The 288,358-nt window shown below is 38.0% G+C and overlaps 2 pseudogenes; both read left to right on the plus strand.

Annotated features, from left to right (window-relative positions):
- The first annotated feature begins 29,510 nt into the window (after positions 1 to 29,510).
- On the plus strand, positions 29,511 to 199,034 carry LOC149248997 (uncharacterized; annotated as a pseudogene).
- A 361-nt stretch (positions 199,035 to 199,395) lies between these two features.
- On the plus strand, positions 199,396 to 209,347 carry LOC149248998 (putative polyamine oxidase 5; annotated as a pseudogene).
- Positions 209,348 to 288,358: the final 79,011 nt, after the last annotated feature.

Below are 288,358 nucleotides of genomic sequence, written 5' to 3' on the forward strand. Positions count from 1 at the left end.
AGGTCCCTGGCCACTGGCATGCCCATAGCATGAGAGTGTCCAGAGGTTAAGATGCTTAAAAGGTCAGTGGGGCCTAGGGGCAGGATGTCTGAATGGCTAAGATGTTTCATGGGGTTGTTGTTGTTGATGTATAAGGTCTGGTTGATGTGTTTCCATCGATTCCATTTCCTTAAGGTCACCATGAAGGTTGAATCGATTATAGTGGCATCTCTTGTCGCATGTTTACCCCGGTTGGTCAGTTACTTGGGTAGATGTGGGAGGAGGGGGTGTCGCAGCTAGGTTATAAAACATTGTCACACCTAGAAAAACCCATGCCCATGACATTAATAGAACAAAGAAAAAACATGCATAACCATGCATGCTAAATCTAGCAAGAAAATCACACATGAAAATCGATATTTGCAAATAATCCCGTTGTAGTTTCTAGATCCTTCTCTTCCTTGCTTGGTCCTTGCTTTCCTTTACCTTCTTTTCTCTTCCTGATCCAATTCTGAAGTGCTCCAAGAAAAGTCTAAGTGGCCAAGAGTGTGAGAGAGAAAGAATAGAGAGAGAGCTCCAAAAATGAACTCACAAAAGTCGATGAACTAATCCTTAGAAGCCCTTTTATCATTGAGGCCTCTATTTTCTTTAATTTTCCATTATTTTCCTTCATTTTACTCCTCACATGAAACATGCGACCTTTCACTTTCCTTTTCTCCTATTTTCCATTATTTTCAAAAATAAATGCCAAATAATGCCTCTTGCCTTTCCAAAGCCTTTGCCTTTTCCTTTGCTAAGTTCCTTAGCCATTAATAAACTGAAGTGACACCCCACTAGGATGTTTTTCGCATCATTCAACCTGGAATATGTGTCCCATGACCTTGGTCTTATATTTTTTTTACATGAATTTTTGACCAGGGATGTTACATCATCCATTCAGATCAAGGGGGAGAATATAGGTTGGTGAACTTCATCAAGTACAACAAGGATCATGGAATAGTGTAGCAATTTACAGTACCCTACACTCCATAACATAATAGTGTTGCAGAAAGGAAAAAATGAACGTTGGTGGAGTGTGCATGGAGTATGATCAAAAGTAAGAATCTCTCAACTTCTTTTTGGGGAAAGGCCATTAGTACTATAATTTATTTAAAGAACCAAATTCCAACAACGTATCATGATATTTTTGAGTCATGGAAAAGGTATGCATTTACTATTAAGCTCATCATCCTTTTCCTTTATTGTTATCTTTTCTATATCTTAATGCGTTAATCTATTAAGGAATTATGGTAAGAAATGAAGGAATTATCTGCAGTTACGACTTAGCTAATTATTACCTTTCTTTATGTAGGAAAACAACAAAAGGGACAAATTTTGTTCCCTATGAAGGAACAACAAAAATCGGCAAGCTAAGGAAGGAATGCGATGGTTGCAGATAAGGCCAAAAGCAAATAAGAAGAATCAACGTGAGAAAGGAAACGATGTCTAAAGTTGGAAAACTGTTGCGAATCCCTCAGGATCGAGAGATCCTGAGGGATCACGTTTATCATTTATTTTTTTACCCTTTCCTATTATAAAAGGAGATGTTTTGTAAGAAGGAAAGGAGGAGGAATTTCTGTATTATTGAAATTGTAATTGTAATTACAGACTCTCGCTATCGAGAAGAACACAAATATATTGTAATGCTCATTCAGTTTGATGATTAATATATAAGTAAAGTTGTTTTTCCCTCGCGTCACCTGAAGTAACTTAGCAGTGTTCGCTGGTGGCTAAGGGCCCAGCCTTTGGTGGATTCAACTGCTTTTCTTGTGTCATACATTTCCAATTCTCGCAAGTGTGATGGTTTGATAGTATTCTTGCTTTTTGTGATTTTATCGCTTCACTGTTTATTATTTTCCAGTGTTGACAGAATCTCTTTGCTTTATATAATTTGTAGTATTGTCATTGATTCAGTTTACTTTCATTTTGGATCAAGTTACTTAGATAAATATTCCGCTTGATATAATCAACTGTAAAGAGTATTAACTATCGCTGTTGAAACTCTCAAATTGATATCATTTGCTGTTTAGATTAATTATTGAAGACTGGGTTTGATTTAGATTAAATCAGTTAAAGAGGGATGAGTTATCACTACTGTACTCTCAACTGATGTTGCTGTTACTTTGATGAATGTAAGATTTGATTTCGTTAAAGGATTGAGTTTTCTTTAATTGCAATTGGAATTTACTAGATGCATCCATTTACTCTTGTATTTAAAAGATCTATACTACAATTTAGGAAACATTACTCTCTGAGTTAAATAGCAACCACATATTGTGTACACTCTTGAAATAAGAAGACTTGCTCGGATTGATAATTAATGTGAGGATAATTAGGAGTTTTAAAAGGCACCTTTTATCGACCAACATTTTGGCGCCGTTGCCAGGGAGAGTGTAGCCATTTCTAAAGAGTAATGTACATCTGATGATTGCTGTTGAAGAAGAATTGGGTATTGAAAATGGAAGGTAAGAACCTACGTAACGAGCAAGTAAAGTGCTTGCTCCTCCGCCCGCTTTTCAGCACAATTACAGAAAACTGAAGTAGGTATTTGATGCTTGTCTGTTGAGAGAGAACTGGGTATTAAAAACGAAAGGTAAGAACCTGTGTATGAAGCACGTAAAATGCCTGCTCCCCTGCCCGCTTTCCAACAGAATTGTTAGGAACTTAGGGTAGAGATAAACATTTGAATTATTTGCATGAATGACTAAGAAGAAAAAACCCGAAAACAATCCAATTCCACTACCCAAACCCGACAGATCTAAGGGACCGATGACCCTTGGACGATCAACTTTCATAGATGACATCTTAAAGAAATCCGAATCTCAGCCATCAGTAGGTCCCAGAAACGTTGCTTCCAGACAACCTACTGTCTCCCTTCGGGCCACAGGCTCACCATTTGTAGCCTATGCTGAGGTCCATAGCAAAACAATAGGGACTGAGCAGAGTTTTCAAGAAATTGAAAATTCGCACCCACTTTCCTCACAAGAAGGGAATTCTTGTAATATTCGTGAAGGAGGAAGAGAAACAGGGGAAACAGAGGAGCCAAGATACCCTCAGGTAGTAATTCAACAAGGAACATCCAGTATCTCAGACCGAGAGAGTGCTGTTAAGATCATTTCCACCCCTTCTAATCATCCTAGGAATAAATCTCTAGAGATCTCGGAAGGGTACTGGCATATATTTGATCAAATGTCCAACAACCCACAAACAACCCAGACATCTACATTGCAGTATCCCATCATTGACACAGCTGTCAACACACCCATGAAAGCTATCCCTCTCCAAAATATTCCCACCTTTCATGGATTGACATCAGAGGATCCATATGCATTTCTGTTTGAATTTGATGTATTATGTAGGGGTTATGATTATACCACCGACCCCCAAAAACTAAAGATGTTTCCCTCTACATTAAAAGGAACAACTTTTCATTGGTTTATGGGATTAGGTGGGGGCACAATAAATGATTGGGATCAAATGAAAACCACTTTCCTTAAAAAATATCAGGACTATTGTAGATCTAGAGAATTGAAAGACGAAATATTCCAAATGGTAGCAAGACCCAATGAAATGTTAGAAGAATATGTGGAACATTTTCAATATAACCTCCAGTGGTCCCCCTATGCAAATCTGCCTTTGCCTGATAATATGCTAAAAACTACACTGATTAAAGGGATGAAAGAACAATGGATAGAGACATTAAATATTATGGGTAAAGGTGATATATATCAAGAAGACTATGCTGATATTATTAAATTGTGTATCAGGTGCTCAAGAGGCAGTACGAGATTGAAACCAACAAAACGCGACATGACCACCAGGGACAACAAAATCTCTGGTGGAGGTATAACTCGTGCAGAAATTGGAAACCTGCTAGAGGATTTCAAAACAGATATTTTGGGAACTTTGACAACACAATTAGAGATTATGCAAGCCAAGAAAAAGCAGAACAAAACTTGGTGATATTCTATCCTAGATGCAGGAAGAAGCATAGTCACAAAGAGTGCCCACTAGATATGGTGCAAACCTGTGCCATATGTACTAAAGATCATGCCATAGAAAGCTGCCCATCACTCCCAGGGTTAAAAGTAGTCTATAAGGAGGTAGAGGAAGAAATAGAACCAATCTACCTGTTAAATCAGTGTCGCCAATGGCAACCATGACAAATAGGTATTCCTACTGATCCGTCTTCTTTCTTTCAACCTTCACAATATAATTCACAACAATACCTAGGGGCTATATGGCAGAACCAGCCACCTTTTTCCAATTGGTCACAACAACCATTCTCTATGCCACCTTGGCCTAACCAATCAAATCAAAATAACAATTGGCCAAATTCCTCTTACTTCCCACCATTCTGGCAGAATAATGCATATCAATCTCAATGGTCACCCTCCACTTCACAGAACCAGAATTGGCAGTCAAGCTGTAAAAGACCTACAAACTAGCCAGCAGGAACAATCCCCCTACCTCAACCTACACTGCCAGCACCCTACACATTGCAATAAAACCCTCAGACCAACCTATGACCGCAGCTCCAAGCCCAACCCAACCCAAACTCCAACAATAGACTGGTTCAATCTGTGAAAATTATTGAAGGACCAGAGCCAAAAACCGAGTTGAGGGAGTGTAATGACCTTCAATTAAGGTCTGGATGGATAATAGAATCAGAGGGGGATAAACATATACAAATTGAAGATCCATTACCTGTAGAACAAGCACCACAAGTCGAGAACATGGTTAAAAAGAAAACTCATGATCAAATGATCACCTCTTCTCCACCATTCCCAGAGAGATTAATTATACCCCACTCAATCGAATATCCTGAATTTGATCTTCTGGGAGAATTGAAAAATTTGTGTGTAAAAATACCTCTCCTCCAGGCTATTCAGGACATTCCAATTTATGCAAAAACTATTAAGGAATTGTGTATGAAAAAGCTGAAGAGGAAAACAAAAACAACCCCAACCATCCATGTAGTCGGTACTTTATCTGATTTACTATCAGGCAGAGAAACACTTGTAAAATATGAAGACCCAGGAAACCCTATAGTCACGGTGCAAATAAATGGATGCTCCTTCCCCAATGCATTAGTCGACCTAGGAGCAGCAATCAATATTCTTACAACAACAACTTGTCAAAAGCTTGGCATTACATCCTTGGACCCAACCACGACCTTGTTGGAACTGGTTGACCGATCGGTAGTCAAACCAGAAGGCACATTATAGGATGTAATGGTGTTTGTAGATTCTTGGGAATACCCAGCAGATTTCCTGATCATCAATCCTAGAAACCGGCTAGACGGACATCCCCTAATTCTAGGTAGACCTTGGCTAGCAACCGCAGATGCTTACATAAGCTGTCGAACAGGCAGCATGACTATAGCAAGAGGAAGCAATGTGAAGAATTTAGCCTTATATCCTCCAGCTCAGCCAAGTTTAACAATAATAAAAACTAGAAAACAACCTGTATCATATCTAACTGAAAACATTAGATCACCGCTAACTATAGAAGATGCTCTCGAATTCAAGGATCAAATAGAAGATGACATCATTAACACTTAAATTAATCAACCAGATGCTGTATCCCATCCAAAATGTCACATGATCGAAGCATCCCTCGATAACGAAATAGAAGAAGCTCCCTTAAAAGACATTAATGACCAATCAATACCAACAAATTCTGTTTATAACAACAAAACCATAGAAATTGAGCTAGGGAAAACTTTAAATATTAACAAAAACCTGATTGCTAACCAGGAGCAGAAGCTTGTTCAACTTATGAGAAAATATAAAGCGGCCTTCACAGGGGATTACCCTGACATGAAATGGATTGATCCCCAATTATGCATGCACCACATCTATACAGAGAAAGATGCTAGGCCCATTCAACAACCTCAACGGAGATTAAACCCTCACCTTAAAGATATTGGTAAAGTTGAACTACAAAAACTGTTAGATGTGAATTTCTTCTATCCCATATCTAATAGCAAATGGGTTTCTCCATTAGTAGTGGTGCCTAAAAATAATGGAAAGTGGCATATATGTGTTGACTATAGAGAGCTTAATAAATCAACCTAAAAAGACCATTTTCCCCTTCCATTCATTGACCAAGTCTTGCACACATTGGCAGGAAAAAAATTCTTTTCTTTCTTAGACGGCTTCAGCGGCTACAATCAAATTCATATTTCCCCTGAAGACAAGGATAAGACTACCTTTACCTACCCTTGGGGGACATTTTCTTACAGGGTCTTACCTTTTGGGCTGTGCAATGCACCTGCGACATTCTAGAGGGCTATACCTAGCATTTTTTTAGATTTGATAAATGAAGGGCTCAAGGTATACATGGATGACTTTACACCTTATGGAGATGACTTCGAGTCGGCATTACAAACATTAGAGAAAGTTCTGTAAAGATGCATTGCTACCAGACTCTGTTTAAGCCATGAAAAATGCCACATGATGATGACCGAGGGCCTCATCTTGGGTCACTATATCTCAGCAGCTGGAATTCAGGTAGATCCAGCAAAAATTCAGATAATTCTTTTAATACCTACCCCTTCCACACAAACTGAGGTATGCAGTTTCTTGGGATTTTCTGGCTATTATAGAATATTTATAAAGAATTTTTCTCAAATTGCTACACCATTATATGCATTAACAGGAAATATCGATTTCATTTGGACTAACAAATGTGACATTGCTTTTGAAGATTTAAAACGGCTTGTATCAATAGCCCCAATATTACGGGGCCCAAACTGGGATTTGCCATTCCAGATTTCATCTGACGCTTCAGATATGGCCATTGGAGTAGTTCTCAGCTAGGAGGAAGATAAGAAGCCATATGCAATATACTACATCAGCAAAAATCTATCTCCTGCTGAATTAAATTATACTGTGATTGAAAAAGAATTTTTGGTTGTAATCTATGCTATCAATAAACTTAGACATTATATAACAGGATACCCTATGGTTTCGTACACTGATCAATCTGCTATTAAATATCTAGCTAATCAACCTGTTACAAATGGAAGAGTGACAAGATGGTTGATCCTTTTGTAGGAATTCGACATAACAATCAAAGATCGACCAGGAAAAGAAAATCCAGTAGCAGACTTCCTTTCATGAATGCTAAAGATAGATGACTTGGCAACAATAGAAGACCATTTCCTTGATGAACACTTATTTGCTGTCACCGTGAAAACATCATGGTACGTGGACGTCGCAAACTACCTCACAGTGGGAAAATTACCCAAGCACCTGACGCCTAATGAAAGAAAACAAATAGTACAGCGTAACACTTGGTTCTCTTGGATCAGAGGATATTTATTTCATACAGGGGCCGATATGCACATTCTAAGATGTGTGAGGGAAGATGAAATCTTCGACATCCTGAAAGCTTGCCACACTGGGCCTTGCGGTGGTCATTTTGCAGACCGCAGGACTGGTCACAAAGTCTTATAGACGGGCTATTATTGGCCCACCATTTTTAAAGACGCCAAGAAGTTTTTCCAGGCATGCGACAATTGCCAAAGAATGGGATGGCCTGGGCAGTCTGATGAGATGCCCCTGCATCCACAATTAGTCATTGAACCTTTTGAACGATGGGCGTTAGATTTCATTGGTCCAATAAACCCATCATCTAATCAAAAGACATACATACTAGTTGCAATAGAATATGTGACTAAATGGATGGAGGCAGAAGCATTACCAAGGGCAACGGAGGACTTGGTAATCCACTTTCTTTTCCAACTATTCGTTCGATATGGCTTGCCTAGAGAAATAATCACGGATGGAGGGCCATAATTTATAAGCCATAAGATTGCTGCAACATTAAAAAATCATCATATCATGCACAAAATCACAACTCCATACCACCTGGAGGCAAATGGCCAGGTAGAAAGCACCAATAAAGTAATCAAGGCAATACTCACAAAGACAATTGAATCACATAGACGTGACTGGGCTACCCGATTACTAGAAGCCCTGTGGGAATACCGCACGACATGGAGAAATACCATGGGATATTCCCCATATCAGCTAGTGTTTGGCAAAGAACCTATCTTCCCAATCGAATTTGAAATCCAGACATTAAGGATAGCTCAGGAGGTAGGCTTGGACTTAAATGAAGCACAGATTAATAGGCTACATCAAATCAATGAATTGGATGAAATCCAGCTATCAGCTCTTCAGCACACTGCACTGATCCAACAACAAAGAGAAAAATGGCATGATGCCCTTATCAAGAAGAATATATTCCACGAAGGAGATTGGGCACTCCTGTACGATTCTAGGTTCTAGGATTTCCCGGGAAAACTCCAGAATAGATGGTTAGGGCCTTATGAGATACAAGAGGTGCATGGTAATGGCACCCTCACATTAGCCACCATTGATGGGTCTGGCTACTCTTTTAAAGCGAATGGACATCGAGTATGACTCTATCACAAACCGCTTACCAGGGAGTCCTTTTGCCAACAATTGCGGGAAGACTCCACCATACAAATTCTTGCTGAGAGGGGAAACCCGTCCACAACATCGGTCTAAGTGAAAAATTTAGTTGTTTTTGAAATTTTTACATAAATTTTCCTTTCTATTTGATTGAATTTGCTTGTATAAATTGTATATAAGTTCTTTTTTCTACTTTTCCTTTGTTGTTCCCTCTAAGGAATAGCCACTGTTCCCTCTAAGGAACAGCAATTTTGTGTGCAGATTTTCTTGCTGTTCCCTTTAAGGAACAACTACTGTTCCCCCCAAGGAACAATCGTTGTTCCCTCTAAAGGAACAACAATTTCATGTGCAATTTTTGCTTTTTATTGTTCCCTCTAAGGAACAGGTACTATTCCATCTAAGGAACAACCGTTGTTCCCTTTAAGGAACAGCAATTTTGCGAGCAATTTCCCATTTTTTTTTTTCATGTTGTTCCCTTTATGTTGTTCCCTCTAAGGAACAACTGTTGTTCCCTCTAAGGAACAATAGTCTCATGTATATTTTTTTTCTTGCTATTCCATTGAAGGAACAACTGTCGTTCCCTTTAAGGAATAGCCATTGTTCCCTCTAAGGAACAACTGTTGTTCTCTCTAAGGAACAACAATTTCATGTGTATTCGTTTTCTTACTATTCCCTCTAAGGAACATCAATTTCGTGTCTATTCGTTTTCTTGTTGTTCCCTCTAAGGAACATGAATTTCGCATCTAGTTTTTTTCTTTCTTTTTACTATTCCTTACAAGGAATAGCTGTTGTTCCCTCTAAGGAACAACAACTGTCCCTCTAAGGAACAATGATTTTTTTTGGCATGTATTTCCTTTGTTGTTCCCTATAGGGAATAACTATTGTTCCCTCTAAGGAATAGTAGTTTCAATGTGCATTTTTTCTTCTTGCTATTCCCCCTAAGGAACAGTTGTTGTTCCCTATAAGGAACAACACTTTTGTGTATATATCCTTTTGTTGTTCCCTACAGGGAACAACACCATCTGCATGTATTTTTCATTTGTTGTTCCTTACAGGGAACAGCTGCTGTTCCCTCTAAGGAACAACACCTTTTTGTGTGTCTTTTCTTGCTGTTCCCTATAAGGAACAACACTCTTTGTGTGAGGTTTTCTTTTGCTGTTTCCTTTAGGAAATAAGCACTTTGTGAATATCATTTCTTTCCTTCACTCACTCTTTATGATCCTCTATAAGGAAAGTATACAAATATATATGTAAGGATACAAATCTGAAGTTTACTGGAACAAGCAATCGAATATTATCATCTTTAATAAGATTGCTTTGTATTGATTGAAAAAGAAAGGACACAACCATATATACCACTTCACTGTCCTCATTTTCACTATAAATCGAATTGATTGATTATTTGTACCATGCGGGTTCTCCCCTAACCCCTATAATTCTCTCTATTCATTATCATCAAATAAGGTTAAGGGCATACTTTTTTCTATTGATATGTTCAGACTTCTTCCACCATCCCTACTCCTAAGGAGTGTTGAGCCACCCTCTATATATAAATAGGAAGTGTTGTTAAAAAAAAAAGAAATGTTTACTAACAATTCTATGATTTTTACAGATGGAGGATAGGGGGTCTCATCACGAGCCAACCTACCATGATCATAAGGAAGCAGCGAAGTGGCATTCCCACTATGGCCACCACACCAGGGATATGATCCAATGGATGCATCAAGAAAAAGTCCTTGGAACAGGAGGTCTCATTATGAGCCGACCTACCCACCTTTCGCTCCTTCCCAGTGAATGGCAATGTGTTCATATGGTTACCAAGCTAGCACATTGGTCTCTACTCTAACATCATAATGCACTTCCCTAATTATACATAGAGGATCATGGTTCCAAAGGGTGAAAAAGCAACTCTGTCGAGGCTATAAACGCCTGCGAGCAACAAAAGCTCTGCTGATGGTATTGGAGTCGTATTTTCAACATCAATAGTTATTATAACTCCTTTTTCTTATTTTTTAACCTTACTACAGAGAGATTATGTTCCTAATCTATTTTTGAACCCTTATGCATGAGATATCTTTTAAAAATCAATCATAGTAGCTTTAAGTGGAATGATGACGGCAAAGTATCTTTCCTGCAGAAGTTGTCATTTTTCCTTTTTGAATCACCTCACGGCATCTCCACACTTATTGATAATTTTCGTTATATGCATTGATTTTAGCACTTCGATATCTTTTGCGATCCTATCATTAATATGCGTACCTTACCACTTTTATCACCCCTGTACTTCGCCGCCAACATGTCATTCCTTCACTCATTCGGTCGAAGGCGACCTATCATTTCAAAGGGGGGCGAGGAGCAACCTCCAGTGTATTTATGTATGTGTGTCAGTCCTTTATTCGATTGTGCAGGGCAATACAACATTCCATGATTACGAAGTATGTGTTACAATAGCGAGTCCTAGATAACGATATTTATGCTTGTAAAGTATCATCCGAAATAACCATTATAACAAATTCTTGTTCCATCACTCAGCTCTATCTATTGCTGTGATATCTCTGCTACACTAACTGTTTGTAGAATCTAGGTAGTATGGGAGGAAGAACAGTGTGCAGGGAGCTGCTAATACTGGTTGTTTCTGATGCAGCCAGAGAAATTCTAGCTCGAGATGGGTGGATAACATACTTCACACAATTCCAGCAACCCAATGAAGCAATTGCCATTAAATTCCTACAAAATTTATAGAACGGACAATCTATGATAAGAGGGAGGAAAATCACAGTGTCAGAGGTTGTGATAGCTGAAGTGTCTGGATTGCTAGCAGAAGGACCAGTTTGGACTAACAAAAGATTGAAGTTGCGGGATGCTATTGCAGTCTTTAAGGACGAAGGACATGACCTGATCATCAAAGGCAAAGGAGTTCGACCATCATCCCTTGGAGAACCATGGGGAGAACTAGCTAGAGTCATCCAGAATTATATCACATGTGACGGGCGAAAAGACGTGGTAAGGCGGCATCAACTTAAACTCTTAGCAGTCCTAAAAAGTGTGCTGTGAATTTACCTGCATATTTGAATTTTCTACTGCATGATACTGCTGTAAGGATAAAAAAGCCCCAACACATAGAAACTGTTGTAAGCCACCATTGTTTGATTAGGCTGATAGTGAGTTACAACCTCGCCTAGTAGCAATCAAGTTGGGAGGAATTAATATTTTCCATTGAAGGGGCTTAGCTTTGCCTGCGCCTAACCCTGTTTCGAAAAGGAAGAGGACTACCCTTACAGCAAACATTCCCCAAAAGCGCAGACATTCTGCTAGGCTGAGGACAAACTTAGGAGCGGCCGAAAACCCCCACGGCAACATTAGCCAACCCATAGAATTGTCTAGCCCAGGAAGTGAATAGCAATTGCAGATAGAAGGCCAGGATAACCCTGAGTCAGACCATGAGGAAGAATCAAGGCATTTTGGAGAAGAAGAAAGAAATGAATCAGAACTCCCCTCAACATCAAGTCCCCCAGGTGATTCAATGCATGATATAAAATTGGCCCAGATCCTAGCCAATATGGATGATTTCATACAGCCTGAAAGCCTGCTCAATTTTAACATTGAAGTGACCCAATCTACAGAGAACTCTGGCCACGATAGAATTATATCAGAAAATGTAAGCTGTGAAGCAGAAACAAGGGCAGAAGCCACTCAAGAAGAGGTGAACCAATCGGGTGATATGCCTCTAGGAGAACCCAGCCAGGTAGGCCTAAATATAGAGAATATAGGCCAAACAAAAAAAATAGAAATAAACCAGGAAGATGACTACCAATTTGGGGACACCGTTCTTGTAGAACAAAGCCAAGATGAGAAACCAAGCTCGTTAGGAGCAGAGACGATTAACAGAATAGTTGTTCCTCCTAAAAAGCATAAAGACAAAATTAAAAAGCTTAGGAAGGAACAACAGAGGCTGCGGAAAACAGTAAAGAGGCTTAGACGAAAGATAAGAAAATTATCAGCGGGGAAAGTTCCAGACAAATTCCTGGAAACAATAAACACAACAGTTCAAACTGAATTATATGAAACAAAAGCTACAGGGACTCAAACTAAGCCCACACTCACTCAACTTGTTAAGGAACAACATGCAACTCTTGCAGAAGAAGCTACCCAGACAGAGGCTATACCTTCTTATGACTTAGCTATTCAGATGGAGGTGGTACCCTCCTACAGCATGGCTACCCAGATGGAGGCATGGACCTCCCATAATAAAGGAACACAAACAATAGGCATTCCTTCTCATAGCAAGAGTACGTAGACAACCATTCAAGCCAAAGATATCATGATGAACAATGAACCCAGTATATTGAATCTTCAATAAGATTTAGCACAGGCTCGACTTACCATAGAACGGCTTGAGCTGGAAACTGTCTCCCAGCAAAAATACCAAGAATTACAGAGGCAACTTTGGGACATGAATACATCAGAAAGTGAGACCTTCAATAAATACTGAAAGGCAGAAGAAAGAATTGAGAAAATGAAGCTCAGATTAGAGAAGGTCATGAGTCAAACGAACACTATTTGCTCATTGTACACTGATGTCTTGGCATGCAGATCTCCTGCCAATAATTATGCCTTATTTTTGCTTGAAAGATACTTGCAGCTAAAAATCAAAGCCGTCAGGGCTGGAAAACTGATAGAATTAAAAACAATTGAGGATTTCATAAATTGTTGCAAACAACATGGGGTAAAAGTTCAAAGATCATTGTATGAATTTTATCTACATAATTTTGTATTAGAGGAAGAAGTTGAAAAGAACCCCAATCCTTTTGTGGGGGATGTGCAATTCCAAGCCTTTATTTCATTTGCTGTCAATCAATTGAAATGGTTCAAGGCTCATAACACGTTCCAGAGGCAGGAGAATGGACTAGACCTTTGGGTCAGAGGTGAACCAAAACACCCGTTACAAATGCTGGCCAATCACAAAAGTCTGATGAAAAGGGAAGGAGTAATCAAAATTTTGGGGCCTATTCAGAAAGAGATTGTCTAGAAGGGAGTAGAATACTTCCTCTCCATTCAGGAAAGCTCCTTGGCTGTAGCCAAGCTCAGGTGGACAGTCTCCAATAGTAATGTACAGAATAGAGAGCCATTTAATTATAAAAATTTTAAATTGGCTGCAGAACACTTTGTCACTTATAGCAATCTCATCTTAAGAGAAGGTCCTTATTGGCTAGGTTGTTGGTTCTGCAGCCCTATTGTTTGGTATCCTGCTGAAGGGTATCGGGCTATATATGAACTGCCTGAAGGACAGACAGGGCACATCTTTGAGCTCTTGGCCAAGAATCATGGTTTTAGACCACTTTACGACATTCCTTCTCCAACTTATTCTTTGACTGCTCTGCATACAAACTACATGCTTTTCATGAGGACATGAAAAAGGGTAAGCAGGGGAGTATGTTGAGTCATGGAAAAGGTATGCATTTACTATTAAACTCATCATCCTTTTCCTTTATTCTTATCTTTTCTATATCTTAATGCGTTAATCTATTAAGGAATTATGGTAAGAAATGAAGGAATTATTTGCAGTTACAACTTAGCTAATTATTACCTTTCTTTATGTAGGAAAACAACAAAAGGGACAAATGTTGTTCCCTATGAAGGAACAACAAAAATTGGCAAGCTAAGGAAGGAACGCGGCGGTTGTAGATAAGGCCAAAAGCAAATCAGAAGAATCAGCACGAGAAAGGAAACGATGTCTGAAGTTGGAAAACTATTGTGAATCCCTCAGGATTGAGAGATCTTGAGGGATCGCATTTATCATTTATCTTTTTACCCTTTCCTATTATAAAAGGAGATGTTTTGTAAGAAGGAAAGGAGGAGGAATTTCTGTATTATTGAAATTGTAATTGTAATTATAGACTCTTGCTGTCGAGAAGAACACGAATATATTGTAATGCTCATTCAGTTTGATGATTAATATATAAGTAAAGTTGTTGTTCCCTCGCGTCACCTGAAGTAACTTAGCAGTGTTTGCTGGCGGCTAAGGGCCCGACCTCTGGTGGATTCAACTGCTTTTCTTGTGTCATACATTTCCAATTCTTGCAAGTGTGATGGTTTGATAGTATTCTTGCTTTCTGTGATTTTATCGCTTCACTGTTTATTATTTTCCAGTGTTGACAAAATCTCTTTTCTTTATATAATTTGCAGTATTGTCGTTGATTCAGTTTACTTTCATTTTGGATCAAGTTACTTAGATAAATATTCCACTTAATATAATCAACTGTAAAGAGTATTAACTATCGCTGTTGAAACTCTCAGATTGATATCATCTGTTGTTTAGATTAATTATTGAAGACTGGGTTTGATTTAGATTAAATCAGTTAAAGGGGGATGAGTTATCACTACTGTACTCTCAACTGATGTTGCTGTTACTTTGATAAATGTAAGATTTGATTTTGTTAAAGGATTGGGTTTTCTTTAATTGCAATTGGAATTTACTAAATGCATCTGTTTACTCTTGTATTTAAAAGATCTATACTACAATTTAGGAAACATTACTCTTTGAGTTAAATAGCAGCCACATACTGTGTACACTCTTGAAATAAGAAGACTTGCCCAGATTGATAATTAATGTGAGGATAATTAGGAGTTTTAAAAGGCACCTTTTATCGATGATCCAGGTGGATGTTGGTGGCCACCCACCTATCCCATTTGGACCCCCACAACTGTCTCTTTTAGTTTTTCAGTTTCCTTAATTATAGCACAGTTTACTATTTTTAGCAGTTTTTCAGGTCCTAAACTTCCGGAGCCGTTTTGAGGCCCTAAACGACGTTTTTTGGGAAATCCACGGCCAACGATTTTTTTGATAAAAATCGTCTTTTATGTCATAGTCCTCGGAGAGATCTTTCCAACGGGCTATCATGCGCGTCAAACGGAGATAATACGACCAATTCGCGACCCCGGGAGGTTGGTTGTCCAACTCACCCCAAAACGGGGCCCACAATTTGGCGTTTCATCTTCTAGGGTTAGGTTTTGGGATGTGAAGGGTTTTCCATTGTTTCTCAATAATAAATAGGCCTTCGAGCCTCATTGTAAACACAGTTCGAAACAGTTCAGAGGCATGTAGCCGACACACCTCTTCTCAGAGATAAGCTACCATCGCCCTAGCTGGGTTACTTCTATTTGTAAGCATATTTCAGTATTTTACAGTAATGAAATGAAGTATTATTTCCGCTGCATCTCTGTTTTTATGGTTATCGCATCTCTGTATTTATGGTTATCTCTGTAATCTATTGCGTTCCTGCTTAAATCCAGATCAGTGGTATCAGAGCGGTCTGCTTTTTCTCTGTTTTTCTTTGCATGTCCCCAACGAGGTCGGGATATAAGGAGTTAGGGCTTGAATTGGTCGAACCTTTGCAAGACCAACCTCGCAAATCTCGACGACCTCCCATGGCGGATGAGAAGAAAGACGAGGGGGCAGGAGATCCTATCAGAATCTTGCTCGAAGAAGCCCTCGAGCGGCAAAGGAACGCGATGATGGATAGCTTTGCGCAGATCCTTCAGCGGCTACCTAGAGGCGACGCATCGGCTTCCAACAGCTACTCTAGAAATGCCACACCGTTTAAGGTACAAGTTAATTTTGAAATCCCCATCTTCGAGGGTCAAATAGACGCAGATGCCGTAGATAAATGGTTAAATCTGCTCGATGGGTACTTTTCTGTTCATGAATTTTCAAGTCGGGAAAAGATTGTTTTCGCTCTTCTCAAAGCAGCCCCCCACGTCAAGGACTAGTGGGAAACCTACTGCGAACAGAAGGATGAAAGTATAGGCTCACTATTTTCAGCCGCACCCACTTGGAATGACTTCCGGGATGCCATCAAGGAGCAGTACTACCCTGTCAAAAGCTATGAGGACAAATACATCAAATGGACCACACTGCGGCAGGGACGAGACCAAGATGTGCCAGAGTTCACAAACATTTTTCATACCCTTCGCACACAATTGGGTATCAAAGATTTTGAGCTGCATCTGGTACTCAAATACCGCTACTGCCTACACAGATACATCCAGGAAGAGATGGAGTTCTTGAACATCTCCTCACTCGGCACAACATACCGATACGCTGTCAAAATCGAGCAAAAGTTCAAACAGAAGAAGCGAGACTTTGGATCTGCAAATCCAAAGCCCAAAGGACAAAGCCAAGACGGGGTGACCCAAGACAACCCGTCGAAGCCGCAAGAAAAGAACAACACCACGAAGCCGAAGAAGGACACAGGAAAGTGGTGTGAGTTCCACAAGAGTCCCACTCATAACACAAGTGAGTGTCGGACCAAGCAGTCGCTAGTGGCTGAGTTGAAGGCTTTCGAATCAGATGCAGGTTCCGACTCTGAGTCAGAACCCGACAAGGGGAATGACAAAGGGAAGCAGATCATTGATGCGGATCCCAGCGCCACTGTTGCTATTGCCAAGATCCAGAAAAATGAGCCCGAAGATCCAGAGGAGGGGGAACGTCTTTTCCACTCACAGATGTGGGTGAAGGGTTCGCCGCTGCAATTCATTGTCGACAGTGGCAGCCAAAAGAACCTCATTTCAGCAAAGGTCGTGAAGCGGTTGGGCCTACCAACTACACCACACCCGCAGCCGTACAGCATCGATTGGCTTCACGAAGGATGAGATCTCAAAGTTCGCCAGCAGTGCCGCCTTCCCTACAGTATCAAGCCCTTCACAGACGAGGTATTGTGTGATGTTACACCTCTGGATGTTTGTGATGTACTATTAGGCCAGCCATACTTGTGGAGGCGACATGCTGTGTATGAGTCAAGGCCTCGCGCTGTCATCATTTCTTTGGATAATTCATTATACAGGATACCGGAGGTAGCCCCACCTACCGCCACCTCTTTGATCACTTTTAAGGAAGGCAGCAAGCTCATCTCACAGACTAGGAAATTTATTTTCTGTCTGATTCGCTCCCAAAGTAAGGGGAAGATCGTTGATACATCCATGACCCTCGCGAAGGGTTCCTCCACACAGCAGTAGCAACAGAGGGATACAGTTGTGACAGAACACAGGAACAACTTCTCCTTACCCGGAGGGGTGCCACACAAGTTTCAGGTGGGTGAAAAAGTTTGGTTACATCTGCAGAGAGAACGCCTTACCAAAACCCATCAGAGACTCAGACCACTTCGACATGATCCTTACACCAGTAACAAGGCTGTGGGCAACAATGCTTTGAAGCACACCATTCCGCCATTCCTTCGCTTGCACCGATTGTTCAATGTGGACCATCGCCGACCATGCTTCCCACCATTTCTGGACACATCAGAGATTGCAGAACAGCTCACTAGAGACCCAGCTCAGCAGAAGCTTCCTCATCTCAGGGAGGAACTCAACGCAATGGGGACCATTGCTTCCTAAGGGGGGAGGAATGATCCAGGTGGATGTTGGTGGCCACCCACCTATCCCATTTGGACCCCCACAACTGTCTCTTTCAGTTTTTCAGTTTCCTTAATTATAGCACAATTTACTATTTTTAGCAGTTTTTCGGGTCCTAAACTTCCGGAGCTGTTTTGAGGCCCTAAACGACATTTTTTGGGAAATCCACCGCCAGCGATTTTTTTGATAAAAATCGTCTTTTTCGTTGTAGTCCTCGGAGAGATCTTTCCAACGGGCTATCATGCGCGTCAAACGGAGATAATACGACCAATTCGCGACCCCGGGAAGTTGGCTGTCCAACTCACCCCAAAACGGGGCCCACAATTTGGCGTTTCATCTTCTAGGGTTAGGTTTTGGGATGTGAAGGGTTTTCCATTGTTTCTCAATAATAAATAGGCCTTCGAGCCTCATTGTAAACACAGTTCGAAACAGTTCAGAGGCATGTAGCCGACACACCTCTTCTCAGAGATAAGCTACCATCGCCCTAGCTGGGTTACTTCTATTTGTAAGCATATTTCAGTATTTTACAGTAATGAAATGAAGTATTATTTCTGCTGCATCTCTGTTTTTATGGTTATCGCATCTCTGTATTTATGGTTATCTCTGTAATCTATTGCGTTCCTACTTAAATCCGGATCAATCGACCAACAGATATCAAGACCCCATTCAAAGCCTTGTATGGTTTTAAACAAGCAATTCATCATTTGAGGGTGTTTGGGTGTAAATCCTTTGCACATATTCCAAAGGAGAACAGAAGGAAACTTGATCCTAAAGACATCAAATGTATTTTTATAGGATACCATTCAGAATTTAAAGCTTATAAATGTTTGATCCCTCTACTCATAAAGTGTTTCCAAGTAGAGATGTAATTTTCCATGAGAAGGTAGACAAAGGAAACAAGGAAAACAAATATGAAAGGTGACATGTACTTCCTAAAGTTGAAGACAATAAAGCTGAAGAGGAAGACAATGAGCAACCAAAATTTGAGGAAGAATCTAGTGATATGAACATCACCAGCAGTCAAAATTCACCTAGAGGTGGAGAAGTATCTTTATAAAACAGGGGTGAAGATAGTGAAATGCAAAGGATATCTACTCAATAGATTCACCTACTTGAAAGGTATAAGGACTATGCCCTGATGAGTTACAGTGTTTTGAATGTCATAGAACCCATGAGTTTTAACAAAGTTAATGAACATGAAGAGTGGAGAAAAACAATGAAGGAATAAAATGAATCTATAATTGAAAACTAATGCAGGAGCATGAGGCTTGAAGACAAAAGGCTTCGAATTTATTCCAAAAATACAAAAAAGGTTTACAAGAAAAGGAGTGGGATCCTTTATCTGTCAATTTACAAGTTTTCTAGAGAGGATTTGAGCTAGGATTTAGGGATTGAGTGATTTGGTAACTAATTCAAGTAGTTTAGATTCAGTTGAGATTCTCGAGGTGAATATCAACCAGATTAGATATTGTTTAAGATTAGATAGATTCGATCCATTGTTTAAGGATCTGATTATTAGGATGAAATGGTATTTATGTAAGTTCTGAATGATTATAAGGGGATTTTGACTGATTTGGCTTGTTTTAGCCATATAAGATTAAGTTACAGAAATTATATCTTTGTGTATTTTTGTGTATAATTGGTCAATCTCGGAGGTGTTGTATCCCTCCAAAGTATCTCTGTGTATTATTGAATTTTCAGTTTGGGAGTTCTGTATAAACTGGTGTGATCACGTTTAATCTCTCTTTCACTGTGTATTAAGTTAAATTGACTATGTTTCAATCACAGAGTTTTAATTAGCTAAGCTTCAATTTACAAAGAGTAGAACTAAATCTGGCGGAAGAAGAATGACAGAGTAAAAGATCTGGATGATTAGCAACTGCAGAGGTAAGAGTGTACGGATTTCTTGATAGTGGTTGAAGCCTCACACTCACTCCTAGCCGTCGATATCATTTTCAAACTTTTAGGTCACAGTCAATTGCGGGGGTTGAGCCGTTTTTAATTCATGTGCTAGTTGAAGTCCTGTGAGCCGTAGATATGATGGCCTCTTACATCCAATAGATATCGGGTCATAAAGTGATCGGATGTTAATTTCAAAACCGGACCTGAACTTTTATAGATCGAGGACTTATATTCCTTATCGGCTCCATAAGGGCAGGTAAACGTCAGCAAGATCCCCGTGCAATATCGCTACTGACCGTTGGATAAAGTGTGCCTTGATCAAATAGTGGAGGATCGTCGATTAGTTTCGCATCGCAATATTTCATGAGTGAATGAACCTTGGCATTAAGAAAATGTGATTTGCGATGTGCGATGCTTAGAGGATTTGTAAAGCACTTATCATTATAGCTAAAATTAAGCAGTTCTGCTAATTTAGCAGAATAGCCAAGTTTGGAGGTAGATGACTGATACTCCAAAGGAATTCCAAGAGGAAATTCCACCTAAACTTGCAGAAATCATTTCCGGATTTGAACGATTGCCCATTACACTTGCATCTAGGCCACCAAAAACAAAACATGGAATTGACTGAATTTCCTAAAGATAAAGATCGCATAGGATTTGAATGGTTATTCAAATCCGAGTTTAAAGAAGATGGAAATATAGATAATAAATCTAGATTGGTGGCAAAAGGGTACTCACAAAAGGAGGGCATTGATTATGCAAAAACATTTGCACCTATAGATAAATTAAATATTGTTAGACTATTAATTGCATTAGCTACAAAGTACCATTGGAACTTTCACCAATTAGATGTAAAATATGCTTTTTTGAATGGTGATTTAAAGGAGGTGTATTTGACACAACCCGAACGGTTTGTGAAAAAGGGGTAGGAACATTTAATTTGCAGATTAAATAAATATTTGTATGGGCTGAAGCAGACACCTAGGTCATGGTATGTGAAGAAAGATTATTTCTTTATTCAACAGGGTTTTATGTGAGGTCAAAGTGATACAAATATTTATACGAAATTTGATGTAAAGGTACATGTAGTGTTGATTTCCTTGTATGTTGATGACTTAATTATTACAGGAATTCTGAAAAACTAGTTGATGGAACTAAGGTGTAGATGTCACAAGTATTTGAGATGAAAGATCTTGGTGAGTTACATTATTGTTGAGGACTTGAAGTTTGGAGAGATGCTAGTAATACTTTTTTTTCTCTCGGGGTAAGTATGTCAGAGAATTTCTTAAAAAGTTTAAGATGGACCAATACAAAGTTTCTTTTGTTCCAATGCAACAAAATGTGAAACTTCATTTTGATGATGACTCAAAGGAGGTAGATGGTACAATGTATAAACAACTAGTTGGAAGCTTGAATTATATTACTACAACCAGATTTGACATATCATACTTTGTTAGTGTGTTAAGTCAGTTTACAAAGAGGCCTCTAGAAATCCATTGGAGAGAAGAAAACTATGTACTCGGGTATCATAAAGGAACAAATGGTTTTGGTCTTAAGTATACAGATTCATGTGATGTTGAGTTGACAGGTTACTCAGATTCAGATTGGGTTGGTAATCCAGATGACAGGAATTTTCTATAGGATATGCTTTTAGCATTAGATTTGGGATCATTTCATGCAGTAGCAAGAAGCAACCAATTGTATCATTGTCATGTACTAAGGCAAAATATGAAGCTTTTGTGAAACAACTTGTGAAGTTGTTTGGTTGAGGAGAACTCTTCAAGATGTTGGAGAAGAAAAAAAGAAGGTGACAATGATCAAATGTGACAACCATAGCTAGATCAAGTTGGAAAACAATCCAGTTTATCATGCAAGAACAAAGCATGTTGATGCTCAGTGTCACTTTATTAGAGAGAAGATACAGTTCAAAGAATGTTTTCTTGAATATTGTAATACTTGTGAAAATGTTGCTGATATTTTCACTAAGCCCCTTGGGAAGATAAAAATTAAGTTGTTTAGGGAGATATTAGTTATGGAAATAAATCCTTTCTCCATTAAGGGGGAAACTTGAAAATAATGGAGAAATGATTAGTTAGGTTGTTTTAATTCTAGTTGTAATTAGGAACTAGATCCTACTTCTTAGGAGGTTGTTTATCTCCCTAACTAAATGCACTTGTATAAGATATGTACTTTTTTATTTTTCATTTAATAAAAGTGGCAACATCAAGGTGTCCTCACCTGAGGACTGTGAGTTTCATTTAATTTATTTTTTCCTTCAATTTTTTGGGTTTGTTTTGGATCCGATAAGGATGGGTTAAGAGAAGTTTTGGTTTTACTTAGAAATATGCTAACTCCATTATCAAAATTTTTTACAATTATTTAAATTTTGAATTTACCAAGTATTGTAAGGCATTGTAGTCCCTCCCACTCAAGTGGAAATTATGTTTTCGAAAAAACTATAAATTGATATATGAAGTGGAAAAATTAATCACCTAATAAATTTTGGTGGGTAGTAACCACCGGTAAGTCTAAACATTTACATTTGTATCCTTATTTTTTAAAGTGTCGAATAACAGATAAATAATAATGTGCAACAAATCTTAATGGTATATATATTATTTAGGTGGCCATGAGCTATTTTTAAGGATTTTAATTTTAGGTGGTTTTCCTATGAAATTTAAAAATGAAAAGTCACTACACAAATATCTAAAAATCATGGCATAAACATTGCAATTACATCTAGAAATTATGGAAAAAAAAGATCATAAAGTTATCCACATCGCATTGTATTGTGAAAAGACTTTTAAGTTATGGTCCAATGAAAGGTTTGTAAAACAAATTTTTTAATATTGAAAATAAATATTTGTTTTTCAAAGTTAAGGATTATAAATTGCATTCAGCAGCAATAAACTAATTGTGGTCAACACACAAATTTATTGCTAGAGTTATGCCTTGACAGGCACTAATAATATGATTTTTTTTGTATTTGAGTCTCTATTTATTAGTGGAGGATTTAGCCTTCACTTATTAAACCTATGGTTACTTGAAATTTTGAGCGAAGGTATGCCTCCTCTTTTTAGTAAAGAGGATGCCTTTATATTTTCAAAGTTTACACGAATCTATTTAATGATTAAGACATAAATTTCCCAGTGTGTGAAGATTAATTGAATCATATATTTAATATCAAATATTTCATTCGTTACATTGAACTCTTGTATCCAATATTTCATTCTTTACATAGAAATCCAGTTTTGAGTTTTTATTACTCATATTATTGGATTTTACTCTAATATATTTTCCGAATCATCAATACTAATAAGTATAATACATTTTTTCCCTCATTATTTCTGAACCATCTTAGATAACATCTTTGGCATGAGAACTGAAGATAAATAAACAAAAGTATTATTGTGAGAGAAATATTTAATGAATCGCCCTTGAGGTTTTGAATATAATGATTGTTCATCTCAATATTTTAAATTTTCGAAAAAAGAGAGATATTTGTACGTTGTATATTCTCACTTTTTTCTTTATTCAATTTTTTTTCATATCAAATCGAATCAAATCCAAATACAAAGTCAAATTTGAATTTGGTAACTATTTTTTTATGGGGGTAAGTTTATTTTCAATTATTTGTAAATATTTGGAAGCTAGTTTCTTCACTATATTGAATCTTTCTTTATACACATAGTTTAGTAGAGGGTATTTTATTTTTGGATGATAATCCTATTAATTAGATTTTAAATTATTGTATTTTATCTTCTAAATTATCAATTATAGCAAAGAGATTTATTAAATAATAAGATACAAGGAAAAACATTTTGAAAACCAAATATATGGGGAGAAGTGGAGAACATTGAATCTCATAATTGTAGGTATAAAAAAGGAGAAAGATAAGGACATACTAGCCATAGTAATAGAAGAACTAAAAATTAAATCACAAATTAAAACAACTTATTTCATAAAAGAAAAGAGGTTGGAAAAAATAATCAAACATAAAGATAGGTTGATCTATGTGAAGGTAAGTTCTAATAACCATGACTATGGAATACTTAGTAAATCTAGAGGCTTAAAAAGGTCAAGAATCTTTATAAATGAAGACTTTGTTCCCACTGACTAGGGTGAGTTAAGGAAAAATGTTCAAAATATTAAGGAAACCATAAAGGAATGCAAATTGGAAATAAGTGGAAATAGAAAATATATTATTAGGGATAGAGACCATAATAATAATAATAATAATAAATAGGAATTTTGGACACTTTAGATAATTTTTCAGAACTTTTATGGATTTCCATGGCATAAAGATCACATGCCAAGTTGGATCCTAAGTGAAATTGATATTATTTTTTATCCAAGTAGCTAGGTTCATTAGAGGATGTATACTTTTGTACCAACGAACCCATTAATAAAAAATGAGGTCTATATCATCCCTTACCTATAACCACTCATCCGTGGGAAATCATTTCCATAGACTTTATGGGAGGTTTACCAGCAACCGAGAAGGGACACAACTACTTATTTGTGGAAGTTTACAAGTTAAACAAGGAGTTCATGCTCATGCTCTATTAAAAAGTCATCATGGGGTAATAAGGAATGAACTTGTTCTTTGAATATGCTCTGATGCATTTTGGAATACTAAGGAGCATCATTTCAAACAAGGTAACTAGATTTCACAACGCATTACAGACTACATTATGGAATAATATGGACACATGATTGAAAATGTATACACTATTCACAAAAAAATAGGTAAACATAAGTATTCAATAAGACTTTGTTACAAAATTTTAGGGGTTATAATTAGAAGTATCCAAAGACCTTGGACCGAAATTTAGCCGATATACAATAGTCTTATAATAGAGCAGTCCACACTTTAATCAGTATTCCACCATTGTTTTTAAATATTTTTTAGCTTTACTTTTGGATGTAGTATGTTAGCATTGAGGAGGAGTGAGGAAGGATCTCACAAGGGATGCTTTATGTTTTTTCCTTTCATAAGATCAGGAAAATCCATTTATAATTATAGGAGGTGCTAAAGAAGTCATAGGAGAAATACAACACCAAAAATGATCAACACAAGACAGAGAGGTCAAAATGGATCAACACAAGACACAAGGATGTTATCTTGAGTCTCATGTTTCTAATTGGAGATACACTGATTTCGTCCCATCCAAATAGCCCACACCAATAGTCCTTGGGCTAGTCTCAATAGTTTTTCAATAAGTTGGCTTTGAAAATTACTTTTAGGCTATGTTTTGAGACACTATAACATAAAGGGGTTTTCTAAGACAATATTTGAGACAATTTTTAGGTAAATTGTCTTAACCCGAGACAAAAAAAACTTGTGTATTGTCTTAAATATTGTCTTTAAGCAAGTGTCTCAAATTATTGTCTTCAAAAAATTTCTCTGTAAAGGCAATATATAACACAAGCATTATTGTCTCTTAGGGGAAAATTTCATTTGTATCTTAAGAGACAGTAGTTGGGATTAAAGACATATTATATTTATAGAGACAATATGTCTTTCATACTAGCTATTGTCTCTGTAGAGACAATAAAAAATTATATACAATATCACTTTTGTCTCTTTAGAGACGATATAAAGTAATGAATCTAGAAAAATATCTCACCATTGAAATAAATCAATATAAAAAGTATTTAATTAAAAATAAACTACAATATCATTTATTAATTTATATTAGGGCATAATAGAATTGAACCACCAACCTCCTTCTTATAAGTCATATGCTCTTCCATTAAGCTAGCACCCTTTAAAGAATTATGTGAGGAGTCATGGCAATCTTTTAAATTACATGTATAGGCATTGCTTTTAAGAAAAGGGCTCAACACATAATGGAATAATATTTACTAAATCTATAATCATGCTACCCCATGTTGACTAAATGGCACAATCAAGTCTAAGGCCAAATCCTGAAATCTTTTGAGCCCAAGGATAATAATTCATGAAAATGGTCAAGCCAACTAAACAAAAAAGTGACATGAGCTTTTTAATATTAATTTCTTGCACATACAAATTTCCATATCAAATGTCCAACCCATTGTATATTATTCAATAATATGAAAAAGTCTTCCTACCTTCTACATGACCAACACCTGCATGTCCAAAACTTGAATCTATTCTAACTAAATGCATGGCATTCAAAAATATACTAATTTTTACAATATCAATGACATCTATAGTAGTAGAAATGAGGGTCTGAGGATTTTGGATACCTGAGTTTCCAAATGATCCATCATCATTGTGCCAACTCTGACCAATGTGATGTGTGCTAAACCCTTGCACAAAAGATTTATCATTTCCCATTCTAAGCATATCAGAGATCATTGTTTTGATAGTTGAATTTTCCATTATATCACCACTAGAAGTGATTAACTTTATGTCTTCTCGCATGGCAAGGGCCCATGGAGAATATGGTCATTTTAATATGCATCTATGAAAATAATGATCTTGATTTGCAAAGAAATAATTTATATAGAGCCTTGGGAAACACCCAATTTCTGGTCCATTTGAATATCTTTCGAATCCAAAAATACATCACTACATTTTCCTTTCTTAGGTGTAGGGTTTCGAGACAAAATCTCTCACATATTTGTAATCTTGCCATATCATACACCTTTCAAATTTTCAAGCATATAGCTAGTGGGAATTCTTAAATCTTGCTTGTTGCATGTAGAGGATCTACTCAGAGATAATACTAATTAAAATTAATTTCTAAATTTGAGGTCAACCACCAATATAAGTAATCGCATGCAAACCTTCCTGCCTAAGTTTCAACCTTTTGACCATATTGAGACCCAGAATTTAACATGCGTAGTGGAATTTAGGAGTTTGTGAGTTCCTAGACCTTGAGTGGCATGACGAACTCTGAGGAAAATTGGAAACTTTTTATCCACCTATATCCAATTATTATGTATTGAGAGGGAAAAGTTTAGTCTACCCAACCCATACACTATTGCAAAATGACTAATTAATTACTAAAAAAACAATTAAAATTTGCATATAAAATACCATTTTTCAGTCAGTGACCAATAATAGCTAATTTATAGTATCTTATAACGCAACCAACTTTTATTCATTTTTAGCTTAGTCATTAATTGGTTTCCTCAATTTTACCATCTAGTAGTATATTTAGTCATAAATTTGGTCATTAATTTTTCATTGGTTTAGTCATTAATTGTCGCAATTAATGACCAAATATACAACAAAATATATTACTATATGAATCCTCGAGAAAACCAATTAATGACCAAAGAAATATGACCAAAATGTTGGTCATGTTATAAGATACTGTAAATTAGCTACTAATAGTCATATATATGCAAATTTTAGTCATCATTTGAAACCAATTAATGACCAAAGAAATATGACTAAATTTTAGTCGTGTTATAAGATACTGTAAATTAGCTACTAATAGTCATATATATGCAAAATTTAGTCATCATTTTAATAAAAAATTTATCATTTGCAGTAGTCATTTATCTTTTTTTGGTATTTTCATATTCATTATATAAACAACTGATTTAGTAGTTTCTATTCATTTCATTTAATTTCATTCATAATCATTATAAACGACTAATTTAGTCATATATTCATTTTATTCGTGTTCATCATTAATTAATATAAACTATTAATTTAGTAGTTTTAGATTGATTTTATGTGTTCATTATTAATCAACATAAATTAATTAGTATGATTTTGCGACTAAATTTTAAAAAAATGTCATACAATGTGCATGTTTATCTAATATGATAACGCAAAGTTACATATGTTAATTACAAGACTAAATAATATCAAGTGCAAATAAAAATAATTTAAGCCATATAAATTTTATTATATAAAATATCAAGTATTACAATATGACTTTCCAACTTAATATCGGTTGGACTACAATTTACACATGAAATATTTTTTCATCATTTCAAAACATTGTCTCTGTGTTTCCAAAGCATTGCAAGTGAATTCACCAACTTTGAAGGCTTGACCATTAGTCTCTATGAGTGTGTCTTATGCAAGATATTGGCTCTAAGGTTATCACTAGACAGATTCTCTTGTCTCTCTCATTTTGCATCTGCTGCTCCAGTGTTATTGTTCTCCTCTTTCTTCAATTGCTGCTTCTTATCATCAATATTGAGTTCCTCTCCTGAAAATAAAAGAAGATACAATGCAGAGTATAAGACATGAAAGACGATGAATACTTCAATATAAAATAAAGTATATTATAAAATATTTATACGACATACACCTCAACATTCAATAGTGGTCACTATGTGGCTAGATGACCTGTATAAACAAAGAAAATCAAATGTCGCCATAGAAAATAACACCTTAGGAACTTAGTATTCAATCTTCAACAAAACCTTAGGAACAATCATACCAACTAAGTTACATGTTAAAAATATCAGGCAATAGATAACTTATGAAAACAAATGGAAAAGAAAAAAGATCAGTGTAAAAAATATCCTTATTTCTTTTTCTAAAAGAGTCATGTTCCTTAAATTTGGATATTCTTTTGCCCACACTAAAAGTTCCTTGCTATTATGACCTATGTTTTTAGGATCATGAGATTGATCCAACATCATATTGGATTGTGGAGACAAAATGATTCAACTTTCCAAGATGAGTACCTCACTTGGTTGAATGAAGGTGCTAGTTGTGAGTAGTGTCAAAACCTTAGGGAAGCAGAACAGGAAGGCCTAAGAAAATACATCACCCCTTTTCCACTGAAGGAAAAAAAATTCAATCCCACAATGGCCTGTGCAACAATGATTTTTTATTGAAAATGGATTCTATTTTATGTGAGATAATAAAGTAGAGAACCATGAGCATAGTATAAATGGCATTGGGCTTCCTAGTATTCTCACTAGGAAGTGTTTATCACCCAAATTAACATTAAAGACAATAATAAACACTTCTAGTAAATTAAATTGTGAAAATCTTGTTAACAGGCCACCTAGTCCTGATAAGAGACACCCAAAAAGACCTTTGGAGCGAGAAGTATGCTATCATGGTTTTATATTATGGATGAATGCTATCAAAACACAAGGTTTCCTCATTATGGATGGAAGGTATCAATGGGTAGGATAGATGAGAAGAATAGCTCAAAGTTACACATACATTTTTATTTCCATTATCTATAAAAGGGGAAAAAGAATTAGGGAGAAATTCATTAATAAGTTGTTTAAACCTAATTAAACCATTTAGGTTCACAATCTTTCAGATAATTAAAAAAATAATTACAATAGATTTTGAGAAACCACTATTTTTCACAAACCATTTTATAACCAAGAAGTTGTTAGAAAAAATTATCACAACAAAACTAGAGCAACCATTCTCAAGATAACTCTAAGCATCTAGGCATGAAGGAGAGAAATCGTGTTATTATGATTGACCAAGATTTTGAAGCAAGGTTAAAATCTAGTGGTTTTATTGTGCACCGATCTCAGCTTACCTTTCCACTTCCATGACTATTTGTAATTTGACACCAATAAATTCAATTAATATGGATAGTACCACAGTTGGGTGTTCCATATATTTTTTGTTCTTCTCACCTACATTTACACCTACAATAGAGGAAACTATTAGAGGTTTCTTCATTGTTGTAGAATAATATTTCTGAGGGAAACTTTGAATGACTCAAATATTTTTAAGAATAGATATTTTTCTCACTGAAGAAGCAAAGGATTTGCATTCCTCTAACATAAAATTGAACTATAGATGCAACATATCAAGTAAAAACGTAAGTTAGAAACCAATAAAGGAGGGCTCTAATGGGGTATGTGGCCATACTTTGGGCTATTGAGAACTATTTTGTTCTTTCTGAATTCCATTCAGAGGATGTGGCAAGAAACATACAAGTGGTTCTATGGATGCATCTTATAATAAAAGGACCAGTTACCTTCTTTTCCTCATATGAAAATTTTAATAACATCCCTCAAAAACTTAGAGAATGTTTTCATATTGGGGTAAACCTTATCAATGTTCCCATTGGAAAAAAAGTTGTAGCAGATAAAACTATTTTAGTTTACTCGTTCTTGTTTACTTTTGATATTGCCCCTCCTTCTACTATTTTATTTACTTCTGGTGACATTGATTTTGCTCCTACTTTCCACAAATTGGGGCAACATGGTTACGCAATTGTTTTTTCTATTCCATATGGAGTGGGAGTCTCTTCGACACTTTGAAATGTTGGGTGATTTGTGTGGGATTGACCTAGCATTGGTATGGTGAGGGTTTTGTTCCTACAAAATCATTTTTTTCACTGTCACTTGAGTTGGCTTGGTATCTACTAGGGTGCTTCTCAAGCAATGAATTGAATATTCCAAATGATGAAGAGGATAAAGTCTATAAAGGGATGCCACATAATGTGTATATTTTTTGAAAAAGTTCAACCCAAACTAATACCTTGCATTCAACACATATAGCTATACAATTTTCTAGAATTCAATTGGTAGGACCATCGACACAAGCCATTGCTGCCATTTCAGGGGCTCCAATAGCTTTCCAATGTCACCATCTTCATTTTCACAAAATAATGGTCCAATTGTCATTACTTCCTCTACACCAATAAATGTTAGAAAATATATTTGAGTATCACCTATTACATATGTTGGTCCCTCTAGTACACCATTTGATACAACTCTAGCATAAAATTCAACTCCTTGGGTTGAACCAGGTGATATTAAATGTTTGAAAGGGTATCTTCTGAAGATTTTAAATACATTCGAAGGAATTTTTCTACTCGACCATGTTCTAGCTTAATATAATAAAGTATTTGGAAGACCTTTATATCCAGTTGAATATGGTTCTTGTAAATTGGTTAATTTAATAAAGAAGATGTTAGATACTTTCTGCATAGAGGGGAAAGGGCACAAAAAATTCTTGTGTTTAAGAGAATCTGCAACTACCTTAGGTGCAATTAATCCTTGCAATACAAGTTCTTCAAATGTGGTTAGCAGAGAGTCTCAGGCTATGAAGATAGATGAAATATATCTATCTATATATATATATATATATATATATATATATATATATATATATATATTTGCCACATCCTCTGAATGGAATTCAGAAAGAACAAAATAGTTCTCAATAGCCCAAAGTATGGCCACATACCCCATTAGAGCCCTCCTTTATAAATAAAGTCTTTGTAATGTAAAAACAATTAGTTTTTTTATCAAACATATATATATATATATATATATATGTTTGATAAAAAAACTAATTGTTTTTACATTACAAAGACTTTATTTATAAAGGAGGGCTCTAATGGGGTATGTGGCCATACTTTGGGCTATTGAGAACTATTTTGTTCTTTCTGAATTCAATTCAGAGGATGTGGCAAGAAACATACAAGTGGTTCTATGGATGCATCTTATAATAAAAGGACCAGTTACCTTCTTTTCCTCATATGAAAATTTTAATAACATCCCTCAAAAACTTAGAGAATGTTTTCATATTGGGGTAAACCTTATCAATGTTCCCATTGGAAAAAAAGTTGTAGCAGATAAAACTATTTTAGTTTACTCGTTCTTGTTTACTTTTGATATTGCCCCTCCTTCTACTATTTTATTTACTTCTGGTGACATTGATTTTGCTCCTACTTTCCACAAATTGGGGCAACATGGTTACGCAATTGTTTTTTCTATTCCATATGGAGTGGGAGTCTCTTCGACACTTTGAAATGTTGGGTGATTTGTGTGGGATTGACCTAGCATTGGTATGGTGAGGGTTTTGTTCCTGCAAAATCATTTTTTTCACTGTCACCTGAGTTGGCTTGGTATCTACTAGGGTGCTTCTCAAGCAATGAATTGAATATTCCAAATGATGAAGAGGATAAAGTCTATAAAGGGATGCCACATAATGGGTATATTTTTGGAAAAAGTTCAACCCAAACTAATACCTTGCATTCAACACATATAGTTGTAAATTTTTCTAGAATTCAATTGGTAGGACCATCGACACAAGCCATTGCTGCCATTTCAGGGGCTCCAATAGCTTTCCAATGTCACCATCTTCATTTTCACAAAATAATGGTCCAATTGTCATTACTTCCTCTACACCAATAAATGTTAGAAAATATATTTGAGTATCACCTATTACATATGTTGGTCCCTCTAGTACACCATTTGATACAACTCTAGCATAAAATTCAACTCCTTGGGTTGAACTAGGTGATATTAAATGTTTGAAAGGTTATCTTCTGAAGATTTTAAATACATTCGAAGGAATTTTTCTACTCGACCGTGTTCTAGCTTAATATAATAAAGTATTTGGAAGACCTTTATATCCAGTTGAATATGGTTCTTGTAAATTGGTTAATTTAATAAAGAAGATGTTAGATACTTTCTGCATAGAGGGGAAAGGGAACAAAGAAGTCTTGTGTTTAAGAGAATCTGCAACTACCTTAGGTGCAATTAATCCTTGATACAAGTTATTCAAATGTGGTTAGCAGAGAGTCTCAAGCTATGAAGACAGATGAAATATATATATATATATATATATATATATATGTTTGATAAAAAAACTAATTGTTTTTACATTACAAAGATTTTATTTATAATTTTAATTTTTAAGCACAAACATTATATGTCTTATTCACAATAAACTATAGAATGCTAGAACGCACCTTGCCTCATGCCTGTGCAACAATCATAAGAATAGAGTTGATCAAAATGGACTATGAGATGAGTGTCCACTAACCAAATGCTCATATCAAAAGAAAATGACGTTTAAAAGCTCTTTTACATTATAGATCAATAAGGCAACAATCTACCATGGGTGTTTATCCAACATAAATTGTTAATTGCAAACCATGAATCTTATCTCTTTGGAAAATGTAATTGCAAACCATGAATCTGAAAATGTGCTCCAAAATTTGGGTAATTCCATTTTGTTATAAAAATGGGATAACATTATCCCCTCATTCATTTATACTAAGAAAACTTGATAAATAAGTCTAGCATATATATCTGATTTCTGAAAGTTAAGAAAATAAAGGGGTCAAATAACAGAATAATATGAAATCATGTCAAGAATAATTTTAGCCTACCACTATCTCTAGTAGGTGCTTACGACATTGTTCAACTCAATCATCAAACAAAAAAAGTAATAAAGTGTATTTAATGAAACAATGTTGAGAAGAAAAAACTTCTATATATGAACTTTCTTTATCATTAAAGAAATATTTGCTATCAACATTGAACTGTCTTAACATTCATACAATGCCGTGATGCACTAATGAAATTTTTCCATTACCAACTAAAATGGCTACAAATGCAGTGTCATTACTTATACTTCAATGTCTATAGTTTGCAATAAGGAATTTCCATTCAGTACCATCATACTCTTCCTCTATTATTGTAACATCTCTAACTTTCTCTATTAGAGCTTGAAGTTCTTGAACACCGAATAAAGTGCTTTTTCAAAGCATTGTTGATATAAAGTTGAAACACTAGATCATAAAGTTTTGCATTCACATTGATTTTCGAAATATTTGTAGATATACAAAGTTAATTATGAGTTTTGAAGGTAACATCGTGATATCATTTTTAAGAGAAAAAAATAGAACATCGTGATATCATTTTTAAGAGAAAAAAATAGAACAAGATTTATGGACGTAAATCCAAGTTCTTACAAATTTCCACAACAAGACTCTATTTTGAAGATAAATTATTTAGAAAAAATTTAAATACCCTAAATAAACTGAAAGTATCAAAAAATTGAGCGGAGTCAAGGTATGGTCAATATCTGGATAGAAAATTGTATCCACCACAGGCTTGAAATTCGGTTGTTGAGGGATTTCCTTATAAAGAAATCATGTCTCCAATGTAAACCTATAGGAGGAAAGTATAAGGCTAGAGTAATAGTCATCAGGCTTGCCTGGAGTAGGAAGGGTTCACAGTTATGAAATTCCTTCCTTGTAGAAGAAATAACCAAAACCCAAACTAAATTACCTACTTAATGTATAAGCATGCCTGTAGGAAAAACAAAAGGGAAAAGATGACCCTATTAATACATTGTACTTGTTGATGGTAAAATTGGAAATTGAGCCATCAAGGGTTGACCTAGCAGGAACATCTCCTCCATTCTCTGCAAATACATCAAGTAGGGGAAACTCAAGTAATATTGTGCTAAGACTAAAATAAAAACTTGTATAATTCATTTAAAGTAAAAAGACCCTTCTTAATCATACAATGTATCTTTATAACTCGATAAATTACCTACTATAGATTGAAGGGTTTCTTTTATACCTTGACATGAGGGAAACCCCCCTATATTCACATAATCATTCACACTGGGATTCCATAAGTCTTCTTTATATGAAGAAGGATTCTACAATTAAAGTATGACAAAATTTAAACAAAATTTAAAAAGTAAAGAATATCAAAGTAACGGAAACCCAATTTTTTTTTTGGCATGAACACTGTAAATACTTGAAGGAGAAAACCCAATGGGAGACATATCTTCTATACATTTAGGGGTTGAATCTAAGAGAGGGACACCTTCTTAAAAATCCATCAAATTACAAAACCCTAAGATGGCTATTGTCTCCACAATATTTCAGAACATAAGGCATACAAGAACACTTGTAGGAAGGAGAAAATATTCTTAGAGGGTTTCTAGCCATGAGGCAAAAGGAACTCTGAGAAACCTTGAGTTTTCACTTTGAACAAAAACCTAAAATAGTTTCATTTGGAAAATATAATAAAACAATGAAAATTATTACCAAATATACTCATTTTGAACCAATTGAGTTATCTCTTGTAGCAGGGGACAAGGACTGCAAGAAAAACCCTGAAACAAACCCCCAAAAAAAACATGGTATAATATTTTTTTTTTTTTGAAAACCTTGTATTCATCTAATAATTATGAACCCTGGTAATTTTTTTTTAAAGGAATTGATATTTTCATATGTGATAAGTGGCATCCGTTTCCACGAATAGCCTTCAGACTAAGCATGTAAAGGATTTGTATTTTATGAGTAATTTCTCTGAAACCCTTGATTGGTTTCCTAGTAGAAAACCCCCACAATGGAATCCGAGAAGGGGTGACCTAAAAAACCTCAATTAAAGACAAAACATAATTGAACACATGCAAAAGCAAGTGGAAAAACCAGTTGTGAAGAATTCAGGGAAATACCTGCTCTAGGTGGATATTGGTGGCCACGTGCCTATTCCACTTGGACCCCCTACACTATTTCCATTCATTTTCCTAATTTCGAGCACAGCTTCCTCTTTCAGTGGTTTTCTATTTTTTGGCACTTTTTTGGGTCTTGAACTTCCAGAGCTGTTTTGAGGCCCTAAATGACTTTTTTTGGGGAAACAGGAAAACTTGTCATTTATGACAAGATTTGCAGTTGAAAATTGTTATCCTAGAATAAAAATTTCTAAGGTGCTATCGTGCACGCCAAATGGAGATCGTATGCCAAAGTTACGACCTCGAGAAGTTAACATTCCAACTAACCCCAACAAGGCCCACACAATTTTGGTGTTTCATCTCCTAGGATTAGGTTTTTGGATGTTTAGGGTTATCCATTATTTCTTGATGATAAAAGGCATGAGAACCTCATTGTAACTGAGTTCATAAGGAATGTAGCCATCACTTCTCTTCTTAGAGATAAGCTACTATTGCCTAAGCTAGTTCATTCCCTCCCTAGATGTAAACAATTTTAAGTAGTTGCTATTTATTAATTGAAGTTTTTCTTTTCTATATCTCTATGTGTTTATTTAAGTTTGTATTTCATTTCTTCTTCTTCTTAAATCTAGATAAATACCTCATTAAGGAACCTACAACACTAAGTAAAATTATTAACTAGGAAGGAAACACAATTAACTAACGAAGCATCAAAAAATATATAAATTTACCTACAATAAGATGTGCAAAGAGATATTGGAGATGTGGTCTGGATTCCTAATGCTTAGTGAAAATGAAGCCACAGAACTTAACCCCTAACCTTGGGCCACTAAGATCTTGTACCACTGAGAAAGGGAAAATGCAAAGTGACAAGGTCTAAAGGGTAGTGATTGCAATGGAATGAAATACTAAACCAACACCACCATTCAATCACGTGGAAAAAGTGGAAAGCTAGTTGTCTTATTTTTATCTTAAGTATCTTATTTTGTCTTAATTATTTGAGTTACGACAATTAAAATATGTTTACATGACATCAATCAATATGTTTAAGACAAAATGTTAATTTTTTCATAATTAATTGTCTTAAATGGCCCCCTTGTGTAGTACTGAGAGTTTGGACCATGTCTACATAGGTGTTGTCTATTCTATTAAATTCTATTGTGATTTTGTGCCAAAGAATATTTTATAGCTCACAGGTGCCCAATAGGTGATCCATGGTTTCCTGTTGTTGTTTGCATATAAAACACCATGATGGCCCTTCATATCCCTTTTTATTCAGGTTCTCAAATGTTAAGATTCTGCGTCTCAAAATAATCCAAAGGATGGTAGTTACCTTTGGCCAGAACCTCGCAGACTATAGTTCCTTCCAAAAGAGATCAAGGTCAATCTAAGGACCTTGCTGAGATAGGAGGTAGGCTTCCTTGACTATAAAAGTCCCTATAGTTTTGTATCCCCTTCATTGGATGTTTGTGCCCTCTTTTTCTTTTACTTGTATCTTATTGGATTTTGTCTAGAGGTTCTAAGCATCTTCCCTACTTCCCTCTCCTCGCCATATGTCTAAATGGAGCTAGGTTCTGTTAGATGCATATTCTGCCTCGGTCTAGTAGTGGTATAGTTGATCTCCTCCTTCTTGTTGGGCATTAGATTGAATTATGGGGAGTTGATAATTACTAGAAATACTAGGAATTTACTACCATGAGTCCTCCCAAAATCTTGCAGATTGATGATTCCTATTTTTCTAGAAGAAATGTGATCCAAATTTAAACAGGAACAAAACAAATTATAGATATAACCATAAACATAGAGATGCAGCAGAAATAAAACTTCATTTCATTAATATCAAAGAACTGAAATATGCTTACATACAGAATGGAAATAAACTAGCTCGGGTGATGGTAGCTTATCTCTGAGAAGAGATGTGGTGGCTACATGCCTCTGAACTATGTTACAATGAGGCTTGAAGGCCTATTTATTATTGAGAAATAATGGAAAATCCCAAAACATTCAACAACCTAACCCCAGGAGATGAAACACCAAACTATGGGCCCCGTTGGGGTAAATTGGTACATCAACTTCCCGGGGTCGTAACTTTGGCATACGATCTCTGTTTGATGCACACGATACCTCATTAGAAAGATATATCTGAGGACTAAAATTGTTGATAGTAAATATTAAGTAAAAATCTCCTACTTGTGCCAGTGATTTTTCAAAAAAGCGTTGTTAGGGCCTCAAAACGGCTCTGGAAGTCCACGACCCGAAAAACTACCAAAAATAGTAAACTGTGCTATAATTAAGGAAGCTGAAAAACTAAAAGAAACAATGGTGGGGGTCTAAGTGGAATAGGTGGGTGGCCACTAATATCCACCTGGATCATTCCTCCCCCCTTAGGAAGAAATGGTCCCCATTGCGTTGAGTTCCTCCATGAGATGAGGAAACTTCTACTGAACTTGGTCCCTTGTGAAGGAGTTAGCCTGCTTTGAAAACTCGATATAGTTGGATCCTTTGCTGTTGGATGTTATTGATTTGTGTGTCCATGATTTGATTAGTTGTGGCTTGTTCCATGCAGTCTAGGTTTAACTCTGTTGGTGTGAGTTGTTTAGTAATGTCGGATGTGTCCAACAATGGTGGAAAGTAGGGCCGAAGGCGGTCCACATTGAAAAATGGGTGAAAACCAGGGGATGGTGGAATACTAAGCTTGAAGGAGTTGTCCCCTACTGCCTTGGTGATAGTGTATGGCCCATATCCGAGCAGGCGAAGCTTGCAGTGGGGCCTAGCGAGGCTCTCCTTTTGCAAATGTAGCCAAACTTTGTCGCCCACCTGGAAGTTGTGTGGCACCCGATGTTGATCATGCTGCTGCTTGTACTTAGCATTGGCTTTGTCCAATATGTCATGGACCTATTGGTGGATGTGTTGAATGTTCTCAATGAAGTTGTTTGCCTTGTCAACTTCATAATGGACATGAGCTGAATCTGCCTGAGTAGCTACAAATGGTATGGCCACATTAATGGGACATAGTTACTAGAATCCTAAGCCCACCTGAAAAGGGCTATGACCAATCAAGCTGTGGAGAGCCTGATTATAGCTATGATAGACATAGGGGAGGCTCTCATCCCATGTGCATGGATCCCTTGATTTGTACATGTGCAGAATGTGTATGATCATCCTGTTGACAACCTCTGTCTAGCCATCAGTTTGGGGATGGAAAGTTGTGGACTTAGTGAGCTTGGTGTCCAACATCGACCAGAGATTGGACCAAAATGTACTGAGGAACTTGTTGTCCCGATTTGAGATGATAGACTGTGGGATCTCAAAGTGTACCTACACTCATTCAAAGAAGAGTTTAATAATGGCTTATACCATGATATTCTTCTTGCAGGATTCCATAATGGCCATCTTCAAGAATCTGTCGATGACCACAAAAACACAGTCATTACCATGCTTAGTAGAAGGAAGGCCCAACATGTAATCCATGGAGATGGATTCACAAGGTCGACTAGGGGTAGGCAATAGAGTATAGAGGCCTTACTTCTTAATGGTCGATTTGGCAATGCCATAGGTAGTGTAGGATCTGATGTACTTCCCGACATCCTGTCGAAGATTCGACCAATAGAAATACTTCTGTAGTACTGCGACTATTTTATCGACCCCAAAATGCCCAATGACCTGACTGTAGTGTGCTTCCCAAATCATCTTGGCACGCTCACTTGAAGGAACACAAAGCTGTCCTAGGTGGCATAACAATGCATCTTGGAGGTGAAATCTAGAATTTGCTAACCCTCCAAGAGTGTCTGGTATGTCTAGCCGAATTTTGGGTTGCTTTTGTACAAAAGTGGCCAATTGGAAGTCTTGTGCCAACAAGAGTTGACCACAGTGGTTAACGCCATGATTGGTGGTTGGATGAGGCAGTGTGCAATATTATTGGTGTTTCCCTTCTTGTACTTGATATTCAAATGGAACTGTTGCATGTATGTGGACCACTTCTGATGGTGATCAATCTATAAATTCCCTTGCATTTGTATGAAGTGCAGGGGTTGGTGGTCTGTGTGGATGATCATTTCCTTCCCCAAAATGTAATGCTTCCATTCTCGGTAGGCCTGAACAATGGAATACATCTCTTTTTCATAAGTGGGATACTTCCAGACTGTGTCTGAAAGTGTCTCACTATGACATGCCACTGGATGCCCCTGTTGAGTAAGGACTATTCCAATAGCATAGTCAGAGGCATTTGTCTTGATCTCAAATGGTTGTTGCAAGTCTGGTAATGTGAGCATTGGTGTTGAGCAGAGGCGATGTTTCAACTCTGCAAATGCCTTCTGTTGAGATTCAGACCAAAAAAAATTTCTTTCGCTCCTCCCTTGGTGACTTGAATCAAATGGCCAAGTGATATGAGAGAACCCCAACACGAACTTGCAGTAGAAATTGGTAAGACCCAAAAATTTGTGTAGCTCTGTTAGAGTGGTTGGGGATGGTCAATCCCGAATGAATTCAATCTTGGTTGGATACACATGCACCCCACGTTCATCAATAATGTATCACAGATACTGAACCTGGGTCATGCCAAAAGTGCATTTCTCCAAATTGGCAAACAACTTGTGTTGCTGCAGTGTTTGGAGAACCTGTCGGATGTGGTGGAGGTGCTCTTCCCAACTCTGGCTGAAGATTAGGATGTCATCTAAGTATACCACTACAAATGAGTTGGTGAATGGCCGCAATATGTCATCTATCAGCCTCATGAAGGTTGCAGGATCATTCATCAACCCTAAATGCATAACTAGCCATTCGAAAAGGCCCTCCTTAGATTTGAAGGCAGTGTTCCACACATCAAAGGGTTTGATTGATACCTAATTATATCCAGACTTAAATTCGATCTTGCTGAAATTTTTGGACCCCTTGAGTTGGTCTAGAATGTCATAAATTTGTGGGATTAGGTACCTAGTCCGGACAATGATCTTGTTCAATGCTCGATAGTCAATATAGAGTCTCCAAGTCCCATCCTTCTTCTGTACCAACACGATCAGGCCCCCACAGGGTGATGAAATCGGTCGGATGTGACCTTTCTGTAGTAGCTCCTAAATCTGCCTCTTGATTTTGTTGTTCTCCAGAACAGAGCGCCAATAGATTGATCCGTTGGGAAATGAGGCACTCAGGGTTAGATCGATGGAGTGCTTTACCTGACAGTGCAAAGGCAACCCTCGGAGGGAGGTGAAGATGTCCTCATACTCCTCCACGACCTTGGCCATCCTTTTCTATCATGTGGAGGGGCCCTGTCTAGAGGTCGTGGCCACCTTCTTCTTCTTTCCTTGAGGGAATATCATTAGGAACATCACATAATACCTCATCCATGAAGGGCTTGATGTTATATGGAAGGCGATAGTGCTAGCTGACGCAAAGATCCCGTCTTTGGTGAAGCCACCCAATGGTGTACGATTGTGGGTGTGTTTTAGCTCCCAAAAGAACCTCATTTCTGTAAGCCCTGCCACTTCATGACCTATACTAAAATGAGGTTCTTTTGGCTCCCATTTTCGATAATTAATTGTAGTGGGGAACCCTTTACCCACATATGCTAGTGGAAGAGGTGCTCCTCCTCCTTTCGATCTTTGGGTTCCTCCTTCTAGTTCTTCGTGGTGGAAATGGTGGCGTTTCACTTTGCATCAATAATCTGCTTCCCTTTTTCATTCCCCTTGTCAAGTTCTGACTTAGATTCGGAACATGCATCTAATTCAGAAGCCTTCAATTCAGCCACCATTGACTGCTTGGCCCGACACTCACTTGTGTTGTGAGTGAAGCTCTTATGGAACTCACAACACCTTACTGTGTCCTTCTTTGGCTTCATGGTGTTCTTTTTTCCTTGCGGCTTTGGTGGGTTGTCCTGGGTCGCCCCACCTTGGCTTTGTCCTTTGTTCTGTGGTTTGGGGTCACCTTTCCCTTGCTTCAGATTCATAGATCCGAAGTCTCACTTTTTCTATTTAATCTTCTTCTCAATCTTGACGGCGTATTGGTAATGTCAAGGAACTCCATCTCATCCTGGATGTACCTGTGTAGGAAACCATGGTACTTGAGTACCAAATGTTTCTCAGAATCCTTGATACCCAACTTCGTGCAAAGGGTATGAAAAAACTTGGTAAACTTCGGCAGCTCTTGATCCCTTCCTTGCCATAGCGTGGTCCACTTTATGTATTTATCCTCATAGTTCCCAACAGGGTAGTACGGCGCCTTGATGACATCCCAGAATGAATTCCAAGTGGGTGCGGATGAAAACAGTGAGGGTGCTTTCATCCTTCTACTCACAGTAAGTTTCCCACCAATCCTTGACGTGGGGGGTGGCTTTGAGAAGAGAAAAAGTAATCTTTTCCCGACTGGAAAAATCATGAACAGAAAAATATATTTCTAGCATATTTAACCATTTATCTACAGTGTCTTCATCTATTTGGCCCTCAAATATGGGAATGTCAAAGTTTACTTGTACCTTAAAAGGAGTGGCACCTCTAGAGTGGCTGTTGGATGTGGATGCGTCATCAGTGGGAAAGCATTGAAGGATCTGGGCAAAGTTATCCATCACCGCGTTCCTTTGTTTTTCAAGGGCCTCCTCGAGCAATATTTAGATAGGATCTCTTGCTCCCTCATCTTTCTTTTCTTCCCCCATGGGCAGTCTTTGGGGTTTGCGAGGCTAATTTTGCAAAGGTTCAACTAGATCAAGCCCTAACTCCTTATACCCCTACCTCGTTGGGGACATGCAAAGAAGGATCAAGAAAGAGCAAACCACTCTGATACCACTGATCCAAATTTAAATAGGAACACAAAAAATTACATATATAACCATAAACATAGAGATGCAGCAGAAATAAAAATTCATTTCATTAATATCAAAGAACTGAAATATGCTTACATACAGAATGGAAATAAACTAGCTCGAGCAATGGTAGCTTATCTCTAAGAAGAGATGTGGCATCTACATGCCTCTGAACTGTGTTACAATGAGGCTTGAAGGCCTATTTATTATTGATAAACATTGGAAAACCTCAAAACATCTGACAACCTAATCCTAGGAGATGAAATGCCAAACTATGGGCTTCGTTGGGGTAAATTGGTACATCAACTTCCGAGGGCCGTAACTTTGGCATACGATCTTCGTTTGATGCACACAATACCTCATTAGAAAGATATGTCCAACGAATACAACTGCTCACAACAAATAATAATATGTTCATCATCGGCGATTTTCCAAAAAAACGTCGTTTAGGGCCTCAAAACGGCTTCGGAAGTTCAGTACCTGAAAAAACTACCAAAAATAGTAAATTGTGCTACAATTAAGGAAATTGAAAAATTGGAAGAAACAATGGTGGGGGTCCAAGTGGAATAGGCGGGTGGCCACCAATATCCACCTGAATCACAATATGTTTGAAATCTAGTTTTATTTTAGCTTGCTATGTTCCATATTAGAAAGCCCTATGGAGTGGAGGATATGCATACAATATTTTTCCTTTCCCGAGCCTTTGCATATTTCATGTGCCATAGGTGTACCTAGGGATTTATGGGGTATTTAACCCATCTCTACCATATTTTAGCACCCAAAACATTGTTAACAATTTTAAGATCTCACAAGCCTAGGCCATCTTCATCCTTCATTAAGAATAGTGTATCCCATTAAACAAGTGGCCATTTTTGCTTGAGTTGATTATCACCCCATGAAAAGTTTCTTAAGATATTTTTGATTCTTTTTTAAACCCACTCAAGAATAGAGAAGATGTATATGAGAAAAGATATCATTATAGAATTAAGGAGGATAAGGCACCCAACAATGTTTAAAGAATGAAAAGTACATTTTCCCAATCGATAGTTGATTTTATGAAGAAGGTCTTTCGAGGAGGAGTATTTGATGGCCAATTCAGTGAGGGGGTTTCCTAGGTATTTAGAATGAAGGTTAGAAACTAAGAATCCCAAGATTTTGGTAATGTTTCTTCGGATAACCTAGGGGGTGTTGAATAAGATCACAATTTTTTCTAGGTTGATGGTGGTGCCTGATTTCTATGAGAAGAGCTCAAGGATTTCTTTGATGGATTTGGATTCCTTGGCTGAGGGGTGATTCAAGAGAAGGGTTTCATCAAAAATTTGTGGGTGAGTTAAGGGAGAGTCTTCATGGAAAGTGAAAAGTCTTAGGGTGCCATTCTGAGAGGTAGTTTTTATGTTGAATCTTAGCCCTTATACCATGAAGATGAAAAGGAAAGGGGAGAGAGGGTCACCTTCTCTAATGTCTCTTGAGTATTTGAACATGTTCAAGGGTGAGCCATTGACAAGGATTGAGAAAAAGGGAATGGAGACTAAAGACATGACCTATGTCGTTCAATTCTCATTTAATCCAAAGGCTCGGAGAATACTTTCCATGTATGCCCAATTTAATTTTTTAAAGGATTTAGAAAATTTGAGCATGAGAAACATACTAGGTTTCTTCATATCTTTAAGAGAGTGTATGGTTTCATGGTCTAGGATGATAATAAATAGGATTTGGCAGCCTTCCACATTTTCAGTTTTCTCTAAAGATATGAGAATGGGTAATATGGGCATGAGTTAGTTAATGATGACCTTGTTTATGAGCTTATAAATAAAATTTCAAAGAGTTATGGGTTGGAATTTACCTAACGAGGTTGTATTCTCCCCATTTGGTATGAAGTGTTATTAAATGTTGGAAGAATGCACCAGATATCTTGAGAGTCCTCTATGATCTCCAGAATCTCTTTATTAAGGAAATGTTAGTATTGTTTGAAGAAAGGTACTATGAAGCCATTTGGCCAAGGGTATTTCCCATACACAATCTAGTAAGGGGATTCTTATATTTTTGTCACACTTGTTGGTCACATGAGAGTTGTGTTGTGGGCTTTTGTCACCAGCTTTGGAATATTGGGTGTGATTTTGCAAGTAGCTTCTTGGCAACAAGGCTAAGTATATGAGAGCAGATCTGAGTAGAAATTCACCATGGTTTCTTCTATGTCCTCCTAGGTGTCTAGATGATCTCCATTGTTAGTTCTCAAATATGTGATTTTTTTATTAGATTTGTGTTCGATGGTGGCATTGTAGAAGAAAGAAGTGTTGCATTCCCTTTCTTTAAGCCAATTGATCCTAGATTTCTACTTCCTATACAATTATTGTTTCTTGTAACACTCCTCTAGCCTTTGTGTGAGGTGTTGAAGGATAAAGTCCCCTACGGTCTTGGGTCAATACCCTAGCAGAGCGGGGGTTATCTACAATGAAAAACAAGCATTCCACACAGCCATGATATTAATATAAGCAAACTACGCGAAGAGAGGTGCACCTGGGCGTCCTTCGTTCGGGTAGATCCAGCCAGGGTCCAAACCCTCTTGGAGTTCCTTTCAATCCTTTAACCTGCAAAACAACCAATTCAAAGAAGCATAGCAGTATATGGGCCAAGTATCATAAAGAAATCAACTTCATAGCATATTGAAAGGTAGTTAGTTATACAATTGAAACAACTATTCATATGCAAATCATAACATTAACATTATAAGCTTGAAGAAGATTAATTTCAGGAACAAGACAAGTGTTTCTTTATTGCAGATAACTAAAATACAGTAAGGAATGATTTCACCTAAGTCTTCCTCTCGCTAGCTCCAAGCAGAACCATCCTCCAGGTCCGTCCAATCTCAAGCCTTCAACAAACTCCTTCCATGACTCATACCAAAGTATCTCAACTAGTGAAATAACATCAAAGCTCAAGGAAACAAGAGTTTCCTATAATGGGGGAAAGTGCTGGAAGCACAAGGATCTTCTGACCTGATCAGGGATAATCTCAGCAGAGTGATTTTTCTCTCTATTCTCTCCTCCCATAGGCCTTCCCATTGAAGCCTTTTTATACTTCTCCCATAGTAGTTTTTTAGTTGGGAATTCATTGGGAACAGTTGGGCCACGGGCACTAATAGGTAATCAACAAGTAAAACCTATGATCTACGCCAAAAATTAAGGAGATTTAATTTTTTTAAGTGTTTTAAGACATATATGTGGGTTGGGTATACATAGACCCGTGTACACACATGTTTAGCTCAGGGCAATGTCGCGTATAGGGAGTAAAACACTATTTTTTAAGTATTTGGACTAGGTCTGGAAGGAGGGGTTGCCCTAGGCCATGAGTGCAGCATCACAAACATCAAGAGTGAGATTTGGAGCTATAACAGATGCCCCCTAATATATAAGGTTAGAAGGGGTACATGATGGTCGAAATGTATTAAGTAAGTGCATGGAAAGGAAACCTGTCAAAAACTGAGAAGGACTTCACCAGAGTTCAGCCTGCCAAGCCACAAAAGGAGATCAGAAAGAAACACTGTCTGAGGCAGGCATACCCATGCTCAGAGAAAGTAAAGCATGTCTGCATATCAAGTACAAGTGGATCCACTAAGTATACAAGTATAGAAGACTTGAAAATACATAATGGATCATCTGATCACGATCGAACAAGTACATGTCTGAATATCGCATATAAGAATGTCAATGATGCTGAAGGATGAAGCTGATCACTGATATAAAATACTGATCCCAAAAGTACCAAATGAACATGATAGAGTAAGGTGGTACTACACTGCAAATTCACTTGCCAGCATATAAAATGTCGCCATGAATGACTGCAACATATAGGATGGAATGGTATCAACCAGCAGCAACAGGAGCAACTGTCAAGTGAACCAATAAAATGTTGATGCAACCCGAGGTCTTCACCGACCTCCGTGGTACATTTCTAAACCATGGGAATAAATGATCTGAAGTCGACCATGTGAGAAATCATTTGATTACCGGTCATTGATGTATACCGTTAACAAACACGAGACTACTCACCAATAATGATAATGAGCGTCAAGGTACCCAGTATAATCTAACAAGTGTGAATAGATGAGCTGGAGTCGAACACCTGTAAGAATCTATCAATCAGGAGACAATGATGATTTCCCACTGTCTATAGCGAAGGATCTGCCACTAATGATTGCAAACCCCAAGGTACTGCCAAATGGACTCTAGATCTTTGCCCTAGAGCAATGAGTCATATTCGATAGGGAAATATCCGCTAGAAGGGAGGCATTAAGGCATCCTTCATCAATCTAGCGCGAGTGTAACCCATAGGCCAATAACGTGGAAGGAATTAGATGAAAAAGATGTAGTAACCCGACCAAAGCACGTTTCTGGCGTACACAAGATGTGGCTAGCTCATGACAGAAACCCTCTAAACCAACCAATAATGAGAGATGACACACAGGCAAGGTATCCACCAATAAGGTCAAATGGAAACCAAGGTACTGCACGAATCCCAATGTGTGATAGTGTAAGCTGATGTCGAACACAAGGGAAACCACTCAGTCAAAGACCCATGATACTGATCGATGTTGAGCACAAGGTGACCTCTCAATAATGAAAATAGGGCTAGGGTGCGGCTCTAGGCCTGTCCTCAGAGCAAGATGTCATTGTCGATAAGGACAAGACTTGCCAACAAGAAGTGAATAGGAACCTTCTCAAACTAGCACGAGTAAAGGACCAATATAGCTGATGTGATGATAGAGAAGACACTGACAACCAGGGATGGCCGACTGATAAATGAGTCAAGAGACACTGCAGAGAGGCCGACTCAAGCTAACTTCCCTTGAAAAGAAGCATGACTCAATGATGACTATGTGGCAGCATATGATGACTTTGTATAAGCTCATCATGCAGGAGGCACGAATGAACCCTCCATATGATTGGAAGAGATAACCAATCGGGGGAGAACTGACTCAATAACATGGTTAAGGTGTACCTAAGTCAAACTAAATCCCGCCCAAATGGAGGAGACTTTATTTTGAGTGCTTTGTTCAAGGGTGACACGACTGACTCTAGCTGCCAACAATAAGTAGAAATATTGTCCCATTCCCGCTATTTTTGGAATATATAATTTTTTTTGTCTTTTTCTTTAAGTTGGAAAAAGAATAAAAGAATGCTATAGTATAGTGGAAAGAACGAGTGTCAGTGAAACAGATGATCTAGTTCCTGGGATGGGAACAATCCTATGCTTAATGCAGGGAGGCAAAAACTAGTCAAAGACACTCAAAGGTATGTTCCTTCCACGGATCAGGGTGTGTCAAGTTGCAGAAGTCAAGGGGATGCAAGTTTGATTTTGCAGACATCATGGTCACAAGTTGGCTTAAACACGAGGCCAAGTGAAGCTAGCTCAAGGCCAAAAGGTGCAAATGGTCAAAATGCAATGCAGTAGTACAACTCAACATGAAGAAGCCTCTAGGGTATAAGGCCAGAATGAAGCAAAGAAGAAAAGAGGAATGAGTTTTCATCGCATATGTCATGGCGGGACTACAGAGGATTCCCGAGCCTACTCAAATCGAAGCAGCATGGGCAACAAATGTTAGTGAGGTGCTAACTATGATGCCCATGAAAAGGATGACTCTACCATCATGCCATGATTTTTAAAATCAGCGAGTGAAGATGGTTTACGAACCATAACACGATGGGATCGACCCTATGGCAAGTGTATTGGAAAATGGAGGCTAGTATGCATAATGCAACGGAAAAATGGCCTCCCTAACCTATATGCCAGTGAGAAAACGATACCTGCCATGACGGGTCAACAGTCATGGAACCGTCTCAAAACTGTTGAAAAAGTGTCCAAAATGTCCTGAAAATCAAACCATTCTTGACATTCCAAGCTCCCAAGTTAAAAGTTACATGAGACAAAACAAAATCAAGTTTTGAAAAAATTTGACATTTTCAAAGCTTATAAAATAGTTTTTTGACTCACCATTATCACCGTTTAAGTTGAGAGCACAAGGAGTGAAAAAAAAGGAGCAAGCTTTTCCATTCGCTGAATTCGACCGTTCAAATCCTCCCAAAATCACCAGGTAACCCTTAAACTTATCTTGCATTCATTTGTGATTGGTTTTAAAATTTTTAATTCAAGTTTCACAATTGAATTTATGTCAAAAAATTTGTCACGACGTATACGCGGGTTGACTATGTGCAACCCGCGTATACGCAGGCCCTAGATGCGACTGTGTATGAAATGGACCCACGTATACGCTGCGAAAACTTCAAAACAAAAAATCTAATGGTCCAAACTTGTTTTTTCTTCAGGATGCCAGTCACTTGAAGGGAAAGAGGGCATGCCTTAGTGGATGATGAGGTTATGAATGATCCTAATGCCCTGGAAGCCTTAAGAGGATGTGGTTTGCTAAAGTTCTTCAAAATGCCAAACATGAAAGCAAACACACGCTTGCTCGAAATGCGTATTCAATACTGGAGCATCAAGGATGACTCATTCATGATCGATCAAATGCCACTCAAGATAGAGATTGAGGATGTTTATTTCATCACTGACCTTTCCTGAAGGGGAGAGGTAGTACATTCCACGGGTAGATCACGAGGTAGCCTCTCTATCGAGGAATATGTGCATATCTATTGCCCTGGTCATCCAGAAAAGATTAGAAGTCAAATTCCAATCAAGCAGGTGGAGATTTTATCATTAAGGATCATCCTATTCACTATAGCCAAAGTGAACATATCAACTTCCTTACACCAAGCTTCATAGCTTGCCATGAGCTTGGCAGTAGACTGTCTCACCACAGTATTTGATTGGTGTACTCCTCTTCTCGCCAACTTGAAGAGCCAGCTAACTTCTATCAAGAAGGGCCAGACCAAAAACTTCGGATATGGATCTATTTTGTGCTCATTCTTCTTTGAGAGGGTCCCAACACTCCATCCTAGAGTATCAGTTTTGATCAGCACCCCACGAGATCCACGGATGGGCAGGTGGGATGACCTGATGAAATGACTAGGAGGTGGGGACGTTCCACGGACTGCTTTCGATGATGACTTCTTCTCCTAGTGGGAGCAGCAGATCATCGTAGTGGATGATTACCCTTATGCTAGTTTGGACTTCTGACGAGATCCTGATCTAGCTTTACCACTAGACACGACATGGGGCAATATAGGTAACAAATGTTTTTGATTTTATGATTTTTTATGATTTTCAAATATAAAAATGAACTTTGAAAAATATTTTTGATAGGATTCAAATGACTAATATGATGATCATGTTCCAGATATTGGGCCAGTATGACCAGATGGGTTCCCACGGCATGGACGTCGCGACCGAGGTGCCGAAGAGGCAGCTACCGACACAGAGCGACTCCTACACACTATTCAACGGCACTTGGTGAGACTAACTCACCAAGTACCAATGGAGGCTGTAGAGGATCTCCCTATAGACATGCAACGTCATGTGGTTGGCATGCCACGAGACTCGGTTCACACTCTTAGGCGTGTGGCCAAAGCAGTGGTCGCATACTTAGCTACTCATTCTGAGCTAGGGCATTAGATGTACTAGACATGATTATGGGCATTTGAGTCCCAATTTTTGTATATTATTTTGGACACACTTATGTACACTTGAGATATTTTATGATATATATATATATATATATATATATACAGTTTCGACTTTTTGATGCTTGATTTTATTGTGATGAATGAATGATGTGCCAGTCTAATGCTTGATTAGCGATAAAATCAGCTAACCAATTATGAGATCTTGGAATGTGCAAATAATTTAATGTAAGTAAATGATCTTTGCAACAACCTCACCCTTAAATATGGTGATATAAACATGGATCCATTACCCGATAAATGTTATTCAATTGTGACACTATCAGTAACTGTGAATCAAGATAGACTACCAATGAATCGATTCCATAAGAAATAGCTTTGGATAGTAAATTAATGACGGCAATACACTCAACCATATTATTTGACGCAGGACCAATGCATACTCCCCTTGATAAAAATAACTGACCAGTTGGATAGTATATTACCCAAGCTGCGGAAGCAAGGTTCCGAGCGTGCCGACTAGCACCATTGGCGAATCCAAAATAGACCAAGTCATCCATCAACACCTACTACAGCAGACCAAAAAGTGTCGATATCAAAAAACTCCCAATGAGATATGTACAAAAATACAAAATGTACAAAGAAGCCATTTCCTAGTTGCTACTTAAGCAAAGTACTTCTTGAGGTAGAGCCCGTTTTGGGGCTCTGCCAACTTGTTTCCTTCAAAATCAACTAACTCATACGCCCCTTTTTCTAAAACTCATTTAATTATAAAGGGACCGTACCACATAGGCTTGAACTTGCCTGCCCCCAAGGCGTCTTTATCTTGGTCATAGACCAAGACAAGGTCACCTTCAGAAAAGACTCAAGGACGGAAAATTTTATCGTACTGAGTTTTAACCCTTTACTTATGAGCCTCATTGATTGTGGCGACATCTCGATGCTGCTCATCGAGATGTTCCAAATGAAGGAGGCACTCTTCGAGACTAGAGGTCATTGGAAGAAGCTCAATATCTAACTTAAGAGATGGAATTTCACATTCAACAGGAAAGATAGATTCCATCCCATAAACTAACTGAAAAGGTGTAAAACCTGTAGTAGTCTTTACGGAGGTTCGGTATGCCCAAAGAGCCGGATACAACATAAGATGCCAATTGGACCGATTTTTGTCGATCATCCTTTGCAGGATCGTCTTAAGGGTTTTGTTCACTACCTTGACCTATCCATTGGCTTGAGGATAATATGGAGACGAGTGCTCCTATCGGAAACCCAATTTAAGAGCCAATTTAGACATTAGTTGGTTCTGGAAATGACTGCCATGGTCAGTGACAATCTATCTCGGGATACCAAACCTTGAGATAATCTAATTAAAAAGGAACAATGCCGCTATTTCACTATCGTTTTTATAAGTGGGCATGGCCTCAGCCCACTTCGTGAAGTAGTCTACGGCCACGATAATGTACTTGTGATTCGCTGCTGAAGGTAGATTACAAGTTGTAAAATCAATACCCACCTTAGTAAAAGGACCGATAGTGACAACGGGGAAAAGAGGAGCTGGATGTGCGTGCATCTTTCAAGTATAAACTTGACAAGGGTGACAACGTTTGACCACTTCAACACAATCTCTGAAGAGTGAAGGCCAAAAGTAGACGGCACGCAAGATACGCTGGGCTGTAGCAAGCACTAAAAGATGACCACCACAAGCTCCACTGTGGCAATCATTGAGCACTGATTCTGCTTCCTCTAAGGTTAAAAAATGTCGAAAGATTGAATCAACCCCTCGATGATATAGTGTATCACCAATGATGACATAGTTCTTAGCTAGGTGACATAATTTTCGGTGTTCATCCTTAGAGAAAGTAGAGGGAAACTTCGAAGTCTGGAGATAGACAATTGATATCTCCATACCAAGGGTCGAGTGAAGATATGAGGAATAGATGTTTGTCGGGAAAAATTTCCTCATAAACAGTATCCTCTCCACAAGGTAGCTCGGAAATTAACTCCGCAAAAACCATAGATTTCTTAGACTTGGCGGACAAGAACTCGAGATTGAATTCTTGTAAAATGACTATCCATTGATTATATTTGCCCCCAATCACTTGCCTACTGTTATAAACATATTTGGGCACATCAACCCCAAACTTATATGTTGATAAAATAGGGCTCATCAACCCCTAAAAGAGTTTTTTCATACCCTAAAGGAACATAATCATCTAAATACATCATTCCCCAAAAGCTCCATCTGAGAAACCATCCAGAAATAGCCTAAATTGGACCATACTGACTGCTCCACTGGCAAAGTACGATGCATACTAACTGCTCCACTACCAGGGTGCGATGCATACTGATTAGGCCTTCTATAGGGTGCGATGGGTGAGGATGGACAAATGTCTGGGACAATTTGCTAAGTGGATGCTCTTAGAATCTTCTAGAAACTTCCCCTTTGCCACTTGCCTCTCTGAATTCGCCCAAGGATGAGTAAGAGATCTAAACTTCAGTTATCTCTTCTCTTATGGAACCAAGTGTAACAAGTGGAATGACACTAATCAAACCCCATGGATGACTCACACCCTTGCAAACATCTATAAATGGATCCCTCATCCAAGAGATCCAGAGGCTGGAAGGTTGTGAATTGCAAGTAAGTGCTGATAGTTTGTAATTGAGGAAAGAGAATTGTATTGTTGGAGTGATCTTGCTATTTCATGAGGTGAAGAAGGATTGAAGCTGGGAGGATGATGCTAGATCAGACAACTGGGTTGTAATTCTCCCTTCTATCAACAAAGTTCTTCTTGTTTTGTTCCATATGATTGTGCAATTGTGAATGTTATTATTTGTGAATGCTATCATATGTTCATTATGTATCTGATTCTGTAATGTTTATGTTATAATAGATCACGATGCTTTGACGGTTTTCTGTTGCTGTACATGTGCAGGTACTCTCCAAGCATGTTAAGTACGGGGAGGAGTTGCGGGTTCTGTCAAAGGGGGGAGAGAGAAAGCAAGGGATCGAGCAAAAGTTCCAAGTTGGTCCCATTATCTTTCTCTTATCTATTATATACAGAAGAAATCATTGGATTACTTTAAACTATTGTTTCTAGGGTAGCTGCCAAACCTAGAGGGCTAGCATTCTTTAGGAATACTAATTTTCCCAGAAACATCTACTAAGGACAAATTGGAACAGATTGACTGCCGCTAAGACAAAATTTTTGTGTAGCAAGATATAATGGCAGAGCTGCTGGACAACATGGACAGCTGCCAAAGCCAACTTCTCAACAGGAGAATAGCGAAGTTTAGGACCTACCAAGCCTCGGCTTAAGTAATAAATCACATGCTCCATGAGAGCATCATCTTCCTGAACGAGAACCATACCAATGGTTGATTCTGCAGTAGCGAGATATAAAAGGAAATCCCTACCATAATCTGGTGGACTCAAAAGTGGGGCAGAGACTAATGCTTTTTTCAAGGCATCAAATGACTGCTGTGCAAAGTCATCCCATATGAATGGAACTCCTTTCCGTAGCAAACGCATAAACCCTTTAGTGATCTTGGCATAATTCGCTATAAACCTTCTTAAGAAATTAGCCTTCCCTTGAAGACTTTGAAGTTGTCGAATTGAGGACGGGGGAGGCAACTGAATTATTGCCTCTACCTTGAAGGGATCAACTCGAATCCCTTCAATTGACACTATGAACCCTAAAAACCGATCAGATGTAACCGTGAAAATGCACTTATTGGGATTCAACTGGATCTTGTAAAATCGACATCGCTCAAAAACCAATCGAAGGTGACTAGGATGATCAGTTCTCTTTCGAGAACGAGCAGCTAAATTGTCCAAGTATGCTTCGATGATATGTTTAATGTCGTGGAAAGAGTATGACATGGCCTACTGGAAGGTAGCTCAAACATTTTTAAGACCAAAAGGCATCTTTCTGTATGCAAAGGTATCCTAGGGACATATAAAAGCTGTCTTATGCTGATATTCAGGACGGATAGAGATCTGATTATAACCGAAAAAACCATCCATGAAGGAGAAAATCTCATTACCCGCACATTCATCGATAATCTGATCAATAAATGGCGTGGGGTAATTATCTTTGGGACAAGCTTTGTTTAGGTATCTAAAGTCAATGCATACTCGGATTGTTCCTTGCTTTTTATCTACAGGGATTGGATTAGAAACCCAATTCGTAAGAGGAACAGGGTATATAAGACCCACGTTGAGTAGCTTTTCAACTTCAACTTTAATAACTGCTGCTTTCCTAGGATTAACCGGCTGAAGCTTCTGACGAATCGGCTTAGCGTTTTCATACGTCTTGATCTCATGTTTAACTATGGATGGATCAATGCCAGGAATTTCTTCATAAGACCAAGCGAATACATCTCGAAACTCCTTAAAAAGGTCGGTGTAAATTTGAATTTCTTCAGGGGAACATTCGGCTTCGATGAAGAGATTCTTGATCACATTAGGGTTCTTAGAGATGTTTATAGATATCATTTTTGAAATCACCGACATATTACCTTCGACATGAAAGTGTGCTGGAGCCAAAGGATTTGATACCATACAAACATCACTAGTAAACAGCTCGGAGAACCTAGATTCTACTTCCTGCAACGGAGGAAGAAAATATGAACGATGGTGTAAGTCTTCCCAAGGTCGATCTATACCCATCATTACTTCTAGGATTGCTTCCTCGGATGGTAAAACCATATCTAAGCAGTCCATAGCGGAGATAGAATCAAAGGTCCAAGCTGGGGCCACATCACCATCTAACTCCTCCTCTGAAAAAGGAGTAGAATGGTTGTCTACAGAGTTGATGATAGATTGATATCTAAGCTCTGCTGTAGACATAGGAAATGCCATTCCACCAACTTGTCCTTCATCTAATGTGGTTGTAGGTGAAGGAAAGGTACAAGGGTCTAAAAAATAATGAGTCCGGAAGAACTCTTCCCGTGAAAACTCCTTGGATGATGAAAGAACATTGATTCTAGCAATAGGAGAGGGAAAATCAAATGTACCCATCAGTGAAGAATACATCCCAACTCCCAAATTCTCGGTAGGCAGACGAGGGTTATCCACTAAGGGAATAGTAGAGTCCGAAGTTGCTCAAGGATCAACTGGAGAATGATCCAATTGATCAACCTTAACAATTTTCCCCTCATGAGGAAAGAAAATGACATGAAATAGAGTCAAAACAACGACATCCATTTCATATACCCACTTCCTTCCTAAGAGGAGATTGTAATCTAAGTTAGCATCAATGACTTCTACTTCGATATTGATGACCTTTCCCCCAACACATATGGGAAAGGCCGGGATAATCCCATGCGGCTTATGAGAATGATTGTCAAATGTTGTCAAGAGGGTAGGTGAAGGAACAACCTAAGGCGATCCAATGGCCTTCCAGCATGACATCGACATGATGTACGTGGAAGCTCCTTCATCAATAACGGTTCGAAAAATGTTAATTTTTAGGTATGTAGACTTTATTTGAAAAGCCATGTGATGAGGGAGTAACTTTTTAACATTAAGCATGTTGAAAGTGAGCACTAAAGAGTTATTTGGATCAACTGCCCTTATCGCTGAAAGCAAAGCACTTCACTGAGATGGACATGACTGGAGGACCTCTAAAGTGGACATAACACATGGATTCTGATCCAGATCCTCAACAATGGAGTAATTCTGGGCAGCCCTAGCATTAAGATTGATAGTTGCGTGTTTAGCAGAACCTTTCGGTATCCGTGGTATACTCTCGACAGAGGGTTGCTCAATATGAAGGTCGGTAGTTCCAGGAGTAATTTTGTCCTTGGGTGTTTCAGTTTCACCGTAATCACGTGACTGAGTGGCCACATGGACGTTAGAACCCATCATGAAAACATTTGATGATTTCTCCCCTTCCTGGTTGCCCCCTGCAGAGGTACCAGGATTTGAACTCACGCCAGCAAGCATCTGCTGCCCTTGGGGAAAAGGGTTGGTTAACACAGCTTGAGAGTTAGAAGTCCCTTGCTGCCCTAACAAGTGCTGAGCATCTTGAATTTTTGGGCAGAGATGAGTTAAATGGTCTCCACTGCATAGCTTGCATGGAAACTTGACTTTCTTTCTAGACTCATTTCCACCACCACCAGCATTATTGCCAGGTTTATTTGCGTTAGTCTTCCCATCTTGACTCTTTTTCTTACCTCGTCCTTTCTTTTTCCCATTGGAATTTTGATTTCCTTTGGGGTTGGAAGATTGGACGACATTAACAGAAGAGGGTTGAGAAGACGAAGGGTTAGACGATGTGACTTGGTTGGTAGGAGCAGTTTGTAAAGACAACTTCTGGAAATGGCTCAATAGGTTCACCACATTTGTGTCTATGGATCCAACGATACCATCCGCATGGGGACCTGGCTTCGACTTGGCTATATCAATCTTAGTCCCTAGAGCATTAGGCAAGATTTTTTGTAGAATCCCAAACTGAGAGTAAATCAATTCTAATTGTCGGGCCCTAACAATAGCTTGCTCTTCAGAATAGACTCCGGACAGAGAGACATCCTTAGAGATCTCTGGTTGTAAGGATTTCAAAAACCATTCGAGATGGTATTCAAGAGGAATTTTGGCTTTAATGAGCCTCTTTCTCCGTTTCTATTCCTGAATATGTTCAGAAATGTGAGTTGCCATATCCTAACAAAAATTGGCTAGAAGTTTAGTTTCGGCATCATAACGGATGGGCAATTGGAAATGATTTAGGAAAATGTTAGCCAAATCGGCGAAGGATGTAAAGCTGCCCCCTGGCAACTTTATATACCACTTGGCCGCATTTTCAGTTAAGGTGCGTCAAAAAAGTCTCAACCTAGCCGAGTCATTGATGAGGGAGTTTGATGAGCACCACAAATGGAATGTGGTTACATGGCCACCCGGGTCTTCACCGCCCTTCCCCTCGAACTTTGGAATGTCCGAAGGGAGTTTTGTTGGGACCGGAGGCCATGCCGGATTGTATTTGATTGGATTGTTTGTTAATTTCGTGAGATCTGGCAAATTCAACGTTGCCAGAAAAGGAAGCCTAGGAGGACCTTGGGGATTCCACCCAGACTGGGCGGGGTTCCCAAAGTTCTGAAAAGATTGGCCTAGATTTTGGAAGGCACCAGGCTGCCTGAAGTAACTAGCAGAACCAGTTGAACCAAAAGGCAAACCTTATGATCCAGCAAAACTCAGAGTTTGACCAACTCCAGCCGAAAAACCTCCATAACCAGCGAAGCTCCCTCCTAAAGGATTATAAGGAGTTGATAACCCCTGATAAGGATTCCAAGCAAAAGCTAAGGGAGGAATACTTCGAAACAAACTAACTGTGGAGTATGGCCTATTCCCTTGTTGGCCGAAAAATGGATTCCCAGTTCCTATGCCACTAACCGCAGGGTTAGTCCAACCTTGAAAGGGATTGCTGCCTTGTCCTGTAGAAGAAAAAGGCATAGATCCTATCGTCGGGTTGGAATGTGGTATATGACCACTTCCAAAAGGAAAACCCTGAAATGAAGCCGACCCACCCATCATGGATGTGGAGGCACTAAATGGAACTAACGGAATACCCTGTGAATGGGTGCCAAACAGGAAAAATCCAGAACCAGATGCATTGGCTTGGGAATTTCCACTCGTAGAAGGAATGGAGGTAGACCCAACTAAGGATGTGCTAGAAAAAGACCCAAATAAAGATGCAGAGGGGATGTAAATAGTTCCTCCCCCTTGTATTGATGTTGGAGTCTGCATGGTTGTAGCACTTGTGGTAGAAGCCATGCTTCCAGTGGTGGTCATCAAAGGTAAGCGTGTAATATGGCCTAGACTTGATGGTCTATGAATCGGAGTCCCAATGTATTATAACACGTCTGGATGACTAGAAGGTAGAGGAGAATTTGGAGCCGCTAACGACTCTGGGAGTTCTTCTACCTCAATGTTATCTTCCAATTGAAAGAGAACTCAAGAAAGAACTAGGGTTTCCTTTCTAGTTCTGTGGAAGTACCGGGCCTATCCTGAACACTAATGCCTCTGGGGGGAGGATCAATCCATGAAGCATCAGCTGCCACGAAATGAAACCCACCGGCAGTATTACCTCTGTGCCTTCTAGGAGAAGGCTCTAAACTTGGTGGTGAAAGACCACGAAGTCTTCGAGATTGTCTAGGCGATCGGTCAGCCACTTTGAATTTTTTATCAAGATCTAATTAAAGACTCAAGAAAAAATAAAATCTAGGCCAACTAAGAGCATAGAGCACACACTAAAAAGTCCCTAAAAGATGTTAGCCAGTCAAACAATTTTCAAGTATTTCAGCTTTGGGTGATGAGGACTGGACACCAAAATACAAGAAAGTGAAGTAAGGGGGCCTTCCAAAGATAGTCTGGGATAATGACAGCCCAATCCTACCAGCGAAGGTAATAGAGGAAGTTACGCTGACCTCCTAACAACAGCCTGTGTCGGTGCAAGCCCCCAAGCTTCGCAAGGGTGCCCTCCAGAAGTACTGTTGAGAGTGATACAACGTTGACCTCAGGTGCCATGGGATTCCCCTCCGCAGCCACTTGTGTAGATCCCTAGGAGAAGCAACTAAGGTTGCCAACTTGTGTCAGAAGCCAGGTGGAATAGTCTTGAGGTAAGATTCGACAAGTAGGAGAGGGGGTATCTCTCTTCCTTATCTTCAAAAACCCTCGTGCTTAACTCCCAGATCCGAAGCTTTCCTAGTCTCCCTAACGCTACTGCATTTGCACTCGCTATTCAGACTTCTATGTTTGACAGTTTAAAATAGCCTTGGAGAGTTTTCTCTCCACACACCTAATCCAAGTCCCTAAAATATCCTAAAACTTGTTGGTGTGTCTAAATTGATAATATATAAAAAGTTCTAGTATGTTTTAATTAGTGCTTGTTTTTAAATGGGCTATTCTTAAGTCAAGGGATAAGCGAAAATGAAACTTGTGGTGTTTTTCGACGCAAAATAAATTAATAAAAACCAAACTATATGAAAATGCACTCATTTTGTTCTTCAATGAAAGAAATTTCTACTAGGTTCTAAGGAACTTCTAAGAAAGCAATAATTTTTTCTTTTCTTTTCTTTTACTCAAGCTTCACACTCACAAAAATTAACAAAACTATGGATGCCCTAAAAGATGCACAAGTTTATCCTAATGCAATGAGTATATGCTGATGCAAAACTTAAGACTACTCTAAATCAAAGAATGAAAGTAACTTGCTTATCAATTCTAATTAGCCACTCAAGATGTTTCGATAGAATATAAGTTACTAATGCTCATTTTCGTCCAAACACTAAAAGCAAATCACAAGAAAAACAAAAATGCACTTTCACTCGCAAAAAAGAAACTAAATCAAAACAAGGCCAAAGAAAGCAAAAACCAAGTTTTCAATAAGTTTTCTTCAAAAGCAAAAACAAAAATAACTTTTCAAAAGTGCTCCAAATACTATGGAAAACTTTGAGACCGAAGAATAAGTAACTAAAACACTTTGCAAGTTATCAACTCAAAATAGGTGCAAACTCTACATAATAGGTGCTTCAAGATGCTCTCAACAACCAAAAAGTAGCAAAAAGAGCTTGGTCACAATGATCAAAAGATCAAGAAAGACAACTCTGAAAATTGTCACTTAACAACTTTCAAAAAGCAAGAAAAGTAAATGGTCACAAGATGCAGTTTTGACACAAAGCAGGAAGGTCACAAAGATAAAGTTCGCCACAAAGATTGAAACCAATCTTTCTGTTCTGGAAGACCAGAACAGCTAAGATTCTCAGAGAGAAATCTCATGTGCTTGAACACAAATGATGACACTTGTAACAAAACAAAACAAGACCAAAACTTTCCACAAATAGAGATAATTCGAAACCGGAAACTTGTTGTAAAAACAGAGACTAACAACCAAACTTGACTGCTCAGGAAATACTCAGACCAGCAAACAAATTTACTAAACAAGAAAGATTTGCAAAAATCTTGGAAAATTAGGGTATACGCGACTATGTCAATTCACAGTTGCATGTATACGCAATTCAGCCCAAAGAAACCTGCGTATACGCGGGTTCATATGGGGAAACTTGCGTACATACGCTTCTGTAACTTGGCAAAACTGCGTATATAACAGTTCACAAGAAAAAGAAAAAATGGGGTTTGAAGAAACTATTCAGACTTAAAGTTTGAGTTCTTATAGGAATAGAAAACTCAGTTACAGCAAGAAAATCAAAGGCTGAGCCCTGATTGGCTTAAATTAACCCAAACTAGGAACAACAATAGTGTTGTCCCTAGCGGAGTCGCCAATTCTGCTGAGGGACAAATTCCCCTAGGGTCTTGGGTCAATACCCTAGCAGAGCGGTGGTTATCTACAATGAAAAAAAAGCATTCCACACAACCATGATACTAATATAAGCAAACTACGCGAAGAGAGGTGCACCTGGGGGTCCTTTGTTCGGGTAGATCCAGCCAGGGTCCAAACCCTCTTGGAGTTCCTTTCGATCCTTTAACCTGCAAAACAACCAATTCAAAGAAGCATAGCAGTATATGGACCAAGCATCATAAAGAAATCAACTTCATAACATATTGAAAGGTAGTTATTTATACAATTGAAACAACTATTCATATGCAAATCATAACATTAACATCATAAGCATGAAGAAGATTAATTTCAGGAGCGAGACAAGTGTTTCTTTATTGTAGATAACTAAAATACAGTAAGGAATGATTTCACCTGAGTCTTCCTCTGGCTAGCTCCAAGTGGAACCGTCCTCCAGGTCCGTCCAATCTCAAGCCTTCAACAAACTCCTTCCATGACTCATACCAAAGTATCTCAACTAGTGAAATAACTTCAAAGGTCAAGGAAACAAGAGTTTTCAATAATGGGGGGAAGTGTTGGAAGCACAACGATCATTAGACCTGATCAGGGTTAATCTCAGCAAAGTGATTTTTCTCTCTATTCTCTCCTCCCATAGGCCTTCCCATTGAAGCCTTTTTATACTTCTCCCAAAGTAGTTTTTAGTTTGGAATTCGTTGGGAACAGTTGGGCCACAGGCACTAATAGGTAATCAACAGGTAAAACCCATGATCTCCACCTGAAATTAAGGAGCTTTATTTTTTTTAAGTGTTTTAAGACATATACGTGGGTTGGGTATACACAGACCCGCGTACACACACGTTTAGCTCAAGGCAATGTCGCATATAGGGAGTAAAACACTATTTTTTAAGTATTTGGACTAGGTCTGGAAGGAGGGGTTTCCCTAGGCCATGAGTGCAACATCACAAACATCAAGAGTGAGATTTGGAGCTATAACAAAGGGAAATTTCTTTTGCTTCTATTTACCAGATTTTCACATTGCTAATTATATCCTGTCATAGGGACTCCATTTCTTTTTCCAAAATTTTCTTCTCATGGAAGATGTTTCCAAACTCTTATTTATTCCACTTTTTGAGAATTAGTTTTATTTTCTTGAGTTTTTTTTGAAGGACATATATCTTTGCACCTGCAATGGGCTAATGCTTTTCCATTAGGTTTGGATTTTGTTGATAAGGCTCACATGTAGCAATGTTTAGACCAGTCCATGTTCTTCATCTTTTCTACAACTATCAAATCAATGATCTGGTACATTTGAGTATTACATCTCTTCATTTCCTACACAAAAATATCTACTTTACATCTGATATTTTGTAAGTTCCTACAACCACATTACTTCTCTCTTAATTCCCTTTCAATGGCTCACTCTCACAATGAAATCAATCACTAATCCTCAAAGCATTCTCCTATAAATGACGTTTCTCCTTGACATTTCAAATTTGATCATCTTCTAGGTGAGGAGTGACTTGCTTCAAACTTTTTGCCTGAAAACCAAGTGCAAAAGCCATAGTAAAATCCCATAGAATCCACTGAGTGCACACATATTTAAAAAAAAAAAAACCTATAACAATCTTCAGTGGGACATTGTGAGCACCCCAGAGAAGATCATTTCTAGGAGCATATGAGCATGCCAATGAATATAGGATAATCTTTGCTCCGTGGACAATTGTTTCCTAGAGAAGATAACATAACACTTGATCTTTATATCCTTCTTCAACCAATTTTGGAGCATTTCTTCATTACATTGAGATGTAAGTGTTAGACATTATTACAACCATAAAGGAGCATATAGAAGACTCATTACAAGGTATGGAATCATAATTACAAGGAAAATAGTGTTAAACAATGGGTGACATCAATGGAAACACTACAATGCAAACAAGCTCCCCTTTTGACATTAATGTCAACCTGAGCTTGATCTTTCCTCTTGAACTTGACATATAAAGTTGAGTGCAAGAGTCTCTCCAACTTTGATATCAATGTAAAGGGAAGTCCAATACACAATATATATTAATGATAAGGCACAATGTGAACTGTATCATACTCCCCCTAAGAGGCTACCTCATAAACTCCCCCTAAGTTGTTGAACATTATGCTACCACAAAACATGATTAATTGATCTTTTGATGAAATCAGATCTTTTATATAGGATAAGCATGTAAAATAAGGATCTCAGCCACCAAACATGTATCTAGCCAACACTACACATCCACTCATGTTGACAATACTCCTCCTAACCATGTAAGGAGATCTGCAAATGACTCCTCAATTTGTTGTTGATTAATAATCATTGCGTCCTCTACCTCCTTGGCTCATGCAAGAGGTATGTAAACCAAATCAAGAACTCCACTAGACATCATGACAATATGACATGCAATGAGATACATGGCTTCATGATAATACATAGTTGTAACAACAATGCCAAACAACCCATAAATGGCTAAAACAAATCCCATATTTCTCTATCAATGCATCCTTGACTCATGACTACACAACAAACATGACCCATTTATTCAAAAAACAAAATTACATGGATTTATCTTCCACTCTAAGGTGCATCGATAGCTGATACAAAATGATCCACTACAATACATGCCAAATACCATGCATCACCTCTATGCATGACCAATACAATACTGAGACAATCTCATCCACAAGCCCATGCATGGCTACCACAAGTGCTACTCAAATGCATACAAGAGTGCTCTCTTCAATGCATGCCTAATAGAATAGTATAATGCAAGTACATGGCATATATGAGAAACAATGTGTGCTCTACATAGAAGCAACATAATCACAATACATAAGACTTGATAACATGTGTCAAACTCTCAAAACCTCGAACACAGTCTAAGATCCAAATAACAAAATCAACAATACATGGAACTGCTCAATTGCCTTTCATATGATGAAGATTCTTACAACATGAAAACCTTCATAGCAGCAACAATAATGATCAACAACATAACACACCAATAAACAATAGATATTAGTCCTTTGTATCAAAAACATGGCAGTAAAACAACCCCATATGGAGCATAAACCTATGCAAGATAATTTGAACTAGTAGCAACAACATGAATATAATGACGTAGTGATAGCATCATTACATATCACTCCTACATTCCTCCTCATTGATATAAAAAGTATACATCAATTGGGCTTAACAACATGGAGCCATATTCCTACAATGCAAGCTTTAGCTCTAGACAACAAATTAGAAAACAACAAGAACATCCCTAGTAGTGAATGACTAAATACATCAACATACTCTCAATCAAAATCTCCAACAACAACATCATCACAAAATCCATAGGTGTATCTCAATCATCAACAACATAACATAGATCCATCATGATTAGCTTCTAATTCCTCTACATATTGGTCATAAAATCTTTATCACTGGAACAATACAAGTAGTTACAACTATACATAGTAAGTTCCATACAACACTATCATCATGTTCTCCACACAAGCATGATAGTATCACTCTCACTGGCATCATTTACAACTTTATCATACAATAAAACAATTATAAATGGAATATTATGAGCTATATACTTAGTCAAATAATCATCAAACTTGTAATACTAATTTTTACCCCAAGAAAATATAAAACAATTGTATATGGAATCATACAAAACTAGTATATGAGTCATGCAAACCCACAACACATACTCCTCAAACTCCTACAATAAACCAACGTCAAATAAGCGCATAGCATGAGGAACATAGAAAAATCTTCCAAGCAATGTGTTCTTCCTTTTCTGCTTGTTAGTGCCTGGATCTACCTCAGGCTGAAGGAAGGCAGGTCTAGGGTAACAGCATACCACGCTTAACCTAGTAGCTAGCCCTACCAGGTCGGGAGAGGGCTCTCTCCTTGTCAATCTCAATTAGGATATTGGAAACTAGGGCTTGAGATGATTGAAATGAATGCTGATGTTAGGCTAGGTATAATAGATTAGGATTTCTGGTTTGATTTTAGGTTTTGGTTATCGGATAAATTAGAGAAGGCAGATTGGGTCCGGGAAATCAACTCAGGGATATATTCATGTTCTGTGGGCCGAGGTAGGAAAGAATTTATGTACTAGAAATGGATTGAGATGGTGGAGTAAGACAGCTGAGGAGTTGAGGAGGGCATAAAGAAACTATGAATCCTCTTCAAATAGTTGAAAACGTTGAAAACTAAATGCAATCCCAAGACAAAGCACTGTAACTTAGTGTATTTTGTCTATTCACCTTGATTCACTTAGTTTAGAAGAAAGAGAGAGATGTGGATACATATAAAACATAGAAATAACTCATTACAAAGAAAAAACAATACATAAACTCACTGTCACAAGAATCCCACAAAAATAGCTGTAAACCTTGGTTTTATTCCTTGCCAAATTGCTAATACAAATGTTGAGTGAGTCCAACACTTCTGCCAAAGTCCAAACTTTACAAATGAATCAAAAAGTACATGATATAGGCAAGGAAACTACTCAAGCTAGATATCAGGGTCGAATCCATGAGAAGAGGGGTGGTTTCAACCATATCTAAACTAAGAATAGGAACATAGGCAGTGGAACAACTTGCCTCTAAAATGAAGGAAACCAATTCATTACAGCTCAAAACCACTTGGAACTTGATGTATCTACCTTATGAAGTGATTTTCAACCATATTTAGATAAAATTCATCATTTACCATGCTTACATTTACCAAGAAATGGGGAAAAAGTGATCACCCAAGAAAACTAGGAAAAATCTAGAAAATCAGGCAAAATTGGCAAAATCCATTTAATGCACAACGCTAAAATTTTAATGCATGATGCTTTTTCTAGTCCAATTTTGGAAGCCTTACCAGAGTCCAAATTAGGTGTAGGATAGCTTGTTGGAAAGCTTGCCAAGTCTACTTTCTGGAACAACTTGAATTTCTGAATTTGGAGTCCATTTGCCCCTCCAAAAATTGATTCTCCCCAGACTGCTTCTTGTGTGGCAAAAAAGTGGCAGAGAGGACACTTTTTGGGTTTTTTTGCCCTTTTGGAGACCTAGAACTTGTCCAAAATTCCTCGCCATTTCTGAGCTTTCATATTTTTCCATGCTGATTCCAAAAATGTAAACCATTTTGCAAGAAGATGTCCCCAACAAAAGCGCAGCGCCGGTGGCACTGCACACCTATTGGAAAAGCCTGTTTTTTAATTTCAAAAATTCAAAAATGTAAAAAATTTCTCCAAATTTCTTGAAATTTGGCATGAATGATCCTTGTTAAGTGCTTTGATGAGCCAATGATGCTTCAGCCAAGATCTTGAGTTTAACTTGCTCTTTCTTGCTCCTCAAAGCTCTTTTTAGCTTGGCTTTTAGCCTCTTTACCCTTGTTTTGTAAATCTTGTTCTGGGTTAGGTAGTGATAGGCCATATGGTGCAACATTTTCTTCTCTTTGTTGGCTTTCTCAAGCATCTTCTCAAGGTGAATGTTCACCCTCTCCAACCATTTCACAAAACTGATAACAAGACTGGTGTTTAAAGCTAGCTACAGCAAGAGGGCAAGCAAGCAATTCTATAAGAGTGGTGGGCTCCTCCCGAATGATATTTCCCCTTTTGTGTGGTTTTCTTGGAACATGAGCTCCTCTTGATGGATCACTAAGAGTTTCCTCTTCCCTCTCATAATCTGAGTCTGTCTCCATGTTTGGTAATATGATGGGTGGTGAAATTAGAAGTGAAGGCAGATGAGTATGAAGAGATTTTGAAATATGAAATAAGCAGTGTGTATGAGGGAGTGAATGCTTGGGGAAATAGGAATTTGGGTTTCTTTTGGGAAATGAGGGGAGTGAATGGTGTTATGAATGTGGAATAAGGAATTGATAGTGAAATGGATGTAGTGAAAGTGTAGGGTATGGGAGTTAGGGTTTGGGAATAGGGTATAGGGCTAGGGTTTGGTAAGGAGAGTGGGGTTTTGGGGAGTGGGTTTTGATGACTGAGGGAGAGGGAATGGGATTTAGAAAACTCAATATGTATGGAGTAAGAAAGAAGAGCAAATGACCTTTAATCACTTGTAAGAGATGATTTAGCAATAAGTTAGGGTTTGTGTTCACCATTTAGCTAGGGTTTTCTCTAAAGGAAACCAAACACACTCAAGTAGCCAAGCATAACTTTCCTGAGCATGGAGAGTTGATATACTTACTTGGAATAGGCATCAATTGTTTTTCTAGGAAGTTTGGAAGTGATTTGAAGCGATTCTGGCTTCTCTAACAGGTGCGCAGCGCTAAGGAACAGGTGCGTAGTGCACTTTTAGTGTGTAGTGCCAGACCAAAATGTAACTGTAAACTTGCAATAGGTGCGCAATGCCATTTTAATGCGCAGCGCCAAGGCACAGGTGCGTAGCACCAGCAAGATGTCTCGATTTTTTCCCCTGTTTTGTTTTCTTTACTCAAAATCACGATTTTCTCCCTTTGGCTCTTTCAATTCAACAATGAAGACATAAATCACATGAATTGGCTTTTATATCCCTCCTCCTTTAATTTTTCATTAACCAAAACCAACATTTCTAATGTTTTGTCAGCTTTTTAAAAATGATCTGTTTTACTTACATCTGACTTTTGCCTTTTTGCAGGTGGACTTATTGCATTGACTTTTTGCAGTGGCAGGAGTTGACTTTGTCACTAGGTCACCAAGAACAATTTAATTACATATTAGGACAATAAAGTTACATAAAATTACATCAAGTGATTCTTTAACTACAAATGCTCAATTTCACCTCAAAACTCTGTTTTGAGGTAAAAGAGCTTTATTTAGCATAACAGAAGTGAACTTATGACTCTATGAACCTTTTTATCTTCCTCATGTGCCTGCAGACCTTTTTATTCAATTCGGATGACCACGATGACAAACCCTAAGACCTAGTGAGACTAAACCCTAAAACTGGTTTTTTATAAATGAAATGAAACAAGATGACTATGGATGAATAAAAACATGTGTAAACAAGTCAGCAGGTGAATATCATGAGGGAAATTGACATGAAACCACTACCATCAGTTGATCCATGACCTAATGGAATGCAGTTGATCGAATGAGACACCTAATATGCGTGTGAAAAAGCAATTTGATCATTGATGGAAGTGTGAAGACACTGACACTAACATTGGCTCCAATGGGGATGGTAGCTCCTAGGAGGTGCCAAGAACCGTAGATCTTTGGAAAAGCAGACTAGTGCCTTCATCCATTGGGCAATATGGAGTCAATATCTTGGCAACAAAAACATAAAAACTCAAGACTCAAGACTCATAACTGAAATGAAACTGACGCAATACTAAAACACAACTGACAAACTAGAAAATATGCTCAAAATGGAGCTTATTCAATAAAACCTACTCTAGTTGTTCCATTCATCACCTGATCAAGTGAAATGAAACAACCAATGCAACCAAGTAAGCATTCTGGCTGCTGTTTGCATTCTCCACAAGTGCTTGCTTATGAACAACAAGAGAGAACTACTGAAAGGCAACTCCCATGAAAACTTGTAAACAAATCCGTTGAATAATATGGATTCTCTATCTGACTCCAAAAACACTGCATAAGGATCTTGAAATTCATGCACACTGGGACTTAGCTCATCCAATGGATTACTTTTCTTCTCCTCATACCATGAATGCAAACTTTCATCTGAGCTTTGTGACGAGACTCCTGCTGAAAATGACAAAGAAATCGACTGCCAAATCAAGTTTGTATTAGTACATGTTTCAAGCTCACAGGTAGCTAATGGAGAAGGGCTTTGACTGCAGACGTCATCCAACACATCAACTATTGGATCGTGGAAAACTTGAAAAGACTGCTGTAACCCATTTTCTGTTGGTTCCAATTAGATTGAATGATTTTCTATAGGCTGCTCATTTGAAGATATACTATGCAAATTTTCCTTCAAGAACTGAAATGATTCAAAACAAATGGTACAGAATCATCTTGCATCATTTGATCATATGTTCCAGCTTCCATGTCTTCATCTACAACTTGACATTCAATGGCATTCAAGGGCTGCAAATCTAGATAAGAGAAGTCTTGAACAAGGATTTCATTGCCCTCAAGATGGTCAAGATCAAAACTTATCGGCGGTTGATTTCAAATTGCACAAAAGTTGTCTTTGATGATCTAAAACAAAGCGAAACAAAAAGGAAAAGATCCTTCACTTACTTAAAAATTTTCTTCACTTTCCTCCTCACTTCCATAGCTGATATGCATCGGTTGATCACTGTACTCGAGCTACTGAAAGTGAACTTCCTCCTTCCACAACCTAGTTGCTGTTTTATCTGCAAGACTAGCTTCTGTTTGGAGAACATAATCATCATCATACTGATCAAACTTAGGGAATTCATCAATATAAAACACATCATCAAGTATACATGTCATATCAACAGATCTCGCTTCTCCAAGATGATCTATAAAACAATCATTATCATATCTATGACAACTGGGATAAGAAAGAAGATGTTTTGGATCAGCAACTTGTTCTTCTTCAATCAGCGAGCCATGATCTTGAACATCATACTCATTCCTTGTAGTGATCTTTTGCATCATCTCTTCCACTGCACTTACCAAAATGTCGAGCTTTACCTCTAAAGATGTCGATTCCTCTAGATCTATGTTCTTCATCTCTTCTTCCTTCAACTTTGCCCTTCTGATCAACAAATTAGCCTCTACATCTATTGCACTATTCTGCATCTCTTCAAGTGTTGCAAGGTTCCTTTCCCTCAGCTGAAACTCCATTTCCGGATCAAAGGCTTCCGGGTAGTGCAAGAGAGAAGATCCAAGAGGAGGTCTTATATTAACCAGCATCGAAAAATAGACTTGGTTAAATCTAGCAGAAAATTGTTGTACTGTCTCCCCTGGCAATCTTTTTAGCTGGTTATACTCTTCTATAATCATGAAAGGGTTTTGTCTGACCACCCACCTATCGAGGAAAACTTTGATGAACTGCTGGAAATCTGAGATGCTCACATCAGGCAAGGTTTTGAACCAACTCTTGAATTTGCCTTGCAAAGAAAGAGCAAAAAGCCTAATACTAACATCCTCTTCATCAACTTCAAAAAGGTCAAGAAAGGACTCAAAATTCAATACATGTCTTTCAGTAGTGATGTTGTCACATTCACCATCAAATCTTGGTAGATATAGTTAATGGTTTTTAGGGAAAGCATGGGATATAGGAGGTAAAATCAAAGGCTTGTATTGATCTGGAATTTTACAAGGTATAGTGGTATGTACAGAAGGTGTAGAATTAGTGTTGGTCTCTTGAGGTTCATCAGTTTGAAGATGGTCATCATAAGATTCAGAAGAAGGGTCTTGATCAAGATCAAAGGCATGCAAATATTTTGTATTCACAATATTCAAAGGGAAAGAGTCAAATGCAAGTCTAAGATCTTTTCTCAAATACAATATACTTTGTAAAGCCTTCTTGACATTCTCGGGAAAAGAGAAGAAAAAATTTATAACAAAGAACATAATGTCTTGGATGAAATGCCAACATGAATACCTGATGTTTCCATATTGTCATTTCATGTTTCTGCTGGTCAAGTTCATCCTCCAGTGGAGTCCTTGGATCTGATCTCGAAACTGATTTGGAATCGCCAGGTGAATGATTTCAGCCTTTCCGTGTCTGATCGTTGTCCACCATCAACAATCAGATCTAAACTAGATACATTTTACTGAGGAACAAAAAACTATGTTCCCTAGTATGGTTGCCACTATGTTAGTGCCTAGATCTACCTCAGGCTAAAGGAAGGCAAGTCTAGGGTAACATGATACCACGCTTAACCTGGTATCTAGCCCTACCAGGTCAAGAGAGGGCTCTATCCTTGTCAATCTCAATTAGGATATTGGAAAATAGGGCTTGAGATGACTGAAATGAATGCTAATGTTAGGCTAGGTATAGTAGATTAGGGTTTCTAGTTTGATTTTAGGTTTTGGTTGCTGGATAAATTGGAGAAGGCAGATTGGGTCCAGGAAATCAACTCAGGGATACAGTCATGTTCTATGGGTCGAGGTAGACAAGCGTTCATGTACTAGAAATGGATTGAGATGGTGGAGTAAGACAGATGAGGAGTTGAGGAGGGCATAAAGAAACTATGAATCCTCTTCAAACAGTTGAAAACTAAATGCAATCCCAAGACAAAGCACTGTAACTTAGTGTATTTTGTCTATTCACCTTGATTCACTTAGTTTAGAAGAAAGAGAGAGATGTGGATACATATAAAACATAGAAATAACTCATTACAAAGAAAAAACAATACATAAACTCATTGTCACAAGAATCCCACAAAAATAGCTGTAAAACCTGGTTTTATTCCTTGCCAAACTGCTGATACAAATGTTCAGTGAGTCCAACACTTCTGCCAAAGTCCAACCTTTACAAATGAATCAAAAAGTACATGATATAGGTAAGGAAACTACTCAAGCTAGCTATCAGGGTCGAATCCATGAGAAGAGGGGTGGTTTCAACCATATCTAAACTAAGAACAGGAATATAGGCAGTGGAACAACTTGCCTCTAAAATCAAGGAAACCAATTCATTATAGTTCAAAACCACTTGGAACTTGATGTATCTACCTTATGAAGTGATTTTCAACCATATTTACATCAAATTCATCATTTACCATGCTTACATTTACCAAGAAATGAGGAAAAAGTGATCTCCCAAGAAAACTAGGAAAAATCTAGAAAATCAGGCAAAATTGGCAAAATCCATTTAATGCGTAGCGCCAAAATTTTAATGCACAACGCTTTTTATAGGCCAATTTTGGAAGCCTTCTTGGAGTCCAAATCAGGTGCAGGATAGCTCGTTGGAAATATTTTCGAGTCTACTTTATGGAACAACTTGAATTTCTGAATTTGGAGTTCATTTTCCCCTCCAAAAATTGATTCTCCCAAGATTGCTTCCTGTGTGGCAAAAAAGTGGCAGAGAGGGCACTTTTTGGGTGTTTTTTGCCCTTTTGGAGACCTAGAACTTGTCCAAAATTCCTCGCCATTTCTAAGCTTTCATATTTTTCCATGCTGATTCCAAAAATGTAAACCATTTTGCAAGAAGATGTCCCCAACAAAAGCACAGCGCCGGTGGCACTGCGCACCTATTGGAAAAGCCTATTTTTTAATTTCAAAAATTCAAAAATGTCAAAAATTTCTCCAAATTTCTTGAAATTTGGCATGAATGATCCTTGTTAAGTGCTTTGATGAGCCAATGATGCTTCAGCCAAGATATTGAGTTTATCTTGCTCTTTTTTGCTCCTCAAAGCTCTTTTTAGCTTGGCTTTTAGCCTCTTTACCCTTGTTTTGCAAATATTGTTTTGGGTTAGGTAGTGATAGGCCATATGGTGCATAATTTTCTTCTCTTTGTTGGCTTTCTCAAGAATCTTTTCAAGGTCAATGTTCACCCTCTCCAACCATTTCACAAAACTGATAACAAGACTGGTGTTTAAAGCTAGCTACAGCAAGAGGGCAAGCAAGCAATTCTATAAGAGTGGTGGGCTCCTCCTGGATGATCTTTCCCCTTTTGTGTGGTTTTCTTGGCACATGAGCTCCTATGGATGAATCACTGAGAGTTTCCTCTTCCCTCTCATAATCTGAGTCTGTCTCCATGCTTTTGGTAATATGATGTGTGGTGAAATTAGAAGTGAAGGCAGATGAGTATGAAGAGATTTTGAAATATGAAATAAGCAGTGTGTATGAGGGAGTGAATGCTTGGGGGAATAGGAATTTGGGTTTCTTTTGGGAAATGAGGGGAGTGAATGGTGTTATGAATGTGGAATAAGGATTTGATAGTGAAATGGATGTAGTGAAAGTGTAGGGTATGGGAGTTAGGGTTTGGGAATAGGGTATAGGGCTAGGGTTTGGTAAAGAGAGGGGGGTTTTGGGGAGTGGGTTTTGATGACTAAGGGAGAGGGAATGGGATTTAGAAAACTCAATATGTATGGAGTAAGGAAGAAGAGAAAATGACCCTTTAATCACTTGTAAGAGATGATTTATCAATAAGTTAGGTTTTGTGTTCACCATTTAGCTAGGGTTTGCTCTAAAGGAAACCAAACAAACTCAAGCAGCCAAGCATAACTTTCCTGAGCATGGAGAGGTGATATACTTACTTGGAACAAGCATCAATTGTTTTTCTAGGAATTTTGGAAGTGATTTGAAGCTATTCTGGCTTCTCTAACAGGTGCGCAGCGCACTTTTAATGCACAATGCCAGACCAAAATGTAACTGTAAACTTGAAATAGGTGTGTAGCACCGTTTTAATGTGCAGCGCCAAGGCACAGGTGCGCAGCGCCAACAAGATGTCTCGATTTTTCCCCCTGCTTTGTCTTCTTTACTCAAAATCGCGATTTTCTCCCTTTGGCTCTTTCAATTCAACAATGAAGAGATAAATCACATGAATTGGCTTTTATATCCCTTCTCCTTTAATTTTTCATTAACCAAAACCCACTTTTCTAATGTTTTGTCAGCTTTTTCAAAATGCTCTGTTTTACTTACATCTGACTTTTGCCTTTTTGCAGGTGGACTTATTGCATTGAATTTTTGCAGTGGCAGGAGTTGACTTTGTCACCAGGTCACCAGGAACAATTTAATTACATATTAGGACAATAAAATTACATAAAATTACATCAAGTGATTCTTTAACTGCAAATGCTCAATTTCACCTCAAAACTCTGTTTTGAGGTAAAAGAGCTTTATTTAGCATAACATAAGTGAACTTATGACTCTATGAACCTTTTTATCTTCCTCATGTGCCTGCAGACCTTTTTATTCAATTCGGATGACCATGATGACAAACCCTAAGACCTAGTGAGACTAACCCTAAAACTAGTTTTTTATAAATGAAATGAAACAGGATCACTGTGGATGAATTAAAACATGTGTAAACAGATTAGCAGGTGAATATCATGAGGGAAATTGACATGAAACCACTACCATCAGTTGATCCATGACCTAATGGAATGCAGTTGATCGAATGAGACACGTAATATGCGTGCAAAAGAGGAATTTGATCACTGATGGAAGTGTGAAGACACTGACACTAACACTGCTAACATGTGATCATAATGCCAATAATGAACCACTGAAACACTAGAATCATATGAGATGTTCCCCCTAGACATGTTCCATCTTCATATAATCTCCATAGGTTAGAAAACTCTCTCCCAAAGAGATTTGTGCTCATGCTCACATCAAAAAACCTCTATCAATACCCTAATCACAATAGCCTCAACAAATGCAACATTAGTAGAATAAATCTTGCAACATATAGTCAATATAAGAAAGGATAAGCATCAACAAACCCTAGTTGTATACATCAATTAGACTTGGTTATTGTGTCTTCAAAAACACCATTGGGATCTCAACGAAAAATTGCTCATGACTGAACCAATAAATATCAATGTTAAAGAGAGATCAACTAGTAACATAAAGTAGACCTTGCACAACTCCCCCTTAAGCTTATGAAACACCTCAACAAGAAAATATATTCACATGCACTACATCTTCTATGGTTGCATCTTTAATGGTCCATCATACAAAATCATGCTACATCATATTCTACCCTTGAGGTCATGCGAGCCTCAATTTCTCCTTGTAGTCTCTTGTTGCTCCTTCCTCCAAATATTGAGGGGTTGATTTCTTACATGTTCTTCACTTTTTGGTTTCTTATTTGGCTTTATTTACATGATCTTTTATTTTCGACTAGATGACCTTAAAAACCTTGGTAAATTGCAATCTTTGACCATATGGCCATGATTGTCACACACGTAGCATCTGATATTACCAAAGAACGGAAGAAGGGAAATGTATCTCGTAATTTTCCATCTATTCCTCTTTGCATAAATCTTACATTCAACAACCTTATGGACAAAACCATTGCATGTGTTATCACTTAAGAATTCTAATGCCAAAATTTCTCATACTAGTTTGATGATAAAGGTCAGTGCTAGTCTAAGTTTGATTTTGTGTTTCCTTAGAGTCTGAGTCTTAGGGGGTCTTTAGTCAAGTATGCATTCTCATTCATCATTGGTCATTCTCATTCACCACCGGTCTCATAGCCATGTGTCAGTTTGATTTAAAAATTACTATGTGCCACAAAGCCTTTTAGGTGATTTCGTAGCGCATGTAAGCATTTTAAAGTATTTTCGCAGCGCAAAGGTCCTTTAGGTGATTTCGCAGCGCGATGCGTTTTAGGTGATTTCGCAGTGCATAATTCAAAATTTACACTGACCGCGTTGCGAAATCGGAGATTCATGCATTCCGCAGCGAATCTTTCCCAACTGTCAAATCTGTCAAGTTAATCTATGGTTGCGTCATTCATTGTCAGTTTATGCACTCCACATATCATGTCTAACCGTTTATTTCCATTATTACAACCACTAGGTATGTTAGCACACACGGAATACAAGTTCCAAGGAAAGCCAGGTATGCACAGTTTTAATGATGATTGTAGGCCTTGCATGAGAAACAAATCTACAAGATTTCAATTTGAAAACATTGCTATCAAGCGAGGCAACTATCAAGCGAGGCAGCTATCAAGCGAGGCAGCCATTCAAGCGAGGCAGAGTTTGGAGTTTGAGCAGCGCTATCATTTCCAGCCTCCATTTCACTGAATCTTCATGGAGGGATCGGCAGAAAGGAAAGACCACAGATCAGGCAAATGTTTGAGAAATGAGCCTGAAGGTTTAGACATAACCTTGAAGAACAGAGAAGTTGAGCAGGCATTTAAACAAGCTGGATGTTGGAATTTTTGCAAGAAGCTACAGGGAGGTCATGCACAAGTTACTAAGGAATTTGCCCTGAATTTTACAGGACTAAACTCAAAGGTTGGTATGCTGGAATTGCAGGTCTCACCAGACATGATATCCACAGTTACGGAGATTCCAAGAGGGCAAGAAAATTGGTTCAAGAATTTCAAATTTGACATGAACCCATGCAAATAATTTCTAAAGCAGGAATTCATTAACTCGGATTTGAGCAAGTCTGTTCCTAGAAGTTATGTCAAAGAATCATACGCACATTTGCTTACCTGTATACAGAAGTACCTGACCTGTGAAGGGAGATATAACAAAGTGTATTCATACCATTTTAAACTTCTGTTGCATTTCACAGGGAAGGCATCTATTGATCTACCTTTTTACTTATTCCGCAGCTTAAGTAAAATGTGTGACAAGGTGCAACTAAGAAAAGAAGCTTGTGAGACTTCATTGTTCCACCATGGCCTGATTAAGTTGATTGTTCTGCATGAACTTCAGAGGGTAGGCAGAGACTGGGACACATTCATATTCATGTCTGGTTTCAAGAGCAAGACTGGTCTCAGCCCTCAAGCTACAAAAGATCTTTCAACAACAACCGGTCCTCAAGCAGAAACAAGAGCCAAAAGGTTTTCAAAGTTAAAGGCAAGGAAACAAGTAAGGGAATCCACCAGGCCACTGACCATCCAGGATACACCCCGGTAGTCCCTTAAAGAGAAAACTCAGGATAAAGAAATTGCACATGAATCAAGCACAGGTGAAAGAGTTCAAAGAAGAAGGACTAGGAGCCAGGTGGCAAAAGAAAAAGGTAAGTCAGTGGCTATTGAAGAAAGCCCTGTTTCAAAGGGAGACTTAAATGATTTATTGCAAGCAATTAACATTGAAGAGTCCCCACTAGTTCAAGCTGATTTGATACAGTCAGGAAAAGAGAAGGCTAAGAGGGTCAAAGCCTCAAAGAAACTCAAGTTTGATGATCAAGATGATCAATTTTTTTTTAAGCCCAGGAGACCCATATCGAGGAAGTTCAAACAAGTACAGGAGGTGCCGCTAAGAGTAGATGAAACAGGAGAGGTGACACGACCTCATGAAAGAAAGGATAAAGGCAAAACAGTTGCCACTCAAGAAGAAGGTAATGTAGAAGACTTGAAAAAGAGATTGGGATTGGCCAACTTCGAAATTGCTAGACTGAAAAAGGCTGCCAGAAAATTTGCACTTAAGGAAGCTTACTTTAACCAAATGCAAGCTCGGTGGGAGGACCAAACATTTCAAATTCCTGAAGTGGTTGATTTTAGTGTTCAATTCTGTAGCTGGACTACTCCTACGATAAAGGAAGCTCAATTTATCAGAAAAGTCAATACAAACCTTAGGTCTGGGATCAAAGTAATGAAGAAACAAATTGAAGACTTAAAGATACAGTTGAGCCAGCAAAAAGAATCTCCATAAAGAAATCTCACTTCAAGTAAGGTTATGTTTCAAAGTTTTGATGGTTTTGCTTGGTATAATCTTTATTGAAGAATCAAACATTCCCATTCAGTTTTGAAAGGTCTTGGAGCTGTTGAAAGAATGCTTAAATAGTAAAAGGCTCAAAATGGAAAAATTTTGGGTTGAAACTGTGATTTTTGAAACAACACAGCAGTTTCGTAGCGCGCTACGAAACTGCTGAAGCTACACAATCTAATCTCAGTCAACCGGTTTTGAAATACAAGCGGGAATTTTGAAAAAGGAATATCTACAAAGGATCATCTGAAGCCATCAGCTTTCAACAAGATCAAGACAGGTGGAGGAAACATGTGTTCAAATCCAACTTTAGATTTTTTGTCATAAAGTGAGCACATTTACCACAGTTTAGGATATGTCAAATAGCTTGCAAGAACTTTTGCCTTCACATATGAAAATGGTGGACATCACATTAAGGACGTGGCAATCTGTTATATTTGGGATAATCAAAGATAAAGGGCATGCTTCTTTGGATTCGAACATTTTGAGGCAAACCAAGATCGATAAACAGGGGTAGTTTCCTATGTTTCAGGGCAATGGAAAAGATGTGACACTGAAGACCAACATGGAGCCTTGAACATCCACCACAGCCAAACTAAAAAGGGACCAGATGTCAATGAACGAGAACCATTGTAATCAAGGCTATTATTAGCATAACATGGTGTTAGAATCCTACTTGATTTAGACCTCTAGAAAGTCTAGTTGAAGTTTGTTACACTAAATAGGCAGTTAAAAGTTAAACAGGTGTCATTAGAAGTAGATTTCGAGTTCCCCTAATGTTTAATGAGGAATCTCAGTCAGGTCTATATATAGGAGAAAGGGAAATGTAATAGAGGTTGGAAGTTTATGTAAAAAGCTCTGTTATTAAGCTTATGTAAAAACTCTGTTTCTTTGGTAATACAGTATTGGCTTCTGCTGCTCAAGAATCATAGAGATTTCAATGTATGTGTTCTTGTTGCTGTCTTTTCATGTGGTTTACAGTATTATGAGTATTTGATCACTCAGAAATCACTTGCAGTGTTCTAATTTCCTTCATATACTCATAGACTGTCCTTTTGTGTTTGGTGTACTCTGTTTATATTGAAATCTAAATGCCTTGTTTTTATTGCAAAGCCAATTCTACTATTAATGCTAAATGACATATGACTCCATAAGCCCAATGGATGCTTGTTAATTTTCATTTCACCAGCTTCATTCCTATTTGTTTCACAAAGAGTTAGCCATATTTATCCTAATCACAAATCCTTAAATCCTTTGAGAGAGCCCTCTCAGGCTGAGGAGGCTAAGCCTTAGATAAAAGACTGGTTTGAAACAGTTACTTGAAGTCTTCCTGGTCTGCAGCCTTCTAGGGCCTGATTTTGAGATAACAACATGAGTAACAGTAACCATGAAAAGGATTTTTATACTTGATTGTTTCTAAACTTCGTGAAGGGAGAAATCGTCCTTGGTTGTTTTCTTTATGGGTCTTTCTATCCAACTGATTATTTTTGTTGCATGCTTCTGCAATTTACTGCAATATGTCAAAATTTATGACAACTGAAACATCTCACATCTCCCAAGGGTATGAATGATTTTCTAGGTGAAATGGCTTTTCTTGGCACTGCCTTTGGATCCTTTTGTAGAAATTTTGAATAATAAACATATATTCAACAGAGATTATCTTGATTATACACTATTGCGGAATACATGCATAATACATAAGCTCCTCTACGTTGATCATCAATTTAGCAGCATCAAAAACAATGAAACATCAATAGCATGCACACATTAACATAGTATGTAACCCGGGGAAAGCTTATAGCTGAAAACCCCACACTATCTGTATATTAATGATTGAGAACATGTAACATTACATAGTACAATACTCCTCACAAGTATCCAGCACTATCTCCACCTGTTACACACAAAACTAGCTCAGATCCAAACAAGTCACAGGTTCAAATCTTCTCCGCTGCTTTGCCTGCCTCTATTGCACAATACCTGCTGAGAATCACTCACACTGGAAATCACGTGAGCACAGGCTATTCTACTGGGCATATCCTGGGCAATACTCATTGGCATACTCAATACATTGCTTGTGCAAGACCTCATGCACAACTATAGTCACAACTGATAGCAATCTCAACCTCTAACACCTGTCTCCACTGAACTGTACATGCACTGAGTTAACTGATGTATTCTTCAGTTGCATTATGAGTTAATAATTAGTGAATTAATTTAATCAATTAATTCACATCACTCATCACTAGTCTATTTGCAGTTAGACTAATTACAACTAGTTTAACCAAGTCAAACTGAACACAACTCCATCAACTCCACATCCAACTCCACAGAACTCACATGCATGAGTTCTAACTGATGTCCTACATGCAATAGCTCAACTGACTCATAAGAAAAGCGTATTTCCTTCTGACAGCTGCATGTTCCACATCTGTAGCTCAAACTGAAGTGCTCCAAGAGGATAAGATAAAGTTTATAGTCTAAATATTATTATGAGACAATAATATTTGACTTTTCTATTTTTAACCTGGTAGTCTAAAAATAGACTTTGATCACTCCTGCTGTGAACCAGAAAATAGAAGTCCATCTATTTTTCCCAACATGACCAATCATCCATAAACAGCATCCTGCAACTCATAGACATGATCCATATGTCTAAAAATAGACATAGTCTAAAAATAGACTTTGCGCCATAATTTTCCTGCGGGCCCACTTAGTGAAGGCGACTCCTTTCCACTAAGCTCCATCATCTTGTTGATTCTCAACACCTTTTTTGACTGCTAGTTTTTCTGATGTATTTATTTCTTGCTACTCTTTCTATTGCACCATATGTTGTTCATGTAACTGTTATTAAGTTGGTTTCTCCTTTGTGCAAGTTGAGATTTGATTTGGCAAAGGTAGGATTTTGGTTTCTCTTTAATTGAGAAGTTTTCTTCTCTAAATCACTCCTCAATGAAACCACTCCAGCTTCTAATATTTCACAATAATCTTCCTTTTCTCTATATTTCTTCCTCATTCCCTCTTCAATTCACCTTCCTTCTTCCATCTGAGTTCTTAGTATAGTGATTTCTTCCTTGAAGGAACATTCCTTTTATTCAAAAAATTATGGTAATCTCTATTGATATTTTCTTTTAGCTGTAAGGCTTTCAATCTCAACTTCCAGAGCCAATATTTTTCTATTCTCTCCAGCTTCAAATCTTTCTGATTTTGATTTCTCCATCTAATAATTAGCAGCCTTTACACTTGGAGAATCAATTCCAAATGATAGATTGTCATATTCCAACTCAATATTCTCAAGTATGATATCAACACTCTCAGTGCCAAGAAATGGGCATCTATATGTATAATGGCCATAATATCTACAATTGAGGCAAAATGTATTACCTAATATACCTTTGTGATTTTCATTTGCATCCCTACCCAACAAAAAGAAGAATTCTTCTAGATCTTAAATTTTTTTGTCTTATTTGCCACCCTTCCTTTTATGAGATTTTTTCTTCTTGTTTTTGTCTATGGTCCCACGATATACTCACAAGAGACCAAGATACACTAGAGAGAACTGAGTCTGATACCACTTGTTGGAAATTAGATCACTACTGAGAGGGGGGGGGGGGGGGGGGGGGGTTTGTGAATCAATAGTGATGATACTTATATAATTTTTACCTTATTTTGTTGGTTTACTAAATAACAATAAAAATTAGTTCATCAATATATTTGAGCATACAATAAAATCAAAGAGTCAACATATAAAATCCATGAAACAATAACATAAACATGCACAAGAGACACAAGTATTTTTGGTGGAAACCCCAAAGGGAAAAAAACCACCCTACTATTGCTGCACTACTTGATTTTTTTATTAATTCTTCAAATCTCTATTACATATTTTAGTTGGCTATCATCAACAAGGAGCCACCACCCCTATAAAAATTTAGTTGGAGACTATTAGCAAGGATCCACTACCCCTGTATTAGCAAGCCACTAGTTGCTGGAGGCCTCAACCTCCTCAATCACTCAGGGCCATGATTTCATTATTTTTAAAATAGACCCCAATCATCAAAGAAACCCTCTCTGTAAAACAATCTCAATAAATTAGCAACAACATAACTCCATAGCAAAAACCCTCTCTCGATCACACAATCCAATCATCGACTATAGTGTAAAGCACAGAAAAAAACATCATCTATAATGATGAACTCATCCTTTACAACTTCACATCAATTTTGAACACTTATACCTACAAACAACACTTTTATCATGTTCTTCATATTTTCTACAACTATCAAATCAATGATCTGCTATAACTGATCATTTTACCTCTTCATTTCCTACACAACAATATTTGATTTACATTTGATATTTAGTAAGTTCCTACAACCACATTACTTCTCTCTCAATCCCCTCTTAATGGCTCACTCTCACAATGCAATCAATCACTACTCCTAAAATTATTCTCCTATATATAATATTTATCCCTGAAATTTAAACTTTGATCATATTCTAGATGAGGAATGACCTTCTTCGAACTTTTTGACCAAAAACCAAGTGCAAAAACCATAGTAAAATCCTATGGAATCAACTATCCGCGCAAACATTTAAGAAAAAACGCCTACAACAATATTCGTTGGGACAATAAGGGCATCCCACAAAAGATCTTTGCAAGGAGCATATGAGCATGCTAGTGAAGATAGCATATTCTTTGCTTCGTGGACAACTTCTTCTCAAAGAATATATCATAGCACTTGATCTGTGTATCCTTTTTCAATGAATTTTGGAGCTCAACTTCAATACATTGAGATGTAAGCCTTAGACATTATTACAACCATAAATGGGCATACATAAGACTCAGTACAAGGTATGGAATCATAATTACAAAGAAAATAGAGTTAAACAATAGGTGACAACAATGGAAACACTACAATGCCAACACTAACACTAAGAAGTGATCAAGTCAATAAAATATATGCGCTTTCCCACATGTATGTTGTTTCATGTGCAGAGGCCATTTTTGGTTTTCAAGTACACCACATCATTCTCATCGATGAAGATGCAAAAGTCTTTGGATTCTACTTCCTAGTGCCTCCTCCACCCTTTCTTTTCCCCTAAAGAAGCGATCATGTTAAAATCCCACCCTATAATCCACTTTTGTCAATCCATCCTTGTTTGAAGAGAATTGAGATGTCCGAGCATATCCAACTTCCATATTGGGAGTTGGGGACCATAACTATTGGAAAGAAGGCCATGCATATATGTTCCTAGGAGATGGAAGGGTACTAAGAGAGTAGAGGGCTCATGAGCTAGGCCTGTTATGTGTATTTGAGCTGGGTTCGATGCTATATCTAGTCCTCCTAACATGCCTCTTGCATCTACTGCTATGATGCTAGTTTTTTTCCATAAGAGAGATAATATCCTTTCAAAATATGACCTTGGACATTTGGTTTCTTGTATTAATAGGATAGTCATAATATTTTGTTAGATCCTCTGTCTGAGAATACATTGTTTAGAGGGGCTATTCATACCCCTTATGTTCCATAAGCTTCCCTTCATGAGGAAACAATTTTTTGAGAGGCATAGATCTCTGTGATTTGTGGATTGACCAGAGTGAACAAACCTTCTGCCAAGCATATCATTTCTCTAGAGAGCCAATTTCCTTCCTATATTCTTGGAGTCTTTGTTTCCTCTTTTATGCTCTTTGGAGATGATGTTTTAGACACCAAACTGCTATGTTGCTTTGGATTTTTGGAACACCACCACCAAGAGGTTAATTTTCTTTTGGGGAGCTTCCACTTCATTTTGTTGACATGCGTCCTCCATTTCCATTAAGTATAAGCCTTCTATTTGTAGGAAATCCTCCTCTTTTATCATGATCATGTCCCCTGCTTTCCTAGATGTTAGTCTTTATGGCTTCTTACCTAGGGCATGTTCTACGTTAGTGCTACTTGGAGCTTTCATTTGTTGTTTAATTGATCCTTTAGGGGTGTTTTCTTATGTTTTCTCCTACTTTGGAGCATCTAGGATTTCTAGAAGATCCACTAACACCTAGAAGCTATTGCTTTTCACTTGTCTTTTGGGAGCAATAGGGGCATTGATTTTCTTACTGTGGCGTTTCTTTGAGGGAATCTTTATGAGCTCATTATTGTCTTTGCCTCTGTTGCACTTAGTTTCTTCTTTGGATCATTGACAGGGAAATCATGGAATAAGTGCCCTTGCACATGGCATATCCTACATCTGAAGGGGACATGATCATAGTCCCCTATTTAGATCTAATCTTTGACCTTTTATTTTCGAGCCAATGGCTTCTGGGAGGTAGCTAGAAATGTTCATATAAACACATATCCTAGCATATGAGGTATGCATGCACAACTAAATTTGCTTTGATAGAAGGAAAAATTCCACCAGTTTATTGCTAATCTCCTTGAGGTCCTCTGGATCCCAGTATTCTTGAGGTAGAGAATACAAGTGGATATAGACTGGAGCCAATGAGAAGTCCTCTTTCTTAGGGTTTAAAAGTTCAACCTAGTGGTGCATATAAAGCCCTGTCGAGTTGAAAAAGTATGCCCCTCATTCCAATACAACACTTGGATCTTCCACTTGAGAGAAAATAACAGTAAAGAATTTTTTAGAGCTGAGTTTTATCTCATAGTGAGCTTTTAGTTTCCATGTTACCATAATATAGTGGAGAAGTTCCTTTTCCGTTGGCCATATCCCAATGAACTTTTACATCAGTGCATGGTTCTACATATATTGAAATTTGGTTTTTAGTTTGGGGGGGGATGTGGATACAAATAATTTCCATTAATTTGGTTATATAGGTGCTCATGTTCTTGAGAGGAGGGTCACTCGCTGACTGTTGATGAGAGTTCTTCCATTCATCCCAATTCAAACAATATTGCCAGAACTTGAAGAGGAAGGAAAAATCACATTGGAACCTGGAGCAGTCACAGAAACAAGAACCCGACAGCTACGAAATCAATCAATTTTAGAGTATCTCATCAAGTGGAAGAACTTACCTACTGAAGATTCCACATGGGAGGACAAGAATTTTATACATAAGCATCAATAACTACTCAAGCATTGAGGACAACACTTTTTGAAGGAGAGGGGCATGTTAGGTCCCTATACTACTAGTGTAACCCCTTATTGTTATTAGTACAACCCCCTTATTATATTGTTGTGCCCATGTTGTCCCCATATTTTTATTATTGTGCCCCATAGAAGCCCACTATTGTTATTATTGTGCCCTTCCATTATTATTTTTATGTTGGCTCTGATTATATTATGACCCCTTGGACTCCTATATATAGAATGGAGATCTTGTCATTTGTATCATCCAAGAATTGTTCATTTGTGTAATGTAAAGGAGGTTTCCCCCTTGAAGAGGCTTATTTCTAAGGCGTTCATCTATCCTTCCTATCTTTTTGTGAGCTGGTTTCATAACACATTTGAGGTGGAGGACTTGTCACCAAGCGAGCAGGATTGGCTAAAACTAGGTAAAGTCTCACATCATGTTGGTAGCTTCAATCATAAACTAGTTGATAAAAATTCATTTTGTATAAGAATGGATAATGAAGAATTCCTAAATTCTAAGATCAGTAAGGGGAAATACTCACTGTTTTTTGTTTTTTGTTTTTGTTTTATTTTTTATTTTTTTATTGAGCATCGAAAGGTAATTTTGGGGAGGCAGGAGTGGGAGAGGTTATTTATTGCCCTAATGAAGAAATCTAGATTCAATATGCTTGGGGCTTGGGGAGTGCTACAATTAACCAAGTAGAATTTTTGGCTTTGTGGTACTGGGGCTAGAGCTAGCTATTTCAAGGAAAATTCAGTAATTGATGGTGTTTGGGGACTCCATGATAGTCATCCAACAAGTGGTTAAACTCATAAAGAATTCTAGCCTTGATCAACCTCCAATTATGTAGAGGATAAAAATGCAAATTGTGAAATTTGAGACATTTGAGTTTCATCATGTCAAAAGGCATTTGAATTCCAAGGCAGATGCCTTAACTAATAAAGGAGTCTCCATGGAACAAGGGATTTTGGCCCAGGATAATAGTAATGGTATTTTTAAACCTCTGCCATGAGATACAAAATTATATGTCAAGTATATGGTGCAATGATTGGATCAAGCAAAAATAATGGAAGGATGAGTTATTAGGAGGCCCTACGATCTCATGACATACCTTTCCCTCATCTCGTGATCCTCTAGAATCATCCCATATAAAATTGGTGACTCTTCTTTAATTTCGGGACTTGGGCCTCTCAAACACTTGGACGAGAATATGGATGATTATGTGGTTGGGACAACTGGAGGCAAGGAATTAACCTTGGTAAATTCAAGAGGGAGTTGCGCCATGTGATGGGCTATGGTATTGCAACAAAAATGTTGCAACTCTCATGGTTACCAACTTTAATTTATCAACCTGAGGTTTGTACAAACTTAAGAGGTGGAAATGTTGTATGTAGGGTAAGATAAGCTCTACTCTAGTTGCTGTGAGACAGTGAACCAAACCAAGGTGTACAAAGACCATTCTACCAACTAAATCTAGATCTTGCAGGAATGAAATAATGTTGCATAAAAGGAAGTTCTAATATACTTGTAGGAATGGAAATGTTGCATAAAAGTAAATTATAATCTACTTGTAGGAATGGAAATTAATGTTTCATAAAAGAAAATGTTAATCTACTTGCAGGAATGGAAATGTGCATGAAAGAAAATTATAGTCTATTTGAAAGAAATGAAAATGCTTGGAATGGAAACCCTAGCATAGGAAACCTAAAATAGAGAAAGAACACCTAATCTAACTTGCATAAACTGAAGAGCCTGAAATCAACTCTCAATCGATGCATTCAAAATAGATCATATCCTAGTAACAAAGTTCATTACATGCTTCAAAAAGTAATCATGAAAACCATCATTATACCTTTCAATTCATGAACTTGTTTACTAACACTAATTGCACAAATGAATTGCAATGGTGAAGAGACAAGTTCTAATTGGTCTCTAGCATTCCTCAAACTCAGTTTCAAACCCTAAGTGACATCATGAAGGGCTAGGAGGAAAAAATAAATCTTAAAGAACAATTCTGGTCAATTTTGGACAGCTTTTACATGGTACTATAAGATGTTATAGGATTGCTACAAGATGTTACAAGATTGCCCTGTTTTACTATAGGATTGAATCTGAGGGCATTTTGAGTGCTTAAAAGGTGATACTAAGGTGAGGAAGGGTAGTGGAAGGTGGAATAAGGATGTTTGAGTTCCTTTCCAAGAATAATACTCCTCAGGATCCCATCTTGCACAAGGAGAAATGCACACAATGACCTTTAACAAATTTGAAATGATTTATCAGTGAACAATGCGATTGAAGAAGTTGTTGAGGAAGGAAGGAGGGTGTTGATAGTAGGATGAAAAGTGGAAATGACAATTTTATGCCTTGTAACATAACAATATGAATTTCACACCACAAAGATTACCCAATCTTGCAAAACATATAAAGCATGCTAACAATGTCAATTGCAGAAATTTAGACTAGAAAGGAAAGGATGAGTTGAATTTTATTCAAGATCTTCCTACTGCATGAAAAATGAAACTTATCTTTTTGTTCTTGCCAATACAAGGCTTACAACCACACTTTCTAAGAGAGATGATTGGTAAATTTGCAAAGGAAACTTTTCATATAAACAAAACTTGTAAAAATGAAATATTGCTAACCTAAATACAAAAAAAAGAAACGTGCATGATAAAATGTACAAGGAGAGAGACTAGATTGCTTGGGTTGGTCCTTAACCTAAGGGAACTTGGCCCTCTATAAAACACTTAGATTTAAAGAAATAAAATACTTCTCATTGATCTCAAAAAGTGCTCAAGTACATGGAAATGAAAATGACAAGTACAAGCTTCCTAGCTCTAGCATTCACTACTCTTCTCTAAAAGTTTGAATCCTATTGAGCCCTTGGGCTTCTTTATTTCTACAAAAATGGCTGAGGGGAAACCTAATTGGAAGAATTATTTCTTCCCTCCAAATCTCTATAACGGTGGATCCATCTCCCTGAGATCCTCACAATCCTTGAGTGCATCAGGTGTTCAATAGATACTTGAAGTGTAGGTGAGTAAATATAGGGAGAAAGCCAAGTTGTAGGTGATTAAATTTATGGGACAAGCCTCCCACATCTCCTCCAGTTGTCTCTAATGTACTCCTGCACAATAAATTCACACTTTTCCTACACATTAATCATATTATGCCACAAGATAAGATAAACATCCTTTAATCTTTCTAATACACACATTATAGTAAAAAATGTGTTATCCAATGCAAGGAGAGAGGTAAATGTATGTTGAAGGATGGAGAAATGGCCCTTTTTACATACATGTTATTGAGGCCCATCATCACCCCCTACTAAAGGTGTTTCTCACCCTCTGAGAAACTCAACCACTTAATTCCATTTCATGCATAGCCCTGGTGGCAACCCTGACATCCCAAGGTATCTTTGATGGAGTTCCCTCTTGAGGGTGGAACCGTACATTTTCTTTATCTCTTCCCATTCTTGTTTCTCTTCTACCTTTTCTTTTCTTTCTTGTAGACCTAGTAGAAAAGGAGGGTTGAACTTAATCCCAATCTAGTTGACCTTCAGTCTTTGAACTATTCTCTTATATAAGGGTGTCTTCTCCAAGGCATTCCTCAATCTCTCTAGAGAGTGATAGTCTCTGATTTTTAAGCTATGTGGTAAGGAGTTCCATCTCCTCTGACAAGCCTGCAAACTCTTGGTTCCTAGAAACCTAAAAATGTCTTCAAAGTGCAGGATGGCTTGTTCCTATTTTTCTATGTATAGTGATGCCAATTTGGGGTATTTAGAGATGATCATATGGTTGTTGATGACAAGGTGAGGGGCTCTCAATTATTATTTGATCCATAGGGTTCATTAGTTTCCCTGGATATGACCCTTTTTTCCTCTTCAACCCTTCCTTCCTTTGGAGTTAGCTAAGAGGCCAGTTATGATTTCATTGGTTGTACATATCCCATCCTAGAAATGGGATCCCAAAAGTTCATGTTAATCAATATGAGGTTGTGCATATAGAATTATGCCACCCTAGCTCTATCCTCCACACTATATCTATGAAAAAATTCAATGAATTATTTATAATCTTGGAAATGTAGTGAACCATATTGTGCTAGAGTCTTTATTTGAAATTGAAGCCATTTCTCTTGAGGAATGTGGCATAGGCTTTTGAGGGGTGCCTGCATTGGATGGCATCCATAGCCAAGATTGCCATAGTATCAAGTCGCCCTTATTTCACATGTAGTTGTTCCTTAAATCTCTTGTTTTCTATATGTGGTTGTTCCCTAATGCATGCCTCTATTAGTCTCAAATCAACCATATCCTCACCCATATTTTTATTTCTCTCTTCCATCAAGCCCACATCCTCCACCCCTTTGGACTTTGCATTCTGTATCCATCAGTGGCTTCTACTTCTTTCTTTATCTAGCTTGCGGATGATTGGGACTACAAATTTGGTTGGGATTATTTGTCCTTCCTCATAAAGTTTATAATAAGACACAATATATGGTCGGGGATCACATTATTACAACTCTCATGGTTCTTCTCCTCCTTCTTGTGGTTGTGCAACACTTTCCTGTAGCACTTCCCAGCTTTCTTGTAGCATCTCTCTTCCTTCACATATCACTTCCCTTATTTCTTGTATCATGGAATATTCCTCTTTCAGTTGTCTCATCTTGGCTCCCCTCGTGTTTGGATTCCTTTGTGAGGTTTCGGGTTGTTTTCTTTTGGCTTTGAGGGATGTCACCTCTTCAATTATTTCTTATCCTTCTCTAATTACCCCTCCTTGTGACTATTTGACCCCTCAATGGTGATGGGGGTGTTTGAGGAAGGCTAGGGATTCCCTTGCTTGAGTCTATTACTTCTCCTCCTTTTGAAATATAGTGGACCTTGTTTTGGATGCCCCCCTTTGACCTTGACTAGTGTACTTAAGGGTACCAAGGTGGCAACAACTTCTTGTTTAGTGTTCCCCTCTTAAATGCTTTCTTGTTGTTGTAATGTTTTATTCTCAAAGATGTATGAAAAGAACCCACTTAAGAGTGTGGATGACAAACAATCTCAAGAATATAAATGGTTGCTAAACATTGTAGATCTGCAACAACTGATAGAAACAAAACCTGCCAAAGTCCTGATCTATGCCACAATCATAGTTAAACAACAAAAATAAACAATAATAACTCCAATCATCCAATGGAAACCAGATATAAAAAGAATAGATTTTATTATATCACTTGTGAAGGGAACAAATAAATGTTACTAGTCCCCCTCTATGGGATGGGTTCTTGGTTATCCTCAAACGTCTTCAGCTTTTTGATAGAGTCTCTCTCCTTTATAATGTGTAAACCTAGCAAATAAAATGTTTGAGCTCAATGGGAACTCAAATGGAAGAAAAATGGTGTGCGACTGTGATAATAATCAGAGTTACAGCAGCGAGTGCAACAATGAAAATAATCAAAAGTGAATAATGAATGGAAAATCTTCCTATTGATAACAAAATATTGAGTTATCCTCAAATAATGAGCAATAATAAAATATTATTAATCCCATTCTTGGAATAACCACTTGTGGAATATTTTATTATATTTGGTTAGGAGGGAAAAAGTATTTAAGCTTTTATTTAGAAATAATAAATAAATAAATGATTTATTTATCATCTCAAGAAATTGTTTAACGAATAGTAAACAAATAATGATTTATTTAATTATTCCTGAGGGATTTAGTCAAATTTGACAAGGAATAATAATTAATTAGTGATTAATTAATTATTCCTAGAGAAAAATAGGAAGTCCTAGGATGGGTGACCTCCTGGGAAGTCTTGGTTACCGGGTGCAAGCCCTAGAAGTGATGATTGATGCTATGTGATTCATTTCACTAGTTTCAATCCCACTTCTTCACCCCTGTGAGCATCACCCGATGTAATGAGTGCTAAGTGGACTATTAAAAAATCATGAGAAATTAGTCAGTTACGACTACCTCTCATGGAAATGGTCATAGATGAATGACTTTCTTAACGCAGTTGAATCCCCAAAAATGATATCTAATATAATGCACTACGAAAGACCCTCAATACTTAAATACATAAGAGTGAAGGGAGCTCTACTTGAATGGTTCATGAGGCACAATACTTGCTAAGGTTTTGCAAATGGGGTAGCAAGCTAAGTGGGCTTGATTGTGGGGAAAACTCCACATTTAAGCGCGCTTGAGCCAGAGGCAATTTGGGATGGGTGACCTCCTGGGAAGTCCTGGTTACTAGGTGCAAGCCCTGGAAGTGATGATTGACGTTATGTGATTCATTTCACTAGTTTCAATCCCACTTCTTCACCCCTGTGAGCATCACCCGATGCAATGAGTGCTAAGTGGACTATTAAAAAATCATGAGAAATTAGTTAGTTACGACTACCTCTCATGGAAAGGGTCATAGATGAATGACTTTCTTAATGCAATTGAATCCCCAAAAATGATATCTAATATAATGCACTGCGAAAGACCCTCAATACTTAAATACATAAGAGTGAAGGCAGCTCTACTTGAATGGTTCATGAGGCACAATACTTGCTAAGGTTTTGCAAATGGGGTAGCAAGCTAAGTGGGCTTATTTGTGGGGAAAACTCCACAGTTAAGTGTGCTTGAGCGAGAGGCAATCTAGGATGGGTGACCTCCCGGGAAGTCTTGGTTACCGGGTGCAAGCCCTGGAAGTGATGATTGATGCTATGTGATTCATTTCACTAGTTTTAATCCCACTTCTTCACCCCTGTGAACATCACCTGATGCAATGAGTGCTAAGTGGACTATTCAAAAATCATGAGAAATTAGTTAGTTACGACTACCTATCATGGAAATGGTCATAGATGAATGACTTTCTTAACGCAGTTGAATCCCCAAAAATGATATCTAATATAATGCACTGCGAAAAACCCTCAATACTAAAAATAAGATAATTAATAATTTATTTGTTGATTTTTCATAATTGAGTCAAATATGACAAGGAATATTAATTGAACAATGGTTTAATTAATTATTCCTAGAAGAAAATTAAATAAATAGAGATTTATTTAATTATTCTTCATGGGTTTAATTATAAATTACTTAACAAAGGTGGTTTATTAAGTAGTTTTTCACAGTGAAAGCAATTTTACTATGGTAAAATTGGATTTAGATGGTATACTTCGATCCATCTAGTAAATTAGGCTAGATGATCAATTTTTTGGTGATAACATATTGCCCCCCGATGTACGAGTGTTAGGAGAAAAATGTATGACCGAAGTACATTGTAAAGACACAATCACTAGACAACAAAGTGGAGTCAGAGAGAGAGAGAGAGAGAGAGAGAGAGAGAGAGAGAGAGAGAGACCAATAGAGCTGAAGTGAAAGAGGATAGAGACAGAGGGGGTGAGACTAATGCAAGTATCCTTTTATGTTGTGGTACTAGATCTCACTGAGGTGGGGGAGGCATACCTATACCCACCGAGATAACCATGTACAAAATAATAGTGTGCCCAGAAACATCAAACTGAGCAATGAAGTACATGCTGAATGGTACATGACACGCTGGCATAACTGAGCTAAAAAATAATACAATGTCTCCCATATAAATAGTGCACCTGGAAAAATATGAGCCAGGACTCAATAAAATATCATTTGAATACATGAGATATAATGGCCCTTCCCTCAAAAAATGGGTGGGAGGGAGGGGAGAACAACTGAAGAAGTCATGCTGAACAGGGAAGGGCTCTGCAAGATTGAATGGATCATCTGAAGGAGACGTGCATGCTATGAACATTGTGATCGGTAGGAACCGAAACCATCAAATCTGCGGAAGTGCATCTGAGGCTGTAGCATAATGGGAATGCATCTGAGCATGTGGGGGGCTACCTTAAGGGCCACCCGCTCATGAGGTATGAAACATATCAAACACAACGGGGAATCACTAGTGCAATCTACTGCATCACTGGACCATTAATTGTATGAATCAGGAGCATGAAACAACCAAGTCAAAGGGAAATAATGAGTCCCTTTGCTTGATCTGAGGCATCAAACAAGAGTGGAAGTTGGAACCAAGATACATCGCCCTCTGGGTCGTTCTTCTGGAATAAATGAGCTGATTTCAATAGAATAGGGCTCGTGATAGGTGAGGCAACGAGGATCCTCAACTAAGGCACGAGGGAAAATAGTAATGTGACTGATGGAATGACACCAGGGACAATGTAAAAATTGGGACTGAGGGACAAACAAACAATGACCCTTGTCAGAGCATAAAGTGCATGGTTGACCTAGTAGCGACTGACTCAACTCTGGAGGGGATCGGGGATAGTATCACTGGAGTCCAAAATTGGCAGCACAAGATTAATGATATGCAAATATGGATGGAATATTGTGACATGATATAATGGGATACGAAACAAACTCCATGGATGCAAAGGTGACACATCGTGGATGCTCTAAACAAGGGTGACTCGATAATGTTGCCACATAGAATAGGTCCGATGGGGGCCATGAAAGAATGAGTAAATGATGGTTACTCATGATGAATATTGACACATGAGACGACAAGTGCCTAGGGAAGGTGGTCCCCAAATTACAAGCATCACATATGGAGAAGTTCGACTTTGAGGCGACGAAGTGACCCTTCTTGGACAAATGACTTTCTAGTGAAACATCAAATCATCAAAAACGGAGGAAAACCCATTATAATATTTGATGAGATCTTTCCAACGGTGCTGACGGTTTGTCAAACTGAGCTATGGTTTGGTCGCAATGGGAGATAGAAAAATTGTGGATTTTTTTGTGAAAGGACGTTTTCCCTCCAATTTGAATTCATTTACTAAGTGTGATGTGGTGAATTTGGAGAGGATGAAAAGGCCCTAAATCTTGTGGACATCGTAGTGGAAAAACCAACGATCGAAATTAGGATATGCGACTTTCAGGTAGGTGGCCTTTCTCATCTCTTCAATTCCAGTGGTTTATTTCCTGATTTGTGGCACTCTGCAGCTCTCTGGGAGACCCCTACTCCTCTTCATGATTGCATCGCACTTTTTGGGCCCAGAAATGTGATTTGGCTCATAGGAAACAGGTGAAAACCTATGAGCTCAGACATTCTGGGTAGAAAATTGCAATTTGGGGCTAAAAAGAGGGTTGGTCTACTGGCCTCATGGGGGTTGTAGGTTGATTAGTGTAGACTAGTGTTTTATTCTCTGAACTAACAAGACATGTGGTGTTTTTTTGGCATTTCAAAGATGAAAGTCAACTGGCGTGAGCGAGACTTGGATACCCTTTGATCCAAGATTCAGAGGGATCAGGGGGTTCGAGGGGCATTGGCTCGCTATGGGGTTCTCAAGTTGGTAGAGAACCCATTGATGAGGGCAGGTGAGCCCTTGCTATTGAGAATTGTGAGCTATTGGGATCCAGACCATGAGGTATTTGTCGTGTAGGGGCACAATATTGAGCTCACATTATAGGATATTTATTTCTTCACCGGACTCCCTCCCCTCAGAGTGGTGGGGGATATACATCTGGTGTTTCCTTGTGGGAGGAACATTACAGAGTTTGTGGAGTGCCATTGTCCATAGGATGTGCATGTGAAGGGCACGACTATCCTGATTGGTGATTTAGACTAGCTAGAGACATAGGTTGTTTCCGTAGCTATGCTACGGGTCTTGGGCAGCCATGCGTTCCACCACATCACTGGTGGGCAGATGATGTTGGTTGAGAGTGTTTTGGCTAGGACCTACTATGGGTGGGACGAGATGATGCTGTCATCAATGAGACAACTGTTAAGTCTATGCAGGAGGTAGGTGAACCGTGACTATGCTTTTGGTACAGTACTGTGTGCATTCTTCTTTGAGAAGATACCCACCCTTTGTCCTCATGTATAGATTCGAGATAGGGGCCCACAAGAGCCCAGGATGAGCTGTTGGGGGAAGCTACTGCGGAGAGGAGGAGGGGGAGTCAGACAAGTGTTCTGACATGATTTTTTTGCACAATGGGATCAGATGCCCCTCTACATTGATGATTATCCTTATAGCAGGATGAACTATCATGGAGATCCTGGCTTACCACTTCCACCTGAGCGAGCGTGAGGACTAGACGGTAAGTGTTAAGTTGATATTTTTATGTTGCATTTCATATTTTTATCACATGTATATGGTACTGAGTGTAAAGTATGTGGTATGAAGACATAGCACTAGTAAAACGGACAAGATGTGCAGGACGAGCTGCAGTGCCCAGGGCTGCAGATCGGGGAACATTTTCGTCACGTCAGGGTCCAGAGGATAGTGCACTACTCGTTGATCTACATCATAGGTGTGAGGTACTCTTGACCAGAGTTTCAAAGTGCTGATGGCATGAGTTAGACAATCGATACACATAATAGTGTACCGGACTTCCCTCAAAGTGGCGAGGTATCATGTGGCCCATGGCGATGGTTGGTCAGGCAGTACGTGATCTACGTGTAGGTGGAGCAGAGCCTTTGGCACGAGATTTGCTAGATAGTGACTAGATATGGGGACATGTGGGTCCCTTCTATTTTGATTTTTGTAATGTGCTATGGGCATGTCATATGTATTTAGAGCCATGGGCTCCAAAAATTTATATGATACATAATATGATTATGAATTTTTATATGATGATAATGGTTCACCATGTGTTGTGTTTATGGTTGTCTTTTGTGGTATACATGTGATAAATGCCAATCTAGAATGTTATTTGCAATGGTATATACATAGTTACGTTGGGCTTTAGGAACATGACTGAAAGTAATGTTTTCAAATTCATGTACCAACAACATAACTCATAGGTATTTTCTAAATAGGATTTGGTTATGCACATGATACACACCATTCAATTGCATGACAAGTAGCAAGGAATCTAAACGAACATGAAGATGAAGGATGCGATGAGCAAGGGCATCAACTAACAAACCTATCACCGCATCATATTCGGCCTGGTTATTGGTGGCAGATCCAATGCACACATCGTTCGAAAGGACTAACGTATGCAAGGGAGTAAAAATGGCCTAGGTTGCCAAGGCTAGATTCCTGGAGAATCAACTCGCACCATCAACATGACCGATATATGGTGCGGATGATGGATCGATCTAAAAGGTGAAAAATACAACGGATGAGATGATGAAATCTACCTAACTTCATGGTAGAAATAAAGACACTGAAATCAAAGGGATATGTTATGTGTGACATTTCCTGAGGTAGAGTGCACTGGGATAATTAGGAAGGAAATGGCCTTCCAAATCCTCCAAAAGTATGCCCCCTTGCCTAAGTGCAAGGGTAATCATAGGTAGGCATAGCTTCCATGATGTCCTCATCAGAATGGAAGATGGGAGGAAGGGAGGAAGACTGACTACATGATGTGACGATGGTACCTGGTGCATCACCCTGAGAGAGAAGGTTCACATATGCATCATCTGGAATGGTAGACGAAGAGTTGGTAGATGGATGATCTAATGACGTTGAGACCTGGGATTATGTCAAAAGAGGTTCGATAGAAGCCTGTGCAGAAATCTCATAAAGGTTTTCCCACGAGGAACTCAAGGATGAGGACAGGTAAAGGATATGGCCCATGGAGTCTTTCATCTCGACATCGAGGGGAGGGATCACGATGGTAGGACCAGAGTCCCCCTTTTCTGGTTTACTAGTGGTACCAGAATCCATAGGTAGATGAGTAGGTGATCCACTACGAGTGGCCTCGTATTCATGAAGTTCCTCAAGGCAATTGCAAAATTCATCAAGACGAGGGAAACCATGATGATCACACAAGGCAAAAGGTTTATTTGTGCATAACATTATGAGTTTCTTGGCTGGACCCAGTAAGGTAACATGGACCTTTGGGATATTTGACTCAGGGAACGTTTCATGAACCAATGGTTTGAGTTGAGGAAGTTCAGGACAATTATTTGTGGTGTGCCCAATAAATTTACACAAAGCACATGGGGGTGACAACGTTGCGGCTTGGGGGCTGTAGGAGCTTGGGGAGCCTTGTCCTTAGGTTCTTTCCTCTTAGATTTTCTTGTCTGTATGAATGCTTTCACAACAGGAGTGGGTTCTTGCTGAGGTTGTAATGGAACTGAAGCAACAGTAGGGGCCGTAGGGACCAATTGAACCGGGGTCAAAGCATGATAAGGCCTTAACTGACTAGGCAGAATGCTTGCAGGGGGATCAATGTACCATACTGGGATCCCCAAAGTCATGTTAGGGAGGACCAGTGAAGCCATGACAGGGACATAAAATATTTCCGGAGGAGGAAACAAGAAAGGTATATGGCCTGTAGGGTAATGTCCCGGTGGAACAACTCCTTGATGGTTGAGACCTGGAGGGACAGTTCCTGGTGGGAACATGGGAGAGGAACTCACAAATGGAGGAGGTCTTGGGTGGGTGGATCTAGAGGGCTCGGCTGGGATGGTAACCACAGGGTGCTGAGGAGCCGATTGTGGATTAGATGTACCAAACTGCTTAAGATCAGCTTGTGATGATTGTAACATGCAAACACTCAAAGAGTTAGGCTTTAAGATGAGAGGGGGAGGACCAGGGAAAGCACCCAACAATGAGGAGTCCTTATAGACTCTGGGTGAAACACTGGTGAGAAAAGTTAAAGACTAAAATCAAAGGATTCCCACCAGTTAGGGATTGGGTATGTAAAACCCAAAGGTCAACGAGGTACTGCCATGAGTCTACCAAAATAGTGATATCTTCCAGCTTCCATACTGGTCTAATAGTAGATCGATCTACCAATTCTAGGACGTGGTTTATTAAGTAATTTCTCACAATGAAAGCAATTTTGTTATGGTAAAATTGGCTTTACATGGTGTACTTCGATCCATCTATTAAATTAGGCTCAATGATCAATTTTTGGTGATAACACTTGTTGTTGTTGTTTCCTTCTCTTCTGAGGTCCAGATGGTTCCCTAAGGGACTCTACCTCTTTCTTTGATTTTTCCTCTTCCTTCTCCTCTTCAATCTCTTCTTTGTTATGAAACCAACTCACAAAAAGATAGAAAAGATAGATCAATGCCTTAAAAATAAGCCTCTTCAAGGTGGAAACCTCCTTTACATTACACGAATGAATAATTCTTGGATGACATGAATGACAAGACCTCCTTTCTATATATAGGAGTCTAAGGGGTCATAATATAATCAGAGCCAACATAACAATAATAATGTAAGGGCACAATAATAACAATAGTGGGCTTCTATGGGGCACAATAATAAAAATATGGAGACTACATGGGCACAAAAATATAATAAGGGGGATGTACTAATAAAGATAAGGGGTTACACTAGTAGTATAGGTACCTAACATGCCCCTCTCCTTCAAAAAGTGTTGTCCTCAACGCTTGAGTAGTTCTTGATGCTTCTGTATAAAATTCTTGTCCTCCCATGTGGAATCTTTAGTAGGTAAGTTCTTCCACTTGATGAGATACTCTGAAATTGATCAATTTCGTAACTTTTGGGTTCTTGTTTCTGTGACTGCTTCATGTTCCAATATGATTTTTCCTTCCTCATCAAGTTCTGGCAATATTGTTTGAACTGGGGTCTTTTGCAACTTTTGAATGAGTGGCCAGACTTTTTCGTCCTTATTCCATTCATCCCTTGCTTCATTTATCCAATCTGGTTTGATGATAGAAATAGCACAAAACAATGCTTCCACATCCTCATCCTTTCTTGAGAGTGCATATGCAACAACATTTTTCTTCCCTTTTTGTAGATGATTTCAAAGTCATAACCCAACCTATTTATGGCCCATTTTTTCTGTTCTTCCAAAGATAATATTTGTTCTAAAAGTATTTAAGACTATCATGATCCATTTTTACCTTGAAGTGTCTTCCCGTTAGGTAAGGTCACCATTTCTTAAGTGCATGTAGTATTGCCAACATTTCCTTCTCATAAATAGCTTGCTTGAGATGTAGCTGTAAAAATACCCAATCGCCTACATCAAAACCTCTTTCACTGCGATGTTGATTTTCTTGTTGTTTCATTCAATTTTGCATGAAAGTGGCATTATCCTTTAAAAGTTGGAGAACTTGTTGTTGATGCTCGATGTGATCTTTCACTTCTTGAATCTTTTTCTTCTTAATATGTCCTTCTATCTTGAGAGTTTGAGGAGTGCTAATTTCTTCCAATGCATTACAAGATATGGTCGGATTCATTTCTTGATGCTCGATGTGATCTTTCACTTCTTGAACATTTTTCTTCTTGATATGTCCTTCTATCTTGATAGTTTGAGGAGTGGTAATTCCGACCAATGCATTACAAGATATGGTCGGATTCATTTCTTCTTTCTCGATGTGATCTTTCACTTCTTGAACCTTTTTCTTCTTGATATGTCCTTCTATCTTGAGAGTTTGAGGAGTGGTAATTCTTGCCAATGCTTTACAAGATATGGTTGGATTCATTTCTTCTTTCTTTGGGGTTGGTTCCTGGTGTATATCCTCTTCTTTTGATGTTTCTTGATCCTTTTATTCCTCCTCTTCACAATCAATGTAAAATAATTTCTTCTCGGCACACTTATGACCTTTAATGTATTTGTTATCACAATTGTAACAAAGTCCTTTTGCTCTTTTTTCTTCCAATTGTTGTGGTGTCACCTTTGTAGGTTGTGGAAGGCTAGGAGAAACAACACTTCTATCTTTATAGTTGTGAGGGGTAGAATTCCTTGTTGCCATAATTTTGCTTTCCACTTTTCTTGCCAACTTGAATGCCTTCTCCAATGGATCAAGTTCCCAAAGACGAACCTCATGTTGAATGTTATCCTTTAAAGTCCCGATGGAGACATCAATCCTCTACTTCTATGGAATATCATTTTCCCTTATATTCAATTTTTGAAAGTCCTCAATGTGCTCTGCCATTGAACACTCTTGTTTGAGATTTATCAATTGGCTAAATAAGGTGTTTCTCTTTGTATCCTCATAATGTGCTATCATTTCCTCCGTGAAAATTGACCACGTAACAAGTGGTTTACAAGAACAAAGCCCTTTATACCATAAAAATTGATCCAGTTCTAAATATGAAGATGCAATACGTACCTTTTGTAACAATTGCACCTCATGTAGATCAAAGTATTGCTCCATCTGTAGTATCCAATTTACCGGATCCTTGCCATCAAACTTCCTCATATTTCATTTTCTTGATTTTAGGAGCTTGATATTGAAATGACTGTAACTCTGTAATTTTAGATCTTCTAGTTCTAAAATCACAAACTGCAGTAGACCTCTTCGTTTTCTTTCCAATGCCACTAGTCTGATCAAAATTGGATTCTCCAAGAAAGAGTTATGCACAATCTCCCAAGATGACCTAATTATATACCTTTCTAGAAGAGCGAACTTGTATGAAATTCCACGTGTCACTATTTTGACCTTCGGATCTGAAAAATATATACAGAAAACTACAGTCTGTCCTCTTTCTGTAACTTCTTACGAAATTTCAATCTGATGCTCAGAGCGAAAGTTATGACGATTTTCCCAAGGTGACCTGTTTGGAATGTAATTCGGGGGTCTGCAAAAAATCTAACTTCCTCAGATTATATCTCTGAAAATATAGCGAGACAAGATCTAAAATTTGGAGATGAGGTTCAGATCGATTTCTTCTCAAATGGATTTTTTTTTTTTAGCTTCTGAAACTTCGTAACGAAAGAGTTATAGCGACAATTCCACGATGACCTATTTTAGAAGAAATTCTGGAGATTGCAAAAACCCTAACTTCCTCAGATCATATCTCAGAAAATATAGCAAGACAAAATCTGAAATTTGGAACCGAGGTTCTATGAGATTTAGTCTCAAATGGGTTCTTTTTTTTAGCTTCTAAAACTTCGTAAAAAAAAAGTTATAGCGAAACTTCCACGATGACCTATTTGGAGCAGTGAAACCCTAGAATCCAAAGCTTTGATACCAAATGTTATGAAACAAACTCACAAAAAGATAGAAAAGATAGATCAACGCCTTAGAAATAAGCCTCTTCGAGGGGGCAACTCTTTTACATTACACAAATGAACAATTCTTGGATGATACAAATGACAAGACCTCCTTTCTATATATAAGAGTCTAAGGGGTCATAATATAATCAGAGTTGACATAACAATAATAATGTAAGGGCATAATAATAACAATAGTGGGCTTCTATGGGGCACAATAATAACAATATGGGGACTAGATGGGCACAACAATATAATAAGGGGGATGTGCTAATAAAGATAATGGGTTACACTAGTAGTATAGGGACCTAACATTCTTCTTTTTCTATTTTTACTTTCTCCTACTCTTCTTCAACCTTTTGTTTTCCAGAACTATGCTTTGTGGTCTCTCCATGCTCTAGTAAATCTTGGGCTTGAGTGCCAAGGAAAGCTTCCTTGTCCATGTGCACAAAATATTTCCATGACACAGGGGTTTTAATATGCTTCGAAGCGTCCATGACAATGAACCTTAGAAGCCCATGATGAACAATGTACTGATGTTTCCCCTTTGTCACCCTTTGGCTCATTTCCATTATGGATTAAAGAAGGAAGTGGGGAACATTTAATTTTCTTGGGATAGGCAAATCCATTTGAAATATTAGCTCATAAAGTAGCCTAAACTGATAGGCATAAACAACACTGGGTCTTCCCTCACAAGATCTGTATTTCAAGATATGATACACTACTTCATCCCATGGGTAGGGTAGACTCTCTCTTCTAACTCAATTTTTATCTTCAATCAGTTTCTCTTTAGGGAGGAAGAAGTTCTTTTTGGCTGTGATAGCCTTTGTTCTCTCCTCCTTACTCCACCTTACTACTAGGGGCAATGTGGTGATCCTGCTAATGATTTCTGCATTTAAATGGATAATAAGCCCTATCACAATGGTGGTACCACTATATTCCCCATGAGTTTGGAGGCCTACTACAAACTCATGAGTAATTTCATCATCAAACAGCTTGAATTCCTCAAAGAACTCCAACCACTAGTAGTTTCCAAAGATGTATTTGACAAGATAGTGTTGGTGGATCCTTGATGAGTTTGTGGGATCTCTTTTATTAAAACTGCTCCCCAAGATCGCTACTATAGTTTCACAGAGTTGTTACAAGCTAATTCTACTATCAATTATCAATTTTTAGAGTAGAGATGAGAGTAATTGTTCTCTTTTGCTAATTAGTGGGAGAAAAATTGCATGCCCAACTCAAAACAATATCATTCTCCTACTATCATTCTTATCTTAAACAACAATTTTAGACCTTCAATTTATTTTCACTTTCAGTGTTGGGTTGTGTTATATTCATTCCATGACTAGCCCACATAGTTAACCGGGGGGCTAGAGGGGGGGTGGAGCCCCCCTTCGTTGCGCCGATTGTGTAGTGGGGGGGGTAACAGGGGGTTTGAGGCGTACCCGTAACCCCACTTTATGGGGTCCGGGGCAGCGCCCCGGAAAATTTTGATTTTGGACCCTATGTTAGGTTGGGCGGACCCACCTATGGTTTTGTGCATGATTTTCGCCCATGTTTTTTGGGTGCAATGATTTTTTGGTCCATGGTATTGGACGCGGTGGTTTTCAGTCCATGGTATTGGACGTGATGGTTTTTGGTCCATGGTATTGGATGCTCCGGCATGTATAAATATGTATTATAACATTGAAAAGAACATAATGAAAAATCAAGCTGGTAGTCTCGGTTTTGGGATCTAGGGGAAATCTCTGTGTATATGTGTTTTATGTGTTATGCTCTCTCATTGTTTATTTTCTGTGTTTTAGAATTCTTATGCAGGTAATTTCTGTACGGGGTTAAAATGTACATTTGGTATCAGAGTAGTTTTGGCTTAAAGGGGACACCTTTGTTGTTGAGGGGTTTCGCTCGGGCCTGTGGTAGACCCTATTCAGCGGGAGATCTGCGAGATCGATTCTGGTGGTGAAAGAAGATGGCGAACAGTGGAAAGATAGAGATCGAGAAATTTAATGGTCAGAGTTTTGAGTTGTGGAAACTCAAGATGGAGGATCTGTTGGTGTTTAAAGATTAGTGGATCGCAGTAGATCCAGGTACTAAACCAACGGGAGTGACCGATGAAGAATGGAAGAAGTTGGATCGGAAGGCAAAGAACATAATACGATTGTGTGTCTCAGATTCAGTATTGCTGAATGTATCAGGGGAAGCTATGACAAAGGCTTTGTGGGACAAGTTAGGGACTCTATACCAATCTAAGTCTCTGGTTAATAAACTGTTCCTGCAGAAAAAGCTGTATAACCTGAGGATGAAAGATGGAGACTCGGTGACAGAGCATCTGAATGTGTTTAATACTGTGGTAAGTTAGTTAGCATCTGTTGATATTAAAATTTTAGATGAATATAAGTGCATAAGTTTGTTGTGTTCTCTACCTGATTCGTGGGATAGTCTAGTTATTGCAATAGGTAGCAATGCAACTGCCTTACATTTTGATGAAATAGTCTCATCCTTGCTGACGGAGGAGATGAGACGGAAAAATGTGGAGAGCCAGAATGGTGATGCCTTGTCTGTACAAGGACGGTCCCAGAACAGAAACAAAAATAAGTCATCGAGTGGGAGATCTAAATCTATAGGGAGATCTAAATCTCCAGGAAAACTTGTAAAGGTGGTGTGCTGGAAATGTGGAAAGGAAGGGCACTTCAAAAGGGACTGTAAATCTAAAGCTCCTGATAAAGGAAATGGATCTGATGATGCTCCTTCTACAGAGGTGAAAACCACCTCAGATGAAGGTGGGGATGTGTACTTGGCTTCTTCAAGTACACATGTAGATCATGAGGCATGGTTGATTGACTCAGGTGCATCCTTTCACTTCACTCCCCATAGAGAGTGGTTTTGCGAGTATGAGAAATACGATGGTGGCAATGTCTTCTTAGGGGATGATAGGAAGGCTAGAATCATTGGTCGCGGAAAAGTAAAGTTGAAGCTGCAAGGTGGAAGGGTTAGAACACTTCCAGGTGTTCTGCATATTCTTGCATTGGCCAGAAATCTGATTTCTGTAAGCAAGTTTGATGATGTAGGTGTAAAAATAGTGTTCGAGAATGATACATGCAAGATGGTTCGGGGAGCACTGGTATTGATGTGGGGAGTTCGGATTGGAACTTTGTACAAGATGCAAGGTAGCACTGTTGTTGATGGGTGCAATAGCTCTATGGTTCCTGAAAGTGGAGCAGAAAATTTAGTGGTCTCTAGAGAAAATACCATGCTATGGCATCAAAGGCTTGGACATATTGGAGAGAAGGGCCTTCGAATACTTCATGGTAAAGGTATGGTAGAAGGTATGAGTAATAGCTCTCCGGATTTTGATTTCTGTGAAAATTGTGTATATGGGAAGAAGAATCGGGTGAGTTTCCCCTCTGGTGGTAAGAGGGTGAAATAGATATTAGAGCTTGTGCATAGTGATGTGTTTGGACTTGTGAAGGTTCCATCACTGGGTAAGTTTGTGTACTATGTATCATTTATAGATGACTTCTCAAGGAATACATGGATATATTTCCTTAAGAATAAATCTAAAGTCTTTGATAGGTTTAAAGAATTTAAGGCTCTGGTGGAAAACCAGACAGAGAAGAAAATAAAGGTGTTGAGGACAGATAACGGTGGAGAGTTTTGCAGTAAGGAATTTTAAGAATTCGATAAGAAGTGTGGTATAGCACGACAGAAGACTACTCCATATACACCTCAACAAAATGTAGTTGTAGAAAGAATGAATAAGACATTGATGGAAAGGGCAAGAGGCATGCTCAGTGGTGCTAGGTTAGGACAAGAATACTGGGCAGAGGTGGTGGATACTGCATGTTACCTGGTCAACAGGTCACCTTCATCAGCATTGGAGGATAAGACTCCACAAGAGGTATGGACTGGTAAGAAACCCTCTCTTTCACTTCTGAGGGTATTTGGATGTGATGCATATGTACATGTTCCAAAGGAGAAACAAACCAAGTTGGATAGTAAATCTGAAAAGTGCATCTTTATTGGGTATAAGGATGGTCTAAAGGGTTATAAGCTTTGGAACCCAGTCACACAGAAGGTTGTGTACAGCCGAGATGTGGTGTTCAAAGAGGTAAAAGATGTTATTAAACATGAAGTCCAACCAAAGGAACCTGAGAAGATAGAGTTTGAGCTTAAGGAGGAAAAATTAGACTCTACAGTAGAGGAGGAATTAGAAGATGAAGAGCCACAAATTTCGAGTATGAGAAGATCAATTCAAGAAAGAAGGTAGCCAGAAAGGTATAGTCCATCTACTTTCTGTTCAAATTTTTCTTTATCTATTACTAACGATGATCCCAAAACTGTGAAGGAAGCAGTAGATTCAAAGGATGGCAAACTCTGGAAAGAGGCCATGGTTGATGAAATGGCATCTTTGCACAAAAATGAGGCTTGGGATCTGGTGGAGTTGCCGGCTGGAAGGAAACCCATTAGCAGCAAATGGGTGTTCAAGAAGAAGACAAATGCAGAAGGAAAGGTGGAGAAATACAAAGCTTGGTTGGTAGCAAAAGGTTATTCCCAGGTGACGGGAATTGATTTTGGTGATATTTTTTCTCCTATTGCCAAGGTAGCTTCTATTGGATTACTTTTATCTGTTGCTGTCGCTTTTGATTTTGAGGTAGAACAGATGGATGTGAAGACAACATTTCTTCATGAGGATCTGGAAGAGGAGATCTACATGAAGCAACCTAAAGGCTTTGTAGTGAAGGGTAAGAAAGAACTCGTATGCAAGTTAAAGAAGTCTTTGTATGGGTTAAAACAATCACCAAGGATGTGGTATCAAAAATTTGATACATCTATACGGGGACTTGGCTTCACTAGAAGCAAAACAGATCATTGTGTGTATTTTAAATTAATTGGTGACCATGTTATTTATTTGGTCTCGTATGTGGATGATATGTCACTGGTTGGAAATGACAAAGAAATTATCCAAGATTTGAAGACCCAATTATCCTCCAAATTCGACATGAAAGATCTTGGTGCTGCAAACTATATTTTGGGCATGGAAATTAAAAGAGATCGGGAAAAGAGGAAGCTCTAGTTAAACCAAAGAAAGTATGCCAAGACAATACTGTAGAGGTTTAATATGCAGGATAGTAAACCAGTGAAGTTTCCTATTCCTGTAGGTGTGAGGTTATCTGCTGAACAGTGTCCCAAGACACAAGAAGAGGAAAAGGACATGTCCCGTGTTTCGTATGCAAGTGCAGTCGGTACCCTGATATATACAATGGTCTGTACTAGACCAAACATTGCACATGCAGTGGGAGTATTGAGCAGGTTTATGTCAAAACCAGGGAAGGAGCACTGGATGACAGTGGAGTGGGTTTTCAGGTATTTGCGTGGCACTAGTGATTATGGTTTGTGCTACCAAAGAAGACCAGGATTGGACAAAGTGTTGGATATTAATGGCTTTGTTGATGCAAACTGGGTTGGAGATCTGGATCAGAGAAGATCTACAAGTGGGTATGTGTTTAACCTATTTGGAGGTGCAGTCAGTTGGATCTATGGTGTTAGTACAGGGATCTATAAGGATAGACTGTGACAGCCAAAGTGCAGTTTTCTTGGAAAAGAACCCCGCATATCATTCAAAGACAAAGCACATTTATGTTCAGTATCACTTTGTGAGGGATATGATAGAAGACAAAAAGGTGTTGCTGGTAAAGGTGGACACTTTAAAGAATATTGCAGATGCATTGACAAAATCTGTGAGCCCTAAGAAGTTCTCTTGGTGTAGAGAGACAATGGGTGTTTTAGGGCTAGAAAATTGACTAAGCTCTCTTGTGGCCCCCTTTGGAAAGAAAACAACAAGTGGGAGAATGTTGGGTTGTGTTATACTCTTTCCATGACTAGCCCACGTAGTTAATTGCGGGGGTTAGAGGGGGGGCGGAGCCCCCCTTCATTGTGCCGATTGTGTAGTGTGGGGGGGGGGGGGGGGGGGTCACAGGGGGTTTGAGGCATACCCGTAACCCCACTTTATGGGGTCTGGGGCAGCGCCCTGGAAAATTTTGATTTTGGACCCTGTGTTAGGTTGGGCAGACCCACCTATGGTTTTGTGCATGATTTTTGCACATGTTTTTTGGACGTGATGGTTTTTCGGTCCATGGTATTGGATGCTTCGGCATGTATAAATATGTATTATAGCATTGAAAGGGACATAATGAAAAATCAAGCTAGTAGTCCCGGTTTTGGGATCTAGGGGAAATCTCTCTGTATATGTGTTTTATGTGTTATGCTCTCGCATTGTTTATTTTCTATGTTTTAGAATTCTTATGCAGGTACTTTCTGTACGGGGTTAAAACCTACATTCAGGAGTTTGCTACAGGATGCTTTTATGGAAAATTTCTAAGCAATTTCATAGGATTTTTGTGCATAGGAGGTGAGGAAATTTGGTTTCATGCCCTTCCCTTAGAGGCTCCTTCAAGGCTCTAGGGTTTTGTGGGAAAATTTGCACAATGTCGATCTCTTTTTCACCTCTCGGGACAATCTTGTAGTAGCTGAGGTCAATCATGTAGCACACAGTTAGGATCCTATAGCACCTACTTTGTATCCAGTAGCACTGAGCTTGAATCCTATAGCTTTGGTATTGTAGCTTCTTTGTAGCATCCTATGAGACCACTGAGGTAGCTATCTCACCTCTCGATGATGAAGTGGGCCTCCTTACCATTTTTATAAAGAAACTTTAGTATAAATGAGGCTCAAGCTTGCTTTTTATTTCCTTTGTGGTTTGGTGGTGGGATTAGCGCACTGCATTATATTTCCCCCACATACCACCTTCGTAACTCCTCCATAGACCCATTGGCCCACTCCTTGAATCATCACTTATTTTCTTTTGTTGTTTTCTCCACGTGTGATGAGAGAGAAAGATAGTCCCAACTTAACTATTTGATGGTGGTCAAGACTACTGAGCCAACTTTAGCCTACAAAACCTCGTCCATCATGCATTCAAAACATTCTTAGACTACTATAAACATAAAGGAAGAAGTTAGGAGTCTTCCATACTTGTACCTACCTAATCATCCTTGATGGTGTGCTGATCACTTGATGTTTGCATGTTATTTATGAAAAAAGGTAAGGCTGCTTTGCTTGTCTATTGAAGTGTCATCCTCTCATTTTTGTTGCTCCATGTATTTGTTTGATTGGATTTTTTTTTTTTAAATATTAGTGACTAATTGAAACTTGAAAATATAGGTTCTTCAAGACGTGGACCAGATGATACAACTTGTAGGCAAATAATGATCCTATAGCATCTTGCAGAGGTTCTTGTAGATGCTCAAGATAAAAGTAGTGACCGTATGATTCCCTCATGGTGGTTGTATTTCAATTTGGTGCTCCATCTATTGTCCTGTAGGGTTTATGTAGACTGCTACATGACTATGTGTCTTCTTGTAGCAGTCACACAAACCCTTCTAGGATCACAATTTCCTTCAGGTTATGCCTCTAAAAACACTTATATTCATGAGAATCTTGTTGACAAGGGTCAAAGGCCTTTTTTGTGGTGGAAGGGATCGAAGAAGGGGTGAAAGGGAGTATCTTTTAGGGACATAAGTGGATATTTCAGTGGAGGAGAGGCCACGTGGTGGGGAAAATGGATGATAGGGTTATGGTGGACCGCTCTCCTTGTTCCTAGGTGAGAAACATAGGATTTGTATCTTCTTCGTGCACCAATTACAATCCTATAGCAAATCTGGGACAATCTTGTAGAAATACAGGAAAATCCTATAGCAATACATGAAAATCCTGTATAAGAACTTCAAGGCTAAGGTAGAATTGAGTGAGTAAGGTCATATAGTGATGGAGAAACTTGGGGAAATCAATGAGATGATGGAAGACATGAAAGACAGTTAATTGGAAGGATGTGAAAGTGGGGTTTTGAAGTTGCCTCTTTGTCTGTTATCCTCCTTTGAATGTGACTAGAACCTTTCCAAAAAGAAATGTTAGCAAAATGATGTAAAAGGATCCCTTTCTTTTCTTTGTTCTTTTCTTTTTTTATTCTTCTTTTTTCTTAAGCCTGTATGCTACCTCAAAGGACGTTTTCAGCATACAGGACTGCCCTATGTGCCTCAAAGGAGGTTTTGAATTGGAGATATTTTATTTAACTTTTTCATTTTTCCAAATTATTTGACTGAATTGTGGAGGTTTTCAGTCCAGAGCTTGCTTCGGTTGCATCATGGAGGTTTTCAACTAGGCTTCTTATTTCTTTTTTTCTTTTTTCTTTTTTAATTAAGTTTTTTATTTTATTTTTATTATCAAAGGCTATATGGATTGGGATTTTTGAGACTCCCAATCAAATTCATCTCCTTACATCTTGAACTGGTTAAATCCTGCTATGACATATGTTTCTTATATAGTTTCAATCGGTAATGATTGACTAAAAGTGGAATTACCTCTTCATCAATTGATCTCATCTAGACATAGCCATGGACATGACACTTTTTCACCAAGTAAGGACCTAACCATATTTTCATCAACTTTCCCTTGAATTTCTTGAATTTGGAGTCATACAATAGGGCCCAAGCACCCTCCTGGAAGGTCCTTTCTCTGATTTTTTTGCCATGCCAAATCTTCCTCTCCAATTAGACCACCTCAGTATGCATGAGAGCTTGGAATCTAAATTCATCAAGAACATTGAGTTATTGGAGCCTCTCCTACTGATATTTGATGATGTCTAGGTCCAATTGTGTTATTATCCTCAGGGTGTTGTACTCAAATGCAATTGACAGAAGTTGTTATTTTCCATAAACCAACTCAAAGGGAGTGAGTGATGGTTTTCCATGTGATATTATAGCCCAAGTGGCTTCCACAAATATGGCTTCCGAATCCTTTTTATTGTTGCTGACAACTTTGCTCAAGAAGCTCTCCAAAGCAATGTTTGTCCCCTCCACCTTCCCATTTTCTTGAGGATGATAGGTAGTGGAATTTCTGTGCCTTATGTGATGTTGCTCCATGATTCCCTCAATCAGATTTGAAGTGAATTGAGCCCCTTGAGTAGTGACTATATCCCTTGGGAATCCAAACTTATATAAAATGTTCTCTCTTAGGAACTCTACCAACTTTTTCTTTGTTGATGCTTTAACTTCCTTTACTTCAACCCAATTTGTTAAATAATCATTGCACACAATGACACATTTCTTTTGTCCAGATGGGGGGCCAACTGGCCCAATTAAATCCATGCCCCACTTCTCAAATTATTCAAGAGTCACTTGAGTTTGTAGGGGCATCTCATCCTTTGGTGTAGGATTTCCCATCCTTTGGCACTCATCACATCTAGCAGTGTATCTCCTAGTATCTTGGTGTAGGATAGGCCAATAGTAGTCTGCCTGGAGAATTTTGAAGGTTGTCCTTTTTGTAGAAAAATGGCCCCATAGGGTCCATCATGGAATGCTGATAGGATTTCAAAGACCTAATCCTCCCTTGCACACCTCATCATGATATAATCTCGTCCCAGTCTAAAAATATTTCCCCCAATCCAAGTGAAAGGGAAACATTTTCAGACAAATTTTCTCTTCTCCTTATAGGGGAGATTAGGATGGAATCTCCCAGCAACCAATTAATTTTCTATATCAGCAAACCAAGGAGACAATAATGAAATAGAAAATAGATTCTCATCCAAAAGTTGATCATCTATAATCTCCTCATTTTTTGTAGGTAATGTTAGTCTAAAAAGAAAATCTGCTACCACATTTTCCTTTCCTAGCTTGTCAACAATTGTTAAATCAAATTGTTGCAACAATAATTTCCATCTAATGATCCTATAATTGAAATTATTTTTTTTCATTAAATACTTAATGGTCGCATGATCAATATGCACAAAAACATGGTATCCTGTGATATAATGCCTAATCTTGTTCAAAGAGTACACAACAACTAAGAGCTCTTTTTAAGTAATAGCGTAGTTAAGTTCAACTTTAGATAGATTATTACTGATAAAATATATGACATAGGGAAACTTACCTTCCACTTGTCCCAAGGCTGCCCCCACATCTTTGTCAGATTAATTTGTGTGGATGTGGAAGGGAAAGGTCTATTTGGGACCCCTAAGAATTGGTGCAGTAGTCAATTTCTCCATCACCTCTTCAAATGCCTCTTGACATTTATCTATCCAACAAAATCCTGAATCCTTAGCTAACAATCCAAAAAAAGGTGAAGCCACCTTACTAAAATCCTTGATAAATCTCCTATAATATCCAACTAGTACTAAGAAACTTATAACATCCCTTTGTTTCTAAGGAACATGAATCATTTTGATAACGGAAATATTGTTATGGTCAACTTGGATCCCTTATTTAGAGAGGAAGTGACTTAGGACAATCCCAACATTCATAAAAAATTCACACTTTTCTGGACTTAGTGAGAGATTCATTTCAATGCAGTTCTTTCAAACTTTACACAAGTTAGAGAGAGCTTCCTAGAAGTCATTCCCATAAGGAGTGAAGTCATCGATATAAATTTCAATTTTTTCATGAACAAGATCAAAAAAAATACTCAACATTTCCCTTTGGAAGGTAGTAGGGGCATGCCAAATGGAAGGAATCTATAGGAAAATGTCCCCCATGGATATCTGAAGTTGGTCTTGTCCTGATCCTCAAGGCTGATCTGGATCTGATTATACCCACTAAATCCATTAGAGAATGAAAAGAACTTATTCCATGCAAGATCATCCAAAACTTGATCAATTAAAGACAAGGGAAAATGATATTTCTTTGTAGTCTTGTTGAGTTCCCTATAGTAAACAAAAATCCTCCACTTTCCATTCTTCTTGGGTACTATAACAAGAGGAGACACCCACTCACTATCTGAAATAGGGTAAATGAATTATGCATCCAATAACTTTTGCAGTTCATCTTTCATAATGTCTTTAAGGGAAATGTTCATTCTTGTCTAGGGTTGGCACACATGTTTACACCCTTCTTTAATGTAGATATGATGGGTATAAATTGAGGGATGCACCTATTTCACCTCTTTATAGTTAAAAGCAAAAGCGTCAAGATGTTGTCTTAACATAGTGAGCAATTTCTCTTCTTGCTTTGATGAGAGGGAAGAATTGATTTTCAGGGTGTTTGATGGACTGATTTCCATAATCTTACCATGATATTTATCAGAACTGGCAATGAACAGCTTGGCCCATGGGTTATTCTTAGGTTTCGCTAAGGATTCCTCTACTAGCTCATCAATTGGCATGCAACATGAGGTTGGTTTTGCAAAAACTTATCAATAAGGTCATCCTCATCTAGCTACCTGCTTCCTATAGTAGTTTCTAATGTACAGACTGGGTAGGGGGGTGATTGATAAAAAAATTCCTCTTGACCTTATTCCTCTACCCACAAAGGTAAGTCATGGTTAATAAGGTGGTGAGTATGGGGGTATAATACAAGTTTCTTTGTGAGCTACCCATTTTCAATTTTCATGTTTCTAGTGCTGCAACTAATGTAAGCATCAACCGTGGCTAACCAAGGTCTACCTAAAATTAGAGGGTACCCATTAAACTTGGACTTGGGTTGGAGGACAAGGAAATTTGTTGGGTACTCCCAGGAATTAATAAAGACCATCACATCCTCAATAACTCCTTTAGGGGCTACTTTTTATTTGTATGCAAGTTGCAACACTATGGTGGTCTTCCTCAAGGCTCCTTGGAGGTTGAGCTTCAACATAGTTTCCTTGGTCATGACATTCATTGCATCCCCAAGGTCAATTAGTGTGTTGGGGATGACAATATTGTTAATGTGCACATCTATTACCAGGCTAAGGAGATCTAAATACTTTAGGGAGATGACCCTCCCAAGCATTAGATCATCCAACTGCCCAAAAACATTGATAGTGGGGGCATATCTTTTTCTTCTTCCAAGCCTATTGAAACACTCTCCATTATAAGCTTGTTGTAGATGGGAACATATTTGATGGCTTGGTTAAGGGGAATTTTAACACACAAGTTCTTCAATTCTCCCAAAAGTTCACCCTATTCTGGGGTTTGTTTTTCAGGTTGGGCCAACCTCTTAGGATAGGGAAGTGTAATAGCTTGAGGGGAATTATATTCATTCTCTTCTTCAATATCTTTAGGTGGAGAAGGTGGGTAAGCATCTGAAAGTACCTTCCCAAACCTACGATTGATCTCCTAGGTCTCCACAACATAAGAGGGATAAGATGTTTCCCCCCTATAGACCTATTGGGCCTACTTATTGTCCAAGTTCAGATTGGGTTAGACAGGCATCTGAGGTTTCTTGGGTGGATTATTGTGGGGTAGTTGTGGTTGAGTTGGAGGAGGAGGAATTAAGGCGGGTAGTTGGGCTACCTAGGGCCTCCATCCTTGTGAAGGGTTACGCCATTGAGGAGGTTGGGATTGATATGGTTAGAAGGGTGGGTTGACAAGATGAGGGGGATACTAAGGATAATAGGATGAAGGAGAAGGCATGGACCAAGGTGAGTGGTTTGGAGAATACCAAGGCTGAAAGAGTTCACTTTGGTTTGGATTAAAAGAAGGATAATATGCATCTTGCATGCCTTGTGGATTCCTTTAGTTGATGAAGCAAACATATTCCAAGCCACCCTTTTCCCCTTAATATACAACATTCAGGCCTGGAAGGGAGGGGAATTTTTTAATTGCATGGATCTCCCCACAAATAGAGTTGACTTCTATGACATTTAGTGGGAAATCATTTCTAGGGTGCCTCTTGGTGCATCTAGGGAAAAATATAGATAGTTCCATTTATGCCTCCTATTGCTTCTTCTTAATCTACATGGTATCCATTTGTAAGGAAAAATGTATGCAACATCTCACTCTTAAATTATTTTAGCATAATCATGATTTCATGTTTGATAGTTGAGGTAGAGGGAGAAGAGTTGACCAAGCCTTGACTAGTCCTACCTCTCTTCCTTTCAGCCCTAGAATGATTCATAAATACTATCTTGATGTATTCACAAGTCAGGTGGAAAATCTCTCCACCATAAAACATATTAAAGGTATCCATTAAATCCTCTCTAATCCCTAGAGAAGTACAAGGTTCAAGGATTCTAGGTTAAGGGTACAATTAACTCTTCTCTAGTTGAGTTGAAATCTTTCTTCATAATCCTCTAAGGATTCATTTTGCCCTAGGGTCATCGTGAATATCTCCTCTTTTGGTTCCCTTTATCTACAATAATCCATGTATTCTTGATTAAAACCTTGCTACATTTTAGCCCAAGCAGTGATGTTGCCTCCTTCAAAGCTCATGAACTAGTGCAAGGATGCATCCTTGAGGGTAGAAGGGAACAACTTTAGTTTCTTCTCATCAGAAGTGTAATCAAAACTTCTACAAACCACAATAAACATGAAAATAAATGTATCAGGGTCCTTGGAAGCTAGGCCAAGGAAGTGTGGGAGAGTAGTGGGGCTTATATTCTTCATTTTGGCTTCCCCATTGGTTTCTTTGATAGGAAAGAGCTTAGTCTACCTATTTTCAACCATCTTTTGGGTAGGTTATGTAGGTTCTTCAAAGATCTTTGGCTGCTCACCTAAGGTATTTTACAATTTCTCAATGGTCAGAGTAGGAGGTTCATAGTCACCAAAGAAGAGTGATGGTTGACTTCATGAAGGAGTGGTGGTTTTTGGTAGAAATTTCCTTAGGTTATCCCTAACCCTATGAGGCATGAAATGAATGCGTTTTTTAATGTTTTTCTCTATTTTTTTGGATCTTTCTAGATAGTAAAAAAACTATGCAACTAAAAATTTTGTTCATCAAGAAATAAAATGGAAATATAAATAAACTCAAAGCAGAATCAACACCTACTTTGACACCTCCTCGGCAACAATGCCAAAAGGTGATGATCTCTGGTATTGCAACAAGAATGTTGTGACTCCTAGGAATATCAAATTTAATTTATCTACCTGGGATTCATACAAACTTAAGAGGTGACAATGTTGTATGCATAGTAAGATAATATCTACTCAAGTTTCTCTGACATAGTGAACCAAGCCAAGGTGTACAAAGATGATTCTACCAACTAAATCTAGATGTTGTAGGAATGAAAGAATGTTGCATAAAAGGAAGTTCTAATCTATTTACAAGAATGGAAATGTTGCATAAAAGTAAATGCTAATCTAATTACAGGAATGTAAATGTTGAATAAAATTAAATGCTAATCTACTTGCAGGAATGGAAATGCACATGAAAGGAAATTCTAGTCTATTTGTAAGAAATGACAATGCTTGAAATGGAAACCCTAGCCTAGGAAACATAAAACAGAGAAAGAAAACCTAATCTAACTTGCATAAAGTAAAGAAATGAAATCAATTCTCAATCAATGCATTAAAAATATACTATATCCTAGTAACAAAGTTCATTAAGTGCTTCAAAAAGTAATAATGTATACCATCACTATACCGTTAATTCAAGAACTTCTTTACTAACCCTAATTGCATAAATGAATTGTAGTGGTGAAGAGACTAGTCATAAGTGGTCTATAGTCTCCTCAAACTTGGTTACAAAGCAAAGGGGGAATGATGAAGGGCTAGGAGCAAAAATTAGAGCTTAAAAAACAATTCTGGTTAAGTTCGGAGAGCTTTTACATGGTGCTAGAGGATGTTATAGGATTGCTATAGGATCTTACAAGATTGCCTTGTTTTCCTACAGGATTGAATCAGAGAGAAATATAAGGGCTTGAAAGGTGAACTAAAGGTGAGGAAGGGTAGTGGAAGGTGGAAGAAGGATTTATGAGGTCCTTTCCAAGCTTAATACCCCTCAAGATCTCATCTTGCAGGAGGAAAAATGCATGCAGTGGATTTTAACAAATATGAAATGACTTCTCAATGAACAGTGCAGTTGAAGAAGTTGTTGAGGAAGGAAGGAGGGTAATGATAGTAGGATGACAAGTGGAAATGACAATTTTATGCCCTGTAACATAACAATATGAATTTCACACCACAAAGATTACCCAATCTTGCAAAACATATAAAGCATGTTAACAATGTCAATTGCATAAATTTAAATTAGAAAGGAAATGATGAGTTGAATTTTATTCAAGATATTCCTACTACATGAAAAATGAAACCTATATTTTTGTGCTTGCCAATATAAGGATTAAATTAAGAAACTTTTCATATAAAGAAAACTTGCAAAAAGGAAATATTGCTAACCTAAGTACAAAAAAGAAAGATGCATGATAAAATGTACAAAGGAGAGAGACTAGAGTGCTTGGGTTGGGCCCTAACCCAAGGGAACTTGTCCCTCTAGAACACACTCATGTTTAAGGAAATAAAGGACTTCTCATTGGTCTCTAAAAGTTCTCAAGTACATGGAAATGAAAATGACAAGTACAAGCTTCCCAGCTCTGGCAGTCATTATTCTTCTCTAATAGTTTGAATCCTATTGAGCCCTTGGGCTTCTTTATTAATAAAAAAATGGCTGAGGGGAAACCTCCTTGGAAGGATCATTGATTCCCTAAAAAATACCTATAAAGGTGGATCTAGCTTCCCGATATCCTTGTAATCCTTGAGTGCATTAGTTGTTCAATAGATCCTTGAATTGTATGTGAGTAAATACAAGGAGCAACTCAAGTTGTAGGTGAGTAAATGTAGGGGATGAGCCTTCTACATCTCCTCCAGCTACCTCCAATGTACTTCTACACAATAAGTGCACCCTTTTCTTGCACATTAATCATGTTAGGCCACAAGGTATGATAAACATCCTTTAATCTTCCCAATACACACATTATAGTAAAAAAGGTGTTATCAAATGCAAGGAGAGAGGCAAATGCATAATGAAGGATGATGAAATGGGCCTTGTTATATACATATTAGTGAGGACCATCACCATGTTGTCTCCATTTGCAAAGTGAATCAAACACTGTTGACTACCAAAACCTTAATGGTGTTGGTAAAGAGTTATAGTGGTGGTGAATTAGGTAAGGAATGTCTGGACAGTGGAATTATTAAGGAAGGATAGTACATTAAAGACCAAGAGTGGACACATGGGTTGAATGGAATGAGAAGGAAATGAGAAAGACCATATAAGACACACAGGGAAATTATCCTCAATTCATAGGTTTGTATCTAGAAACGAAAGTCTAAAGGTGAAAAAGCAGGTTCAATTGTATGTGAAAGCATGGAGGGTGAATCACAAACCACGATTGTCAAGGAGAAAGAGGATATCGCCTGTCATCTCGATTACATCACCAAAAAAATGGAACATATACTATCTATACTTAATTAGTAATGGGAAATGGTCGCCACAGAGAAACAGACTTAGTTTCTACTCATTAATCAAATGATTGGTTTGCTTCAGACCAATATTGGAAGGTTGTAGGTTAAACTAGATACACTGGACCTTTGTTTGGGAAAACTTGAAGCAAAAAGTAGAAGGGGCGTAGAGGGAATCAATATGGATAAGGAAACAAGGGAGGAGGAAGAAATGAGCTAGGTCCCTATTTTAGAATAGCTGACGCAAGATGATGAGGCAACTATCAGAGTTAAAATTGAAGTTGGGTTGACAAATGTAGACTAGTCCATTTTCCATTCTTGAATTATGTATTGCAAGTATGTTTTAGTTTTAGGAGTATTTTGGAAGATCGACATATGTTATTAGTTTAGATATACAGTAAGTAGGAAGTGAAACAAGAATAGACACATTTTTTTTGGCATCTTTGAATCCAAAATAAGATGAATCAATTGGATATCAAAAGGATCTCGCCTTGTAACTAGTTTGATATTAATATAAAATCCTAACCATTTCCTTAAAAAAAACAAGAAGAATCTTGTTGCATGTTTTTTTAAATGTATATATCCTTAACTCAAAATTTATATATATAGTTAATTAAGGTTTAAAATTGAATCATAAAGATTATCTTACAAAATTCCAAGATTTTCCTACTCATGATCGTGGTTTGTCACAAGAAAAACCAAACCAACAATGGTGAATGCAATTCTCTAGTTTCCTAATCATCAAAATAGTCAAAATGTAAATTTTGTTAAACCTAGCCTACTTTTGAATAATTGTCTCAAAATATTGAAAACAGTACTATACATCATATACTAGTTATAAATAACCCTGCATCTAACTATGAAAATAAAAGAAAGTTCTTAAACCAAAACATCAACCAAGAGCTCTTGGAAAATCATCATTTGTCAGAGGATGTTACTGCGTTGAGTCTTGTGCACTAGAGCTTGATGTAGGTTTAACCCAAAAATAAATATGTCATTCAATATGAACCAAATGTGCATTGAGGCAAACCAAGGAGGACCTATGGTGGCATGTGACACTCTAAATTTCATTGAGGCATGCAATGATCTCATTATGGTCCTTATATTTTTCTTTGAGCACCTAGCCCATTAACATCTTCATTCACCAATGAATACTAATGAAATTAAGGTATTGACTACATTGTCCCTTGGTGTGACTAGGGTCAAGAACCACATAACATGGGGCTTCACTCAATGAACCTTTGACATAAACATGTGTTCGTCGCATACTAAAAAATACACTTAATTTGACTACATATTGGAAAATATCTTTAAAAATGACATTATTTAACCCCCCACCAATATGAACCTAATACATCTTCCTAATTTAAAACACCCATATTTTCACTAGATATTGTAGGCATAACCCACTATACCCCTTTACATTTTTTCATTCACTTTGACCTCCATTTTTTATACTTGCCAATATAAAAACCCTTTACCCCCGATTATATGCTCAATATATTATTCCATTTTTCCCTCAATATATATCCCCCTTTATGAACACACGTTCTATGGTATTTCTCCCTCAATGAAGACCCTATGAACCAAACTAGAAACTTATGTTGGCACATTTTTTGACATCATGGATAAATATTTTTATAATTAATAATAATAACAATAATAATAAATTTAAAATAAAAGTCATAATTTAGTTATTTTTTATGATTTTTTTTATTTTTTTTGACAATTTGAAATGTATCATGAGATGAATTTTTGATGCCTCTCAACATTTGATGATGATGATGATGATGATGGTTAATATCCACTGAGACCAAACATTGGTCTATTGGACCTAAAGAAACAAATTATTTATTTTGATTTAAGATTTTATTCCTATGCTCAAAAAGCTTGGAGAGAAGCCTCCCGAGCTCACTATAATTTTGACATTGTCAAAGGCTAGGAAGGTCAGTATTGTAACAAAGATTGTGAAATTGAGATCTAATGTGGTTGTACGCGGGGCACTCTAAGAGGAAGTGGTTTTCATCCTCGATGTTCCTATTCTCACATATATGGCAGATCCTTTCCATCCATGGCGTTTTAGGAATTGCCCAACAACCCATTTCACTATGGAGCTCATGAGAATTCGTTCTAATCTTTGCTATATTAATTTTCTTCTTTGAGCTTGTTAAAATAGAGAGATACTTTTGATCTTCTAGGGTGGGGTTGATGACCTTCTTATAATAACTTAATTTTCTTTTAGTCGCTAAATCTTTCTCACACCACATTTTTTCTTTGAACTTAGAAGTAACAATATCTTTAATGTTATTTATGTTTCGCAATGCATCATTCTCGTTGATCTCCCAATAGTTTAACTAGGCCCTTGTGTCTTTATGCCACCTCCGATTGAGCCTTAGGTGGTTTTGGCTGCAATTTAAAGCTAGCTTAGGAAGTCTATGATCATCTATGTTATTGAGTTTGTGCTTGTATGGCAAAAACCTAATCATAGCTAGGCTCTCAATAGGGGAAATACCTACTTCTATAAGGAGAATAGGATAGGGTGTATTACTTTTAATTTTCAGGTTATAAGTTATAAAACGCTTCTGGATTTGCTCAATCTTTCTCCATGATTCTCTGGAGATGCTGCAACCCCAAACCTCACAGCCATATAAGATAATAGGAGTGACTAAAGTTTCAAAGAGGAACTTCTTTTTATCCCACATTACAAGGTTTTCCGTTTTACAATTATTTTCAAGACCAAAATAAGCTTTCCAGCCCCCATTAATCCTTTTCTCAATGCTATGGTTCCAGTTGAGCTTGTGATGAATATCAATTCCTAGGTACTTGTAAGAATACACTTCCTCCAAGTTATTATTGTCATACATAAAATTAGCGTAAGTGTCCTTCTTAGATTTGATAATCATAACTTTTGTTTTGTCAGTGTTAATAGTCATACCCATGGTAGAGCAGAAATCCTTAAGAAGCCTGAGTTGCTTATCAAGATCAGATGGGCACCTTGCCAAAAGAACAATATCGTCAGCATAGAGAAGAAGGATGACGACTATCCCAGCTAAGATCGTGCCATCACATTCTGCTTCCTCTAAATAGCCTTCGAGCTTATCGATGTAAATGCCAAATAGGGTAGGGGAAAGGGGGCAACCTTGTTTAACTCCGATGTTACACTTAATATCTTTCGACCACCCCTCATTGCTCTTTAGCTTGGCAATTACATTCTCGTATAACCTTATAGCGGCAGCTCTCAACTCGAGAGGAACCTTTAAATCTTCTAATCTATTACAAAGGTTGTATCTAGGAACCGTATCAAAAGCCTTTCTAAAGTCCACAAAGAAACAAAATAAATTGGATTTATCATTACGACATTCCTCCGTAATGATCCTGTTAGAGTCGGTCTGGTTAGCCCTCCGTCAGAGATCAAAACTCTTTGTGCATTTCAATTTTAGGTGTCCCGCTCCATCCACTCAGCTGCATTTCGCTAGGGACATGCCATGATCTGACGGAGAAAGTCATGCTAGTCATTTTCCCTCATGTCTAGCCCTTGCTGGCTCAGGTCTTTGTCCATAATCACCGAAGCTCATGAAAGTCAAGGTCTCGTCCTTTACAGGGCAAAGTCATCTTTTATGTTTGGGTCTAGGAAATCATCAATTTGGTCTTTGAAAACATGTTCAGAACAAGCCATGCAGGCCAGAGGGAGACCTTACACAGCTATGGTTCAGAGAGCTTCATCTTCAAGTGGAAAGACTTTGACTCTTCTTCAAAACTCTGTTTTGAAGAAAAGTCAAACAAGGTCATTTATGACAAAATTTTCCAAAAATGCACAAGTTGATTTTTCAAATGTAGTCATGATTTCCATAGCTAAATGCCTAGTCACACAGTTCCCGCAAAGAAATGCTGAAAATCCCATCATGTGAGCCAAAATTTCAAAGAAAAAATGAAAATCAGGGTGTTTTAAAATCAATGAAAAAGTGCAAAACTCAACATTAGAAAAGGGGGTTTTCAAAGAGGCAAAAGTCAAACCCATCTCTTCCAAGCCTATATATACTTATTTTTGCCCAAGTCAAAGCCATTGTGCTCTTGCAAGACTCGGAGAGACATTCCAAAGGTGAGAGAGCGAAATTGTGAGAGTTTGAGTGAAGGAGAGCTGGTTTTCAAGGAGCGCGGCGCACACACCAAAGAGCGCGGCGCACACAGAGGGTGCGGCACACAAGCAGCCTGCCCACCATTCAGTTTTCTCAAGGGAGCAACGCACACCCAGGGCACGGCGCACTGGGCTTGGCGCGCGACGCACACAGCCAGGGGCATAAAAACATTGCAAATCATTTCAAATCTCGGTGAAAGCTAGCAAATCAAGAGGTAGGCCCTGTTGACACCTCTTCTCTCTCAAATTTGTCAATGATTTGGTGTGCATAAGATGTTTAAATGGTACCCCAAAAGCACAAGGTCGACCATGAAAAAATCATCAATAAAAATGATAGATGGGGTTGCAAGTTTGCGATGATGACACCAAGGTTCTGCTCCCCTCCCCTTGTCCCGTCACTCCTCATCGTTCCCACCTCCATTCCATCATGTTTCCTAAGGAAACCACCCTAAAACCGCCACTAAAACCCTCCCCTGGTTTTTCAAGAAAATTTGGGTGAGTTTACAGTGCGCGGCGCACACACGAGGTGGCACGACGCACTAAGGGCGCGCGGCGCACTGGGAGCCTGGCCATAGTGTAAATATAACACTGGCGCGGTGCATACCCGACGCGCGGTGCACTGGGCAGAGCGCGTGGCGCAGAGACATATAAGCCCAAAAATTTACTAAATTGCCCAAAATTTTTGTGAATAACCCTCAAAATTGGAGAGGTCGCCCAACTACCTTCACCATTGGCATTTAACTTGAAGAGGAATGTGATTTCGATGACCATGAAAACAAATGCAATTTTTTTTTAAAAGTAAAAAAAAGATGACACAAAGAAGGTCAAGAAGCTAGGGTTTTGCTACAGTGACATTATTGCTAAAGTATGCTCCTACCCTACCTCTATCAACTGATTCCCCTGTAGCAGTTTCCCCTAATAATCACCCTAGCTCCACTGTAATCATATCCATTTGTTCCCCTTATTCCTATGGCTCAAAATATCCAAACCCTACCCCATCAACACCATACCCAAAACGCTCCCAAATCCCTGATAAATTTCTCCTTTTAAACCCCTATTCCCCTTTTCATCATTCCCCTCCTAACACTCCCTGTTTTATTGTCCCCTTGGTGACAGATTTTCAGGGCAACCACCAGTTCCATTGGATTCAGGGGGGCAGCAAAAAACTCAGGGTACACATAGCAGTAATGGCATCAGAAGTTTCATCAGAGTATGAGGAGGGGACCCACAGTGACACATCTTCAGGAGAGAGGGTCCATAGGAGACATCACCATAGTGGCAGACACCTTAGAGATGAGCCAAATACCCTCACTGAGCTGCAGGCATGCCCACTTGCCATGTCTTGTTTCCAGCACTTGGCATGTTATGAATTTTGTCAAAGGGTGGAAAATGTCAGAGTCCATCATGAGTTGGCCCGTCTTTTTGCACTTCATCTACAGGGAGGTCAATTTGTCCTAGTTGGGGTCACTTTCACCTTAACACCAGAAACCATATCAGTGGCAACAGGAATACCAAACATTGGGGAACAGTGGCATAAGAAAAAGAAGGTGGAGAGGCATCATTATGAGCCTTACATCAAGAATAGCTGTTTGAGCTAGCTCACTAGATTTTTTTCGTTCAGATTTTTGAGGGATGAGTATGCCCCACTCATGAGGTTGATCATGAAGTATTTCAGTTGTGAGGGAAGGTTTTCCCGCCTCTATGCCTATCACATCCGGTTGCTCATGCACTTCACCAGGGTGCGGATGATGAGCCTCCCATTTTTCATCTGCGGGAACATAGAGAGGATGAAGAATTTCATGCAGCACAAGACCCCTCGACAGCAACTCAACAACGTTTATCACTTTGCTCTTATCTGGATTTTGGTGGACCATCAGTTGGGATTGCAGGGTATTTCTTGGGAGGACTTCATCTCCCGTGATTTCTTCAACGCTCCACCTGTGGTATCAAAGGCAGAGCATGAGATGGGGGGTCTTTCACATCAGTTTGAGCACCATGAGATTGCCACCATGCCAGTATACATCACATACCAGAAGGGCAGTAGACCATTGTTTGCAGCGGCAAAGCGAGTGTTATCTCCACCCGGGGTGGAAGGGGCCTCGCTTCCGACATCAGCACCACAGGAGCAGGGTAAGGGCAAGGAGCCAGTGCAGGAGGAAAGGCCATCAGGTGAGCAAGAGACCGAGTTTGTTCTCCTCCAGGATGATGAGACAGATGCAGAACCTACGAATGCTGAGCTGGGAGAGATCATTTAAGAGCAGCAATCAGTGATTGAGAACTTATCCCTGGACTTGGAGAGGGCCAAGTGGAACATGCAGTATCTGGAGCAGAGGAACAAGTAACTTGAGGATCGGCTAGCTGAGATAGAGTTGCAAATGATCAAGGAAAACCGGTGACACATCTTGGCAACACAAGGCAGACCTATGGAGCAAAGAGACGAGGACCGGGAGTATGTGTTAGAGAAAGTGAACGTTCACTTGGAGCAGCGGTTGGATAAAGCTAATAGGGAGAAAGACATGCTGAGGTGCATGACTCACCACTACAAGGCCCGAAACATGAGCTCCAAAGCAAGAATCAGGAGCCTAAAGGCAAGATTGAGCAAAGCGACAAAAGAGGCAAAGGAGGCAAAGGAGGCAAAGGAGCAAGATCGGCTTTGAATCTTGGCTGAGGCTTCCTTGGCATAGCATAGCACTTCATAGAGAACTTCCAGCCCAAATTTCAAAAAATTTGGGCAAATTTTGGTCACATGGTGATTTTTTGGACAAAAAACAGGAAATTCCTCCCTGTGCGCCGCGCCATTGGCGCAACGCTAAAATTATAGGGCTCCAATCGATTAACGACTTGCATATTTGGATTCAACATCAAAAATTACAATTACTGGTGTCGGGGCAAGAAATTTTGACAAGATCTGGGTCTCCTAAAGGTCAAAAAACACCCAAAAATGGCCTCTCTGCCACTTTTTTGACACACAGAAAGCAGTCTTTGGAGAATGAAGATTTGGAGGGGAAAATGAGCACCAAATTTGGAAATTCCAGTGGGGTTAGAAAGTAGATAGGACAGGCTTTCCAACAAGCCCACTTGGGCACATTTTGGACACCTACAAGTGCCCCAAAACAGGCTCCAAAGTGGCGCGACACACAGAGAATTTGGCGCGGTGCACAGAGGAAAAAACTGCCAATTTGCTCCCGTTTCGCGAAATTTCGGGTCGCGACTTCTCCAAGTGGGCCTGGTCATCTACACTTCGGTTTTTTGGCACCAAAGGCGGCATTTAAAGAGTTTTCTCTCCAGATGGGCATCTATCCAAGTGGCAAAGGAATGCAAAGGGTCACCCCAACCAAATGTCATGCTTGTGAGTACTGCACCTGTAGCTGATGGTTGGCTCTCCACCTCCATTTCGTAATGATTTGAGTAACTTCCCAACCCCTGGGCGTTTTATCTCTTCCTCACACATTCTATATATTGTATGCAAGTTATTTGCAAAGGGTTGGCTGGCTTGTAACTTCTGGGAGACTTTGGGAAAGAAACTCTATTTTTGCACCGTGTATTTTTGACAGAGAATTAATGAAAGGCAGCGGCTCTGTTTCATGAGATTCTTGTGGTTGTGAGTGTAGTAAATGTGTTCTTATGTTTCATATGTATCTTGTTATGTTTCATAATTCAATTCACGTTTCATTTCAGTGAAATTTTCTAAGTGAGATTAGGTATAATTCAATTTATATTGCTCTGCCTGTGGGAAAATTTCATGTACAATGTTATTCTTCTGTTGAAAAGGATTCATGTGACTATGCCCTTTTCACTTTCTTCAGCAATCTTTCCATTCCGTGTTACCTTAAACCGAAATTGCTGCACTTTCCGCCTACCTTGCCTCATGGAATAATATGTGCTTTCATATTCAATTCTCTGTTCTTTGCTGAGCGCCAGTCCCATAACATCCCAGAAGCTCGGTCATTCATAAAATTGTTTCCAGAATCCCTATTCACTTACTAGCCTAAGGTAAATATTGCATTGTAAGTCATCTCAGACCGTTTTCGATCATCTATTCACTGAGCGTGACTCGGAGAGAGCCCTCTCCTGCTCTGGTAGGGCTAGCTACCAGACTGAGCGTGGTTTGTGGTTACCCTAATTTTTGCCTTCCTTCAGCCTAAGGCAGATTTAGGTGCTAACATAGTGGCGACTCCACTGGGGAAAAATGTTGAAAATCAAATCCCCTTGTTTCATAATAATTCTAGCCTTCCGGATGATGAGCTTAGGATTGGAAAGGCTGAGTAAGTTGGTTGTGTCCCGTAATTTCTCTCAATAGCATGTTGGCTTCGAGACGATATACCAGAGAAAATCCAGACCCGGACCCTCCTCATATTTACGAAAACCCCAATTTGATCCCAAGACTCCTTCGTCAAGAAAGCACCATAACTCCCGTGTTCAAATCCCATTCATGTCCCGATATTTTTGAGTATCTTGACGAGCTTGAGTTTGACGAACGATTTGAAATATCTTTGTTTGAGTCTAAATCCGAAAGGGCTGTTGACTATACCATCCCCAATCCGCAATTTCTTGTAGACCTTGAAACAGAAAGAGCCAATAGATTAATTGATAATTACATTGCAACACAGCCCCAAACTCCAATTGCAAGCCCCTTGCAAACTGTGCACACTCCTCCAACACCTCTAAGGCCAAATCCACTGAGAATGATGGCTGCTCGTTTTGCACCCCTTGTTCTGCCCCAAGTCCTAGATGACATGCCAAATGATTATCAAAGTAAAATCCCGTTTTTTGATGGCACTCCAAATAGCATTACTGCTCAGCAGCATGTAGACAAAATGGCAGACTTTTATGAACTTCATGAGATCGATGCGGAGAACGTGGCAATGAGGCTCTTTGTGTAGACATTTGCAGGTGATGTGAGGAAATGGTTCAGAGGTTTGACGGCTGCAAGTATCACTACCTTGGCTGAGCTACAAAGACAATTTTTGAACCGGTGGGAGGTGAAAAAGAATCCCCTTCAAATTTTGGCCGAATATGAACAAATCAAACGGAATGCCGGTGAATCGGTCCAAGATTATTGTGTTAGATTTAATGCAGTCTACAACGAAATTCTAGACCATCTAAAGCCACCTGTTGGGCTAGCGATGATGAAGTTTCCAGATGGTTTTGATGCTGACATGGCGTACCAATTAAGAGAGAGAGAACTGGCTACGATGGAAGACATGCAAAAAATTGCGGTCAGCGTTGAGGCAAATCTGCTGTCCAAAAGAGCTAGAGCAAAAGCAGAGAAGAAAACCACGGTGAAAGAGGAATCTTCTTCAATGGATCAGCTTCTCAAAAAGGTAGAGCAAATGCTTGAAAGGGTAAAACTTGATAAGCCAGAGCCACAAGTTAGGAATCCTAACTTTCATGGCCAACAGCAGCCACAATATAGAATAAGACAAAGAGATCAGCGAACTCAAGAGCAGACAACACAACAGCCGGTACAAACACCTTTGCAGCAGAATTTTGTGCATGGACCGGAGTCAGATGAGGACGGGAATGTAATAGGCGAGGAAAACCATCTCTTTACTCCAGATGAGCTGCCTACTTACATCACCGAAGAGGAAGAATGTGCAGTAAATTCAGCTACACACCAAGACACTGATTTTATTCTAGCTAGCGACACCGTGTTGGAGGAAGAATCAGAAGAATATCAAAGGGGGTATATGAATGCTTTGTCTGCACAACAACAGCGATATTCTCTTAGAAACAGAGATGTGCCGGCCAAACCAATTCAGAAAAAGAAGGAGGGTGAAACAACAAAAAATGATCCATCAGCTACACAAAGAAAAGGAAAGGAGGCGGTTGGTCCGGAGAGCAGCAAATCAAAATCAGCAGAACAATCACAGCAACCAACCACATCAAAAGAGAAGGAAAGGAAAGAGATCCCAGTCAAAGAGGTAGAAAGAACTCCCACTTTTAGCCTAGAGAATGAGATTTCTAAGTTAAAGGTATCCATCCCCTTGACTGAAATAATGAAGAACAACAGTTATAGAGGACAGATTTCTAAAATGTTGAATTTGGACCCAATGTCAGACATGGTAAATGTAGAAGATGATCAACTTGAAATGATTTTTGGACCAGCAACGAATGGTGAGTCTCCTGATAGCGATGTGCCACCCTTCTATATCAGTTTACGATTGCATGATTTTGTGTTACACAATGCCATGTTCGATTCCGGAGCTTCTCACAATCTCATGCCCAAGGCTATCATGGATAAGCTTGGTCTGGACATCACTCAGCAATATCATGATCTCTATTCGTTCGATTCCAGCAGAGTAAGATGTATAGGACTCATCAAAGACTTGGTTGTGAGTTTGGGTCAGCTTCCTATGAAAAATGTTCTGATGGATGTGGTGGTAGCAGATATTCCTCCAAGGTTTGGCATGCTTCTTTCGAGGTCTTGGGTAGCGAAATTGAAAGGGACACTACAGCTGGATTTCTCCTATGCAACAATCCCAGTGTTTGGACAAATGAGGAAGTTATACCGGGAACAAAAGATGAAATACATGATCACAAGCAAGGAGAAACCGATAAATCATCCTATTAACTATGTACATACAAATTTAGAGTCTTTTGTTTTGTTTTCAGATAGTTTAAATGATATAGATAGTAAGATAGTAGAAGCAGACGACATTCCGGAAATAACAGAAAATTTCAGAGAAATCTTCAAGAAAGAAGGACAAGAAAAGCAGCAAAAGATTGGGCAATCAGCTGAAAGTGATGGACAACAAGCAGACAAGGCACGACAAACAGATTTCCAGCACTTACAAGAGGAGGAAGAAGGCTTGTGGACCATGGATTTTGATGGAGCAGTAGGGAATGACGGTGCTGGTATTGGTATTTGGGTATGCAGTCCCTTCTCCGCCCCAAACAAAGTGCTTAGCAGCGTGAGAGTTTGCTCTTACAAGCTGGCCTTTGAATGTTCAAATAATGAAGCTGAGTATGAAGCTCTGATTGCTGGCCTGAAGATTCTTAGAAAGCTGAATGCAAAGAGGATTTCGATATATGGCGACTCCGAGTTGGTAATAAAACAGGTCAGAGGTGAGTATCAAGCAAAACATCCTAGGATGCGGGCCTATCGTAATGCAGTTTTAGACATCTTGAAGCTATTTTCAGAATACACCTTGACATGTGTGCCTCGAATACAAAATAGTATTGCTGATGCTCTTGCCAAGGGAGCGAGAAGCTTGAAGATCCCCATGAACTCCAGCAATAAATTTGAAATCCATGTCAAGCACTGTCCAACCATTCCAGACAATCAGCGATATTGGCAAGTGTTTCAAGATGATGAGGAGATTAAAGATTTTTTTCTCAACAAAGGCAAGTTCAAAGAAACCTCGATTGATGTGGAGAACGATGAAGGCAAAGGGAATGGTACAGATGAAGTGCAGATCAATCAAATGGACGTATTGCAGCTGAAGAATAACATCATTCCTAAAGGCTTGATACCTCTAGAGGAACTTTTTGATCAGGATGATGTAGCCCACAAGCCAACATTGCAGCCAACAGAGAAGGGTGTAGAGGAAGTCAACATCGGTACAACTGCCAATCCAAAGTTGGTAAAATTGTCCAAAGCATTACTGCCAAAGATCAAGGACAGATACATCAGTTTGATGGCTTCATTTGTGGATGTATTTGCTTGGGATTATTCTGATTTAAAGACCTATGATACAAATATTATTCAGCACACAATACCTATCAAGCCCAATCAAAAACCATTTAGACAAAAGCTGAGAAGGATAAATCCAAAGTTGCTGCCATCTATCGAAAAGGAGGTAAATAGGTTGTACAAGTCAGGTATCATTGTGCCTATCAGATTTTCAGATTGGATATCGAATTTAGTGCCTGTACGCAAGAAGACCGGTGAGATCCGCCTATGCATTGATTTCAGAAATTTAAACAAAGTATCATTGAAGGACAACTATCCACTGCCCAAGATGGACCATATACTTCAGCGAGTAGTGGGGGCATCTCGTATGTCACTGCTTGATGGTTATTCCGGATATAACCAAATTTCTGTCCATGAAGATGATAGAGACAAGACAGCATTCACCACTCCATGGGGAACCTTTCACTATGCCAAAATGCCCTTCGGTTTAAAGAATGCAGGTGCCACATTTCAGCGGGCAATGGACTTGGCGTTTGCAAATGAGAAGGATGTGTTTTTGGTGGTGTACTTGGATGATTTGATGGTATTTTCCAAATCTGATGAAGAGCACATGCATCACCTAAAAATTGTCTTTCAAAAATGCAGGAAATATGGTCTATCGCTGAATCCTAAGAAGAGCTTGTTTGCCATGGAGGAAGGCAAATTACTTGGGCACATCATTTCAAAGGATGGCATTCATATAGACCCAGCCCGTGTGCAAGCAATTCAACAAATCGATCTGCCTAGGAACAAAAAGGAGATACAATCATTCAATGGTAAGATGAATTTTCTGCGTCGCTTTGTGCCTAATCTTGCAGAACACTTGAGAGAAATGACCAACATGCTCAAGAAGGACAGCCAGGTGAAATGGACAGAGGAGGCTGTAAAATCTTTCAACTTGGTCAAACTAGCCCTTTCTTCAGCTCTTGTTCTAGTCAGCCTGGACTACACTCAGGATTTCATATTGTTTTCATTTGCTTCTGAGCACACTATGGCAGCGGTATTATTGCAGAAGAGAGGTGATCATGAAAGACCCATTGCATTCTTCAGCAGGGCTATAAGGGATGCAGCTTTGAAGTAAAACATCATTGAGAAGCAAGCCCTGGCATTGGTGAAGGCATTGAAGGATTTCCGGGTGTATATCCTACATTCTCACATTCTGGCCTATGTTCCTAATACTGTTGTAAAAGATGTTTTAGTGCAGACCAATCCAGAAGGGAGAAGAGGCAAATGGATTGCAGCCTTGCTGGAATATGATGTGGAGATAAAGCCTACAAAGCTGGTCAAAGGATAGGGGTTGGCGAAGCTAATGGCCGAATCAAACTTGCATGCCTTGGACATAAATCTGATCGCTGCCATGTCCGATGAGAATGAGGAAGGAACGTCAATTCAGGTATCTGAAATGTTTGCTTTGTCCCCATGGTATTCAGATATAATATATGTGCTGAAAAATCTATCACCACCGCCCGGCATGACTAGAAACAAAGTGAGAACACTCAAATTGAAGGCTGCCAAGTTTTGTATTTTGAATTCTGCACTGTATTGGAAAGATCCTGGTGGCATTTTGTTAAATTGTTTGGTGGAAGAGGAGGCAAAGAAAGCCATGGAGGATTTCCACGGAGGAGAGTGTGGAGGTCATCTTTTTTGGAAGTCAATAGCGAACAAAATTTTGAGAGCAGGGTACTACTGGCCTACTTTGTTTGCTGATGTGCATAAGATGGTCAAGCGCTGTCATAAATGTCAAATTTTCGAAGGAAAACAGAAATTACAGCCTTTGCCACTTAAGCCTATTGAAGTGAGCGCTCCATTCCAGCAGTGGGGGTTGGATTTCATTGGGGAAATTCATCCCGCCTCTTCCGGACAGCATAGATGGATCCTTACAGCAACGAACTATTTCACAAAATGGATTGAGGCAGCCCCTACCAGACAAGCGACAGACACGGTAATCATTTCATTCCTCGAAAATAACATCTTGTCTCGCTTTGGTTGTCCAAACAAATTAATCACTGATAATGCAGCAGCTTTCAAATCAAAAAGGATGGTAGAATTTTGTCATAAATATCACATAATTTTGGGTCATTCAACTGCCTATCATCCGCAAGGCAATGGATTGGTGGAATCTTCGAATAAATCTTTGGTCAACATCATCAAGAAGCTGCTGGAAATAAATAAGAAGAGCTGGAACAAGAGGTTGGTCCATGCACTTTGGGCAGATCAGATCAGTCAGAAAAAGTCTATTGGTATGTCACCGTTTGAGCTTGTTTATGGAGTGGACACAGTATTTCCCGCTTCTCTTGCTACCCCGGTGGTCAAACTTCTTCAAGAGGTTGGCAGTGAGGAAGATCCCATGCAGAGGAGGTTGAATCAAATGATCCACTTGCAGCAAACTAGAGAGGAAGTTTTCAAGAACACATCCAAGTTGCAGGAGAAGATAAAGAAAATCTATGACAGAAAAGCGAAAGTAGATAAATTTCAGTTGGATGATGTGGTGTTGAAGTGGGATGCAAGAAATGAAGAGAAAGGCAAGCACAGAAAGTTCGAAAATATGTGGAAAGGTCCTTTCAAGATCGCAGCATATAGGGGTCAGAATGCCTTTCTTCTGAAGGAGATGAACGGGGAATATTGTCCTGGAGGGCCGATCAATGGTCGGCTACTCAAGCGGTATCACTGTTGATCTATTAACGCTGCTTCCACTGTCATTGTAAATACCATTTTTATTTCAGTTTGGTTTCAGTCTGTAAAGTCAGTTTTTGAGTTATTTCAATGTCAAGTTTGAGTCAATTTCTTGGTTATTCCAGTTTTATAAATAAGTCAGAGTCTTGTGTTGTTTATCAAAATGATGACTCCATAGCCCAATGGACAAAAGGCACTATCTAGCTCCTCCAGAGATCTGCTGTTCTTGGCACCTCCAAGGAGCTACCATCCCCCATTGGAGCCAATGTTAGAGTCGGTCTGGTCAGCCCTCTGTCAGAGATCAAAACTCTTTGTGCATTTCAATTTTAGGTGTCTTGCTCCATCCACTCAGCTGCATTTCGCTAGGGACATGCCATGATCTGACGGAGAAAGTCATGCTAGTCATTTTCCCTCATGTCTGGCCCCTGCTGGCTCAGGTCTTTGTCCATAATCACCGAAGCTCATGACAGTCAAGGTCTCGTCCTTTACAGGGCAAAGTCATCTTTTATGTTTGGGTCTAGGAATTCATCAATTTGGTCTTTGAAAACATGTCCAGAACAAGCCATGCAGGCCAGAGGGAGGCCTTACACAGCTATGGTTCAGAGAGCTTCATCTTCAAGTGGAAAGACTTCGACTCTTCTTCAAAACTCTGTTTTGAAGAAAAGTCAAACAAGGTCATTTATGACAAAATTTTCCAAAAATGCACAAGTTGATTTTTCAGATGCAGTCATGATTTCCATGGCTAAATGCCCAGTCACACAGTCCCCGCAAAGAAATGCCGAAAATCCCATCATGTGAGCCAAAATTTCAAAGAAAAAATGAAAATCAGGGTGTTTTAAAATCAATGAAAAAGTGCAAAACTCAACATTAGAAAAGGGGGTTTTCAAAGAGGCAAAAATCAAACCCATCTCTCCCAAGCCTATATATACTTGTTTTTGCCCAAGTCAAAGCCCTTGTGCTCTTGCAAGACTTGGAGATACTTTCCAAAGGTGAGAGAGCGAAATCGTGAGAGTTTGAGTGAAGGAGAGCTGGTTTTCAAGGAGCGTGGCGCACACACCAAAGAGCGCGGCGCACACAGAGGGCGCGGTGCACATGCAGCCTGCCCATTGTTCAGTTTTCTCAAGGGCGCGACGCACACCCAGGGCGCGGCGCACTGGGCTTGGCGCGCGACGCACACAGCTAGGGGCATGAAAAACATTGCAAATCATTTCAAATCTCGGTGAAAGCTAGCAAATCAAGAGGTAGGCCCTGTTGACACCTCTTCTCTCTCAAATTTGTCAATGATTTGGTGTGCATAAGACGTTTAAATGGTACCCCAAAAGCACAAGGTCGACCATGAAAAAATCATCAATAAAAATGATAGATGGGGTTGCAAGTTTGCGATGATGCCACCAAGCTTCTGCTCCCCTCCCCTTGTCCCCTCACTCCTCATCGTTCCCACCTCCATTCCATCATGTTTCCTAAGGAAACCACCCTAAAACCGCCACTAAAACCCTCCCCCTGGTTTTTCAAGCAAATTTGGGTGATTTTATAGTGCGCGGCGCACACACGAGGTGGCGCGGCACACACACGAGGTGGCACGGTGCACTCAGGGCACGCGGCGCATTGGGAGCCCGGCCACAGTGTAAATATAACACTGGCACGGCGCATACCTAACGCGTGGCGCACTGGGCAGAGCGCGCGACGCACAGACATATAAGCCCAAAAATTTACTAAATTGCCCAAAATTTTTGTGAATAACCCTCAAAATTGGAGAGGTCGCCCAACTACCTTCACCATTGGCATTTAACTTGAAGAGGAATGTGATTTCGATGACCATGAATCAAATGCAAATTTTTTTTAAAAGTAAAACAAAGATGACACAAAGAAGGTCAAGAAGCTAGGGTTTTGCTACAGTGACATTATTGCTAAAGTATGCTCCTACCCTACCTCTATCAACTGATTCCCCTGTAGCAGTTTCCCCTAATAATCACCCTAGCTCCATTGTAATCATATCCATTTGTTCCCCTTATTCTTATGGCTCAAAATATCCAAACCCTACCCCATCAACACCATACCCAAAACGCTCCCAAATCCCTGATAAATTTCTCCTTTTAAACCCCTATTCCCCTTTTCATCATTCCCCTCCTAACACTCCCTGTTTTATTGTCCCCTTGGTGACAGATTTTCAGGGCAACCACCAGTTCCATTGGATTCAGGGGGGCAGCAAAAAACTCAGGGTACACATAGCAGTGATGGCATCAGAAGTTTCATCAGAGTATGAGGAGGGGACCCACAGTGACACATCTTCAGGAGAGAGGGCCCATAGGAGACATCACCGGAGTGGCAGACACCTTAGAGATGAGCCAAATACCCTCACTAAGCTGCAGGCATGCCCACTTGCCATGTCTTGTTTCCAGCACTTGGCATGTTATGAATTTTGTCAAAGGGTGGCAAATGTCAGAGTCCATCATGAGTTGGCCTGTCTTTTTGCACTTCATCTATAGGCAGGTCAATATGTCCTGGCTGGGGTCACTTTCACCTTGACATCGGAAACCATATCAGTGGCAACAGGAATACCAAACATTGGGGAACAGTGGCATAAGAAAAAGAAGGTGGAGAGGCATCATTATGAGCCTTACATCAAGAACAGCTGTTTGAGCCAGCTCACCAGAGTTTTTCCATTCAGATTTTTGAGGGATGAGTATGCCCCACTCATGAGGTTGATCATGAAGTATTTCAGTTGTGAGGGAAGGTTTTCCCGCCTCTATGCCTATCACATCCGGTTGCTCATGCACTTCACCAGGGTGCGGATGATGAGCCTCCCATTTTTCATCTGCGGGAACATAGAGAGGATGAAGAATTTCATGCAGCACAAGACCCCTCGACAGCAGCTCAACAACGTTTATCACTTTTCTCTTATCCGGATTTTGGTGGACCATCAGTTGGGATTGTAGGGTATTTCTTGGGAGGACTTAATCTCCCGTGATTTCTTCAACGCTCCACCGGTGGTATCAGAGGCAGAGCATGAGATGGGGGGTCCTTCACATCAGTTTGAGCGCCATGAGATTGCCACCATGCCAGTATACATCACATACCAGAAGGGCAGTAGACCATTGTTTGCAGCAGCAAAGTGAGTGTTATCTCCACCCGGGGTGGAAGGGGCCTCGCTTCCGACATCAGCACCACAGGAGCAGGGTAAGGGAAAGGAGCCAGTGCAGGAGGAAGGGCCATCAGGTGAGCAAGAGACCGAGTTTGTTCTCCTCTAGGATGATGAGACAGATGCAGAACCTACGAATGCTGAGCTGGGAGAGATCATTCAGGAGCAGCAATCAATGATTGAGAACTTATCCCTGGACTTGGAGAGGGCCAAGTGGAACGTGCAGTATCTGGAGCAGAGGAACAAGCAACTTGAGGATCGGCTAGCTGAGATAGAGTTGCAAATGATCAAGGAAAACCGGCGACACATCTTGGCAGCACAAGGAAGACCTATGGAGCAAAGAGACGAGGACCGGGAGTATGTGTTAGAGAAAGTGAATGTTCACTTGGAGCAGTGGTTGGATAAAGCTAACAGGGAGAAAGACATGCTGAGGTGCATGACTCACCACTACCAGGCCTGAAACATGAGCTCTAAAGAAAGAATCAGGAGCCTAAAGGCAAGATTGAGCAAAGCGACAAAAGAGGTAAAGGAGGCAAAGGAGGCAAAGGAGCAAGATCGGCTTCGAATCTTGGCTGAGGCTTCCTTGGCACAGCATAGCACTTCATAGAGAACTTCCAGCCCAAATTTCAAAAAATTTGGGCAAATTTTGGTCACATGGTGATTTTTTGGACAAAAAACAGGAAATTCCTCCCTGTGCGCCGCGCCACTGGCGCGACGCTAAAATTCTAGGGCTCCAATCGAGGAACGGCTTGCATATTTGGATTCAACATCGAAAATTACGACTACTGGTGTCCGGGCAAGAAATTTTGACAAGATCTGGGTCTCCTAAAGGTCAAAAAACACCCAAAAATGGCCTCTCTGCCACTTTTTTGACACACAGAAAGCAGTCTTGGGAGAATGAAGATTTGGAGGGGCAAATGAGCACCAAATTTGGAAATTCTAGTGGGGTTAGAAAGTAGACAGGACATGCTTTCCAACAAGCCCACTTGGGCACATTTTGGACACCTGCAAGTGCCCCAAAATAGGCTCCAAAGTGGCGCGACGCACAGAGAATTTGGCGCGGCGCACAGAGGAAAAAACTGCCAATTTGCTCCCGTTTCGCGAAATTTCGGGTCGCGACTTCTCCAAGTGGGCCCGGTCATCTACACTTCGGTTTTTTGGCACCAAAGGCGGCATTTAAAGAGTTTTCTCTCCAGATGGGCATCTATCCAAGTGGCAAAGGAATGCAAAGGGTCACCCCAGCCAAATGTCATGCTTGTGAGCGCTGCACCTGTAGCTGATGGTTGGCTCTCCATCTCCATTTCGTAATGATTTGAGTAACTTCCCAACCCCTGGGCATTCTATCTCTTCCTCACACATTCTATATATTGTATGCAAGTTATTTGCAAAGGGTTGGCTGGCTTGTAACTTCTGGGAGACTTTGGGAAAGAAACTCTGTTTCTGCACTGTGTATTTTTGACAGAGAATTATTGAAAGGCAGCGGCTCTGTTTCATGAGATTCTTGTGGTTATGAGTGTAGTAAATGTGTTCTTATGTTTCATATGTATCTTGTTTTGTTTCATAATTCAATTCACGTTTCATTTCAGTGAAATTTTCTAAGTGAGATTAGGTAGAATTCAATTTATATTGCTCTGCCTGTGGGAAAATTTCATGTACAGTGTTATTCTTCTGTTGAAAAGGATTCATGCGACTATGCCCTTTTCACTTTCTTCAGCAATATTTCCATTCTGCGTTACCTTAAACCGAAATTGTTGCACTTTCCGCCTACCTTGCCTCACGAAATAATTTATGCTTTCATATTCAATTCTCTGTTCTTTGCTGAGCGCCAGTCCCATAACATCCCAGAAGCTCGGTCATTCATAAAATTGTTTCCAGAATCCCTATTCACTTACTAGCCTAAGGTAAATATTGCATTGTAAGTCATCTCAGACCGTTTTCGATCATCTATTCACTGAGCGTGACTCGGAGAGAGCCCTCTCCTGCTCTGGTAGGGCTAGCTACCAGACTGAGCGTGGTTTGTGGTTACCCTAATTTTTGCCTTCCTTCAGCCTAAGGCAGATTTAGGTGCTAACAGATCCTAAGCGTAACGAGGTGGTCTGTTGTTGAGTGATGCCTTCTGAAACCTTCTTGGCCTTTAGCCCGCTTACCTTCACTTTCAAGCCATATGCTTAACTTCTTTTCCAAAATACTACCATATAACTTGGCTAAGAGAGGGCTGATCATAATTGTCCGATAATTAGAGGGGTTATTTGTATCCCCACTTTTAAAAATAGGGATAATGAGGCTCTTAGTCCAAGGTTTAGGGAACCGTTGCTTGACTGCTTGATTGAAAAGCTTGTGGACGTGGGGGATGAGGACAGGACCTCCAATTTTTAACATTTATGCCTGGTAACCTTCAATGTCCTTAGCTTTCCCATTAGCGAGGCGATTAACCCCAAACTTAATGTCTTCTAAAGAGAAAACTTCTTTCGTTGTGAGCAGGGTTTCCAAATTATCCATGACATTTGGAGATTCATAAAGCTTTTTAAGATAGGAATTCCAACCATGAAGAGCAATTTTATTATTATCTTTAGTCTTCCTAGTTTACTATATATTTAATTTATATTATTATACTAGATAAATCACTTTATATTAATTAATTTAATATAACTTTAGCTTTAAATATTTGTATAATTCTTTATTAATTATTAGCATATTTATTTATTATGATTTTAATTAATTTTACAAGTCTATGATACTTGATTTATTTATTATATATTAAATGATATTAATATACCATAATGCACTTTTCAAGACTTTCATTAATTTTATTATACACAATATAATAAATCAGATTAAATGGAAATCTGATCAATTTTCAAATTTTAACGTGATAGATATTTTTATTATACATGAGGGTTTTTTGCATATTTTTCCGATTAAATTTGTCCAAAATCTAGTAGGAATTTGTTAAAATCACATGTTTGATTTATGAACTCTACACAACCCAAGTGCCATTTACACATTCAAAACAATTTTTAAATAACAAAAAGATACAATTTGACTAAAAAATGGTTCAGTATTAGAGCCAAAAACTTAGAACAACTTGACAAAACCTAATAACATATGTAGATTTTTTTTTAAAAATTAATTTGATATATATATATATATATATATATATATATATATATAATTCTTTATTAATTATTAGCATATTTAATTTATTATGATTTTAATTAATTTTACAAGTCTATGATACTTGATTTATTTGTTATGTATTAAATGATATTAATATAACATAATGCACTTTTCAAGACTTTCATTAATTTTATTATACACAATATAATAAATCAGATTAAATGGAAATATTATCAATTTTTAAATTTGAACGTGATAGATATTTTTATTATACATGAGGTTTTTTGCATATTTTTCCGATTAAATTTGTCCAAAATCTAGTAGGAATTTGTTAAAATCACATGTTTGATTTATGAACTCTACACAACCCAAGTGCCATTTACACATTCAAAACAATTTTTAAATAACAAAAAGATACAATTTGACTAAAAAATGGTTCAGTATTAGAGCCAAAAACTTAGAACAACTAGGCAAAACCTAATAACATATGTAGATTTTTTTTTGTAAACAAATTAATTTGATATATATATATATATATATATATATATATATATATATATATATATATATATATGGGTAGAGATTTTGTAATATAAAAGGTTGGATTCCATGCAAGTACCCTCACAATATTCATCATGTTCTACAAAACACAGTATTTAATAGTTCAAAAAATAAAAAATCTATGCCTATGACAATTTTTCCAACTATTTGGAACATATATCTACTATAGACTCTATAATAGACAACGAGTATTAACTTATATTTGCAGAGCATTACAAAATTTACAGTATATCTATTTCACTGGGTTTAGATGGCCCTACTACAGGAGCTTCTAATTGTTGTTCAGAATTGTTATCTCTGTTATGTTGGTTTATTCCCTTGACGTGTTTGACCCTTTTTTACTCAGGTTCCTTGGTATATTTTTTCTTTGTGAAGATGTCTTGTTCTCTAATGCTAAGTTTTTTTGTCCAACTCAGTCAGTGTGATGTCCATAGTAGCTAATTCAATTTTGCACTCTAGGTTTTATTTTTCAAAGAGCCCCTCCAACAAACCATATTTTATCTCAAACATTTGCAATTTTTCTCGCTTCCCCTTTTATTCCAAGTAAACCTTCTTTGCCACTGCACTCAACAAGCCTTTTATCATTATCGATAGTCAACCCAAAAGCACATTTAGCTTCATAAGAACTTGGCTCAGGGTCATTGATCCATCCTCCTCCATTATTCCTCCACAATGCAACCAAACACTTGGAGTCCCTCTACTAATATATAACTATATGTTCCCCTCTACAACTCTCTTCTCTTCGTAGAGGCGTTTTTTAGTTCGTTGCAGAGCAACTCCAACGATTATAAGACTACCTATGCCTCTGAATCACCTTTAGGATGCCATTGAATGCATATTTTCCAATTTCATGTAATCTTCACAATAGGGATCCAAGATTGAATGTAGATGGAGGAAAAATATGAGGAGGCCTAGGTGAATTAAGACCACTCCAATTTGACATGACTTATTATCCACTTGCATCCACTAGAATTCACTTGTTGATATTAGAGCCTGTGTACACTTGCGCACTTCTGGTATTGCATGGGTGCTCCATATTTTTTACCAATTACAATTATAACTCTTCACCATCAAACCATGCATTCTGAATTCATTAATAAGCCACCAAACGGTTCTTAAGGTGACAGAAGGAGTTAATCTCCATAATTCACCCATTGTCAATGTAAAATAAAATATCCTAATCTTGTCCCTTGAACGTTTTCTTCGACAGAGGTTGCCGAAATTTCCTTTTTCATTTAATAGAGCACTTTCCTTTTTATTCATGGAATTGGTATGTAGTATGTTAAGCCTGCAACCTTTTCCATTATCCCCTGGTCCAGTGTTGATCCCTTATTGGCCAATGTATTAGCCTTTGTATTGATGTTTCTATACACACATAAAATTGAATCTGATCAAATTAGTGAGTTTGCACTATAATTATTTGAATAGCAGAGGGAGAGAAGAAGAGGTATTCCTCAGTCTCCAAATATAATAATCTTAAAAAATTTACGTGTCATTTCCAAGTCTAATTCTTGCCATAAATTTCATGTCCCCAGGGATGGGTTATCAAAAGTATTCAACAAAATCATGTTACTTACTATGGAAATATACATTTCAAAATTCATTAATTTCTTAGACTTAATATATTAATTTAAATATTTTGAAAATTAAAATTTAACTTTTAAATCTTTAAATTAATTTCATTTTATGATTTACTAATATTTCCTGTCAATTTACGTAGTTTAAACTGAAATTGTAAAATATTAGTTTGTTTGAAAAATTAAAATGAAACAAAATATCATTGCTAGTCATCCTTTGGGTTGATTACGATTGAAAACGTTACGGAAAAAAACATGCAGTTGTAGTGTTATTCACTATTGCGGGTGTATCTGTGGTGATAATCCCTATAGCTGCTATCCTGCAGGCTTGTTATCTTCCCTAATGTTGCTATAGGGCTGGATCCTTGTGATAGTTGTTTCGCTGATCGTTTGTCCTGTCACCCATGACTTGCGCTGCAATTAATCATTTATGTCGGTTTTCAGGTTGGCTTCCATCGCTACTGCAACTTGCTCTTAGGCTAGTCAGTCTTCTTGCCCATAAGACAAAAAAAATAATAAAAAATAACCAAAGGAACCATACGTTGGAATGCTGGGAAAGGGCACGAATTGGAAGAGGGCGAGTTGGGTGAAAATGGAAGAGTTGGGATGCAGGAGGGAAACCTTGACACCTTCTACCATGTCATCAACTATTCAGTTGGACAGGTGTATTATAGACTTTGCAGTGGTGTAAAACTGTATTTGTTTCAATAAATTATTAGTAATTATAAGAATTTATTGTTGAGAATAATAAGTAATATATATTGGTTAATAGCAAGGAGTAGTTTGCTAATTAATTATGGAGTTGGCAATCCATATATTATGGTTTTATTATGCCTACTTTCAAGTGTTTCGGTAGAGGAATGCGTTTGAGATGTTTAACCTAGTATTATATTGCTAAAAGTTCTTTGGAATTTTTATATCTGAATACTTATGTTAATATTAAAAAAATTGTGATGTATCACAACCATAGGTTAGTTGTTGAATAATATATTGATCATGCTTTAGAGTGTGGGGTTTTTCTTCGAAGAGGGTTTTCTCAAGAAATCATTGTGTAATTTTTATTATTTATTTTGCTTGTTTTATGCTTCTCATCTATAATTGTTTACTTAATCTTTTCTACACATTTTCCCTCTTTTTTCACTAGAACAGGGAGATATATATTAAATTAGAAAAAATCCATCTAGAAGGATGCTACATGAGTGCAAAATTTATGTCCTATCAATATAAGAGGCCATACCCAGGTGGTTGACTCCAATTATCTAGCTTATCAAGAACATGCCAACTAAAGAAAATTATAGTGATTCTTGTAGTATAAATCCTATGAAATACACCTAGCACAAAAAAGCAAAGGCAATACATATAGTATGGACCTAGAGGAGGAGACTCACCAGTGAAATTAGGTTTCTGGAAAAATCCATCTCGAACTAAGACATTGAGGTTAGGAAAGACTCTATGTTTTTCATTCTTGGGAGAACTTGAGTTGCCAATGGATTAGTAGTGTGAAGAACCGTAATGACAACCTATGCATAATTAGGATAGCATACCACAAACAACACCAACCTCGTCTTACAATGGTCTAATGAGTTCTTGTTCTTGGATAAATTTCTTCCATTATTATGCTCATATGAGGTTCAAGATTAGCTAAGAAAATGTTAAGCACTATATAAGCCCCATGTTAACCCAAAAAACTCCTTATTAAGCCCTAGATATTGAGTGATTACATTTGTATTGTTATATTGTTATGTAAGCTAGAACTCCTCTTGGTCCCATTTTATTATAATTCTATCCTTGGTCTTATATATATATATATATATATATAGACACAAACACACTAAGGAGACCTAGCCTTAGATCATTAGATATTATCTTGTTCATTGTATTTATTGTATAAGGAGTTTTCCCTTCAAAATGGACTATAAATATTGGTTTCTTATCATTTTGAAGGCACAAGGATCATAACATTTGGTATCAAAGATCTTGATCTTAGGAATGTTGCTACTTCAAACAGGCCATCACGGAATTTTCACTACAATTATATATCTATATCTATATATATATATATATATATATATATATATATATATATATATATATATATATATATATATATATATATTTTTTTTTTTTTTTTTTTTCTTCTGTGTAGTTTCAGATAGTGAAACCTAGAGAAACCTAGAGAATATTTAGAGGACATCCCAAGAAATCTATGGTCCATGTTGTAGATCCTAGTTCACTATATTTTCAAAGTATGGTTCAAGGAAGTTAGGTTTCTAAAGGACCCTAAATTTTTTCTTAAATAGGTTAGTTTGGAATTTTCTCTATAACTCTTTTTCTATGAGGCCTTAGATCATGAAACATGGACCACATTTAGAGGACATCATGTTAAATTTCTGGTCCATGTAACAAATATTGGTTTGCTATATTTTAGGAGATATGTTCCAAAGAACTTAGGGTTTTCGTATGCTCCAAAATTCGGTGTCAAACATATCAATTTGGCATTTGCACTATACCTTAATTTTTTGTAAGGGTTCATAAAGTGAAACTTGGTTCATATTAGGAAGAACTCTTCGAGAATATATATTTCCATTTCCACAATTTGATTCACTATACTTTGGGAGTTATACCCTATGGAAGATATGATTTGTGAATAGTCAGGAAATGAATTTTGAAACATGTTAGCTACGTATTTTTTCTATATCTTCTCATTTGGAAATTTTAAAACAGTGAAATCTTCAAGAATTTTAGGAGATAGATAGAAGTACCTCAGGTACATGTTCTCAAATTATATTTCAAGAACTGGACACATGGCACACTATACAAGTTTTCTTGTGGGAAGAGTCCAAAAAAATCAATAAGTTTTAGGAAAGTTGTTGTGACTTTAAATTGTCATATCAAATTCAATTCACAACTACAGGATTACATAAACTACATATCATAGTATTGCAGAGAAAAATTTCAGATCCATAAGGACTCAAATCATAGGGATATATCAATAAAGCTTCAACCATTATTATATTCTCCAAATTAAGGTACACAACTTACTAGTGACCTAATTGTTCATTAGAAGTGACCATTTTCTTTTTTTTGGTTGTAACAAAGAGGAAGGCTATTATTAGTTTCCAACATGCCTCCAAAAAAAAAATACTACACCAATTAAATCTATTGAAGGCCAATCCATGACCAATGAAGAAAGTGAAGACCTAGAATCTAAGTTATCTCCATTGGAGAAGAAATTTAATGAAATTGATGGTAGTATGTTGAAAAATTTGGATTTTTCAAGTTCTTAAGTTCTCAAGAAAATCTTAAAAGAGATGGAAAAGAAGATGAATGAAAATAAGGAAGAAATAGAAAATATGATATAAGGAATATAAATGAAGATGAATTAGATAAAGAAGAAATACAAAGAAGATTGAAGGAATAGAAATGAAGATGAATGAAAATAAAGAAGGAATATAAATGAAGATGAATGAAAATAAGGAAGAAATATGAAAATCTGTGATTTCTATCTTGGAGAGGCTTCCCAAAAGAGAAGTGGAGATCTAAATAAATAAGGAAAATAAGGAGAAGCATTTTGTTAAGAATCAATCTCATTTCAGGAGTATGATATCACAATTGGAGAGCACAAATGTTGAATCACAAAAAAATACTCATGAAGATCCACATCATTAGGGCTAGAACAAGACCAAGGAACTACTACATTCTGAAGATTGATATGAAGAAATTTGATGGTAATGATCTTGTAAGATGGATATTTCAGATGGAACAATACTTTGATCTACACCAAGTGGCATCTTTAAAAAAGGTAAATATTGTATCCATGTTTTTAGAACAAGACCAACATGTACGGTATCAATGGATTTGTGAAAGAAAAAAAGGATTTTGCTATATATTGGATGATTTTTACAGAGGAATTGACAACACATTATGGGGATATTAAGAGTAACACATTCCTTAGTTAATTGGTAATTTTTTGACAAAAAGGTCCTATTACAAAGCATATTCAACAATTCCAAAAGTTGATTCTTAAAGAATATTTCAAAGATAACATACTAGACCTATTTATAGGTATTTTAGAGGAAAACATTCAACATGAGGTGCATCTCTTTGAACCTAAATCTCTAGTTCATGCTCTCAGTCTAGCAAGGAAAGTTGAAAGTAAAAATATGACCACTAGAAAATTGGTCACTAATAACTATAGATAAAATCATTCTCCCTTTCTTAAATTGACAAGGTTGACTCCTTAGTAAATGGATGAAAGAAGAGAAAATGAACTGCATTTAAAATATGATAACAAATATAGTAAATGACAAAAATGTAGTGAGCAGAAATTATAGGCTACATAGAGTGTGAATATGAAGAAGATCAAGAAGTGGAAACTTCACAATATCTAGAGCTTGAAGAAACTACTCAAACAATCTCTTGTCATGCATTGGATGGCATCTATATTGCACAAACCCTTAAGATATAAGGATATATAAAAATAAAAGTAATAATAGTATTGATTTATTTATGTAGTACACATATTTTCATCAATTATAAATTTGAAAAAATTATTAATTTCTTTGTATATCTAGCACCCGAATTTGAAGAAATGATTGTAGATGGAGGTGCCATAAATTGTTTAGGGAAGTGAAATAATATTAAAATGAATATGGGGTGAGTATTTATTGGCTAGTTCCATGATTTCAATCCAAATGGGTGGTTTTGATGTTGTATTATGGGTCCAATGGTTGCAATCATTGGGAGCAATGGCCCTTAATTTCTAAGATCTTTACGTAATATATTTCTTAGAAGGAAAGGAAATTGAGCTTAGAGGTATCCAAGAGAAACTTGGTAAATTAATAAGCTCTAATAGCATGAGAACATTTCTAAAAATGGGAAACCAAGGTGTATTTACATAATTGTGTTCATTATATGTTCAAACATCTTTATCCTCTGCTCAAATGGATCTTCAGAAATTTATCAACAATCATGCCAAGGTATTTGGAGAAATGGCTAAGGCTCTTCTACCTATTTGAAAACATAACCATGCTATTCATTTGCAACCTAGAAGTGTACCCCTTAACATTAGGCCTTATAGATATCCACATGCACAAAAGAGTGAGATTGAATGTATTGTTCAAGAAATGTTAGAGGAGGGAGTCATTCAACCTAGCTAGAGTGCCTTCTCTTCACTAGTGGTGATAGTTATAAAAAAGGGTGGTTCATGGCATATGTGTCTAGATATAGACAACTCAAAAAAATGACAATCAAATATAAGTTTCCTATTCCTATCATTGATGAATTATTAGATCAAATACATTGAACAATTTTCTTTACTAAGTCTGATCTTCATTCTGGATATCATTGAATCAGAATGAGGGAATAAGACATTCCCAAAATATCCTTCAAAACGCATGAAGGTCATTATGAATATTTGGTTATTCCATATGTAATTACAAATGCACCTTCAACATTTCAAATCTTGATGAATTCTATTTTTAAACGCTTAGAATATTTGTGCTAATATTTTTTGATGATATACTAATTTACAACAAATCTTGGAAAGAGCATGTGCAACATGTTCACAAGGTCTAGGAGTGTGGCTTGATGTTAAGACTTCCTTGGGTATCGATATAGATTGGTAGGGACAATATTATCAGGACACTTGGAAGCTATGGTGGTCATAATAAAACTCAAAAAAGAACGGGTGTATACTACCTCTCATTTGCTAAGTCATATGACACTCAAGGATCTATAAAATATTTCAAGACAAATATAATGCACTAGATAGGTTGCAACATAAGCTGTCATGGTTTCTCGTATATCAAATGTTCTATTTGTCTATCACCTTTGCAATATTACATCTGAATTTATTGATTTCACATATCCTTGGGCTTTCTTTGATGGCGCTTCCCACACTATATGTGCACATGGGGAGGGGGGGGGGGGGGGGGGGTGCGCGCTATCCTGTATCATTGGGAAGATAGTTTTTTCAAGATTCAGAGTGGATTGGGACATGGAAAAAATAAATACTCCAAACTTATGATGTAGTATACCTAGGGGGGATAATATGGGGTACAGAGGGAGGTACCCAAGGGAATAATGTAATAATGGGATGGGCCATAGTAATAATAAGGTGGTTAACCCGTATCATGTAAGGGACCACAAGTAGTTAGCAATAAGGTAATAAGCCCATGATATTAGATAGATGGTATTGAGGGAACCATGGTAATGACCCATGGTATTGTATGTATGAGGCCGATATAGAGGCTAGAGACTCCCCATTGAGAGATGTCAAGGATTATTGTATGAACAGGAATATGGCTTGTGGAGTGTTCTCCTTCCTTAAGGAGTGAATGTATGGTGTTGCCCTACCTTAAGGGTTTGATTAATAAAGAAGCATTTCTATCTATTTCTATCTTGTTATTTCTTGGGTATATTTGTATTTTCATATATTTTTGGATCATGTCTACAACAAGTGGTATCAGAGCACTTTCTTGGGCAAAACAGAGTATATTTTCTTCTTTTTTTTGCAGGAATTTTTCGGGTGGCGAGTTTGCAGATTAGATCTATACGTACTGGTGCAAAATATGCAAAATCTAATTGCAGATCTAAGTTTTTGGCGAAAAAATACCCAATTTGAAGAAAAAAATTAGCTGAATCGGAGTCCGGATAAGGGAGATATCGCTTATTTAAAAATCAGCTGTGTTGTAGACATTTTTCAGGGCGGCGAGTTTGCAGATCAGATCTGTACATTCTGGTGCAAAATATACAGAATCTACTTGCAAATCTGAGTTGTTGGTGAAAAAATACCCAATCTCAAAAAAAAAAAAATCAGTCGAATCAGAGTCTGGATGAGGGAGATATCGCTGATTTAAAAATCAGCTGTGTTGCAGTCATTTTTCGGGGCGACGAGTTTGTGAATTAGATCTGTATGTTCTGGTGCAAAATCTATAGAATTTAATTGTAGATCTGAGTTCTTTGCAAAAAATACTCAATTTGAAAAAAAAAATTGGCCGAATCGGAGTCCGGATGAGGGGGATATCACTGATTTTAAAATCCGTTGTGTTGCAGACATTTTTCGGGGCGGTGAGTTTGTAGATCAGATATGTACATTCTGTTGCAAAATTTGCAGAATCTAATTGCAAAACTAGGTTCTTTGCAAAAAAATACCCAATTTCAAAAAGAAAATTAGTCGAATCAGAGTCTGGATGAGGGAGATCTAGCTGATTTAAAATTAGCTCTTTTTTCAGAAATTTTTGTGACAGTGGGACAGCTGAAACACAAATCTTAAATTCCATTGCCTAGATTAGAATCTGATGAAGATGTACAAATTTGATGGCTCTGAACCAGCAATATGGGTAGCACAAATGGAACAATATTTCACTGGGAAGATAGTTTTTTCATGATTTAGAGTGGATTGGGACATGGAAAAAATAAATACTCCAAACTTATGATGTAGTATACCTAGGGGGGATAATATGGGGTACAGAGGGAGGTACCTAAGGGAATAGTGTAATAATGGGATGGGCCATAGTAATAATAAGGTGGTTAACCCGTATAATGTAAGGGACCACAAGTAGTTAGCAATAAGGTAATAAGCCCATGGTATTAGATAGATGGTATTGAGGGAACCATGTTAATGACCCATGATATTGTATGTATGAGGTCGATATAGAGGCTAGAGACTCCCCATTGAGAGATGTCAAGGATTATTGTATAAACAAGAATATGGCTTGTGGAGTGTTCTCCTTCCTTAAGGAGTGAATGTATGGTGTTGCCCTACCTTAAGGGTTTGATTAATAAAGAAGCATTTCTATCTTGTTATTTCTTGGGTATATTTGTATTTTCATATATTTTTGGATCAGGTCTATAACAAGTGGTATCAGAGCACTTTCTTGGGCAAAACGAAGTATTTTTTTTTTTTTAATTTTTTGCAGGAACTTTTTGGGTGGCAAGTTTGCAGATCAAATATGTACGTTCTGGTGCAAAATATGTAGAATCTAATTTCATATATGAGTTGTTGGTGAAAAAATACCCAATTTGAAGAAAAAAATCAGCCGAATCGGAGTCCGGATAAGCGAGATATCGCTGATTTAAAAATCAGCGGTGTTGTAGACATTTTTCGGGGCGGTGAGTTTGTAGATCAGATCTGTACATTCTGGTGCAAAATCTATAGAATCTAATTGCAGATCTGAGTTGTTGGCGAAAAAATACCCAATTTCAAAAAAAAAAAAATCAGTCGAATCAAAGTCCGGATGAGGGAGATATCGCTGATTTAAAAATCAGCTGTGTTGCAGTCATTTTTTGGGGCGGCGAGTTTGTGAATTAGATCTGTATTTTTTGGTGCAAAATCTATAGAATCTAATTGCAAATCTGGGTTCTTTGCAAAAAAATACTCAATTTGGAAAAAAAAAAATCGGCCGAATCGGAGTCTGGATGAGGGGGATATCGCTAATTTAAAAATCTGCTGTGTTGTAGACGTTTTTTAGGGCGGTGAGTTTGTAGATCAGATCTATACGTTCTGTGGCAACATTTGTAGAATCTAATTGCAGATGTAGGTTCTTTGCAAAAAAATACCCAATTTCAAAAAAAAAAATCAGTCGAATCAGAGTCTGGATGAGGGAGCTCTAGCTGATTTAAAATTAGCTCTTTTTTCAGAAATTTTTGTGACAGTGGGATAGCTGAAGCACAAATCTTAAATTCCAGTGCCTAGATTAGAATTTGATGAAGATGTACGAATTTGATGGCTCTAAACCGGCAATATGGGTAGCACAAATGGAACAATATTTCACTTTGAATCACATCGTAGATGATGAAACTAAACTAAGTGTGGCAGTTATTTACTTGGACCAAGAAAGATGGCAATGGTGGCAGTGTCATAAAAAATGCTATCCAAGGACAATTACTTGGCAGATGTTCGTAAAATCCATTTTTGACTGCTTTGACCCTAAATCTAATTTTTTGGGTCCTCTTACTAAGTTCAAACAGACAGGCACACAACCTAGCAAAGATTTTATTTTTATAGGAAAGAAGGAAACCAAGAAACCTAAAGGGTTATTTTCTGCTGGTATCTCCTTATTGTAGGTTCATGGATGTATTCAGAAGGAGAATATCATTGTGTCTATAAATCCTAGCTGTAAGCATAATTTTATCAATGTTAATTTGGCAAAAAAATTGCAAGTTCCAAGAAAACACATTGAAAACACACAGGTTGATGATGAGGATATTCAAGTTTATAAGGATTTGAAGCTTTCTATGGATAAGTATGTGTTGCATTGTGATTTATATATTTCAGATATGGATAACATGGATGTTGTTTTGGGATATCCTTGGATGGAATCTGTGGGTGCTGTCAATATTAATGTGCAGAAGAAATTCATGAAACTCTGTTATAAAAAGAAGAAAATAACATCGCAGGATATTTCTATTAAGACCCACATAGAGACTATGGAGGTAGAAGCACAAAGCTCTAATGACACTTACACATTAGATGATGAGCCTTTGATGGTTGACAATCAAACACAAACATCAAACTAGGTACCAGAAAAACAAGTAGTGTCCAAGGAGGCTAAAGCAGAAAAGGTTACAGGTACTGATACATCAGATGAGGACTCAGTGGTTGAAGTAATATTGGAAGATAAGAAACAACAGCAGGCACTACAACATGTACCATATACCAATCAGCCTCCATTAGGTGGTGAATTAAAGAAAGATATACCATTGGTTAACACTTCAGCATATCACCACCCACATCACGCCGCAAGAAAACAACCAACAATATGGAAATGAATTAGCCACAAGGACAACAACCCCCGCATGACAGATAGAGAGGAGCGATGATCCACCTACTACACATCAACACAGAAGAGCTGCCAGGGTCAACTTCGATGTCAAGTGAGCGAGGCACCAGCTGGATCGAGGGTTCACCTTTCTTTTGGTTGGCTAGATGCACGTGTATGGTACCAGTGGATTAGTCTTTTGAGTAGATCTTATTATTTGTGTTCTTTGTATGTTTTGGGGACGAAACATGTTAAGGGGGGTGGAATGTAGTATACGTAGGGGGGATAATATGGGGTACAGAGGGAGGTACCCAAGGGAATAATGTAATAATGGGATGGGCCATAGTAATAAATAAGGTGGTTAACCCGTATCATGTAAGGGACCACAAGTAGTTAGCAATAATGTAATAAGCCCATGGTATTAGATAAATGGTATTGAGGGAACCATGGTAATGACCCATGGTATTGTATGTATGAGGCCTATATAGAGGTTAGAGACTCCCCATTGAGAGATGTCAAGGAATATTGTATGAACAGGCATATGGCTTGTAGGGTGTTCTCCTTCCTTAAGGAGTGAATGTATGGTGTTGCCCTACCTTAAGGGTTTGATATTAATAAAGAGAAGCATTTCTATATTTAGATCTTGTTATTTTTGGTGATGATTTACAGTTACTGGGTATATTGGTATCATTTTCATATATTTGCAGGTCAGATCTATAACATATGATCCTCATGCTTCTTTTATTGTTCTCAATTGAGAAGGGTGTTCATATGTTGCAAATATTTGGTAACTCAAATATTGTAATTAATTGGTTTAATGAGATATCGAGATGGCACATGCACATACTACTCCCAAGCATTGAAGAGCATTTACATTTAAAGGATTTTTTTGATAATTTCTCATGTTTTCATATTTACAGATAAAGAAACACAATTGTAGACTCTTTATCTAAAGCATATGGTTCACAAAATTTGTGCATTTAGAAGATCATCGAGCAGATAGATGGACAATTCTATGAATACTATCATAGGGCCTTCATAGAGGGCTTTATTTTGGCTGCATAAAGGCTACAATAAAACACTTTTTTATTTATGTTTCCTTTGTTTATGGTCCTAGGTGACTATGAGTTTTTGTAACTTATGACTGGTTATATCTCTCAGGATTTTTAATTGATAGACATTTTCTATTATTTTTGGACATGGAAGAGGCCCTTTACAGTCTTGATTTTTGATGTGATCTATTCAGTTTGGATGGTATTTTTTTTTCATGCACCTGAATGCACATTCACAATGTAATTTTCACTATATAATGAAAGTTACGATTTTTTCTTTAGAAAAAAACATGTTTCCAAGGTCTTGACACTATTAGAAGATAAAAAAATAGATTTAAAGCCTTTTAAGTGTTCCTTTGGTGTTAAATAAGAGGAATATTTGGGTTATATTGTATCACATGATGGTGTCAAGGTGGATCTTAACAAAATCAAAGCTATTAGGGAATGGCCAATCCCAAATACCTTGAAGAAGATGAGAGGATTCTTAGGATTGACATGTTATTACCACATATTTGTCAAGAATTATGGTCAAATAACAACACCTCTAACAAAAATATTGAAGAAGGAAGCATTTTATTGGACTAAAAAAGAAACCAAAGCATTTGAGGTACTTAAAGAGGCTATGTGTACAACACTTGTCTTGGAAAAACCTGACTTCACAAAAATATTTATTGTGGAACGTGATGCCTCAGGCCATGGAATTGGTGCATTTTTTTATGTAAGAAGGAATATATGTGGTCTTTGGTAATATTGAAATTAAATGAAATAAATTACTTAGACCCATCTATGAAAGATAAATTTTGGTCATACTTCATGCAACTAGGAAATGGTGTTTATACCTAATAGGAAGACACTTCAAAGTAAAAATAGATCATGATAATTTAAAGTACTTCTTGGAGAAAAGACTGTATTCAGAAGAGCAACAAAAATGAGTCATAAAGATGTTGGGTTATGTCTTTGAAATTATCTACAAAAAGAGAAAATAAAATATTGTGGTAGATGAACTCTCAAGGAAAGAGGAAGACACAAATTGTTTACTATGTTCTATTTCTACTTGACATTCTAACTGGATGAAAGAAGCAAGGATAGAATGGCAACAAGATGAGAATATATGCAAGATCATTCAACAACTACAAGAGGACCATGACGCAGTAGAGAGATTTACATGGTAAAATAATTTGTTATGGTATCAATATCACTTATGTAAGAATTCTCAACTCGAATAGAAGGTCCTCTTGGAATTACATACCTCTCATATAGGAGGACATTCAGGGTTCTTGAAGACATGCCATAGGATCAAGAAAGATTATTTTTTGGGAAGTTCTTAAAGTAGATGTGCAAAAATATGTGGCAAAATGTGTGGTATGCCAACAAAATAAAGGAGAGACTATCAAGACTTGAGGGCTTCTTCAATATTTAGCCATACCAAGCTAGAGTTGGGAAGAATTTTTAATGGGTTCTATTATAGGTTTTCCAACTATGAAGGAAATATTGTCATTATGGTAGTGGTATATTGAATGATAAAGTATGCCCACTTTTCCTCTCTTTCTCATCCTCTTAAAGCAATTCTTCTGGTAGAAGCATTCATGGAAATAGTCCAAAAGAATACATTGAATACCAATATTATTGTGAGTGATAGATATCCAATTTTCACAAGAAATTTTTGGACTGACTTGTTTTCTTGTTTGGGTACATAGTCGGCTCACAACTCATCTCCCCATCTTCAATTTGGTGTGAAAATGAAGATTGTGAATAAATGTTTAGAAGGATATAAACATTGTTTTGCATTTGATAAATAGACAAAATGTGTCAACTGATTTCCCTTGGAAAAATGGTGGTACAACACTTCCCTCCATACATCATAAAAAATGTCACCATTTACGGAAATTTATGGATATCATCCTCCATCCATCACATAACCCTTGAAAGGGCCAATAAAGGCTCAAGTAGTAGAGGACATTATCCAACACCAACAAAAGGTTCTCAAACTATTGAAGGACATCTTTGATCTAAGTAGCCACCCACCTATTCCAAATGAACCCCCGACACTATTTCTTTAAGTTTCCTAAATTGTAGCACAATTTACTATTTTTAGTAGTTTTTGGGGTCCTAAACCTTCTGGAGCTGTTTTAAGGCCCTAAATGACATCTTTTTGGAAAATGGGAAGATCCACAACTTATGGTAGGGATTGTAGTTGAAATTTGTTTTCCTTCGATAGATATTTCCACCGAGGTATCATATGCATCAAATGGAGATTGCATGCCAAAGTTACAACCTTAGGAAGTTAGTGTACCAACTAATCCCAACGGGGCCCACAAACATTAGGTGCTTCATCTCCTAGTGTTAGGTTTTTGGATTTTTAAGGTTTTCCATTGTTTCTCAATAATAAAAATGCCTCCAAGCCTCATTGTAACACACTTCAAAAGGCATGTATCTGTCACATATATTCTCAGAGACAATCTACAATCACCTGAGTTAGTTTATTTCCATTCTTCATGTAAACAATTATTAGTATTTGTTATTTAATGAATTGAATTTTAGTTTTTGATGTATCTCTTTGTTTCTATTTAAATTTGTATTTCATTTCATTCCTACATAAATATGGATAAAATTTGGTCATGGAACAAAATAGGATGAAGAAATAAGCAAATCAACATCACAATGAAAGGGAATTTGAAGTGGGGGATTATGTAATAGCCTTGGGTTGATTTGAATGGAAGGACATTATAAAGGCAAAAATCAAACCAAGGTCATGGGGCACATATTCCAATCTAAACGGAGAGGAAAAAATTATAGTGGACGTCACTTGTGGTTAATTATTGACTATGGAAATTGGCATTGACACTGGCAAAGACAAAATGAAATAAATGGTAATTAATTAAAGAAATAAATAAAAATAGGATAAAAGGAAGATGAAGAGACAAGAATATGCATGCAAAGGAAAATGAAGGAAATTGAAGTAAAAGGAAAGGAGAAAAATAACATTCCAACACTCTCTTTATTTGTCTTTTGGGATCACACTCTATCACACTCTTGGCAAGTTTGGGAGGAGAATGAGAGAGAGCAATACAGTGAGAAAAGAGATGAATTGGATACAAGCAAGCAAGAAATCAAAGGAAAGAAAGGTAGCATGAGGAGAATATTGGAATAGCAACTACAACATTAGGATTTTGTAGGTAAAAAGTTGCATGTGTGATTTCCTTGTTGGGATTTGAATACATGGTTCATGGATTTGGTTTGCATGATTATTTTGTTTTAATTGGCATGGGATTGCCTGGATTGAAACTATGTTCAGATTTTCCTTTTCATTTCTAGAGAGCCATGATGTAGTGGGTTCCTTTTTTGTTGAGATTTGGATTTCCAGTGGATTCATATATGGTTGTGGTGGTCTTAGGAAAATCCCAAGGGTTGGGGGTGGAGATGGATTTATCTATGAATATCTTGATAGGTGGGCAGATATATGAAAATTCCTCTAGGTATGGTGAATAAATCCTAAGGCATCCAAGCCTGTATTGGTTTTGGTGATCTCTGGATTGATTTAGGTGAGATCATTGTGGCTTGACGGTGGAGGTCATTTAACATCTAGATTTCCTGTTTGATTATGTTTTGGTTTATCTCATGAGATCCCACATTCATGTTTGGAATATGGCATGGGGGTCTTTGTCTGAAAGAAAGATTTGGTTTAGCCCAATCTATGGTTAGGTGGTATGTGGAAGTCCCTGACTTGGTTTGCATTTTCATATGTTATTATGTGTTAATTCTTATTGAGATTAATGAACACAAGTTCTGGTTTTATGCATGATTTCTTTATTGGTTTGTCATGGTTCCATTCTAGTTCAATGTTGGTTATGTGCATGGTGTATTTCTCATTTTATGATATGCTTTTGTTATGGATCCACTCCATGGTTTGATGGACTCGTAGGTATCTTAAATGAATGCATGAACTAATGTGTGTTGTTTTGGATGTTAATAGAGGGAAGAAAGTATTCTTGATGATTCTATGATGAAATTAATCAATTAGTGAAAAAAATATTTATTTATGAGCTACAAGTACCTTGTCTACAAAGGTTTTTCGTAAATGATTATTGTGTATTTTGTAAGTGAGCCTAGAAATTGACTCTATAAGCTCTAGTGTCTAGATGAAAAATTTATAGAATGCTCTGGGTAGATCTACGCAGTGGCTTGGAGGCTTGCCTAAAAATATGGAAGGAAGTCCCTGGATGCATTCACATAACTGGGGAATTTCAGTTGTAGCCACATGGAGGAAGGCTTGTGCATGTGGCTAGAGCCTTTTGGACACATGCATAGTTTGGCATGCATGTGGATGGGCTATAAATTCAAGTAAAAATAAAGTTCCAGCTCAGGGAAGGACCAACAATGGGTGGTGTCTGACATCTAGGTGATCAGGTGTCCCTGTGAGGTTGCAGTAAAGTGTCAGGACATTAAGCCCCACTTCCATAACCAAAACTTGGATGTTGGGTCATGCATAGTAACTCTCAGCTCATGTTTACCCTAGAGAGCTTGTAAAAGTGGGTAAATGTGGGATGGGTTGTTACAGATTGTATATTTGTGAGACTACAAACATGTAAGCGGATACCCTTCAATGTAACCACCTCCCCCCACATTTACCCAATTTCATCGACCTGCTAGGGTAAACATGAGATGAAGATTTAGTATGACATGACCTAGCCTTCGAGCTCTAGCTAAGGAAGTGGGGCCTACAACTAACCACAAATTGACAACTCACAACATCCCTCAAGGCTACAAGACACTCAGGGCCCAAAGGACCACCCTAGGTGACCAAACCCTAAGTTGGGGCTCCTTTTCATTGACCTAGGCTCCCAATTGCATGCATGAAAAGGTTTGGGTGTAGTTGAAGGCCTCCAAACACATGCACAACACTGCTTCCATGTGGTTGTGACCCAACTTGCTCAATTAAGAGGGTGCGGTCCCGAGATCTGAGCCATAATTCTAAGTCAGCCCCTAGACCACTACCTAGAGCTGTCAAAGACTTTCCAAAATCATAATAGACATGAAAACAAGGCTAAAAATTCAAACTTGAGTAAGAAAATTGATCTAGACTGCCTAAAACACACTAGACATTTCATCAAACACATGGCAAACACATAAGCTACAAGTCATGAATGCATATCTGATCATAATAGTCTGAGATTACTCTGAGAATTACCAAGAAGGCCCAATTCCCTCTCCACTTAGTTGCACTAACACTTATTAGTCCATACATTTATCAACCAATAAACAAATAAAACATTTATGACAAGAGCCATAAATAACATACATCATGTAACTAACAAATAACCAGTAAATAACCAACATAGGAACCATGGGAACTCAACCATAATATCATCAACATAATCATTACAAAATTTATACATGAATCACAATAGAAGAATAAATCTCATTAATATATGAAAATACCAACCAAGTCAGGGACTTCCACGTACCACCCGACCATATATTGGGCTGAATGAAATCTCTCTTTCAGCCAATCACCCTCGCGCCATATTCCAATCATGAATGTGGTATTTCATGGAATAAACCAAGATAAAACCAAACCAGGATTTCTAGTGGCCAAACCACATCAACCCTCATCCACAGTGATTCCACCTCCATGGCCAGACATCATTAACACCAACCAAATCAGTCTTTACCAAAGCTATCCAGGGCTCTAGAAAATAGTAACTCAACCCACAACCTTCTAGGGCTCTAGAGCGTTTTCCCAACCCAGCTTTAGGGACTAGTAACTCAACCCACCAAGAGCTCCAGAGTATTTGTCCCAACCTAGGCTCTAGGAATAGTAACTCAACCGAAGCTATTCTAGGGCTTCTAAAGCATTTGTTCCAACGCATAACCATAAGAAATTATGAGCAACAATGAAAAAAATTCAAGTCAAAAATCACACAACACCATGGCTATACACGAAATGGCAAGGAAAAGCTAAAACCACTCTCAATATAGGAAAATATCCATGCCAATGACAATACATAACCAGGAAATCACATGCATATACAATGCATTCATGAACTAGCAAGGAAATCACACAAACAACCTGTTATCTACAAAGAAATCCAGTTGTAGCTGCTGATCCAACTATTCCCTTGCACTTTCCTACTTTCCTTTGCCTTCTTTCTCCAAATCAAATTGAATACTAGAGTGCTCCAAGCATGCTACAAGAACGCTCTAAGAATACTCTAAGTTTGCAAGTGTATGAGAGAATAGACGAATAGAAGAGAGCTCCCATGTTAAACTATCAAAAGGCTATGAACTGATCCTCATAAGACTTTTTATCATTGAGGCCTCCATTTTCTTCATTTTCTCTCTCATGCAAATATGTGACCCTTTATATCCCTTTTTCATATTATCCTTTATTTCCTCTTTACACTTTCCAATTTACTTAGCCATAATAAACCGAATGTGACACCCACTAGGATGTTTTTCCCATCATTCAGCTTGGAATACGTGTTCCATGACCTTGGTCTTATATTTTTTTTTTACATAGGAAATCAACCAGGGGATGTTACACTCAAGCAACAATAGAAGGAAAATAAATTATCTCTAAGGTATTATTTCCCCTATAAGGTGTTGCAAAGGATTGGAAGTATGGCCTAGAAATTGAAGTTTCCTCCATTTTCACATGTACATCTAGTCTTCCATATTTCTTGCTTAAATAAGGCCATTGGTGATACTTGATCCTAGTCCAAACTTTCCTACTAGAGATTAATGAAGAAGGGAAAATAATTTTGGAACAAGAAACAATTTCAAAAACAAGGACTAAACAACTAAGAAATCAAGCAATTATTGAATACCTCATGAAATGAAAGAACCTACTAATGGAAAGGGTGACATTGGAAGATGAGTGTTCCATTCAGAAACACCAACAAATAGTCAATTGTTGAGGACAATGCTTATTTGAAGGCGAAGGGCATTTCAATCCCTATATAAGCCCCATGTTAACCTAAAACCCCCTTGTTAAGCTCTAAATATCAAGTGATTACATTTCTATTATTATATTGTTATAGAATCCATCATGGTCCCAAATTAATATAATTGTATCCTTTTTCTCCTATATATATATATATATATATATATATATATATATATATATATATATATATATGTATAGAAACACACACACACACACATTAAGGAGGCCTACTCTTATATCATCAAATATTATCTTATTCATTGTATTTATTGTATCAGGAGGCTTCTCGCTCAGAGTCAAGTGTAAATATTGGATTGTTATAATTTTAAGTTGCATGAATTCTAGCAGAAAATGCAAACAACTTGAGATGGGGAACGAATTTTCATTATTCCATATTCCAAAAGAGAGATGGCCATATTGAACTCTAAGAGGTTGTGCATGGCCATCCCAATGAAAAGGGCCAAAGGAAACCAAGGTAACAAAGGTCAAAGATGAGGGGAAATTGAAACTAAAAGGGAAAGAAAGTGTGAAATCCACAAAGGGAATCAGAACAAGAGAAACAAAGAGAAATGGTGAGGTAAATCCAAATCTATTTCTAGAGTGGAATGTAATGGATGTACTCATGGAGGGGGTTGGAGGAATCATGAAATCAAGAGGAAAGAACCATGCTATGTAATGACATGTACATCACTAATTGGAGCCCATGGATAAAAAACATGAGCAAGCTAGACTTACATGACTATTAAAGTGTGAAAAATCCAAATTGAGCAAGAGATAAGCATGGGAAGTACATAAAACAATATATGAGATTTAATGAGACAACTTAAGGTGATAAGGAAGGTGTCTTATGCATGATTTTCATGATGTTATAGAGATACATGTGAATGTTGGGTTGAAAATTAACTTTAATTGACTACCTAATCATGGGATGAGAGTATAGGAACTTTTGATATTGATAACCTTAACACCCATATTTTCTAGAAGGGCCCTATTTTCTTGGTGTTTCGCACATTTCTAGATCTCAAGGTAAAATAAAAATATATTGGGGATGATATAGGGAGGAGGAGGAGTCTAAGAAGAAATTGAGAGCGGGGGATGAAATAGAGAAGGGGAGAGAGGGAGAAGGATAGATGGGGGTCATGGGCCAGGGGGGCATACAAATAGATATCAAGAGAGAGAGAGAGAGAGTGGTGGGGTGAGATAGAGAGATAAACAAGGAGAGAGGGATGGATTTATAAACAAAGATGGAGAGGGGAAAGAGGGAAAGAGAGGAGAAATAAAAGATTGACACATAGACAAATATCTAGATATGGAGAGAGAGAGAGAGAGGTGGGAGAAAGAGAGACAAAGAAGGAGAGAGGGTAGGAGGACACACAAGAAGGGGAGGGAGATAGAATCAAAGTTGTAGGAGGGAGATATAGGGAAAGAGACTGGGAACAAGAGAGGAATAGTGAAATATATATGATATTTTATAGACCATTTTTCTAGTTGAAACCTGGGAACATGATGATTCTAAGATCCCTCACATATAAGGATCCATTTTGTGGTAATCATGTAAGAAGAAATCCTATCACAAATGGATTTGAGGCATAGCTTGTTCTATACAAATAATGTTTCTCCTCTTATCTGGCTTCCTAAGGTAGACCATTTCAATCAATCCATTTAGATAGAACTCTCATATATCAATGCTAAGAAGATTTATATAGAAAATTTTTATTTCATTCCTATGAATTACAATTTTTGTAAGAAAAAAAATATAGATGAAAAATTGCCCTATAATACCCTAAAAAAAGAAATTCATAGTTTGAGGTAGGACAGTAATACCCCCTTTCTAGGAGACTTTAATTCTAGGGTTACAACTAACCAAGCTATTTTTATAAGCAATTTCTAACCCTAATCTTTTATAGCTATGTGAAGACCTTGTTTTAGCTAGTAGATACAAAAGAAACTTTGAAGACTTGATTAAGAATTTGTCTGGTACCAATCTAGTCAAGCTTTGCACTCCTCAAGACCTTATAATTTGCAATGGTGTAATGAAGTGGCCAAACTTATAACAAATGACTTATATTCATGGGCTTGTTAGTAGTTTCATGAATTTTGTGATTTTTATTATCCCTTTTTCCAATGAACTAGTTAATTTTCACCGCTTAAATGACCATGATTTTGACTCTAATCATAGGCATTTAATCCTAACTCTAAAATTTTCCATGTACAAAATAACCATGAAAGAAAATTTTGATAATCAAATGCACTTTTTTTTTACAAAAGTAAAGTTAAAGTGTATAGGCTTCCACAATCCATAATCATAGTAGTGTTGTTGTTTCTAGAGGTCGTTATTGTGTGCATGGTGCAAGGATTGTGTCCAAAGTTTCGGGTTGACATACCACCCATCCCGAGGGACAAATTGAAGTAGAATGATTAGAAAAGAGTGCATATATGTTTAAATAGGTGTTAAACATAAATCAAAATTCAAAGGTTAGAGTTAATGAAATAATTCAAAGGTCAAAGGTCTAAGGTCTAAGGGAACATCTAAGTTAAATAATGAATTTTTGTTAGTTTACTAATTGTAATCAATGAATTAAAAATGGTTTTTACTGATATTAATGAATAATTAATTAGAAATTAGGAAAAAATATTAAATAAATGAAATATACAAGAAAATAAAAATATAGGGACATTAGAATTCAAAGGTTAGAGTAAATTATGGAATTAAAAGGTCAAAACAATCATTTGAAATGATGAGTACTATTAGTAGACAAATAATGTATTGTTAATTAAGAATTAATTAGAGCATATAATTTTTTTTCTTATTAAATAAATACTATATAATCGAGTAATAAAATATTAAAACTGAATTAAAGGGTTAAATTATGAAACCATAATTAAAGTATGAAATAGAATAAGAAGGGTAAAATAAACTTGACTATAAAAATGAGAAGGGGAAGATAAATAAAGGACTAGAAAATATTGATAAATAAAGAACAAGGTATGGGTGGTAAATGTGAGAACACTAGAAAAAAATAATTAGAGAAATGAAATTAAGAAAATTTATAAAAATTAGTTAAAGATATGAAATTCAGAAAAATTAAAATTAATTAAATATATTAAGGAAAATAAAAAATAAGAACCAAAAAGGGGAGAGGGATCTAGAAGAGAAGAATCAAAAGGGGTGGAGAGGGGAAAGGATTAATAATAAAGGTTATGAATGAGAGATTTTGTTGTAGTGGCTACAACCACCCTCCAAAATTTTTTTCTATGCTTTCATTTTGGAGCCTTCCCTCCTATCCACTGTTGGCATTATGGCACAGGTTTGGAGCTATGGCACAGGTGTTGTCCTTGATGGCAACTCTCTTTGGTAACAGATCTCAGTTCAGGATTTCAGAATGAAGGAAAAGACATATACGCAGGTTCATCTAGACGAAGATGCGTATACACGTGGGTTAGACGTTTCAAAGGCGCGTATGCGTATACACGCACTTTCATGCAAGGAAAAGCACGTACATGTTGGAGAACTTACCTTTGGTCCGTGGTAGTTAGTCTTTGGTATTTGAACCTACGCTTTTGGACCATGGTACCTCGTCAGAAGTGTTGATCCCAAGTATTGGGTCCGTGGTATTGGTTTATTATGGTTTTGGACCGTGGTATTGTGGAAGGCCCAAAACTATAAAAGAGGAAGGAGATCATGTGGTAAGATATCATCTGAATTATTATTGAATATCTGATAAAGTGCTAGATCTGGAATACTGGTAATTGGGTTATGGTGCAGATCTGGATCTGAATGAAGGAGGAACCTTAGCGCAAAGAGAAGGATAAGTTCTATTGATGGGTCATAATCTTTAAGCTTGAATGATAGTATCTTTGTATGATTTTGATCTGCTATATGTGGCGCTTGCCTGATCTATAAGTCTGATAATCTGGGTTAATTAGTGTTTGAATATCTAAAAGAGCGAATTATCCTTTATAGATCTGTACGCAGGTTCAGTGAAGCGAAGGCGCGTATACACGCTGGTTCAGTAAAGCGAAGGAGCGTATACGCAGGTTGTTCCAGCAACAGAAGCGTATGTACGCAGGTTTCAGGTTGTTAAAGCAGCGTATATCTTTTGAGTTGTGATCTAGCTGCTTCTGTTTATTGCTGCAGTGTTCTGGGTTCAGATTTGGTGTGTGGTTACTGTTACTGTGATCTAGGTACAATCGTCAGAGAAGTGTTTATTTTGATTCAGTTTTGATTGGTGAAAAGGTGATTGGTTGATGCAGAAATTCTTGATGTTTGATTGATGTTATCTGTGGATCCAGTCTGAAAATTTATGAAACGTGGTCCCTGAAAGAAAGAGAAGGTTGTAGCCTTCTGTAGGCCAGCACCTACGTACTAGTATCTTGGCTAGTGCAAGAGCTAAGGGGGTTGTAGCTCCCTTCCAGGAGAAGCTGGAAAACGAGAGAGGGTTGTAGCTCTCTGCAGGTTGCAGCCTGCGTACTAGTAAAGGACTGCACCAGTACAATTGTAAAAATAAGTTTCTAATTAAAGAGAAGATAGAGATGAATTGCAGTAGGTGGTTTTCACCCACATTGGGTTTCCACCTTATATCTTGTGTTCTTGTGTCCGATTGTCTTTCTGCTCTGTTTTACTGTTTCTGGTTACTGGTTATTTGCTTCTAAAACACAGATTAACAATCAACATCAGAAAGATAAAGTAAATTAAAATTTTGCATTATATACGCGGGTTTCCTTCTGCATAGTTGCGTATATACGCGGGTTTAATTAACCGAAGTAGCGTACATCATTTGATTTTGAAAAAGGAATATTTGACTTGATAATACTGATTCACCCCCCCTCTTAGTATTATTTCCAACAATTGGAATCAGACCAGGTTCTTCAGAAGAAGATTGATCGCTTGAAGAAAGATCTTTCAACATGAGCAACTACGAGAGGGAAGCATCAATCAGGCCACCGATTTTTGATGGGACAAACTTCGTTTAGTGGAAGGTAAGAGTTACTGCCTATCTTCAATCTCTTGGTACAGAAGTCTGGGATATCATAGATACAGGGTATACTTTTCCATCAGCAACTCCTACAGATCCGGCTGAGAAGAAGAAATATGAAACAAATGCAAAGGCGGTCAATACTCTATTAGGATGCCAATCTCAATCAGAATTTGTCAAGGTAATGCAGTTTAAATCCGCAAAAGATATATGGGACAAGATTGTTCTGAGCTATGAAGGAGATGATCAGGTAAAATGAGCAAAACTTCAAACCCTCAGGATTCAGTATGAAAATCTCAGGATGTATAATGATGAAAGTGTGGCTAACTATTTTTTTCGTGTAGATGAGATTGTTAACTGTATGAAAAATTTGGGTGAAGAAATAAAAGAGGTTGTTGTGGTTGAAAAAGTTCTAAGATCTTTGTCCCCTAGGTTTGAATCTAAAGTTTCTGCAATAGAAGAAAAAGAGAATCTACAAAACCTTAAAATGTCACAGCTGCACGGAATTCTAACTACTTATGAAATGAGGAAAGGAGGTCCATCAGACAGGAGAGAAGTTGCCTTCAAGGCTTCAGGCAAAGGAGAGTACTATGAGTCAGGACACGTGTCAGAAGAAGAAGAAGAATCAAATTTTGTCAGAAATCTTCAACGGGGTACTGGACGGTTCCGAGGTAAGTTACCTTTCAAATGCTTTGCTTGTGGAAGAGTCGGTCACTATGCTGCCAAATGTCCTCATAAGGATAAGGTTGACAAAGGAAAGGAACCTGTTAGATGGAACAAGAAACAGAATGCAACTAAGAAAAGTTACTACACTCATGAAGACAGTGATGGCCTATCAAATAGTGATGAAGATGAACGAGGTAATGATTATAAACTTTTAATGGCTTTTGAAGATGATGATTACATGGATGCTATAGATGTAGATGGTTTTTATGAAGAGATTTCTAGACTCAAAACATGTTTAGAAGAAAAGAATATGATCATTGATACTCTGCAATTCCAACTTGATGAAAAAGAAAAATTTCTTGAGAAGTTAGAATGTGAAATTGTTGGCCTTAGAAAAGAAATTGAGAAAACAAAGGCTCTTAATCTTAAATTTGTTAAAGGATCTGAAACTCTGGATGAGATTATCAATGTACAACGTTCTCCACTAATAAAGATAGGTCTGGGGTATAATGGAGAAGAATCTCAAGCATCCACCTCAAAGAGTTATCTTGATGCAGCAAGGAGGAATGAGCAAAAGCCCAATGGAGATCACCAGGTAAAATAGGGACGAATTACATCAAGAATAAACAAAGACCACCAGGTAAATCAAGGGCAATCCATCTTAAGGGTGAACAAAAGCTACAACCAGCCACAGGTAAAAACTTCTCAATTTGCTTCAAGAATGGATGACAATCGAAACTACAATCATTTGGCTGGTAGATTTGATAATCGCAGAAGTTTCTTCAATGGCCAATGTTTCTCTTGCCATAACTTAGGTCACAAAGCAGCTCAATGTGTTGCCTATAAGAAAATCATGACTAGAGAAGCTCAAAAACAGAAGTATGACCGGAATCACAAAAAGGACTTATAACAACTTTTCCGCCCTTGAAAATGAAATTGAATGTTCTATTTGTAATAACTTCGGTCATGAAGATTCTGAATGCAGGAGCAGGTTTTGGAAGAAAACTCAGAAGGAACAAACCTCAAGTGCCAGAACATGGAGAATGAAGGAACCGCAACCAGAAAGATGTGGGATAGCTTTTTATGCAGAAGGATAGGAAAATGTATGGTACATTGATAGTGGATGTTCGAAGCATATGATAGGTGATAAAGAAAAACTTGAATCATATAGTGTTTTAGAGAAGGGAAAGAAAGTTTCTTTTGGAAATGATACTCCTGCAGCCATAAAAGGAAAAGGCACTGCTTAGTTGAAAAAAAATGTCAAAGCTGGAAATGTTTTGTATGTTAATGGCTTGAAGCATAATCTACTGAGTGTCAGTCAAATGTGCGATCAAGGAACCAAGGTAATATTTCGATCAAATGGATGTAGTGTTCGTGATCTTGATACAGGAAAAACAATGATCAAAGGCAGAAGAACTCCAAATAATCTATACATATTTGAAGAAGGACAACAACAATGCTATTTGAGCAAGGATGATGAACACTGGTTATGGCACTGGAGGTTGGGGCATCTACGCTTTTCACAAATAAGGAAAGCATGCAAATATCAGGCAGTTCGTGGTCTTCCAGATATCAAAATTCCAGACAACACCATATGCAAATCATGTCAGTTTGGTAAGCAAACCAGAACTAACTTCCCTGAGAAGGAAGGATCAGCTAGCAGGCCTCTCGAACTAGTCCATACAGATGTATGTGGTCCATTTAGGACAAGGTCACCTCGAGGAGAGGAATACTTTATATTATTCATTGACGACTTCTCCAGGATGGTTTGGTTAGGACTTATGAAGCACAAAGACGAAGCATTCGAAAAATTCAAATCCTTCAAAGCCTTGGCCGAAAACGAATCAGATCACAAAATTAAGTGCCTCAGGTCCGACAGAGGTGGAGAGTTTACCTCAAATGAATTTTTCGATTTCTGTGAAGAACATGGAATAAGAAGGGAATTCTCTACAGCTAGGACTCCTCAGCAAAATGGAGTGGTGGAAAGGATGAACAGAACAGTCCAACAAATGGCTCGTGCTATGCTTGATGAGTCTGGAACTCCCGCAACCTTCTGGGGTGAAGCTGCATTTGCTGCGGTTGTTATTCTCAACAAAACAAATGTCCGAGTGAACAGCACTCAAACTCCTCATGAGCTCTGGTATGGTGAGACTCCTTCGGTAAAGCATTTCAAAATTTTTGGAAGCAAATGCTATATTAAGAATAATGATGAATAGCTTGGCAAACTTGAACCTAGAGCAGATGAAGGCATTCTCCTTGGTTATTCTCCCCACAGCAAAGCATATAAGTGTTACAATAAAATACTTGGAAGAATTGTTGACAACATTGATGTAGTGGTTGATGAAAAAGGATATATTCCTAGGCAAGTAAATTATGAAAATATCGAAGAGGATGAAGACTACTCTCCAAATCAGACTGATGATGAAGAAGAACCTCAAGAGGCACTAGAGGAACAGATAAGGATAGAAGAGAAGACTCCATCCAGGTACGTTCAGAAGAATCATCCAGAATCTCAGATTTTGGGACAGAAAGAGGCAGGTGTACAAACAAGAAGAACAATTGCAGAAGCCTCAAGCTATTTGGCATTGCTCTCCTCCACTAAACCTCAAAATGTAAAAGAGGCATGCAAGGATGAATGCTGGGTCAAGGCAATGGATGAAGAACTTGAGCAGATCGAAAAGAATAACACTTGGGAGTTGGTTCCTAGACCAAAAGATAAGAATGTCATAGGGACAAAATGGGTCTTCAAAAATAAGTTGAATGAAAATGGGGAAGTAATTAGAAACAAGGCCAGACTTGTTTGTAAAGGGTATGCTCAACAAGAAGGAATAGACTTTGAAGAAACTTTTGCTCCTGTTGCAAGACTTGAGGCCATCCGAATGTTCCTTGCTCTCTCAAGCTTTTAGAAGTTCAAAGTATTTCAAATGGATGTGAAATCAGCCTTTCTGAATGGAGATTTAGAAGAAGAAGTATACATTGAGCAGCTAGATGGTTTCATTCTTGGAAATGATCCAAATCTTGTATGTAGACTGAAAAAGGCTCTCTATGGTCTTAAACAGGCTCCAAGGGCTTGGTACTACCGTTTGGACAAATACCTTCATCAACAAGGTTTTTCAAAAGGATCAGCAGATAGCAATCTTTATATAAAAATTGAAAATGACAAATTGCTAATACTTGTTGTGTATGTAGATGATATTATCTTTGGCAGCAATGAAGAAGCTATGAGTCAAAGCTTTGCCTTGGTGATGCAGAAAGAATTCAAAATGTCTTTGCTTGGAGAACTGACATACTTTCTTGGATTGCAAATCCAACAAAATGAAGGCAGTATCTTCTTGTCTCAAACCAAGTACCTCAAGAAGATTCTGAAGAAGTATGGCATGGAAGATTCGAAACCAGTATGTACCCCTATGGTTACAGGATGCAGTCTTAGTGCAAATGATGAATCAGCAGCAGTACATCAACCAACCTATAGATCTATGATTGGAAGTCTACTTTATTTGACAGGTACCCAACCAAACATCATGCATGCAGTGGGAATAGTTGGAAGATTTCAGGCAAATCCAAAGGAAACTCATCTTCAGGCAGTGAAGAGAATTTTCAAGTATCTTCAAGGAACTCAAAACTATGGCTTATGGTATCTTAGAGATACAGATCTCACTCTTCATGCTTATACAGATGCAGATTGGGCTGGAAGCGTGGATGACAGGAAGAGCACAAGTGGTGGTGCATTCTTTATGGGTTCTAGATTAGTATCTTGGTTCAGCAAGAAACAGAGTTCGATTGCTTTATCTACAGCTGAAGCGGAATATGTGGTTGTTGCATCTTGTTGCACTCAACTTCTTTGGATGATGCAAACCTTGCAGGACTTTCAAATCACTTGTACACCACCTATCTCCATCTTATGTGATAATACAAGTGCAATCAGCATTTCAAAGAACCCAGTCATGCGTTCAAAGACCAAGCACATCCCGATCAAGTATCACTTTCTCCGAGAACAAGTGTTGGAACAAAAGGTCAAATTGGAGTATGTTCCTTCTAAGGAACAAGTTGCTGATATTCTCACCAAACCACTGCCCAGGGAGACATTTGAATACCTCAGACAGAAGCTGGGAGTAGTTGATGCATCATCTTGTTGTTAAAACTTGTCTGTTTCAGAGAAAAATGGGTGTACGCGAGTTGCCTGAGGAGGATCGGCGTACATACGCAGGTTAGTGCAGAGACAGTCGCGTATATGGAGGTTTGATGGATATCAGTAGGGACAGGCTTTGGTTGAAGAAATTCTGATATGGGTCTGACAGAGACCATCCGGCACAGGTTCAGGGGGAGCAGATAATCTTCTAATAATGCATTGTTGACATTATCTTAGAAGCTTTTGGTTCTAGTTCACAGCTGTTGTTGGTTTCAAATGGAATAGAGCCAGAGGGAGGACAGAAGGAAATCTTGGTTGCTGATCTGAATGGTGATTGACAGATGCTGCTGCTATCAGTTATTGGTGACTTTCATAAGTCTTGTTCTAGATATTTCGTCTCTATGTCATATATCTCTTTTGTGGTATCTCTTTTATGGTATCAAGGTCATGTAACGACCTATTTTGGTTTCCCCACTATGCCTGGGATGAACATGTAATGAACTTGGTTGTCATATGTAAATTTTGGATGATCCCCACTTGGTTGGGTGATGGATGTATTTATTGAGTCTTTTGGTGATAGGAAGGTCTTTTATGATGTATAAGTCATGGTTCTTCTTGAAGAACATCTTTCGCAGATCTTGCCTACAGTCAGGGGGAGCATGGTCAGCACAGCAGGGCAGAAATTTCAGCATGTACTCAGGGGGAGCACAACCCTTTGCCCTTGATGACAAAGGGGGAGAATGACTTGAGGATTTTGGGTTGCCATCAAGTCCAAAGGGGGAGATTGTTGGCATTATGGCACAGGTTTGGAGCTATGGCACAGGTGTTGTCCTTGATGGAAACTCTCTTTGGTAACATATCTCAGTTCAGGATTTCAGAATGAAGGAAAAGACATATATGCAGGTTCATCTAGATGAAGACGCGTATACACACAGGTTAGACGTTTCAAAGGTGCGTATGCGTATACACGCACTTTCATGCAAGGAAAAGCGCGTACATGTTGGAGAACTTACCTTTGGTCCATGGTAGTTAGTCCTTGGTATTTGAACCTATGGTTTTGGACCATGGTACCTCATCAGAAGTGTTGATCCCAAGTATTGGGTCCGTGGTATTGGTTTATTATGGTTTTGGACCGTGGTATTGTGGAAGGCCTAAAACTATAAAAGAGGAAGGAGATCATGTGGCAAGATATCATCTGAATTATTATTGAATATCTGATAAAGTGCTAGATCTGGAATACGGGTAATTGGGTTATGCTGCAGATCTGGATCTGAATGAAGGAGGAACCTTAGCACAAAGAGAAGGATAAGTTCTATTGATGGGTCATAATCTTTAAGCTTGAATGATAGTATCTCTGTATGATTTTGATCTGCTATATGTGGCACTTGCCTGATCTATAAGTCTGATAATCTGGGTTAATTAGTGTTTGAATATCTGAAAGAGCGAATTATCATTTATAGATCTGTACGTAGGTTCAGTGAAGCGAAGGCGTGTATACACACTGGTTCAATAAAGCGAAGGAGTGTATACGCAGGTTGTTCCAGCAACAGAAGCGTATGTACGCAGGTTTCAGGTTGTTAAAGCAGCGTATATCTTTTGAGTTGTGATCAAGCTGCTTCTGTTTATTGCTGCAGTGTTCTGGGTTTAGATTTGGTGTGTGGTTACTGTTACTATGATCTGGGTACAGTCGTCAGAGAAGTGTTTATTTTGATTCAGTTTTGATTGGTGAAAAGGTGATTGGTTGATGCAGAAATTCTTGATGTTTGATTGATGTTATCTGTGGATCCAGTCTGAAAATTTATGAAACGTGGTCCCTGAAAGAAAGAGAAGGTTGTAGCCTTTTGTAGGCCAGCACCTACGTACTAGTATCTTGGCTAGTGCAAGATCTAAGGAGGTTGTAGCTCCCTTCCAGGAGAAGCTGGAAAACGAGAGAGGGTTGTATCTCTCTGCAGGTTGCAGCTTGTGTAGTGGTAAAGGACTGCACCAGTACAATTGTAAAAAGAAGTTTCTAATTAAAGAGAAGATAGAGATGAATTACAGCAGGTGGTTTTCACCCACATTGGGTTTCCACCTTATATCTTGTGTTCTTGTGTGCGATTGTCTTTCTGCTCTGTTTTACTGTTTCTGGTTACTGGTTATTTGCTTCTGAAACACAGATTAACAATCAACATCAGAAAGATAAAGTAAATTAAAAGTTTGCATTTTATACGCGGGTTTAATTAACCGAAGTAGCGTACATCATTTGATTTTGAAAAAGGAATATTTGACTTGATAATACTGATTCACCCCCCCTCTCAGTATTATTTCCAACATCCACAGGGGATTATCTTGCACCGATTTAGGTATTTATGCTCTGAATCAGACTTATATTTTCCATTTGTGCTTGTGCTTTATTATTTCCACTCTTACTTGATCTTTCTAACTCATAAGCTGATCCCCCGACTTGGTCTCACAATAGTTCTAGGCTTGCCTCCAGAAACTGCGCAATCCTTGAGGACAAGCAACCTTAATGATTGGAATTGTACAATTCACACTGGAAATCAACCTCGAGATCATAAATGACATAGTCATGGAAGGAAACCCAACACTGAGCCCAGAAAATTCGCAATCCCTCACTAAGCTTAGAAACTATGCAATGCACTGAGTAGGAAAGTTGCCTAGTTCCCCAAAATTGCACAGACTTTCCTGGTAGTGTGCATCGCAAGTTTCCCTGAAAAAGAAAAAAAGAAAAAAGCTAAAAGGAAAAAAGCATCCCTAAAAAAATGGATCTGTTATTAGTATCCCGAAGGAGGCACTTTCTCTATTTTTAGAAACTTCCACCAAGTGTCGCTTTTTCCTTGATTTTAGGCATGCACGTCATCAACTATAATTTGCTCAAATCTACTTAGTCGACACCTATAAATATCATTTGAAGATTTGTTCTTGGAGCTCTAGAATTCCTGAGGAGATCAAGGAACCTTCGATGCAAGCGTCATCTCTTTTCCAGGTGAGTTTCAATTTTGTCATCTTTTGCCACTTTTTCTGTTGCTTTTTGTCATTTCTCTTGTGTGATTATTGTTTCATTTATTTCTCTTCTTAGTTGTTGGAATTTCAACTTATTTTAACTTCTAGAAGTGTTGTTCTAAGTTTTTTCTTGCCTGTCACAAGTGCTGCATCAATTTTCCTATATTTTCACTCATGGTCGTTGTTGCGATGAGTCTCCACACATACTTGATTTTCCTTCCATTTGATTAGTTTATGCACTTGATCTGCATTTAATCACTCATACTTAGTCAATTTTTCACTCAAGCTCACATCATCACTAAGTTGTGCTCATTTTTCATGCTTCCACCAGGAAGATTTGAACTTTCCTTTCCCAGATATTGCCTTGCCCAACTAGGCACTACAAAATCCTAAGGCTCAAGCTCCAAGTTGGCCTCTGGAACTATGCAATGTGGAGTACAAGCTGGCCCAACTTCACATTGCATAGTTCCAAGGGTCAGTTTGTCACCTTGGCCACTAAGACTGTGCAATGCACAGTCTCTCCTAGTATCTGCCCACGCTGGGACTACACATTGCGTAATATTAAGCATCAGGCTTCATCCTTGGCTGTTGGTGTTATACGGAATTTATACCTACAGATAAGTATATCTTCCTTAAGTGGTTAGTTACACTTAGAAAAACTAAAGTAAATATGTTTAACCTTTACCTACAATAAAAAAATAAGATAAAGGAACCTACTTGTGATCCTTCGCTTCCTTTGATCTCCTTTGAGTTGCTCTCGTCGCTCCCGCTCAAACTGAATTCGCTCAATTGGTACCTGCCAACATAAACAGAAGACGAAAATAATCAAAGCATATGATCTATTTATTAAAACAAATGGAATCGAAAACATTTGAACATACATTCATCATAGATATAGATCAAAGTATTGGAAAATGAACAAACAACTTTATTGATTGATAGAAGGAGACGTTACACCCAATGTGGCTCGATCTTGTATCACTTATCCAGCTTAGTCCAAACCCTCATCACACCAATAGAAACATCAATCCAAAAGCATAACATTACTTGAGAATGATTGCAAGTCTTTATACCAACAATATTTCTCTATAATATCCAAGATCAACCCCCTTGGCTCTTTGATGGGAGGCCAATTTATAGATGAATGCAAGTGGTTTTGTCATTAATATGGCATTGAATGGTTTTCCATAATTGGATGATTAGTTTCCGTGTTCAAAGGGATGAGAGGATAGAGGATTACATGATCCAAGGCTATCCTAAGTCAAGCTCATCTTGATAGGATAGGAGTTGGGTTCCTTCTAAAATGTTCTAGAATCAAGGAATATTCCTAGAATCCTATGCCAATTTCGCTCATCCTCGCCTTGCACGGGCTTAAGTGGGCCTAAGTGCTATGCAACGTAGGTCTGAATGGGCATACCTACTATTCAGAGTAGTTTCCCTTGACCAAGGCTACGTTGGTGTCCCAAGGAGGCATTTCAGCGGGGTTTCAAACTAGGAAACTTTTATGGATGAAAGCACTCAATGAAGTGGCATGTCTAGGGCATGTAGCAATTGAATGAGGGCTTGATAGACCCTGTTTACACTGATCTTATCATCAGGATTGATGTGCCAAAATGTACCTGTAACAATTGGGAATGCACAACACATAGTTCCCACAGTCATCCATTATCCCTTGTTGATAAAAATTGCACAATCCTTCTCTCGAGTTGCTTGCTTTGCTACTTGATCATGCATTGAAGGTAGATTTGTAAGAGCGAATGTTTATTTTCCATGAGTGTCATTTTTTTCCCATAGGTACCACACTTGTGAAGCACTTTTCTCCATTATTCATTGTTACCATGGAGCCAAAGAGAGATGCTTCAAAAGAGACCACTGAAAGAAGTACTAGGGAAGGACTTGAGAAAACATCAGCAGACTTTCCAGTGTATGTAGATACTCAATTGTTTATAGAAAAGGTGTCAATAGTAACATGGAAGAAAGTTAATGAAGCTCTTTTAGCGAAAAGCCTTGAGGCAGATCTAGAGGACCGACAAGTGTATCTCATTATCCGTAAGTCAGGACTACACAAGGTTGCATGCAAATATCCAACCTTCCCCTGTGCAGATGTCACCAGCTGGATTGTCTCACACATCGATGAGAAGACCATGACATTGAGCAGTGACAGCGGAAAAAAGCCTTCTACCTTTTGGGCATATGATTATCAATGCATGTATCACTTTCTAGAGCCAGTGAAGCTCATGGACTCATTTTTTATGCCACCAACAACTATGTGAATACACAAGACATTTTCAAAGGCTCGGTGAAAGAGCCATCAAAGTTTCAACAGACACCCACCCATTTATACAAGACAAAGTCCCTTAAGAAGCCCTACCATCCCTTGGTTATCTTAGCTTGCAGGATCCATGGCTAGCGGAGCACGAAGACCTTTCTTGAAGGGTGGAAGTATAATTGAACTAGGTTGTGAATGAGGGGAAGTTGTTCAACTGGTCAAATCTATTGGCTCAACAATTGAGAGTCCATGTAGCACAGGCCCAGAGTCCTTCCAATGGTGAGAAAGAAAGGTTTTATATGTCTGCATATTTACTGGATGTAATTTGTGCACAACAATAGTTCCCTTTCATGAAATGGACATGGAAACCATGAGAAAATTTCATGCATATTTACTGTAGGCTTCTTTTGGATTGCAATAATTAATGGGTAATGGAACAGCTAACTTACCACTTCATCATCTCGCTTTACAAGATCATGTTTGAAGAATATCCACCTTGCATGTCATGAGGAGCAATGGAGGCGCTAACAAAGATCGCATATTGGTATGCCTCACCAAGTGGCACCTTCCTTAGAGTGTTCGACAGAGAGAAGCCTCTGCATGTTTTTCCCATGTATGCCATTGATAAGCTTGTCATGTAAGAAGTGTCATATCATCTCACCACAGGGTTGTCAGTATCTTTGCACAGGAATAAGAAAGCACCATGGCCCACTCTTCCTTTGAAAATTGGATTATATGAGATAAAGAACTTGAAAGTCGTGGATATCGAGGGAAAGGAGATATTGAAGTTTGCATTCGGTACTTAGGACTTTAATCTATATGATCCCCATGGTATTTGCAAAGACCATTGAGAAATAATTTACTTTCAATGGATCAGCGAGGCATTTCATTGGTGAGAGGAGGATCCATGGAGGAACTGCTACAATGCGTCCAAACTTCATGAGCCAGTCAGTTTAGGAGGGACTTCACATGTTTCTTCACAGAGGGAAACAATTCCGAAAGAAACAACAACAGAAGGAAACAATCCCATGCAGGACAAGGGAAGGAGAAAGATTTCTGAAAATCCAGAGGGAGAAAAAAGCTGCAAGATGAAAGCATATCCTATTGTCATGAAAGAATCTTTGGTAGCAAAAGAAAAGTGGAAGCAGAGTGGAGGAAGAGAGAAAAACAGAGGTTGCAGAAAGAAAAACTGAGGTTACAAGAAGCATAATAGAAACAAAAGGAATAACATGAGTTGAGGAGGAGAGAACAAGAAGAGAAGAAAAAAAGCAAGGCGCAATGGAAAAGGAGAAAAAGTCGACACAGGTTTAAGATCAGGAATAGAACCAACCAACAGCTGAGGAGGAAGGTGCGCAGATGGAGGATCAAGAGCTTTCTCCATATATTGAGTACTTAATTGAAGTGAAAGACATGGTGTCGAGCGCACCATAGATCATCATTCAGTATCCACCACCTCCAGCAGTAGAGCCAACCCTGATCAAGGAAGGGGATGTTGTTCCTCTTGATGATGATCCAATAATGTATGTGTACAATTTGTCATTCGATGAGTTCCAAAATAAGATTTTACAAGCATAGAGAAAGAATTTTCCAGATGATCACGCATCACCTACATTTGTTAGAGAAAGGGTCATAGTGGCAGACATAAGGAAGAATCCAAATGCCATTTTCGAATCCAAATTGTCCTTTGCAAGATCAATGAGATCAAACATTCAGTATTTGATGACCTAGAATGAGCAATTGGAACGTAACTTTTAGGCTTCCAGGCAAGAGGCAAAACAATTATGCGCAGCAACACATAATGCAGTTTTCGCACAGTTTTACTTGGAGGCAATGAGAGCAACAATACTTGCTGAAGTATCAACATTTAGAGAAACCATGGGGAAGCTCTATGAGGGGTTTGTTACCATACATATATAAGTTGTCTGTTTGCATGAAATGCAACAACAGAGAAGATATTTTTTTAAAAATCTCAAGAACATACAAGCTTCCATTACCTATGTGCAAGAATGGGCAATGCGATACAAAGGGGCACTCCTTTACTTAGTAAAGAAAATGAAGCTACAAGAAGAGATGGAGAAAGGGAGTGTTTGGATATTGATGCAAAACAACATGCAACTCACCTCATTTATTGGTAACATTCAGGCCTCATATGTACGATTGTTTAGTAGTTTGGATGTCTTGGTGAAAACACACAATATCCCATAAGTTGGTTCACTCCCCAAACCCAAACCCAGGAACCAAGTTCGACAGGAGATTGAAGATTACTTGGAGCAGCTGAGACAGATTACCACTAAGGAAGATTTGGAGCTAAAAAGAAAGAACACACAGAATTACACCGGTGGTCTTGTCCAAATTAGAAAAATGTTTCTCATGCTTCTGAATGAACTTGAAATTGGTTCGAAGACATTGTAACCAGATGCCATGGAGGCTAGAGTCCACTTCCATCCAGACACCATCACACCATTTGGGGATGTCATCACACAGTATAGAACTTGGCATCAATATGTTACCAAGAAGCATCAAGTTGAAGTTGTTGAGCTAGATTTTTTCCAAACTCAAGCATCATTGTGTCTTGTCTTGTTAGGCTATCAAGTTGTCCCTACCCTATTTTGTCTTACATGGGTACGAGTGTAAATTGTAATATTATTTGTGATTATGTTGTACGTGAAATTATAAGTCTCAATATTGGAATATGAAGAGTCATGATGTAATGTAATGAGTCATTTTGTAAAGAAGTTGAAGAGTCATCAGTGTAGTCCAAAGGTCATAATGGGGAGTTGAAGAGTCACCCCCCCTTGTTATAAATAGAACCTCATAACTCATGTAAAGGGATTTTGGTGAGGCTTAGGCTTAGAAGGAGCTTGGGGGTATTGTGAAGAGCCATAGATTCTCCGTAGCATAGAGCGAGTATACTTCTTTGGAGGAGCAAGTGTTCTTGACTTTAATGTTCCACTAGTGGTCCGTCAATGGTGTATGTATGAATGGAACTTTCAATTATAATAAAATCAAAGCCATCACAATTTCATGCATATGTTGTGAATATAGTAGGACTATTCTTGTTGTATTTTCAATGCATGTTATTTAACTTATGCTTATTCTTAACTATTTCGTTTGCATTTGTACGAATCTTGTTGAATGCATGTTATTATATTAATTCATCACTTGTGGACTATTCTGCATCTTAGCTTGTGATGTCATTATGCTTGTGTGTTCCTTTCAAACTATGTACTATTACAGGCTTCCAATGGGCATAATTCCTTTTCCCTTCGTGTGGTGGAACCTTCATGCATCACACTTGACTTTCCACAAGGTCACACACTTGATCTAACCAAATTTATTGTACTTCACTTTGAATGTTTTTGCAATCAAGGCATAACATTACCACCCACTGTTGGGACTCCTACTCCAAATGGTGTGAGGTCTAGTTGGGACTTCATATCAGGGAGATCCCCTGAATGTTGGCGGGTCCAACACCATCAACATTTCTGGCACTAGAAGGAGGGCCAGATGACAAATTGAGCCCTTAAAGTCTGTTTTGAATTTGCGCACTCATTTAATCACTTCTTCCAAAATCATAACCCCGACATGGTTTTCTAGACACATAAATATGAAAGTGCTGACGAGAATTATTGATGAATTGTCAAATTTGAAATTCAATGGCAAGGGTCAAACTACCCTATTTGAACACACCACACATTTTCTTGATTTCTGCACAAAGCATGATATCCACTGTGAGGATGTTGGTTGTAGGTTTTTCATTCTCACATTCGAAGGTCGTGTATGAGAATGGTGTAACACATTGTCTTATGAATCCATTCACTCTTTCTAACATTTTGTCAAAGAGTTGTTTTGTGCCTTTGATATGTGTGATCGTAAGACATTGTGCATGAAGATTTTAAATTTGCGAAAAGCACTTGATGAGTCTGTTCAGTATCATTTTATTCATTTTTTCTTTGAATTTAAAGAAGCCAATGTTGATTGGCCTTTCTTGGTTGAAAAATTCCTATATCTTCTTCACATTTCAGTTAATCTACACAAGCTTGAATCTTTCTAACCTCTCCCAACATACCTCACTACTAGAGCTTCTAAATATGCGATGGTTGAGGTTGTTGTTCCAAGTGACTCTTAGTCCCTTTCTCATAAAACAACTCTTGTTCCACAGGTTGAGGTGGGAGAAGTTGAGAATTCATCTGTTGATCTACCACCATCTTCTCCCACCCCACATACTCAGAATTTAAGTGCAAGTTTGGGCTATGAATCTGATGGTTATGATGAAGTGTTATCTCCTTATCCTCCATCCTTTGGTTTGTTTGATCCTCCAGATGATGAGTTGTTTTGTTCACTTGTTTTGAATCCTTATTTTGATGTTCATGAGGATCAAGTTTTAGACGGAGTTAGTGTTGAGCAACCAACTTGCGATATCATTTACGATGATTATGTGTGGGAGCCCAAAGTTGGACAAGAATATGTGAAGAAGGATTATTATTCACCTTCTACACCTCTCACTCATTATCCTGCCTTCTTCCATGGTCCTATCATCCCTGTCAAATCTTCTAAAGAATAAGTTCCATCATCCCTTATTTACGATTCGTCATATGATGAGAATGCCTCTATTTTTAATCATGAAATTTTTGGTCGTGGCTGTCGTAATATTTTCATTGATTCATTTGATCGCGATTTTGATTTTTCCACAGTCAAATTTTCTAACCCACCATCCATCTTTTGGTGAATTTGGATTTCCTAAGCTATCGAGGCACTTCAGCCCGAGTTGATGGTTATATTAGGTTATCATAATCTTGAGGTCAGTTCCACTTCTGATCATAAATGAGTTGAATCTTTCCAATCTCCTCATCACTCTGTCGTACACATTGAAAATCATTTTGTTTTACAATTTTCATCCTATATATGTATCACACGATCCTATCGCTCAATCATTGGAGGAGTCAAACGTGGTGAGCATGGTTGAAAAATGAAAATTTTCTTCTTTCTTTATATTCACTCGTTTCCGCTGTTCGAAAGTTTTTTCTTCCATGTCTTCAGGTTGCAGTTTGTTTGCACACCACCATGCACCCGCAGAATGTCTCCCATGCATTTTTATTTCTTCATTTTCTACGATTTCTTTCAAACTTCGAACTTTTTTGTTTGTATTGCCTTATCTTTTTTTTTTAATATGTTTGTATATATTTTGTGACATATATTCCCTCGCATATATAGGTCAGCCAACACGCTGGTGGCTGCATTGGAAGTACCATTTCACATGAGTCTAGCCTGTTCACTGTTAGGTTAGGAGTAGGAGTAGTTGTTTTCTTTTCTTGCTTGTTTCTTTGATTTTCTTACTTTTACTTTCTTCTCCGCACTTTTTTTTTCTGTTTTCTTTTTAGTTATAGGATAATTTCCACATGAGACCATGTTTGGCTTCTCAAACAAGTAGGGTGAAGTCTAAGAGGAAGTTGTATTGCTATCAATGCTTGGTTATCTGTCTATTCCCTCTCTTTGTGTGAATCTTGCATTTCTTTAAGTCAATGATACTTTGATGGGAAATACATTTCTTTCAAATAAAGTCACAATGAAATCACAATACTTACACTTTTAGCTAGTACTGCCTGCTCTAATCGGTCTCCTATTTTCGGTTAATCATTGTCAACTAAGTCGAGTAGAGCAAGGAGGGGAGGAAAACCTTAACAAGTATGTCATAGGTATATATAAGCATCCTTCTCTGAAGGGAAAACCTCTTTTGCTCTCAATAAGTTGGGATCCCTCTTACACCCCCTTGAAATAAATAAGATCATATGCACAGTTCTTTCAACAAATAAAAATGAAAAAAATGAAAAATGAAATAAAGGGCGAACCAAGAGAAAGGGTTCCTATGCAGAGGGGTGAAGCAAGCAACTCTATAGGGGTAATGTGCAGACTCACTAGCAACGAAGAAATTCTTTTGTTCCTGAAGTGACTCCACTGAGGTACTATCTAGGCCTATTAGCAGTAGAGAAACACCAGAGATGAAAAATAAGACTCTGAAATTTTATTTCACTTGTGCATTTATATTCTCCTTATCCCCAATCGAAAGAAATCATTCTGGCTTGGCTTGGTATGTGTGGTGTCGATGAAGAGAATGGTAGGGACTATATCTTTAAATCAAGCTAATTGAAGAAATTTTGATAATCAATTAATGAAATAATACTTCCAGAAGAGTTAGACCTATTTTTCATGAGACAAGATACATACGGAGAGCTGGAGTTCTACCAGTGTGTCTCCAGTGTTGTAGCGGCTACAACCACCCTCCAAACTTTTGCCTATGCTTTGATTTTGGAGCCTTCCCTCCTATCCACATGGGATTATCTTGCACTGACTTAGGTATTCATGCTCCGACTAAGACTTATATTTTCAATTTGTGCTTGTGTTTGCTTGTTTCCACTCTTAACTGATCTCTCTAACTCACAAGTTGATCCCCCAACTTGGTCTCACAACAGCTCTAGGCTTGCCTCTAGAAACAATGCAATCCTTGACAGAAAGCATCCTTGATGATTGGAATTGCACAGTTCATATTGGAAGTCAGCCTTGAGCTCAAAAACTGCATAGTCATGGAAGGTAGCCTAGCACTGAGCCAAGAAAATGTGCAATCCCTCACTGAGCTCAGAAACTGCACAGTGCACTGAATCGAAAAGTTACATAGTTCCTGAGAATTGCGCAGTCTTTGTCGACATTATGCATGGAAATTTTCCTAGAAAAAGAAAGAAAAAGAAAAAATAATCCCTAAAAGATAGGGATATATTATTAATATCCCAAAGGAGGCACTTTATCTATTTTTAGAAACTTCCGCCAAGTGTTGCTTTTTACTTGATTTTAGGCATACACGTTATAAACCCTAATTCACTCAAATCTATTTAATTGATGCCTCTAGAGATCACTTGCACATTCTATATTGGAGCTATAGCATTCCCGAGGAGATCAAAGAACCTTCGGTGTGGTCATCATCCCTTTTCCAAGTAAGTTTCGCTTTCGTCGTCTTTTGCTACTTTTTCTATCGTTTTTTCTCGTTTTTCTTGTGTGAGTGTTGTTTCACTTATTTCTCTTGATATTTTATGGTGTTTCAACTTATTTTAACTTATAGAAGTGTTTTTCTAAGCTTTCTCTTTCCTTTTACAAGTGTCGCTTCGGTTTTCCTATTTTTGGACTTATGGTCATTGTTGCCTTGACTTTCCTTACATACTTGATTTTCCTTATATTTGATTAGTTTTTTCACTTAATATGCATTGATTCACTCATACTTAGTTAGTTTTGCACCAGGGAAAATTTTAAGAAACCCCCCAAATTTATATGTATAATAAATGGGTGAATCCCCATGGTATATAGAAAAATGTACATGCTATTTTTTCATTGATATAATATGCATATATAATTTTTTGGAGAATATTTCACTAAATTATAAATTTTTGTTAAATCTTGGTGAATTTTTCACTAGGTTATATGGTATTGCAAATTCTTGGCAAATCTTCTAAAAAATTAGAAAACATTGTAAAATATTGGTGATTCCTTGATAATTTATAAAAATATATATAATAATAAGAAAATTATTTAGCTAAATCATAATATACTAATTTTCCATGTTTTGGAAAAGAAAAAACAAGAGTAATGTTGCTCTAGGTTCTTATTATACGCCATTGCAAATCTTTTTGCATGTTGTTTTCATGTTTTACCCCAAAGGTCTTATCACATCCCAAGGGGAAACTAGTTGGAAAGGCACCCCCAAAGGCATGTGATATTGAACTAAATAAATTATTTTGCTCAAACTTGTTCTTGATGCATCTAGATAACTCAATCAGATTTAATGGAATTCATATTTTGTAAGCTTCACATGAAAATAAGTTCTATGAATAGCTATATCAAAATCATGAATATTTACATCAAATTCTTTTGTTTTCTCATACATCGATTTTCTAAAAGGTAGATACTTCTCCAATTCCTCGAGTTCAAATTAGCCAACAACTTTAAAATATGGTGCTTCCTCATCATATGTAGGTTTTTCACCTAATTTTGGGATCATAACTATTGTAGTAGTTGTTGCGCTTTATTCTACAATTGACAACTCTAATAATGTTGAATTGGTAAACAATTATTTGAAATCACACAAAATGAAGAATGGAAATGAATTGAAGATAAATATGTATTGAAACTTAATTTCCTACACGATGAAAAAAGAAAGAAGGTAATAACACAAACTCATTAAAAGACTACAATTGGTGAGTTAAAAAATATAACACAAATATAAACAATAGTCTCTACATGTTCATTACTTCAAAAAATATGTCACAAAAAAATCATCATCAAGGAATTTTTCACTTCAAGAATGGTAGTGCACTAAATAGTCTATCGTTCTCATCTAATAACATGTGACACTTTTTTGTATTGGAATAAAAGTATAATTGCATTAGATGAATGTCAGCCTCATGATAATAGGACCCCTATGATGAACACATAGGATCCTAGTGCATATAGCATTTTTCTCTTCAGTTAACTAAGCAGATCTCATTTTCCTTTCCTAACAAACAATAAGTATTTTCGAAGAAAATGTAAATTAAACACAATAGATTCTAAAAGGAAAATATTCTTTTGTGACACCACAAAGTGAAAGGAGAAAAAAAAACTTTCCTTCATAATCAAATATATAAAGAAAATAATTTATCTTTTATGGCTCAAATTTCCCGTAATGTCTAGATTATGCTTTATATGATTTAAATATATTTTCCATTCCTTGGAACCCATTTTCTGATTTCATGGTTAACTCCTTCCCATTACCTTTATATTCTCTTTTGATTACTAAAATCACTTCATATTTTATTTCTTTCTTTTTCCTTGATGATGGGTGGAGTGTCCACTCAAATATTGGGCATTTCAAATATTGACACATAGTTTATTCCAAAACAAATATCAATAGTGGTTTCAAATGTTGATGATGAAGTGGCCTATGATAGAAAACCTTGTGAAAAGGATAAATATGATAGGTTTCTTGTTAATAGGTTGATCAAGCGATCATGTGAGTTTCCACGAGACATCAACTGATCAAGTAATGTCAGGAATGTTGAAGGAAACTATCCAAGTATAAAAAATAATCATGCCAACATATATGACTTGAAATGATTGGAGTAATAATTCCTTTAGGCATAATTTATATATTCATTTTTTTTGTTTATGATGGAAAGCATGTATGATAATGATACCTAGGTGGGATATAATGAAGGAAGAATCTTTTCATATGGAAATATTGTTATAATCCTTTTGGTTCAACCATGAATTAGTTTCCCATGATTGAGTCATGTGACAATGAGTGAATGGGTAACATAATCATGTTATGACTTTGAATAAGACATGAAAGTGAATTCCAATAGAGCTAATGTGTGAGACCATATTTTTTATGGATATGGAAGGATGTAATACTTCACAGGTGTCTAATTGTCTCCTTGCTTATATTGGTGTTGTAGACTTTAACCTTCTTGCAAATAGTGAGGAGCACATTTATGTAGTTTTTAATCCCATACAGAAATTACCTGCATATGAATTCTAAAACACAAAAAATAAACAATGCAAGAGCATAACACATAAAACACATATACACAGAGATTTTCCCTTGGATCCAAAAACCAGGACTACCAGCTTGATTTTTCATTATGTTTCTTTCAATGTTATAATACATATTTATACATGCTGAAGCATCCAAAACCATGGACCGAAAACCATTGCATCAAAAGCATGTGCGAAAATCATGCACAAAACCATAGGTGGGTTTGCCCAACCTAACATAGGTTCCGAAACCAAAATTTTCCGGGGAGCTACCCCAGACCCCATAGAGTGGGGTTATCTGTACCCCTCAAACCCCCTGTGACCCCCCCGCTACGCAATCGGCGCAACGGGGGGGGCTCCACCCTCCCTCTAACCCCCTAGTTAACTTCGTGGGCTAGTCGTGGAAAGAATATAACACAACCCAACATTCTCCCACTTGTTGTTTTCATTCCACAGGGGGCCACAAGAGAGCTTAGTCATTTATCCAGCCCTGCAATTCCCATTGTTTCTCTACACCAAGAGAACTTCTCAGAGCTCACAGATTTTGTCAATGCATCTGTAGTATTCTTCAAAGTGTCCACCTTTACCAGAAACACCTTTTTGTCTTCTATCATATCCCTCACAAAGTGATATTGAACATCAATCTGCTTTGTCTTTGAATGATATGCAGGGTTCTTTGCCAAGAAAATTGCACTTTGGCTGTCACAATCTATCGTTATAGCTCCCTATACTAACCCCATACTTGAACACAATCTCTGCAACCAAACTGCTTCCTTTCTTGCATGAGTGGCTGCCATGTATTATGCCTCTGTAGTTGATAGTGCCACTATAGATTGTTTCTTACTCATCCAACTGACTGCACCTCCAAATAGGTTAAACACATACCCACTTGTATATCTTCTCTGATCCAGATCTCCAGCCCAGTCTGCATCAACAAAGCCATGAATATCCAACACTCTGTACAATCCTGGTCTTCCTTGGTAGCACAAACCATAATCACTAGTGCCACGCAAATACCTGAAAACTCGCTTCACTGCTGTCCAATGCTCCTTTCTTGGTTTTGACATAAACTTGCTCAATACTCCCACTGCATGTGCAATGTCTGTTCTAGTACAAACCATTGCATACATCAGGCTACCAACTGCACTTGCATATGGAACACGGGACATGTCCTCTTCCTCTTCTTGTGTCTTGGGACACTGTTCAGCAGATAACTTCACACCTACAAGAATAGGAACCTTCACTGGTTTACTATCCTGCATATTAAATCTCTGCAATATTGTCTCGACATACTTCCTCTGGTTTAACTAGAGCTTCCTCTTTGTCTGATCTCTTTTAATTTCCATGCCCAAAATATAGTTTGCAGCACCAAGATCTTTCATGTCTAATTTGGAGGACAATTGGGTCTTCAAATCTTGGATAATTTCTTTGTCATTTCCAACCAACAACATATCATCCACATACAAGACAAAATAAATAACATGGCCACCAATTAATTTAAAATACACACAGTGATCTGCTTTGCTTCTGGTGAAGCCAAGTCCCCATATAAATGTATCAAATTTCTAATACCACATCCTTGGTGACTGTTTTAACCCATACAGAGACTTCTTTAACTTGCATACCAGTTCTTTCTTACCCTTCACCGCAAAGCCTTCAGGTTGCTTCATGTAGATTTCCTATTCCAGATCCCCATGAAGAAATGTTGTCTTCACATCCATCTGTTCTACCTCAAAATAAAAAGAAGCAGCAACAGATAAAAGTAATCTAATAGAAGTTACCTTGGCAACAGGAGAAAAAATATCACCAAAATCAATTCCCGACACCTAGGAATAACCTTTTCTTACCAACCAAGCTTTATATTTCTCCACCTTTCCTTCTGCATTTGTCTTCTTCTTGAACACCCATTTGCTGCCAATGGGTTTCCTTCCAACCAGTAACTCCACCAGATCCCAAGCCTTATTTTTGTGCAAAGATGCCATTTCATCAACCATGGCCTCTTTCCAGAGTTTTCCATCCTCTGAATCTACTGTTTCCTTCACAATTCTGGGATCATCATCAGTAATAGATAAAGCAAAATTTGAATAGAAAGAAGATGGACTATACCTTTCTGGCTGCCTTCTTTCTTGAACTGGTCTTCTCACACCCGGAGTTTGTGGCTCTTCATCTTCTGATTCCTCCTCTGCTATAGAGTCTGATTCTTCCTCCTTTAGCTCAAACTCTATCTTCTCAGGTTCCTTTGGTTGGACTTCATGTTTAATAACATCTTTCACCTCTCTGAACACCACATCTCAGTTGTACACAACCTTCCTTGTTACTGGGTTCCAAATCTTATAACCCTTTAGACCATCCTTATACCCAATAAAGATGCACTTTTCAGATTTACTATCTAACTTGGTTTGTTTCTCCTTTGGAACATGTACATATGCATCACATCCAAATACCCTCATATGTGAAAGAGAGGGTTTCTTACCAATCCATACCTCTTGTGGAGTTTTAACCTCCAACGCTGATGAAGGTGATCTGTTGACCAGGTAACATGCTATCTGCACCACCTCTGCCTAGAATTCCTGTCCTAACCCGGCACCACTAAGCATGCTTCTTGCCCTTTCCATCAACATTTTGTTCATTCTTTCTGCAACTCCATTTTGCTGAGGTGTATATGGAGTAGTCTTCTGCCATGCTATACCACACTTTTATAGAATTCTTCAAATTCCTTACTACAAAACTCTCCACCATTATCTGTCCTCAGCACCTTTATCTTCTTCTCTGTTTGGTTTTCCACCAGAGCCTTGAATTCTTTAAACTTGTCAAAGACTTCATATTTCTTCTTAAGGAAATATATCCATGTATTCCTTGAGAAGGCATCTATAAATGATACATAGTACATAGACTTACCCAGTGATGGAACCTTCACAGGTCCAAACACGTCACTATGCACAAGTTCTAATATATGTTTCACCCTCTTACCACCAGAGGGGAAACTCACCCGATTCTACTTCCCATATACACAATTTTCGCAGAAATCAAAATCCAGAGAGCTATTACTCATACCTTCTATCATACCTTTACCATGAAGTATTCAAAGGCCCTTCTCTCCAATATGTCCAAGACTTTGATGCCACAACATGGTCTTCTCTCCAGAGACCACTATATTTTCTGCTCCACTTTCAAGAACCATAGAACTGTTGCACCCATCAACAACCGTGCTACCTTGCACCTTTATTGAGTTCCAATCCGAACTCCCCGCATCAATACCAGTGCTCCCTAAACCATCTTGCAGGTATCCTTCTCGAGCACTATTTTTACACCTGCATCATCCAACTTTCTTACAAAAATCAGATTTCTGGCGAATGCAGGAATATGCAAAACACCCGGAAGTGTTCTAACCCTTCCACCTTGCAACTTCAACTTTACTTTTCTGCAACCAACGATTCTAGCCTTCCTATCATGCCCTAAGAAGACATCACCACCATCATATTTCTCATACTCACAGAACCACTGTCTATGGGGAATGAAGTGAAAGGATGCACTTGAGTCAATCAACCATGCCTCATGATCTACATGTGTACTTGAAGAAGCCAAGTACACATCCCCACCTTCATCTGAGGTGGTTTTCACCTCTGCAAAAGGAGCATCATCAGATCCATTTCCTTTGTCAAGAGCTTTAGATTTATAGTCCCTTTTGTAGTGCGCTTCCTTTCCGCATTTCCAGCACACCACCTTTACAGGTTTTCCTGGAGATTTAGATCTCCCTATAGATTTAGATCTCCCACTCGATGACTTATTTTTGTTTCTATTATGGGACCATCCTCGTACAGACAAGGCATCACCATTCTGGCTCTCCATATTTTTTTGTCTCATCTCCTCCATCAACAAGGACGGGACTATTTCATCAAACTGCAAGGTAGTTGCATTGCTACCTATTGCAATAACCAGACTATCCCACGAATCTGGTAGAGAACACAACAAATCGATGCACTTATCTTCATCTGAAATTTAATATCAACAGATGCTAACTGACTTACCATAGTATTAAATGCGTTCAGATGCTCTGTCACCGAGTCTCCATCTTTCATCCTCAGGTTATACAGCTTTTTCTGCAGGAATAGTTTATTCACCAGAGACTTAGATTGGTACAAAGTCCCTAACTTGTCCCACAAAGCCTTCGCCGTAGCTTCCCTTGATACATTCAACATTACTGAATTTGAGACACATAATCATATTATTCTCTTTGCCTTCCGATCCAAATTTTTCCATTCTTCATCGGACACTCCCATTGGTTTAGTACTCGGATCTACCATGATCCACTGATATTTATCCACCTATAGATCCTCCATCTTGAGTTTCCACAACTCAAAACTCTGACCCTTAAATTTCTCGATCTCTATCTTTCCACTGTTCACCATCTTCTTTCACCACCAGAATTGATCTCGCAGATCTCTCACTGAAAAGGGTCTACCACAGGCCCGAGCGAAACCCCTCAGCAACAAAGGCATCCCCTTAAAGCCAAAACAGCTCCGATACCAATTGTAGGTTTTAACCCCGTACAGAAATTACCTGCATACAAATTCTAAAACACAAAAAATAAACAATTGGAGAGCATAACACAGAAAACACATATACACAAATATTTTCCCCTGGATCCCAAAATTGGGACTACCAGCTTGATTTTTCATTATGTTCATTTCAATGTTATAATACATATTCATACATGCCGAAGCATCCAAAACCATGGACCGAAAACCATCGTATCCAAAAACATGTGCGAAAATCATGCACAAAACCATAGGTGGGTTTTCCCAACCTAACATAGGTTCCAAAACCAAAATTTTGAGTGGGGTTACCTGTACCCCTCAAACCCCTTGTGACCCCCCGCTATGCAATCGGCGCAATGAAGGGGGGGTTTCGGCCCCCTCTAACCCCCTGGTTAACTACGTGGGCTAGTCGTGGAAAGAATATAACAGAACCCAACACTTTAGAGGAGAGGGTTCCTAAGGTAATATAGAGTAGAGAAGGGAAGTTCCTTGTAGTATTCCTAAGGTATATATGGGAGGTGACTAGATCATGTGTTGAGGTGTTGGCTAGACCTTCCAACTGATGGTGGTGGAATACATTGTATATAAATGTAGTATTTTGATATCAAGCGACAAAGATAGATTGAGTAGATTTGATCATGAGTATTGGCACATTGGTTTATTTGAATAAATATTTAGTTTCATCTTGCAATGGTAGGTATGTTAAGTAACCCATTGACATTGAAACATAGTTCCATTTCATTGAGTATGATTAACAACTAAAAATGATTGAATTATTAGTTTGTTAATATTATTTTGAGAACACCTCATAGATGGTAATAAATATTGAAAGAAAGGATTATATGCATAGATACTCTCTTTTATTTTGTTGATTGAAAAGTTCAGGTTGTACGTAGAATGGTCTCAAATATGAAAATGAGTGTAATTCCGTGAAAAAGATTAGGTGCTACAACACACAAGAGCCAAACACTACGAAAAGGAATCTCATACTTATGAAATATAATATTCTTTATGAATTAGACTTGGAATTTATAAGTCGTATTATTATGAATATATCTATGGTAACTATATGTGTATGATACATGGCAGATGATGGCTATTGAATATGGAAACCCTCAAAGAAAGGCCATTGTTAGGACAAAGGAACCATGTGATTGCCACACGTTATATACTACTAGTGGATGTCTAGTAGTAAGTTAGTGCTCTCCTTACACGAGAAATCCATGTAAAGATGGATCACCTAAGGGATTTTTTAGTAGAGAAGGGGACATCTAAGTCTAGAGGGTGAGTATCAAGGAGGAGGAAACTTAAAAGCTCATGTGGGATGGTGGCCAGAACCTTGTGGGTGAGTTAGAAAGGATAATGAAATTAATTATTTCCTATGGAAGCCATTATATGGGATAGATGCATATCCTCAGAGATAAGTACTAAATAAAAATACATACATATATTTGAATAGATGCTTACATCATCGAATTGAGAAATCTTGTGAATAAGATAAGTGTTTCTTGATAATTTCTATAATATGTATGCTTACTTGATTACTAATGTAGGCATATATTGGAATGTTGAAGTTTGGTGGTATACCAAGATAGTGAATAGGATGGTATTGTAAATACAACTGAAGAATGAGGAAAATAATTGTTTTTAATGAGAAGAGAATATTTATGATTGTGTTATTTGAAGGGGGATATGATAGAATGTCTCGATATTGAATCCCATTGATTAACTATACTTAATTATGATTAAATGTTCAATTTTGTTTGGCATGTATATTTTAATTACCATGCTTTATTTACACCGCGAGGAAGAAATTTTATGGTATATTGAATAATGTAAGTATTATCTTCCTTGAATTTAATAAAATGATAGATCTTCTTGAGATAGGAGCACATAAAAAAAGGGTTATCATAGCAGGAGATGGGAAAGGTGAGAGGGTACTAGTGGGTTCTACATGCTGAATAATCCTTAGTTTTCCATTTTTTGGAACTTTACTTTGTTTCCTTCATCACCATGTTCCTTACTAAAAATCTAGAAACCTTAACTACCAGTCATGGAATGCATGTGGTTGTTTTGGAGATGTACACCTTCCACAATAATGAAATCAAGGCGATAAGTATCTTCATCATGGGAATTTTGAGAGGAGTAGTAAGACCTAGATTTTCTCACATTTTCTGTAAAAAGATCATGTCCCCACAATAAGGGTGAAAATGAGGTCTCATGGGGTGTTGGGGATGAGGTGATTTTTTTATTCATTGATTCATCATTATACGCCCCACACATGTGGTTGATGGAGAGGGAACAAAATCAGGATTGGATGCTGTTAGGTCCCTATAATACTAGTGATTACCCCATTACTATTGTATTTGTATCCCTTATTAATATTGTTGTGCCCCTATTGTCCCCATATTGTTAGTACTGTGCCCCATAGAATCCCTCTATTATTATTTTTGTGCCTTTATATTATTCTTGTTAGGTCAGCTGGGTTATATTGTGACTCCTTAGACTCCTATATATAGAAAGGAGGTTTTGTCATTTGAATAATCAAAGAATCATTCATTTTTGTAATGTAAAAGAGGTTTCCCCCTCGAAGAGGCTGAATTCTAAGGCATTGATCTATCTTTTCTATCTTTTTGTGAGCTGGTTTCATAACATTTGGTATTAGAGCTTTTGGATTCTAGGGTTTCGCTGCTCCAAATAGGTCATCGTGGAATTTTCACTATAACTTTTTTCTGCGATGTTTCAGAAGCAAAAAAAAAACCCATTTGAGAAGAAATCGCACTAAACCTCGGGTCCAAATTTTAGAGCTTTTAGTGCTATATTTGCGGAGATATGATCTAAGGAAGTTCGTCTTTTTGCAGACTCCTGAATTACATTCCAAACAGGTGACCTGGGGAAAATCATCATAATTTTCTCTCTGAGCATCAGATTGAAATTTCGTAAGAAGGTATAGAAAGAGGACGGACTTTAGCTTCTTGTACATATTTTTTAGAGCCAGAGGTCGAAACAAGAACATGTGGCACGTCGTACAAGTTCGCTCTACTAAGCTAGTATATAATCAGGCCACTGTGGGAGATTTGGCATAACTCTTCCTTGGAGAATCAAATTGGGATCAGATTGGTGGCATTGGAAAGAGGACACAGAGGGCTACTACAAGTCGCAATTTCAAAACTAGATGATTGGAAATTACAGAGATACATCAAAGGAAATATCAAGCTCCTACAAAGTGAAAAAAGGTGTGTAGATTTTCTTAACTTTTTGCTTAAGCTTGGCTTGAAAAATTATTTTGAAGGAATTCAAAGGGCATAGTAGAGCATTATTATCAGTAACTGATGCCTCGAGGAAAGAAAATGAAAACACCTAGTAAGAAACCCGAAAGCTCTAGCATGGCTCATGAAGAAGAAGAAGAAATGCTACATGATATATCAAAATTACAAGACCAAGTGCAACAAATTTCACTCTCACAAAAGCTAACAGAAGCTAAGATAAATGGCGTGGAAGCTAAGATGAATGGCATGGAAGCTAATATTGATGATTTGAAGATAGATTTGAAGACAGATTTGACAAATTTTCTACAAGAAATACTTAATAATGGTGAAAGGGTAGCAAAGGAAACTCATGATGTGAACAAAAGAAATGTTAATCATGATTTCATAGACTCTAATGTTGGATCGAAGACCCACCATATTCCAAAAATCGATATGACGAAGTTTGATGGCAAGGATCCCGCAACATGGATATTACAGATGGAGCAATTTTTCGATCTCAATAACGTGCAAAACACACAAAAGGTACGTATTGCAACTTTATATTTAGAACCAAATCAGTTTGTATGGTATCAATGGCTTTGCTCTCATAAACAAATTATCACTTGGGCAATTTTTACAGAAGAATTGACAACACATTATGAGGATACAAAAAGCAACACGTTTTTTAGCCAATTGATAAGTCTCAAACAAAAGGGTTCAATAATGGAGCACATTGAGGAGTTTCAAAAATTGAACATAAGGGTAAAAAATATTCCAGAGGAGCATAGGATTGATGTGTTCATGGGGACTTTAAAGGATAATATCCAACATGATGTTTGCCTTTGGGAACCTGATTCATTAGAGAAGGCATTCAGGTTAGCAAGAAAAATGGAAAGCAAAATTATGGCAACCAGGAAGCATACCACTCACAACTATAAAGATGGAAGCGTTGTTGCCCCTAGTATTCCACAACTTATAAGGTTGACACCACAAAAATTGGAAGAAAAAAGAGCAAAAGGGCTTTGTTACAGTTGTGATAGCAAATACACTAAAGGTCATAAGTGTGCTGAGAAGAAATTATTCCACACAGATTGTGAAAAGGAAGAAGAAAAGGAGCAAGAAAGGTCAAAAGAAGAGGATATACTCCAGGAACAAAGCCTAGATAAAGAAGAAATGAATCCGACCATATCTTGTAATGCATTAGTTGGAATTACCACTCCTCAAACCATCAAGATAGAAGGACAAATCAAGAAGAAAAAGGTAATAGTGTTGATTGATTCAGGAAGTACCCACAATTTTATTCATTGTAACGTAGCAAAAGAATTGAATTGCTTCCTATATCCAACACCAGAGTGTCAAGTGATGGTTGCAAATGGAGGAATAATATTTCTCTGGAAAGTGCCATAATATCAAGTTATCCATGGGAGAATATGTATTGACTAGCCCAATGCTTTCCATTCCAATGGGAGGTGCTGATGTTGTACTAGGAGTCCAATGGCTACAATCCTTGGGTACAATAGCTTTTAATTTTCAAGAACTTTGCATGAAATTTTATGCAGAAGGAAAGGAAGTTGAATTAAGGGGTATTGGAGGGAAACCAGGAAAGATAATTAGCTCTAACGGTATGACAAAGCTTCTAAAAAAGGAACAAAGAGGTGTAATTGCACAATTATGTTCGCTAGATGTTTCCACATCAAAATCATCTATTTCTTCAGATCTCCAAAAAGTCTTGGACAATCATTCCAAGGTATTTGAGACTCCCAAAGGTCTCCCACCTATTCATGATCATGATCATGCTATTCATCTGATTCCAGGAAGTGTTCCTCCAAACATCAGGCTGTACAGATATCCCTATGCCCAAAAGAGTGAAATTGAACGTATGGTTGCAGAAATGCTAGAGGCTGGTATAATTCAACCTAGTCAAAGTTCTTTCTTTGCTCCCGTAGTATTGGTGCACAAGAAGGATGGATCATGGCGCATGTGTCCGGATTATAGGGAGCTCAACAAGCTCACTATTAAAGATAAGTTTCCCATTCCTGTCATTGATGAATTACTAGATGAATTGCATGGATCAATTTACTTCACCAAGTTGGATCTTCGTTCAGGATATCATCAAATCAGAATGAAGACTGAAGACATACCGAAAATACCATTTAGAACTCATTAGGGTCATTATGAATTTTTGGTCATGCCTTTTGGCCTTACCAATGCACCTTTTACATTTCAAGGTTTGATGAATTCCATTTTCAAACCCTTCCTTAGAAAATTTGTGTTAGTATTTTTTGATGATATACTAATCTACAACAAGTCTTGGAAGGATCATGTTGAACATGTTGACAGGGTGCTACAACTATTAGAGGAGAAACAATTATATGCAAAAAGATCCAAATGTTTCTTTGGAGTACAAGAGGTGGAATATCTGGGTCATATTGTATCTCATAAAGGAGTTAAGGTAGACCCTAGCAAAATTAAAACCATTAAGGAATGGCAAATTCCCACATCCATAAAGCATCTACGAGGATTTCTCGGGTTGACAGGGTATTGTTGCAAGTTTGCTAAGAATTATGGGAGAATAGCAGCACCTCTAACAACATTATTGAAGAAAGATGCATTTTCATGGACTCCAGAAGAAACAAAGGCCTTCGAACATCTTAAAGAGGCAATGTGCCAAGCACTAGTCTTAGCTACACCGGACTTCACAAAAACCTTTATTGTGGAATGTGATGCTTCAGGAAATGGAATTGGTGTTGTTTTAATGCAAGATGAAAGACTGTTGCACAAAATATTGTCACCATGACATTCTACAATCGGTGTGAGTCTATCACCACTCATACTTTCCTCCTTTGCAAGTCTTAAACCTCAGTTCTTCATGTCAAGCCTTGAAAATAAGAGAAAGCCCTTAAAAGTCTCTAAAACTCTGGTTCTGCACTTTCTCTTAGCATTACCTACAGTCCCGCACCTACTGGTCATGTCCCCTGCGTACCTGACCACTCTGTCTCTGTGTAATGGGTGCGGACCCCTGTAAAAGTAAAAAAGGCGCAAGTACATTCTTAAAAACTCACTTTGAGTCATTTCTGGAAGCTTCTAGAAGGAATCTTGAGGTGGCAAGTTCGCTCTTTTATGGTTCATGCATCCCATGCCTTAAGGAGCTAACCCCTTGATGTGAGGATCTTATCCCTTTGAAGGAAGACTCTATCCCTTCATAGGTGGACCTGTAACCTCCTTCCTTTGCACTATAAAATGGAGCATTGGGTTGGTTACTGGGGGGGTTGAAAGATGAAGATTTTTGAGGTGAAATGCTGTTGATCTCATTTGGAAGAGTGTGAGGCTTGTCAAAGTAGAGGAGATTCCTGTTTCGGACCCTGGGAGGAGCTTGTACAACATCAAGGCACCAAAGGTTGTAAATTTCTTCTATTTTCAAAGTTAATACAATCAAGTTTATTTTTCTCAATAAGCTGTGTTTTATGGTTTATTTCATGGATTCCTTGATCACCATGATGAATATGATTTATTATATTAGCTATGCAGGTGTTATTTGATGTGTGCTTGTTTGTGATTGCAGGTTCTCAAAAGGAAACTCTTTCGGACGGTCGAAGCATGGCTGCCACAAACTAGCGTTGGACTTAAGGTAGGGTCTAAAACACCTCTTAATTTTTATTAATGAATCACAATATATTTAGAGAAAGGTATATTTGCTTGTCCTGCTTGTTGCTAGATATCTGTTGATACTAGGGAGATTGGTCTTGTCCGCAAGAACGATTTATCTGGCCAACAAAGACCCATTGCTTTTGAAAGTCATCCAATCAAGGGAAAGTTTTTACACAAAGCTATTTATGAGAAGGAAATGTTGGCAATGCTACACATACTTAAGAAATGGCGACCCTACCTAATGGGAAGACACTTCAAGGTAAAAACGGATCATGATAGGCTTAAACACTTTTTAGAACAAAGATTATCCTCTGAAGAGCAACAAAAGTGGGTCACAAAGATGTTGGGTTATGACTTTGAAATCATCTACAAAAAAGGGAAGCAAAATGTGGTGGCAGATGCACTCTCAAGAAAGGATGAGGATGTGGAAGCATTGTTGTCCGCCATTTCTATTATCCAACTAGATTGGATAAACGAAGCAAGGGAGGAATGGAAGAATGATGAAGAAGTGTGGGCACTTATTCGAAAGTTACAACAAGATTCCAATACATCTAATACATTTAGCTGGCAAAATGATTCATTATGGTACAAATATCGCTTATACCTTTGTAAGAATTCTCAACTCAAACAAAATATTCTTATGGAATTGCACACTTCTCCATTAGGAGGGAACTCATGATTTCTAAAAACTTACCACAGGGTTAAGAAGGAATTTTTTGGGATGGCCTTAAATTAGATATTCAAAAGTTTGTGAAGGAATGTTTGGTTTGCCAACAAAATAAAGTTGAAACAATTAAGACCCCAGGTCTATTACAACCTTTATCCATTCCAAGCCAACATTGGGAGGAGGTTTCAATGGATTTTATCACAGGTTTACCCAAGTCTGAGGGAAAGAGTGTCATCATGGTGGTAGTTGATAGACTTACCAATTATGCACACTTGTGTGCATTATCACATCCATTTAAAGCCAATACAGTTTCTACTGCATTTATGGAAACAATTGAAAAGCTACATGGAAACCCAAAGATTATTGTAAGTGACAGAGATCTCATTCTCACTGGAAATTTTTAGACAGAATTATTTTCTTGTCTCGGTACTCAGTTAGTTCATAGCTCATCTTAACATCCTCAATCTGATGGAAAAACTGAGATAGTAAACAAATGTTTGGAAGGATATCTTCGTTGCTTTGTATCTGATAAACAGACACAATGGGTCAAATGGTTGCCTCTAGCTGAATGGTGGTATAACACTTCCTTCCATACAGCAACAAAAATGACCCCATTTATGGCACTTTATGGATATTAGCCACCATCCATCACATCATATTTAAGAGAAAATTCTAAGGTTCAAGCAGTGGAACATCACATCGAGCATCAACAACAACTCCTCTAGCTCTTAAAGGATAACCTCGTGTTGGCGCATAATAGAATGAAACAACAGGCAGATCAACATCGCAGTGAAAGAAGTTTTGATGTAGGTGATTGGGTATTCCTACGGCTACAACCATATAAACAAATGTCCCTAAAGCAAGCTAAGAAGGATACTAAATTATCACCAAAGTGTTATGGTCCATACAAGGTGTTGCAAAAGATTGGTACTATGGCATACAAATTGGAGCTTCCTGCAGCTTCTCGAGTGCACCCAGTTTTCCATGTTTCATTTTTAAAGAAGGTTATAGGTGACAAGCTCCCAGTTCAAACAATATTGCCAGAACTTGACGAGGAAGGAAAAATTGTATTGGAACCGAAAGCAGTCACAGAAACAAGAACTCGACAGCTACGAAATCAATCAATTTTGGAGTATCTCATCAAGTGGAAGAACTTATCCGCTAAAGATTCCACATGGGAGGATGAGAATTTTATACAGAAGCATCCAAAACTACTCAAGCGTTGAGGACAACACTTTTTTTGAAGGAGAGGGGCATGTTAGGTCCCTATAATACTAGTGATTACCCCATTACTATTGTAGTTGTATCCCTTATTAATATTGATGTGCTCCTATTGTCCCCATATTGTTAGTACTGTGCCCCATAGAATCCCTCTATTGTTATTTTTGTGCCTTTATATTATTATTGTTAGGTCGGCTGGGTTATATTGTGACTCCTTAGACTCCTATATATAGAAAGGAGGTTTTGTCATTTGAATCATCAAAGAATCATTCATTTGTGTAATGTAAAGGAGGTTGCCCCCTCGAAGAGGCTGAATTCTAAGGCGTTGATCTATCTTTTCTATCTTTTTGTGAGCTGGTTTCATAATAGATGCAGGAAATTTACTGTAGAGAGGCAATGATTCATATAGTCTTAGAGGCATGTTTGAGAATAATTGTAGGGAAGAAAGAATGATTCATTATTGGTCAACATTGGACTAAGACAAGAGACATAGTACAATACAATGATCACCTAAATGAAATAATTAATTTTGGTTCTAAGGTGAATGGTGGAGGCCATTTCACATTCACATGAATGGTGTGTGACCATTACGAACTCTGGGAAAGAATATTGAAGAGAGATGTGTGGGGCTAGACACAATAAAGAAGGAAAATCATATGGAAGAGAAGTAGGTTATAAGAGAGAAAGAAATAGAGGGAGAGGTCAATTCAATCCCTCTTGGTTGATGCTAACATCCATGAAAGTAGTTTTAGAGGTATTGATTCATACTGGGAGGTTGATCAAGGAATGATAGAGACCATTTTTGAATTCATGTGATGAGAACTATAGAAATATGTATAGATTATGAAACTAGATAAGGAAGAGATTAAAATGGTTAGAAGCTAATTCCTTGGAAAATAAGAGAATTCTAGAGAGGGAGGACATAGAGAGATTTAAAAAATTGGGTTGGAAAGGGATCGAGGAAAGATATCAAGCTATGTGATGGAGAATACATGCATAGAATCTAAGGACAAAACCATAGTGTGGGTTGAACGACCAAGCAAGGAAGCCTTTATAACTTGAAAAAGGTCAAGAACTAAGTAAATGTTGTTGAAGTTAATGGATAGTATATAGACCCTCTATGCACACATAGAGGGAGATCTCAGAGACTTTTGAGGGAATATTGAATAGATAAGGAAGATATTCTCATTTTTCTATTTAAGGAAAGCAATGTGTCACCAAAATAGTTGTGTTGTTCCAAGAAAAAAAAGTAGTGGTGAGACAATGGGATATGTAATTTTTTGTCCTAAGATAAAATGATTTCCATAAAAATGTTCGTATCATAGAATCAATTGGGGTGGCCTAGTATAAAAAGAATAAACACAATAGAGTGTATGGTTGGGTGGAACATTTATCTACCTAAGTTAATGCTAGCCTTTAACTTTCAAATAGATAAGTTTTTCCTTTAGTTTGTTTATTCAATTGATTAATAAAATGCACTTTGCTGGAGTATTTTAGTATTTGAATGTTGAATGTTGAATATTGCTATAGGTTTACTATTTCTTCATAATGGGAAATCAATGTTATATGTGCCAATGTAATTCTTGTAAATGGAATTTTATATGATGGTACAACATTTTTATGAAGTATCATTATCTCTATTTATTTTTGGATGTGAGTGTGCCAGTAAACATCCATAATGTTATAGCTTGTGATGAACATTCTATGTGAATCGATATTATGGTTATAAGATACCATTGGGGAATAACGAACTATGGATGGAACATATGCTTTCAACAATGTAAACTTTGAAACGGGAACTGATACTGTTACCCGTTTCGTAGAGATAGCAAAAAAGTGACCTGATTTTGAAAAGGGGTGATGTAGAACACATGTCTTTTTTAGAGCATGGTTTTTGGCACTTTAATTTTTTTTTACGAACATTGTGTTTTAGAATGGTAGTGATTTTCATGCTGATTTAAAAAAGTGGTAATTTTGCATCAGACCCTTTTTTTAAAAGACCTATTTTTTGACTTTAAATTTTCTAATGTATGAAATGTAAATAATTATTTTGTAAATTTAATAATTTTTGAAGTGGTCGTTTTCTTCATATTTTCTTGTTTTTATTTTAATTTTAATTTTTTTGTAGTGAGGTTTTTATTGTTTTGCATTTTTAAATTAGAATGTTGATATTTTGAATTTTCAATATTCTACATATTTATACATCCTTAATTAATTTTTCAATCCACATGAAATAATTGTTTCTAAAAAACAATATTTTTTAACAATGGACATAAAAATAACCATTTTTAACATAAATATAACTAAAAAACTACACATTTTGATAATTTTTTGCTAGAATTGACATGTCAAAATCACAATTTTTATACGAAAATTTTAACTAAAAATGGTTAAATAATAGTTTTTTTATGAATTTCATGTCAAAAAATAATAATAACCACTTTTTTTTCAAAAAATAATGATTAACTTAAAAATTAATGTGAAAATCACATATTACAAATATTGAACGCATGTTCCCGTAATCGGAATTGAATAACCACTGCCTGACTGCCCATGGGGGTGGCTATCCGATTCTCGGAATCGGATAGCCACCGCCTGGCCACCCCCACGGGTGGCTGGGCGGTGGCTATCCGATTCCGAGAATCAGATAGCCACCCCCATGGGCAACCGGGTGATGGCTATTTGATTCTGAGAATTGGATAGCCACCCCCATGGGCATCCGGGTGATGGTTATTCGATTCTGAGAATCGGATAGCCACCCCCACGGGCGGTCGAGCGATGGCTATTCGATTTCGAGAATCAAATAACCACCCCCACCGACGGTCAGGTGGTGGCTATCCGATTCTCGGAATCGGATAACCACCCCTGACCGCCCTTGAGGTGGATATCTGATTCTCAGAATCGGATAGCCACCGCTCGGCCGTCCCCACAGGCGGCCGAGCGGTGGCTATCCGATTCTCAGAATCAAATATCCACCACCCGACCACCCCCACAGGTCGCTGAGTGGTGGCTATTCGATTCCGAGAATCGGATAGCCACCGCCCAACCGCCCGTGGGGGTGGCCAGGAAGTGGCTATTCGATTCTCAAAATCGAATAGCCACCGCCCAGCTGCCCGTGGGGAGGGTGGCCGATAAAATTGTTTTTTTCTAAATAAAAAATATTTTTTGTTAAATATGTTTATTGTGTATATATATTTTAAATGTTTTTTTTTTTAATTTTATATATATTTGTAAAATATATATATTTTAAATGTTATTTTAAAAAATATAAAAATATATTTAGCTTTTTTTAATTTTAATTTTTTTTGAAAATGATATTTAATTTGAAAATATGTATTTTTTTTTAATTTTAATTGTTTTTCGGGTTTTTATTTTATTTTAAATTTCAGCATATTTTTGTTTTTTAGGGTTTTTTGAGAATGTTTTTAATCTTAATTTTTGTAGTTTTTAAATTTTTTTTTTTTTTTTTTGTTATTTTTCTATTTTTTTTTTAATCTACTTTGTTTTTAATTTTATTTTATTTTTTTAGTTTTTCTTAATGCTTTTTTAAAATTTCCGATTTTTACTTAATTTTATAGTTTTTTTTTTTGCTAAATTTTTTTTATGGTTTACCACATTAAAAAAAAATGTTATTTTTTTGAAATATGTTTTTCTTATTATTTATTTCTTTAAATTTTTTTTAATTTTTTAATTCTTATATCTTATAGGTTAATTTTGCTTCTTCTTCTTTTTTTTATTTTTTTTTATTTTTTTTATTTTATGTTTTGTTTTTAATATATATTTTTATTTACATTCTGGTATTTTTTTTTTAACTCTTTTTTTGTGTTTTTTTTCATTGTTTTTATTTTTGTTTTTTTTTTTTTAATTTTATGTTTTCATTACTTTTTTGAAATTTTAATGTTTTTTGGAGTCATAACAAAATTTTTTACACCATTATTTCAAAATGTTGAAAATATACCCCCGCCCCTCCCCCCCCCCAAAAAAAAAAGTGTTATTCGAGCATCAACACTTTTCATTTTGAGGGTGTTTTTTGCACAATTTTTGCACATAAAAATTCGGTTTTACTGGTATTTTTTAAAATGTTGAAAATTAACTCTAAAAAAAAATCCATCGTTCCATTATTAGCACTTTTCATTTTCAAGCTGGTTTTTGCACAACTTTTGCACAAAAAATTCGTTTTCACTGTCATTTTTAAAACAAGTTCGAAATTGACCCTAAAAAAAAACCATCATTCTAGTATACACACTTTTTGTTTTTAGCACTGTTTTTCATGTTTTTTCAGGGTTTTTTGGGTAGAGTTCTCGTTTTGAGTTTATAGTTCCCGTTTCAAAGTTTACATTGTTTTTCTTTGCTAATGTTACGCATGAAACTAGAGGTATATATTCTTCCTCATCTACTTAATCATACTCATTTACCTAATATTTTTTTTATTAAATAATAACTCACTAGTTATGCACCAAACAAGAGGTAAAACAAATATAAACCATTTTCAATAATTTTTTTGATTAAAATTGATGTAACAAAAAATTAGATATATAATATAATTGCGTATGGGAAAATTACAAAAGGCATAGTTCCTCTATACCCTAGGGTTTTGAAAACTAGGCTATCCATGAAGATTTTTCTTTCTGCAAGTGCTTCTCGAGCATTTTAGATAAAAATCCATATGTACAATGCCTCAAATTATTATTGAGAGTGATCATGGTGATTTTTTTGTTTGCATTTATGTTTTCATCCGTGGGATATGAGGATCAACTCTTTAATTACACCGTAAGTGGTTTCCCTTTGAAATCAATTTCCCAAACTGCCACCTGTCTCTGTATGGAGCGTCTAATCAGATGTTAGACGATTAAAATTGTTTGTGTCATTGGATTAATAGTTAGTTAAGAAAGGAAAACAGTTACACAGTTAGGGAAAAATACATACAGCCTCGCGAAAAGTAGTCTAGTAGCAGATCTAGCAATTGATCCATTCACTGGTCCCATTGATCGAGAGGTAGGTTTTATTGCACGATAGGGGTAGGACCGGTTCGCTTTAGCTTCCAAATGCATAGAACAAAAAACTTACAGATGAGCACTGCCAAATGTAAGTAATGCTAAGAATTTATAGATATGCGAGCTTCGTTGTGTGGCGGAGTATCTGGAGATGACAGAAGCCAAAGGAAACATTGCCATGGAGACCTGGGTATGCAGTCTTAGAACCAATGCTCTCACTTCTGTGGCATATTTACTTGCAATTTCTCTGTAACAAAGACAGAAAAAATAAATTTTCTGTTTTTTTTTAGCTAACCCCTTATCTATTATTTCAAGGGTTTCATGTAAATTTGTAAATGATTACCTGTAAGCTGTATGCTTTTCAGGCCACGAGTCTATCACTTGTTCCAGAGGATGAGATGGATGCTCCAGATAATCTCTCCAATTAAGGACTTTTTCTTTGCTAATATTGGAGCTTGGTGAAAGCCAAACACTCTGCATTGGGCCCTCTGAGTAGAGGCATGCTCGGTCTTCTAGAGGAATTTCAAAGAATTCCTTGGTTATTCCCATCATGCTTTTCATGACCATCTCTGGCATGCCATGGTTCACAATCTGGTACAACAATATATCAGAAAACTATACACAAAGGAAAATACGATGAAGTATTATGCATCTCTGAAAGCTTATGTACCTGGAAAAAACCATCTTCGTCACAGGCACTTCAAATTTCTTTGACTACGATGCTTCTTTTTGGTCCATCTAGGGCTTCAAAAATTTGAAAAATACCAGTTGGGTGCATCGAAAAACATCATGAATATAGCCAAAAAGCCCCGTATCGTCATAGTAGGAGCAGGAATGGCAGGCCTCTCTGCTGCAAATCGTTTAATGGAGGCCTGTGCCTCAATCAAATTGGATTTCGTGGTCTTAGAGGCCAGAAATTGAGACAAAGGAAGGATCTGCAACACTGACTTTCATGGTGAAAGAGTAGAATGGGGGGCAACATGGATTCATGGTATTGAAGGGAGCCCTGTTTATGCCATCACTAAGCAGATTGGTGCCATGGAGGATAGGGAGAAGCCATGGGAGTTCATGGAAGATATCAGGGACATTTCGGCCATTTTGGTAGAAGGAGGATTATTGGTGCCTCCATCTTTGGTAGATCCAATGGTTAGACTATACAAGGGTTTATTGGGTAAGGCGCAAAATATGTGTTGGAATTATGATTCTGGTTTGGCTCTATGGTACAGGTGTTGTACTTGATGGCAACTCATACAGGTGGCAAAACTCTGATCAGGCTCTCAAAATGATAAAAATTAAGAGGTCCACTGGTGCTCAGTGAAAAAGGTGCGTACACGTAAGTGCTCCGACCAAGAGGTGCGTACATACCCACAGGTTCCCCGTTCAGAAGGTGCGGTCCCCCATTTCACTCACTCCAAGGCAGAGAAGCACGCTCAAGTGGGGTTTCTTATGTTTGGCCCGTGGTATTTAGCCCGTCGATCATGATCTTACGGTTTTGATCCGTGGTATTGTTTTTATATTATTATTATTGAGCCCAAGGTTTTTGGGTCCCTAGTATTGGTTCTCTATGGTTTTGATTCATGGTTTTAGTAAGGGCTCACCTATAAAAGGGAAAGGAGATCACTTGGCTAGTCACTCTCGTGAATCTTGAATATCTTAAGATCTAAAATATTGGGTTATCGGTTTCTAAAGCTAGATCTAAATCAAAGTGAAATAAAAGGCAAATCTATTGATAAGCTGTGATCTCTCGGGCACAAGATCAGATCTGTGAATCTGACTGTCAGTGGCACTTAGGAGGACTGTTAATTGGGTTCTAATCAGAGGTACGCAGACCATTCACTGTGAAAGTGCGGGCGTACGCAGTAGAGCAAAAGTCCCGGTGCGGAGGTCCGCAAGCGATACACAGAGAAAGTGCGAGGGTGCGCAGCGCAGAAAAGGTTCCAGTGCGGAGGTACGTGGCGCGATAGGAGGTTCAGGTGCAGAGGCACAGTAAAAGTACGCGGCGCGACCGAAGCCGCAGGTGTGTAGGTACGCGGCGTGATAGAAGCAGTGGGTGCATGGGCACAGCAAAAGTACGCGGCGTGATTGAACGAACAGGTACGTGGGTACGCGACGCAGTAGAAGGATCTCTGCGGGTATACGTAGAAGCGCAGAAGGTGAAGTGCGGAGCCACGCAGGCCAGATAAAGAAATACTGCGGATCTGTCTTAAGACTTTTATTGGCTGACTTTTCTTGTTGATAAGGTGTTCTGGGTTTAGCTTACTGTTATTGATTGATCTGGTTACTGCAATTGACTGTGTACTTGATGATCATGGATCCAATTTGAAAATTTATGAAAAGTGGTCCTTGAAAGAAAAGAAGTAGGGGGTTGTAGCTCCCTTCCAGGAGAGACTGGAAAACGAGAGAGAGTTGTAGCTCTTTGCAGGTTGTAGCCTGCGTACTGGTAAAGGACTGCACCAGTACAAAATCATTGTAAAAGAAGTTTCTAATTGAAAGAAGATAGAGACATATTGCAGCAGGTGGTTTTCACCCACATTGGGTATCCACCTTATATCTGGTGTTCTATGGTGTGACTATCTGTTTTTCATGTTCTTGTTCATTATTATGCATAAGTTAATCATCAATATCTGAAGAATAAGTTGAAGTATAAATTTGGATGGTATATTGAAAAGTTTTAATAATACTGATTCACCCCCCCTCTCAGTATTATTTCCAACAATTGGTATCATAGCAGGTCCTTCAGAGAAGCTTGATCGCTTGAAGGAAGATCATTCATCATGAGCAACTACGAGAGGGAAGCATCAATCAGGCCACCAATTTTTGATGGGACAAACTTCAATTATTGGAAGGTAAGAGTTACTGCCTATCTTCAATCTCTTGGTACAGAAGTTTGGGATATCATAGATACAGGCTACACTTTTCCTTCAGCTACTCCTACAGATCCGGCCGAGAAGAAGAAATATGAAACAAATGCTAAAGCAGTCAATACTCTGCTGGGATGCTTATCTCAATCAGAATTCGTGAAGGTTATGCAATATAAATCCGCAAAAGAAATATGGGACAAGATTGTCTTGAGCTACGAAGGAGATGAACAGGTAAAGCGTGCTAAACTTCAAACCCTCAGGATTCAGTATGAGAATCTCAGAATGTATAATGATGAAAGTGTGGCTAACTATTTCCTTCGGGTAGACGAGATTGTTAATTGCATGAAAAACTTGGGTGAAGAAATAAAAGAGGCTATTGTGATTGAAAAAGTTCTAAGATCCTTGTCCCCCAAGTTTGAATCTAAAGTGTCTGCAATAGAAGAAAAGGAAAATCTACGAACTCTTACTATGTCTCAGCTACACGGAATTCTAACTGCTTATGAAATGAGAAAAGGAGGTCCATCAGACAGGAGAGAAGCTACTTTTAAGGCTTCAGGCAAAGGAGACTACTATGAATCAAGTCACGTGCCAGAAGAAGAAGAAGAATCAAATTTTGTCAGAAATCTTCAACGGGGTACTGGAAAGTTCAGAGGTAAGTTACCTTTTAAATGTTTTGCTTGTGGAAGAGTAGGTCATTATGCTACCAAATGTCCTCATAAGGATAAGATTGATAAAGGAAAGGAACCTGCTAGATGGAACAAGAAACATAATGCAAATAAGAAAAGCTACTACACTCATGAAGACAGTGATGGTCTATCAAATAGTGATGAAGATGAACGAGGTAATGACTATAAAATTTTAATGGCATTTGAAGATGATGATTACATGGATGCTATAGATGTGGATAGCTTTTATGAAGAGATTTCTAGACTCAAGACATGTATAGAAGAAAAGAATGTGATCATTGATACCCTACAATTTCAAATTGATGAAAAAGAAAAACTTCTTGAAAAGTTAGAATGTGAAATTGTTGGCCTTAGAAAAGAAATTGAGAAAACAAAGGCTATTAATCTTAAGTTTGTCAAAGGATCTGAAACTCTGGATGAGATCATCAATGTACAACGTTCTCCGCTAAACAAGACAGGTCTGGGATATAATGGAGAAACATCTCAAGCATCCACCTCAAAGAGTTATCTTGATGCAGCAAGAAGGAATGAGCAAAAGCACAATGGAGATCACCAAGTAAAGCAGGGACGAATTACATCGAGAACAAACAAAGACTATCAGGTAAACCAGGGGCAATTCATCTTAAGGGTGAACAAAAGCTACAACCAGCCACAGGAAAAATCTTCTCAATTTGCTTCAAGAATGGATGACAATAGAAATTACAATCATTTGGCCGGTAGATTTGATAATCACAGAAGTTTCTTCAATGGACAATGTTTCTCTTGCCATAACTTTGGTCACAAAGCAGCTCAATGTGTTGCATATAAAACAATCATGACTAGAGAAGCTCAAAAACAAAGAAGTATGAGCGGGTTTACAAAAAGGACCTATAACAACTTTTCGGCTCTTGAAAATGAAGTTGAATGTTCTATTTGCAATAACTTTGGTCATGAAGATTCTGAATGCAGGAGCAGGTTTCAACAAACAAAGGAACAAGCCTCAAGCACCAGAACATGGAGAATAAAGGAAACACAAACAGAAAGATGTGGGATAGCATTTTATGCAGAGGGACAAGAAAATATATGGTACATCGACAGTGGATGTTCGAAGCATATGACAGGTGATAAAGAAAAACTTGAATCATATTCTGCTTTAGAAAAGGGAAAGAAAGTTTCTTTTGGAAATGATACTCCTGCAGCTATAAAAGGAAAAGGCACTGCTCAGTTAAAGGAAAAGGTCAAAGCTGGAAATGTTTTGTATGTTGATGGATTGAAGCATAATCTTTTGAGTGTCAGCCAGATGTGTGATCAAGGAACCGAGGTAATATTTAGATCAAATGGATGTCGTGTTCGTGATCTTAATACAGGTGAAACAGTGATCAAAGGTAGAAGAACTCCAAATAATCTATACATATTTGAAGAAGGACAACAACAATGCTATTTGAGCAAGGATGATGAACACTGGTTATGGCACCGGAGGATGGGGCATCTAAGCTTTTCACAAATAAGGAAAGCATGCAAATATCAGGCAGTTCGTGGTCTTCCAGATATCAAAATTCCAGACAACACCATATGCAAATCATGTCAGTTTGGAAAGCAAACTAGAACTAACTTTCCAGAGAAGGAAGGATCAGCTAGCATGCCTATTGAGCTAGTCCATACAGATGTATGTGGTCCATTTAGGAAAAGGACACCTCGAGGAGAAGAATACTTGATATTATTCATTGATGATTTCTCCAGGTTTGTTTGGTTAGGACTTATGAAGCACAAAGATGAAGCATTCGAAAAATTCAAATCCTTCAAAGCCTTGGTTGAAAATGAATCAGGTTACAAAATTAAGTTCCTCAGGTCCGACAGAGGTGGGGAGTTTACCTCAAATGAATTTTTCGATTTCTGTGAAGAACATGGGATAAGAAGAGAATTCTCTACAGCTAGAACTCCTCAGCAAAATGGAATGGTGGAAAGGATGAACAGAACAGTCCAACAAATGGCTCGTGCTATGCTTGATGAATCTGGAACTCCCTCAACTTTCTGGGGTGAAGCTGCATATGCTACAGTTGTTATTCTCAACAAAACAAATGTCCGAGTGAACAGCACTCAAACTCCTCATGAGCTCTGGTATGGTGAGACTCCTTCGGTAAAGCATTTCAAAATCTTTGGGAGCAAATGTTATATTAAGAATACTGATGAGCAACTTGGGAAACTTGAACCTAGAGCAGATGAAGGCATTCTTCTTGGTTATTCTCCACACAGCAAAGCATATAAGTGCTACAATAAAAGACTTGGAAGAATTGTTGACAACATTGATGTAGTGGTTGATGAAAAGGGATACATTCCTAGGCAAGTAAATCATGAAAATATCGAAGAAGATGAAGACTACCCTCAAAGACAAAATGATGAAGAAGAAGAACCTCAAGAAGCACCAGAGGAACAGATAAGGATAGAAGAGAAGACTCCATCCAGGTATGTTCAGAAGAATCACCCAGAATCTCAAATTTTGGGGTAGAAAGAAGCAGGTGTACAAACAAGAAGAACAATTGCAGAAGCTTCAAGCTATTTGGCATTACTCTCTTCCACTGAACCACAAAATGTGAAAGAGGCATGCAAAGATGAATGTTGGGTCAAAGCAATGGATGAAGAACTTGAGCAGATCGAAAAGAACAACACTTGGGAGTTAGTTCCTAGACCAAAGGATAAGAATGTTATAGGGACAAAATGGGTCTTCAAAAATAAGTTGAATGAAGATGGGGAAGTAATTAGAAACAAGGCCAGACTTGTTTGTAAAGGGTATGCACAGCAAGAAAGAATAGATTTTGAAGAAACTTTTGCTCCTGTTGCAAGACTTGAGGCCATCCGAATGTTCCTTGCTCTCTCAAGCTTTCAAAAGTTCAAAGTATTTCAAATGGACGTAAAATCAGCCTTTCTGAATGGAGACTTAGAAGAAGAAGTATACACTGAGCAGCCAAATGGTTTCATTCTTGGAAATGATCCAAATCTTGTATGCAGACTGAAAAAGGCTCTCTATGGTCTTAAACAAGCTCCAAGGGCTTGGTACTATCGTTTGGACAAATATCTTCATCAACAAGGTTTTTCAAAAGATCAGCAGATAGCAATCTTTATATAAAAGTTGAAAATGACAAATTACTAATACTTGTTGTGTATGTAGATGACATTATCTTTGGCAGCAATGAAGAAGCTATGAGTCAAAGCTTTGCCTTGGTGATGCAGAAAGAATTCGAAATGTCCTTGCTTGGAGAACTGACATATTTTCTTGGTTTGCAAATCCAACAAAAAGAAGGAGGGATCTTCTTGTCTCAAACCAAGTATCTCAAGCAGATTTTGAAGAAATATGGCATGGAAGATGCAAAACCAGTATGTACACCCATGGTCACAGGATGTAGCCTCAGTGCAAATGATGAATCAGCAGCAGTGCATCAACCAACCTACAGATCTATGATTGGAAGTCTACTTTATTTGACAGGTACCCGACCAGACATCATGCATGCAGTAGGAATAGTTGGAAGATTTGCCTATCAGGCAAATCCAAATGAAACTCATCTTCAGGCAGTGAAGAGAATTTTTAAATATCTTCAAGGGACTCAAAATTATGGCTTATGGTATCCTAGAGATACAGATCTCACACTTCATGCTTATACAGATGCAGATTGGGCCGGAAGCGTGGATGACAGGAAGAGCATAAGTGGTGGTGCATTCTTTATGGGTTCCAGATTAGTATCTTGGTTCAGCAAGAAACAGAGTTCGATTGCCTTGTCTACAGCTGAAGCGGAATATGTTGCTGCTGCATCTTGCTGCACTCAACTCCTTTGGATGATGCGGACCTTGCAAGATTTTCAAATCACTTGTACACCACCTATCTCCATCTTATGTGATAATACAAGTGCAATCAGCATTTCAAAGAACCCATTCATGCATTCAAAGACCAAGCACATACCAATCAAGTATCACTTTCTCCGGGAACAAGTGCTTGAACAAAAGGTCAAGTTGGAGTATGTTCCTTCTAAGGAACAGGTTGCTGATATACTCACCAAACCATTGCCCAGGGAGACCTTTGAATACCTCAGGCAAAAGCTGGGGGTTGTTGATGCATCATCTTGTTGTTGAATCTCATCTGTTGTTGTACGTGAGAATCGTATGGGGTATACATTTGATGGCACAGGTTCAGGGGGAGCATATAATGCATTGTTGGCATTATGATAGAAGTACAAAAGGAGATCATGGATGCTGATCCAAATATCGCTGCAATATGTCTCTATCTCTTTCATGTTCATTTATGGTGTTTGGTGATCATTCTTTTGCAGATCTGGTCTATAATCAGGGGGAGCATGTTCTCAGGGGGAGTATAACCCTTTGCCCTTGATGTCAAAGGGGGAGAATGACGTGGAGGATCTTGAGGTTGCCATCAAGTCCAAAGGGGGAGATTGTTGGCATTATGATTCTGGTTTGGCTCTATGGTACAGGTGTTGTACTTGATGGCAACTCATACAGGTGGCAAAACTCTGATCAGGCTCTCAAAATGATAAAAATTAAGAGGTCCGCTGGTGCTCAGTGAAAAAGGTGCGTACACGCAGGTGCTCCGACCAAGAGGTGCGTACATACCCGCAGGTTCCCCGTTCAGAAGGTGCGGTCCCCCATTTCACTCACTCCAAGGCAGAGAAGCGCGCTCAAGTGGGGTTTCTTATGTTTGGCCCGTGGTATTTAGCCCGTCGATCATGATCCTACGGTTTTGATCCGTGGTATTGTTTCTATATTATTATTATTGAGCCCAAGGTTTTTGGGTCCCTTGTATTGGTTCTCTATGGTTTTGATTCATGGTTTTAATAAGGGCTCACCTATAAAAGGGAAAGGAGATCACTTGGCTAGTCACTCTCGTGAATCTTGAATATCTTAAGATCTGAAATATTGGGTTATTGGTTTCTAAAGCTAGATCTAAATCAAAGTGAAATAAAAGGAAAATCTATTGATAAGCTGTGATCTCTCGGGCACAAGATCAGATCTGTGAATCTGACTGTCAGTGGCACTTAGGAGGACTGTTAATTGGGTTCTAATCAGAGGTATGCAGACCATTCACTGTGAAAGTGCAGGCGTACGCAGTGCAGCAAAAGCCCCGGTGCGGAGGTCCGCATGCGATACACAGAGAAAGTGCGAGGATCCGTAGCGCAGAAAAGGTTCCAGTGTGGAGGTACGCGGCGCGATAGGAGGTTCAGGTGCGGAGGCACAGTAAAATTACGTGGCGCGACCGAAGCCGCAGGTGCGTAGGTACGCGGCGCGATAGAAGCAGTGGGTGCGTGGGCACAGCAGAAGTACGCGGCGTGATTGAACGAACAGGTGCGTGGGTACGCGGCGCAGTAGAAGGATCTCTGCGGGGATACGCAAAGGTGAAGTGCGGAGCCATGCAGGCCAGATAAAGAAATACTGCGGATCTGTCTTAAGACTTTTATTGGCTGACTTTTCTTGTTGATAAGGTGTTCTGGGTTTAGCTTACTGTTATTGATTGATCTGGTTACTGCAATTGACTGTGTACTTGATGATCATGGATCCAATTTGAAAATTTATGAAAAGTGGTCCTTGAAAGAAAAGAAGTAGGGGGTTGTAGCTCCCTTCCAGGAGAGACTGGAAAACGAGAGAGAGTTGTAGCTCTCTGCAGGTTGTAGCCTGCGTACTGGTAAAGGACTGCACCAGTACAAAATCATTGTAAAAGAAGTTTCTAATTGAAAGAAGATAGAGACATATTGCAGCAGGTGGTTTTCACCCACATTGGGTTTCCACCTTATATCTAGTGTTCTATGGTGTGACTATCTGTTTTTCATGTTCTTGTTCATTATTATGCATAAGTTAATCATCAATATCTGAAGAAATAAGTTGAAGTATAAATTTGGATGGTATATTGAAAAGTTTTAATAATACTGATTCACCCCCCCTCTCAGTATTATTTCCAACAATATGATTTTACCAAATGGTCACGCTCTGGAAGAGCGCAAGCATGGGGCTGTAAACGGGGTCTTGCGGGCTTATCTGAGAGCAGGGTTGGAGGAATATTTATCGAAGAATACTAAGAATAACGCAACCCAATCTACATCCCCATCGGCTATTTCGGCATAATTGGGAGAGGAGCCAAGACCCGATTGGTATCTGAGGTCATTGTAGGAGTTTGTGTTTCAAAGCCGATGACACAATGATAGGATCACCACTGTTGCAGACGATTTGGATAATGTGGACATTGAGTCTTTTAGTGAGTATTGGGAATTCCTTGGGAAACAGTTGTCCATCCCCAGGGGGTTCTCTAGTGTCATGAAGGAGCTTGTGAATAGGCTACCTGAGGAGAGTATAGTGTACAATGCTAAGGTTGAGAGTGTAGCTTGGGGTTGCGAGGTGAGGATTGGTGGGAGAAGGGTCGTGTTGTTGAAGGGGCCTGATGTAGATGTTGAGGCCGATCATGTTATCCTCACTGCTTCATTGGGTGTATTGAAGTCTATCATAAAAAAATGAAATAAGAATGATGCAGATAGTAGCAAGGATCAGAATCCATGGGTCCCTGTATTTCATGGCTTCCAGCCACACCTGCCACCCTACAAAGTCAGTGCAATCAGCAGACTTCACTTTGGCGTTGTGGATAAGGTGTTGCTACATATGGGACTTGATGTTTCAGAGATCCCCAATGTCAAGTTGGTCTTTGCAAGGTCGAAACATGGTGATGGTGGTGATGATTTGATTCCATGGTGGATGAGGAAAACCTACGCATTAGTGTGAATCCACAAGAAATCCAAAGTTGTTTTGGTGTGTTTTGTGGGAAAGGAAGCAATTACAATGGAGTCCTTATCATACCAGGGGGTCATTGAGGGGTTCCTTGATACCTTATCTACATTCAGCATGGATCTGAAGAAGGGAAGAAACAACGTTGGTGAGGGAGATAAGAGTTCTATGATAGAAGACATTCTGAGGAGTGATTGGGGCAGGAATCCTCTGTTTTAGGGGTCTTATACCTATGATCCTATGGGCTCAACATGGGATGATATTGATATATTGGTTGAGCCATTGTCATATGCAGAGGATCAAACTAGCAGCAAGCCTCTGCAAATTTTTTTTGCAGGTGAGGCTACTGATAGGAACTATTATTCAACAACTCATGGTGCCTATTTGAGTGGGTTGAGAGAAGCCAATAGACTGCTAAGAGACTACAACATTCTGAGCTACTGAAGTAGTTTAGCTCAAACCAAGCATGTTTTTTCGAACATAATAATAGTGTGAGTCAGCTTCTTTTTATTGAGATGTTATGATTTAAGATCTCCACTATTAGCTTTCCTAGTTGATTTGACTTTTTCAGCTATCGAAATTCGATGCATCCATGTATCCAATAGATCAGATTTCTTTTTGGCCTAAAATTTTCAGTGGGGATGTTCTATGAATCCGTGGAGGTGTTCCATGAACAATTTCATTATGAGGAATTTGCACCAAGAAAGTGCAATGCATGAATGTAAGGGGAGAAGATAAATGCTTGACCGTAAGTACATGGAGACAAAGTGCACTTGAAATTAGCAATCATTGCAGATATATTTGTAGCATAAGCATAATATTACAAAGAATACGAAAGAGGATAGTAATAGTTATAGGTGATTGTGACCTGATGAGTTAGTTCATGTGGTTAAAGTGCTATGAATTGCAAGTGTGAGGTTGCAGAGTCAAGTCTCTAGGCTGGCTACCTTTGTGAATGTCATGGGTGTCATTCGATGTCTCTGTTGGATTAGTTTTCCAAAATTGCAACTGGTTGGTTAACCTTGGTTACCATCCTCAGAATGAGGGGAAGTGGCCAGTGGTGGGTGTGAATTTCATCAAAATATAGATATGGTGGGTGTGCATTTCATCAAAATATAGATAATGTGGTTTGTAGTTGGTTCAATGCCCATTTAAAGAGGTTGGTGGGTGTGCATTTCATCAAAATATAGATAAAGTGGTTTGTAGTTGGTTCAGTGCCCATTTAAAGAGGTTGGAACTTGAAATCTAATTCTTTTGGTTCAGAGTAGATGTAAGCAAGCATAAAAGCTGTAGTAGTAGTAATTTTTACATAATGGTTGATTGGCTGCAACACTGATATGCTTGCTTGCTTGAGTGTTTTGGTAGCCACTTGTAAAATGAATTATTTTTGGTGATCTTCTTGGAATTATAAAATGAATTTGATCTCTATCATGTCTCTCTCATGTTACTGAATGTATTGATTTTCTTCCTATGTTGTTAAATATTTCCAGATATAATCTGAAAAGTTATCTGCGTTGTTGGTCTTGTCATTGTTGTTGTTATTTATTGCAGGAGTCCATGGTTACTGCTTCACATAAGGAGTCTATTTATAAAGTTCTCATGTCCAAAATGCTGGTGGAATCTGAATTAGAAAGTGGATCATCAATGGAATACAGATGGAAGTTTAAGGCAGTTTTGTTTTTCAATAATTTTAGTACCTACATGTTTTGGCATCTGATGCAGAGTGCTTAAGTTTGTACCAGAAAATAGAGAATTTAGGAAACAAAAATCGATGCCAAAGTTAAAGGAATGGAAAGGGTACCAGATCTACCAAAAGTAAGTCAAAATTTACAGGCCTTAGAAGTAAAGATACGAGCTGGCTTTTCTAGTTACTACAAAAGTTCGATATATCTGGATTGGCATGTAGCCATGTAATACTGTTAAATTGATAGCAAGATCAAACAAACAAGTATTAGAATGAGCAATAAAGTCTTTTAAGAAAATCTGAATGAAAAAAAAAAATGAAATCCAAGTAAAGCTTTGATTAAAAAAATAATTAATCAAAATCAAAATCAGAGCTAGAACTAGAAATATCTGTTAAATAATGAAGTCAAATGGTTTATAATATTTTTATTTAATTATGAATAATTCACAAATATATAATACCAATTTCTTTTACTGAGTTAATATAATTTTTATTTATGATTACATTGTTCATACCTCATTTACATCTCACCTGGACTCACCTACATCTCATTTGGACTATATAAGGCCAAAAGTATAATGTGTGAAATATTCAGAGGAAAATGACATTGTATCTATTCAATGGCAATGTCATACATCGATCGATATTTTATTTAGAAATAAGTGTTGCAAATTTTTTGAATCATCTAACACATAATGGTGCAATACAGGACATAGTGGCACATAGGGGAGTATGCTCTGTCCAGTAAATGTTATAATATCATACATAAATTGAATCAATATCTCTACTCATACGATATTCTGAAAGTGCAGGTGCACATAAGAAATGTAAGTTCTTTTCTACTTGCAATGAATTCATAATTTTTTTCTAAGAAAAAAAAACTATACTCATATGATATACAGATACCCATGCAGTTTATACTTACAATATCAAACAGTGCTAAGGAGCTAAAAGATGCTTACTTGTTAAATGCCAAGTTAGTCTTTGTAGGGCCGAAACATGGTGATGGTGGTGATGATTTGATTCCATGGTGGATGAGGAAAACCTATGTAGTAGTGTGAATCCACAAGCAATCCAAAGTTGTTTTGGCGTGGCTTGTGGGAAAGGAATCAATTACAATGGAGTCCTTATTGGACCAGGAGGTCATTGAGGGGTTCCTTGATACCTTATATACATTCGGCATAGATCTGAAGAAGGGAAGAAACAACGTTGGTGAGGGAGATAAGAGTTCTATGATAGACGGCATTTTGAGGAGTGACTGTGGCAGGAATCCTCTGTTTTGGGGTCTTATACCTATGTTCCTGTGGGCTCAATAGGGGGTGATATTGATATATTGGCTGAGCCATTGCCATATGCATAGGATCAAACTAGCAGCAAGCCTCTGCAAATTTTGTTTGCAGGTGAGGCTACTGATAGGTACTATTATTCAACAACTCATGGTGCCTATTTGAGTGGGTTGAGAGAAGCCAATAGATTGCTAAGAAACTACAACATTATGAGCTACTGAAGTAGTTTTGCTCAAAAAAAGCATGTTTGTTCGAACATAATAATAGTGTGAGTCACCTTCTCTGTATTGAGATGTTATGATTTAAGATCTCTGTTATTAACTTTCCTATTTGATTTGACTTTTTAAACTATCAAACTTCGATGCATCCATGTATCCAATAGATCATATTTCTTTTTTACCTCAAATTTTCAGTGGGGTTGTTCTATGAATCCATGGAGGTGTTCCATTAACAATTTCATGATGAAGAATTTGCACCAAGAAAGTGCAATTAATGAATGTAATGGGAGAATATAAATGCTTGACCATAAGTACATGGAGATAAAGGGCACTTGAAATTAGCAATCATTGTAGATATATTTGTAGCATAAGCATAATATTACAAAGAATACGAAAGAGGATAATAACAGTTATAGGTGATTGTGACCTGATGAGTTAGTTCATGTGGTTAAAGTGCTATGAATTGGAAATTTGATTTGGAACCATTACCATATGAGGGCGACTTACAATGTTTCCTTTGCAACATTTGGTGCAAATGCTAGTTATAGACTTCACTCCAGTACTTGGAACTAACAAAAAATTTGTCCACACATGATCAAATCAGTGTACACGTACATGTTTGTATTGGTTTAGATTGGATTTCAATCTTGGAGAGAGAGTATATAGTATTTTTTTGGGGGAGAAAAACAATCTTGTAGCTCCAAGGAAAACCTCTTTTAGAGTGAAAATTTTGACCAGAAAATTTGCACACAACAGATTTGGAAACCTAAACAATTTGTAATATATATATATATATATATATATATATATATATATATATATATATATATATATATATATATATATATATATATATATATATATATATATATATATATATATATATAGGCCGACTATAATTTTTCATTGTTTAACTTATATTTTTGAATGTAAAAAATGAGTTCAATGCCATCAAAAATTACTTGAGAGCTTGGATTGTGTAAATTAAATAGCTTAAAATTGCAATTCTAACACATATTTGCTTGACTTCAAATGAAATTGACCATAAAATATTCTTAAAAGAGCACCACAATGAGACTATTTTTAGCCATAAAAAAAATAATTTGTTCAATTTCTTTATATAATGAATATATAGTTTTTTTTAATCATATATAATATATACACATTTAAATTTTTTTGTTGAAATATTTTATCTATGGAATATATTTTCCATATTAAAATGAGTTTACTGTTATTAATATATTTTTTAATACATTTCGATATTAATTAACCCTCCATATTAAAATATTTTATTTATTAGTCACATTGAATATTTTATTATTAATTATATATTTTTAAATGTTGCATTTTAATTTTATATTAATAATTAAAAAAAAATACATATCTCTTGGAACAATTTTACTTTTAATCATTGCCCTTACATCATTGAAATATTTTATTATGATCAACATTAAAATAATTAGTCATTTAGGATATATATATATATATATATATATATATATATATATATATATATATATATATATATATATATATATATATATATATATATATATATATATATATATATATATATGAAGTTGAGATTGAAATAAATTATTGGACATGTGTATTTAAAAACATTATTTGAGTCATGTAATATTTTTTTTTTGTTTTTTTAAGTTAGGTACTGAAATATTTTTAGAAAGTATAAGAATTATATAATTTATTGTACTCAAAAGTATAACATTTTTATTATTATTTTGTTTAGTTACTTTATTTCTATATAAAATTGGTGTAAGATTATGATAGTTTATATGGACATTGAAATATTTTATTTATGTTTGGTAGTAAGAGAATAACATGGATATTCATTTTTTTATAGCCCACATTTTTTATTTACAGTGAAAAATTTGACTAAAAAAATTTCACACACCATATTTAATCCCTTTGGAAACCTAATATACACACACACACACAACACATGTAATTTTTCATTGTTTAAATTATATTTTTGAATGAACAAAATAGATTCAATGTCTTCAAAATTTACAGTGAAAAAAATAGCTAAAACATTTGCATAGAACATATTTAATCCCTCTAGAAACCTAATAGATTTGTAACACACACACACACACACACAACACATATATATGCCACATGTAATTTTTTAATCTCTTCATTTTTTTTTAATGTCTTCAAAATGTTAAATCTCTCTCCTCTTCATGGCTACCATATATATGAATAGGATGTCAATGATTGTTGATATCTATGGGCACCCAGTAAATAAAAATTGCACTGCATCTATGCATATAAAATTACTCAAAATATTTCCTCCATGTTCATCTTGCTAATGAAATTTATTTGAAGTAAATAGTTTCAAATCTGTTATTCATTTTCCTAAATTCTCATTCTAATATAGCCTTTTGTTTCAATATTGAAAGTTTGGATGACAGTCCTTGTTTTGATAATATATATAATTTAAATATATCTGGTCTTTTTTTAATAAGATGTCTTTAGGCATCCATTCAATTGTGTTCCAATTGAATTTTTCAAATAGACAACACCTTACTATTCCAAGAATAACAACAACTACTTTATCAATTCCTAGTAGAAACGTAATCAATAAAATTTAAACAATTTTAGAGAAATTTGATTTTTAATAGGGTGTCTACTTTATCTATTCCTAGTTGAAATGTAATTGATAAAATTTAACAATTTTAGAAAAATTTGATTTTTAATAGGGTGTCTTCCAGCAAACAGTCTTCTAGTAGAGTTTTTCAAACTGCCAGCATCTTGGTATTCAAATAGTAACAACTATTTTATCATTTCTTCATAGAAACATAATTTACATAGAGTGTACATTTAAGATAAAGAGTAAGTAACAAAATAAACAATGCAATTTGGGTTGTATTGATTTTCAAATGTAAGGGATTACTTTTTTGGAATAGAGACTTTTAATTTTTTCACAGATGTTGACTTAACGATGGGTGGAAGCTGAAAAGCAAGAATCAAACATCAATTATTTTAATAGGATTGAAAATTAAAAAAATATATTATCTAAATAATATTTGAAAATGAAAAGTATATATCTTAAAATTAATAATTATATCTACCAAAAATCCATTAAAACACAAACTTACCTATACGTTTATTCTTGACTTATTAATTCAAATATAACTACTTTGCAAACAACTTGTTATGCCCCTATACCAATAGGTGTCATATATCATGATTGACTTGGTCTAGTTCTGAAATATGTTCATACCTTTACTTGTTGCCAAGGTTTTCCATATTTGTAAAAAATCAAAAAATTAAAAAATGTAAAGAGGGTATACCCTAAAAGAAAAATCAAAGGGTAAAAAGAATAAAGAAAAGGTCAAAAAAATGAAAGAAAATGAACCCCAACAAAAAGAAAAGACCATGAAAGTGTGCAAGCCCAAATGCCACTACTATTTACTTTATGCATAATAAAGATTGTGTGCAACTTGTCACCTATGCCACAATCCATGGTAACCAAATAGTTTAATCTTGGTTATTCCATGTTTTCAATTTCATGTTTTTAGATATAGAGAATAAAGATCTGACCAAACAGTTTAATCTTGGCAGATAAGTAGATAGGTAGAGTGAATAAAGGGAGATCAATAGTTTAATCTGAGCCCTTGGATGTAATAAATGTAGATTTAGATAGATATTACTATGTAAAAGAAAAGAAAGTTTGAAAAAGGTTTGTCAATCTAAGTGCACCCTAATTAAGAAGTGAAAATGCTAGGATAAAGTAGGTAGGGTAAGAAGATGATGGTTGCAGAATAAATGTGTGGTGAATGATTAAGTTTAATGCTTAAATCTTTTGCTTTCATCACTTGGAAAAAGCACAACTCACATTGGAGATAGCACATCAAGGAAACAAAGTCAAATTAATTAACTCCCTTACTCCATTTTCCCCTAAAAATTCACTAATTTCCCCTAAGTATTAAAGGTAACTAAACAAGTTAGAGGGGCTCAGAGCATTTCTCTGACTTTTGGAGGCACCGGACCCTCGGCCCAATAATTTGAAATACCTAAAGTATATAAATCCCCTTCATCAACAATTACCCCTTCATAAAGTCACTCATTCCCTTTATAAAGCTTTTCCTAAGTGAAATCCTATTTTACTTAGGGAAATTAAAACATTCTCTATATAAACCCTCATATTCACTTAGCCTAAGTCTTAAATGTGTATGATTAAAATGCTTTTAGAAACATTTTAACTTAGCGTACATACATATCTTTCAAAATCATATTAATCGCTAATTAATACTATTATCTAAGTCCTGAAAAAGAAACACCCATTACTTGTATTATTATTAAAAACCCAATAAATATGTATCCCGTCTCATGGTTGAAAAATAACCTTAATAACATTGATAATTGGGATTAATTAGTCAATCCGTGATTAATTAAGAACCCAGTCCCCGCCATATTAATAAAGGGATTATTTAATCATTCGGGTTAATTAATAAACTTCTCATCCAATCACATCGCCCCCGATGTAATTAAAGACTTTTTAATTACCATCGGGCCCCTCCGTTAACCTTCCGCCACTTCCCATTGTTGACCACCATCAGATCAGATCTCCCAGATCCGACGGCCATCGCTCATATCGCGCGCGCCTTTTGGTCAAATGTTATACGCGCGATATGAGCGGTTTTCTAAAATAGTGTCGATGCTACATGTCAACTGACTAGTGGAATTGCGCGGCCCTCCTTCAATACCGCCCACCTCCCATAAGCGGTGCGATGAAACTCGCTTACCGCTTCCTGCAAACGATAAAAAATGTCAAATCACCCCCACTGACGCAACCTGTCTGTGTCACAAACCCGCCAAAAAATTGACTTTGCATAAAAAAACAAAGTATAATCCATTTTCGCCCTTTATCCTAAACAACCCATGCATGTAGTCAGTACGTAGAAATCAACCAGCTCGTACCCAAACCATCAACTACCCTAAAAGTTGCTGCCCAACGCCGCTCCAGTCCACTATATGCTTCCAGTCAATGAACTCACCATTACAAGTCGCTCAATAACAGGTATTTACTAGTTTTCTTCTAGAAACCCTATTAAATACTAAAATTCCTCTGCAATTATGTTGAAACCCAAAATTCTAGTGTAATTTAGGTGCAAGGCTTAAAATCAAAGACTCCCACGACCTTTGTTTCCCCTATTTTCACTCAAAAAAATATGATTTTCATTTCTGAATCCACAAGAACCAGAAATGGAAACCCTCGTGGCCCTCAATGTAGCTCTAGTCAATGCTCCCAATAAAGACTTGGATTACCTTCCCTTAGCAGATAAAGACTTCCAAATAAAAGACCTTGAACCTAATAAATGCTCCCTGAAAGTATATTGTCAATGCTGAGACAATTACATAAACAATTCTGATACCATAGGACTTTGGGAATCAAATCTCCCAAAGTACATATTCCCTTCTATGCACATTTTCCCGGACATTATCCACCAATGTCAGGCCAATTATAACCCTAACCTCAGAGCCATAATGTCCCCCGACCAGTCAGTCTTGTTTACCATTACTGTTGATTCAATTAACGAAATGTTACAGCTTCAGCCCGGCCAGAACCTCACCCCCATTTCCATTGGAGAATTACTTGAAAAATCCACCAAAATGTCTAATTCTGAACTCAGCCGTATTTTCCATACCTTCATGGATAAGAATCATCTACCAAAAGATCCCCCTCCCTATCTGACATGTTTCTTCACTGAGATGGGCAGAAATATTGTTAATATGATTTCTGCCATTATGGGTTTCAATACTAGTGAGTTTGTTGATGAATTGACCCTAGTTCTCATGTCCATCTTCACCCCTGGACAGCCTCCTGCTGTCAAATATGACTATGCTACATTCATTACTGAAAAAATCCATGACCAGTTCATGAGGCTAGAAAATGAGAGAGTGTTTAAGTATTCCACAGTCATATATCACCTTTTCCTTTACTATCAATCTGACAAGTTCCCTTTCTCTGTGCATAATATTGATACAAAAGGTAGCCTTAGGTCAGTCATTTTCTGGACCTCTATTTTTCACTTCTCACCCTCCTCTTCCTATTCATATATAGATTTCATTGATCAATTTGTCCATCCTATAACTACCATACTGATAGGAAATTCTCCTCCTAGAATCAGTGATGATATCAAAAGAACCCTTCAGTTGTCAAAGCAGTATAGGATAGGTGACTAGTACTTATACCAGAATCATACTGAGATCAGAATCTATGGGTGTGAAATACCTCCCTACAAATTGCCCAAGTATGTCCCCATGAGATTATTTGCCCTGGAGTGCTATAGGCAAATAATCAACTCTGATCAAATCCATTTCATGAAAGCAAAGAAGAAAGCCCAGATCAGAATCAAAGACCACTTAGGCCCATTTGTGTGCAACAACAGAAGAGCAAGGCAAGAAGCAGAACAAATCATAGAGAGGAGAATGCATTTAAAGAAAAGCTTTGTTTGGGCCTATGATCCTCACAGTTTCATCTGTGATAGAAGGAAAAAACACAAGTTATCACCTTATATCCATCACAGCATCCTGAAATAGAACAGTATGCCAATATGAATGAATGGAGGGAAGGGACATTGATAGAGCAAGATAGTGATAAAGTTTAAGTTAAGAATGTGATGAAAGATTTGGAGAAAAGACTTGACCTGGACTCCTTTGTACAGGTGCATACAGAGTTTTCCCAAAGGCCAACCCAGGAAACCAGTGCTCCAACAGCCAAGCCTTCATAGAGGCAAACTCAAGAAATAGATCCATCTACATCAGAACAACCATCTACATCAAAACAAATAGAGACCACAGAACAACCAAAGAAATCAGAACAGTAGCCTGAAATCTCTGTAGAGTTGGACCCACCACAGCCACATCCAGCTCAAACTAATATGGGAAATCCTACAGTACTACAGACTCCTCTAAATGAGGAAAAGAATCTAAAAAGAGACAAGGAAGCAGCTACCCCTCCAAGCATACCCACAGATCAATCCTTTGCTAAGAGTCAAAGGATGAATCCATATTCAGAGGAGGAATTTATTGGAGAAACTACAGAGAGCATGAGAAAGGAAGGGACAGACAGCTTTCAAACATTCCCAACAGGTGGGACACCTTCAAGTTCACAAAAGCAAGAGCTAGAAAGACAATAGAGCATAGAAGTTTCATCTCTCAGGTCTTCTTTTGATAAAATTATAGATATAAAGGGGAAGTTTAAAGAAATCAAGGAAAAGAATGAGAAACTGAAGGCCCAAGCCTATGCTCAGTACTTAAAGATGGCCCCTTCAAACCAAACCAGATTGATGTCAGCCTTTGACATCAAAGAGGGAAAAATGAAAATGAGTTTCCTAAAGCCCATAGTGCTGCAGCCAAAATCCTTGGCAGATGATCTCAAAACTAACTTTGAAGTCATGGCTAAAGAAATCCACCCTATTGATCAGATTGAATTACACAAGAAAACAAGTGAGATGGTATACTCAACACTGACCAACAAAGCAATGATGGCTCATAGATTGCAAAATTCATTGAGCAACACTACAGCCCAATTGCAGCTGGAGAAAGCCTCGTCACAGGCAAAAGATAACATGATAAAATCATTCTAAGAGTTAGTAATTGAGTTGGGTCATGACCCAAAAGATGTTAGGCAGCAGAGAGCTTAATTAAGAAAAATAATGATGACATAGTTGCACTTAGAAAATAGTTGAAGTTGCCACCACTCATTCACCCTTATACTGTTGAAGTAATAGAGAAGAAAAATGAAGAAGAACTTATGGACTTGGTCCTTAAGTTAAATGAGCAACTAAAGGAAACAGAGCAGGAATTGGAGAAAGCAGTGCAATCAAGGCAGAGTGAGTCGACCACACAGCCTCAAACTGTAGTGCCAATAGTTTCAACAACAATCCCTTCCACACTGGCAACTGTTTTAGCACCAAACATCCCTTTGGCAACAACTGCACCCATAGAAACAACAGGTACATCACATGCAGGTACATCAACACAGAGCACAAAGGACTTGATTAAGTCAATGGAAGAAATGAAACTCCAAGTGACAGAGCTGCAGAAAGTAAAAGAGAAATTCACTACCTTGGAGCAAAAATATGATATATCAAAGATCAATTATGCAGAAGAGATAAGGAAAAACAAAGGCATGGCCCAACAAATTAAAGCATTGGAGAAGGACCTGACATTTGACAGGCCTTTAACAGAGATCAGGAGGATATTGTGGACCAATATCATTGATTCCATCAATGATATTTGGTCATCAATTCAAATTATTTTTGAACAGATTGATTTAGTAAAGCTTGCTCTTAAAGAAATTGAGAAGACCAGAGAAGAATTGGGCATGAAAACTGAGGAAGCCATCAGAGTAATCAATTTTCTGAACAGTAAAAACAGGCAACAGTTAGAACAATTAGACATTGAGGATAGGACTGCTACCATCCTCTAAATAAAGAAAGTGTTGACCAAAAGGAATCAGATGCAAGGCTCGGAATGTAGATGTCAAAGCATGCAGCAAGATATAGATGAGTTCATGAAGAAATTTGACATCTTAAGGATGAAAGGACTCCCCAGTCCTTTAGTCATCATGATAAGCTAATGGTTCAGACTAATTACATTAATAAATTACATCAGCAGGTTGACAGTCAGGCTAGTTCATCTTCAGCCAAGGCATTACCAACAGGAAAAGTGTTTTACGATGGTTTAGAGAACCTCTTTTTCAGTGAACATGAAGTAAAGTACTTATTCCCTGTACAACCCAATTTTATAAAATATATAGAAACAGATGAAATTCACAGGAAGCTAACAAAAACAAGAATACCAAAGGATGATTGGTGGTCCAACATGACTGACATCCTATAAATTACCATGGTAAACAATGAGGTAAATAGAAATATTTACATAGTAAATTTTGGTAAAAAGGATGAATACTAGTGAACAGGTAAAGAGTATCAGTTATAGGTGAAAGAGTATCAGTTAAAAAGATCAAATCAGATGTCCAACATAGAGTTACTAAGACAACAACAAGATGCAGATTCATAGAGCATGCCTCCAGCTCCTTCAAAAAAAATAGGGACAACAAAAATTAGTTCATTATTTGTCACTATATTCGAGACCATTTGTCTCTATATTTGTGTAAATAGATATTTTATTTTCCTAGAATAAATCTCATTTAGTTATGAGATATTTTTGAAGTAAATTTTGTATAAATACTTCTTTATTCGAAGTATTAGAGGTGGATTCTACAACATTTCTATAGACATTTCCTTATGGAATTGAAGTGCTATTGTACCAACATTTGTATGGCTTGCTGGATTAAGGAATAAAGCTAAGGCAGTTTACAAGATACTTGTGTCAAACAGAATTCAAATAAGTATTCTATATCTCTTGTGTTTTACTGTTTCCATTCTGGTTATTAATAATCACATGTGTTTTCATGAAATCTGAATGATAAACAAAATAATGATATTTCAGAATTTGCTTTGCTAGAATCTGTTTTAAAAAGTTTATCTTTCTTAATGTTTTCTTCTAGACTATCATAGTGAGGGAATTCTTAAATGCTCCCTTGCTTTCATAGTTTATCATAGTGACCCATTTAACAAAGAATACTTAATTGCTCCTTGTTAATGAGTACCCTCTATTATGCATATTAAACCCGGTTAAAGGATTCTTCATTGCCCTTTCTCCCTGTTTATTACCATTTCATCCATCCATCTGAACTTGGCATTTGCCTTTTGTTTTACTACCTTGCCCTGTGAGTTTTCCCTTTAGTAATTTGATCTGATCTAGTTGAGCCATCACTCAATTTGACTCCATAGCCCAATGGCTTGAAGGCCTTATTCTATCCATCTGTTACCAGAATTCCACCACCCAACCAAAATCCCCTACAAGCTTTCATAACTAGCCTAATATCCCATAAAACAAAGATAAATCATAAAGAGAGAGCCCTCTCTAAGTACAGATTGGCTAGATTCTATACTTAAAAGATTGGTTTGTGGTTACCTTGGAGTGTTCCTTCTTTTGATAACTTCTAAGGGAAAATTTGAGTGATAACATAGTGGTGACCATACTGGGGATGAACATTCCTCAGTCAAAACGAATCTTTAAGAAACACAAAGTTTGATTCTAAGCATCTTAAAGAATTCATAGAAGTTATTTTGATATCTTTTAAGAAAACAAAAAGAAAAACCTGAAATCTGGCTTTAGAAAGAACTCGGTACACTAGGGCTAATCTTGACCCTAATCCACCCCCAGTGTTTGAGAACCCCAATATGATCCCCAGAATCATTAGAAGACAAGAAAGCTCTATTAGCCCTTGACCCATATTCAGATCCCAATCTTGTCCTGTCAAGTGGCTTTACCTAGAAGACCTATCCTTTGATGAGTACTTTGAAACCTCTTTGTTTCAGACTTCATCTGACTCTGAATTAATAGACCTAGTCCAAGACCCAGAGTTCATCAGAGAACTTGAAATCCAAAGAGCTAATTTGTCAATTGACCGATATTTGCAGAACTCACCTCAAGTTGATCTTACGACTGAAGAAATCTCTAATCCTTCTATAGTACCTCTTTTTCCACTAGCTCATCATCATTCCCTCATCTCTCTCAACCTCAAACCACTCCACAGTTTACTATAACCCCTAGTTTTCCATCCACAACTTAAACATCCACTGTTACCCCAAATCCAACCTTTGTTTCAACACTACCTACAACAATGGCCAACAGATATGCTCCCTGGTACTACCAGCCAATTTAGGTGCCATGCCCCAGGACTACGAAAGTAAGATTACTACTTTTGATGGCACTGGAACCTATACAACCCAGCAACACACCAAGAAGATGACTGATTATTTTGAAATTTATGAAATAGATACTGCTAATGTGCAAATGAGAATATTTGTTCAAAGTTTGTCTGGGCAAGTTAGAACCTGGTTTAGAGCCTTAACACCCAATAGTATAGATATCCTAATAACTCTTTACCAGCGATTCTTGAATAGATGGGAAAAGAGGAAAGACCCCCTTCAGATTTTATCTAAATACAAGAACCTAAGAAGAGGACCCCATGAAACTGTCCAGGACTATTGCACTAGATTTAATAGTGTGTATAGTGCCATTCCACTAGATCTTAGGCCTCCACCTGGTTTAGCCTTAGTCAAATTCCCTGATGGATTTGATTCTGATATGGATTTCCAGCTCAGAGAATGAAACCCCCCTACTTTGGAAGATATGCAAAGCATAGCAGTTAGTGTTGAAGCCAACCTACTATCCAAAAGATCCAAGGCTAGGAGTGAAAGGAGAATACCATTAAAAGAAGAAAGCACACCTTTTGAACAAAAGTTGGATGCCATAATTAAAGGAATGGATAGACTAGGAGACAGAGTGGAGATAATTGAAAGGAAATCTCCTTGGGATAGCCAGCAAACTAATGCAGGGAGAAATCCTAATTTTAGGAAAAATCAAAACCAAAACACTGGAAAGAATGGTCCTGACCAAAACATTAGACCCCCTTTCCAGGAGAACTATGTAGAAGCTTCTCACTTTGAAGGCCCAGAAGAAGATACTCAAATCAATTTGATGGGGCTTGATGATGAAGAAGAAGTTTTCTTATCCCAAGATGATCAAGAGGCCCACATACTTAAACAGTTCCAAACCCAATCAGGAGAATCCTTCGACTTTAGACAGGGATATGACTCAGCAATTTTCGAGGTGCACAAATAGTATAACCTGAGGAGTAGAAGAAGTACTGATAACCCTGAAACAAACCAAAAAACAACTCCTAATCAACCCAAAAAAGGAAAAACAGGCCCAGTGACAAAAACGCTTTAGATCCTTTCAAGAACTAATCAAAACCCTTCCAGCCCCACCATAGAAGATGTGTCTGATAACCAACCCAGCAATAAACAACCTTCCACTTCAATTCCCTCCAAGGAAATAGTGGAAGAAACTCAAAAGGTTGATTTAGGAGAATCAAAAAATCATGACTCTAACCCTGAAAAGGAGAAAGACATAGAAAACACGGCTGCTCGAAATCCAATAGCCCAAATAGAAAAGTCCTTTAATCTGGAAGCAGAAGTTGGCAAGCTGAAAATTTCTGTCCCATTAGTTGAATTAGCTAAACATGATGTTTACCAGACTCAAATCAATAGATCACTGAAAATTATTGGAACTGAAGACTCAGTTAATCTTTATGATGATCAACTCGAGTTAATCTTTGGCCCAGAAGTGAATGGGAAACCATTGGAAGGAGGAATTCCTCCCTTCTATGTTAGCCTAAACATACATGATAAGATTCTTCACAATGCCATGTTTGACTCTGGTGCATCTCATAATCTCATGCCCAAGTCTGTCATGGAAAAGCTAGACCTAGACATCACTAGACCATACAAAGATTTTTTTTCTTTTGACTCTAGTCAAGTGAGATGTTTAGGATTGATAAAAGACTTGTGTGTTTCATTGGTTCAATACCCTACAAAAACAATTTTAATGGACATAGTGGTAGTAGATATACCACCCAAATATGGCATGCTGTTGTCCAAATCCTGGGGTGCTAAGCTTCAAGGGTCTCTTCAACTAGATATGTCATATGCCACTATATCGGTTTTTGGACAACCCAAGAAACTATACAGAGAAACATTGATGAAATATGTAGTAAGTAGTCAGGAAAAACCCCAAAATTTCCCCATCTACTCAGTACACTCTGATATGGATTCTTTCATTCTTTACAATGCAGAAGCCAATCCTTCAAATACTTTAGATGTTTTAGCAGCAGAACCAAAAGAAATTGAAAAAGAAAAATCAACTATTCATATTCAGGAAATATCAAATAACAAAGAAAAATCAGATGACAATGAAAACCCAAATTCCATGGTTAAACAAGTTCCCACTACCCCAGATACAAATTATGAACATGAAATCCTTTGGCATTTAGAGTTTGATGGCTCGGTAAATAAACTAGGAGCAGGAGTAGGAGTTTGGGTGTACAATTTAGAAAATGATCATGCTGAAGGCCATGCCTACAGATTAAATTTTAGATGCACCAATAATATGGCAGAATATGAGGCTCTCTTGTTAGGTCTTAAACTTGTTAAAAGATTAGGAGCTATAAGGGTGTCCATCATGGGAGATTCAGAACTAATAATTAAACATATTAAAGGAACTTACTCAACCAGGGATCCTAGACTAGGATATTATAGAGGAACAGTCATAGAAATCCTCAACACTTTTTTGGAAACCCAGCTTGCAACTATTCCTAGAAAACACAACATGCAAGCCCACAGTCTGGCCATGTTTGCTAGCACCTACAAATTACCTTTTCAACCTAATCATTAGTATACTACTGAGATTAGGCATAGAACAACCATCCCTGATAATCTTAAGAACTCGCAGGTTTTTGATAGTGATAAGCAGATCAATAATTTTCTAACTTTAGATGAAGAGTTTTCTAACATTAACATAGATGTTGATACAACTACTAGTTCTAATCAAATAAATGAGGTAGAAATTAACATTTCAGAAGAGGATTCAATAAATATGCTTCACCCCACCAAATTCACATAAAAATAAATTCAAGACCTGAAACAAATGGACCTAGATGAAATAATTAAAGAAGAAACAAAGGTTATCAACCTAAAGGACAATCATTTACCCAAAGAATTAACTCCTTTGGAGGATTTGTTTGACTCTAATGACATTTCGAAGAAACCTAAAATGGAGCCTTTAAAAGCAGACATTGAAGAGTATAACCCAGGAACACAGGATAATCCCAAATTGATAAAATTGTCAAAATCTTTGCCTCCTGATCAAAAGCTAAAGTATGTTGAACTTATGAGGGAATTCCAGGATGTCTTTGCCTAGAGTTATGAAGATTTGAAATCCTATGACACCTCTATCATTCAACACACTATACCTCTGAAAGAAAATCAAAAGCCCTTTAAACAAAAACTCAGAAGAATTAACCCTGTGCTATTACCATCAATTGAGAAAGAAATCAAATGCATGTATGAAGTAGGGATTATTGCCCCTATTAGATTCTCAGAATGGGTATCTAATTTTGTACCTACTAGGAAGAAAATAGGGGAAATAAGGTTATGCGTTGACCTGAGAAATGTAAATAAGGTCTCTCTTAAAGATAACTATCCTTTACCCAAAATGGATCATATTTTGCAAAGGGTAGTGGGTTCTTCTAGAATTTCACTTTTAGATGGGTTTTCAGGTTATAATCAAATTTTGGTTCATCCTGATGACCAAGAGAAAACTGCTCTTACAACACCATGGGGTACCTTCATGTACATTAAAATGCCATTTGGACTAAAAAATGCAGGAGAAACCTTCCAAAGAGCAATGGACATTGCCTTTGCCAAAGAAATTCATGATTTTCTTGTTATATATCTTGATGATCTAACTGTTTTTTCCAAATTAGATCAACAACACTTGGAGCATCTCAAGCAAGTCTTTTTAAAGTGCAAAAAGTATGGCATTTCTTTGAATCCAAAGAAGTCGTTGTTCGGTCTGGAAGAAGGAAAACTTTTAGGTCACATCATTTCCAAGGATGGCATTCGAATTGACCCTTCTAGGATTGAAGCTATTTTACAGATACCCCATCCAAGAAACATTAAAGAGCTTTAGGCTTTCCTAGGAAAAATCAATTTTTTGAGAAGATTCATCTCCAACTTAGCCGAACTCATAAGATCATTAAATAACATGCTAAAAAAGGATTCAAGCATCAAATGGACAGTAGAGGCTAAGCAATCATTTGAAGAAATCAAAATGGCCTTAACCAGAACACCAGTCCTTACGAGCCCACAATTTGATAGAGACTTCATCATTTTTTCTTTTGCATCAGAACACACCATAGCTGCAGTTTTACTACAAAAGGATGATCAAGGATGTGAAAAACCAATAGCCTTTTTTAGTAAAGCTCTCAGAGATGCATCATTAAAATACAAAATAATGGAGAAACAAGCTTTTGCATTGGTAAAAGCCCTTAAAGATTTCAGAGTCTATATATTGTATTCCCATGTAATAGCTTATGTTCCTAACGCAGTAGTCAAAGACATCCTAACTCAGGATGGAGTTGATGGCAAAAGAGGAAAATGGATAGCTACTATCTTAGAGTATGATATAGAGATAAAACCTACCAAGCTAATTAAAGGTCAGGGATTGGCTAAACTCATGGCAGAAACTAATTGTCAAGCCCTAGACATAAATCTCATTGTAGAGTTGGATAACGAACAGGAGATGGTGACTCCACAAATCAGCCAGGCCTTTTTAGATTCACCTTGGTATGCTGATATAATTTATGTGTTACAAAACCTGCAGGCTCCTCCAGGGTTATCCAGAACCAAGAATAAATGAAAGCTTCAAAGTTTTGCATCTTAGATAATACTCTATTTTGGAAAAATCATGAAGGAATTTTATTAAATTCTCTATTAAAAGAATAAGCTAACAAAGCTTTCCAAGAATTTCATGCACTAGACTATGGTGGACACCTCTATTTGAAGTCAACTGCTGACAAAATTCTAAGAGCTGGATTTTATTGGCCAACCGTGTTTGCAGATGTAAAGAAATTTGTAACTTCCTGCCACAAATGCCAAATATTTGAAGGAAAAATAAAATTGTTACCTTTACCATTGAAACCCATTTCCACTGAGAAACCTTTTTAACAATGGGGTCTTGACTTCATTGGAGAAATTCATCCACCCTCTTCTGGTCAACACAAATGGATACTCACTGCAACAGATTACTTTACTAAATGGATAGAAGCCATTCCCTCTAGACAAGCCACAGACACTGTCATTATAGGATTTCTAGAGGCCAATATTTTGTCCAGATTTGGTTGTCCCACTAAAATCATTACTGATAATGTTGCAGCCTTCAAGTCAAAGAAAATGATTGCCTTCTGTCACAAATATCACATAACACTTGGTCATTCCACAGCTTACTATCCTCAAGGGAATGGACTTGCAAAATCTTCTAATAAAAGTCTCATCAATATTATCAAAAAACTGTTGGAAGAAAATAAGAAAACTTGGAATAAGAAGTTGACAAATGCTTTGTGGGCAGATAGGCTTACTACTAAGAAGTCCATTGGAACTAGTCCCTATGAGCTGGTATATGGAATGGAGGCAGTTTTTCCTTCATCTTTAGGGGTTCCTGTCATGAAACTTCTTCAAGAAGCTCAAGTGGAACCAAATGATATACAAAGAAGAATTAACTAGACCATTCATTTACAACAGACCAGGGAGGAAGTGTACCAAAGATCCCAAGTATTGCAGGAAAAACTCAAGAAGATATTTGACAAAAGGGCCAAAGCAGAAGACTTCTATCTGGGAGAAAAAGTGTTGAGATGGGATTCAAGAAGAGAGGATAAAGGAAAACATGGGAAGTTTGACTTCCTGTGGAAAGGACCATATATCATACATGCTTTCAGAGGAAACAATGCATATTTTATTAAAGAGTTAGATGGTACAGAAGTGGAAGGAGGACCAGTCAATGGTTGCATGTTAAAGCATTACTTTGATCCTAGCTGCTAATGTTACCATGTTTCTAACTATACATACTGTATCTTTTGTAATGTTCAGTGTTGATTGGATGCTAAGATTGTGAAGTTGAAGCCTGAAGAGAAGGCCCTAAGCTTCAGAAATATTACTGTCATACATAAAAATGAAGCATCAAGCAAAAGGAATATTGCAGAGCACAGTCAAAGTCATCCAGAAGGCCACTAACCTACTGTTCTTTACTTTCCACCAGGGAAAGCCATCCCCAAGTGGAGCCACTATTATGTCCCTATACCAATAGGTGTCATATATCATGATTGACTTGGTCTAGTTCTGAAATATGTTCATAACTTTACTTGTTGCCAAGGTTTTCCATATTTGTAAAAAATCAAAAAATTAAAAAATGTAAAGAGGGTGTACCCTAAAAGAAAAATCAAAAGGTAAAAAGAATAAAGAAAAGGTCAAAAAAATGAAAGAAAATGAACCCCAACAAAAAAAAAAGACCATGAAAGTGTGCAAGCCCAAATGCCACTACTCTTTACTTTATGCATAATAAAGATTGTATGCAACTTGTCACCTATGCCACAATCCATGGTAACCAAATAGTTTAATCTTGGTTATTCCATGTTTTCAATTTCATGTTTTTAGATATATAGAATAAAAATCTGAACAAACAATTTAATCTTGGCAGATAAGTAGATAGGTAGAGTGAATAAAAGGAGCTCAACAGTTTAATATGATCCCTTGGATGTAATAAGTGTAGATTTAGATAGATATTACTATGTAAAAGAAAAGAAAGTTTGAAAAGGGTTTGCAAATCTAAGTGCACCCTAATAAAAAAGTGAAAATGCTAGGATAAAGTAGGTAGGGTAAGTAGATGATGGTTACAGAATAAATGTGTGGTGAATGATTAAGTTTAATGCTTAAATCTTTTGCTTTCATCACTTGGACAAAGCACAACTCACATTGGAGACAACACATCAAGTAAACAAAGTCAAATTAATTAACTCCTTTACTCAATTTTTCCCTAAAAATTCACTAATTTCCCCTAAGTACTAAAGGTACCTAAACAAGTTAGAGGGGCTCAAAGCATTTCTCTGATTTTTGGAGGGACCGAACCCTCGGCCCAATAATTTGAAATACCTAAAGTACTTAAATCCCCTTCATCAACAATTACCCCTCCATAAAGTCACTCATTCCCTTTATAAAGCTTTTCCTAAGTGAAATCCTATTTTACTTAGGGAAATTAAAACATTCTCCATATAAACCCTCATATTCACTTAGCCTAAGTCTTAAATGTGTATGATGAAAATGCTTTCAGAAACATTTTAACTTAGCGCACATACATATCTTTCAAAATCATATTAACCGCTAATTAATATTATTATCTAAATCCCGAAAAAGAAACACCCATTACCCGTATTATTATTAAAAACCCAATAAATATGTATCCCACCCCATGGTTGAAAAATAACCTTAATAACACTGATAATTGGGATTAATTACTCAATCCGTGATTAATTAAGAACCTAGTCCCCGCCATATTAATAAAGGGATTAATTAATCATTTGGATTAATTAATAAACTTCTCATTCAATCACATTGCCCCCGATGTAATTAAAGACATTTTAATTACCATTGGGCCCCTCCATTAACCTTCCGCCACTTCCCGTTGCCGACCACCATTAGATCAGATCTCCTAGATCTGACTGCCATCGCTCATATCGTGTGGGCCTTTTGGTCGGACGTTATATGCACGATATGAGCGGTTTTCTAAAATAGTGTCGATGCTACGTGTCAACCGACTAGTGGAATTGCGCGCCCCTCCTTCAATACTGCCCACCTCCCATAAGCAGTGTGATGAAACCCGCTTACCTCTTCCCGCAAACGATAAAAAACGTTTAATCACCCCCGCTGACACAACCTGTCTGTGTCACAAACCCGCCAAAAAATTGAATTTGCATAAAAAAAACAAAGTATAATTCATTTTCGCCCTTTATCCTGAACAACCCATGCATGCAGTCAGTACGTAGAAATCAACCAGCTCGTACCCAAACCATCAACTACCCTGAAAGTTGCTGCCCAATGCTGCTCTAGTCCACTGTATGCTTCCAGTCAATGAGTTCACCATTACAAGTCGCTCAATAACAGGTATTTACCAGTTTTCTTCTAGAAACCCTGTTAAATACTAAAATTCCTTTGCAATTATGTTGAAACCCAAAATTCCAGTGTAATTTAGTTGCAAGGCTTAAAATCAAAGACTCCCACGACCTTTGTTTCACCTATTTTCACTCAAAAAAGCCCCATTTTCATTTCTGAATCCACAAGAACCAGAAATGGAAACCCCCGTGGCCCTCAATGTAGCTCCAGTCAATGCTCCCCATAAAGACTTGGATTACCTTCCCTTAGCAGATAAAGACTTCCAAATAAAGGACCTTGAACCTAATAAATTCCCCCTGAAAGTATATTGTCAATGCCGAGACAATTACATAAACAATTCTGATACCATAGGACTTTGGGAATCAAATCTCCCAAAGTACATATTCCCTTCTGTGCACATTTTCCCAGACATTATCCACCAATGTCAGGCCAATTATAACCCTAACTTCAGAGCCATAATGTCCCCCGACCAGTCAATCTTGTTTACCATTACTGCTGATTCAATTAAAGAAATGTTACAGCTTCATCCCGACCAGAACCTCACCCCCATTTCCATTGGAGAACTACTTGAAAAATCCACCAAAATGTCTAATTCTGAACTCAACCGTATTTGCCATGCCTTCATGGATAAGAATCATCTACCAAAAGATCCCCCTCCCTATCTGACATGTTTCTTCACTGAGATGGGCAGAAATATTGTTAATATGATTGCTGCCATTATGGGTTTCAATACTAGTGAGTTTGTTGATGAATTGACCCCAGTTCTCATGTCCATCTTCACCCCTGGACAACCTCTTGCTGTCAAATATGACTATGCTACATTCATTGTTGAAAAAATCCATGACCAGTTCATGAGGCTAGAAAATGAGAGAGTGTTTAAGTATTCCATAGTCATATATCACCTTTTCCTTTACCATCAATCTGACAAGTTCCCTTTCTCTGTGCATAGGCTTGATACAAAAAGTGGCCCTAGGTCAGTCATTTTATGGAGCTCTATTTTTCACTTCTCACCCTCTTCTTCCTATTCATATATAGATTTCATTGATCAGTTTGTCCATCCTATAACTACCATACTGATAGGAAATTCTCCTCCTAGAATCAATGATGATATCAAAAGAATCCTTCAGTTGTCAAAGCAGTATAGGATAGGTGACTGGTACTTATACTAGAATCATACTAAGATCAGAGTCTATGGGTGTGAATTGCCTCCCTACAAATTGCCCAAGTATGTCCCCATGAGATTATTTGCCCTAGAGTACTACAGGCAAATAATCAACTCTGATCAAATCCATTTCATGAAAGCAAAGAAGAAAGCCCAGCTAAGAATCAAAGACCACTTAGGCCCATTTGTGTGCAACAACAGAAGAGCAGGGAAAGAAGCAAAACAAATCATAGAGAGGAGAATGCATTTAAAGAAAAGCTTTGTTTGGGCCTATGATCCTCACAGTTTCATCTGTGATAGAAGGACAAAACACAAGGTATCACCTTATGTCCATCACAACATCCCTGAAATAGAATAGTATGCCAATATGAATGAATGGAGGGAAGGGACATTGACAGAGCAAGATATTGATAAAGTTGAAGTTAAGAATGTGATGAAAGATTTAGAGAAAAGACTTGACCTAGACTCCTTTGTACGGGTGCATGCAGAGTTTTCCCAAAGGCCAGCCCAGGAAACCAGTGCTCCCACAGCCAAGCCTTCACAGAGGCAAACTCAAGAAATAGGTCCATCTACATCAAAACAAATAGAGACCACAGAACAACCAGAAAAATCAAAACAACAGCCTGAAATCTCTATAGAGTTGGACCCACCGCAGGCACATCCAGCTCAAACTAATATGGGAAATCCTCCAATACTACAGACTCCTCTAAATGAGGAAAAGAATCTAAAAAGAGATAGGGAAGTAGCTACCCCTCCAAGCATACCCACAGATCGACCCTTTTCTAAGAGGCAAAGGATGAATCCATATTCAGAGGAGGAATTCATTGGAGAAACTACAGAGAGCATGAGAAAGGAAGGGACAAACATCTTTCAAACATTCCCAACAGGTGGGACACCTTCAAGTTCACAAAGGCAAGAGATAGAAAGACAACAGAGCATAGAAGTTTCACCTCTCAGGTCTTCTTCTAAGAAAATTATAGATATAAAGGGGAAGTTTAAAGAAATCAAGGAAAAGAATGAGAAACTGAAGGCCCAAGCCTATGCTCAGTACTTAAAGATGGCCCCTTCAAACCAAACCAGATTGATGCCAGCCTTTGACATCAAAGAGGACAAAATGCAAATGAGTTTCCTAAAGGCAATAGTGCTTCAGCCAAAATCCTTCGTAGATTATCTCAAAACTGACTTTAAAGTCATGGCTAAAGATATCCACCCTATTGATCAGATTGAATCACACAAGAAAACAAGTGAGATGGTCTACTCAACACTAACCAGCAAAGCAATGATGGCTCATAGATTGCAAAATTCATTGAGCAACACTACAACCCAATTGCAGCTGGAGAAAGCCTCCTCACATGCAAAAGATAACAGGATAAAATCATTGGAAGAGTTAGTAATTGAGTTGGGTCATGACCCAAAAGATGTTAAGGCAGTAGAGAGCTTAATTAAGAAAAATAATGAAGACATAGCTGCACTTAGAAAACAGTTGAAGTTGCCACCACTCATTCACCCTCAGACTGATAAAGTAATAGAGAAGAAAAATGAAGAAGAACTTATGGAATTGGTCCTTAAGTTAAATGAGCAACTAAAGGAAACAGAGCAGGAATTGGAGAAAGCAGTGCAATCAAGGCAGAGTGAGTCGACCACACAGCCTCAAACTGTAGTGCCAATAGTTTCAACAGTAGTCCCTTCCACACTGGCAACTGTTTTAGCACCAAACATCCCTTTGGAAATCGCTGCACCCATAGAGACAACATGTACATCATAGGTAGGTACATCAACACAGAGCACAGAGGACTTGATTAAGTCAATGGAAGAAATGAAACTCCAAGTGACAGAGCTGCAGAAAGTAAAAGAGAAATTCACTACCTTGGAGCAAAAATATGATATATCAAAGATCAATTATGCAGAATAGATAAGGAAAAACAAAGGCATGGCCCAACAAATTAAAGCATTGGAGAAGGACCTGACATTTGACAGGCCTTTAAAAGAGATCAGGAGGATATTGTGGACCAATATCATTGATTCCATCAATGATATTTGGTCATCAATTCAAATTATTTTTGAACAGATTGATGTAGTAAAGCTTGCTCTTAAAGAAATTGAGAAGACTAGAGAAGAACTGGGCATGAAACCTGAAGAAGCCATCAGGTAATCAATTTTTTGAATAGTAAAAATAGGCAATAGTTAGAACAATTAGACATTGAGGATAGGACTGCTACCAACCTCGAAATAAAGAAAGTGTTGACCAAAAGGAATCTGTTACAAGCCCTGGAACGTAGATGTCAAAGCATGCAGCAAGATATAGATGAGTTCATGAAGAAATTTGACATCTTAAGGATGAAAGGACTCCCCAGTCCTTTAGTCATCAATGATAAGCTAATGGTTCAGATTGATTACATTGATAAATTACATCAGCAGGCTGATAGTCAGGCTAGTTCATCTTTAGCCAAGGCATTACCAACAGGAAAAGTGTTGTACGATGGTTTAGAGAACCTCTTTTTCATTGAACATGAAGTAAAACACTTATTCCCTGTATGGCCCAATTTTGTAAAATATACAGAAGCAGATGAAATTTACAGGAAGCTGACAAAAACAAGAATACCAAAGGATGATTAGTGGTCCAACATGACTGACATCCTATAAATTACCATGGTAAATAGTGAGGTAAATTGAAATATTTATCACAGTAAATTTTGGTAAACAGGATGAATACTGGTGAATAGGTAAAGAGTATCAGTTACAGGTGAAAGAGTATTAGTTAAAAAGATCAAATCAGATGTCCAGCACAGAGTTACTAAGACAACAACAAGATGCAGATTCATAGAGCATGCCTCTAGCTCCTTCAACAAAAACAGGGATAGCAAAAATCAGTTCATTATCTGTCACTATATTCGAGACCATCTATCTCTATATTTGTGTAAATAGATCTTTTATTTTCCTAGAATAAATCTCATTTAGTTATGAGATATTTTTGATGTAAATTTTGTATAAATACTTCTTTATTCAAAGTATTAGAGGTGGATTCTACAACATTTCTATAGACATTTTCTTCTAGAATTGAAGTGCTATTGTACCAACATTTGTATGGCTTGCTGGATCAAGGAATAAAGCTAACGCAGTTTACAGGATACTTGTGTCAAATAGAAATCAAATAAGTATTCTATATCTCTTGTGTTTTACTGTTTCCCTTTTGGTTATTAATAATCACATGTGTTTTCATGAAATCTAAATGATAAATGAAATAATGATATTTCAGAATTTGCTTTGCTGCAATATGTTTTAAAAGGTTTATCTTTCTTAATGTTTTCTTCTAGACTATCATAGTTAGGGAATTCTTAAATGTTCCCTTGCTTTCATAGTTTATCACAGTGACCCATTTAACAAAGAATACTTAATTTCTCCTTGTTAATAAGTACCGTCTATTCTGCATATTAAACCCAGTTAAAGGATTCTTCATTGCCTTTTCTCCCTGTTTATTACCATTTCAGCCATCCATCTGAACTTGACATTTGCCTTTTGTTTTACTACCTTGCCCTGTGAGTTTTCCCTTTAGTAATTTGATCTGATCTAGTTGAGCCAGCACTCGATATGACTCCATAGCCAAAGCCCTGAAGGCCTTATTCTATCCATCTATTACCAGAATTCCACCACCCAACCAAAATCCCCTACAAGGTTTCATAACTAGCCTAATATCCCATAAAAAGGCTAAATAATAAAGAGAGAGCCCTCTCTGAGTACAGATTGGCTAGATTCTGTACTTAAAACATTGGTTTGTGGTTACCTCAGAGTGTCCCTTCTTTTGATAACTTCTAAGGGAAAATCTGAGTGATAACACAACCATGTACCATTATTCTCAATATTGACTTCTTAAGAGCACTATTCAATCTTTAAATAGACATGACAATAAGAGACTTGAATTTTTAAATAAAAATGAATCATTCTATTATGACCATTTGTTCCCAAAAATGAGGGTCATTTTCTCGAAATTAATCGCAATACCGAAAAAACCTTGTTTACACCGAATGGGGAGGGTGAAATAACTATCATAAATACCTATTCTTGAAAAGTAGGGAAAATGGAAGGTTGTAACTCCTAATTTCAAGGGCTAAATTTACTTTTTTTTACCCTCCCCCTTAAAATAAGGTGGGCTAACCTCCATACCTATTTTTTTTATAAAATAAATTTGAGGCAATTTGTAAGAATGTACTATGATACAAAATATTCGCCCAATAAAAATTTAAAACCCCTTAATTTTGCTCAAGAGTGAAAATTCACCATTAAAATTCTCCATGTTTTGCACTCAAGCTTGAATCATCACTGAGTTCTACTAATTTTTCACGCTTTCACTGGGAACATCTGCACTTTCCTTAGCTAGGTCTTGCCTTCCCCAACTGGGCATTGCACAATCCTAAGGCTCAAGCTCCAACATTGGCCTATATAACTGCGCAATGCGTAGTACAAATTGACCCAATTGCCCATTGCACAGTTCCAGACAGTCTCAAGCCTCAGGCTTCCTCCTTAGTTGTTGGGATTGCACAATGCATAGTTCCCACAGTCAAACAATCTCCCTTGTTGATAAAAATTGTACAATCCTTCTCTCCAGTTACTTGGTTTGCTGCTTGATCATGCTTTGAAGGTAGATTTGCAAGAGCTAATGTTTTCTTTCCATGAGTTTCCTTTTTTTCCCACAAGTACCACACTTGTGAAACAATTTTCTCGAGTAGTCATTACCATGGCACCAAAGAGAGTTACTTAAAAAGAGACCACTGAAAGCAGTATTGAGAAGCAGTTAAGAAAATGTCAATAGAATTGCCAGTGTATGCAAACACCGAGTTATTTATAGAAAATGGGTCAACATTAACATGGAACCAAGTTAATGAATCTCTTTCAGCAATTATCCTTGAGGCAGATCTAGAGGACCGATAAGTGTATCTCAACATCTAGCAATCAGGACTACACAAGGTTGCATGTATATATCCAATCTTCCCATGTGCAGATGTCATCAACTGGATGTTCTCACACATTGATGAGAAGACCATGACATTGAGTAGTTCCAGTGGACAGAAGCTTGCTACCTTTCGGGCAGAAGATTATCAGCACATATATCACTTTCCTGAGCCAATGAAGCTCATGGAATCATTTTTCTATGCCTCTAACAACTATGTGAATACGCAAGACATTATCGAAGGCTAGGTGAAATATCCATCGAATTTTCGATAGACACCTACCCATTTATACAAGACAAATTCCCTCAGGAAGGCCCACCAGCTCTTGGTTATCTTAACTTGCAGGATCCATGGCCAGCAAAGCATGAAGACCTTTCCTGAAGGGTGGATACTGTTATTGAACCAGGTTATGAACGAGGCAAATTAGTTCAATCTGTCAGATCTATTGGCTTGATAGTTGAGAGCCCATGTAACAAAGGATCTGAGTCCTCCCAATGGTTGGCAAGCAAGTTTTTATATGTCTACATATTTACTAGATGCAATCTATGCACAAAAACAGTTCCTTGGCATGAAATGGACTTGGACACCATGGGAAGCTGTCATGCATATTTATTTTAGGCTTGTTAGGCATAATAAACCTTCTTGCAGAAAGGGAAAATCTCCCTAAATCTCAAACAAAATCTAGTAACAAACAAGAAAATAATTGTTACCTTTCCCTAGCTTATGATTGATTGAAACAATTAATATGCCAGGGATCACTTACCGATCTAACTAAATTCATGTCAAAGTCCTTTTAGTGGATTCCATAGTTGGCTTCTCCTTGATGCTTTAGAGATCATTCCAGCACTTTCCATGGCTTCTCCATGATGTTTTGGAGGAGATTGGCATAGATAGAAACACATAAAGGATCAAAGCATCTAGTATATAGTATGAAAGATAAATGAAACAATTGCTCAGGATATATGATAAATTTAATCAATAACAAATCATAACAAATAATAACCTATGTGAGTGATTAATGAATCCCAAAAATTATATCAGAATATACATGATTAGGAAATAATAATTTCTTTTTATTCAATAAAAAGGGAGAACAAACTTACAACCTCAATGCCTTGATGTTACAAGCCTCTTCCCATGATCTCCAACCTTATCCTTCGATGAAAATCCTTTTAGCCCTATTTCTATAGCATAATCCTACCTTCAATGGTCCTCCCCAATCTGTTGGCCTATGTTTAATTTATAAGCCAAGAAGACGAGGTTTGGGATCCTCTTCCTAAGGGATGAGATCCACAATTGGTGTGATAGGGGATCCATAAAGAGAGGGAAGTCGATTCATGATAGGAGGGATCAGGTTTGAGTAAGCATAAATTCAAACCTATTAGTTGGGAAGGATTCGACTGACACAACGTCTAGAATTTACTTTTTATTTTTTACTTGCATTGAGTCATGTGTGCAGGCCACGGTGTAAGACAGAGCACACTTTTGCATAGCTCCTAATGGTCTCTTCTACGTATGTGCAGAAACTAACTAGGGAACTGTGCAGGGAGTAAAAAATAGGTTTTTGAGCCTTGAGATCTAGGAATTTTATTCTCCTTGGGATTATTTGGGTTCTAGCATTGCAGGGGGATGCTTTGGAACACTTTGATGAATAGCGAAAGATCCAGAATGATGGTCATTTTCCTAATGTGACAAAATGTCGTGTAACAGATTTCCCCCTAAAGTGCAAAGTCAGAAAATGATAACTGAAGCACTTTAATATGCCAAGGTTCAAGTTAGAGACTGTAGTTGGAGACATAAAACAATCAATCAAATGTTACAATGCAATATAAAATCATCGCTGAGGTAGGAATTCCCATACTTAGAGCATAACTATTTCAAATAATTAGTACGAAAATACATCTAAAGATCCATGTCAATAGAAGACACAGTATGGACGCAACCATCAATGGATCTATGTTTACAATCATGAATATTTAATAACTCCACACAACCTGGATGGATGAAACTAGATCCAGGGTCTTGATCTCCATCTCTCAATTCGTAGTACGAATCTAACCATGTGAGTGAATGTCTCGTAGTTGAACATGGTAGAAACCACTTGATTACTGGTCAATGATGTGAATCATTAACAAATGAGAGAAATCACCAATAATGACAATGGCTCTCAAGGTACTTCCAGTGCAATTTATGAAGTGTGAAAAAATGTCCTTAAGTCAAAAATTCATATAATCATTCGATCGAAGGCAAGAAACTTGCCATTAAGGCATGCAGGCTCCAAGGTACTGAAGGTTTCTAGATCAACTTCCTAGATAGTGAGCTGAAGTCGGAAGGAAATGACCCGTATCAAGAGTGCCTATGACGCGAAACTCATGTCAAGTTTTGAAGAATAGAAATTTGGAGTAATCTAGGACTGACTGAGGGATCTTTGATGTAATTGAAGGCTATGAATTATGAGTTAATTTTGACTAAGGTTAGACTTCTCTTGAACATATTGGTGATATGGCATTCTAACTTGGCAACATTTGACTAAAAATGATACCCAAACCAATTGAAGACTTTAAATGAGGTATGGTCCGCTAAGAGGCAAATGGATTTCACAATCCAGACACAAAGGTGATACAGTGTCATGTTTAATATTGACATACTACCTTTTACAATATAGACAAACATTCTTTCCCAATTCCCCCCACCATTACTGGCAAGTACCTCTTTATTTTTGGCAAGATTGAGAAGGATAAAATATGCTTTTTCTATAAGCTCATCCTTCAGATGAGTCCATTGGAGTATTTTAAACGAACCCTAGGAAGGAGTGGTTTGGTCTCGTTTTGATTAAAAAGTCCTACATTTCTTAAGTTTTACAAGTCTAGTGAAGGGGTAACTCAACATCGTTTTCATGTTTAAAGAGTTTTAAAAGACACAAAAAGAAAACTCATTCATTTCTTTCAACATAAAATTCTAATGAGCTTGGAGAAAGTAAAACTCAATCTTTTTCATTTTTAGGGAGTCAGGAGAAAAGCTTAAGTAAACTCCACAGAGTCCTTTTTCGTAAATTTAGTCTCTCAAGCTCAGAAAAGGGTAAAATAATGCAGGAGAGAACTCTATTAACGATGACTATTCAACATATACCAAGTTTTTGTAAATAGGTTAGTTCAGTCCGTAAAAGGGGTAAACTTATACTGAATAAACAATTGTTCATTTACTTTTACAAGTTTTAATAGTTAAGTACTCGATGATCTTTTCATGTTTAGAGAGTTTGAAGAGGGCTTAAAGAGAACTCTTATGTTTCACATTTTGGTAAGTTTTTAAAGAGTTCGAAAAAGTGATAAAAATATAATGATCACCAAAATGATTCATTTTTGTAAATAACCTGTGTTCTGCACATTTAAACTCAAAAATATCGCCACTCCTCAAAAACATAGTAAAAACATTAAAAAAATTGGATTTAAGAGGCTAATAGGGAAAAAATAATATTTTAATGGACCTAAAAACTTATAAAAATCCAAAAAGTAATTTTTTTTTTTATCATTTGTGTTTTTTATCATTTGAGAGTGATAAAGTGCATTTTTCACCAAAGCTTCAGAGGCAGATCATAGGCAAACCGTTGGACCAATTCACAAGTCGACTTCTCCAGGTAAATGATCTATCTGATATCTTCATTTTCATTGCTTTCATTGTGCTTTTTTCCATGTATTTAGGTTTTTTCAGGGGTTATGTGAATTCGAAAATCACTCTTGGAGTGCACAATTTCTCTTCATCAGTCCTGCACACACCGACCATTTTTTTTATATGTAAAAATGAGATTATGTGGTTTCTAAGGCTATAAATGTGCAAATCCACACTGGTCTTCAAAGGCGTCCACACACAACGCCAAGGGTTTTGAAAAAACCATGAAAAATGCCCAATTTTTACAAAAAATCACTAAAAAAATTTCTAATGATCCTCCATGTTTATTTAGAGGGTTTTGATCCACAAAAATGGAGTGGAGAGCATGAACACGAAGAACAAGATGTGGCATCTTTAAACCATCTGCAAACATTACAGGCATTGAGAAAATACGACCTATAGAATTTTTTCACAATCCCAGGAATTAAGGCTCAACTAGATTTACTGGAATGAATGGTGAGAAAATGGAATGTACAGGAAGAGGGCTTCATGAGCAGGGATCATAGAGTCAAGATAGATGTTGATGACATCTATTTCTTGTATGGGCTCCCACATCGTGGAGTGGACATTTCTTTGTATGGGCATAGGTGAGGAGGTGAAACAACTTCCACTTACCTAGCACAACATTGTTCTCTAGGGTTTGAACTTAAAGACACACGCAGTGATATCAAAATCATTGACCAACTTCATTTGAGGACTATTGGTTTTACAATTGCACGATTATGTGGGAGTGAAACACTTCACTTATTCACCAGGTCTCATATGCATATTTCTGTAGAATGCTTGCAGCCTACAATATTTAATTGGTGTGAAGGTGTAGTTTCCAACCTCAAAGGCCAACTAACTAGAGTGAAAAATGGAAAACCAATTTTTTTTTGGTATGGTGCCTTTGTTATCTTGTTCTCTCTAGAGAGGATCCCCCTTCTCACCCCATAGGTAGAAATAGATGCAGGAGGACCACAATATCCTCATATGATGAAATGGGTCACGTTGATGGTGCACCACGGAGGTGGTGATGGCCCAACTATTCGATATACTCCTGACTTATTTGGATGGTTAGAACTTTAGATCGTTCTAATCGAATGATTTCCATATGCAGGCATGTATTACACAAGTGATCCAGATATCCCACTTCCAACTATGATGCAATGGGGTGATCTAGGTAAAATTTTCACATTTTGGTCATTTTGTGTTTTTCATTTTTTTAAACTTTTGTCATCCAAAATTAACTATTTAAAATGATCATGCATATGTGGGCCCCATGAAACTAGCAGGACTATCCAAATTCAATAGACCTGGTGTGTAGCCAGTAGCTCTTACAGTACAAAACGTCAACGTAGTAGAGCCTTTGTCTGAGCTAGAGCACAACCTAAAGAGGTTGAACCTAGACATCCCAGATGTTGGGATTCATGACTTGCCTATTTGCTACCAGAGGCAAATCATGGGGGCTCCTCAACCGATTAGTCACTTGCTACGATGATTAGCTCACGCTATTGTCTTCTACCATGATCATCATGCGTAGCTGCTAGTATTAGGGCTAGATTTTATTTTTTGATGATGTATCGGCATGTTTGGATAATAAATGCCACATGGCCTCATGTCTTTGGATGACATTTTGTAAAGAAACACTTTTTACATACATTTTAACTAATGAAAACTATTACTTTTATCTTAGTTTATCTTGTACAATATATGGATGAATATTGTTTTTTCTTTTTACAGATCTTATAAATTAGCCAATGAATCAATAATCAAATGTAACATAAGATAAGAAAATAAGTAGAAGAAAATTGTAAAAAGATGCTAAAAAATTATCACACACAAAACATAATTACAATGTAACCATGGAAAGGAACATGCCCCCCAAGATTTGTTTGATATGCTTAAGTAAATGGTAAATTACTATTAGGAAGACGAAGTAAAGGTTTATTGATAAAATCACATAAAATAATCGATTTAAAAAGAGATTTGTTTCATTCTTTAATGAGCTTGAAATGAAAATAACTACGCTGAGAGTTTGTTTCATTTTTTTAGCGAGGTTGACATAACAAAAGAACCATCCTCAAAGAACTTGTTTCATTTGTTAATGAGGTTGACACAATAAAGAACCATCCTCACAAATATTTGTTTCATTTTTTAACAAGGTTGACACAACAAAAGAACCATCCTCATAGGCATTGGTTTCATTTTTTAACGAGGTTGACACAGTAACAGAACCATCCTCATAGTGATTTGTTTCATTTTTTAGCGAGGTTGACATAGTAAAAGAACCATCCTCATAGGGATTTGTTTCATTTTTTAATGAGGTTGACATAGTAAAATAACCATCCTCACAATGACCTGTTTCATTTCTTAATGAGGTTGACACAGTAAAAGAACTATCCTAGTGGAAACTTATTTCACTTTTTAGTGATCTTGACACAAGAAAATGAACTCTACTCATGGGTTTCTTCATGTTTATGTGATCTTGAAACGAAAATAACTATGCTCGTAAGAACCTTTTTTATTTTTTAACGAGGTTGACAAAGTAAAATAACTATCCTCTTAGTGTCATGGATCATGGTTTCCATTTGGAAGAGACACATGCCAAGGGATTCTTTTTGACCATGGCTTCCAAGAGATATTCATCAGAAGAAAGAATAGTTATCTGGAAGAAACACGTGTTAAGGGAATCAATGGGGATAAGAAAATCGGCTTCAAATGTAACCATTGAAGGGTCAACCATGTCAATTACTAGATCTAAGTCAAAATAAGTCGAGAAAACAATGAGAGACTCTCTTGCATCAGTAATTGGAAACACGGTACTGGTTACCACATAATTAACCCATGGCGGGGTAGATACCACTTGCATATAAGGAACATTCAGGGATGTCAGATGACTGGTAGTCGAGTCAAGACCAACGAATGAAAGTTGGTCAATAGTCATAATGTTTCAATTGTGAGGGAAAGAAATCACGCAAAAGAGTGTTGATATGACAACTTTCATGGCATATACATAGTCTCACCAAAGGAGAAAATTAAAATCCAAGGGGCCTTGGACTACCATAAGATCAATATAGACAATTTTACCTTTCAGAGTAATAGGTAACTTAGGAAGGATCCCTAAAGGTTCACTAATGGTTTTGTTAAAAGATAAAATATTCTGTGTAGTAGGAACAAGCGGAGGGGAACCCAAATCTTGCCAAGTAGATGAGGATAAAATACTGATAGAAGCACCTTCATCGACATTTGTGTGACACACATTCTTACAATATGATTTCACAATGATTTGGAAAGGGGTGGAAGAAGGAATACGAGGTCCTGTTAGTCTAATCCAATCAAAGGATATAACCTCATTACTTGGAAAGGGATCAATGGAAATAAGATAAATGCCCCCATGTGTAGAAGAAAATCAAGTAACAAGAAGAACCTGAGTGGTATTAATTTCACTCTCTAAAGGGAGAGTGGTATCGAATGAAGGTTGAATCGAGTCGACCACTTGGTCAACCCATTTCTCATCAACATGAAACTCTCCAATGGAAGAGTGGGATTGGCTGTACTTGGAATTAGACCAACCATTTCATCAAATGATGGTAGGTTGGTAGAAATTTTACGATAACTAGTTGGAAGTTGCTGTTGTGAATCAGTAAGTTTTTCCAACAATTTTGAGGCTTCCTCCATATGAGGGCAAAGGTGACTATGATGAATGCATTTGAATAACTGATCTAATTTAGAATATTAGTTCACAGTGCTAAGGTCTTCCTCATATTATAAAAAAAATGCTTTCATTGTGCTTAAGGATTCATCAATTTTTGCAAGTGAAATTAAGAGTTTTTATGTTAATTTTATGAGAAAATTAACATAAACCAGAAACTGAACAACAACATAAACATGTACATAACATCATCAAAAACACATTACAACAAGCACATGATAAAGGATTTCACCCCTCCTAGGCTACGTCTCCTTGGTCCAGCTTCCAATGGCTTGGGCCTCTCTATTATGCTCAAAAGTGTAAAAATTTGTGTTTACAATGCTCAAATGCTTTTGAAACCTGCTCCCCCTAGTTCAGAAATCATCAAAAATGGCTATCTAGCCTCTTTTCACAACCAATTTGGTGGAAAACTAAAGAAGTTATGACTTCTCGTAGTTTTCCCACTATCCGTTCCATAAATCACTCCACATTCGATGGGAACGCATAATTTTGCTCAAAAAATCCGCTAATCGAGCGAGAATTTTGCCATGCGGCAGGCCATAATCTCTTGGCAATGAATGTCCACCGCTAATCATAATTGGCAGAGTCCTATGGGCTTATGATCTGTGACAAGGTGGCAATGTGTGATTGGGATATCCGCGGACCTGACGAGACATTAAATTGCAAACTATAAATGTATCGTGTCTGGGATCCTTTCGCTAATCGCAATCGCGGAGTACCAACGATATTAAGAATGCGAGACCTGCCTTGTTTCGATTTGTGATTGCGATATTGAATCACAACCTGAACCTTCCAGGGCTGATTATATAGTGTCATGTGATATGCGATGTGCAATTGCATCGCAACCCTGATCCTGCTGAGGGCCGATTCTGTAACACCTCCCTTCGCCGATCTACGATTGTGATCCATTGCATTAAGCCTCCAACTTGCTCTGGGACCGATTTGTAACACAAACCTACCTGCTATTATGATTTGTGACATGCGGGGGCTAATGGTAGCTTGCCACTTGGCGCCTCCTTATTCGTTGAAGGACCTTGCCACATCATCCAATCCTCCCATGTGAGCAAGCCAAACCTGAACTTTGACTTGCTCTAACTTCTGCATACGAGCTCAGATTTGAGTTTTTTTCGTACCATTGGAATCAAAATTAAGAGTTCTTCAATCTGAAGCTAAGTTTATCAAGATTCCGACACTTTGATTTTTGAGCCTAATTTTGAGCACCTGATCACTCCTCCCCATTGGAAGCCTTTTGGACCCCAAAAGGATCACTTTCAATTTTTCAGTAGGTGAGGGTACAATTTCCTCACCTTTTCAACCTCTACCCATTTTTCTTTTGAAGGAATTGTACCTTTGAGCCCCACTCGAAGATAATCAATACTTCCCCTTTTTGTTGTCCTTGTTCTTCTGTCAAGTATAGTGTCTTGCTGAAGCACGTCAAGGAATTCTAGAGAAAATTATTCAATAGATGGAATTTGAACATTCTCTCCTTGATCTTCAATCAAAGGAGGCTCATACAACCTTAAATTCTAAACATTAACAACAACATAAATTTGCATATATGAAAGCAAATCCAACCTGAAGGCATTGTTACCAATCTTTTCCAGAATTTTGAATGGACCATATCTAATTGGTTTTAGCTTTTTACCTTCTCCTTGGAGCCTCTCTATGTTAATGTGAAACCAAAATTCATCACCAACTTGGAACTTGTGATCTTGACAATGTTTGTCGTGCCTTGCTTTGTACTTGCCTTGGCTTTTCTCAAGCTATTCTTGAACTTTTTGGTGTACTAATTGTATTTGTTCAATGAACTTTCTTGCTTTTTCTATGTCACTATGACCTTCAATAGGAACATCTTTGCCAAAAATAAAATCCAAAGGAGATTTAGGCAAGTATCCCATGCATGCCTCAAATGGCAAAGTTTGAGTTGAAGAGTGCTTGGCTCAGTTGTCACCATGTTGAATATAGTGCAAATGTTCATCCCACAACTTAGGATGCTTGCTGCACTATCCATGAAGAAGATGTATCACTGTTATGTTCACCACTTCTATTTCACCATCTATTTGTGGATGAAAAGTTGTAATCTTTTTCAGTTTGGTTTCCATGAATCCCCACAAGTTTGACCAAAAATTCCCCACAAAGAGAGAATCTCAATCACTAACAATGGATGTAGGAAATCCAAAATGCACCCAAACATTCTGAAAGAATAACTGAGTGGTTTGTTCAACAGTAAATTTCTTTTTACATGGCATCACAATACACATTTTGCTGAACCTATCCACAAGTACATACAAAAAATCATGACCTATTTTCGACAATGGAAGACCACCTACAAAATCCATAGAAACACTCTCCCATGGCCGTGAAGGAACCGAAGGTGGTGTGTACAATCCTAAATTCTATTTCTAGGCTTACTTATTGCACATAATGAACATCCTTGAATAAAATGAGACACACTTTCAAGCATACGAGGCCAATAACAATACCTTTGTAGATGTGCCACCATCTTACTTACACTAGAATTACTAGCAATAAGAGAAGTATGTGCCTCTCTTATGATGTTAACTCTTTCTCCCTGCAGAATACAAATCTTGCCAAGATGGTAAAACAAGTTATCATGCAAATGATAATCCAATTCCTCTACTTGGTTACCTTGACTCAACCTTGCATAAACATCTTGAAAGTTTATCTAATGCATATTTCTCAATATAACTTTCATGTAAAATAGAATTATGCTTGAGTAAAGTAGCTGCACTAACAATCGGCCTAGAAAATTTATTGTAGAAACCTTTATTATACTTGAATACCAAGTGGAATTGTTGAAGGAAACCCATCCATCGGAAGTCCCTTGATTTCTGCAACTTTGATTGAGATTGCAAGTATTGCAATGGCTAATGATTAGTGTGAATGACTATTTCCTTACCCATCAGGTAGTGTTTCCATTTTTTCACACTTTGCACCAATGCATACAATTCCTTGTCATATGTAGGATAGTTAATCACTGCACCATTAAAATTTTCCGAGTGAAAGTGGATAGGCTTACCATGCTGCATGAGGACTGCACCCATAGAATAGTCACTAGCACATGTTTGAATCTCAAATGACTATCTCAAGTCTAGAAGTGTGAGTACTGGAGCTGTACTGATATTTTCCTTCAACGCATCAAAGGCCTTTCATTGTTTGCCTCCCCACTGAAAAACCTTTTTCACGTTGGTCAATGCATGCAAAGGAGCTGCTATAAGAGAAAAATTAGCAAAGAATTTTCTCCAATATTGGTTTGCTCCCATAAAACTTCTTACCTCTGTAACTTACTTGGGCCTTTGCTAATTCACAATGACATCAGCCTTGGAGGGATCTATTTTCAACTCACCTCCTCCAATAATATTACCCAAGTAAACTAAAGAAGTCTTTCCAAACTTGCACTTTGACATCTTAAGATACAACTATTCCTTTTTCAACACATCAAGTACTTTTCTTACATGCATGACATGTTCATCACGGGATTTATATGAAATTAAGATGTCATCTAAGTATACTATGAAAAAGTCATCAAGAAATGGGCTCAACACATCATTCATCACATGCATGAATGTAGTAGGAGCATTACATAAACCAAACATCATAACTAGCCATTCAAACAAACCTTGTTTTGTTTTGAACGTTGTCTTCCAAATGTCTCCTTCAGCTATTCTAATTTGATGGTAGCCACTTCTTAAGTCAACCTTAGTAAAATATTTTTCATCTTTCAATTGATCTAGTAAATCATCTATTCGAGGTAGTGAGTAAGGATTATTTACTGTAATTTTTTTTAATACACAAAAGTCCACACACATGCACCATGTTCCATCCTTCTTTGGCACCAAGACAATAGGTGAACCACAAGGCAAGGAAGAAGGAATGATGATACCTTTATTCAACAACTCTTGGATTTGCGTCTTAATTTATGCACTTTCCATCACTGACATCCTGTACATGCCAATGTTAGGAAGAGGAGAATTTTGCTGCAATTGTATCTCATGTTGGATTCCTCTCTTGGGAGGTAATCCCTTTGGTTCCTGAAACATTTCATCATATTGGTTAACTATGTCAACCAATTTAGATTTCAAATTCGAATCACAACCTTTAAAAGATTCATTATCAACATCATTTTTGGGTTTGATCATGAGAAGCACAAAATTCTTCCTCGAATTCACCAGTCTTTTCATCTTCCCTCCATTAACAAGCGAAAGATTTGTTTTCTTGTTGTGAGCTCTCACAATATATTCTACTCCATTTTTGAATAAATGATATTTATTTTCATGTCGATGGAAGATATATTTTCTATCATAAAGGTACGGGCTGCCCAAAATGATGCCACATATATCTAACGACACAACATCAAGCTCCACTTCATCTATGAAATTTACAGTAATAGAAAATCTCAATTTACACTTTCTAGTAACCTATAATTTGCATTGTCACATACCCATCCAAGTGGATATGATTTATGATGTGGTAGAGTTTCCATATTTAAACTAACAATTTTTTCAAAGATAAGATTGGCTTGAGAGCCATTATCGAAAATCGTATCAATCTTGTTATGTTTTGAGATCACCCTTATGTGAAACAATTCTATTCTCCTCTTTTCATTTGGAGTTTTATTTTGTGAGTCTGAAGAACTAGTTCTAGCAATGGATTCTTTTCCTTTTAACCCCATGGCTGTGATTTTAGTTTCATCACTTGAATCAGATCCCAAATCCTATTGAGTGGTTGCAGTTGTCTTATGTTTTCCCTTTTTGTTGTTTCTTTTTGGTTTCATTTCAGGATGAAGCTTCCAATAGTGAGCTTCATCGTGACCCTCTTTGGAATAGTTCTTGCATGTAATTTTCTCTCCTTCTTTTTTGATAGATGCATTTTTCTTTGCCTTCCCTTTGAAACCCTTTTCTTTTACTTTACTCTTAAATGGCTTTTTACTACCTTCTTCTGGGGTGTTTTTCCCTCTTGCCTCAAGATGAGTGGATTGCACACACACATCATCTCGATTACTTGGATTAAAAATTAAGATAGTATGCCTAAGGTAACTGTGTAAACCCCCTATGTACTTCAGTAAAGTTTCTTGAGCCCGCCAATCTACACCTAACATCAGAGACCTTTTTCTAAATTCTTGGGCGTAATCTTACACATTTTGACCTCTAAGTTATCTAAAGCTTTTCCAATTAATGATGGCTTTCTGCATATAAGTTAGAGGGTAGAATTGTCTTTTGATTGCAGCAATGAAATCATTCCAAGAAATAGAGATCTTACGATGTTTTTTAATCTCCTCATGGGTCTTTGATTCCCACCATACAAGTGCTACACCCTCCATTCTCCAGGAAGCTAACTGAATATTTATGTCATCCTCTTGAAGGTTTTGAATCCTGCAATAGACATCCAACTAACGAATCCAATTATCAAGCTTCTCTGCATTCACTTCACCATTATACATGGGAAACTCGAATTTAACATCAAGTTTTAAAAAAGGTGATTTACCAATTCCTTTTGAAGAATGATGATGAGTATGAGTAAGGGTTGTATTAGTGGAAGATTGTGAAGATGCTTGTGAAGAAGAAGGTGAAGAAGATGGTGGAGAGAGTGGAGGTTTGCCTCCATTCCCATCACCCTTGTTTCCATTACCTCCTCCTCAAAAGCCTTCTCCTCTAGGAGGTTTGGAACTTTATCCTTACAACCTGCTATTCCTCTCTTCATAGAGGACCTTCACCATCTCTGTCATATCAAAGAAATCCTTTTTGAAGGTCTTCTCATCTTTTGTCAAGTTTGTAGGTTCTCCTTCATGAGACATTATCTCTGGAGTCTCAACTGCAACATGAGGCTAAACTAGTGTTGGAGATTGTGGCAACCTTTCTCTTCTTCCCCTTGACCCAACTTCCGGGCTTCCAACCAGCTTTCCTTCACCTCTTTTGAGTTTTAACCTTGTAAGCATGACATAAACTTGCAAACAATTAAATCATTATTTCACAAGGAAAACCTAGTGCTCTGATACCAAATTGATCTGATTTAGAATATTAGTTTGCATTGTTAAGATCTTCCTTAGATTATAGACAAAATGATTTCATTGTACTTAAGGATTCATCAATTTTTGCAAGTGAAATGAAGAGCTTTTATGTTAATTTTATGAGGAATTTAACATAAACCAAAAACTGAACAACAACATAAACATGTACAAAACATCACCAAAAACACATTACAACAAGAACATGATAAAGGAGTGCACCCCTCCTGGGTTACGTCTCGTTGGTCTAGCTTTCAATGGCTTGGGCCTCTCTATTATGCTCAAAAGTGTAAAAATTTGTGTTTACAATGCTCAAATGCTTCTGAAACCTGCTTCCCCTTGTCTAGAAATCTTATAAAATGGATATCTAGCCTCTTTTTGCAACCAATTTGGTGGAAAACTAAAGAATTTATGACTTCTCCTAGTTTTCCCACTATTAGTTCCACAAATTGCTCCACATCGCACAGGAACCCACAATTTCGCTCCAGAAATACGCTAACCGAGCGAGAATTTTGCCATGCGGTGGGCCATAATTTGTCGGAACTGACTGTCCATCGCAAATCACAATCGCTGAAGTCTTGTGGGCTTATGGTCTGTGAACAAGGTGAAAATATGCAATTATGATATCGGCGGACCTGACGGGACATTAAACTATAGCCTATAAATTTATCACGTTTGTGATCCTTTCACTAATCGCAATCGCGGAGTACCAGTGGTCTTATGAATGCGGGACCTTCCTTGTTTTGATTTTTGATTCAATATCAAATTGCAACCGAACCTACCAGGGCCTATTCTATAATGTCGTGCAATGTGCGATGTGCGATCACATCACAACCATGATCCCACCGGGGACCGATTATGTAACACCTCCCTTCATCGATCTATGATTGTGATCCATCGCATCAAGCCTCTGGCTTGCTCTGGGGATTTGTAATGCCGACTTGCCTGTTATTGTGATTTGTTACATGCGGGGGCCAATGGCGGCTTGCCACTTGGTGCCTCCTCATTTGCTGATGGACCTTGCCACATCATCCAATCCTGCCATGTGAGAAAGTCAAACCTGAACTTTGACTTGCTCTAACTTTTGCATACGAGCTCGGATTTGAGTTTCATTCACATCGTTGCAATCAGAATGACGATTTCTTCAATCTGAAGCTAAGTTTATCAATATTCTGACACTTTGATTTTTGAGCCTAATTTTGAGCACCTAATCAGTAACCTACAAGGAAACCTAACTTTACCCTTTTTCCCATGAACCTCAAAATCACTGGTTAATAATAAGTTGATAAGAATTTTCTAACCATATTTCCAAGACCTTAGGAATACTAAGACAATCGATAAGGAAGTGGTCACCCTTACAAAGCTTACAAGGGTATATGGGCTTACGATGCAAGTTTGAAGTTTCCTCAACATTACCAATACCTATGGTTGGTTGGTTGACATCTTTCTCATCTTGCTTCTTCTTATTCTTTCCTTTCTTCTTGTTCTTAGTCACTTGGTTACTAGCATCAAGGCTTTTACCAAACGAAGAAGAAGAAAGGGAGGAGAACATGTTGGGTGAAGAAGGTAAAGGGTCAACATGAGGTTCGTGATGTTGAGATGATGAACTCGGTTGAGCTGAAAAACTTGGTTGAGGTGGAATAGTTTGGGTATTTGGGATTAAATAAGTTTAAAACAACCACACCGGTAAACATATCATAAATCTAGGAAGTGACAATGCAACCATATAAGGAGGACCGACATTTTCAAAGTCAGGAAGAGGACTAGGATTCCCATTAAAAGGAGTTTCTTTATCGGTAACTTCCGACATTGTTTCCATTAGATTCAACTTAGATAAATTATTACCAATATTAATGATTCAAAATCACAATCCACACCTAAGGTCACTAAAAAGTAAAAACAAGCAACTAACATTCGCTAGTAAATCTAAGGAGTCAAACCATGCAAACATTTTTTTTGTTAGGTCCCTATAATACTAGTATATTCCGTCATTGTTATTGTTAGTATAACCCCCTTATTGTTATTATTGTGCCCATGTAGTCCCTATATTGTTATTATTATGCCCAATAAAAGTCCACTATTATTATTGTTGTGCCCTTACATTATTATTGTTATGTCGGCTCTGATTATATTGTGACCCCTTAGAATCCTATATATAGAAAGGAGGTTTTGTCATTTGAATCATCGAATAATTTTTCATTTATGTAATGTAAAGGAGGTTTCCCCCTCAAAGAGGATAACTTTTAAGTCATTGATCTATCTATTTGTGAGTTAGTTGCATAACATTTGGTATCAGAGCTTGATATTGAATTTATTGTATCTCTATAATTTCAGATCTCCATAGTCTTGTGGTAGCCCTCTGAACAAATGTTTGGAAGGATATCTTTGTTTCTTTGTATCTGATAAACATAAATAATGGATCAAGTGGTTACCTCTGGCTGAATGGTAGTATAAAAATTCCTTCCATACTGTAGCAAAAATGACCCCATTTATGGCACTTTATGGATATCATCCACCATCCATCACATCATATTTAAGAGAAAATTCTAAGGTTCAGAAGTGGAGTATCGCATCGAGCATCAAAAACAAGTTCTCCAACTCTTAAAGGATCAGTGTTAATGATTGTTTCCTTACCTATCAGGTAGTGTTTCCATTTCTTCACACTTTGCACCAATGCATAAAATTCCTTGTCATATGTAGGATAGTTAATCACTGCACCATTAAAAGTTTCTGAATGAAAACAGATAGGCTTACCATGCTGCATGAGGACTGCACCCATAACGTAGTCATTAGCATCTGTCTGAATCTCAAATGACTATCTCAAGTCTGGAAGTGCGAGTACGAGAGTTGTACTGATCTTTTCTTTCAACATATCAAAGGCCTTTTGCTGTTTGCCTCCCCACTGAAAAACCTTTTTCACGTTGGTCAACGCATGCAAAGGAGCTTCTATAAGAGAAAAATTAGAAATGAATTTTCTCCAATATTGGCTGCTCCCAAAAAAATTCTAACCTCTATAACTGTCTTGTGCCTTGGCCAATTCACAATGACATCAACCTTAGAGGGATCTATTTTCAACACACCTCCTCCAACAATATAACCCAAGTAAACTAAACAAGTCTTTCCAAACTCACACTTTGACATCTTAAGATACAACTGTTATTTTTTCAAGACATCAAGTACTTTTCTTACATGCATGACATGTTCATCGTAGGATTTACTGAAAATTAAGATGTCATATAAGTACACTATGACAAATTCATCAAGAAATGGCCTCAACACATCATTCATCACACGCATGAATGTAGCAAGAGCATTACATAAACCAAACATCATAACTAGCCATTCAAAAAAACCTTGTTTTGTTTTGAACGTTGTCTTCCAAATGTCTCCTTCAACTATTCTAATTTGATGGTAGCCACTTCTTAAGTCCATCTTAGTCAAATATTTTTCATCTTTCAAATGATCTAGTAAATCATCTATTTGAGGTAGTGGATAATGGTTCTTTACCGTATTTTGTTTAATGCACGAAATTCCACACACATGCACCATGTTCCATCTTTCTTTGGCACCAAGACAATAGGTGAAACACAAGGTGAGGAAGATGGTGTGATGATCCCTTTATTCAACAACTCTTGGATTTGCATCTTAATTTCTGCGCTTTCCATCAGTGACATCTTGTACATGCCAATGTTAGGAAGAGGACAATCTTGTGGCAACTGTATCTCATGTTGGATTCCTCTCTTGGAAGGTAATCCCTTTGGTTCCTAAAACATTTCATCATATTGGTTAAATACGTCAACCAATTCATATTTCAAATTTGAATCACAACCTTTAAAAGCTTCATTATCAACATCATTTTTGGGTTTTATCATGAGAAGCACAAAATTCTTGCTCGAATTCACCAGTCTTTTCATCTGCCCTGCATTAACAAGCAAAATATTTGTCTTCTTGTTGTCAGCTCTCACAATATATTCTACTCCATTCTTGAATAAATGATATTTATTTTCATGTCGATGGAAGATAGATTTTCTATCATAAAGGTACGGGCTACCCAAAACAATGCCACATATATCTAATGGCACAACGTCAAGCTCCACTTCATCTATGAAATTTGCAGTAATAGCAAATCTTAGTTTACACTTTCTAGTAACCTGCAATTGCGCATTGTCACATACCCATCCAAGTGGATACAGTTTATGATGTGGAACAGTTTCCAGATTTAAACTCTTGACAATGTTTTCAGAGATAAGATTGGCTTGAGAGTTGCTATCAAACAACATATCAATCTTGTTATGTTTTGAGATAACCCTTATGTGAAACAATTCTATTCTCCTTTTCTCATTTGGAGTTTCATTTTGCGAGTCTGAAGAACTAGTGCTGGCAATGGATTCTTTTCCTTTTAACCCCATGGTTGTGATTTTAGTTTCATCATCTGAATTAGATTCCAAATCCTTTTGAGTGGTTACAGTTGTCTTCTATTTTCCCTTGTTGTTGTTTCTTTTTGGTTTCATTTCGGGATGAAGCTTCCAATAGTGAGCTTCAACATGACCCTCTTTGGAACAATATTTGCATGTAATTTTTTCTCCTTTTTTGATAGACACATTTTTCTTTGCCTTCCCTTTGAAAACCTTTTCTTTTCCTTTACTCTTAAATGGATTTTTACTACCTTCTTCTGGGGTGTTTTTTCCTCTTGCCTCAAGATGAGTGGCTTGCACACTCACATGATCTAGATTACTGGGATTAAACATTAAGATAGTATTCCTAAGGTAACTATGTAAACACCCTATGTACTTCAGCAAAGTGTCTTGTGACTGCAAATCTACACCTAACATCAGAGACCTTTTTCTGAATTCTTGGGTGTAATCTTACACATTTTCACCTCTAAGTTGTCTAAAGTTTTTCCAATTAATGATGGATTTCTGCATATAATCTAGAGGGTAGAATTGTCTTTTGATTGTAGCAATGAAATCATTCCAAGAAATAGATATCTTACCATTTTTTTTAATCTCCTCTTGGGTCTTTGATTCCCACCATACAAGTGATGCACCCTCCATTCTCAAGGAAACTAACTGAATCTTTATGTCATACTCTTGAAGGCTTTAAATCTTGCAATAGACCTCTAACTGATGAATCCAATTATCAAGCTTCTTTGCATTCACTTCACCATTATACATGGGCAACTCGAATTTAACATCAACTTTTAAAAAAGGTGATTTACCAGTTCCTTTTGAAGAATGATGATGAGTATGAGTAAGGGTTGTATTAGTGGAAGAGTGTGAATATGCTTGTGAAGAAGAAGATGAAGAATATGGTGGAGAGGGTGGAGGTTCTTCTCCATTCCCATTACCTCCTTTTCCATTACTTCTTCCTGAAGAACCTTCTCCTTTGGGAGGTTTGGAACTTTCTCCTTGCAACTTGCTATTCCTCTCTTCATAGAGGACCTTGACCATCTCTCTCATAACAAAGAAAGCCTTTTTGAAGGTCTTCTCATATTCTGACATGTTTGTAGGTTCTCCTTCATGAGACATGATCTCTAAAGTCTTAACTGTAACTTGAGGCTGAAATCGTGTTGGAGATTGTGGCAACCTTGCTCTTCTTCCCCTTGAACCAACTTTCAGGCTTCCAACCAACTTTCCTTCACCTCTTTTGAGTTTTAACCTTGTAAGAATGACATAAATTTGAAAATAATTAAATCCTTCTTTCACAAAGAAAACCTAGTGCTCTGATACCAAATTGATCTAATTTAGAATATTAGTTTGTAGCGCTAAGATCTTCCTCAGATTATAAACAAAATGCTTTCGTTGTGCTTAAGGATTCATCAATTTTTGCAAGTGAAATGAAGAGTTTTTATGTTAATTTTATGAGCAATTTAACATAAACCAAAAACTGAAGAACATCATAAACATGTACAAAACGTCATGAAAAACACATTATAACAAGCACATGATAAAGTAGTTCACCCCCCCTGGGCTACATCTCTTTGGTCTAGCTTCCAATGGATTGGGCCTCTCTATTATGCTCAAAAGTGTAAAAATTTGTGTTTACAATGCTCAAATTCTTCTGAAACCTACTCCCCCCAGTCCAAAATCCTCAAAAATGGCTATCTAACCTCTTTTTGCAACCAATTTGGTGGAAAACTAAAGAATTTATGACTTCTCCTAGTTTTCCCACTATTCGTTCTACAAATTGCTCCACATCCAACAAGAACCCACAATTTCGCTCCAAAAATCCGCTAACCGAGCGAGAATTTTGCCGCACAGTTGGCCATAATCCTTCGACACCTACTATCCATTGCAAATCACAATCGACAGAGTCTTGTGGGCTTATGGTCTGTGAACAAGGCAGTAATGCACGATTGAGATATTGAAAGACCCGACGAGACATTAAACTAAAGGCTATAAATGTATTGCATCTAGGATCCTTTCGCTAAACACAATCGCGGAGTACCAATGGTCTTATGAATGTAGGACCTACCTTGTTTCGATTTGTGATTGTGATATCGCATCACAAATTAAACTTGCCGGGGACGATTCTATAGTGTCGTGCAATATGCAATGTACAGTCACATTGCAACCCAGATGCCGCCAAGGGTTGATTCTGTAACACCTTCTTTTGCGGATCTATGATTACAATCCATCGCATCGTGCCTTCGGCTTGCTTTAGGGCCGATTTTTAACATCGGCCTTCCTGCGATTACAATTTGCAACATTGGGGGGCCAATGGTGGCTTTCCACTTGGCACCTCCTCATTCGCTGAAGGACCTTGCCACATCATCCAATCCTGCCATGTGAGCAAGTCAAACCTAAACTTTTTCTTGCTTTAACTTTTGCATACGATCTTGGATTTGAGTGTCGTTCACACCATTGGAATCAGAATGATGAGTTCTTCAATCTGAAGCTAAGTTTATCAAGATTCTGACACTTTGATTTTTGAGCCTAAGTTTGACCACCTGATCATTAACATAACATAAAACACACTTAGCTTTAGTTTGCCTTAGTGCTTTCATGTAGTTAAGTTTAAATTACCTAATCTATGTATTGATTTTCTCATCAATATTGAGATACATAATTCATTTTCTCTGTTGAAAATGGCAACAAGAAAATATTGATTTAATTTTCCCTTGAATTAAATTAGGAGAAAATTGTAATTCCACGTCACAAGACAACAAGAATGAGTTAACTAAGTTAACTTCACTTAGTTGGCTTATTTAATTCAAGTTGAGGGCCTAACTTGACTCATGTAGAGTGTTTCCTAAGTTTTAGGATCCTAGATTGAGTTTAATTTGAGTGGTAATAGTTTAATTCAGTTAAACAAAGTTAATGTCAGTTAAACTAGTTCCAACTATTGGAGGAACTAGTAGGAGGTCTAGTAGTAGGGTGCAACTTCATGTGTTCAACTAGTTTACTGATAAATCAGCCATAATTAACTCATGCATGCATGAAATTTGAGTTACCCATTTGAAATTGGAGTTCAAAGGAAATGCACTGTCAGTTGTATAATTTCCCAAGTTGTATAGGTGGTGCATACATTCAGAAAAGGGCCTATATGGATTTCACATTTCAGGATGGGTATTTCCCTTATTAATATAGGGGTAATTCCTTGAGAAATAGCACAAGGAAATAGGAGCTTGGCAGGCAACAGAATTGGCTAAGTATTGGACAAAGTTGGCTTGTGACGCAGTGAGATAGATTGTACTTGTGCAGAGATTGTTCATGTTGAACAAGCATTTTGTTTTCTTCTCTATTTTTCTGATCTAATGCAATATACAAATAGGAAGGGGTTTTGAGAAACAATCTTTCCCCTTAAATAAATATTTGAGCATATGTGATTGAATCTTGTCTCATATTTTTTGATTTCTCGATCGATTAATTGTTTCCGCTGATGAGTAATGTAGATTCAAGTCTTTTTTTTAGCATATTATATAAGTAGTTTGAATTTACAAGGAATTTCTAAATGGTATCAGAGCCAGGTTTCAAAATAGAAGGTAAGAATTATATTTTTTCTTTGCATTTAAATCGAATTTGCAAGATCATTTTTTAGAGCTAGCAGGATGTCGTTCTATTGTTTGAGACTTGAGTATGCTCTTCATAGTAGCTCGAATTATATTGCTTGGAAGGACAAGATGGAGGTAGTGTTGGAAGATAACAAGTTGAAGGAATTCATAGAAAATTACATACCTAAGCCTCCAACAATTGAATATCAAGACCCGACAAAGTGGAAGAAATGTGTGGCAAAGGAGAGGAGGATCATACTAGAAGGAGTTCGAGATCATATTGTCTTGAATATCCATGGGAAGGACACCCCACATCCAATGTGGCAAGCCTTGATAGAATTGTTTCAAAACAACAGTGACCACAGGAAGCTGACACTGAAGGAAAATCTTTGGAAGATCAATATGGAGAAGGGTAACACAATACCATAGTACCTGAGCAAGTTCACTAATGTAAGGATAAACTTGGGAGTGTTGGTGTTACAGTTTTTGAAGATGATATGGTAAGCCTAACACTTATAGGCCTTCCCAAGAGCTGGCATAACTACCAGGATACTAAGATAAAAAACTATGGCTCGTTCTGCTGACAAAGACATATTTTCAACTCTTTGTTGTTTATGCATAGGTCCCTCCATATTCGCTTCATTGTTTTAAAGGATTGGCATTCTTTCCACTACATATGAACCCACTATTTCCACATAAAATGTGCCTAGTTTCCTCTTGATGCCTAAAATTAATTTATGAACTTTCCATTTTTTCTCTTGCTTTAGATTTAAAGTTAATGCATCCTATATAAAATCAAAAGTGTATCCAATGATTTCATCATCCATAATTTCAGCACATATTTTAGAAAATGTACAACCTTCTTGACACCTGATCATGCCAATGACACATTTCTCTTCACCTATAGCAATTTTATAAACTAGCTCCATCTATTTTTTCACATAAATAAATGGAAAATTAAGTAAAATTCCACAAACATATTAGTTTATTATAAAACAAAGAGCAAGGAAGCAAGGTATGCACTTTTAATTCGAAGCTCCAAAAAAGATGAAAAAATCTTACTATTGGGATGAAACACCTTGATTTGAAATGTACTATCAATGGATTCCTCAAATGAAACTAAAACCTGCAATAAAGCAGAGTACTAAAACAAATTTGAGAGTTGATTTATTGAGTCAAACATTGGAAAACTTATATGCAAACTTAGGCCCTAGATTTGCCTCAATTTTGGCCTTATTTACATCACCTTTTTGTGTCCTAAAGAGATCAAAACCAAACCCTTGTATATTTTATTGTTCACTGGTATGAAATGCATTTTATTCATTTTATTATTTGTTGGTATCTAGGGTTATGAGAGATCAAGGCATTTTTTACGTTTTTGGAGCTACCAATGGATAAGGACAGTGTGTGATCTCTTATATAAATAAGAGAAGAAGTCCTCATTTGTGAATCATTGCTACTTGTGGAGAAACATTACTACTCGCCTGTTTAGCTATGGAAATCAACCAATGCACCTTATTAAGGAAATGATCTTGTGCATGAGTTTGCAAATTTTATGGATTTTCATGGCTAGGGTTTGTGGATGCAAATGAATTTCTAAGTAATTTTTCTCTCCAAGACTTGGATCTAGTTTATAAATGGATGTGTTTCATTCTCTTCATGTTATTATTAGACAAATATTTCCTTTAAAACCTTAGGAATATGTTGGGATAAGGTCCCTAGGGTCACTTTTGGGGTTAGTTAACCCAAATTTTGTATAAGTGTTTGCAAAAGATGTAAAGTCTCCCTGAAATGTAAATGTGGAGCACGCAAATAGATAGGAGTCAAAGGGGTCTTAGCCCCTTGTTTGGATAGATAGACAAGTCAGTTTTGAGACTTACCCATGGTCTGCAAACCATGGTATTGTATTGAGAAGGCTATAAATAATTGAGTCATAGCGAGTCTTAGAGATAACTTAGAAGATAGAGGTGAGCTAAGTCAAGAGAGAGACTATTTTGGGTGAGTGTTAAGGCAGGAAGGCTCTGCTTTCTGTACTTAGGTGAGAAGGAGAAGGCTCCTACAAATGAGTGCATAGGATGCCTTGGTAAGTCCACAGCTAAGTGCATAGGGTAGAAGAGTCTGTAATCTGAACATTGAAGATAAATAAAGACTGATTTTGAAGAATTACTGTGCAATCTTAGTATTTCTATTGATTTTGTTTATGCTATGGTTTATCACTTATAATATGTGTTCTATGGAATAATGAATGAATGTTGCGTGAAACCACTGAATCTATCTTATTTATGCATGATTTAAGTAGTTGTCTAATTTCACGAAGATAATAGTTATTTCTACTATGTTTTCTAATGAATTGGATAGATCTGCGCGAACTCAGATCTAGGGGTATTTTTTTTCCTGTGGAAAAATTCATAATTTCCATTAATAAAGATGAAAATTACATTCTAGATATTCATAAGCATTACTTTGATCTGGCACTGCCTGTCCAACCAAAATGTGAGAAAATTGTGCATTCCTCCTCGCAGGGAGTACATATAGTTCAAAACACTATAACTTATAAGTTCTGTCCTCTTCTCAGAGGATAAAGAGTAACCGATGACTATTTACATAATTATCAGAACAGATAAACAAAAAAATATTTAATCTTCATCAAAAAACTGAGTTAAGATGTTTCATTCCAGTGCTGCTCTTATAGTGCTTCAGGGTCTAGGAATGGCCTGTGGTAATGCTGATACATGACCTCGTCCAAATCTTCGCAGATCATCCAAGAGTTGTCGTCCCTGATCACTGCTTCTTTGGATAAGTAGTCAGCAGTGGTGTTTCGCTCCCTGTAAATGTGATGACAAGTGAAAGAGTCAAAATGTGTGACAAGTCTATGAATCTCATCTAGTATATGCCTCAAAGTGAAAGCAGAACATGTGTATTTTTTGTTGATCCAGTTTATAACCAGTTTTGAGTCACCAAAAAGCTGCAGGTTGGAGCATTGTTTTTGTAAGGCAAAAAGGATAATGTTTTTTGTAGTAATGAGCTCGGCATAGTTATTGGTTCCCCGGCCTAATCCCATTTGGATTTTGTAAAAATGGGTTTCTGATAAGAATAGAATCGCTCCCCCACCGCAACCTGTCTCCTGAGCTGAACCATCAAAATAAGCCCAAGGGATTGATTTGTTGATGACTTCTATCTCAACATTCCTTGTCTGGTTTTTTTGGGACTCTTCAGGGATCATGTGATAATCTGCTACAATTCTGTTATGCATGAAGGGCCAGTGTGGGATCTTCTGCGAGAAAATTATCTCGTTCCTGGCTATCCAAATCGCCCGGCAGATTAGTAGAGGCAGGTTCCATTCCTTTCTAGATGTATCCCTCCACCAAGAGATCCATGCCTCCTTTACTGCTACCCCCTACCAGGTGGGCATGATGGAAAGTGTTGTCTGAATGCCATTCCATAGATCCTATGCCCGAGGACAATCTAGGAAGAGGTGTTCTATGTCCTCATTGCTGCTTCTGCAAAGGTGGCACCAGAACAGTCCAACGAAAGATCACTTCATCAAATTTTCCCTCGTAGGGACCTTGTTTTTTAAGATGGACCATATGAGAAGCTTTGTTCTGGGGGTTGCTTTGAGTTTCCAGAGGAGATTCCATCTTATCTCAGAGTCTAGTGGCTTAAAAGGTTCCATGAGCACTTGGTATCCAGTCTTAGGTGCGTAGTAACCGTGTGTTGCAAAAGCCCAAATAAGCTCATCTTCCCTTTCCATGATCCTGATGTTAGCCTCCGTTAGCGCTGTAATGTAGAGTCTCCAAATTTGCTGCCACTGCATGGGAATAATTAGGGCTACTACCGATTTCCAGGCCTGTTGTGCTAAGGTGGATCGCTCGCTGTCTGCAATTTGACTGAGATGAGAAATCCCCTGTTCAGCTAGATGGAGTCTTAGGTCTTCAAGGAGTTTGTGAGCGTTGCCACACCCCACCCACAGGTCCACTCCCAGATGCACGTTTGAGCCTGAGCGAACTCTCCAAGTCAAACCGTTCCTTATTAGGTCCTTTGCTTTGTTTACTGCTTTCCAAATGTTGGAGATGTTCCCAAATGTTCTTTGATCATGTCGAATCTAGTCTAGCAGATTGATGGGGCTAATGTATTTTGAAGTTACTACCTTCGTCCAAAGGCTGTCTTTGTTAAGAAGCTACCAACCTAGTTTTTCCGCTAGCGCTTTTGAGAAGAAATCCAGCCTCTTTATCCCCACCCCCCCCCCCCAACGTTTGGGCAGCGCCAGAGTCTCCCATCTTGTCCAAGCAAAAATTCTACCAGTCTGGTTCCCCTTCCATAAAAATCTGCAGCATATTTTCTGAAGCCTGTCCAGGATACCTCTAGGGATCCATGCTAGGGACATCCAGTAGACTGGGGTTGCCTCCAGGACCGCTTTAATTAGAATTAGTCTACCGGCTCTAGATAAGTATTTATGGTACCATATATTCAAGCGCTTTTCCACCTTTGTGATCAACCAGATCCAGTCCACAATTTTGTAGCTAAATGGCTTCAAACGGTATCCCAAGTATCTCAGGCCTTCTTCAAACGAATAGGTGACGAAGGGGAATCTCCTGAGTGAAAAAATCATCTCGTTTTGAGCACATCCGAGTGCAGACAAAGTAGATTTGGATTCATTTACAACCATTCCTGTAGCCTTTTGAAAGACCCCCATGACTTGGTGGAGAGCTGTGAGGTCACTCAGGCTACCATCGAGAAAGATGAGGGCATCGTCCACAAAAAACAGGTGAGTCAAGGCAGGGGTATTAGTAACTTTTATGCCCTTTAAGCACCCATTCCTATGCTCCTCATGAATATATCTGCTGAGGCCCTTAATGACCAAGAGGAACAAAAGAGGAGACAAGGGACATCCTTGTCTGAGTCCTCTTTCTGCATGAAAAAGAGGGGAGGCTGAGCCATTTATCAACACATAGAAGGGAACATCGGTTATGTAGCTCATGATCCATTTGATAAAAGGATAGGGGAAGCCAATATGGGTAAGGAGCATGTGGAGGTATAGCCAGTTGACTCTGTCAAAAGCTTTTGAGAGGTCAATCTTCAGGATCATGCCTTTTTTTTTCTGGTACTAAACTAAATGGAGGAGTTCTTGAGTCGTCCCAATGGCCTCATGGATTTGTCGGTTGTGCAAGAAGGCAAATTGCTCTTGGGATATGTGGAGCGAGAGGACAGGCTTTAAGCAGTTAGCAATGATTTTGGCTATAATTTTGTAAATGCAGTTGCAGAGGGATATGGGCTTGAATCCATCAAAGGAGGAGAGTTTGTCAGTTTTTTGAATAAGGGCGATGAATGTGGCCTTCAAGCTACCTGGGATCCTTCGTCACTTTCTGCTCTCCTCAATAATTTGTAGGAGGTCCACCCCCAGCACCTCAAAGAAAGTCACATAGAATTCTACGGTCCAGCCATCCAAACTCGGACTCTTCTCTTTCTTCAACATTTTTAAAGTATCTTCCAGCTCTCTCATAGACACTTCTCCTGCTAGCTCCTGTTCCATCTCCTGCTCAACAAATCTCGGGAAAAGTTGGACGGTTTTCATCACTTCGGCCAAGGAGGCATAAGGAGGGGCTTTATATATATTGTGAAAATGTGAGCAAGCTAGAGAAGCCAACTCTCTGAAGGATTGAACTGATCTTACCTCTGAATACTTTAGTTCCCATATAGTATTTATAGCCGTTCTACCATTTGTAGGAATTTACAGGGTAAGTTCCTCAGAAAGAATACCAAGAGGACACCGCTCACAACCAGATCTCAAATCAATACACCAGTATTTTTGACGTGGTTAAAACCCTCAGAGTGCAAGGAGGGAAACAGTCCACGGCCTGTCCCAACGTGGGTACAGACAATTTATTAATCAAAGAATGAAAATTTACATAAGCTTCTCTCATGCACGGATTACCCGAACAATGACCCTCCATGCGCTTTAAATAGAACTCATGGACCAATCGGGTGTCAAGCCACGGATCAAGTGTCGGTAATACCGAGGTGAGAGTGAACCGTCGGATCACTACATATCGTGACCGTCGGATTGTAAGTTACAAAATGTACAACGGTAAAGAAACACACTTTACCTAACTCTAACCTAACTCTATACTAGACCAAGTTGAACTTAACTATATCCTATGTGTCGGAATATCCTAACATCCCCCCTTAAGAACAACTTGGGATAGGATTGAAGGATTTACAAATATGACACAATAGGAGAAGGAAGGAGGCACTAGAGCCTATCCCCCCTTAGTGACAACTTCCTGAACTCCAAGCATATATCGAAGTTTAGTGAACTTCGCCTCTGTGAGAGCCTTTGTGAAGATGTCTGCAACCTGATCATCTGTTGGACAATATTGCACTTCAAGAACATGGTCATGAATGAGCTTTCTGATGAAGTGCATGTGTAGTTCAATGTGTTTGCTGCGCTGATGCTGGACTGGATCTTTGCATAGCTGAATGGCACTTTGATTATCACACCAAAGTGTGGTTGGATGCTGCTGCTCAAAGCCAAACTCTGATAGGATCTGACGAAGCCACAAGGCTTCCTTACTAGCTTCCACGGCACCACGATACTCTGCTTCTGCTGACGAAAGAGAAATGGCAGCCTGTTTCTTACAAGCCCATGTAATAGGTCCTGAACCAAGAGTGAAGACATAACCGGCAGTAGACTTCCGATCATCAAGGTCACCAGCCCAATCAGAATCAGTGAAACCAACTAACAGAGGAGCTGCTTTGGCACTGTAATGAATCCCAAACTGTACTGTACCTCGAACATAACGAAGTATTCTTTTAGCTGCTTTCCAATGACTTTCACGGGGGTTTTGCATAAAACGAGCAACAAGGCCAACAGCAAAGGAAAGATCAGGACGAGTATGGGTTAAATACAAGAGTTTTCCGACAAGTTGACGGTATAAGGTAGCATCAACTTCAGGAGAAGTACAAGAGACTGAAAGTTTGACTCCAGACTGAAAGGGAGAAGGGGCTGGCTTACAGTCTTCCATGTGAAAATGACGAAGAATATCACAAGCATACTTGGACTGGGAAAGGAAAATACCCTCTTGGGATTGCAAGACTTGAAGACCGAGAAAATAGTGTAAGTGTCCTAAGTCTGTCATTTCAAATTTCTTTTTAAGGCTGGACTTCACATGGTTTATAAGGTTGGGATCACTACCAGTAAGAATAAGATCATCAACATAAAGAACAAGGATGATGAGAGAGTTGCCCACTTTCTTGGTGTAGACAGTATTGTCAGAATGACACCTAGAAAAGCCAGATTCTAAAAGAAAGCTATCCATTTTGGCATACCAAGCTCGAGGAGCTTGCTTGAGGCCATAAAGGGATTTCTTAAGTCGACAAACGAGGCTGGAGTCTGTTTGTATGAAGCCAATGGGTTGTTCCATATAGATTTCTTCCTGCAAGTCCCCATGCAAGAAGGCAGATTTAACATCCATTTGATGGACTTCCCATTTTAAAGAGGCAGCAAGGGAAAGAACAAGGCGGATAGAGTTCATTTTGGCAACTGGAGAGAAGGTTTCAGTGTAGTCAATGCCTTCAACCTGTGAAAAGCCCTTAGCAACTAGACGAGCTTTATGTTTATCAACTTTCCCATCTGGTCCATACTTGGTTCTGTAAACCCATTTGCATCTAACAAGTTTGCGTCCCTTTGGTAGAGGAACAAGATCCCATGTATCATTTGTCATCAATGAATGATATTCTTCATTCATAGCTGTTTCCCAATGTGGATGGCCTGAAGCTTCTGCAAAAGTGTCAGGATCATGATTTACTGGAGCTTGAGCCAGTAAAGAAGAGGCTCTTTCAAACTGAGAACGTGTACGTCGCTGATCTGTAGGATCACCGGCAAGATCACCTGCTGCATCCCGAGTAGCACGGACCCATCTTGGAAGTTGAGGATCCTGAGAAGGTGGGGAAGGATTATCATCCTCGCTTTCATCATCAGAAGAAGAAATGTTTTCAAAGATAGAAGAGATAGGAAGAGGTGGCACATCCGCCGGACTAGGCTCGCAGGCCGATTTATTTTCATCAAATTTTACATCTCTTCTAATGATAACATTTTTGGACTTAAATGGAATAAGTCTATAGCCTTTTACATCTTCAGAATATCCAACAAAAGTACATTTCTCACTCTTAGGTTCTAAGGCTTTATGCTTTTCATCTGGAATATGGGCCCATGCTTCACTTCCAAACACACGAAAGTGACTTACATCTGGTTTAATGGAACTCCAAGCTTCTTCTGGAGTGATATTCTCTAGAACCTTAGTAGGAGTGCGATTGATTATATAATTTGCACAATTAATTGCTTCGGCCCAAAAACTAAGACTGAGTCCTTTAGATTGCAGCATACAATTAGCCATTTCCTTTAAGGTGCGATTTTTCCTTTCAGCTACACCATTTTGTTGTGGAGTGTATGGAACAGTATGTTGCATTTGAATTCCATTTTCGGTGCAAAAGTTGATGAATGCATTTTTAACATATTCTCCACCATTATCAGTTCTTAGCTTAAGAATTTGATGTCCAGATTGTTTTTCAACGAATGCTTTGAAGGCCAAAAAGGTGGTAAATACTTCGCTCTTGAGTTTTAAGAAGTATACCCAAGTGCGTCTGGAGAAATCATCAATGAAAGTTAAGAAGTACTTGCAGCCAGAGAATGAAGCAACAGGAAGAGGACCACATAAATCACTGTGCACAAGCTGTAAAGGGGCTGAGGCGTGCCAAGAGGCACGTTTGTCAAAACTGTCCCGATGATGTTTTCCGAGTACACATCCGGAACAAACACCATCTTTGCAAGATACCATAGGAAGACCTGTCACCATGTTTTCTTTACATAGATGCTGAAGGGAGCGATAGTTTAAGTGACCATACCGCTCATGCCAAAGTTTGCTCACTTCATCATTATGAGCAACAAATACTGAGGGAAGATGGGATGACCCAAAGTTGTGAAACTTATACAACCTTTTGGAATCATCAGCAAGACCAGTAGCTAGAATCTGTTTAGGATCTTTTAGATCCTTGATTACAACATCATGAGGTGAAAATTCAACAATTTTACCTTCACCTGAATGAGTTATCTGATAGACAGATAGAAGGTTGCAGGATAAGTTTGGAACACATAATACATCATTGAACTGACCATTGTCTAGATGAACAGTTCCAGTCCCTACAACATTAAGAGATCTATCATCACCAACATATATATTTTTGGTGTTACAATCATTTAAAGAAGAAAACATGGCTTGGTTTTTGGCCATGTGACAAGAGGCTCCAGAATCAATGAGCCACTCATGAGAATGAGAAGAAGAAGAAGATACATTTAATGCATAACCAGACTGAGATGATTGACGATGACATGCAGAAAATGCCGTTCCGGAAGTTGAAGTTGAAGTAGGCTCCAGATGGATGTTATGTTTCTTCATTGCGGCTTCCAAGGCTTCCATCTTCTTAAAGCATTTAGATTCTAAGTGGCCATCTCGATTACAAAAGTTACAATGTCTGTCAGTCTTCTTCCATTTGTTTTTATTGGTCTTGTCATATTGCTGAAATGATCTTTCATCTTGAGGCTGAGTTGGTTTAGGACCATTCCTTTGAGGATAAGACTTCTTAGGATTCTTTGAATTTGGTTGCTGCTGGGCGGCTAACGCTTTCGAGGAAGAGTTTCCAAGATTAAGAAGACCAAGGTGTAAGAGTTTTTCTTGTTCTCTTATTAAGGAATCACAAAAGGAGTCAAAGGAAGGGGGCTTGTAGTCTTTGCCTTGACAAATGAAAGCTTCCCTGGTAGAATGGAAAGTGGAAACAAATACAGAGTAGGCTGGTCCCAACTTAGTAAGGATGGAATAAATAAGGTTACCATCTTCTTTCTTAACTTTAACACCTTCCAAGAGATATCTAAGGGTCTTGAATTTGGACAAGAAATCTTCAATGCAAGAAAAATTATTAGGATCCAAAGTAAGCAACTCATTCTCAAGTTGATGGGCTCTAATTTCATTTTTAATCCCAAAAACTTTAGCAAGTTTTTCTAATGCTTCATGAGGAGTTTCAATTTCTGCAATGTGGAATCTAAGATCAGGAGAAACAGACATTCCTATCAAACCACGTGCTTGATCTTGTCGATTTTCCCATTTTTCGGCCTTGTCTTCATCTTTGGGTTTCTTCTCTTGGTCTGTGGCTATTCTGAAGAGACCTTTACTTCTAAGTAAATCTCCCATGTAGGCTACCCATTGGAAGTAGTTAGTGCTGTCAAGAATGACTTGGCATGGACTTTCCATTTTTTGAAAAACAACTGAAGCTGAAGATGCTGAAAGTAAGTGGTCCAATGGATAGATCTCGAAAAAATAGGCGGTTTTAAAAAAAACGGCTCTGAAAAAGGCTTCCGGATGAAGAAGTTATGGCTTTTTGAAAAAAAATTGTTGACGTTGCCGGCAAAGTGCGCGAATGTGCGGAAATGAAAAAATCCGCCCCCACAAAATGGAGACTTGAACCCAAGACCTCTACTCTCTTAAAAGATCTTTGAACCAATTGATCTATACAAAATATTTGAGAGAGAGAGAGAGAGAGAGAGAGAGAGAGAGAGGGGGGGGGGGGGGGGCCTCGATTTGCGTGCTTGCCTTGGGAAGACTCTTTTCCCCTACAAAACACAAAACACAAAACCCAACACGAATATCCAAAGAAAAACGAACCTTACGGCTCGAAGTTAGCTTTAGCCAAAAAACTAGAAATTTAAAAAAAAATCTCAAAGTTAGCTTTTAGCCGAAAAACTAAATATTTTTCTCAATGTTTCTGATTTTCCGAGATCACACTAAGGTGCAGGGAAAAGAGCATACGCATGAGAAAAATCCTTTCTTTCTGTTTCTGATTTGCCCAGATCGCACAGAGTCGCAGGGCAAAGAGCATACGCAGAAATGAAAGGTATAGATCCGGAAAAAAAAAAGGCTAAATAAACCGAAACCGAAATAAGCAGAGAGAAAATGACAGTAAACTGCAAAAAAAACACTGTATACCTCCCGATCTGAAAAATGACGCAGCTAGGGCTACCGGAAACCTTTTCGCGTGAAACGAAAGGGGTTCCTCACTGAAACAGATGCTCTGAACGCAACAGAGCAGTCCTCTCGGCCCGAAAGCAGTCAGAAACAGCAGATCTAGGAAACGACAGCCGCATGCAGTTCTACCGGCTTCAGATTTGGATCACCAACGGATGCGGCCCTCAAATAGCTCCGATACCATGTAGGAATTTACAGGGTAAGTTCCTCAGAAAGAATACCAAGAGGACACCGCTCACAACCAGATCTCAAATCAATACACCAGTATTTTTGACGTGGTTAAAACCCTCAGAGTGCAAGGAGGGAAACAGTCCACGGCCTGTCCCAACGTGGGTACAGACAATTTATTAATCAAAGAATGAAAAATTACATAAGCTTCTCTCATGCACGGATTACTCGAACAATGACCCTCCATGCGCTTTAAATAGAACTCATGGACCAATCGGGTGTCAAGCCACGGATCAAGTGTCGGTAATACCGAGGTGAGAGTGAACCGTCGGATCACTACATATCGTGACCGTCGGATTGTAAGTTACAAAATGTACAACGGTAAAGAAACACACTTTACCTAACTCTAACCTAACTCTATACTAGACCAAGTTGAACTTAACTATATCCTATGTGTCGGAATATCCTAACACCATTTGCATGTTTATAGAAGAATTTTGTGATATCGTCCCCCTCCTTCAGCCAGATAGCCCTACTCCAGAGCCTCCAATTCGCTTCTCTGTTTGTTATAACTTTGGTTCTCTTTTGAAGCGCAGCACTATAGGCCTCTCTCTAATCTTGGGTCCTCAAGACCCCTCCTGTGTCCTCCTCAAACGAGAGTATAGCCCTCTCCGCCTCCTGGAGGGATAGATCATTTGCCTCCTTTTTCTTCCGAGCCCAAGACTTAGATAAGCTCTTCAGTTCCCTCATATTGAGGAGGAAATTCTGATTTATGTCCCCTGATGCACCAGGAGGGTGTTCCTTCTAGAAGTCCGTCACAAGCTTGACATATTCCATATCTTGTAGCCAGGTAGAATTGAACTTATAAGGGGCCTTTGGCTTACTAATAACATCTTGTATCTCCAAGTACATGGGGCGATGGTCTGATAGCCCACTCCAACTTAGCCTTTGTCTAATACAGTGTCCTCCATTGATTAGGCCTTCCTTAGTAAGGAAGCGAACGAGTCTTCTAGCCAAACTGGCTTCTCCCACTCTGTTATTCCGCCAAGTAGGCTACTTTTTTGTTGAAGGGACATCGACAAGACTGTGGGTCTCCAAGAGGTTCTCAAAATGACCCGTCAAAGCATCCACCTAGGCATGATTAGCCCAGGATTCTAAGTATCCAAGAGAGAAATTAAGATCACCCTTGATTATAACATTGTCTTGGAGAGGAAGAGACAAGTTGAGGAGAGGTCTCCAAAAAGCCATCCTGTCCTGATAGGCTCCATACACATTGAGGATCTGGAACTTTGATTCAAGGGTTGGGGAGTATATGTCTACACCCAAAAAGCCTCAGACTCCCCATACACTCAAAATTTTTATAGTTCTATTACAAATTCCTAGGGACAAGCCCCCTGATCTACCCGAGGCATCGAGAGAGTGGAAGGACCATCCTGGGAGCCAAGAAGCAAGAAGGGAGGATACAACAAAAGTGGAGCCAAGGGTTTCTTGTAAGAAAATGATGTCAACCTGCTCAGAGGCAAATAAGCGCTTGAGGGCTAGTTTCTTGTCTGGGCTAGCCAACCCATGACAATTAAAAGAGAGGAGCTTCATGGAGGGGGGGGGGGGGAAAGAGGGGCTTGCTCCACTCTAAGAGCCCAATTTAAAGTTTTCTACTTGCCAGAGGCAACCTCCTCTCTAGCCTGATGCATGGCTTTGGAGAGGTGGGAGGGTCGCCCTCTAGACTTGGGGGGGGGTGGGAGAGGCAATGACCTCAAAGCCAATAGAGTCAAGCCCTTGAGGGCGCATCCGAGAGCGGAGGGGGTAACGGGGTTCGGGATACTCAGGGTCTGGGTAAGGGGAAAGGGATGCCTCCGAGAGAGAGGGCTGAGGGAAGGAGAAAACGGGGGGGGGGAGGGGCAATAGTGCACTATTGGACCATAGGGGATAGAAGGGAAGGTCCAGAGCGGGGGGGGAAAGGGTGCGCTTAAAGGAAGATCTGGGGGAACATTTGAGAAAACATGCCTAGAAAGAGAAGGCATAATAGAAGTAACATTGGCAGAAATAACAGAGGAGAGGGAGAGAGAAGACATACCCATAGTGTCAGCATCCCCTGTCGGCCGGATAAGTCGTTCTCGTGGACAAGACCGACCTCCCTAGTATCTAATGATATCTAGCGACAAGCAAACCAAACAAATTCTATCTTTCTCTAAATATGCAATTTATAAATAAAGGCAAACAGCTGTTTTAGGCCTACCTCGGGTCCAGTGCTAGTTTGTAGAAGCCACGCTCCATTGATCCAAATGAGCTCCTTTGTAAAGAATCTGCAAACACAAACAAGCACACGCATTAAATAGCACCTGAAAAGCCAATATAATAAAGCACATTTATCATGATGATCAAGGAATTCATGAAATAAACCATATAAGACAATTTATTGAGAAAAATGAATCTAATTGTATTAACTTTAATCAAAGAAGAACTTTACAACCTTGGTGCCTTGATGCTGTACAAGCTCCTCCCAGGGTCCAACAAGAATCTCCTCTACTTTGACAAGTTTCACTCTCTTCCCAATGAAGCCAAAAGGTATGTAATCTCTCCTCTCAAGCTTAACTAGGAAGTCTCAATTCCAATAGCATTTACCCTCAAAAATGTTCAGCTTTCAACCTCTCTAGCAACCAGCCCAACGCCTTAATTTATAGTGCAATGGAGGGAAGTTACTAGGTCCACCTTCAAAGGGATAAAGCCCTCCTTCAAAGGGATAAGCTCCTCTCATCAAGGGATTAGCTCCTTTAGCTTTGGGATGCATGAACCACCTAGGAGCGAACCATCCACGTCAATATTCCTTCTAGAAGCATCCAGAATTAACCACAAGTGAGTTTTTAAGAATAGACTTGCGCCTTTTTTACTTTCACAGGGGTCCGCACCCACTCCTTTAGAGACAGAGCGGGCAGGTCCGCAGGTAACATGACCAAGGAGTGCGGGACCGCAGGTAATAGTAAGAGAAAGTGTGGAACTAGAGCTTTATTGATTTTAAAGGTCTTTCTCTCATTTTTAAAGCTTGACATGAAGAGCTGAGGTTTGAGACTCGCTAAGGAGGACAGTATGAATGATGATAGACCCATACTGACTGCAAATAGTCATGGTGACAATATTTTGTGTAACAGATTGCCCCCTAAAGTGCAAAGTCTGTAGTAGATGAGGATTTCATTTATCATCTAAGAAGAGTGAAGTACTTTATCATTTCGAGGATCATATTGTGGAGAGCCCGGTTGGAACCTATAAAAACATTCAATACAAAATATATATATGAGATCATATCATCGCTGAGGTAGGCATTCCCATACTCAGATCAAAACTGATTAGAAAACTAACTAAACTGCTCTGATGTAGGAATGATCTTGTAATACATCACAAGTATAGACACATGTAGACACAGTATGGGCCCAATCATCTGTTTATGAATAGTCTACTGTATAATGAATACAAAACTCCTCGCAGCCTGGATGGTGGAAACTAGATCCAGGGTCTTGATTTCTACTTCCCGAAATAGTACGATTCTATCTATGTGAATGAATGTGTCGAAGTCGAACATGGTAGAAACCACTTGATTACTAGTCAATGATGTAAACTGTTAACAAGTGTGAGAGAAACCACCATTAATGTCAATGGCTCTCAAAGTACTCAGTACAATCCATGAAATGTGAATAGATGTGTTGATGTCGAACATATCACGGAATCCTTTGATCGAAGGTCAATGATGCAACCTATCGTCGAAGGCGAGAAACCTGCCATTGAGGCATGCAGATCCCAAGGTACTGACGATTTCTAGATCATCTTTCTAGATAATGAGCTGAAGTCGATAGAAAGCGATCCGTCGTAGGCAAGCCCACAACACGAAATCATAGATCAAGTTTGAAGAAATATAGTTGCAAGGACTGACTCAGGGATGGTCAAGATGGATGACAGATATTTTGCAGATGAATGGTTTATTTTCACTGACCTCTTGAACACATAACGACACAGCAGATGGTTTGGTGACAATTGACCCAAAGTTAATACCCAGAAATCGACTGAAGACTTTCAATATGGTTTGATCAACTGTTAGGCAAATGATTTCCCAACCCAGGTGAATAAAAAGTGTCGTGTTCAAGAGTGGTTAAATGTTTTCTGAGACACAAAGTACGACAAACAGGCTCATTTTTCTCTCTTTTCCCCCACCATTTCTGGCAAGTACCTCTTTATTTTTGACAAGCTTGAGGAGGATAACATTTGCTTGATTATAAGCTCATCCTTCAGATGAGTCCAACTTAGTTTAAATTCGAACCTTAAGAAGGAGTGGTCTGTTCCTGTTTGTAATTGAACAGGTCCTTTACTGTTAAATTTTAACAAGTCCAGTATAGGAGAAACTCGACATTTTTCAATTTTAGGGAGTCTGAAAAAACTTAAGAAAACTCCATGGTTGTCCTTTTTCGTAAATGTGTGTCTCCCAAGCCCGAAAAAGTATAAAATAATACTTGAGAGAACCGCTTGATCATTACGACCAAGGAGTACTTTTCATAATTAGTGTCTCTAATCCAAAAAAGCAAAAAAGCGATCAATGACACGTCGTTTTATAACCAATATCGAATTTGAAACGACAAAAACCCGGCAATCTTTTCATGTTTTTACGGTCAAAAAAGAGCTGTAAGTGGACCGTCTTTTTAGTTTTGTTTTAACGATCTTAAAAAGAAAACCTCGGCAATCTTTTCATATTTTAGGAGTCAGAAAAGAGCTTAAAGGTGACTCTAATGTTTTTCGTCAAAAATGACCAATTTTGCCTGAAAAATCCGTTATCCTGCACAAAAACTCAAACATTACTCATACCTATTTAAAATAGATAAAAAGCTTCAAAAGTTACCTCTTTAAAGTGAAAAATAAACAAATTAAAAATTTATTTATTCAAAAAAGCTTATAAAAAGGATTTTGTAAATTCATTTTTACCGTTTGACTTCAGAGTGAGAAAAGAGAGCTTTTGGTCAGAAACTTCCCGTGAAGATTGCGGAAAATCCGTCCGTTGGAATCGAACGCCATCACCTCCAGGTAATCCACATCATCTTACTCTTTCATTTCATCCATTTGAAATTTGTTTTTAGGGTTTTATTTTGTTTTTTAGGAAATTTTTAGGTTAAAAACCCGCGCGCGGGGGTCCGCAGGCATAGCATAGGAAACCTGCGGACCCCGACTTTTTCGTAAAAGGAAAAAAGTCAGGGGCCCGCACCTGCCCTTAAGGCAGAGTGTGGACCCATGCACTGTCTCTAACACAGAGGGTGCGGTCCCCGCAACAAAGGTTTTCAAACTTAAATTTTTCAAATTCCACCCAAAAATTTTGATTTTAAATATTCTAATCCGCCTTTTTATTGAATGTAGGGTATACATCATGCTTGACTGGCGGGAACGGGAGCACAAGGATGTGGATCTCGCCGCTATTAATCATCAACCTTCGAATGATGCATTGAAGGCATACTGTTTATACAAATTCTGGGCCATACCTGGCATGAGGGCCTAGGTGGACTTTTTGCAGTGGCAGGTAGACAGGTGGCATATATAGGACCAGTGTTTCTTTATTGGTGGCCACCAGCTCGAAATGGAGCCGGAAGACATTTACTTTTTGACTGGTTTGCCTAAGAGAGGTGAAAATTTAACTCTATTCAGGACTAGGCCAGGTGGCCAGTCTGTCGATAGCCTCCGGCTAGAGTTTTGTAATGACCAAACTAGAGACAAAGGGATTGATATCAAAACCATATCCTGTCCTGAACTCAAAGTGATTGCGTTTATTGTTACCAGGCTCTGCGGAAGCGCAGCACTACATGTGGCCACTGGATCCCAAATGCGGATGGCAGTAGACTGCTTTCGAGGAACCATCAACTGGTGCAAGGCTGTGTTGGCTAATGTAAAAGGCCAACTGACTAGAGCAAAGAACGGACAACTGAAGACCTTTGGATATGGTGCTTTAGTTGTGAGCTTTGGTCTATAGAGGGTCCCAATGTTGGTCCCACAGCATCTTACCATTGGAGCTGGACTTCCCCGAGAGCCCAAACTGATGCGTTGGGTTGCAGTTATGTCCCGTCATCCTGAGGAGGGAACAGAAGTTGTCCAATTTACTCCTGAGTATTTTCATTGGTTGGAGAACCAAGTATTTGCTATTCAGGATTTCCCTTATGCTGGGATATATTATCGTGTTGACCCAGACATGGCTCTTCCACCAGGAGAGCAATGGGATGACTCAGGTAAAATCATTTTCAACATTTTCTAATTAATTTATTTTTTTTGTTTTTTAAACTGTCTGAAAATTGATAGTAAAAGTTTCAAATGCAGATGTAGGTCCACGGTGACTAGCCACTCTCCGGCCCTATGAGAGGAAACAACTAGCTGCAGCAGCACTAGCCCCACAAGACGAATCTACAGAGACTTTGGGCGAATTGGAGAGCCATCTAGAGCGTTTGACAGCAGACATTCCGGAGACCAGCATAGATGACATTCCTCTTAGGCTATAGTGCTATGTGATTGGGATCCCAGGACCTTTCAGGAGGTTCCTTTGTAGGGTGGCCCGTACAGTGGTTTCTTATCATGATCATCACCAGTGATAGGATGATCGCTTGTTGTAGACTCATATGACATTTTTGCTTTTTGTACTATCATTTTTGCCGATCATAAGGTGTTTTTCAACCTATGATCGAAGACGATGTATATTTGACACACTTCTATGCTATGCTATATCACTATTACCGGCTTATCTTGTAAAACATGTTATGGAATGTTTTTAAATTTACTTGCTTGATTATTGCAAATGTCTACTTAACATTCGAGAAGAAATTGCATCTGCTAATGTATTTAAATATCTTGGAATATGCTGATATTCAATATAGTCAAATTCACGTTCCAAGAGACGAACTCTCAAAAATAATCTCAATAATACTGGATTTCTAATGGCATATACTCTATTAAGCTGTAATACAACGAGTTCAGAATCTAACCTCACAATCAAACTCCGAATCCCAAATGAGATGGATTCAGATAATAACTCAATCACTGCACTATACTTTGCAATGTTGTTCGTTGTTTGACTGAGGCTTACCCCATGCATAGATACCAACTCATCAGAGGGCGAATAGATAACCCAAGCTATGGAAGAAATGTTCTGTGTATTACGACAAGCACCATCAGCAAAACCAATGTATGTTTGGAGAGACGTCGACATCTGCAATATCAAGAGTAAAATCAAGATAAGCAGGAATAATGAAAAAAACACTCTCTAAGCTAAGCACACTTTTTAATCTAAAACACACCAGCTAGAAAGAAAACTAACCTAACTAAAAATCTCCACACCCAGATTTAAGCATAATATCTCTTCAGGTAAAGACCATTTCTAGGTTTACCTAAAGAGACCCCGTCAAAGTCTACCAATTCATAGGCCCCTTTTGCCAGCTTTCGCTTAACAACATAAGGACCATGCCACATGGGTACGAATTTTCCAGCGCCTAATTTATCATTTGCTTGATCGTACAATAAGACTAGGTCTCCTTCCGAAAAATTACGAGGGGTAACATTTCGATCATACTGAGCTTTAATATGTTTGGAATGAGTTTCAATTGCTAATGCAGCATCACGTCGATTCTCATCTAGCTGAGCCAAGTACAACAAACATTTTTCCTCTTCGGAAGTGGCTGGAAGTAATTCTATGGCCATTTGCAATGACGGGATTTCGCATTCAATGGGTAACACAGCTTCCAAACCATAAACTAGTTGGAAAGGAGTGAAACCGGTTGACATTTTTACTGAGGTTCGATATGCTCAAAGCGCTGAAAATAACATGTTATGCCAATTCAACCTATGAATCCCAATGATTTGTCGGATCATGATGACTAGAACTTTATTGATGGCTTCAACAAGACCATTAGCCTATGGATAATATGGATTTGAAATATCGTGACGCAAGCCAAGTTGGTCTGTAAGTTCAGTCATCATAATATTTCGAAAATGACGCTCATGATCAGTGATAATCGCTTGTGGAACACCAAACCTAGCAATTATATGATTGAACACGAAAATCGCAGCAGTTTTGCCGTCTGCCTCAAATATAGGCATCGCCTCGGCCCACTTGGTAAAATAATCTACCGCAAGGATGATATACACATGCCCCCCGGCTGAGTGAGGGTTACATGTAATAAAATCGATACCCCATTTCACAAAAGGACCGACGGCAATTATAGGGTGGAGAGGAGCAGGTGGAGCGCGCATCTTTTGATAAAAAATTTGGCAGTTGTGGCATTTTCGAACCGCGTTAATACAGTCTTTAAACAAAGACGGCCAGAAATAGCCAGTGCACAATATCTTTTGGGCTGTGGCAAACCCCGACATATGACCGCCACACGCTCCAGAGTGACAGTCATTTAGAACCCTTTCAGCTTCCTCATGAGTTAAACAACGTCGGAAAATAGAGTCCGCCCCACGACGATAAAGTGTATCTCCAATAATTTTGAATTGTTGGGACTGGAATCGTATTTTTCGACGCTCTGATCTTGAAATTTCAAGCCGAAAGGATTGGGTTTGGAGATAAACTATGATATCCCCATACCATGGATCTAAAGTGATGATTAGAAACAAGGATTTGTCCACAATGGGCTCCTCCGCCACAGTTTCAGTGTCAGCATGCGGGAAGTCACACATCAACTCCGCAAAAACTAAAGATTTCTTTAACTTAGACTTTTCAAATTCTAAGTCAAACTCCTGTAGGATCACAATCCATTTGGAGTACTTTCCCCCTAGCAATTGTTTGGTCAAAATATAGATCATAGGGTTGCAATCGGAAATTACTGTAGTTTTGCGTAGTAAAATGTAATGATGAAAACGTTGGACAGCTTGAACAGCTGCCAATGCCAATTTCTCCACATGTGAATATTTTAGCTCAGTTGGATTTAAGGTTCGACTAAGGTAATATATCACATGTTCACTACCGAATTCATCTTCCTGAACTAACACCATTCCAATGGTGGAATGCGAGGCGGCGAGATATAAGAAGTAGTCCTGGTTGTAGTTGGGAGGATGCAGTAACGGTGCATGGGTCAACACATGTTTTAGTGCATCAAAAGATTTGTCAGCTATCTCATCCCAAAAGAAAGAAGTATTCTGTTTCAACAACCGGGTAAAACCCTTTGTGATCTCGGCATAGTTAGGAATGAATCGACGTAAAAAGTTTGCTTTCCCTTGCAAACTTTGGAGTTGGCGAAGACTCGAAGGAGGAGGCAATTTGACAATAGCTTCAACCTTCGAGGGATCGACGCGAAAGTCGGCTTTCGAAACAACAAACCCCGGTAACCGACCCGTCTCTATACAGAAAACACACTTATGTGGATTCAACCTAATTCGATAATGCCTACACCTCATAAAGATTGCTCGTAAATGGATGAGATGATCAACTCGATGTAATGAATGAGCAGGTAAATCAATGAGATAGGGTTGCACAATGTGCTTGATGTCATGAAACGTGTAAGACATGGCTCTTTGAAAAGTTGCTCCGGCGTTCTTGAGCCCAAAAGGTAATTTGCAATAAGAAAATGTCCCCCATGGACAAATGAAAGCCATTTTCGGTTGATTAGCAGGTAGAATATTTATTTGATTGTATCCGGAAAAACCATCGATGAAGGAGAATATTTCACTGCCGGCACAATCATCAATGATTTGATCGATATAGGGAGTTGGGTAATTGTCTTTTGGACAGGCTCGATTGATATCCCTATAATCGATACATATTCTTATTGTTCCTTGCTTTTTTTTAACAGGAACAATATTCGATACCCAATCCATTAACAGAATTGGATAAAGGAAACCTGCTTTAAGTAATTTTTCAACTTCTGCTTTAATAGCAGCAACTTTTCGCAAGTGGATTTGATGCAAACGTTGCCGGACGGGTTTAGCATCCGGGTAAGTTTTGATTTCATGAATAACAATTGCTGGGTCAATTCCTGGCATTTCCTCATATGACCAGGCAAACACGTCGCAGAATTCTTGAAATAGGGCCTTATATGTTTGAATTTCATCTTCCGTACAAGAGGCACCTATATGAATGTTTTCAACAATTCCGGGCTTAACCGAAATGTCAATAGGAATAGTTCGAGAAATGTTTCCCAAATTTAACTCAAAATAAGGATTTTTCATTGGATTCTGAGGTTCCTTGACATAATCAGTCGTAAAAATAGATGAAAAACTATTTTCAAAGCGATCAATCTTAGGTAAAAATGAAGATCTATGATGAAGATCTTCCCATGGTAAATCATCAACACACAGGATTTCACGAATTTGCTCATCAGTGTGAACAAGTTCAGAAAACGTTGTTGAATCTGAGTTTAATGTTGAAAGTGATTCTTCATGGACCACATTCATTAAGTCAATTTCGGTTGAAGAAGAGTCGAAAAACGACTGTACGGCCTGATACGTAATTTCATATGGACTCAAAGGCATAGCATCACCAAATGAATCTATCTCAGATTCGGAAGGTACGATCCAAGGATCATCATAAAAAATAGTGGCTGATGAAATCATATGAATGGTTGCAGTAGAAGGCGATACGTTGAGAGGAGGAAAGGGAAAAATTCCTAGTAAACCAGAATCTTTAACTAGTCCTACTCCAACATCCTTATAAGGGATAGTTATTTTGCCGACATGCTGGATACTTTCAGAAGAGGCTGGGTCGGATGAAAAGTAAGTTAGCTGATCTATAGTTACGATCTTTCCATTATGAGGGAACTTTATAAGCCGAAAGACCGATTAAACAACAACTGTCATAATGTAAGACCAACTACGGCCCAAGAGAAGGTTGTAATCTAGAGGGGCATCAACCACCTCCACATCTAGATTAACAGTTTTGCCTTTAACCCCTATAGGTAAATCCTGTAGAATGCCAAAAGGATGGAACCCACAGTCATCAAAGGCCTTTAGAAATGTCGGGGATTGATTAAGTGTAGGAGAACCAAGCGATCTCCAACATTGAATCGACATAATACACGTTGAGGCTCCCTCATCAATCATAGTCCTATAGCAAGGTCTGTTTTTGACTAACACTGGAATCTGGAAAGCCATTTGATGAGGTAAGTGAGGTGTACTATTTTCTAGATCGAAAATTATAAGGTTCGAGTCCTGAATGTCAACAGCTCCTATAGCTGACAGTAGCAATTTACGCTGTGCTGGACATGATTGCAGAACCTCCAAAGCTGACATTGCTGAAGGTGAAATAGCCAAATCTTCAACAATGTTATAGCTCTGAGCCGCTCTCGCATGTGGATTGAAAGCTGACTTTCGAAGTATACCCTTGGCAGGCAGTTTTATTACTAAGTCTGGGTTAGGTTTCTCAATCTGTAGTGGATCGAAACCGGGAGTTGAAGTTGATGGGTTCGAATTAGAAGATTTTGCTTCCTTACCACCAACAGGACTTTTACTTCCATAATCTTGCGATCGTGTCGCAATCCTAACATGGGACATCATCATTATGGGTTCTTCGGAGGCATTTGAGGAAGAAACTATCATCTTACTGTCTTGACTAGGAAAAGGATCCTTCAAAACAGCAGGCATTTGGGAACCTTTGATGATTTTCGCAACCTCAACGCGATGAGGGCAGTCTCTTGTAAAATTCTCCTCATCACAAATGAGACAAGGATAACGAGGTTTGCGTTTCTCATCAGTAGATTTCGTTTTTTCTGGTTTCTCTTTCGAATTTTTATCTATTTTATTTTTCTTCTTCCCTTTCTTTTTACCACCGGATTTTGATTTAGCTGTAGATGACTCTACAACATGAATATCAGTAGAAATTTCTGCGGAAGAATCTCCTGTTGGGGAATCTGGTAAAGTTATGATAGGAGAAGAATTCTTGGAAGATTTCTTCTTACTTTTGGTATTAACCGTACCAATCATACCATCAGCGGCATGAGACCCTAAAGGAGCTGCAGTTATTTGATTTTGTTTAGGAAGGTCGGGGTTTTTCTCGTGTAATGTCCCTGACTGCGTATAAACTAGGTCAAGGTACTAAGCTTGAGCAATTACTTTCTCTTCAGTAACGAGTCCTGCCTTAGCTACATCCTCAGTGATTTTTGGTAATAAAGATTTGACAAACCATTCAGCTAAGATCTGATCCGGAATAAAAACTTTCACTAAACGCCGTCGACGTCTCCATTCATGAATGTGATCTGAAATGTAAGTGGACATTGACTGTTTTAATGAAGTTAATAATTTCGTGCCATTGTCATATCTGACTGGCAACTGAAAATGAGTTAAAAATGAAGTAGCTAACTGACTAAAGTTATAAAAAGTGGCTCGCGGTAACTCAATGTACCACTTGGCTGCAAGACCAATTAGAGTGCGTTGAAAAAGCCTTAAATGGATTGAATCATCTAAAATGGAGTTAGACGCACACCAGAGGTGATAAGTCATCACATGGTTCGACGGATCCTCTCCTGATTTACCTTCAAACTTAGGAATATCACGAGGTAACTTATTCGGCATTGGCGGCCAAAATGGAAGATAATTAATTGGATCGTTCATAAGGCGCGACAAATCAGGTAAGTCCAAAGTTGCAATGAACAGTAACTGACGATTAGGGTCCCTGAAACCCTGGGTCATGAGACCAGCCCCAGGAGGAGGATATCTAGGATAACTAGGAATTGGAATTGCATTTGGGATATTATATCCTCCCGGAAAACCAGGATTAACCAGACCGTACTGGGGTTGTTGAGGTTGCTGATATGTATATCCAGGGTACGGTTGATACTGATAGACTGGCTACTGCACAGCAGGACCGAATTGGTACTACCCTTGGTACGGTTGATAAGTAAATTGAGGTTGACTTGTGACAACCGTACTCTGACCAGGTTGTCCTACAGGCATTTGAACCGAAGTCTGAATTGTGGGTCCAGACTAAGGTAAAGATTCTTGAGGAGTTGATATAGGAACAGTAGAAACCGGAGCTGTAGATACTCCGGAAGTAGGTGGGGTAGATTGAACAGATGTTGCAGCAGTTGCAGCAGTCATTTGAGGCGGAGTTCGAGGCGAACTAGGCCCAGGCTGAGAAACTACAGAAGGTGCAGAAGTTTGAATAGTAGACTGGACAGGTTGCTGGGTTGAACCAGAAACCAAGGGTTGTCCAGATTGAGATGACAACTGCACATTCGGTTGCAAGATCTGTTGTGATTGAGATGGATCCCACACTAAGTTCATTCTGGGGTATGGACCCATAGAAGGTTGAGCATATTGAGGACCATAACTGGGTTGAGGGTAGGGTTGATAATTCAAAGGTACATTTCCAGTTCCTTGGATAAATGATTAACCGAAAGGTGGTTGGAAACCTTGGGTTGGGTACTGACCTTGAGGTTGATAACCTTGAGGCATGTACTGATACTAGGGTTGACCTTGAGGTACATATTGATACTATGGTTGACCTTGAGGTACATACTGAGTCTGGGGTTGACCTTTAGGAATGTACTGTCCCGTAGGTATGTACTGTCCTTGAGGTTGCCCCCCAGGCGGTAATTGGGTACCTTGAGGTTGCCCCCCAGGCAATAATTGAGGACCTTGAGGCTGCCCCCCAGGCAGTAACTGGCCACCTTGAGGTTGCGGATTTGGAATGGTACCTGACATCATAAGAATATCTTCTACACTCAATGGCTTAGTTCCGTTATTACCAGTTAATAACCCTTGTTCAATAGGTTGAGGAGATGCTCCCAAAAAAGTACCAGTAAGTGACTGATACCCAGAGGGAACAGAAGGACCGCCATATAAAAAGGTTTCTAGAGATTGAGAAAACATGGACGACTGTCTCGACATATTTAATGGAGGATAATAACCCCTAGGTGTTGGATGAAAAGGAATGCGAGGTGGTGAAAAACTTAGTCCCGGGTTTTCCAAAAAATTGTTCAATGAAAGATACCAAGCGTCCCTCCTAGGTGGACTGTAAAAGATCGATTCACGCTCCCTAAGTTCTATAGCTGGTTAATTTTTAGGGATAGGTATATCTTCTTCCAGAGTAACAAGTTCTTCAATAGCAATAAGCCCAGAAGGAAGATTTTGGGTAATGACTCTTTCTACCCTGGGTGAACCAGGACCACTGGAAGTTGGAGAGGCAAATCCTGATGTTGGAGTAGCAACAGGTTCAGTTTCAGGTTCAGATATTTCAGGTTCCTCGGTTAAATCACTAGTAGAAGAAAAACTACCAGTAACTTCGGAAAAAGAAACAGGTTCTAAAATATACTCTGGTGCTTGCACTTGATAATCAGGATGTACAACCAAAGAAGACTCTCCTTCTTCAGGTAACCCAACTCTACTGTCACTAGGAGTTACAAGGGCTCGTAGCCCTTCAAGCTAGCTTGGTGAAAACTCAGGAGGTTGGCCCTGAAGTCTACGGGACTTCCTCGGTAATTCAGCCACGATTAAATATTTTAACTACTTCACACGCAAACAAAGAAAAATCTCAATGAAAACCACCTAAAGTCTCTAAAGAACCAAACAATTTTGAATCACACGCCTAAATAATCTAGGAGGTCAAACCACACACAAACAATAACTTTCCGTACTGAAAACACTAGTTGGTGATGAAATCCAACGTCGTAGAATTCAATACAGAAATGGAAGTTGGAACAGTTACCCCGGCAACCTACTTAATGAATAGACTGGCACAAGTTTCTCCACTAAACCATCTTGAGTGAAGAGAACCCCCCAGAAAATCCAAGTGAGTCTAGCCGACGTCTGCTCCAGGTACAGTGGGATCTTCCCTCCACCGTCACCTTAGGAAAGAATCCTATAGAATATGGTCACTATGGTTACCAACGGAAACAAATATACCTGGGGGAACATTCTGTGATCCGATACACACGCAAGGGCAGAGTAGTAAGCTCAATCCCCTTGAAGGCTCCTTGACATAATCCGAGGTTTACCAACAAGTGACCCTAGGCTCCTCGACAATGGTTAATCCGAGGTTTACCATTTTCAATACATGTATATCTAGTATCGTTCCCAATGAGGAAGGATTGATTACCCCACTGGTTCGGACACGATCTCGTGCTTGACTCCTATAAGAGGAGCTTCCCAGAGCATAGATGTAACAATTGGAATTTATCTCCTACCGCAAGATACAGCTACTTGTTTGTTTTACTATCTTGGAGAGTTAATTACTCCCTACTCCAAGATACTAGCCTAAGCTATGTTGGTGATAAAGAGCCCTAGAAATAAAAAGATTACTAGATAGATTTTACTTTAAGCGTTATTTTTATTGGTTTTTTCTTAAGTCAAAAGGTGCGGAGATGAAACTTATGGTGTGAAGACTCGACTCCAAATCACTAAAAATGCACTTAAGATGAAAAACAATCCTTTTTCTTCAATGAATTTCTAGCTAGAGAAAGAGTTGAGAATGCAAATGCTTTGTAAAAACAAATCTTTCCTTAACAAACAAATAAAAAGAAGAACTTTTTGTCTTTTCCAATACACTCAAAAACGAGACAACTAGTTATGCTCACGAAGATTTCTCTTTTCTTTCAAACACTCAAATACTACAAAAACAAACTTTTTCAAAAGAGATTTTTTTAAATTTTATAAAACACTCAAAACTATTGAAAAATCTAATCTTGAGATCTATAAATTCTAAAAAGCTAATTGAAGTAAAAGCTTACAAGATTTCTTTTCAAGGATGTTTTACTTAGTTATGAGCAAACTAAGGACTAATTTGTCCAGAATCACAAATCAGTCAAAAAACAACCAGCTTTTGTTTTCTTTTCTAAAAATGAAATCCAAAACTTTCAACACAAGTTCTTTCGAAGTTTCGCAAAGAGAAAAACAAGATGGATTCCTCAACAAAGGCAGATTTTACAAAATGGTCAGACTCATAAGAAGGCCAGCAAAAACCAAGGTGATCTGAGGTTTCTAAGGCTTCCAAGCTCTGAGTTACTACAAGACCAAACGAAAATCAAGCCCGGCACACAAAACTTCTAGGAATTTCACCTAAAACCCTAATGCCAATGGAATTAACCTACGAAAAGTTTCTGACAAGTCACGTGCAGATCTGGGCAGAGGCTAAAAACACATAAACAAATCCTAAGCTGACTGAATGAGAAAATTTCAAGTTTTTCAAAATTTTGACAGGGTCCGCAGGCCCCCAGTATACCCAGGTGCGGTACCGCTCTGTGTGTAAAACAAAAGTGCGGGGATGTCCGCACTGTGTTACAAGCAGAGGGTGCGGTCCTCTTCCAAAAGTACGAAAAACAAAAAATAATTCAAGATCTACTGAACCTACCCAATCCCACACACATCAAGCCAAAAACCAGAAACAAAGACACAGTTTCTCAAGTCAAATTAAAAGCAAAGGAAAAATAAAAAATTCAAGTCCCCAGCGGAGTCGCCATTTTGTCGATCGGATAAGTCGTTCTTGCGGACAAGACCGACCTCCCTAGTATCTAATGATATCTAGCGACAAGCAAACCAAACAAATTCTATCTTTCTCTAAATATGCAATTTATAAATAAAGGCAAACAAGTGTTTTAGGCCTACCTCGGGTCCAGTGCTAGTTTGTAGAAGCCACACTCTGTTGATCCAAATGAGCTCCTTTGTAAAGAATCTGCAAACACAAACAAGCACACACATTAAATAGCACCTGAAAAGCCAATATAATAAAGCACATTTATCATGATGATCAAGGAATTCATGAAATAAACCATATAAGACAATTTATTGAGAAAAATGAATCTGATTGTATTAACTTTAATCAAAGAAGAACTTTACAACCTTGGTGCCTTGATGATGTACAAGCTCCTCCCAGGGTCCAACAAGAATCTCCTCTACTTTGACAAGTTTCACTCTCTTCCCAATGAAGCCAAAAGGTATGTAATCTCTCCTCTCAAGCTTAACTAGGAAGTATCAATTCCAACAGCATTTACCCTCAAAAATGTTCAGCTTTCAACCTCTCTAGCAACTAGCCCAATGCCTTAATTTATAGTGCAATGGAGGGAAGTTACTAGGTCCACCTTCAAAGGGATAAAGCCCTCCTTCAAAGGGATAAGCTCCTCTCATCAAGGGATTAGCTCCTTTAGCTTTGGGATGCATGAACCACCTAGGAGCGAACCATCCACGTCAAGATTCCTTCTAGAAGCATCTAGAATTAACCACAAGTGAGTTTTTAAGAATAAACTTGCGCCTTTTTTACTTTCACAGGGGTCCACACCCACTCCTTTAGAGACAGAGCAGGCAGGTCTGCAGGTAACATGACCAAGGAGTGCGGGACCACAGGTAACAATAAGAGAAAGTGCGGAACCAGAGCTTTATTGATTTTCAAGGTCTTTCTCTCATTTTTAAAGCTTGACATGAAGAGCTGAGGTTTGAGACTTGCTAAGGAGGACAGTATGAATGATGATAGACCCATACTGACTGCAAATAGTCATGGTGACAATATTTTGTGTAACATCCCCTATGGCTGCCCATGCTCTGGTTAGAGGCGGAGAGGGAGGCTGGAGAGGAGCCTTCCCACGCTTCTTTTTGTAGTCTTTCTCATGGTCCTTATCTGCATCGGTCGGTTCTGGAGGGCCCTGAACTTCCTTGATAGCAGATGGAGGTTCCTCCTGTGGGGGACAGTTCTCTGGCACAATTTCCACTGGCTGTTGCACTTGCTTGGTTACCAGAGGGTAATCTTTGTACACATGCCCCACTTTATGGCAACACCAACATCTGTATGGTATGCCCTCATAATCCAGGGGCTGCTTCTGTGTGAAAGACCTCCATTGTATCATTAGATATTCTTGCAGACCCCCTCGAGTGTCCATATGAACCAGTATCCTTGCAAATTCCATCTTTCCCGTGGACAGATATGACTTGTCTGATTCCATATATGTGCCGATTGAATTCCCAATACGTCTGAAGATGTCCTCCAACTAGAAATGCAGGGGGAGGCCAGGAAGCCTTACCCAAATCGGCCCGACTCCGAGTTGCTCTGTGTCCGGATCGAAAAGGGGGGACCATCTCTTTAGCAGGACCAGGGCATGTTCAAAATGCCAATACGACGAGAGTACCCAGTTCGTGAGATCAGGCCTGGAGAATCTGAGAGCAAACCAGCCCTTTACGAAAGTTTGCACAATAGGCAGCTCTACCAAGTGGTTCCCCCAGACCTCCGAAACCCAAGATTTCAGTCGAGCCACGGTGTAGTTGCATCCCCGAATTCTGCCGACTAGTACCCTATCAACAAAATCCATGGTCTCTCCCAGCCGAATGTCTTCCTCCAACCTGAGGAAAGAGTCCACCTCCTTTGTTTTGAAGCACCACGTCTTCTTTATTGTCCTGTCCTCAGTTGCAGGGTTCTCGCGACCTTATGAGGAGCGCTCCTGTATGGGGGGGTTCACCAGGGGAGGGGTAGAAGCAGAGGGGAGACTTTCCGCAAGGGGGGGGATACCAGTGAAACTGCCATAGGGGGAGGGGAAGTGCACGACGGGGCTAGCGGAGGTGAGGAAACTGGGGGGGCACGGGGTGAGGGAGGGTTTACGAAAAAGCTGGGGAGAGAAAATTGTCCAGGGGTCGGGGAGGGAGGGTTAGGGTTAAGGCAACCCGTTGCAAACCCTAAGGTCACTGGGGACATTGGGGGAGTTGAGAGCGATGGCCAGGAAGGAGGGTCATCCGGTAGGATGAGCTAGTGGTCTGACAGTCCAGATAGTGTAGGAATCCCAAAAATAGTCTCATGCAAAGCCTCGCCAAACGAAATGGTCCCCAACTTAGCAAGTCGCGAAGTCCAGATGGAGTCCTCCACTATTTCCTCTTCTGAATAATCCACCATTTCTAGGTCCATTGTTGGCTGGGTGAAAACCAACGCCAGATGGCTTGGTAACCACCAGAGGG

This window comes from Pinus tabuliformis, chromosome 7, assembly GCF_031772625.1.
Source record: "Pinus tabuliformis cultivar Carrire ecotype Pingquan chromosome 7, CPIR1, whole genome shotgun sequence".
Lineage (NCBI taxonomy): Eukaryota > Viridiplantae > Streptophyta > Pinopsida > Pinales > Pinaceae > Pinus > Pinus tabuliformis.